This window comes from Leptodactylus fuscus, chromosome 2, assembly GCF_031893055.1.
Source record: "Leptodactylus fuscus isolate aLepFus1 chromosome 2, aLepFus1.hap2, whole genome shotgun sequence".
Classification (NCBI taxonomy): domain Eukaryota; kingdom Metazoa; phylum Chordata; class Amphibia; order Anura; family Leptodactylidae; genus Leptodactylus; species Leptodactylus fuscus.
The window spans coordinates 187,152,824-187,404,918 of NC_134266.1; the positions used below are offsets into that span (position 1 = coordinate 187,152,824).

General features: G+C 41.2%; 6 protein-coding genes across 7 annotated transcripts; 3 read left to right on the plus strand and 3 right to left on the minus strand.

Moving 5' to 3' along the window:
- Positions 1-48,812: 48,812 nt before the first annotated feature.
- On the plus strand, positions 48,813-57,829 carry LOC142195516 (ileal sodium/bile acid cotransporter-like). Its single transcript, XM_075265367.1, has 6 exons — positions 48,813-49,222; positions 52,899-53,017; positions 54,521-54,609; positions 55,393-55,568; positions 55,986-56,143; positions 57,693-57,829. Exons 1-6 carry the CDS (start codon positions 48,813-48,815, stop codon positions 57,827-57,829), a joined length of 1,089 nt encoding a protein of 362 aa, XP_075121468.1.
- Positions 57,830-84,542: 26,713 nt separating this feature from the next.
- On the plus strand, positions 84,543-99,429 carry LOC142193819 (ileal sodium/bile acid cotransporter-like). Its single transcript, XM_075262829.1, has 6 exons — positions 84,543-84,937; positions 88,097-88,215; positions 94,761-94,849; positions 97,473-97,648; positions 98,387-98,544; positions 99,314-99,429. The coding sequence occupies exons 1-6, from the start codon at positions 84,543-84,545 to the stop codon at positions 99,427-99,429; spliced, it is 1,053 nt and encodes a 350-aa protein (XP_075118930.1).
- Positions 99,430-109,940: 10,511 nt separating this feature from the next.
- Positions 109,941-126,807, minus strand: RMP64 (ribonuclease MRP subunit p64). The gene is made up of 9 exons (XM_075262831.1): positions 126,677-126,807; positions 126,083-126,237; positions 125,118-125,194; positions 124,220-124,351; positions 119,371-119,448; positions 115,932-116,278; positions 114,659-114,720; positions 112,779-113,032; positions 109,941-110,901 (listed from the first exon to the last, which is right to left on the minus strand). The coding sequence occupies exons 1-9, from the start codon at positions 126,759-126,761 to the stop codon at positions 110,547-110,549; spliced, it is 1,545 nt and encodes a 514-aa protein (XP_075118932.1). The 5' UTR covers positions 126,762-126,807; the 3' UTR covers positions 109,941-110,546.
- Positions 126,808-136,758: 9,951 nt separating this feature from the next.
- Positions 136,759-143,798, minus strand: TEX30 (testis expressed 30). 2 transcript variants are annotated; one of them, XM_075265377.1, is made up of 5 exons: positions 143,744-143,798; positions 140,872-141,108; positions 139,948-139,999; positions 138,447-138,649; positions 136,759-137,620 (listed from the first exon to the last, which is right to left on the minus strand). In XM_075265377.1, the coding sequence occupies exons 1-5, from the start codon at positions 143,759-143,761 to the stop codon at positions 137,447-137,449; spliced, it is 684 nt and encodes a 227-aa protein (XP_075121478.1). In that variant the 5' UTR covers positions 143,762-143,798; the 3' UTR covers positions 136,759-137,446. The 2 variants fall into 2 exon arrangements, with proteins under 2 accessions (XP_075121478.1, XP_075121479.1); XM_075265378.1 differs by having other exon boundaries at positions 140,872-141,105; positions 143,744-143,790.
- A 3,756-nt stretch (positions 143,799-147,554) lies between these two features.
- Positions 147,555-218,470, minus strand: POGLUT2 (protein O-glucosyltransferase 2). The gene is made up of 10 exons (XM_075265343.1): positions 218,068-218,470; positions 214,202-214,407; positions 190,176-190,381; positions 182,177-182,254; positions 169,877-170,046; positions 166,867-167,104; positions 158,355-158,564; positions 156,026-156,115; positions 148,713-148,817; positions 147,555-147,625 (listed from the first exon to the last, which is right to left on the minus strand). Exons 1-10 carry the CDS (start codon positions 218,238-218,240, stop codon positions 147,608-147,610), a joined length of 1,494 nt encoding a protein of 497 aa, XP_075121444.1. The 5' UTR covers positions 218,241-218,470; the 3' UTR covers positions 147,555-147,607.
- A 13,798-nt stretch (positions 218,471-232,268) lies between these two features.
- On the plus strand, positions 232,269-247,706 carry BIVM (basic, immunoglobulin-like variable motif containing). The gene is made up of 9 exons (XM_075265342.1): positions 232,269-232,832; positions 235,460-235,583; positions 236,243-236,338; positions 236,464-236,568; positions 238,416-238,510; positions 242,161-242,293; positions 242,416-242,499; positions 244,313-244,409; positions 246,597-247,706. Exons 1-9 carry the CDS (start codon positions 232,367-232,369, stop codon positions 246,891-246,893), a joined length of 1,497 nt encoding a protein of 498 aa, XP_075121443.1. The 5' UTR covers positions 232,269-232,366; the 3' UTR covers positions 246,894-247,706.
- The last annotated feature ends 4,389 nt before the right edge of the window (positions 247,707-252,095 follow it).

Sequence of the window (252,095 nt, forward strand, 5' to 3'; positions counted from 1 at the left end):
ACCTCCATATGTCCCACATATCAGTAACTCTTATGTGAGGCACACAGGGGGTTAATTTGAGGGACATGATGGGGTTAACTGCTATTACTATGAGGCACATGGAGTTACTAAGCTGTAATGCACATGACCAGACTTTATCTGCAATGATGCATTTCCCCCCTAGGCTTATACTCGAGTCAATACGATTTGCCAGTTTTTGGTGGTAAAATTAAGGGCCTCGGCTTATATTCGGGTCGGCTTATACTCGAGTAAATACGGTAACTCTTTTTTCTGTCTATGTTATATCTGTTATTGTGTACAAATATCAGTATAAGGCTAAGGACCCGCGTAGTGGGCTGCATCAAAAAAGCCCTGCAGGTAAAAAACACATCAGCAATGCATTGCGGTTTAATCCACAGCACTTTTCACAAAAAGTCCACATAAGTTGTCTCAGTGGACTTACTGCTTGAGTTATATCTATAGGGAAACCAAATGGGTCCTCAACGATTGGACATGGATGGGATTTGTTAGAATCTCATCCACCTTGCAGTGACTGTAAAACGTGGTGTATTTTTTCCACAATATAGGGCCCTGGCCCAAAATAGAAAATGTTTGCCTTTTGGAAAAAGTATTGGCAAGAAATGCACAGCTGACACATAGACAACAGCATGAGAACATACAGTATCTAGTTCTTACATGTCATTGTTGGGTTCAGATACCATTCTGTGTAGACCGATATAAACTGCATTAGAACTTCTGAGATAAAAAAGATAGATGTAAAATGATACAGATGTGTAAACACAGTTACCATAAAATATAAAAAAATTCTATACATATTAAGCTGCAGTGTCGATTCAATTGTCTGCTGAAAACTAAAATTCCTAATTCCGGTAAATTTGTAAGTTGGCCCATGTTTGTCGTAGCACTGAAATACTTTTGTTATTTTGTCATTACGTTCCACCCTGTTTATTTGTCCTTGTAGAAATGCACCAGGCTTTAATTTCTTGGTACTCAACATGAGATTTTCTCTTCAAAACACCAATTTTTGTGTACAGAATTCGCTCGGCTCTCCACAGTCTCCATGGTTACTAAAAGTCTCCTAGGTGTTGCTGACCTGTTGCGTTCACATTGCAAAAGCCAAAAACGAGAAATAAGTAAAGAACAAGAGAAAGTCTAAATGAACATTTGAGTGATCAATTCAGGCTCTCTCTCGTCTCATTGTGTGCATAAAATGTTTGACATATTCACAACAAAGTAAAGAGTTTGTTCTTGATAAACAAGGGCCAGATTGGTCTGTAGGAAATACAAGATAGTGTTTTAGATTATTGGTATATTTTAAAGCGCTTCATTATTCTTTTGTATTTTCAAGAATCTATTTCAGAAAGGGCAAGTGTCTCGTAGTAAAAATATGAATTGCCAAAAGGTTTTCTAAAAAATAAATAATTGAAAGACAAGTAAGATATCAATTGCTGTGCTATTATAATTGGGATTCTGTTCATTTGTAAATGTAGAAGTATTTTTTTTTCTTTCAGAATTAAAACTGAGGACGCTATCTTTTAGATACCTTCTTTGAAGGTTTCCTACAAAATATTTTAATGGATCCACCAACGGTCTGATTTGATCCATTGTAATACCCAACACCAAGCGCTCAAGTCCACTGCAGCACCACCAATGGCAGTGTGCAACCAAATGCAATGCACTGTTCATGTGATGCAGTCCTCTAAAGCAAAAGTTACTCTTTTCTCCACTGTTCTCTGGCTAACAGATGGTAATTCAGACAGAAACTGTCCCCTCTATTAACTTATAATGCTCCGATCCCGGTGGAGATCCAAGGGTAATGCATTAGGATAGTCAAGACCTGTAAGTATCTGGGTGTGCTTTTCAATAATAAATTAGACTGGGCTGAACACCTGGATGCACTGCACAGAAAGGGTCACAGCAGACTCTACCTGCTCAGGAGGCGGAGGGCCTTTGGAGTCCAGGGACCACTTATTAGGGCCTTTTTCAACTCTGTGGTAGCATTAGCCATATTCTTCGGAGTTGCCTGCTGGGGGAGTAGCATACCAGCCAGGGATAGAAATAGACTTGACAGGCTGATCAGAAGGGCCAGCTCTGTCCTTTGGAGCCCCCTGGACCCAGTACAGGTGGTGGGTGACAGAAGGATACTGTCCGTGGTGAGCTCCATGCTGGAGAACAACTCCCATCCCACTTATGAGACCTTGATGGCACTTGACAGCACTGTAAGTGACCGACTGCTTCACCCCAAGTTTAAGAAGGAGCGCTATCAGAGGTCCTTCCTTCCAACCGAGACCAGGCTGTATAATCTACATCAGTCCAATCAAAGAGCAGTACACACAGAGAACTAAATGATCCTGAAGTCTTCCTTCTTTCTTTTCTTCCTTAACTTATGAATTTCTAGTATTTTATCACAGCATATGTGTTTCTACTTCTGTAATATATTACTGTTTATTATCCTGTATCTGTATTACCATGCTGCTGTAACACACTGAAATTTCCCCACAGTGGGACTATTAAAGGATTATCTAATCTTATCTTAATCCTACAGTATCTGTCTATAAGGGAGAAATTCCTTCCGGACTCCAAACACAGTATTAGGTAGTATTACAGTATTAGGCTAATAGCAAAGGTGGAGAGGAATTAGAAGTAAAACTGCCCCTTTCCTATCAGCAGCACCACTCTCCTGATCATGATCATTGAGAGGACTGGGTTCAAGCAAGGGGGCAATTTATACATGAAACTACCCCCTTGAATACACTCATCACAGTATTTGTTCAATTGTCTCCTCCCTCTGTACCAATTTAGAATAGCTATGTCTTTCTTACACGGAAGTGCTCAAAATTGTTTGCTGTGAAGAAAGGAAAAACGAAGCTATAAAAAACTATACATTTCACATCACAGAAATCACACTGATCTGCAAAATAAAGTTAACATGTTATTCAAACCCCACAATGAACAAAAAAAATCCCCAAAAATTGCAGACTTGCTGTTTTGTATACAACCATGACAATAACATATAAATTGTAACATAGTCCTCATAAATAGGTGTTCCTTAGCAATGGCACTGGGAAGACATTCTTGCAGAGAGCTCTCCAGCAATGAGTTCCTTACTGTTAAAATTCACAGGCTTTACATTTACAATTTACAATCATCACCACAGACCAAATACCCAATCAGAGCATAGAACACTATCTCTCTGGCATCTCCATAGTTTCTCATAGTCAAACTGGAGTTTAAAAAATTCCCCCTTTATAAAAACCTGTACAAACATGTTAGAAGATATCCTAACAAGAAGTCATCACCATGCAACATCAAGGACCACATATGATTGATATGAGGCCAGCAGCCTCCATAGTACTGATAGAGATGCCATTTTAATTATACAGAGTAATATATACACATTTTATTTTACAGGATTTAATAGGCCTTATATAAATTTCCTTCCTATAATAACAAGTATTACTGTATTTTTCTTTCTGAGTGAGATCACTGCTTATCTAGGTCCTACACTAGATTCACTCTATCGTTTGGGTTTTCATACTTTGGGTCCACTTGGGGATCCAAGAAGCAGAAACCCTATCTGCTTAAAAAGAGGTAACCTGCAGACCTCATAGACTATAATGATGTCCGCCAGGTTTCCAGCAATTTTATGCTGAAATCGGCAGAGAGAAAAGGACAGAAACCTCCTCTGATGTTACTGGTGTAATATAAGTGCTCTGTAAAGTTGCTGGAGGGTTGACAATAATTTTCGGTTATCCTTGACAATATAAACATATAGCAGGTCATGTCCTGAACCCAAGGTTATAGGTCAAGGAACATGCAGATATATTGTGTAATGAGCACTACAGAGCAATGGCAGCTATTGTTCTCTGGTATCAGCCCCTACCAACTGGTGAGAGGCGACTGTAGCTGTCATGTATGTTATGGCTGTGGGAACAGATGCATACCTCCCAACTTTCAAAGAACAAAAGGAGACACAGAAAGTGATGTGCACTGTTCAGGCTGCTGCCAATTTAGCCCCATCCACTTCCACTATGACACTGCCCATTCCATCCATTTATCTTTGAGCCCCCACAATGTGTAATGCCCCTTAGTGGCATCAAACATTAAAGGGGTTCTCCCATCTCAGCCTTTCATCCAGGTGGTATGCAGTGTTTGCTTCACACTTCCTGTATTTCTCTCCCTCCCCTTGGTGTTAGCTGTCTGTAAGAGCTAAAACCTGGTTCTGATGACTTTGACGTAGTATTACTTCATGGTGTGCAAACTACCTTGCGCCCAGGACGTAATACTATGTCAAAGGTCGCTAAGGGGTTAAATAACTTTTCAGAAAGTAGTTTGTTTTTTTTATTTTGTTTGGGTACAAGACACATGATGTATATTTTCTTTATAAATGCAATAGGTATTGTAGTACAATGCTTGCACTGTCATCTGTTAGTAGTGTACTGTAGTGATGTTGTAGTATGTCATACTTTTTTCTACATTATTACTATTATTATGTTTTTGTCTAAAATGTACAAATAAATAAAACATAGCTGTAAAAAGAAAACAAGTGTTCAGTTACAATGACATCACAGGGCTTACAACATCATAGGTTCCATGTGACATCACAATTGGAATGGAATGTTTAAAGTTCTTAACCTGAGCCATCTTGGCTCACTTGAGCTTGATAGCTTGAAGAGGACAGTATGCTCAGGTATGTATCTCTCCACCCAATGCTGAGGCCTCATTCACACATTATGTAGCTGGGGCATGTGGTTCAGAATTGCACCGTTAACCCTTCCAAAAATGCTAGCAATAATGCCTGTGTGTCATGTTTCTTGTTCTGATTATCAGGGCAATTCAGTAAAATTGTTATGCCGTGGAGAATATTTTTCCTGTAGCCATCGGCTAGAGGATAAATATCTGATCGGTGGAGGTCTGATCATTGGGACCCCCACTAATCCTCAGAACAGGGGTGTTTTACCCTCATTGTGCATTTAGCATGACTGCAGCACTGTTTGAGATTCCACTCCCTAAAAAGGGTTAATATACTTTTATATTACTCAGTAAGTAATAGATAGCGATGTACTTTATCCTGCAATAAACAATCCCCAATGTAGCAATGAAAGATACTGAAAATAGGCCTATTTATTGATATAGCGCCATGATATTCCACAGCACTTTTCCTATATAGCCAACACTGTCCCATATAGAGCTCACAATCTACATTCCCTATCAAAATATCTGCGGAGTGTGGGAGGAAACCTGCCAAAGCAGTACTGGCGCATAATGGGTTAAATCCTCAGCTTCATATGTCACCATGGTAACTGCAGCCAATAGCATTGCTGGAGCTGAAGTTGAGAAGTCAGTTACTGGTCAGTGATGATGGAGGACGGACGTCTACATGACCGGCTCTGCCGCACTGATCACTTTATGGTGACGTCTACATGACCGGCTCTGCCGCACTGATCACTTTATGGTGACGTCTACATGACCGGCTCTGCCGCACTGATCACTTTATGGTGACGTCTACATGACCGGCTCTGCCGCACTGATCACTTTATGGTGACGTCTACATGACCGGCTCTGCCGCACTGATCACTTTATGGTGACGTCTACATGACCGGCTCTGCCGCACTGATCACTTTATGGTGACGTCTACATGACCGGCTCTGCCGCACTGATCACTTTATGGTGACGTCTACATGACCGGCTCTGCCGCACTGATCACTTTATGGTGACGTCTACATGACCGGCTCTGCCGCACTGATCACTTTATGGTGACGTCTACATGACCGGCTCTGCCGCACTGATCACTTTATGGTGACGTCTACATGACCGGCTCTGCCACACTGATCACTTTATGGTGACGTCTACATGACCGGCTCTGCCGCACTGATCACTTTATGGTGACGTCTACATGACCGGCTCTGCCGCACTGATCACTTTATGGTGACGTCTACATGACCGGCTCTGCCGCACTGATCACTTTATGGTGACGTCTACATGACCGGCTCTGCCACACTGATCACTTTATGGTGACGTCTACATGACCGGCTCTGCCGCACTGATCACTTTATGGTGACGTCTACATGACCGGCTCTGCCGCACTGATCACTTTATGGTGACGTCTACATGACCGGCTCTGCCGCACTGATCACTTTATGGTGACGTCTACATGACCGGCTCTGCCGCACTGATCACTTTATGGTGACGTCTACATGACCGGCTCTGCCACACTGATCACTTTATGGTGACGTCTACATGACCGGCTCTGCCGCACTGATCACTTTATGGTGACGTCTACATGACCGGCTCTGCCGCACTGATCACTTTATGGTGACGTCTACATGACCGGCTCTGCCGCACTGATCACTTTATGGTGACGTCTACATGACCGGCTCTGCCGCACTGATCACTTTATGGTGACGTCTACATGACCGGCTCTGCCGCACTGATCACTTTATGGTGACGTCTACATGACCGGCTCTGCCGCACTGATCACTTTATGGTGACGTCTACATGACCGGCTCTGCCGCACTGATCACTTTATGGTGACGTCTTTGGGAAGAGACCCAGTCAGAATACTGAGGAGCATTACTTTTATTATATGTGATAAAGTACTGGGTGAGACTGGGGTCTCTGGACCACCGGAGGGAGTGATTGTGGCTGCTCACCCTCCATCTATACAGGACATGTGTATGGCCACCATTATGTCTGCCATAGACTGATTTGGTAACTTACATGATTGTATCTTTGTTTCTTCATAGGGCAAAGTATAATGGAGGCAACAGGGGTAGTATCAAGGTAGCATGTAAGACATGTTCGCTGTGAGTGATGGACACACATATATATATATATATATATATTAGAGTGTATATATATATATATATATATATATATATATATATATATATATACACACGTGTTTAAACATGTCTATATCTGTTTTATTATATCTTCATACTTAGAGGTTTTTGTATTTAGATGAACTTCATTTTATGTAATTTGTTTCACTGTCTGCAATATAGATAAGGAGTGTGTGCTATGAATATATATATTTATATTTTATATATTTAGTAGTATATATTTATATAGTCAGGTAGTGTCAAGTATAGTTCACATATCTCTATATACTGTACAATATACACTAAAAGCTCTTAAAGAGGATCTTACATGTCCCCATGCATATGCGGTTTTATGTCTCGCTAGAATGCCGACAGTGTGCTGAATTCAGCGTACTGTCGACTTTCCCAGTATATGCCCCAGGGCTGGAGATTTCGGTGCCGTTAATTCCGGCACTGATCTCTCCTCACTGTCAGAAGGGCGCTCATGACAGTCTAGTGTCATCCACATATCCATGAGGATGAGGACATGAAAAGTCCTCTTTAAGGCTAAAGCCCCACATAGTGAAACGCAGCAAAAAACGTTGTAGGAAACAAACAGCAGAAGCACATCACATTTATTTCCACAGTGTTTTTCACAGATATTACACAGAGTTTTCCTATGCAGATTTTCTGCCTCTATTAAAACTATACGGGAAATGCCAGCGTGAATACACAGCTTTTCAGCTGTAGATTTTTTTCTACAACGTGTGGATGGGATTAGCCTGGATTAACAGAGTTTCTCACTGTAGCTTTGGCACTAAATTCAGATTACCAAAGCGTCTATTCACAGTGGGGCCACCGCGCGTAATGGTGGCAGACGTTCTTCTATGATTATTATTATTTTTTAACATTGCCCACCAATGTAATTATAAATATATAGAATAAAAGTGGTGAGGCTCACCTATGAGTAGACAGTCTCCAAATAGGCTTTGAATATCCACAATCGTTCGGGGTGCACGGCAAATCACTCTATTCCAAGAGCGTGTAATCTTGATCCAAGTGAAAAACAGATGTCCGGCAGCTCTCCGTTTAAAATATAACTTTTATTGTGTTAACATCATAAAATGACCAAAAAATTGATGTAACGAAAAAAATAAGCAAAGAGAAAACCCCTAAAAAACGCAGACGCGTTTCGGAACGTCTAGTTCCTTCCTCAGAGCGTAACTAAATCGCTAAGGCCTAAGTTGATATAGTCTCCCAACAGGGTGGCATTGCCATTTACCTAGATCTATCATGTGTGATTCATTAGCACAAAGGTATCTTTTTTTATGTAGAGTAGGTACAATGTAACATCTGGAAAGATGGGTTCTAACTTGCGATTGTAAATATAATACAAGTGATTGGCAACATAAGGGGGAAACTTTAGGAGATTGTGATTACGAGTCCTTCTCTTAACGCACGTAGGTGGCTCTGAGAATATCGAGTAGTATAAGAAATAGAAAGGGTGTTCCTTAGCTGTAATTGGCTATGCTGAAGCACGTGACTCCATTCATGTAAAGCCGGAAGGCTTATGTTATCATTGGCTGTTTCCGACCACGTGACCAGAAACACCGGAGTCATACACCTTTATGGAATATAGTCCGTACGGAGGTTATTTTACAAGTACTGTTGGAGAGCTGTGACGGATTAATAGTAAGTAAAAGATCGTTTATAGAGGACTATAAAAATCATCTAGTATATTGTTTGCCATCTAAGGGATTTATGCTGCGGGTAAACCGAAAAGACACATCTAATGTGAATAGACCCGAAATAGGTACAATTTAAGGAAATAAGGTTGGAACATTAGTATAATCATTTTTTAAGACAAAATGGGATTGTGAGTCCAGGTTGATGTTTATGGGATATGGTTTTTCGGATTGTGCTTTTCCTCTCTTGTATGTGCTGATCATTGCAGATTGTGAATTGTGGGAAGTACTTCTTTGGATTGAGATAAATGTTTATAGTGTGTATCCAGACATATAATCCTGTACTACGAACTCCAGGTGATTTGGATTAATAAGATTGGCCGGAAGCTCCCACCCTGTTGGGAGACTATATCAACTTAGGCCTTAGCGATTTAGTTACGCTCTGAGGAAGGAACTAGACGTTCCGAAATGCGTCTGCGTTTTTTAGGGGTTTTCTCTTTACTTATTTTTTTCGTTACATCAATTTTTTGGTCATTTTATGATGTTAACACAATAAAAGTTATATTTTAAACGGAGAGCTGCCGGACATCTGTTTTTCACTTGGACCAATGTAATTACCCTGTACTGTGACATCACTGTGACATAGTACAACCATAAATCATAGTGGGGCCACTGCTGCTATTACTATCAATAATCTCAGTGATTGGCCCAATTGAATGTAGCACCAGCTGTATCACAGCTGTACAGGGATAAATTATACAGAAGCCACTGCCACTAAATTTCTAAAATTGTAACTGTGGCCCTGCTATAATATTATTCCACCAATGATTTTTTTCATTGTAGGCAACAGTGGAGGGAATGGAGGAGGCAGGTGCTGCAGCAGCTCTGCAATACAAATGCACATAGGGCCTGGCCGGCCTGACAGTGTAACAGAACATCCCAAATAGATTGTTATATTAGTAATATAAAGTATACAAAATTATATATATATATATATATATATATATATATATATATATATATATATATATATTTCTCGAAATAGTGTTCACTTATGTTTTGAGTACATTTAAATATAGTTTATAGTTTCTATATAGTGTGTACTGTACATATATTTATATGTAGCTGTATATATGACTTTTAACATGTAATTGGTATTTATATGTGTATGTGTTTGTATACAAATATGTATACATAAATAGACAGATATGATTGTAAGTAGTGTCCACTTAAGTATTAAAGGGGTTTTCCAGGATAATCACATTTTTAATATTAAAGGTGAAAACACCCTAAAATACCCATATTCACCCTTCCCTGGTGCTCCAGCATCTCCCAGCACCCAATATTAAGAGAGCGGTTATCCTGGACAACCCCTTTTAAGTATATTTAAATGCAGTTTTTGTAAAGGTTAAATATATATAAATAAATATACAGATGTATGCCAAAATTAATATCACTCTTAACATGTTACACAATTGGTATATACAGTCCTATGAAAAAGTTTGGGCACCCCTATTAATCTTAATCCTTTTTAGTTCTAAATATTTTGGTGTTTGCAACAGCCATTTCAGTTTGATATATCTAATAACTGATGGATACAGTAATATTTCAGGATTGAAATGAGGTTTATTGTACTAACAGAAAATGTGCAATATGCATTAAACCAAAATTTGACCAGTGCAAAAGTATGGGCACCTCAACAGAAAAGTGACATTAATATTTAGTAGATCCTCCTTTTGCAAAGATAACAGCCTCTAGTCGCTTCCTGTAGCTTCAGTTCCTGGATCCTGGATGAAGGTATTTTGGACCATTCCTCTTTACAAAACAATTCAGGTTCAGTTAAGTTTGATGGTCGCCGAGCATGGACAGCCTGCTTCAAATCACCCCACAGATGTTCAATGATATTCAGGTCTGGGGACTGGGATGGCCATTCCAGAACATTGTAATTGTTCCTCTGCATGAATGCCTGAGTCGATTTGGAGCGGTGTTTTGGATCATTGTCTTGCGGAAATATCCATCCCCGGCGTAACTTCAACTTCGTCACTGATTCTTGAACATTATTCTCAAGAATCTGCTGATACAGAGTGGAATCCATGCGACCTTCAACCTTAACAAGATTCCCGCTGCCGGCATTGGCCACACAGCCCCAAAGCATGATGGAACCTCCACAAAATTTTACAGTGGGTAGCAAGTGTTTTTCTTGGAATGCTGTTTTTTTTGGACACCATGCATGACGCCTTTTTGTATGACCAAACAACTCAATCTTGTTTCATCAGTCCACAGGACCTTCTTCCAAAATGAAGCTGGCTTGTCCAAATGTGCTTTTTCATACCTCAGGCAACTCTGTTTGTGGCGTGCTTGCAGAAACGGCTTCTTTCTTTCTCATCACTCTCCCATACAGCTTCTCCTTGTGCAAACTGTGCTGTATAGTTGACCGATGTACAGTGACACCATCTGCAGCAAGATGATGCTGCAGCTCTTTGGAGGTGGTCTGTGGATTGTTCTTGACTGTTCTCACCATTCTTCTTCTCTGCCTTTTTTATATTTTTCTTGGCCTGCCACTTCTGGGCTTAACAAGAACTGTCCCTATGGTCTTCCATTTACTTACTATGTTCCTCACAGTGGAAACTGACAGGTTAAATCTCTGAGACAACTTTTTGTATCCTTCCCCTGAACAACTATGTTGAACAATCTTTGTTTTCAGATCATTTGAGAGTGGGCTGTCCATGCTCGGCGACCATCAAACTTAACTGAACTTGAATTGTTTTGTAAAGAGGAACGGTCCAAAATACCTTCATCCAGGATCCAGGAACTGATTAAAAGCTACAGGAAGCGACTAGAGGCTGTTATCTTTGCAAAAGGAGGATCTACTAAATATTAATGTCACTTTTCTGTTGAGGTGCCCATACTTTTGCACCGGTCAAATTTTGGTTTAATGCATATTGCACATTTTCTGTTAGTACAAAAAACCTCATTTCAATCCTGAAATATTACTGTGTCCATCAGATATTAGATATATCAAACTGAAATGGCTGCTGCAAACACCAAAATATTTAGAACTAAAAATGATTAAGATTAATAGGGGTGCCCAAACTTTTTCATAGGACTGTGTGTGTGTGTGTGTGTGTGTGTGTGTGTGTGTGTGTGTGTGTGTGTGTGTGTGTGTGGATAGATATTACTGTAAGTAGTGTCCACTTCTGTATTAAGTACCGTAGTTTTTAAATTATAAAATACCCCCAGAGTATAATGAGCAGTGACCCCTAGGAGGTGCAGAAACATAATAAACAGTGTTAGGGTGAATTCACACTGAGTAAACGCTAGCTTATTCTGAACGTAAAACACGTTCAGAATAAGCGGCGTCTAAAGCAGCTCCATTCATTTCTATGGGAGCGGGGATACGAGCGCTCCCCATAGAAATGAATGGGCTGCTTCTTTCACTCCGAGCAGTCCCATTGAAGTGAATGGGGAGTGCCGGCGTATACGGCAAGCTCTGCTCATGCCGGAGCGTACACGCCGGCACTCCCCATTCACTTCAATGGGACTGCACGGAGTGAAAGAAGCAGCCCATTCATTTCTATGGGGAGCGCTCGTATCCCCGCTCCCATAGAAATGAATGGAGCTGCTTTAGACGCCGCTTATTCTGAACGTGTTTTACGTTCAGAATAAGCTAGCGTTTACTCAGTGTGAATGCACCCTTAGTCACCTCTCTGGTGCCGATCTTCAGGCATCTTCTAGTCGCAGAGATGTTAAGAATGATGCCGACATAACGTCACGCCCGTTATGCTGCCATCATTTTGCGTCATGTCGCCAACATGACATTGTATGGGTGATGCCAATATTGCATTGTGTGCACTATGGGACATTATTCTTAAAATGGTTGTCCAAGAATTGATTACAAATATTGAACCAAAAATTTTTTGGATCAAAAATTCTTTTCCGATCTTCCTCCTGCATCATATAAAACAGAAAATATGGTATACATGAATACAGTCTATTTGTAAAGTGCATATTGTATATATATTTATATATAGATGTGTGACAAGTTTACGTATGTGTGTATTTTGTGTGTGTGTGTGTGTGTGTGTGTGTATATATATATATATATATATATATATATATATATATATATATATATATTGTAAGAAAGTGACAGGAAAAGTCCTGGAAGGACGCTATATCTCCCCCAGAGTCCTCTCATATGTGTGGTGAGTGAGGGCTTCATATAGCTGTAGCAAGGCATCTGTCAGTTAACCTCTTCTCATCCTACTGCAGGAAGGAGCTTGTGTGCACAGGTGGGAACAGTTAGGCCTAATCACAGGCCTATAAAGCCTCTCCAGACTTCTGTCCTGGGCAGTTCCTGGGGGAGAGTGGTGGAGCCAGGTCCTGGCCATCCAACTGGAAACTGGTGAGACCAGTGGGTGCTCCACAGCTTGTATTTTTGTTGCTTTGTTTTGTCCGTGTGGTTGAAGCAAGCCACACGTATAGACAGATTGCTTCTGTGTAGTTAGTCGCCTAGCCGGGCAGGTATTTGTGTTTCTGTTTTTGCCTGAAGTAAAGGCCTGTTTATTTTTGTTTGCCAACACCCTTAAACCTTTTTGCAAAATAAACACACAGGGCTAAAACCCTGTTCAAACTGATTTTGGTGTCTATCTCTGACTGTCTGGGTCCGCTGCTGCTACCGCTGAGCCTACCTCCCCCACTATATATATATATATATATATATATATATATATATATATATATATATATATAGTGGGGTTCTGCCGTGCTACTTGGGGAGATTAAATTTTTTGTCCTGTTACAAAATGACTTTCTTTAACTGATATGTGTGTATAAATAGCTATGACTGATATATATATAGCAAGTGTTAACTTAGCACCTAAGGTGTTACATGCCATTTAATTCAATTGTATGTAATGTGTTGAATATTAAGTTAATGTTTTCTCGAAGTGCCAATAATGTAATAAGAATCTCTATATATAATAGAGCCCATCGACCACTTAGTGGCCTTATTACGATGGGTCCCTACACTAACACTTTATATATGGGATAGGAGATTACCTTCTAATAGACTCACTGTTACAGAGCAGTCTCTATGAACTTGATCTCTGGGGTATTATCTATAGGGGAGTACAGAATTTCTTATACAAGTAAAGTCTTAGGGTAGGGACCCATCTGAATGAGGTCGCCGTGACGTGGCAGATGGGCTCGCACAATTCACCAAACTGTGCGCTAAGAACCTCACATTTCTAATCGTAGTCAGTAGAGATGAAAGAACACTATTCGAAACAGCCATTTTGAATAGCATGCTCCCATGGAAATGAATGGAAGCGGCCGGCACGCAGACTTTGCCAGTGGCCAATCGATTAACCCTCTCTGCATGCCGGCTACGGCCATTCATTTCTATGGGAGCGTGCTATTCGAAACTTACTTTGAAAAACCACTAATTGTGAAAAAACTACCCGTATTTTTCGGACTATAAGACGCACCCAGGTTTTAGAGGAGAAAAATAGGGAAAAAAATTTTCAGGCAAAAAATGGTAAAATATTTAATGTATGGGAGTTGTAGTTTTGGAACAGCTTAGTGGCCTTATTACGATGGGTCCCTACACTAACACTTTATATATGGGATAGGAGATTACCTTCTAATAGACTCACTGTTACAGAGCAGTCTCTATGAACTTGATCTCTAGGGTATTATCTATAGGAGAGGACTACAGTTTCTTATACAAGTAAAGTCTTAGGGTAGGGACCCATCTGAATGAGGTCGCAGTGACGTGGCAGATGGGCTCGCACAATTCACTAAACTGTGCGCTAAGAACCTCACATTTCTAATTGTAGTCAGTGATACATGAAAGTGTAGGCAAACAATTTTATCATTTAAATATCCATGCCAAAAGTATAAACTCACTTGGCAGAATTGATTGTAGTCTCAAAATGGCTTCTCTAAAAGCTATTCTGGGTGTATCAGTCCTCATCTAATCTACCTGGTCTTTTAATTTCCCTCCACTAATTAACCTCTTAGTTCGACTTGAGGAAGAGTTATTCTAGCAAGTAGCATTTATTACCTATCCACTGGTGTGAAGTTCTGGGGAGCCATCGCATATGACAGTCGCACACCCCTAATAGTGATATGAATGACGCTAACAGGTCAGCGATATGTGCAGGACATCCTATGTTGTCTCACATGGCAGGGCTTCCAACTGGCATTTATTCAACAGGATAAAGCTCACCCGTACACAACAAAGTTTTCCAGAATTGCAACCCTTGATCTAATATTGTAATTATTTATCAGTTGCGGAACAATCGTCATAGCAGCCATGCTATGGGACTCACATCACTAGGGTGCCTGAACCTCTGCAGCCTTTTTGTTTTTACCTACTAGAATATTCCTGCAGGTAACATTCAGTATTCACTTACCCATCCTTGCTCCTGCCCATAGTTTCCTCCGTTTCTCCTTCAGTCTCCAGAAGTTGCTGTAGGAAATGTCCAGATGTTGTTCAGCTTCAGGATGTAATATGCAGCAAGAGGTTGGAGCCAAAAAGGAAGATAACTAAGCAGGAACAGGGATGAATAAGCGAATATCGATTGTTATCAATCAGTAATCCAGTAGGTAGTGACTTGAAGTCACTTTGTGGGAGCCAGTAAAGGGACTTACGTTATAGGTGCCAGTAAAGGAAGCACTTACTAGTGTATGGTGATAAGCGAAGGGACAGTATACTGAATGGGGACTAAAAGAAGAAGCAACATACTATATATAGGGACCCATAAAAAGAACTGTATACTGTGTGGGGGCAAATAAAGTGGGCAATATACTGTGTGGAGGCCAATAAAGTGGTTGTATACTGTGTGGAGGAGAATAAAGGAGGCCATATACTGTGTGCAGGCCAAGAAAGGGGCAATATACTGTGTTGGGGTCAGTAAGGTGGTTCATATACCAGTCATAAGTCTCCTATTGGGTCTGGTTCACTGAAGGTGAATGTAATGTCCCCAATTCAAAACCAACTCACAAAGGATATATCCTAATGGGTGACTCCGAAATACAATGTCAATTAAAACTTCGCTTTTATTAATAAATTGATTTAAAAAAAAATGGTGCAACTTAATGGTGAATTGGTTAACATGTTTAACCAGTGGGTAGTGCACCACAAAGCAGCTACAGAAACAGATACCAGCAACCCCATAGCCAACCATAAGCAAAAGGGAGACATGAGTAGGGACAGACTTAAATAGATTACTTGCTACTACTGTCCCTAAATGGTAAAATTAATCTATCTCCCTGATACAATGAAGAGCAATGAGCAGAAGTGGCAAGACTGTATCAGATACATACAACAAGTGACCCTTTAAGCTTGACAGGTGTATCTTGCCCTCCCTGAGGACTATCTCAATGCCTGAACCTAGAATCTCCACCGGGATCGGAGCACTTCTCTGCTTACTAAAGTCCACTAAAGTCTCCTTGGTCTTCCCAACATTAATCCTGAGGTGGTTCTGCTGACACCAGTCCACAAAATCCCGATTTAAGTCTCTGTATTCCCTTTTGTCACCATCAGCGATGAGGCCTACTATTGCAGTCATGTGAATACTTCTGTAAGTAACAGCTAGACAAGTTGCATCTGAAGTCAGCAGTGTACAGATCTGCAGGGGTCCTTGCTGTCAGACTCACAGAGATGTAATAATTAGAGATGAGCGAACAGTGAAATGTTCGATTCGAGTAACAGCTCAATACTCGACTGTTCGATCGAACATTGAAACCCATTATAGTCTATGGGGAAAAAATACTCGTTTAGGAGGAAACCAATATTTGACTCAGGAGGGTCACCAAGTCCACTATGGCACCCCAGGAAATGATGCCAACACCCTGGAATGCAACTGGGACAGCAGGGGAAGCATGCCTGGGGGCATCTAACATGCCCAAGTCACTGTATTATGTCGGGACCCCTGTCAGCTTGTGATATGCAGGAGCTGACTTTTTCCTATAGGAATGCATTGACCAGCGTTGATTGGCCAAATGCCATATAGAGTACGGCATTTGGCCAATCAACGCTGGTTCTGCCGGAGGCTCGTCTGTGAGGACGCAGAGTCTAATTTCATACCAGAATGGAGACTGCTGTGAATCAATCTTAGTCTCCACCTCCTCCGGCAGAACCAGCGTTGATTGGCCGAATGCTGTACTCTGTATGGCATTCGGCCAATCAACGCTGGTCAATGCATTCCTATGCCAAGATGTAGCAGTGCTGGCCGTGCGCTCAGCTCGACTACACCGGAGATGCAGCCGAGCTGAGCGTATGGCCAGCACTGCTACACCGGAGATGTGAACCCTGCTGCACACTCAGCTCTGCTACATCAGAGATCTCTGATGAAGCAGAGCTGAGTGTGCAGCAGGGTTCAGCGCCTCTCTGATACAGCAGAGCTGAGTGTGCAGCAGAGTTCAGTGCAAACTCAGGTCTGCTACATCTCTGATGCAGCAGAGCAGAGTGTGCAGCAGAGTTCACATTTCCGGTGTAGCAATTCTGGCCTTGCGCTCAGCTTGACTGCATCTCCAGTGTTGTCGAGCTGAGCGCACGGCCAGCACTGCTACATCTTGGCATAGTAATGCATTGACCAGCGTTGATTGGCCGAACGCCATACAGAGTACAGCATTCGGCCAATCAATGCTGGTTCTGCCGGAGGAGGTGGAGTCTAAGATCGGTCCACAGCAGTCTCCATTCTGGTCCGAAATTAGACTCCGCCTCCTCACAGACAAGCCTCTGGCAGAACCAGCGTTGATTGGCCGAATGCTATACATTGTATGGCATTCGGCCAAACAACGCTGGTCAATGCATTCCTATGGGAAAAAGTCAGCTCGCGCATATCACAAGCTGACAGGGTTCCCAACCAGATAGAGCCCCAAAGAACTGGGTGAGTACATTCCCACCTAAATAAAGGTAATCCCTAGCTAACCCTGCCTGTACATCTATCCCTGTCTCACAGTCATATAGGTCTCATATGAACCGGATATTAAATCCACTGTTCGTATAAATTGGAGGTCACCTGAATTAGCCAGCCAATTACTTTTTCTGATTTTTTTTCGATGCCTCTGTTGTCGTAGTTCCTGTCCCACCTCCCCTGCGCAGTTATTGGTGCAAAAAAAGCGCCAGGAAAGGTGGGAGGGGAATCAAATTTTTAGTGAGTTTGCCACCTGGTGTTCGACTGGAATCGAACATCTTGAACAGCCTAATATCCGATCGAACATGTACTCGATCGAACGCTGTTTGCTCATCTTTAGTAATAATGATAAAATATCTTAAGTAGAGCTGGGCAAACAGATTCCTCATAAACTGGTCTCAACAAGATTTTTCCAAATTGTTCAGTTTTTAACTAAACCAAAGAATTTCTCTTAATATTCCGCTGTCTGAACAGGCCCTTACTTTTCCTTGATCCTCTGAGAACTACATCCCTCAGAAGTACAGTCTAAGTAGCCTCCCTGAAATTCACCCTTTAAAGGGGCTCTATCACTGGGAAAAGTCATTTTTATATAATCACATGCTTACACAGGCTTTAGAAAGTCTATTCCACACTTACCTTTAGTATGTAGATTGCCTCAGTGGTTTCTGAATAAGTCCATTTTTATTCATATGCTAATTAGCTTCCAGCCAGCTCAGGAAGTTCCCAGCAGCCTCCTCTCTCCTATTGTCTTCTATGTGTGTGAAGCAAACAGGAAGTTGAGTCATCAGCAGCAGCAGCAGTCTCCCATAGAAAACAATAGGAGAGGTGTGCACGATGTATCGTGCACCAGTCTAATTAGCATAGGAATAAAAACGGACTTATTCAGAAACCACTGAGGCAATCTACATACTATAGGTAGATGTGAAACAGACTTTCTAAAGGCTATGCAAAGGTGTGATTAGTTAAAAATGACTTTTCCTAGTGATAGAGCCCCTTTAACTCCCATGTGGGATCTGGGCTGTGCTGCATTTAGACTACCAGGTTATTATCTCTTGGAGTGGTACCAACACAGAAGGCAGCAGAGAGAAATGGATGTAGGTCACCAGGGTCAAGAGAGAGATTGGTCAAATAAAGGCAGAGTTTGTGAGCAGACAGAATCCATTCAGAGCCATAAACAGGCAGAAGGTCAAGGTGGAAGCATTGGTTTAGAATTTATAGGCATCACATCATTGAGATACTTGGTAAGGCCAAAAACCAGAATCTTTGCTTCAGATGAAAGAAAGTCTAACTATAGCAGCCTAGGTTGTTCTTTTTAGCAATGTGACCTGGCTCTCAAAAATCAAGAGATAATTTGTACCATTTCTGCCTTCCTCACGGGTGTTCGGCTGACGCTGACGGCACAGCATCTCACTACTCACAATTCAACACTCTCGCAAAAAAAACCAAAAAACATGAACTTCCAGACATTTAAAATACTACGAAACAGTCTGTTTGACTGTAACAACTGTGTAACATATTATGTATCTGTACATTTAAAGTCCAATGTGTTGTGCTGTATGAATTATCAGATATTGATTATAAGTAACCATTACAGAGTCTGAAAATCTATATTCATTGATTTAAATTAATATTTTTCAAAACAGAATCATAATAGAAACCAGTGCAGACGTGAGATGACATACAGCTACACAGAAGTGCTCGGCATTCTCAGAATTACAGGCTAATTGAGTTAGGCAATTCAAGGATGATCGTGATATATGGAGCACTTTCAGAATATGAGAGATGTGAATCACAGAATGTGAGTCAATGACTGTTTTCTATGTAAAACAGGCGCCATCTACTGACAAATATAGAATCTTTACAAGTAAGACATTTGATAGCAGTTTGTCATTGTATGATCACTTTGGAATTTGTTATTGCCTTTTTCTTACAGTAGTACCATTATAATAAGAGATTATTACTTTCAATGTGGTTTTAGCACACCGTATTTCATCCTAAAATTAAAGCTAAATTATAACTGTGGTTATGTAACCAAATAGAACAAGACTGAACGACCTGAGCAGCAGAACACTATAGAATGTTATAATGTTGTAAAGTCTTTTAAGGCCAGGGCCCCACTGGTCGGAAACACCACGATTTGGCTGCGGTGGAAAAGCTGCGGTAAAAATCGTGGCTTTTTACAGTACTTGCAAAGTGCATGGGATTTCAACCGTCACGGTTTTGAAAATCGCAGCATGTCAATTATATCTACAGAAATGACGGCGGCTACCTTATAGATATAATTGTAAAAGAAAGTCCGCGGAGGAAAACTCTGTGAACTTTCTGTTGAAAGCTCTGCGGGACGAACTGTAATGCGTTCATGCTGCAGTTCTTCCCGCAGCGCTTTAACGCTGCTTTTCCACCCCGTGGGGCCTTAGCCTAAAGCTGTATTATCATAGTTTAAGTTTTGGTGCCAAACTACATGGATTGTTGTATGCAGAGATTGCATATAGAGTATTACAAGTGCAGATTGTGTTTTCTGACACCTAATGAGGATGTTATTACATGTGCTGTATTTACTCATGTAACATATGTGCTATTGTTAAATACACCAATAAAAATGACTAAAATGGATAAAAAATGAATGGTTAAAGAAAAAAGACAAATGAATTAATTCATGTAAAACAGCATATGCAATAGTAACCTTAAATAGTACCTAAGTTTTCATTAAAAGTTGAAAAATCTGCAGGGTCAGGGTAATGCTGCATATCAGCCTATGTTTACTATTACTGCTGCACCAGAAAAATTTCTAAAACAGAGTCTCAGCTTGATGCCCTTTAGGCACATGATGGCACATTTCATCTTCTGTTCCCTGCTCACCACTTTTTATTTTAAGGCAGTGGTCAGAGCAGATGAAAATCTAGTCAGACAAAGACAGGGACCTCTCATTCCATCAGATTTACTATAACTTGTGCTAGAATACTGGCATAACTTATACTAGACATCTATACCAGTCCTTGACTAGCACAGAACTGAGTAAAGAAGTACATGCCATCCCCAAAAGCACCAGAAGTATTAAGGGCCTGGAGTGTCTTAGTAATTCTGGTACCTCCGATGTGTGGGGGAAATTCTTCTCAATGTTCACTGTGGCCCCGGGGAGTTGCGAGTGCCTTCATTCAATTATATTGACTGGGGTCATGTTTCTGCCACATCACCAAAAGGAGGGGGGGGGGAATCTCAGTTTGTTGCAGGTTAACTATATGGGCCAGGTTGGTGGAGTTCCTACTAGAAGTGATGCTCTGGCTCTGTTGGTTCTGGTTACATAGTTACATATTTAGTAAGGTTGAAAAAAAAGACATATTCAACCAAGGGATGGTAATTTTTAACAATGCAGAACAACTAAAAATGTTACAGTTTGTGAAAACCTTGGTAAGGGAATAATCAATCCGTGCATGTTTTGACTGACTTTACCTGCCTGCACTTTATACTAGGAGAGGGACTCCTAGAAGTATAGTTATCTATGCTGCTAGGAGTTCCTGCCTAGCTGATAGAGGTGGGTGAGCTTCTCAAGCTTTGTTTCATGTTTGAGTTCGGTGCTTTGGGTCCTTGATTCATCTTGGGTTCAAAAACTTCAGTATGAACCACATCTTGAATTGACTTAGTGTAGAACATTCTTAGGGCTCTTAGGAACCTATCTACCTAATTTCTAGCTCTCTAAGGAACATACAACTGAAGATATGTCAATGTCAGAGCGATATTATATTCTGGGGTATCATCAGAGAAAAACACTGGATGTCACCAGGAGAGCACTGGATATCGCAAGGAGGTCCAAAAGAAGTAGCAGCAGAGTCCTTCTCCTGGCATAAGGTGCTGGCCTTAAAATCTGGCCAAAACACGGACCAAGTTTCATGAATTAAACATGGTCGTGTGAATGCGACCTAACAATGACCATAATGTCATTATATTCCACTTAACTTTAAAAAACAAACTCGGGCTGAAAGGGGAAAAACATTTCATTTTATAAAGGGCCAAGTTTCCACAAGCTATTGCCAAATGGTGACACAGATGCTAAACCAAAAGTGTTAAATCTATTTTGGGTTCCTACACTGCTAAATTTGGGAGTAGGTGCAGAAATCATGAATTAAACCCCACATAGCTTACAACCAGGGTTAAAATGACAATACAAGGCAAAAAGACTATTTAAAAAATAAATCAGAAGGGTCCATAGTAGCATTTGAAAATTACAAAAAGCTTAATAAAATCTGTTAAAGGCCGGGGCCCCACATGGAGGAAAATCACAGTGTTTTACAGTCAGAGCAAAGTGGATGGGATTCTAGTGAATCCCATGCCCATGTTACGGTAAAAGCCACACTGCGGACATGCCGTGATTTCAAAAATTGCCGTGGTTTTGGAAATCACATCATATCAATTATACCTTCGGAAATGCCACTGTTTTCCCCAATAGGCATGATTGAAACAGAAAGTCCGCAAAGTCGCACCTCTGCAAACTGCGGCAAGAACTGCAATACATCTGCAAGCCGTCTCGTTTTTTCCCGCAGTGCTTTTTTGCTGCAGGGCGCCACATGAGGCCTTAGTCAAAAGACAAAATTGGCACACAGACCAAGTTTCTATCTAGACTTATACTTTTTTTTCAACCTTACTATATAACTATGTAAATACCACACTTTGCACCAACTTAAACAAGTAAAACCAAATGCATGACAATAATTTCTTATTTTCTATCACATTTTCACATTTCACCACCTTCAATAGTTTAATGTAAAAATAGACATATTAACTTCCTAGCTTTCCCAAGTATTGTATGATAAGGTGGGTGGATTGTTGCTGCTGTTCTTTTATTGCTTGTTTCTTTCTTACATTTTCTGTATCTACATGAAACATTCTTTTTATTACTGCTCCACACCTAGTGAAAGAACTACAAACCACAGAACCCCAAATGAAACAGCCAGTAAATGCAACGACTACACAATGATCTAAACAGCACCTGTAAATTATAGTTAGTAGGTAACAAACCACAGACATTGTGCAGTTTATTCATATTTTGAAAACATTGACGTGTTTTGATACTTTCAATGCAATCCATAGAATTGTCTGTTTTTGTGATAGTAAAAATGAAACCTGTTGCAAATGCTTTAATAATGGTTATAATTGCAGATTTCTGGGCTAAACAAGCGCCATGGTTTCCTTTATTGAAAGGCAGAGTGAACTATCCCATAATGTACTATTGTTTCCTTTAATTACAATCTAGCAGGATTTAATAGATGCTGTAGAAAGAGCAGTGTAGCATTTAATACAGCTGGAAAGGACAATGAACTTGGCATTTATTTTTAGGGAGAATTTGCTTAGTTAGCAGTACAAGTAAATGATGGACCACTTTACCCGTTCTGGTATCTGATTCACTGCAGCTTTTGCTGTTAAATGTGCACATTATGATGATAACACTGGTAAAAAGCTTTTTGCAGAATACTTCTTCTTTATGGTTTCCAAATAATTCCTGTATGTTATGTTTATTCTCTAGTTTTATGCCGTACCTGGTCCATTAAGAATAATATTTGCCTCCTAATTTATACTGTGAATTATAAAGTGAATGCCTTACGTGAAATTCTCAAGTAAATATCTTCGTTTATACAAGTGAACAAAGTCTGTCACAAAATTTTAGCTTGCCAAGCTACTAATACCATTTGGCAGGTGACTTAAAGCAAGTTTATATAAGTCTAATTGAGCTTTCATAGAAGTATCAAAGAAAATGAGTCCATCATCTCCCATACTCTCTGATCATTAATGGAATTAAAATTCTATACTGAACCCATTACTCAAGAAATAAGAGGAAGGGTTCAGGAGATATTAGTGAGAAGTAGCCAAGCGTCTTTACTGACTTGTCATCACATAAAAATGCTTGCAAGTATGACATGCAAGAGGATTAAAGTGAACATTTTCTGCTTTTATCTAATAAAGACCACCCACTGCAGGTAAGTTTATCCTTTCTAACCTTTTCTCGTCTAGCAATAATTCTTGGACCATGCCATAGTCCAGCATTGGGTGATCTATCCATAGAAGTAATAAAATATAGCACCAAATATAGATGAATAGTTGTTCTAATATACTGTAGATACTACATTAGACCTATTTATGTGATAGTGTACCCTTAGTCTATGACCATTTAATGAATACCTTCTATGCCATTTTTAAATGGACTACCTACTACTCATTGAGTATCATACTTATAATAACAATATTATCAGTTTTCTAATATATATATATATATATATATATATATATATATTCAGTCTAGGGCTAGTTTTATGAATCACAGATTATGGAAGTTGAAGCTTTATTGCTTGCAATATACAATAGGGCAGATTTGCCAAAATCAATCTTAATTTTGCCTGTGACAGCTGAAGATTCATCCGATTCATGGCGAGGCTCAGCCCTTGTCATAAATCAGGTGCACCCTCTACCGGGCACCTCAGCAGAAATCTAAGCCAGGTGAGGGCATAATTTTAGCAAATGTGGCAGGGCAGTCAGCAGTTCACTCCCATTGAGAAAAAATGTGATGCAGATTCTTAGTGAATCTGCCCCCTAAGTGTTTCAAACTTGGAATGGGATTTTATCAGATCGAGCTGAAAGGTATTGGATATTGTGGATTATAAATAGTTGAATTTATTTCTAAATTCAATTTTAAACATTTTTTGTTAAGCAGCAATTTCTGGAATACCAAAGTCCAAATTAATGGAATTTTACAGCACTAAAAGTGATTGGATTGCTCAATAAAAATTAGTTTATTATTCATGCCTAACAATTTTTTCATCATATCTGAATTTAGTTTTTTAAAGCACATCTTGGTTTTGGTAGACCTTTAACAAAGTTCACTACCAGAATCAAAAGAACACATCTAAAGATAGCATACAACAAAGTATCAAGTTAGTAAAAAAAAAAAATGCATATGTAAGTGATGATGACAGTGTCCCATGGTGATGCTCACGAAAATGGCAAAGTGTTCTATTCCCAAGATCCCTAATCTTTTAAAACTAAGTTGCAGTCAGAGTTCCAAAGCAACTAGCTAATTAATACTGTGTATGATAATTATGGATAATAAAATGCTCAGCAGTGCTGCTTCCATTTTTTAGCAAGGAGATTGAGAAGACAGAGGAGATGTAATCCCTCCAGCGGCAGTAAAAATGACGAATACAGAACTTCTTAATTCAGCCATATGCTGCTGACAGAATAAAATATTAAAGCAAGAATGAGCTCTAAAAAGAAGATATTCCAAGCAATTATTTTAGTTAAAAGGTCTTCATTGTCAAGTTGTCAAAAGGTTTTTATGTGCCCTTTCCAGCTGGTGAAAGAGTGTTATGTTTTAAAGTGTGTTCATTGATCAAAATGAATCCGCAGAACAGTACGGAACATTAAAAAAAAACACATTGCATTTTGATTTCCATTAAAGAGCTAAACAAGGTCTCCTTTTAATAAGCAAAAAACAACATGTGTCTTTTTTACTGGAGAATCTCAATGGAACAGAATGGGTTTTTGTTTTTTGTTTTTTTCTAAAGCTGCAGAAGCCATATGAAATATGACAAAACTAATACCATTATGAAAGGACTTCTAGAAGAAAAGAGAACGGACAGAGAAAATGAACACCAGCTATGTATTACACACAATATGTATTTATGAGAGTTGTAACAACATATGTTTCAAAGATAGGGTGGTATTTAGCCCAAAGTCATGCTGTGCCATAATAAAGCAAACCAAAGCCAACTAAAAGCTTAGGTCTTCCGCTAAGAGATTTAATAAAAATTGAAATATTGTGCTACTTGAGGGACTAAAGTGTGGGTGGTCTGGATCTAATCTGGTTTAGATATCCAGTAATGACCGTATTCTCTATGGATTTGTAGACTTTTCAGTAAAGGAAATATACAACATTCTTATGGCAAAATGACATTTGAATGTAGACACCTTGAAGCAATGAATTCCAAAATACCGCATATGAATGTTCCAATGGTTATAGAGGCAATAAAGCACAATTAATGCAGTATGCAGACTGGAAAACAAATTCATACTAAATAACTGCCGTGATGACAGTATATAAAAGTAGTAAAACCCCTGCCAGATAGGAATCTACTACAATGTACAGTGTCTACACTATGGTTTTAAAAGCTTTAGATATATAGGGAAGATAAACTGCTTATTCACATGATTGTGAAAAACGATCATACCACAGCCTTATTTTTTTTTATTTTTTTTTGCCTATTTTTAGAACAATGGCGTTCAATGGATTTATTCACAATCCCTTTTTTTTTTTAACAAACCATTTCAGTAGTCCAATCATACGTAGGACCCAAAATTCATACTCACCTGTCCCTGATGCTCCGGTGTCCTCTAGGCTTATTCTGGTCCTTCTGCTGAACGGGTCTCTTATGGAGTTCTGCTGAGGCCAATAAGCGGGTTCAGCAACCCCTAGGGTTATGCCAATCTTAGTGATCATTAAGACTGTAAATTGTGTACTGCTTCTATTACATTCAGTGGTCACAGCTCTTGTGTTTCTCACTGATAGCTTATCCTATCTCTTTGGGTAATACTGGCCATGAATTTTAGATTCCACTGCACCTTCCCATACACATACATGCTGTCACGAGTGTGTATGGGTTCAGGATGTAAAGAGGAGAATAAACTGCTCCTGGAGAAGACTTACAGTTTATTTCTAATGAAAAAGAAGAATGTTGAAATCCAACAGCCCAATCCTAATTTTCTCTGACATCTGCCATCACAGCAAATTTAGGATATTCCCATATACATTAAATGGTTCTTTCAAAATCAGTGGAGTCAGCACAGATTATTTAAATACATACAGTATGCTGCAACCCATTGGAGGGACTATGGGAGTAGTAGTATTTGTCATCGGTGACCAGTAGAATCAACCAACCCCTCCAAAACAGCTCCAGAGTTCATACAAAGCTGAGAGAAGTGACGTGGCACCTGATGGTTATAGTTGTGTTCCCTGGGCCTCTGGCAGTCTTCAGCTCATTGGAGTTTGTAAGTGCCCTTGGTGATGAATAAAGGAATGGACTCAGGAGACACAGATTGAAGGTTAAAATAGGTTTTTAACTTTACTGAAGTTGATGATAAAAGAAGCAATACTATGCAAAAGTCCAGTTCTCAATGGGAGTTCCACTATAGGATGATCAGCCAGGTAATGGTTCTCAGCCAGGCATGTCCAAAATAGTTATATATAAATAGTGCCAGACATCTCCAACTTCATTTCTTCTGTCACTATTTCTCTAGAGCTGAGTTAGCTGTTCCAAGGATGGCCTTGTCTATACTGTAGAAAGCAAGGTAATCTCTTTAAGGTTGTGATGAATCTCAGACTCTCCACTGAAAAATGTCACTTCTCTCTTCGCTCTCCTCTCACTAGGCTGACTGAAAAGTTTCCTCTCTGTCACAGGGCTGCAGCTGATGAATATTGGGCTAAAACTCCAGAACACATCTGCACAACTTGACTTGGCACATCCAAGTGGACCCCAACTTGGGTATACCTTAATATTATCACTATATTGTGACCATATAGTAGTAGATATCGGCTTTACACAGACCATTTAGGTGAATACAGTGAAAGTAACATTTTTTGACTTACAGGTGACATCTCTGGCTGTAATCCTTCACATTTCCCTTCTTTTCCCTCTAGACTAAGACACTTCTTCCAGCAGTTTTCAGCACAGACATCTTTGACTGCTCACTTTTCCAGACACCTAACCCATACTGTCCTCACATACACAAATTTTATAAAAATAACATAACCCTCCCATGATGAATATTACTCCCAAATGTGTCTTTAAATTAATTATGTTCCTGTGTACCCCTTTAAATAGTCAGAAATAAATTTCCTGCACTTGAATTAATGCTTCCAAATATTGTGAACTTTTATTTACATCCGACAAAAACGTTTCGGTCATATACAGACCTTCTTCAGTTTGTCTTAAAAATACAAAAGAAATAACATAATATAAGTGATTCCATCTCATAGACAAAATATACAAACAATATACAAACAATAGTACACAACAAGACAATCAATTGGTGTTAAATATATAGCCCAAGAGGTATAGGGTATGTAAGGTATGTGCAGATCTGGGCAGTTCGATTGTGGTATTGAACAATAACACCATTTAATCAGCAAACGATAGCAGAGTATGCACAAACAGGTAAAATAGGCATATTGAACATCATGATATACTGCCAAGCCGAATAGGATATGTCGTCGTACTTCTACTGAGGAATGGTGCCCAGCTTACTAGACAAAATGCTATGTCCTATGAGTACAATAGTATCACAAATCCTGTACAATCTTACCGGTGGAGTATGGTGGAAGGTGGAAGCTTGGAAGGTATCCAGGTCAGAAGGAGTAGTAGAGGCGTGGACGTATGGAGACCAGATCTGCACATACCTTACATACCCTATACCTCTTGGGCTATATATTTAACACCAATTGATTGTCTTGTTGTGTACTATTGTTTGTATATGGTCTGAATATTTTGTCTATGAGATGGAATCACTTATATTATGTTATTTCTTTTGTATTTTTAAGACAAACTGAAGAAGGTCTGTATATGACCGAAACGTTTTTGTCGGATGTAAATAAAAGTTCACAATATTTGGAAGCATTAATTCGAGTGCAGGAAATTTATTTCTGTTTATTATGGCTATGAGAAGCCTTTTCCTGGCACCGAACTTCTTGACCGAGTGACGGTACACTAAGATTATAAAGGACCCCTTTAAATAGTGCCCCTTGTGCTTCCTAATTAAAGGATTTTACAGGTCATCATTTAATTAAAAAAAAAATCAATAGGATTCCAAAACCCAAGATCCCAACTGATCGGCTGTTTGAATGAACAGTAGTACTTGTGTAAGCGCCGTGACCTCTTCTCTGTTTACAGTGAATCATTCATTTCATAGCGACTATGTAATGTACAGTGACTTGCAAAAGTCTTTGTACATTACAATCAAATTTTGAAAACCATGTATCATTTACGTTCCACGTCACAATTATCTGCTAATTTGTGTTGGTCTATCACTTAGAATCTCAACAAAACAAGTTTCAGGGCGGGTTCACATCTGCACCCGGTCTCCGGTTTAGCCAATCCAGCCGGTTTCGTCCTTCTGCCACACAAAACTGGACAGGAGACGGAAACCCGGTGGTCAGTTTTGAACCCATTCACTTGAATGGGTTTGTAAAGTGAAAGCCCGTGTTTGTGTTTTCTGCCTGTCCACGGGGAAATCGGGTTTTTTTTTAGCCAGACACAAATTCAGACTTACTCACGCCAACATGTGAGCAAAGTGTGAATCAGGGATTGAAGAGCACATTTTATTCAAGAAACGTGTGCCTCAATATCATCCCTCTATGGCAGTTTAATAAATTAGTGGGAATGATAAATTCTCCAGTATGGGTTTACAAAATATAAAAATTCTCTAATTTCTTTAGACACACTCGGCTTGTTTGTTGGGAGAAATTCTAAAGATTAAACACATTTATATCTGTAATGTAAAGATCTTTTTGCAAATCTTACGACCGGTAAATTAAAAACATAAATACAATTAACCTTGTAATATTAGACTTTGAGAGAAAAATAAAATCCTGAGCTTTGTGGAGGATGAATTGTACATCTGTGGAAATTGTGTGCTATGCTCCAAGCATTTATTCTACAAATCCTGCAGGTTATCGCATTCACAGTCCTCTACGGTCTAACTGAAGTAAATGTTTATATACTGCAGCTTCCAAATTTAATCCACTAATTTTACCGTGGGCAGAAATTTTGTATGAATTTTCCACAACAAATACATGCATTTATCCTCTGGGAAATTAAAACCATCTCGCTTTTCATTTCAGATTTTGATCCATTGATTTTTTTTTAAATTCTTTATAGGATGCACTTTATAAAACGGCACAACATATTTTCAACCAGAAATATTATGTAATATAATATTTTAAAATAAAGGCAAGAAAACTTGCACTCTTTTGGCGCAGTATCATAACTTAAACGCACAGCAAGATATTGTTACTGTAAATGTACAGTAGCATACATCAGGACATCCATGTAATGTCTCTCAGGTCCTAGCGATGTTTGCTGGAACCATTAGCAGTCAGTTTTGACCAAGATAGCTACCGTATATACTCGATTTTTGTGCTGAAAAAGTCTGCCTTGGCTTATAATCGGGTCAATTCAGCAATATCATAGCTACAGACCCGGCATCCGGACCTGGCATCCAGACACCGGGGTGGGTGCCGGGCCGCAACATCGCCACGCTCATAGCAGGAACGTAGTGATGCTGCTCATTTCAAACTGCAGAAGTACTTACGGTATTTCTGCTAAGACCCCGCTCCCCCACTCCATCACACGCTGGGTGACATGGCCACGTAAGCTCAGGCCCACACTCGGCGTGTATCTGTGTTCCAGGCCTGCTAGTAGAAGTATCGTAAGTAGTTCTGCATTTTGAAATTAACAGCATCGCTACGCTTCTGCTATGAGCGTGGCGATGCTGCGACCCAGCACCCACCCCGGTGTCTGTATGCCGGGTCCGGATGCCGGGTCTGTAACTATAATGGTGCCGCTCTGCTTCAGAGCGGTCACCATACCAACCGGCACCTCCGCTGTAACTTTTACAGCGGTAATGTCAGAGCTCCCTGCAATCATGCCTGCAATCAGAGATTGCAGGCATGGGGAGCTAGGACATCTCCGCTGTAAGTATTACAGCGGAGATGCTCTACGATGTCCCGGTACGAGGGGTCCGGGCAGGTGCCACCATGCTGCTGGAGGGAGGAGGGAGCGGGCACGACCGCTCTCTCAAGTGCGATCCTTTAGCTAGGAACTGCAGCCGGCCACCAGCAGAAGCACTTCTGCCGGGGATTCCCCTCAGCGCTCCTGCCGGCGTCCGGCTGCAGTTCTCCTTCAGGTCCGGCCGGTTGGGGATTCCCCTCAGAGCTCTTGCCAGGGATTCCCCTCAGAGCTCCTGTAAAGGTTCCTCGGACGGCAGCGCTTCTCTTTTGCAGGCTGCTCTATGCAGCCTGCAAAAGAAATGACAATTTTTGCAATGTATTGCAATGTATTGGCATTGCAATGCATTGCATTAGTGATCAGACCCCCTGGGGTTCAAGACCCCTAGAAGGTTTAATAATTGCAGGGAAAAAAAGTAAAAAAAATGAATAAAAATAAAGTATTAGTAAAGTATTAGTATTAGTTAAAAAGTATTAAAAATTCAAATCATCCCCCTTTCCCTAGAATACATATAAAACTAATACTGTTAACACTGTGAAACACATACACGTTAGTTATCCCTGTGTCCAAAAACACCCGCTCTATAAATCTATAAATATATTTTTCCTGTACGGTAAATGTCGTAGCGGGAAAAAAAAAGTTGTCTAACTGCCCCTTCCCCGAGACTGAGTTTTTTTCCTCCCCACTTGGAATTCAGCCTGACTACATCCAGGCTAAGTATAGGGTATCTGCACTGCTCATATTTCGTCGGGAAGGGGTTAATAGGAGCACTGCAGATACGCTATATTCAACCAGGTTGAATTCCAAGTGGGGGGAAAAAAAACAGTCCTAAAGCTCAGGGAAGGGGCAGACAGACAACCAAAACACCCCCTACCCTTCCCATCACCCAGCATCTACTGCACCCAAAAACTCCGGCCATTTTAATTTTTGGAAATTTTCCAGTAGCTGCTGCATTTCCCCCCTCGGCTTATACTCGTGTCAATAAGTTTTCCCAGTTTTTTGTGGTAAAATTAGGGGGGTCGGCTTATATTCGGGTCAGCTTATATTCGAGTATATATGGTACTACATATTCACACTCATCCTATATGCACACAAACATGGACATTTACATGTCCAAGAGAAAACATCGGAATAGCACATGGATGATATCCGTGTATCGTCTGTGCCCTCAACAGACCCAAACATTTCACAAGATGAACAGGAATAGGACCTGTCCCAAGTTTTTCCCCTGGGCTCACAAGCCCTTGATAATATATGGGGGTGTGTGTGTATGGTGTATGGGACCATAAAAAATAATGGGGAAGGGTATGAGCTATTATCAACATGGCTAGCCCCCTGACAAAGCACCAGGTTATCCAAAGGTAAACAAAGAATAGGGCAGGAGGTGTGCTGGTCCAAGTCAATTCCTTTTATTTAACACGCAATGTGTTTTGAGCTATCCGCCTTTTTTCAAGCATGTACAGGTGTGTACACACTTGAAAAAGGGTGGCTAACCCAAAACGCGTTGTATATTAAATAGAAGGAACTGACTAGGACCAGCCACCTCCTGCCCTATTCTTTGTTTACCTTTGGATGTTCTAGACGCCCACACCAGCGGTTGGTTTTACAGAGGTTTGGCTGCTGCTACTGGAGTCCATCAAAATAGAGGGGTTCCTCCTACAGGCTGAAGGCCCCCAACTACATGTCTGAATAGTGGTTGTGAGATATTATCACAACCACAGAAGGTGAGCTTTCATTCATGTGATTTTACATCTCCTTATCCATCACAGTATCACACTATTAGTGCTTGGTGCTGTTCTCTTTTTTGGTACCAGGTCGTCTCCACAAGGACTTACCCAGAAGCGCCCATTAAATTTACAATGACCATGTAAATACATTTGAGACCCTCTGAGCATGAGCTTATCTTTGCAGCGACTATCCACTCTGGTTAATAAAGGAAGTATAAAGCAAGGGACATAATTATTTCATGTCTAGAAAGCAAAACAGATAGATGATAGGGATTGATGACCAATCACATGTACCCATGCCACAAACAGCTTGGTACTGATAGAGAGAAGTGTAATGTGGTTGTTAAACACCTTGCCATCCCATTCATTCTAAAGTGCTCAATAAGTATCATAGGACCTTAGGTTTACATCCAACACTGACAATTGCAGCGGTATAACTCTGCATGCAGTAATCCTCCCCCCCTAGTGGCAGCCGTAGACAGAAAATGCTATCATGTAAATGTGCTAAATGAACTAGTGGAATTGGAGCTCTGTTTTTGGAAAATGAAATGAAAGACTGTATAAAGATATATTAGATTACGGTAGTACATCCTCTACACATACGAGCATTAGCCTTAGGCTGCTAACCATGGTAACTGCTAGTTGCTGTGCTTCACCTTTCCCTGCAGCGTGAAACCACAGAAAGTGCAGGTGCAGCCCAGCAGTTCCCAGTAATCCACATGAGGATACCGCAGCTCAGCCGCAGACATGTACTAGCCCCAAGGTCTCTGCGCTGTTTGTCATTACATGTAAATCAATGAGTACAATTAGCTGAAAGCGTTTAGGTTTTTTTAATGCCGCCTACATAGAAACAGAGAGGTTCACACATCTAATATCTAAAAGACGTGCAAATGAAAAATGTAGCATTCATATATCTCATGCGTGGACTTTGTGGACAGAAACAAACACTAGTTTACAGTTCAATTTTTTCCAATGTTCTCAGTCAAATAGATTTTTGTTTCTTTGAGTTTTTTTTTGCAAACGAGAATTTGTAAAGCAGATTATTTAGCTGATGTTGGATAGAGCTGCTAGTCCTAGATACAGCAGTTGTTGGTCTGCAGGGTGCTCTAGTAGTCAGTCAGTGTGAAGGAACTTTTGCTGTTCTTTCCATGCATTTCTAATTTCTAAACAGATCTGGCATTCTGTAGTGGTGCCCTGCTGAGAAGAGGGCAGATGGCATTAAAACACTCAACATGCTTCAGGCTGGTTATGAAAATCAATTGCATTTTATGTGGCAACATCTTCTCCATTTCCTTAAACAACCTGCTGTTTAGATGTCCTATTTTATCTTATTAATTGAGCTAATTCCCCTAAAACTTCCTGTGGGAGGTAATTAAGAAGTTTTGTATCACTCACCCACAATGAGACTATTGATTTTTCTCACAAGAACAGACTTAGATATGTCAATTTAAGTCAAGCTTTAACCAGTTAGTTGATGAATAATACAAAAGTAAAATATCATGAGACCTCACTCATTTTTGTTCCTAAAAGTGCTGCTTCGTTGAGATTTTAGAAACTTAATGTTCACCAAAGTTACAAAGTTCATTAAAAACATTCACGTAATTAATGAAGACCCGGGGTAGACTGAACACATTTAAGCCAGAGAGTAAATGTAGATCATCACTTAAAGGGAGTCTGTTGGCAGTAAGAGTTGTAAACCTGATCCCAGAACCTTGTTGAGCTGATTCTGTAGTTACAAATAGATCTCTTTTATTCAGCTCTGTCATATAAGCGGTTATTTTATTCGAATGCATAGGAGGGGAAAAGTGTTTTGGGGACATACCTTAGCTTGCCCAGGCTTCAGTCTATACAGCATTTTTTTCTCATTTGCATATGACTAAAATGGCAACTTACCGTATATACTCGAGTATAAGCTGAATTTTTCAGCACAGTTTTTGGTGAAAACACAGGAGAACAATACTAACTAAAAGTGACAGGGAGGTGTCGTGCCGCGGACTCTGCAGCAGTTTCCTCCGGAAATCCACGGTATGAAAGGGCAAATTGCTTCTTTTTTCCGCGAGCAGCACAAAACCACTAGCGGAAAAAAAGAAGTGAACAGCTCACATTGAAGTCAATGGGATGCGTTTTTTTTTTTAGCTGGATTCTGAGACGGCTTCCACGTCAAAATCCGGCCCAAAAAACCTCATCTGAACTTATCCTTAAAGTCTTACCACAATGTATCCCAATAGTAACAGTGTCCACAATATTGCTAATGTAGCCACAGTGTGCCCCATTAGCATTAATAACTCAATAGTAACAATGATCTTTGTGTGCCCCATTTGTAGTAGTAGTACCTTTCATAGTGCCTCAATAGCACTGATGCTACCCTAGAGGTATTACTCAGAATACATGGGCAAAATATAATAAAGCAATTTTTATGGGGACTACTCTGAGATGAAAAACCTGCTCATCTAATAAAGGGAACAGGTTTTTGACAATAATAAAAGACAACTGGTACAGGATCCAACAAGAGTAGGGAGGGGGGTTGCTTCTAGAACCAATATTAACCAATTAGAATGCACAGAACAAATTGTCAAATCATCTATGTAACACATCAGTGACTACAGTATAATAATCTCTTTTTATTAAGATATTCTGTAGAGTTATATATAGTGACAGGAACAGATTTAACCCAGATTTAAATGATAATGTTCCCTGTAGTGAGACCCGTGGGGATACCTGGCTGTGTAAACACACGTTTGAATTACACGTGTAGTTGAATTACACGTGTAGTTGTTTACGAACGGAGAGACACGCCCAGATGGGCGGAGACTTCTCTGTATCATGTGACGAGGGGTGGCAGTGAGTTATCACATGACCAGTGACATGCCCCCCCTTACGTCACTGTTGTGGAGGCGTGGCTATAGCTTTATATAGCCGGCTGAGCGCGGCGGCGCTTTACAGCCGAAAACTATGGCTGGGGGCCAGAATGAATTTAGGGTCTAAAAATTACGCTATGGACTTTAGTTCTGGGGAATCCTAAGACCTAGTCTGCCTCTGAAGAAGCAAATAGCAGAAACGCGTCAGGCAGTAATTAGAACCATTACCATTGCTGCTTAGATAGATAGTGCTAAGCAATAGCTGTGTAGTGGAGCTTATTATGAGTTCCTTAGCCAGTCACTCTATCTAGGATTAACTGACAAGCCTCTGTCACTTTGTTTGAAGGGGGAGTGTGCTACAGTGGAGGGGGGTGGATGTGTGCAAACACAGGGGAACAATACTAACTAAAAGTGACAGGGATTGGCAAACACTAGCCCTAATCCTCTGTATGCTGTTCCATCAAGATCCTGAGACTAAAACATAAGGATATTGAATGAGTCTCCTCCTCCCTGTGTTCCCTTTATCTGGTACAATAAGCAGGTGCCTCTAACTAAGCCTGGTTATCTAGTGACCTTAAGTGTCTGTTGTTGTTACAGGCACATTAGTTACTTTTGTTATGTATGGGCATTTAAACACTGGCTAATACATAATAGTGGCCTGTCTCACTAATGAGTGTTTATCCAGTCTGCAACAATAACAGACGGAAACATTATTAGTGTAGCTTGGTATTGACACTGGTTCTATCCTAAATACACCAGTGCAAAACACTGGTTATTGACTGGGGGACAGTTTCCCTATTTTTGTCTAATATTTTAATACACGAATTGACACTTTTTAATGTACAACTAATAAAAGTTATTTTTTAAGTGTATCATCCTTTAGTAGTTTCCTATAATTTTTGGATACACCTACCTATTACCTTTCTATTAGCATTTGACCTTACAAATAGATCTCTTTTATTCAGCTCTGTCATATAAGCGGTTATTTTATTCGAATGCATAGGAGGGGAAAAGTGTTTTGGGGACATACCTTAGCTTGCCCAGGCTTCAGTCTATACAGCACTTTTTTCTCATTTGCATATGACTAAAATGGCAACTTACCGTATATACTCGAGTATAAGCTGAATTTTTCAGCACAGTTTTTGTGCTGAAAAAGCCCCCCTCGGCTTATACTCGAGTCAAGCAAAAAAAAAAAAATATTTTTTTTGGGAGGGAGGTCTATGACCAGCTGCAATAGTAATGTATAGAATCTCCCATAAAATAGTGAAAAAAAAAATATAATAAAAAAATAAAGTAAAAGTTTGAAATCCCTCCTTTCCCTAGAATACATAAAAAGTAGAAAATGACTGTGAAACACATAGACATTAGGTATCCCTGTGTCTGAAAGTGCCCGGTCTACTGAATATAGGGTATCTGCAGTGCTCCTGTTCCGTCGGGAAGGAGTTAATAGGAGCACTGCAGATACCCTATATTCAGCCAGGCTGAATTCCAAGTGGGAGAAAAAAAACTCAGTCCTCAAGCTCAGGGAAGGGGCAGACAGACAACCAAAACACCCCCTCCCCTTCCCCAGCACCCAGCAACTACTGCACCTAAAAACTCCAACCATTTTAATTTTTGAAATTTTCCAGTAGCTGCTGCATTCCCCCCCCCCCCCCCCCTCGGCTTATACTCGACTTAATAAGTTTTCCCAGTTTTTTGTAGTAAAATTAGGGGCCTCGTCTTATATTCGGGTCGGCTTATACTCGAGTATATACGGTATATGAAAAGATGAATAACATAGGTACAGTATATTTAGATATTGTAGAATCACCTCTACAAGGTACTGTTATTAGGTTTATAGCAAAGTTATTGATAACAGACTCCCTTTAACCTTTTCCCACCACAGTCATTTTTTGTATTTTCATCTCCACCCTCCAAAAAACATTTTTTATAAGTTTTATAGTTTGGGCATTTTCTGATGCGAGGATACCTAATGTGTCATAGCAGTGTGTGAAAAATTAGGGACACCTTTATCTTCCATAAGGTATAAAAGAGTAAGAGTGGTCCCATATATTAATTGATATAACTTGTAGAAAAAAGAAGGTAATAAGATAAGATACTAGCGCTAAATAGCATAATACTGTTATAACAGATTAGAAATGATTGAATGAAAAAGGTTCTCACCTTTTAGCGTTGTGACACAGTGACAACTCACAACTATCATAAATGTTTTCTTGGATATTCACCCAATGTGATGGATCTTGAAGCAGCAGCCGAACTCCCTCAAACCTGGTGGCGGCAACCACACGTGACTAGTATCCAAAAATACAGGTGGAAAATCCCCCGGGCAAAAAAGAAGGGTTCACAGGAGCTGATCCGGTCAAACAATCTTTATTCAGGAAAGCATGATGCATTTCAGGCACTATATGCCTTCTTTCAATACGACAGATACCTGTCATATTTTTGCACTTGAAAAAGGGCATATAGTGCACGAAACCCATTGTGTTTTCCTGAATAAAGATCATTTGACTGGATCAGCTCCTGTGAACCCTTCTTTTGTGCCTCGGGGATTTTTCCACCAGCATTTTTGGATCCATATATTAACTGATCATCAATAGATGTGACCATGGAGTAGAGACATCAGCAATGATCTTAGAAAAGCAATTGGTGCTGCCCATCAATCTGAGAAAGCTTATTCACAAGTAGAAAACATTCAAGGACAAATAAAAATGAAAAATCCAGCACAGTATCCATAAACACTAAAACCTGAGCCTTTACTGGTCTGTTTGAAGCTGGGGCCCTACATGGAGTAAACTGCGATGTTCTACAGTCCCTGCAAAGTGGATGGGATTCTAGCAAATCCCATTCACACATTACAGCAGAATACGCACAGCAGACATGCTATGAATTTGCTGTTTTGGAAATTGCAGCATGTCAATTACACCCACATAAACACTTGTGGTTTCCCTATAGATATAATGGAAGCAGAAAATCCACAAAGGAAACCTATGCAGATTTTCTGTGAAAAGCACATCATGCCTTTACAGTATATGTCAATTTTTTTTTATACATAGCATCCTAAATGAATCAATAAAGTATCCCATTTTATTGTTTATGGACACTGTGATGAATTTTTGTATTTCTTTTTTTTTCAACTTAGACTTGGTAGTTGTATCCTAGGACAATCTGGGTCATGTGTTACATCCAACTATGGTAATCACATTGCGGATTAAAACTATCTTTCTACAGTGGAAAACATTCAAAACACGACAATCTTCTGAGGAGCAAACATCCTAGCAAATTTACCCCTAGGTCAGACTGTACAATGCGCAGAGAAATTGCAAAAAAAAACTTCTAAGTAAGTGTGCCATCTGAGTGGGGCTCCGATGCTCTATTCCCATCCGGTAATGATAGAGCAGGTTCCATCCTGCTCTGCGATATCGGAATGGGATTTAACCCCCAAAACAATGAAAGATGCACAGAAGACACCCAGATGACACTCAGAGTTGCTTCTAAAGAAACCACAAGATTTCTGCTATAATAGCCTTTGGACAAACAACACCGAAGTGGTAATGTCTGGCCATAATGTACAGCACCACATTTGTTGAAAACCAAACACAACTGAAACAACTTCAACTTTTAAGGACCAGAGGTGTTTTATTATGTCGGGATATGTAAAGCCATAGAATAGAAAGAGGGGGCTTTGTTTTTCTCATGACTATATAAATTATAGACACATTGGCAGTTTTATTGTTTCATTTTTCATTTTCTAAGACAATAAACAGTCATGTCTGAACAATTATAAGTACCTTGATAATTGTGAGCGTTCTTTATGATTAAACATTGTTAAAGCTAATTACCTAGCAGGTACAGTATGTTTCTATGTAAATGCTTGAAAATAATTAACTGTTCTCGAAAACTCCTTCAGCTGTATATATGAGAACTCTACTCATTTCTCTTTTTTATATTGCTTCATTATTCAACATGCCAACTTTTTCACTTTATTTCTAAAAGGCAACTGTAAAATGAATTGTATGTACTTGCTGTATATCATAGATTTTATTCACATTAAAGAGGATAAAATAATAAACTACAACCTCTTTGTAGACTGGTACAGGAGTCTCCTTCTTCGTCCATCGATAACTTTAGGTGTTAGGCTATATCACATTTGCATTGAAGAATTTATTGCAGAGTCAAACAAAAATTGTAGATGAAATTGAAGATAATATAGTGGATTCCTGATATACTAATGGGATGTTTGCTACAAGGGCATCACCAATGCTCTAATAGCTCCAATGCTTTCCAGCACCCAGTACCTCCATCCCACCCTACTTGCTATGATTATACTGCCTAGCCAAGTCAATCATATTAGGTAGGTAGCTCAGCAACAGTGGTACCTTCATTGGACCAAACTGCTCCAGGCAGGCGACAGATTCTCTTTAAAATAAAAAAATTACATTGTAACGGGATTGGCTAGGGGAACATCGTCTCTTTAGCTAGACAAGCACTTTTGGCACAACAAAAGTATGGTGCAACTGGCCGCAACCAGTTTTATTAGTTCTTCCAGGCAAACAAAACAATAGTGGTACAAAATAAAGTCCTAGCTGTCCAGCTACCTATAACCCCGGTATCTAACTACACAGGGATGGACCTACTGCACAGCTCCATAAACACAACTCACAGTAATGTACTCATACATGGCACTCCCAGGAGCAGAGAACCATATACCGAAGTGTTGCCACTCTTATATACACACACTACAGAGCACAATGAATTAACCCCACACATCCCAAAACCTGGAGTGGCTGAATGGAATGGAGACACCAATACTCCCCCATACACACACACACACACACCCCAGCAAGGAGCACAGCTTTTCTCAGCTGCACCTAGATCATGTATGAGAGGAACCTGGGAGAAATGTACACTCCTTCTACCACTTTGCCCCCGGTCCTGTCACACAAGGTACACATTATTTAAATAATAGGTTCAAAGGCCTACTGTACATAAAACTGTATGACATGCAGCAATAGTTATATATTACATTAAGAACCTTTACTGATGTGTATGTCAAATAGATAACCAAAATGTCTTGTGAGTATAGCCTTTGTACTTTACAAGCAGGTTCATGTCTGAGGAAACACTTTGATCCATAGTTCATTATATAGCTATTCAGATTGATATATTAAGCTTCTATATTAATTTATAAGCATACTGTATGCTAAATACATGTAATGTGTGTAGTCTTGCATGATATTCTATAAATACTTTACTAAATATTACCAATGCCCACGTCATGTAAGATTTTCAAAATGTCAGTACAAAAACTAATATTTTCTTTTCATTTTTCCATAGTTCCCCAATAATGCTTCCTCAAAGTGCTACGACTGGATGCCGGTGCAGTGCATCCATCAGCATCCAGTTGCGGCATTCCGCTTCAGATTAGGCCCAAATGATTAGGCCTAGTTGGGAGGGAGGTGTCGTGCCACGGACTCTGCAGCAGTTTCCTCCGGAAATCCACGGTATGAAAGGGCAAGTTGCTTCTTTTTTTCTGCGAGCAGCACAAAACCACTAGCGGAACAAATAAGTGAACGACTCCTATTGAAGTCAATGGGAGGCGTTTTTTTTAGCTGGATTCTGAGGCAGCTTCCACGTCAAAATCCAGCCCAAAAAACCCTGTCTGAACTTATCCTTAAATTCTTACCACAATGTATCCCAATAGTAATAGTGTCCACAATATTGCTAATGTATCCACAGTGTGCCCCATTAGCATTAATAACTCAATATTAACAATGATCTTTGTGTGCCCCATTTGTAGTAGTAGTACCTTTCATAGTGCCTCAATAGCAATGATGCTACCCTAGAGGTATTACTCAGAATACATGAGCAAAATATAATAAAGCAATTTTATGGGGACTACTCTGAGATGCAAAACCTGTACATCCAATAAAGGGAACAGGTTTTTGACAATAATAAAAGACAAATACCTTTTACAACTGGTACAGGATCCAAGAAGAGTAGAGAGGGGGGTTGCTTCTAGAACCAATATTAACCAATTAGAGCGGACAGAACAAATTGTCAAATCATCTATGTAACACATCAGTGACTACAGCATAATAATCTCTTTTTATTAAGATATTCTGTAGAGTTATATATAGTGACAGGAACAGATTTATCCCAGATTTAAATGATAAGACAGTTTGAATTATACATTCCCTTTAAGCAGATTTGTACAGAACAATACTTCTCTGTTTTCTTGATAATTTAATATATCCCTTATTTACTTTAAACTGCACAAACAGAATTGAAATATTCCATTCAATGATACCAAAATATGTAATTAGATCATTAGCACCTGGCAACACATCACATTCACCATTCCAAAGTGTTATGATATCTTACAACACATCATTATCTCTCCATAATATAAGACTTGATGCAGCAAATGACCTTGAAAGTTAATGACCTGATCACAATGATGTTGGTTTTAGTAAATAAGCATACACAGTTGTGTGAAATGTAGCTTCTCTTTAGCAGAGGTCTCTTATACTAGCATATTTGTCATACTGAATGTTTTAATGTAATATTAGACAAAGGACCCTAAATGAACAGTTTTTAAATGATTATAGAATTCATTCATAAAATGGATATAATAGGGCAACATGGTGGCTCAATGGTTAGCACTGCAGGTTTGCAGTGCTGTAGTCCTGGGTTTGAGTCCCACCAGGAACAACATCTGCAAGGAGTTTGTATGTTCTCCATGTGTTTCCGTGGATTACCTCCCATTCTACAAAGACATATTGATATGAAAAATCTACATAAAAAATGGATTTAATAACTTTCCATCAAGTAAATTAGTATTCAGAAGACACCACCCTTACAGGAAATCTGTCACCAGGAAATCACACTCTAGACCAACCCCAGTGTCTTATAAAGCAGCTGGAGAGCGTGAAAACAATCTCCTTCTTATGGCCCACCATTGCTGCAGTGTGTGGAAGAAGATGTTTTATTCAATATGCTAATCACTTCAAGAAAGTAAATGTTTTAGTGTTATTATAGAAGTCACTACACAGCATTCTTGAAGTCCTGAGCATGTGCCTGATGCAGAGTGCTGCTGATTCTGGTGCATGTGCTATCCATCTGGCTTATTCTGCGTTATGCGCATAGGCTAGGAGAATCAGAAGCTCACAGCCATCAGGTGCATCACTACATGGGACTTCAGGGATGACAATCACATCACAGGGGATGTTATGTTTCACATTATCAGCAGACTCTCCACCCCCTTTGACTATATACAAATGTTTAGCATCTTACCACGCATAAGAAGGGGGTTATTTTTCACATTTTCCAGCTACTTTATAAGGTGCTGGGGCCATTTTGGAGTGTGAAAATCTGCTGAAGGCTGGGGCCCCATGTGACATTTCCACCATGGAAAAATCGTGGTGGAAACGCACAGAAAAAATTGTGGCGTTATACAGTCAAAGCAAAGTGGATGAGATTCCCGCAAATCCCATGCCCACTTTGCAGTAAAAACCACACAGCAGACATGCAGCAATTTTCAAAACCGGCAGTTTTGGAAATCGCAGCATGTCAAACATACATACGGAAATGCAGACGATTTCCCCATGGATATAACTGAAACAGAAAGTCTGAAGAGGAAACCTCTGTAAACTTTCTGTCTAAAGTGCTGTGGGAAGAACCGCAATGCGTTGCCGCTGTGGTTTTTTCCACAGCACTTTTTTTGCTGCGGGATGCCACGTGGGGTCTTAGCCAAAAGTTTACCTTTAACTTATATTTAAGAGGACTTAAATAGCTACTGTCATTTTATTTAAGTATTTTTGCAAGTAAATAATTTGCAATAAGTTTTATTCACATTTATTCTGCTCTATACCCCTAAAACCTGATGGTAAGCAACTATACAACTGCGATACAGGTGCTGCTAATAAGTGCTAAACACTTATTGTTATCTGAGGTAGTATGTCTGTGTGTTTGTTTCTTACTCACTAGACTCTTCCTCCTCATCTTCTCTATATAGAATTACCTTTTTGGAGCAATGGCAATTTCTTTATTGCTACAAAAAGGAATTTGCAAATTGACAAAAACAGCTATCTTAGTGCCTGGTCACAAGGGGTAAGCACTGTTTTATTCATGTGACTTTAACCCATCTAACCATTCCATGGGGTCTATATCTGTAAAGCCCATATAAAGAAAGTTTTTATAGCCTCAACTCCTGCACATAAGCAGATGCTCCAATGGGTGGAGGCATCTCTCTTGAGCACTGGTTTTAGCTGCATTCCACTACATAAAACACAGTGGTTTTGTCTGAAACACAGCAGAAAGATCATAACATTTTGCATACTGAACCAGCATGGCTACCACAGCATCTTGCAGCGGCATGCTATTCCATCCGGTTTGCGTTTAGTTGGACCATTATTTATTTTTCAACAGAACAATGACCCCAAACACAATTCCAGGCTGTGTAAGGGCTATTTGACCAATAAGGAGAGTGATGGGGTGCTACGCCAGATGAGCTGGCCTCTACAGTTACCAGATCTGAACCCAATCAAGATGGTTTGGGGTGAGCTGGACCGCAGAGTGAAGACAAAAGGGCCAACAAATGCTAAGCATCTCTGGGAACTCCTTCAAGACTGTTGGAAGACCATTTCAGGTGACTACCTCTTGAAGCTCATCAAGAGAATGCCAAGAGTGTGCAAAGCAGGAAACAAAGCAAAAGGTGGCTACTTTGAAGAACCTAGAATATAAGACATATTTTCAGTGTGAATCTACAATTTTCATAGTCATGGAAATACAGAAAACTCTTAGAATGAGAAGGTGTGTCCAAACTTTTGGTCTGTACTGTATATATATATATATATACATATATATATACATATATTTGTTTGTTTTTTTGTTTTATTTTAAGACAGTTTAGGCTTAGACTCTTAGACTTCTTAGACTCTTTAATGTTACAAATCCCACCATAGTATTCTTTTATGATATATCAAATTCCCAGAGGCAAATAAGCATTTCTGCTGTATAAAATGTGCAGCCTGTGCTATGGCTCTTTTATGTGGTTATGTGGTTATTTTAAGCCTGGAACAAACAAACAACACGCTACGACATATACTGTGCACAGTGACCATTCAATCCTCTAGTCTCTAGCAATTTCCGATATTCAGCAGCAATCTTTTGGTTTTCACTTTATTTCATTTATAACAATCACATACAAACAGGTCACAGCTTGTGTGTATGGAGATGTATACTTATTGTTTTCACTCTTAAATTCTGCTCATTTCTTTTTTCTTTAACAATACTTTGTCACAATTGTCGCATCAGTGGTTTGACACTGAAAGTGATTTGACAGTACCACATAATGTCTTCTATAAAATAAGATTCCTATCCTTGTTTAGATTTGGTGTATATTTTACTTTAAGAGAAGTGTCTTTTCTGTGCATGCTTTTATGTGGTCAAAACAGCTCATATGCATTGAGGCACAAAATTCAAGAGGGGTCTGTAGGTGTCCTGTGGTGTCTGATACTGAGACATTAGTAGCAGATCCTTTAGGCTGGGGCCCGACACAGTAGCGTGATGATCATGGTCACAGGAAGTGCTATCGCAACCAGGTCCTCAGGGGTACAGGGCCTGCTGGAAATGGCCAGGGCCCAGGACCACCATGATAGTGGCCAGGGAAAGCCTTGTTCCCCGACCGCTATACATATTGTTAATGGAAAGGGGCCTGACTGACATTTTTTCCATGGCTCCACATTGGATTTGAGGACATACTCTGCATTTTGTTCAAATTGTAGGGTTTTTTTTATATAGGCTTTTCTTTAGAACTTGAAAGACCAGTAAAAATACATGTTTAAAGTGTTACAATACAAAAAAGCTGCAAAAAAAACGCAGTGAAAAATTGCCAAGAGGGGCAACAGGGTTTGAAGAGGATGACTTTATGAAGAGCACCCCAACCCGCTGACTCAAGCAATGCATTAGGGTCTCTTAGAAGAGTTTATTAGATGTATTTATTTTACACCCTTTACATATAGAAAGTGATCATATTAGAATGTTACAAGGGCTCAGTAACTGTTAGAAATGGATATTTTGGCAAACTTTACCTTCGATACCAAAATAACTTGTCCAGTCAGTGTTCAGTTCTGTTACCATTTTCCTTCTATATACTGTCTGTGAATTAAAATGTGTTTTGGCCTTTTGTAAAATAAGAATCTAAAATTAAAGAACCCCTTGGGGAGAACATAAGAGTAACAGACAAGCAAAAATGTTGTGATTAGCAACGTCATTATGTCTCATGGTAATCGGCATGGGTAATAAGGAATGCAGGATCCCTGCTGGCCTAATGTCTTAAATCTGTTCCGGCTCAGCACACATCTGCATCGGCTTCCCTTCTGGACCAACATGAAGGTTATAATGGGAGTCCAGCAAGACATGTATTAGTCCCACATAATCATATTTTAATGGTACATCTTTCGTGTCTCCATAAACAAATCCCAATGACTATTTCTCCGGAATCCCCTGGAACAAATTTCCACAGTGTTAGTTGGTTATATGGTTCTATTAATAAACAAGAAATACATGCAACATATGTTTTCCATAAATACAGTTTTCCAATTGTACATATAGAAATGAAGGCAATTTATATCTTTCCTACTGGTTTTGATAAACTTTATTTTATCATTGGATAAAGGGAGTTTCAATGTGTATTCATCTCACTACACTCAATGCAATACGCACAACTGTTTAAAAAGTGTCAAAAATTATTGTGTGTTAGAGAAATGTTTCATATTTCTGGTCTTTTATGTGACATACAGTAGATATATTTCAGCAAATAAGTAGAAAAACGGATGTCCTGTCACTCCATAAGAAAGTCACTCCATAAGAGGAGGTAAGTAACGGCATCTTTTATGTTCCCTTACCTCTCTTAGCCCTCCAATCATTATGCTCAGGGGTCTGAAAAGATTGATAGCAGTGTTTGTGGGGTGTACAGGCCTGCAGCCTCACTTACCGATCCCCTATCCTGATCACAGCTGCCTCTGTGAGAGGAGAAGCACCAGCAGCTGTGAGTATGAGCGAGGATCTATAAGTAAATAGGGCTCGAAACATCCTGGAGTTACTCTTATCTTCAATCTTATTGTTTGTTCACATCATATGAATCTCTCTATTCAGCCTCAAACATAAAGCTCTATGGAGCAGGGAGGGTTTAAGTCGGTTACTCCTGTGGGCTGGTTACTTGATTTATTGTCTCATTCTGTGTACTATTAGCCTCTTATCTACAACCTAAACATATTTCTTAAATAAGACATATTACAATGTTAAAATTTTCTGTTAATTTATGAAAAGTTAATTATAACTGGAGGTACACTTTAAATCACCCCCTTTCCCTCACTGTTTTTTCACCAAGTTACCTCCCAAAAAATTTAATACAAAGTGACTAAAGCATCATATATTCTCCAAAATGGCATAAATAAAAACTACATATTGCCTTGCTAAAAAGACACCAATGTACAGTACACAGCTCTGTACACTGAAAAGTAAAACGTTACAGATGTCAGAATATAGCAACTCAAAGAAATGATTTTTCTTCAAAATTTACATTTACATTTAATTTTTGTAAAGGTATAAAAACTATATCAATCTGGTATCACAGTGATCACACAAACCTGGAAAATAAACATGTAACTGTACCCATAGTTAGTTTGTACCCATAGTGGAAACTGTAAATACAATATTCTGGTGGTACTGCCTTCTGAGTTTTTTTTTTTCAGCTTTCCCAGTACATTGTGCAAAATATTAAACTATATTCAACTACAATTTGTCTCACAAAAAATAAGACCCCATATGACTATGTAAATGGAAAAATGAAAACGTTTTGATTGTTAGAAGTCATAAAGTAAAAAATGAAAACACAAAAATGAAAAATGGCTCCATCTTGTACAGTTAAGACTGTCTAGTCCAGTGATGGTGAACCTTGTAGAAACTAAGTGCCAAAACTGCAACCCAAAACCCACTAAATTATCGCAAAGTGCCACAACGGCATTTTAACCTTAACACTCTCTAGATCCACAATTGTGGACAGTTAAGGACCCACAAAATACAGTTGTGTACATAGGGCTTTACAGAGCTTTCAACGATACAAACAACTTTGCACTAAAAAGTAAAGGTCTCTGCATTTGGTACAATTAATGTTCACTATTTACATTTACATTGTACTTTGCACAGGATCTGCAATGTTTTTAAAGTCTGTAGTAATATCACATCTGCTATAAAATAGATACTGTATGATATAAATAGTGAAAGGACCCCACACAGTATAAACTGCCCCACAGTGGCCCCCAGACAGTGAAATGCATACTACTTTAGCCCCTAGATAGTATTATATGCTCCACAGTGGCCCCAGACAGTATTATATGCTCCACAGTAGGCCCTCACACAGTATTATATGCTCCACAGTGGGCCCCCAGTTAGTATTATACGCTCCGCGGTGGCCCACACAGTAGTATACGTTCCACAGTATGCCCCCCTCATAGTATTATATGCTCCATCGTAGGCCACCACAAAGTATTATGTACTCCACAGTAGGCCCACGCACAGTATTATATACTCCACAGTGGGTCTTCATACAGTATTATATACTCCACAATAAGCCCCCACACAGTATTATATTTTACTTACCCAGTATGTAGTCCCACAAAGAGCGTCCTCCTTCTTCTTCTGACTGCAGGCGCTGATGACTTACGTCATTGTACCTGCGTCGGGACAGAGGTTACACTCTGCAGTCAGCAGAGGTTACATTCTGCAGCAATCACTCACTAACGGGGAATCCTGTTCCCCACGTGTCATAGGTTGCCACGCATACCATAGGTTCGCCATCACGGGTCTAGTCTATGCTTGCACTGTATAAAACTTAGTATTAGTTTATCTCCCCTGCTGTGTGTATCAGAGGAGTTGAGAAAAGGACATATTGCAGATTGTCCTAGCAATCATGACAAATTAGGTTGATATTCACTAGGAGTTGAGTTGGTGGAGTGAGTGTGTAAGGAGGGACAGTGGCTGATCTTCCTATCACTCATCAATCTCTGGGAAATAACTTCTATTCTTAGAGAATATTATTATTATTATTATTATTTTTTGCTATTGAAGGAGAGCATGCCTCTATTTAGGAGGTCTGTATTCTGGGGAGCATATTTTTTCCGGGTTTTCTTTCAGGGTCAACTCTTACGTATATAGTCTATATTTATTATGGGAGTCCAGTTTGTTGTCTCTAGATATTTTGGGCACTTACATTAATTCTGAGGTCTGGGTTGCATTCATTCTGGTATCTATTTTATATGTTTGGTGTCTTTATTGATGGATCTGTAATCATCAGAAAATAACATCTGACATCTGACATAGATTACTTACCTTCATAATATAGCTGTCAGTAGGTTACTCAATAACATTACATGCTAACATCTCTTCTAATCGACAGGTTTTTCATAACTGTTGATCCAATGCATAGAATAGCAGGGTGAAGTGGATTCCAAGAATAGCTACATAATTTAATCTGAAAGATTTCCTTCTACCTTGTCTTTCTCAACCTCATATCTGGACAGATTCAACTATATAGTCCTTACCAAAAAGAAAAACTGCATAGAAATCTACACTTAAACATTTACAATTCTGATGATACAATTTCTGTGTAGAATAAGGGGACATGTAAGAGATTTCTGCCTAAAAAGCTATGCCAGGTAGGTCAGAGACCTGTATAACTGACACAATTACAGGCTCCAAGAAAATTAATAAATGGTTAAACCTAATCTAAAGCCATAAAGGTTAAAATATACGCAATCATAGAATTTTATGGTACTCACACTTCTTACAGTATGATTGGAGATACAGAAACTGGACAGACACCATCACAACTAAAGTATTTACAGCTTTTTATTGCATTTGGTCCTCTTTAAATAGGAAGCTTAGTAGAAGAGGCATACAGACAAGTAGAAGGAACAAGCCTCAATGGAACGTTCTTAGCGCTGATTTACAAATTCCCATATTAGTTCTTTTCTCTGACAATCAGAATGGAACGCAGTAGTATTTTGACATCTCATATTCTGCACAGTGAGCTTACATGTCCTGAAAATGCAACCATTTGTAATGGTAGCTCCTGTCTATTGCCCCCTGACAATTTTAATGCTATTCTAAACACAGTTTTAAGTACTGTCATCACAGTGATGTTAGCACTGGTCATGTTCTCAATGGGCTGCACTGTGGAGGTCAAGAAATTTTGGGGCCACATAAAACGCCCCTGGGGCATAGCAGTAGGATTCCTTTGTCAGTTTGGGATAATGCCCCTCACGGCTTTTGTATTGTCTCTGGCATTTGATATTCATCCAGTTCAAGCTGTGGTAGTTATAATCATGGGCTGTTGTCCTGGTGGAACTGGTTCCAATATCCTGGCATACTGGGTAGATGGAGACATGGATCTAAGGTAAGATACATATATAAATGGCAACCTTATTTTGTGTTTCTTCCCGAGCCTACATGTGATAATTAATACCATGGTGCAAAATATATATATATATATATATATATATATATATATATATATATATATATATAAAATTCTTTGCTGTCTATCAGGATACAGTAAAATGGAAACAATAGGATCCTAAAATCTTGTCAGCGGGTTACAAATCCTTGCGCTTTACTGCATTCTAACTTGCCGTGTGTGTTAGTAAACAGGAGGTTGTGTAGTTGGAAACAATGAAATCTAGGTCAAAACACCTAAGACTGTTACATTAAAATCCGCCATGTATATTTTATTTCACAAAAACAGAAAAGAGATCTTTATTCATTCTAAAGCACATCATGTACCATTAATTGTAGTCATACGAGGAACTTCTCATTTACCACCATAGCAAGATAAGGACATGTTCACACTGTCACTGTCTGAAAGAAAAGTTTCCCTTATTATCAGATATAAATGGAAAACTTTTAACTTTTCCCTTTAACTGGTTTCTACTTTTTTTATTGAAACAAAAAAGATGCAGTCTATGTCCATCAAATAATAAAGCCCAGATGGAAATGACCGCTCTTTTGATATGTCACTTATGACTGCTACAAAGTCCTACATTTGTATCCATTAATAGGGAAGGTTTTTCTTTTCCGATCCTCTGACAGATCAAACAATGGAAAAGTGACAGCAGTGCGGACCTAGCCCAATGTGAACAATACTGATCAATAAATATGAGGATGTCAGATTGAGAATTTTCCCATATACTCTTTTTGTAATATAGAAGATCTCTTTTGTTCAGTACTGAAATAGGATCAGTTGTAGAAACCTTTACCTTGACTCTAATAACTTGTAGACAGATACAGACAGATCAAGCAGCTAATAAGGAATCTGAGGGCACAATCTCATATATTTGTCAGAGACTCCTGCATGAAATTTGTGTCATATTTGACGACAATCTGCATCCCATACATATAAATGGGGTTTCTGCAACCCTGTTGAGATGCAATGTAACACATCCCTGGGAATTGCATATATACTGTATATTGTATATCAATTTGTCAATTACCTCCTTAAAGCATACTACCTATGCCACACCTCTTGACACATCCAGAGAGCTCACAAAAATAGAGATAACCTTCTGCAAAAATAGGATATTGGTAGTTTTAGCGGTGACATGGGCACTATATGTGCTGTCACATATCAAAAAAGAAATGTAGCAGTAAATTGCACATCATAAAAAGTGGAATATGTCATATCTCAAGCCCAATATATTTCTATGCAGGACCCAAGTAGATAATGCCCTAGGGGGTAGATGGAGCACTCTCCTTTCCTCTTGTCATTTTGGCTACTAGAAGTCTACACCTGTAGCAATAATATGCTGCCCTTACAAAGGATAGTATATTAATATAACACATTAGATTTAAGAAAACTAAGATTCTTGACAAAACAGCCGGTTTCCTCATTGTGCTAAAATATGAACATAAATACAGACAAAAAACCTGACAACTCAGAAAGGGAAAGCCAATGTTAGCAATGCAACAGTGAAAGAGAAGAGAAATGCAATGCCACAGTGAAGGAGAAGATACTTCGTATAAGGCTCAGTTCTGGCTTTGTAGTTTCTATGTTACCGAATCCATGATGGATAAGAATAATTCATTACAATCCATTTTTCCCAAGTGGCTTATTAGTGGGGATAATTAAGGATCCATCAAATATCTGCCGGATTTCTTATAACCATTTAGCGTAGTGCAGCATGTCACTCTATTCTCTATTAGCAGTAAGCCTGTTTTTAATTTTCTTTATACAGTCGATCAATAGTATCAATTATACATTATTAAAGGAGTTTCCAGTTTCTAATACTGATGGTCTATCCTTAGAATAGGTCATCAATATTAGAGGGTGGGTTGATCGGGGACAGTACAACTCCTAAGTGTTGTTTTCATGGAGGGAGCTGCACTGCTCATTCGCCGTATGATTTGTAGAAGTGGGTTTTGGTACATCAGCATTGCCTCATAGACTTTTCTTGGGGCAGAGCTGCAGGACCAAAACCCACAACTACAAACCAGAGTGAGCAATATGGCTCCTAGAGCCATACTGTCCCCAAATAGATCATCTGTAGGGGTCTCAGACATTGCAACTCACCCAAGTTTCCCAGTTTCCAGGACCCCTCACCCAATGAATTGCTTGTTTGATTGGGAGTAACGGCTCGTTCACATCTGCGCCGGCACTCCGTACTTGAGGTTTCCGTTTCCTGCCTAAAACAGAGGCAGGAGACGGAAACCTGCAGGAGACTTTCTCACCTATTCATTTGAATGGGTGAGAAAGCTGTCTGGCCATGAGCGGCAGTGAGTGTTTTGCGCTCTCCGCCGCGAAACCGGGTTTTATAATCCGGACACAGAGTTGGACATGCAGTACTCTGTGTCCAGATAAAAAAAAATCCGGTTTCGCGGCGGAGAGCCTAAAACGCTCACCGCCGCTCATGGCCGGACCCGGTCTATGGTTTCCGTCTTCTGGCATGCAGAAGACGGAAACCATAGAACGGAGACCCTGAACGCAGGTGTGAACCTAGCGTAAGGAGGATGAAGCCCACAACATGGTGCATACAACCTTGCAGAAACGCTCCTTTTTTGTTGCAGTTATTGCTGCATTTTTTTAAATCAAACCAAGTAGTGGCTACAAATCAAAACGCTACAGCAGCTTCTGTGGGACATTATACTGTATGGATGAGTCACTATGGGACATTATACCATGTGGGGTGCCACTATGGGACATTATACCATGTGGGGTGCCACTATGGGACATTATATTGTGTTAAGGTGCCACTATGGGACATTATAGTGTATAAATCAGTGCTGAAAAGATATAACAAAATGCTGATGTTTTGCATCCACCACTGTGAGCCGGGGGTAGAAAATAAAGAGGAATCTGAGGCATATTGTCCACCTCAAATATCTTTTTACTTTTGGACAGGTTCTATCTACTTATATAGAATGAATTGTATTACAATCCCCAGCGCCGGAAAAAAACAAAACAATTTTGGTTGGGTTTTTTCTTTGCTATTGTTGCTCCAAATGGGGCCCACTGAGGTTCTGTCGCTCAAGGGCCCACACAAACCACGAGCAGTACATTAGGACCCTATAGAAGTCTGGTTATATGGGGCTATAATATGCTTGAAGCCTAACTGTTATAAAATTACCAATAATTAACTATCTTTTCATAACTTGAATTTGGCATGAATTTTGTTTTATATTTAGATGTGAATTGAGACAAAAACACTATCTGAAGATTTTTTTTATTAATAAAGATATTCTAGGTTTTGTGTAGATTGTAGACGTGGAATGATGTGATTGAATTGTTAAAAAGTAAAGTTTACTTTAGTTGAAAACTTAGTTACACTTGAAAACAGCATATAAATGTTATGTGTATTTGAAGTTATATATAAAAAGTGCATTCACGCACATTCTCCATGTATGATTATCATAGCTGACTGCAGTCATCAACACAGGAGAATGTATTCTTTTAGCTGACTGCGGTGCAAAATCAAATTTTCTCCATGTGTTTTTGCTCTATGTTCTGGTTATTATTATGCATTTGGTTTTAATAGCTGGTATGTATATTAAATGTCACTGGTTATTGATTTGTTTCGCAGTATAAGCATGACAACTTGTTCCACACTCCTTGCATTAGGCATGATGCCGCTCTGCCTCTTCCTCTACACTAAAAGATGGGTTGATTCCAGTTCCATTATTATTCCTTATGACAGTATTGGTAAGTGATTTATAGATATAATTCATCACACGAGCATTAGGCACAAATGCTAACAGAGATTTTGTATAAACATAGGACTAATATGGCTGCTAATCTTCTAATGTTACAACACAATGTTACTATTGCCTCCCCCTAAGTCATCCATTTCTGCTTTGAAAAACCAACAGTCAAGTTTGACAGCAAAGTGTTAAAGCATCACAATTAAAAAGCCATCCATCAGCTCCTTTAAGACTGACAACTGAATCAGACACCCACAAAATGTTGTCCATAAATAATATAAAATAAAATAAATGAACTGGTAGATAATTTGTCTTTGTAATGTTTGTGCATGTATAGTATATATATATAGATTTATAAATTATATGTATATGTATGCATTCTTGGAATAAAAGAACACATAAGAATTCTTTATAGAGTTATAAGACTCCTTAAGGCTAAGGACCCACGGGGCGAACTGCAGCAAAAAAGCACTGCGGGAAAAACCACGGCGGAAACGCATTATGGTTCCTCCTGCAGTACTTTAGACAGAAAGTTCCTCTGTGGACGTCCTGTTTCAATTATACCTATAGGGAAACCACTGGCATTTCCATAGGTATAATTGACATGCTGCAATTTCCAAAACCGAGCCGGTATGGGATTCGATGGAATTCATTTTGCCCTTACTGTAAAATGCTGTGATTTTTCCCGCAGCATTTCCTTTATGGGCAAATTGCAGCATTTCAGCCAAGTGGGGCCCTGGCCTAACATGTTAACTGGTGAGATAGATGAGCTCTACCTTTGCCATTCAGCATATGGCGGGGGGCTCACGTGGTATAGTGAATCACATCCACACATTGCAGGATCATACACACAGCGGACATGCTGCAATTTCCAAAATCGTTACGGTTTTGAAAATTGCATTGTGTCAATTATACCTACAGAAACAACAGCGATTTCCCTATAGGTATAATGGAAGCGGAATTCTGAATGCTGATTTCTGTGAAAATAGTTGTGGGAAAAACTGCAATGTATTGCCACCATGGTTTTTCCTGCAGCACTTTTTTTCTGCAGCCTGCTACATAGTGCCTTATCCTAAAGGACGAATTTTCTGACATTCCGCCAGCCTTAGTTTAAAAAGTTCCTGTAGCTTTCAAAACACATCCAATTGTTAATTCATCCACAAAAGAAAAACGTTTCTGTCCCAGCCCGGACCTTCATCAGTTTATCGGATGAGGGGGAGATGAGAAAGCATAGTATGGAAGTCATGTGGTGCCAGGACCGAAACGTATTTCTTTTGTGCATGAGATAAAAATTGGATGTTTTAGAAGCAATTTTGAGTGCCAGAATTTTTGTCTACTAGTATACGGCTGTGAAAAACAGACGCAGAGGGATAGATAGATAGATAGATAGATAGATAGATAGATAGATAGATAGATAGATAGATAGATGAATTACATTGATAGATACATATTCTTTGTCGTGTAGATGTATTATGGATGATACTGACCACATTCTTTCTTGTAGGTATTGCTTTAGTGTCTCTTGTTGTTCCAGTTGGATTTGGTATTTTTGTCAATTACAAATGGCCACGGCAAGCAAAGAAAATTCTTAGGGTGAGTAAAATAATATTAAAATCCAGAAATTGCAGCATTTACATTCAGCTAATGTAAAATAAAGTTACACAACAGCTGTCCACAGAGAAATGAGAATTGTTCCAGCATTACTGTACAGTATATTTATACAGCAGCATATTTCAGAAGGATTCAGGTCTCTTTAAAAAGCTTCATCATAGAATGGCACACAGGATTATCGAGTTCAGGTGTCATTGCTGACTAACTCATTTGTTTATATATTTTTTCTAATAAGGAAAATGTCTTTTATATAAAATGATTAAGCCATGTTCACATTATTTTTAAAACTGCAGCAAAAATGTATTTCAAAATGCCTGCAGACTCCTAACGCTGTTTTTACTAATGCTTTTAGAAACATTTTGGAATTACACATGTGTATAACATAGAAATGTACATGTGTATTACATAGTCATAGAACATAATGTCATAACTCCACAGATTACTAAAATGGTGAAAACTACAATAAGCCCGATAGTATGACCTGCATTGATATGTATTTGTTCCTTTAGTGAATTTTACTCTAAAATAGTGTCTGATCTGCTGTGAAACATATTTCTTATCCATTTGTGCTGACCATAATATATAACATACTTGACATCATTTTGCCAGCATGAACGTTAATTCCAATAATGTATTTTGTGACAGATTTATCAAATGCAAATAAGGCCATAAATATGTTGCGACACATTAAAATATAAATATATATAATATATGTATATATAATATTTATGTATATTACTACATTTAATAATGTCTTCCTTGCAGATAGGATCCATTACAGGAGGCATTCTTATTGTACTTATAGCTGTAATAGGCGGAGTTTTATACAAAGGATCATGGGACATTGCCCCCAAATTGTGGATCTTAGGAACAGTATTTCCAGCTGCTGGTTTCATTTTTGGCTTCATCTTGGCTTATTTATCTAATCAGTCATGGAGCAGGTATGTATGTCATATATAGATAGATAGATAGATAGATAGATAGATAGATAGATAGATAGATAGATACACACACATGCATATATATATATACACATACACACATATATATATATGTTTGTGTATATATATATATACACACACACAATGTATATATACTATTCATCATACTAAATGAATTCTTTAGTGCCTTGAAGGTCAGTATATTACTGCTTGTTCTAATCAGAGCTAATGTAAGGATCTCCAAATCTGTGGCATGAACTTAATAGCCTAATTCTGGGCTATTAAATAAATGTAGATAATATTAATAAAATTGATAGATAAAGTTTAATCCAAATAAGTATAAATGAAGCACTGTCATATTATATTAAATCAGAATGGATTTCAGATTATTCTTAATCTTTTTTGTCATGTTTTTAGATGTCGAACAGTCTCATTGGAAACAGGAATGCAAAATACTCAGCTCTGCACCACAATTATCCAGCTTTCCTTCACTCCAGAACAGCTTAGCCTAATGTTTACCTTTCCACTTATCTACAGCATTTTCCAGATTCTGTTTGCAGTTGTGCTACTTCTAGGTGAGCGGTCTTCATAACCCATTATTGAGCGGGATGCTTGAGTAGTTTTATCTGTCCTCATAATAGTTTATTGCCTCATTTTAATATTGAACAGTATTACAGTATTAAAACAACCCACAACATTATGTTACGAGGCGACGGCACAAATCACTGTCTTTCCAGGAACCTGTGACTAGCAGTGTGTGTTACTGGACTTTTGTGACTACTAAAATATATAAAAACTGTCAAATCTGTATGCATTGTTTTAATAAAATAATCCAGGCTAGTTTAGTGTTCTCAGCTATATTGTATTATATAATTAGAAATATAATAGTTCCAATGATGGTACCCACATATCATCAGGCAGTATGCTAGTCTTAGGGTCCCAAAAATGCTTAGAGTCCTTAACAAAATGCAAGTAAAGTAAAGATAGACACATCTCTATGACACGTCATCTTCCTTAGGGCTCATTCACACAACACGATTCACTGACCATGTGCTAGATGTTGTAATAAAATCCAGCATATGGCCCTATAGATTTAATGCACCTATTGTATTTGGTTGCTTTCACATGGTCAGTGATTTTCATCAGTGACTGTGTGTCAAAACTAGGAGTGGGTTAAAAACAGGTTAATATATTTCTATTATACCTGATCTCTGTGTAGTCTCCACTCCTAATTTTGGCTCACAATCATGGAACAAAATCACTGACCAAACACTGCCGTGTGAAAGCTGAGAAAAAAATAGAAAAAGCAATTTCACAGCTCAAGTCTAGGGATCCCTCAATAAACACATGTCTATAAGTGATCTGTGACAATGGCTTAGGCCGGTTGCCGATGACCGTGCTGTGGGTCAGTGCACTATTTGTGTATTTCATTGAAAGCACACTGACCCATTCTTTTCTATGGGCCGTACACATGACTGTGATTTTCAAGGTCCCGTGTGCAGGCCGACAGTCCAGGACGCATCAGATAGGACAGGTCCTATTCCTGTCCTATTTTGCGGCCCGTGCTTCCGTGACTCCTATTCATTTAAAGAAAAGAGCTGCAGAAGCACGTGTGACACACAGGGACATCCACATAATGCGGTAAAATACATGCAGCGGACATGCTGCAATTTCCAAAACTGAAGCAGTTGTGAAAATCGCAGCATGTCAATTATACCTACAGAAATGGGAGCTGCTTCCCTATAGTTATACTTGAAGCAAAAAGTCCACAGTGTAAACCTCTGCCAAGTTTCTGTAAAAAGTGCTGCTGGATAAACTGCAGTGTGTTGCTGCCGCGTTCTTTCCGGCAGCGTTCATTTTCTGCGGAATTCTATGTGGGGCCTTAGCCTAAAGTAGGATATAGCTGTTTGGGTCAGTTATTATTTACAAAAGGTCCATATACAGTATGGATGAGAAAACACTTTGCAATGTTACACAATGTGAAGATATTACATAATCCGACAAAATGGATTCAGAGACTCACTCTGGTTCAGAAAGATACAGACCTTTGTCATATAAGAATACAAGTACACATATAAGAAAAGAGAATTACTCTAACAACATAAATTGCAATCTTTCTCTTAGGATACCGACTGGCCTTATATTTTAGTAAAGACAAGAAAGACAAGACGATTATTGATGAAGAAGGAAAACCAGAATCTCTTAATGGAGAGATAAATCCAAGGATCGAGTTGGATGACAAGCCGAGCAATGGGATCTAGCGTCTTAAGATAATGCAAAAATCTAAACAATAAAATGGTCACAAGGGCAGAAACCTATGTCATAGGAGAATAATCTAAATATAATGACCCAGATTAACTAATGAAAATGCACCAGAGTTCAGGTGTAATATGTGCAAAAACTGGCATATATGCCTTACACCACAGTTATTTAGTGGGAATGGGGTAAGTCTTAAGATGTGACTAAAGATATACTTAATTTATCCTCTCACATCCGTCACTGTGATAAATCTGACTTGTTTTAAGATCGTCCAGTATAAGTTGCACAGTCTAACTATTAGACAATATTATTAAATATGCCCCATTATGTATTGTTGTTATAGTTCTACACAAAGGACTGAAATGTTGTATTATCTTCCTGTATATAGTGATAATTTATTGGAGAAATTGGTAACACTGTATGAGTTCTGTTTGTAAAATTATTCTCATGTTTTCTGAAATATTCTGTTAATACTAATTGTGAAATAAATGCACTATAGTATTATGAAATTAAAGATATTTTGTATGAAGTGTTATGTGTTTCATGGATGTTAAAAAATGCAGTTTTGCCTACAATTATAACCATCAGAAAATATCCAGATCAAGACATGAACGTTATAGATATTGATCGTCTGCAAGAAATATGACTGTTCTTTTCAAGGTTGTTAAGATAGTTTAATGACTCACAGTAAGAAACCAGTGGTGCAAGCGAAACCCTGTAACCTACAGTAAAGTAGAAGTCAATATAATTTACTGCTGTAACAATAATTGCAGCCATAGTTATATTCCAACTACTATACTTAGAAGCTGCAGCAAATGTATCATGTATTTATGCATAGGATGGAGCTGCCTATACCGACACTGCTGAGTCCACAGTCTATCCTGTCTCATCAATCATCATCTCTCTCAGTCACTTTTAGCTGAACTTTTTTACTTCGGAATAAATAAAGTGTTATGCTACTATTTAGGTACAGAGAGAAGATCTGTATATATGCAGCGCCTATAACATAAAGTGCAGTGGCGTAACCAGGAACCCTCTCCCACGCATTCTATTATGCCCCATAGTGGCCCCTGCACATAGCATTATCCCCCATAGTGGCCCCTGCACACAGTATTATCCCCAATAGTGGCCCCTGCACACGGTATTCTCCTCAATAGTGGCCCCTGCACACAGTATTCTCCTCAATAGTGGCCCCTGCACACAGTATTATCCCCCATAGTCGCCCCTGCACACAGTATTATACCCCATAGTGGACACCCATAAACAATTATTATACTCTGGGGTCTTTTCAGACCCCAGAGTATAATAAATCGGAGACAGGGGGAATAAAAACATAAAGAAACACTGTTACTTACCTGTCCCCCGGCTCCTACGCTGTCTTCTCTGCTGCCGTCCTTCTTCTATGACATCGGACGTCACATGACCCGGGACGCAGGCCGGGTTCATGTGACGTCAGAGACGTCAGAAAGGACGTCAGGAAGAAGGCCTGGCAGGATCGTGGAGAGGTAAGTAACAGTGTTTTTTATGTTTCTTACCTCTCCCGGTCCGCCAATTATTATACTCGGGGGTCCGAAAAGACCACCGAGTATAATGATAGCAGCAGTAGCGGCTGTCACCGGGCCCCTAATGTCCCGGGCCCTGTGGCAGCTGCCTCTGCTGCTATGGCGGTAGTTACACCACTGATAAAGTGTTAAACCCCCTGAAACATTGCTATGTTTTATTGTGAAACACTATGTGAACACTATTAAATTCTTAGTTAGACCCAATGAACTTGGGTCTTTGTTCAACTTTATGAACTGGGCCTCTTGTTTCAACTGACTTTGCATAAAGCAATTTTTACAATTGAAGATCTAAACTTTGTAAAGGAAAATCCCTCTTTCTCTACAGTTTGCTCTTCTTCCTGCAATGATCATTTACTCTCAATTATTTGCAAATATCATCTTGAGAGGGGCAGAAAATAGGTTTTTAACCTCACTGATGGATCAAATTAGCTCCTATAACTCTATGGAGATTGTAGGGTGAGGAAGAGCAGCTGGAGAGAAAGGCAAAGATACACAGACTCTGCTGCTGGATCCCAGATCACCGTTATGCTAGATTTACTGCTACACTATTGGTGTTAGGAACCTGATGCAACAGATAACTCAGTAAGTCCTGGGCTACTAGAATCCCCAATCGCTGAGGCAAAAACAGTCCTGGGTATGCTATGCTCACCTAACTGGAGCGGAACCAGGCCCCGGAGTTCTTCACCAGAGCTCCTGATGGCGGAGTTGGACTTGGTAATAGTCCGAGGCCCGGACCAGCAACTGCCCAGAGAGCGACGCACACCCTGTGAACCCCAAGTAAGAGGACCCAGACACTAACCTTAGAGTGAAGTCAAGAAGGCAGGAAGGAATGGATTAGTAGATGAGCAGGAGGGTTATCCAGGGAATACACGCAGATACCTGAGGAGCAAATCCGTGGTCAAGAAAGCCGGTTCGATATCTGGAGGTCACGAGGTAGCAGAAGGCAGAAGTAGAAGCGTAGTCAGGGAAGCCGGGTCATACACAGGAGGTCAATGGAGTAGCCAAATCAGGATCCAAAAGGGAGGTCAGGAGGAAGCCAAAGGTCATACACAGGAAGTCAGGAAGGTACCAAATCAGGATCATGGAGGAGAGGCCTGTAAGGCAAGCCGAGTCAAACAATCAAGGGAATCCAAGAGCAGGGACAGGAGACAGCAGACAGGTGACAGGTGAGGCAATGCTAGGGAGCTGATACTGTGGAGTAGCGAATAACCAGCTGATCCCTTTGACCTGGAAGTCCTGGCTCTGGCACCAAGGTAAAACCGGAACCTCCGCAAAATCCAGCAGAGGCCTCCAGCCTATACTGCGCCAGAGTCAGCAGCCATTCTGGCGCTGGACACATAGCGGGCCAGGAGCCTCCGTGCAGCACAGTGGAGGCACCGAACAATTGGTGTTCATTGACCTCCATATTGTTGCTGCTGCATCTGGTATGAGAGGCACATGAAAACAAGATCTCTTCTTTAATCTATGTATGGGAGACATCTTACGCCTGGTACACATCTGCATTCAGTATTCTGTTCAGGGAGTCCGCTTGGGGACCCTCAAATGGAATACCGAACTCATTGACAAGCGGTGAGCAATGAAACCACATAGACGCCATAGACTATAATAGGGTCCATTTGTTTCCCACATGGTGGCCACATGAGTCACGCACAGAGAAAAGTAGTTCATGAAGTACTTTTCTTTCCGCATGTTTTGTGTGGACAAAGTGCGGTAAAAACACAGAGCCCATTATAGTCTATGGCAGTAATGGTGAACCTTTTTGAGACCCAGTTCCCAAACTGCACATGCAGACTGTTTTTTTTCATGGGCCAATGGAAAAAAGAACAGTGGCAAACTCTATTTTGGTCTTTTCTTGAGGACAGCTATTAGAGCCTGTGGCACATTCCCAAGAACATTGCCATGGTACCCAGTGATGCTTTGAAAATTGACCAAGGAGCTGTGATACTTGATGGGAAGATACACCCATGCTTTTATGCAACATGATCTGTGTCCTAAGGACGTTTTTTTTTTCTTTTCGTAAAAATTATTTGTTAGGGGTGTGCTAAGGAAATCATTTTGTTTTACAGGTGAGTCTGAAAAGTTGTACATATACATTTGCCCTTACAGCTGAAATGCATAGTCACCATGTGCTACTAAGATGATGTGCATAATAACAAAGAGCAGCTCATTACTGGGACTTAAATATGCATGCAGTTTTTAATTAGCAAAAACAACAGAAAAGCATTATGTGCAGTCTAATTAATGTGAATTGTTTTGTAGCGCTCTGCTCTCACTTTGACATTAAGGAGGACCCATCACTTCTCCTGAACCCTGATATGTATCCATTGAATAATAATTTGGGAGCATTGACTTTTAGAACTTTGCGTTACTTGCATTATCTGGAAAGCGAACATGCTACAAATGCTACCCTATATACAGTTGCATAACTAGGAATGGCTGGGCCCGTGGTGAACTTTTGACATGGGGCCCCCTCCAAGAGGGGTACATGTTCGTGCAGGCTGTTTGTGAATAAGAGGGTGACATGGGGTGCAGGGTGTGTATAAGCAAGAGGTGGAATGGGAGTGCAAGCTGTGTGCGAGCGAGAGGGTGATCTGTCACTGTCACGTTCGTGTCTATGTCCAGATCCAGACTGCACCGCTAAGGAAACAGGGGAAGGAGACTTTCCCTAATGCTACGGCGGATAGCTAGGCCCTGCCTGCGGGTGGTGGTCAGCTGTTCCCAAGCTAGTCTTGGCCCCGACAACTCCTGGCTCTCTAACACAAAGGCCTAGCCGACAGATAGGGCAAGAGCTACAAGAGAGTTAAGGACTGGGGATTCTAAGGTGGTCATCCCTGCAGAAACCAAGGTGCAGCTGCAGACAAGACAAACAGGATGGGATGTACTGGACAACAGACACGCAGCACAACACAATACGCAACAAGAAAATGAGGAGAGGGAAAGTGGAGAGGCGAGGAAAGGGTTAACAAAGGACTGGGGCAAAACAAACTGGAACCCAAACCTCAAACAACCAGATAGTGCCCGGCAAACAGAACTGAAGGACAGGGCAGAGTAGAATTGTGGAGGGACAAACCAGACTCACACACAAAGCAACACTCACACCACTTCCTAGTCAGTTGAAGTTCTAGCAAAAACAATCCTCCTCCCAGGGCCACAAATTCTAGGTTGTAACCACAAAAACCAGCAACTAATGGAGCCCGCCCTCTTCCTTATAAAGGCCCCAGAACCGTCCGATAGGTTGATGGTAGTGATCAACACCTGAGGTTCAATCCCGAGAACCTCAAGTATGTACTGAAGGTCAAAACGCTATGTACCAACAGATGGTTCAATGGCAAGGAAACCACAAGCAGATCACAGAAGCCCGGATCAAATCCCCAACAGAAACACACACCAATATATACAAATAATCAGGTCATGACACCCACAGCCTGCACCCCCATTCCCCTTTCTTTCTCACACACAGCCTGCACCCCCAGGTCACCCTTTTGCTCACACATAGCCTACATGCCCATGTACCCCTCTTGCTCACACACAGCCTACACCACCCATTCCCTCCTCTTGCTCACATAGGGCAGAATGGGGGGTGCAGACTGTGAGTAGGAGGGGTACATAGGTGTGCAGGCTGTATGTGAGAAAGGAAGGAATGGGGGTGCAGACTTTCTCACACACAGCCTGCACACCTATGTACCCCTCCTACTCACAGTCTGCACCCCCCATTCTGCCCTATGTGAGCAAGAGGAGGGAATGGGTGGTGTAGGCTGTGTAGCTCCACCCACAAAAGACACTGAGTCTAGTAGATTAGTAGATTAAAGGACCTTTGATGACATCATGATGACGTCATGTCTCAGGTCCTTCAATCTACTAGTATAGATGCCGACACAGGGCCTGGGGACTGCGGGCAGGAGATAGAAGTTTCTCCTGCCCGCTGTCACTATGCAAGTGCCAGGAGGCAGCAGGGGCCCGGACAGCAGGCAGCCCCTGCTTGGGTGCAGTAGTAAAAGCAGCAATTGCTGACTTTACTACTGTTAAAAGATGGACTGTGGAGGAGGCAGCTCCTCTCCATCTTCAGGCAGCCCCCGGCGCTGCAGTAAACAGGGCCCCTTAGGTGCTGGAGTTACACCAGCAGGTAACGGCCTATTTAAAAAAAATAAAAAATCTGCAGCGGTAGCAGCTGTCACCGGGCCCCCTAGTATCCCGGGCCCTGTGGCAGCTGCCTCCGCTGCTACCACAGTAGTTACGCCCCTGCATATATATATATATATATATATATATATATATATATATATATATATACACCCTATATACTGTATATATAAGACATGTCTGAATGAGATGCCACCATTTTAATTCAACAGAAACGTAGTAACAGGATGGGGAGGGAGGTATCTTCACAAGGAAACCCAAAAACATAGATCAGTGGTAGTTCTGAATAGTAAAATAGAAGTAATCTGATCCAATGTGCAAGGTTAATCACAGTTAATAAAATAGGTTTTTGCCACAATTACAGTCTTATATCAGCTATAGAAAGTGTTGCTTCCTGCTATGACAGAAATTTAATGGTGAATCATTTGATCAATAAGGAATGAAACGGTGTATACTTTTTCTGTGTTATCTGATTTATATTGGGTTCTCATCATATATTACATGCCTCTGGCTGCATTCATATTGTAGTATCATCGGTCTCTCTAAAATCTTTATATTAATCACCAAAAATGAGAATTGATGTGAGAATGCAAGGGTTATTGGAAAAGAATTTACTGGTTTGCTATGGTAAAATCTGAATACATAAATATATATAGCTAGCACACAGTCTCAATAGATGACATCAACCAATAAATAAGGCTTTATTATTTTTTGCAGTCAGTCCTGTGCACACCACAAATCCCTATCACATAATTGGAAGATAACTTCTTTATTGATTGTTCACAATACATTATTAAAATACATGCAAACATTACTCATAATGCAAAGTTACCCCTAAGGCAGGATACTTCAAACACCTTTACGAAATACGCTGTGTGCAATGCATGCACTTAAAGGGGTATTCCAATGTACATAATCAGATCTATATTTGTAGATAATAAAAATTAAACATTTTTGCAAATATAAGTAATAAAAATTCTGCAAAGTTTTAAAGATTTTCTCTAACTTTCTTAGTGGTGACAGTCTGTTGTCTTGATCGTTTGCCAATGGTTACAACCACTAATGCAGAAACTTTCTATGATCTGGGACTTGTCAGAAACCAAGCCATGGCTTTCTTATTGTAGCTGGGTTGTCAGGCAGGGACACTACATGTATCAGAAGATATTCCGGCCACAATAAGGAAATCATGGCTGATTTTCTAACCTTAGAAAGTTCCTGCATTCATGGTTGTATCCACTGGCAACCGATCAAGACAACAGACTGTGACCACAAGATAGTTAAAGAAAATCTTTAAAACTGCAGAATTTTTAATTACTTATATTTGCAAAAATGTTTAACTTTTAATTATCTACAAATTAAAAAAGAAAAAAAACTATGTATATGGAATACCCCTTTAAAGGGAGTTGCTTCCAAGTATAATTTTCATTTTCATTTCATTGCCATATATTGTCAGTACATGATCTGTTAGGGGTCCTACAACTGGACCCGCACAGATCATCTGCTCTAGCTGTCTCTGGGTGCTGGAAGCTGCTAGTGGACGGGTGGCATGTGTAGCATCACTCCTATACGACTAGTAGCAGTGAAACAACAGACCCATCCACTGCATAGATATGTTATCGGTATGAACATTTCTTTTGGGACAGGAGTTGGAGTTGACAAGGAGCCATCCATCAGGATACTTGCTGCAGTATACAGTAAAGTAACTCTTCTGCTTTGCGACTTCTCTGATCCAGGGTCATTAATTGCAAAACTGCACTTCACCTTATGCCCAAAAAACGAGGGTGGGGGAGGAGCAGGAGTGGAAAGAAAGGCCAAAGAGGAGGATCCAGAGAAAGTAGATAGCCCCTGCATGGTATTGGAACTGGGCATCCTCAATCAGGGTAGAATTAAAACCTTGGCCTTGCTGCATTTCTGGACTGTGGGCACTGCCACTAAAAACATGTGTTTGCTCTTGTGATCTGGCCATCTTTGTTTGTCTGAAGTTCGTCAAAATCCGATTTGTTACAAACCCATTCACCCATCTCTAGTCATAGCCCACTGCATTCTTGCACCTCAGAAACACTGGACAGCTGGCATGTATGACGGCACCTGGGTATCGTGGTGCTGTGGGCTCCACATCAGAGGGGATGTGAGGTCATGAAAAACGTTAATGTTAGCCATGTCTGTTTTTCACAAATAGGATCAATAAATTACATTATTATCACATGTGGAGTGCTGTGGTCTTTGTACTAGCACATATAGATTGCATAACATGCATGAACCCAAGCCCAGTGAGCTTTATGATATACAGCATTGAAATAGCCCCAAAATATATTATATTATATGTATTAATCCTTTACTTTTAATTATGTATTGTGTATTATCAATAAAGATAGTCTCTATTTTTATTAGAGCTAATGTTTTATAATATATATTATAGTTTCATATCACAAACATTTATAGAAAAAACATACTATGCTACCTGTATAAAACTACCGCTTGAGGCTACAGCCCTACGTTGTGGAAAAGCTGCTTTTTTGTTACAGAATTTGCTTTTTAAAAAAAAAAAAAAAATTTAAGCCAAACTCAGGCCTAACTACAAAAGGAATGATAGCTATAAACAGCAGCGTAACTAGGAATGGCAGGGCCCCGTGGCAAACTTTTCACATGGAGCCCCCCTTCCCCTGACCACCGCCGAAGACCTCGACCGACGGAACCCTACTGTTCGCTCTACTATGCCCCATAGTGGCCTCTGCACACAGTATTACCCCATAGTGGCCCCTGCACACAATAATCATGCCCAAAAGTGGCCCCTACACATACTATTATGCCCTTGCACATACTATTATGTCCCACAATGGCCCCTATACACAGTATTATGCCCCACTGTGGACACCCATGAACAATTATTATACTCCGGGGTCTTTTCAGACCCCAGAGCATAATAATCGGAGACCAAGAAGGGATACCAACATAAAAAATCACTGTTACTTACCTATCCCCAGCTCCGCTGTACTTCTCAGTGGTGTCGGCCATCTTCAATGACGTCCGGAACGTCACGTGACCCAGGACGCCACATGACCTGGGACGCAGGCCCGGTCATGTGATGTCAGGGACGTCATACAAGTAGGCCCGAAGCCTGCTCGATGCTTGGAGAGATAAGTAACACTGGTTTTTATGTTCCGTTACTTCTCCCGGGCCTCCGATCATTATACTCGGGGGTCTAAAAAAAAAAACCCAAGTATAATAATAGTGCTTGTGTGGCCCGTGGCGTCACTTACCGATCCCAGCCCCTGCCAGGATCGTCAAGTAAATAGGCCCCGTTACCAGCTGGAGTAACTCCAGCCGGTAACGGACTATTAAAAAAAAAAAAAACACAGCAGTAGCGGCGGTCGCTGGGCCCCTAATGTCCTGGGCCCTGTGTCAGCCACTACTGCTGCTAGCCCAGTAGTTATGCCCCTGGATATAAAGGAAGCATTTCTTCCTTCTGCTTAATCCATAACTGGTTTTGGCAAAAAAAAGAAAGCAGCAAAATCTGCAACAAAAAAAAGTAGCTTTTCCGCAGCCTGATGCCTTAGCCTGAAGGAGCTTCTTTAAGGGCTCTCCCACCTTAGATATTTCTGACATATGTAAAAAGGGTTATAACTATATAACTAGGTAAACCAGAAGCTCTGAAATCATATATTAGAAGAGATGAAAATAAGGACACTGGTCTCATAGCCGTTTTCCCTATCATCACAGAAACAGGAGTGCCTAATCCCATATGTATGAAGACAGGAATGAATTTTGCCATGTTTACACTTTAGGTGGTAACCTTACCACAAAGATAATAAGTTAGAAACAATATGCAAACAAAATATGAGAAAATGTCATCCAATAAGATCTGTAAACCTTTTACTGCTGGAAATGCCTGCAAAGGTGTATGGATTAAAAGGATAAAGTGAAAACTTATGTGATGCGGAAATCAGTGTAAATAAAAGGAATCCACCTGACATTCAGTTGAAAGGTGAATCACAATATTATATTTACCTATTGCTTACACAAGATGATTGTCATCTCCGCTGTATCAGGAGAAGATTACAGAAATATATATATACGTAAACATACTGCACATGTGGCCGAGCCGATGTATTCTTATTCTTATGCCTGAAAGCTCTCCGCTTTTATTGGTGGTAGATGACAGTCCTTGAGGAACCTTATCAGGAAACAGATATATAAAAAGAAAGCTTGATTTTTGTTTTACCAATTAAAGGCAAGGAGAAAGAATATCAATAGCTGCCAATATTATGTACAGTATATACATGAAATATAAGTGTGTGCTACAGTATTATTTACCTGGCTTCCTCAAACTACAGTCCTTCTCTTGTAGAAAAGGTTGGCTTGCTCACCAATTTGATACGCTACACGAGTCTTTACTAAACCTAGAGGAACATTAATCCTATACCATAGTTTGAAAGGATAATATTAATTTGTTTTTAGAAGATACATTTGTATGGGCGGGTTCTCATCTGCGCCCCATTCTCCGTTATGTAAGTTTCCGTTTGCTGCACAAAACTGGACAGGAGACGAAAACCTGCAGTCATTTCTCAAACCCATTCATTTAAATGGGTTTAAAAAGTGTCCGGCCATGAGCACCTGTGAGTGTTTTGTGCTCTCCGCGGCGAAACCGTTTTTTTTTTAAACCGGATACAAAGTCGGACATGCAGGACTTTGTGTCCGGTTTAAAAAAAACGGTGGTCACGGCCGGACACTATCTGCCAGGTTTCCGTCTTCTGTCGGCCTCTGGAACACACAACTACTGATATGGTTACATTTATCCTTGATATTAATACTGTTTTATGAAGAGCAGAGTCCTGGACTTCATTAATCAGATTATTCACTGTAGACCAGAAGTAACTAGCAAACCCATTACATCTGGAATACCCCTTATCCTGCCAAGTGATACTCCAATAATTATCTTTAGGATAAACTGCACAGTATTTATCAACATGCATAACGATTTCAGTGATCCTTACCACACTTTTTTTCCCAGTGTTTTTCATAGTCTTTTTTTCACCATTTTCTATTGTGGTTACATTTGCAACCCATTTGTGTTTTTATGCAATAATAAAGACAACTATAGAGAAACCAAAGCCACAGACCAACAGATTATGTGTTTATTTCACTATACATTTTAATGTAAAGTGTAGACACAGTGATTTCGGCCCAAAAAAACATACCAAAAAAACTGAAAGCAGCCTAATGTGTACAACTATTTGATGAACTACTAAGTACCTCAAAGCCACTTCTACAAGCAAAAAATACATGGGCTGTTTTCAGTGGTGAACCTAGCCTTCCTGCTGCCTGAGTTGGACGATCAAAACATGCCCCCCCATCCCAGTATTCAGGCCGGAGGTGTTCATCTTTTGATTGTCCGCCTCAGGTAGTGGGAGAGAGGGGGTGCTAGTGGTAACTTTACAGTGAATACAATGCAGTAATGTTTTGTGCAGTAATACTTACAAGAGGACGTCTTCCCACATTTGCCATCACTTTCCTTTGGACTGCCATGTGGCTCCTCTTCCTTTGGGACATATATGTAGGGCTGGTTTTAGACAAAGTGGGGCCCCAAATGTTTAAATATTGTACCTACTACATAATTATATTGTTAAAGGGATTGGCCACTTTCAGACCAATATTGACAAACAAATGTACAATTAAAAAGTTGTACAATTTTCCAATATACTTTCTGTATCAATTCTTCACAGTTTTCTAGATTTCGGCATGCTGTCATTCATTCTGTTACTTCTAGAGGATAGAACTCTGACCATAGTCATGTGATTTATGGTCCATGGTCATGTGATTTATGGTCCATGGTCATGTGATGAGTCAAAATACACGGAACGCCCCACCCAACAGTACTCTTCCATAGAATTGTACTGTCAGATGACGCTGAGCAGTAAGGCCCGCCCTTCTGATGGTGTAGGGATATTGATGCCAAAACTAGAAGCACAGATAACTCCAGCACTCTGGCATGTACTGAATTCACCGCACTGTCAGCTTTCTAGCAGTATATAAAACCGTGGGTGCCAGGAGACATGAAAGGTTCTCTTTAAAGGGGTATTCCCACGTCGCATACTCACCAGTCTTAACTGCTGTAAAATCTTCTTTCTTCCTGGTTTCTTGCATCATTTGGTGGGCGGGGTTTCACATGCAACCTGCCGTTTTGCTCCGCCCCCGTATTGGACTATGAAGTACAGGCAGCAGCAACTCCATTCTGTGTTACATATAGAGACTGCCTGTCTCTGCCATAATGAACACAACTGAATTAGCTAGCCTGATAACTGGGAGAACAGAAGAAATGAAAGCAGCTCCTCTCCCCTATCTGAGTGCAGGACCTAGGTCACATGGTGTAGACACAGGATTAGCTAGATACACAGGCTCGATCCCTGCACTTAGCCCCTCCTCCCTCCCCCCTGAGAGCAGCAGATACATCACTTGACTCATGAGCAGCTAAGTCAGGGCTGTGGCCACAAAGAATTGAATAAAGTAAGACAGTGGACAAACAAAGCAGTTTTGCTGAAGCAATGTATTTAGGAAAAGTCTTACATCCACATTAACAAGCAGTATAGATAGGATCCTTGTGATGGGACAACCCCCTTTAAGCTATCTTTACATGACCCTATAAGGATGAGACACTTCCAGACTATCATACCCTATTAGATTTGTAGCCATATTCATAGTGTATGTAAATGCTACACTAAATACAGACATAGCTGTGCTATTATTATTCATCATACTAAGCATGTGTACTAAGCACATTGTTCCAAATGACCAGATCAGCTCTGCTACATTGAATGGAGCACTGCAGGAAGGTCTAGTGTGCGCCCATGTGTCTTCTGTCCTTCTATGATCTAAGATCTGTGAGGTGAGCAAACATAACATAATAGTGGAAACTGTCCAATTAAGATACTAGGCCCGATAGCACGAATGGGACCCAGTGCCAAAATCACTGCAGAAAACACTGCGGCATAAATGCATAGCGTTTTTTTTCACAGTACTTTTCAAAGAAAGTCCGAAGAGTTTTCCTCTGCAGACTTTCTGTCTCTATTATACCTATAGGGAAAATGCCAGCTGTATAGGTATAATTGACATGTTGCGATTTACAAAAACGCGATGGTTCTTAAAGGGATCCTACCATTAAAAAGCAATTTTTGGTGACTAACACGTAGGAATAGCCTTAAGAAAGGCTATTCTTCTCCTACCTTTAGATGTCTTCTCCACGCCGCCGTTTAGTATAACGCAAATGAGTTCTCCCGGAGTACGGGGAGCAGGCCCCAGCGCTCAAACAGTACTGGGGGTGTCCCCAATGCTGCGAGAGATCTCTCCAGAGCCGCCTCCATGTTCTTCAGGAACAGGCTCTTCACGCGTCTTCTTCCGGCACTGGGGTCAAACTTCTAGGCCTCGGGCAGAGCCGACTGCGCATGCCCACAGGCCACAAGAAAATGGCCACTTACTTACTGCGAGAGCATTCATTTGCATACCGGCACGGAGAAGACATCTAAAGGTAGTAGAAGAATAGCCTTGGTGCAGGGAGTGAGGGCAGCACGGACGAAGTCGCGGGTAATGCTAGTTTGTAATAATTCTTGCAAAACAATATTTGTTTGATCAAAATGCTCACTATACCCCTCAGAGAATACCTGAAGGGGTCTAGTTTTCCAAATTGGGTCATTTAATGGGAGGTTCTGTCATGATGCCACCAATTCCTGTCTGCAAACATAGCTTGGTACAGGAAAAAATAACATACTCAAAATTTCCAAAATGTGCTTATAAACTTGTAAATTGTCTAAATTACTCAAATATGCTAAAATGATTTCAACTATGCTTGAAACACAAAAGGAACATTTGGAAATATATAACTACTAAGCTTTTTGCCCTGTATTATTGTGTATATGTGTTACGGTTCTGATGATATATATGAAAATAATAGTATTGATGTCGACAGTACCGCTAGACTACAAGACACTGCAGTGAGGTCCACAAGCCCCCGCAGTCGTCTGTCTGAGCAGAGCAGCAGTTTACAAGCTGCAATATACACCGCACCAGTTAATCTCACAGGTACAGTTAGTGTGTGAGAACTGAAATGCGAACTACCAGTTCACTACACTGGCAGTGGTGTTTGTGCGGTTCTAGTGTGAACAGACTGCAACAAACTCTCACCAGTTAACTTCACTTGGAAAGTGCACCTGTGTATAGCTGCTGGGTGAAGCCGAATGAAGCCTTGCAAAAGACATCTGCCAAATTACAGCAGAGATAGGCACTAGCAAATGCTTCACCCTGCTACACAGTAAAGGCTGCCAGGGGTCAAACGTCACCCCTTGTCAGTAACATAAAGGGCTCCACAACAGCTAGGAGCTACAATGTAAATAGACAGTTCAATAGGCTTTTCTGGTCCCTTGTGTTTTCTTCTCTCTGCCTTGTCTCTTCTATGTCACAGATGCATGTTCTACTAGGGCTGGAGTATATGAGCTGCGGAGACTTCAAACAACTTCTGCAGCGGAAGGGGCGGCATGACATCCCCAGTGCAAAATTCTATGCTGCCGAGCTAGTATGTGGCATCCAGTTTCTTCATCACAAAGGAGTCATCCACAGAGACCTAAAGCCTGAGAACATCCTGGTGGCAGAGTCGAGCCATGTGAAGATCAGTGATTTCGGTCTCGCCCTGGAGAACATGTTTGAAGACCATACTGCCACCGAATATGCTGGTAACGAAGGCTTCATCGCTCCTGAGTTGCTCGCAGATGAGGAATATGGCGCTGGAGTGGACTGGTATTCATTTGGCGTCATCCTAAATATCATGCTTAACAGTGAGTGCACTTACCATTCCACACTGTACACCTCAATGCTCTCCAGCGCCGAAGACATCATCAAACAGGTCAGTATGCCACCATTGTATTATACAATGATATTGTATTTTTTGAGTGTAAGATATTTGTAGATATTCATAATGTAATTATTTTTCAGCTCCTCCTGAAAAATCCAGCAAAGCGTTTGGGAGTGAATGGCAAGATCTGTAGGCACTAGTTCTTCAAGAATATTGATTGGGTCTCTGTTGAAGCGATCCGGATGCCCCCACCACACATCCCAGAACCATCAGCACTTCGTCGCCCTGCCAAACATTTCAACCTGGCCAGAATGGAGGCTGCGGAAGCCAAGAAAAGACGTATAACAGCAAAAGATCAGGCCATATTCAGAGGGTTCTCATTTGTCATCTGATGAACCCTCTGCAAGACACTGGCTCTCACGTCACCAGAGAAAAATATCCGCTGAGCTCCTGGCAGAAGTCCAATGGACAGACCAAAGACAGGAACCTTCTTCAAAGAAGATTGGACTGGACTGAAGAGAAACATCTTTAAGAAAGAGGACGAAGCTATTGAAGACATCACTGGATGTCGCTAATGGACCCGGCTGGTAGAAGGCCTGCATAGTCAAGGGTAGTAAGTAGGAGCACAAAAACATCGGTGGTCCTGTCTAATCATGGGCATGTGTATTTCACCGGTAAGTGGATTTACTCAAATTCATGATAGCGCCTTGTGATGCTGCCTTGAGATGGAGAAACAAAAAATAGAGAGACACCGAGCACACTTCATAGTGTAGAAAATCTATTCAACTTATAGGGAATCAAAATTATGAATAGACAAAAGGCCTGATAGCCTCTCACCTGATCGAGTTGTGACAACCGTTCACAACTCTGTAGAAGGCGTGTCAACAGGTGGAGGGAGCAGCACGTCTCAGAGACACCGGTTGGGCCAACCAGGAGAAAACCGTACAAGAATAAGACAAAGGACGGCGCTCACAGGTCCAATGAGTTTTATTGACAAAAAAGGAGAAGATTGCAAAAATAATAATGAATATGCCTACCAAAGACTGGAACGCCAAGGCCGGTCTTTGGTAGGCATATTCATTATTATTTTTGCAATATATTGTGTTCAAAGTCTTTCATTTGTTAATCTTTGTGTCATGCCTCACTTGTAATGTCTTTTCAGCCTTGAACTCACTTCATTATTTAGCTACCATGCTTCCACTTGTGTATATGGCTACATGGGTGTATGTGTTCTATCTCTATTAAGGGGTATTGCCACTATATTTATTTTTATTTTTGTGCATATACTTTTCAGCTAGCTGACACATTATTATAATATTATTGTTTTATACACTTTGTTACACTTTTACATGTTTATATTTTATTGTCTATTGTTGCCTGCCCCTCTCCGAATTTTTGTGGTGTGTTGGTCCTCCTATATTTAGCCAGTATTTTTGATATTTATATGAACTACAATTTTGGTGTTTTTTTATATTTGATTATTAATAAATACAATATTTTTATGGTGATCCTGTCTTTTGACAATTTTTCCTTATAAGAAAAAGCAGGTAAATTGAATTATTAAATTAGTGAAAAGTATGAAGCAGGTGAGTAAGAAGTCAGTTATTATTTCTCCTTCGCACAGAAAAAGCAGAATGGGCCCCAGATGGTCTTTTATCAAGTCAATAATCTAATGTTTACTCCTGTATTACATTGTCATGAAGACAGTATAATAATACGCATGGAGAGCGCCTTCTATTAAAAAAAATAGATTGTCCTGAATGTCGAGAAGAAAACAGAATGACAAATAATCTATCTCTGTTACTTTGGATTCTTTCCATGGCAACAAATGCTACATTACAGCTCAAACACATTGAAGAGACAGAGCAGCAGAGCTGCGGCTTATACAGTTGTGTTGCTGCCACCTACTGATTTTTCTGTCCAAAGAATAAGAAATTAAGAAAAAACTTTCTAAAAGCCAAGAATCACATTGTTACAATGAATATGTTTGGCAAAAGTTGAAATCAATCAACTCTGCGGGGATCGAAGTTTTATAAAGCATTTCTGAAAAAAATGTTTAACACAGTTGGCTTTTAATAAATTTCTAATCCATTTCCAGTTGGCTTTCAAGTTTCCTATTAAGCTTTGAGACATTGAGAAGAAAAAAAGGGCAGCTTCCTGGTAATAAAACTTCATGTGTAGCCATAGAATTATTATTTCTAAAACACAGGCAAGCTGGCTATAATGGGTCATGATTTAGGTATGACTGTGCTATGGGATTGTAATGTATTTAAAGCATATCGCTTCATTTATTACAAGCTGCTCTTGTCCTGGAAAATTCTACTAGTGGAAAAAAAAAAAAAAAGCTAGCAGCACCCATTGAAGTCAATGGGAGACTTTTTTTTCAGCGTGGAAAATTCCACACCAAATTCCTCACCATTTTCCTCTGTGTGAATGGACCCTGAGGGCTTGCTTTCTGTCGGAAGGCTTGCATTTTTCTAAGGCACCGTTTTGTTGTACATATAATATATTGATTTCATTACAAGAGGGAATGCATAAAATATGTAATTCTATCATTGCTTTCATGGGTTACGTTTACTATGCAATAAATATAATAAGAATACAACCATGCTGTATAGTTTGATATGAATGTGACAATACCAAACTTATCATTTTTATTTTAGCACTTTTGCGCAGTAAAAACGTGGAAAATAAACGATTTTTGTGGTTCTGTTTTTTTGTGGCATGAGTGGTCCGTATTATCAGCATTATTTTCTTACGTACAATTTTGATGACTTGTCATTTTATTTACTTTTTTCTGCAATGTGGTACTTGTTATAAGTAATATGTTATCTTTATTTTATGGGTGTTCACTATTGTCATAATTAAAGAAAAAATAGGTTTCATTCAATTGGGGGAAAATTTTTTATGATGAAGATGAATGAAAAGAGATGATCTGCGGACACTCCTCGAGCCTTAAAACATTCGTAGCTTTATTCTATATAAGTTAAAAAATAGTATACACAAGGTGTCCAAAGGAAAATACACACAGTGCGTTAAAAGAAGACGCTTACGCGTTTCGGGGTTGCCCCCTTAATCATAGCATAGTTGCTATGATTAAGGGGGCAACCCCGAAACGCGTAAGCGTCTTCTTTTAACGCACTGTGTGTATTTTCCTTTGGACACCTTGTGTATACTATTTTTTAACTTATATGGAATAAAGCTACGAATGTTTTAAGGCTCGAGGAGTGTCCGCAGATCATCTCTTTTCATTCATCTTCATCAGCTGATTTCCTCTCCGGTCCGGAGGCAAGATCTTGCACCTCCATAGAAGCCACAGATAGTGGTAAGACGCAGCTCCTTCACTTCAAAAATTTTTATATTTACTTAAAGTCTTTTTACTTTTTCTCTGGCCTTAGCTGCTATGGTAACGTATTGGCACAACATAATCATGTCGCAGAAGGGCAATGGATTTTCAGAGGAAGAGACCTACATTAGTCAAAAACCTTAGATGTCACACTCACTATTGACTTCAGCATCTATTTATTCTGCCAGCATCAAAAGTATTGCCAAACATGGTGGTAGTGGCAGAAGTAATATATATATATTACAGAAGGGGTATGGCTACTTCTGGGTACGGGCCACGCCGCGGGGCCACACCCAGCAGGGCCCCGTGGCGTGTCCCATACCCAGCGCCGCACCTCTAATGGGGGCGGCAGCCCAGGCGTTTTTTTTTTGTTTTTTTTTTTGAACCAGCGCAGGAGAGCTGCTGCTCTCTGTGCACTGGTTCAGATGTCTATGTATCAGCGTAGGTGGCGTCATCACGCCGCCTACGCTGATACGTCTGACATCTGCCGAGAGAAGAGACTCGCGGAGGCAGCGGGAGCAGTAGCAGCGCGATCAGTAAGTATAATAACTTTTTTTTGTTTTATTTACCAACCTTCCCGGACCTGATCACTGCCGCCCCCACTTCCCCTTGTACTATAGGCCGCGGAGGCCAGCAGTGAATAGGCCTCTCTTACCTTTAGACGTGGTCTCCGCGGCGCTGTTCATTAGAAATACCGGTTTTAACCAGTATACAAATGAGTTTTCCGCAGCAATGAGGGCAGGCCCCAGCGCTGAAACGGACATGGGAGCGTCCCCACTGCTGCCCGAGAGCTCACTCCAGTGACGCCTCCATATTCAGCTGCAACTCCGCCTCTTCTGTCTTCTTCTGTTAGTCCAACTTCCGACGCATGCGCAGTACGCTCCTGTATTGAACTACAAGAGCAAGTGCGGCCTCCCTAAAATGGTCGCCGGCCAGAATGTCAGAATGTAATGGAAGAAAATATGAATCGCATTTGAAAAATACATTTTTAGGGTTCATTTTTTCAAAAAATCCAGGGGTATCCCCCAGACCCCCCGGTAAGTAGGGCCCTGCCAAAGTCAATTGTCCAGGGCCCCGCAAAGCCTGTATCCACCAGTTCTTTTATGTTCCTGGAATACAAGCATCTATTTCTGATGTTGTATGTCTCCTTTCCCTATTGAAATCACAAATTTGGTGTACTTGTTGGTCCAGCACAAATTACTAAATAACTTTATTTATGTAGCGTCAACATATTTTGCAGCACTTTACAAATCAGAGGACACATGAACGGACAGTATTTAACATTACAATGTGACTGGGAAATTAACATATCTTTAATAAGAATAGGAGTGAAGGCCCTGCTCGCAGAAGCTTACAATCGATGAGGAAATAGGGAGACACAAGAGGTAAGAGGACTTGTTTGTTACCATGATCTAGCCATCTTCTAATAAATAAGGTCATATAACTGAGCCCATCACCAGCTGCTATCTGTGAATATAGAGATACTAAGTTCATGGAGTGCAGTATATCTGTTACAAACCAAATGCAGCACAAGACGGATAATTAGTTCCAGAAATCACGCACCCCTGCACACCATGGTAAACAGCGCTGAGCGTCCAGCCAGCGCCACACCTCCCATGAGGCGACCTGAAGCGACCGCTTCAGGCGGCGCTACGCCAGGGCCCCAGGGAGGGCGGCATTTTTGCTTACCTGGACTGGCTTAGCACCGAGCGGTGGTTAGGGGAGGCCACTGGAGCAGTGCTGCTCCAGCAGCCTCCCCTCACGCTCAGGCAGAGAGCAGGTCCTCTCTATGCCTGCTCTCTGCCTGTGAACGGTGCTAAGCCCCGCCCACTTCTTGGGGCCACGCCCCCTGCACACACACACACCCTTCCCCCCGGCAGCTTTCTGTAGTTCGCCTCGGGCGGCGAAAGGGCCAGGTTCACCCCTGTGTCCAGCACTCCCCAAACTGAGCTGAAAGCAGCCTCCAGAGGTTTTTACCAGAGCTCCTAATGTCGGAGATGGACTTGGCTGCTTCCTTTGGTCAAAGTAGCATTAGCCCAGAAAGTGCAGGACGCACAGCACACCACAAGTCATAGCAGGCCCAGAAACCCAAAACCACTCACCTGAGCATGTGCAGAGATTGATGGCGAGGCAGAAGCAGGACACCAATAGTAAACGAGTAACTCAGATCAAAAGCTAACACCCAGAGAAACTGAATAGCCAGTGGATCAGAAGTGGCGGAAGTGTATAGAAATAGGTTCGGAAGTCAAAGACAGTTAACCCTTGAGAGATGAGCACACTACCGGCATGTGTAAGAAAAAGAGCGGCACCTGACAGCGCAACTGCAGAGCTGCTAGCTCCAATCCTAACAGTAACGTCTAGATGCAGGGATCAGGATCTGATGAATAGAGGAGGAAGGATAGAAAGGGATAAGAAATGTTAGTGTAGTGTGCAGAGGTGTACAAAAATGTGACCAGGTCATGTGAGAAGCCTGCCTAATCAGATGTACTTTTAGGGCAGTTTTGAAGCTACTGCAGTTGGGTATTAATCGGATTGTCCGGGGTAAAGCATTCCAGAGTGCCAGGGCAGCTTGATAAAAGTCTTGGAGACAGGAGTGGGATGTTCAGATAAAAGAGGAAGCAAGTGTAAGGTCATTGGCAGAACAGAGAGGACAGTTAGGGCAGTAAACAGTGACAAGAGAGGAGATGTAGAGAGGTGCAGTGCTATGGATGGATTTGTGAGTGAGTGTGATAATTTTATATTGTATTCTGTGGTGGATGGGCAACCAGTGCTGTGACTGACACAAGGTAGATGCATCTGTGTACCTGAGTCTGGTGGCTGCAGACAGGACAGATTGTAGAGGGGAGAGATTAGCAAGAGAAAGCCCCATTAGAAGAGAATTGCAATAGTGAAGATGAGGGAGAATCAGAGCGATAATGAGGGGGTTTGATGCTTCCACGGTGAGAAAAGGGCGAATTCTAGGGAGTTTTTGAAATGCAGGTGACAAAAGCGGCTGGTGGCTGCAGCACCAATGACAGGTATGTTTTTATGTTACTCCTGCCCCTCAGAGTTTGTCCAATTCTTAAAAAATCTCTTTAAGAGTAATGTCGCATAGAATACACAGTTTACTGTCCCATACTGGTCCATTAACAAAGTATAATGTTCCAAAGTGGCCCTTCCACACAGTATAATGATCCACAGTGGCCTTTTCACAAAGTGTAATGTCACATAGTGGCCTCCATACACTATAATGTCGATTCACATATTATTATTATTATATGAATGGTCGATTCACATATTATAATGGCCAATAGTGCCCTCCATGCAGTAAAATGTCCGATAGTGGCCCCTTAACACAGTAGAATGATCTACAGTGGTCCATTCACATAGTATAATGTCCCATATAGTACAGTATACCATATGTAATTTTTGGGAAACTCCTCTATAAGTTATTATTATGCTCTTAATACCCCAAAGTATAATAAGTGGAGGCCCAGGAGAGGAGATAAAATATAATAAACAATGTTATTTGCTTCACTGGACACTGGCACAGATCCCTGTTATCTTCGGTGCTTCTGTCTGACATCAAAGACTGCTGATTGGGCCTTATTGATGAGGTCTGTGATTCTCTGATGTGCCAGAGTCCAGGGGAGGTGAGTAACATTGTTTATTTTGTTTGGTCATCTCTCCTGGGCCCCAGGGCCACTTTAAACATAGGACTAGCAGTGCACTTGTTCTGGACGCTGATGAGTTAAAGCCAGTGATGAAGTAGGGAGCTATCCCGATCCCTGCTTCACCACCCATCTGCTGTCTTTGCTCCTGGTGTCCTGGTAGCAGGATGCGCAATGTATTGATGTCCTTTACATCAAACCTGTTACTCCATAAAGACTTCAAAACCAGAGAGGACATGATACTGTGGGTGCAACCTGGGGTGAGGACATGATACTGTGGGGTAAACTTGAGTAGGACGTGTCAGTGTGGGTGAACATGATACTGTGGGGGCATGACATGGTGGGGGAAACTTGGGGGAGTTGTGGGGACATGATTTTCTGGAGTGGGGCATGAATATGTGGGGGGAAACCTGGAGAGGGACTTTATAAGGGGCATATTGTATGGGGTCACTATGTAGCCATTATATTGTGTAAGAGCCACTAAGGAGTGTTTTACTATGTGGGGGCCATTGATGGAACATTATAATTTGTTCATGTCAGGTATTTCTAGGTGGTGGTGGTGGTGATGATGGAGGCGGGACACACTTATGAAATCTTTGCATACGGCCCACCAATGTATTAAAACAGCATTGCTGGGCCTCCATTCAAACTCTGGGATCTGAAAAGACTCTGCAATCTGAAGTGAGATACTCATGTAGATACAGTCTTCATTTACTTGCATGTGGTCCTGAGACTGAGGGTGGGTTTTTGTTATCAGATCTTAGGGTGCCTTCACACAGAGTAACGCTGGGCTTCATTCACAGCCGTACACACGAGCGCTGCGGAAGGCTCCCGAACACTTCCCATTCACTTAAATGGGAGCGCTCGTAATGCGCTCCCATTGAAGTGAATGGGAAGTGTTCGGGAGCCTTCCACAGCGCTCGCGTGTACGGCTGTGAATGAGGATTTTTACAAGCCTGGCGTTACTCCATGTGAAGGCAGCCTTAGGTTGTATTTTTTGTCCTCTCAGGTAAAACATTTGGTGGACTGGAATTATTCAGTGGCTAACAGCTATCCTTAAGAAATGGGGCTTTGTACAGTTTCAGATTTTGGAGACAGAATTATTTTCTAGCCTTCTAGCAGATTTTATGGTGTTTTGAGAAACTCCGGAGTACTATTAAGCAGAAGTTGAGAGTTTCTGTATTTTTACCTTTTACACCACTATGGGATAATGGGAATATGCCTTAGATTAGGTTATTGCAAGATAAAAAGAAATGGATAAATTGGGGTATTACAAGTGTCTCACTTATTCCATCAGGGAAATATTAAGTCATTCGAGCGTCTGAAACAAGAGTTTGGGATAACTACACAGAATTTTCTCAGTTATTTTCCACTGAGTCACGCTTGGGTTATGAAAGTAGATAAAGATAGACTTAAATTTATCACAATAAGTGTACTTGAGGTATTATATAAAAGGGAAAAAGAAAATGCATTATATCTGTTGTGTATAAGCACTTGATTTCAGGGAATGACTTTAAACACAAAGAAAAATGGGAGAGATTTGAAGGGGAATTTTAGGATCTATTGGCCACTAGTATATACATTAAAAGGATTGAAACAGTTTCATTAAATTATACACGTCGTTTTTCACAATTTATGTTAATACATTGTGTATATTGTACGCCAAAACTTATTTTTGGAGAGAAAGAAAACTCATGATGTCCCAAGTTTTGTATGACTGAAGCGGACCATATACATTTAAGGGCTAGTTCACACGTGAGTATAAGGGGAGGTTTTTGACAGCGGATTTCGCGTCCAAAACCTCCCCTTATAATGGTGGTCTATGGAGACCGCCGGGCTTCTTTTCTCCGCTAGCGGCGGGCTGCTGCTAGCGGAGAAAAGAAGCGACATGCTCTTTCTTCAGGCGGAAGCCGCGCGGGCTACGCCGCACGGCTTCCGCCCGGCTGCAGCACCCTCCATGTCGGCTCATTCATTTGAGCCGACAGCGGAGGTGAAAGCCGCGACCGCGATGGTCGCGGCGGGCGGGTTTTGACAAGAGAGAGACGCGGCTCGCCGCGTCTCTCTCTGTGTCAAAACCCGCGCGGGCAGTTCACGTGTGAACTAGCCCTTAATGCGGCATTCACACTTGCGCCCCTGTCCGCCCAGGGTTTTCTGTCCTAATCCCTGGAGAAACTGCCGAGAGGATGGTTTGTTGGAGGTCAGTTTTAAAACCCATTCGTTTGAATGAGTTTTTAAAGCAAACTGCCAAAGTCCGTCTGCCGCCTCTCAGCGTTGAAACAATTTTTTGTTTTTTTTGCATGAACACAAAGTCCTGGATGTCCGACTTTGTGTCCATGCAAAAAAAAAAAAAACGGTTTAACCGTGGAGAGGCTGCATACGGACACCAGCGGTTTGCTTTAAAAACTCATTCAAATGAATGGGTTTTAAAACTGACCACCGGCAAGCACTCCCCTATGCAGTTCCTTTAGGAAATAGGACGGAAACACCGCAGGCAGACACAGGCGCAAGTCTGAACGCCCCCTAATCTGGTGCTCTCCTAAACTGCATCACTATTGCTCTTCAGAGTTTTTAGATAATTAGAAATGAGCGAACAGCGTTCGATTGAGTACATGTTCAATCGGATATCAGGCTGTTCGAGATGTTCAATTCCAGTCGAATTCCCCTCCCACCTTCCCTGGCGCTTTTTTTTTGCACCAATAACTGTCCACGGGAGGTGGGAGAGGAACTACGACAACGGAGGCATTGAAAAAAAATCGGAAAAAGTAATTGGCTGGCTAATTCAGGTGACCTCCAATTTATACGAACAGTGGATTTAATATCCGGTTCATATGAGACTGTGAACTATGGGTTAGCTAGAGATAACCTTTATTTAGGTGGGAATGTCACTCACCCAGCTCTTTGGGGCTCTATCTGGTCGGGATCCTTGTCAGCTTGCGATATGCAGGAGCTGACTTTTTCCCATAGGAATGCATTGACCAGTGTTGGGTAGCATGGTGGCTCAGTGGTTAGCACTGCAGCCTTGCAGCGCTGGAGTCTAGATTCAAATCCTGCGAAGGGCAACATCTGCAAGGAGTTTTTATGTTCTCCCCGTGTTTGCGTGGGTTTCCTCCCACACACCAAAGACATACCCTGTTTCCCTGAAAATAAGACACTCCCCCCATTTACCTTCTATATCACATACAACCAGCAGTCATGCCGGCGCTCTGCTAAGGAAGCATCAGCATGACTGCCAATTGTTCCCCGCTCCAGCCGCTGCATAAGACATCCCCCGAAAATAAGAAAGGTCATATATTTCGTTAGGTAATTAATTATAAGAGACTGTCTTATTTTCGGGGAAACAGGGTACTGATAGGGAATGTAGATTGTGAGCCCTGTATGGGACAGTAACTGACAATATCTGTAAAACGCTGCGGAATATGATGGCGCTATATAAGTAAGCATAATAAATAAATAAATTGGCCGAATGCCATACAGAGTACAGCATTCTGCCGGAGGCTCGTCTGTGAGGAGGCGGAGTCTATGATTGGTCCACAGCAGTCTCCATTCTGGTCCGATCTCCGGCAGTGTTGATTAGCCGAATGCTGTACTCTGTATGGCATTCAGCTGGTCAATGCATTCCTATGGGGAAAAGTCAGCTCCCGCATATCGCAAGCTGACAGGGATCCTGATGTAATATAGGTACTTGGGTATGTTAGATGCCCCCAGACATGCTTCCCCTGCTGTCCCAGTTGCATTCCAGGGTGTTGGCATCATTTCCTGGGGTCTCATAGTGGACTTGGTGACCCTCCTGAGTCGAACAGTGGTTTTCCCCCAAACGAGTATTTATTCCCCATAGACTATAATAGGGTTCGATGTTCGATCGAATAGTCGAGTATTGAGCGGCTACTCGAATCAAACTTTGAACTTCGAACATTTCACTGTTCTCTCATCTCTATAGATAATCTATTTCATATATAGAGATAATATATTCATATTATATACATTTCATTTGTGGAATTTCCCTACATTGATATTGTTGGGTGAATACTCAGATTTTTTGGATCTGAGACATAAAGAGTACTAAGATCTACTATTACAAATGTTCATTCAATCCCAGTCCCACTCCTGAACAAGTGGTTTGCTAAAGACCCATTGCTTTTTCAGAGCTGGAATAAGTGTATAGGGTCTTTTGTTTGAAAGGATTTATAATGAAAGAAATGGCAGCTATCAGAAATGTATTAGCAAATGGAAATGTTGGGCTTTTCAATTGTCACCTGAGCAGAACTTTGCTACTAAACTACCTTTGTATTAATATATATTTTATTTTTCTTTGTTTTTTTCTCCTCCCTCCTGCACCAGGGGTGGGTCAGGTTTATTATATTTTGAGATAAAAATGTTTTGTATTGTTTAATACGTAATTTAAGAAAAGACTCTACACATCGTTAGGTGGCCTGTAATGGTAAAGTCTCCCTAAGCAGATATAACATCCCTTCAGACCTATGAACTATGTAGTAATGCTATATCCTCTGCATGACATGGAATGTATAATTTCAATTATAGATTTGACACTGTTGAACTAAAATTAGTTAGTCCAGTGCCCTAGGGCTGTATGAGTAAGCAGTCAGACAACTGATGTATGGTTCCATAGTACAGAGTCACACAGCCTCCATTGACTTCCATGTAGTCTCCATCAGTTGCCATATACGTAGAGTTAATCCCTTTAAGTAATGCTTCTAGGCTAGACAGTCTTCATAAGTTTGGCACATAATGGATGATAGAATTTTTTTCCTGGTGCATTTATATGGACAGCAGAACTATTTTACATACGTTCACCTGAAATCAGAGAAACTTGGAAACATGATGTGTAATGTTTCTTGAGGAACCTATCAAAAATACAACTTAACTTGAAGTTCACGGTTCTAAATGGCACGCCTCCTGTATCCAGCCAAGGTTTCATAAATAATTAAGCTTGAGGTCTCTGGTAAAATTTTACACTAAATATAGCTCAAGCTACTCTTACCGTTCCTGTTTTTCCTGATACACCATGGAGCACTGAACTCATAATGCATTTTTGTCACTTTTTATTAGGTTTTCAATGTATATATAGAGATAATTTCCAAAGCCTTGTTCAGTTTAGATATTATGCAGCAGCCGTGGAGTACATCCTACTTAATAGATAGATGCTAAAAGAAACTAGCCATGGATCTTCTATCAGATAGTCCAAATATGTTTTCTTGTCCAGAAAATGCCACCATTTGCAATGGCACAAGCTGTCTGTTGCCCCCCGACAACTACAATAAGATTCTTAACACAGTTTTGTCTACAACAATCACAATATTATTGGCTCTTGTTATGTTCTCCCTGGGCTGCAGTGTGGAGTTTAAGAAGTTTTGGGGTCACATTAGATGGCCATGGGGCATTATAGTGGGTTTTCTTTGCCAGTTTGGAGTCATGCCAATTGCCGGATTTGTGCTAGCACTTTCTTTTAATGTCCATCCAATTCAAGCTATTGTCATTCTTATTATGGGATGTTGTCCAGGAGGCACTGGTTCCAATGTCTTGTCATACTGGGTAGATGGAGACATGGATTTAAGGTAAGATTACTTTAATACATTAAATATATTTAACGTGTAATCACAGCTGTTTTTGCCTTATCTTCCTAGTCTTAGTTACTGGAGACTCAGGTCAATAGTGGAAACTAAGATCAGAAATTTTAGATTCCAATCTGCATAATCTGATGGGTTTTTTGGCTCAGGAAAAAAACAAAAAATATTTAACTATGGAAACAGGGCTGATATAGATACGAGAAGTAAAATGCTTCATTCTTCAGAAAATAAATTTATACACATATTGAAACAGGCCAGAAAGATAAAATGACACATTAACAATATATAATAGATCAATATCAAATAAAGAAGAAAGACTTCCTTCTAACTTTTTTGTTATCCATTCTTGATTTTCCCAAAAACTATTTTTACTATGATCAAAATTTATGTAATAGTTAAAAAACTAACTTTTATGAGTTGAAGTTAAAACTACGTATAAGGGTGCATTCAGACTACGTAACGCCGGGCGTGTATGAGAGCCGTACACGCCGGCATTACGGCAGACTGCCGAACACTTCCCATTCACTTCAATGGGAGCGCTCGTAAACGCCGCTGTTACGAGCGCTCCCATTGAAGTGAATGGGAAGTGTTCGGCAGTCTGCCGTAATGCCGGCGTGTACGGCTCTCATACACGCCCGGCGTTACGTAGTCTGAATGCACCCTTACATAGAAAAGAAATAGGACTTTAAATGCTTGGAATAAACTGCGGATATTGTATTTCATGTAATGATTTAAGGATATACTCTTCGTCAGGGGTAAAGGTTTTTCCCTGAGCTTAAACATTTACAACTACAAGCCATTAACCATTTCTTCAACATTTGCTAATACAATTTGCTTTTGAGGTTTTATGCTTCCCAGTTTGGGAATAAATCAGTTTCTTAGCCAGTGAACAACTCCAGCTATCAGACACAATAGTGCAATTGTACAGTGATTTACTAGGCTCACTATTTTGCAGCAGTTGTCTTCATAAATCATAATGTAAAAAATGAATCAGAGAAAAAGTTATACCGAATTAATATATTTTTAAAAGGATTGCCCAGTTTCAGCAAATATGTTATTGCTTCTATACTGAAAAGTTAAACAAATTTCCAATATACTTTCTATACCAATTTCTCACAATATTCTAGATTTAGGGACATCACGGTGGCCTTGCAGCATTGGAGTTCTTGGTTCAAATCCTGCCAAGGATTTGAACAACACCTGCAAGGAATTTGTATGTTCTCCCCATGTTTGCAAGGATTTCCTCTCATATTCCAAAGACATACTGATAGGAAAAAAAAAATGTAAGAGCTCGATCACAGCTGCGCCCGGTCTCCGTTCTGCAGGTTTCCGTTTTCCTGCACAAGACAGAGGCAGGATACGGAAACCTGCTGGACTGTTTCTCACCCATTCATTTGAATGGGTGAGAAAGCTGTCCGGCCAGCGTTTTACGCTCTCCGCCGCAAAACCAGGTTTTTTAATCAGGACACAGAGTCGAACATGCAGTACTCTGTGTCCGGATTAAAAAAAAACGGTTTCGCAGTGGAGAGCATAAAACGCTCACCGCCGCTCACGGCTGGACCCGGTCTGTGGTTTCCGTCTTCTTGCATGCAGAAGAAGGAAACCACAGAATGGAGACCCGAACGCAGGTGTGAACCTAGCGTAAGTTGTGAGTCTTATATGGGGCTCACAATCTACAAAAAAAAAGGGCAACATGGTGAAATCCCATCCATTTTGCAGTTAATATAAAATGTAGTTTTTGAGGTGCTTACGCTACGTGGAGCACTGGTTTCATACTCCTTATTACTGCTGATTTTGAGGCTTTACTGTCTCAAGAACAGCTCCAAAAATGTCTGAACGTTTTCCTTATTGATTTTAATGGGAGTGCAGAACCAGCAGCAGCAGTCAGAATCCCATTAGAGTCAATGAGACCCTGATAAAAAAAGACAAAACAAAAACCTAAATATAAATTTTTTTAAAACATCTAAAAAAACAAACAAACCCTGAGCTAAAAATGGAGCAGAAGTTAAGGCAGTTTTCTCAGCTTGCCAGAATAAGCAGTGTGGGGTTTTTTTTGAGACAAGGCTTTATCAAAACAGGTATCTACTTACCCGATATGAGATAAGACTCGAGATAAACCCATTTCACTTTATCTACTGCATACATTTAAATCTGTTCATATCTCAGCAGATTCCACTGACCAGATATAAAGATAAGCAATAAGGAAACTTTTCTTTTTCTATCTGTGCTTAATCTTGTTTTACAGCTATAATATGCCACCAGAAATTGTGGAAGCGTTAGTAAAGTGATGAAAGTCAGACATGTCTAAGCATATGCATTTTCCTCAGTGTAATCCAACCATTATGGACAACCTCCTATCTCCCTCCTTTCCTTTTCTATCTCTGTGATCTTTTGGGAAAGTTGAAACAGAAGAGCCCAAGAGTATCTAAAAAGCCTATAAAAAAAACAGTATACTGATAAAAAGTCTGGCTTTCTTATGAGCAAGTGAGAGCTACAGCTATTGCATCAACATTGATGTGTCTTTCCTTATCTTACTTCTGTTTTGACATATCCCAAGATCAGGGCCGTAGCTATTGTGGGTGCAGCAATAGCACTAGTTGTACCAAGTCCTGGAAGCACCATAGAAGTGAATAGAGATTTGGGGCTCCATTCCCATGGATGGTGAAGGGGGGCTTTCAGGCCCCTATTCTCCTGGATGCAGGGGGTCCCAGCAGTTAGAGCTGACATTTAATAACCCACCCTGTAGCCCATCTTGTAATGACAAAACACCTTTAACAGTTCGAGCTACATGTCATATTAACAGTAAGGACGCCACATACCTTAGACTTAAATCTACCTAGCATAGTACACACATAACTAACAGCAGAGACAAGTGCCTGTCTCTTCTTACTATTACAAAGCCACCAATGCTGTAATGTCATAACTTAGGTAAGCAGTGTGTCCACTGATTGCTGTAATGGGTTAGGGACCTAGGGGCTATTATATGTCGGATAGTGCCCATTATATTTTAGATAACTATGTTAATGTTAAACTCCTGTTGATTGATTTTTTTCTCGATCTTCTATTTGGTAATTCCTGAAGATTTATATGTAATAAATGATGTTCTAACAATACCAAACTTTATCTGATATCTTTTGTTATTTGCAGCTTAAGCATGACTACTTGTTCCACATTATTTGCACTTGGTATGATGCCTTTGTGTCTATTTCTATACACCAAAAAATGGGTTGACTCCAGTGCCATAGTTATACCATATGATAGCATTGGTAAGTAAAGACATAAATTTATTTTTGTTGAATATTTTACCAAAATGTTCATTTGTGGATAACTATACCTACAACAACCACCGAATATACCTCCATTAGAGTTGTGGTAAGGAGGAATCCGCTACAATTGAATCAGCTCTTGGCTCACGGCATGAGAGTGCCTATTTAACTAGTTGTATAATTGATAGGTAAGAAAGGCTCCATAGATCCAGTAAGATAATCTCTCTCCCGACAGCTCCTTACATGCAGGACACAGTTTCTTATGCTGCTCAATAGCAAGTTTTAAGTTTTGTCATGTTTATAATTGTTTTTAACCCCTTCCCGCCGATGGCACTTTTTGACTTCCTGACCAAGCTCGATTTTTCAAAACTGACATGTGTCACTTTATGTGGCAATAACTTTGGAACGCTTTAACTTACCAAAGTGATTTTAAGATTGTTTTTTCGTAACACATTGTACTTCATGTTAGTGGTAAATTTTGGTTGATATGTTTTGTGTTTAATTATAAAAAAATTGGAAATTTGGTGGAAATTTTGAAAAATATGCATTTTATAAAGTTTGAAATGATGTACATTACATACAGATAGTCAGACCGCCAAAATTATATCATAAATCTCATGTCCCAGATCTCTGCTTTATGTCGGCATCAAACTTTAGTCACCCTTTTAATTTTTACGGACATTATAAGATTTACAAGTGAAACAACAATATTCAAAATTTTCAAGAAATTTCCAAAACCCATTTTTTAAAGGGCCTAATCCAGTTATGAAAGCGTTTTGAAAGACCCTTGTATTAAAGCCCCCCATAAATCACCCCATTTTCAAAACTGCACCCCTTAAATAAGCCAAAACAACATATACCTAGTAATTTAACCCTATAAGTGCTTAACAGGAATTAATACAAAATGGAGGTGAAATTTTCAAATTTGAATTTATTTTACTAATATTTTCGTTTAGCCCTAGAATTTGCACATTCACAAGGGGTTAAAGGAGAAAACGCATCCCACAATTTGTTAGGCAAGTTCTCCCGACTACCATAGTACCCCACTTGTGGGTGTAAACTAATATATGGACGCACAGCGAGACGCAGGAGGGAAGGCGCGCCAAAGAGCTTTTAGAGGGCAGATCTGGCTGTGATCAGTTTCAGGAACCATGTCGCATTTACAAAGCCCTTGAGGAGTCAAAACAGTGGAAACCTCTAGAAAGTGACCCCATTTTGAAAACCGCACCCCTCAAAGTATTTATCAAGTGATGTAGTGAGCATTAGTAACCCCGAAGTGACTGTGTAAGCTGTGCGGAGTAAATTGGGTCACCAAATCCCATTCTATTTTCCCACTAGCTCCTATGACGCGGATGGGGAAGAGGAGCATTCTGGGGGGTCAGCGCTGGTGTATGCTCTCTCATAAGCTCTAAATATGGGGGGTCCCCTGAAAACGCTCGCACAGCTTACACATTTCCTTCTAGTCGCAGCCACTTATGTCCTAATGATTTGGCGACTTTTGGGGTTTTTGTCTTCACATTGTACAAGCTAGATTTTTATTTTTATTTTTTGGCAATGTGGCCATATGAGGGCTTGGTGTTTGCGGTATTAGATGAGCTTTTCAATGCCACCATTTTGGGGCGTGTAACTTATTGACTACATTTTATTAACTCTTTCTGGGTGGGATGTAAAAGGAAACATCAATTCTGGCATTTTTTTTTTCCCCGTGCAGCATACAGCATAAGTAACATGTTACCTTTATTCTGCGGGTCGGTACGGTTATGGCGATATCTCATTTATATGATTTTTTAATGCATTGCTATTTGTGCAGAATAGAATTCAATTCAGGGAAAAAAATCTATTGTTTTTGCATCGCCATCTTCTGAAAGGCATAACGTTTTTATTTTTCGCTAGACAGAGCTGGTTGAGGGCTTATTTTTTGCGGGAAGACCTCTTCTTTTTATTGGTACCATTTTGGTTTTCATCTGACCATTTGATTACTTTTTATTGAACATTTTGTAAGGGAAAGGTGGTGAATAATCATTATTTTGTGCGGTTTTCTAGGTTTTTTTTTTTACGATATTCGCCGTTCGGGTTAAATAATGTTTTAATTTTATTGTTCAGGTTATTACGGACGCAGCGATACCAAATATGTAATGTTTTTTTCTATTTTTCTTTATTTTACATAATAAAACATTTTATATGGGGAAAAAGGGATTTTTGGGGCTTTATTTATTTATAATTTATTTTAAACTTATTTAAACTTTTTTATTTTGACTTTTTTTTCACTTTTTTTTTCTGTCCCCATGGGGGATTGAAGCAGTGACCGGCTGATCACTGCTTCAATAGAGATACGCTGCAATACACGTGTTACACGTGTATTGCAGTGTATAGGAAGCTGTCAGCCTGTGTAGACGCACAGGCTGACAGCTTCATTTACGGCAGGATCGGCCAGGCGCGAGGACGGGGTAAGTGAAGGGGCAGACCCGGGGTCACTGATCAGACCCCGGGCTGCCCCCTACGAACACCGGCACCCCCCGAAACCGGCGCGGGGGGTGCCGATCGGCACCATATGACGTTGTAACCCCGGAGGTGCCGGTGGTCATGTTGATCACCGGCATCTCAGGGGTTAACACCCGCGATCGGACCCGGTTCCGACCGCGGGTGTTACGGGGCATTGTCAGCCGTGTATTACGGCTGACACCCGCTGTGCATGGTGCGCACACAGTTTCTGTGTGCGCACCATGCATCCGCAGTAATAGTACGGCGGTTTGCGGGAAGCCCTTCCCTGCAGCGCCGTACTATTACGGCGAATGTCGGGAAGGGGTTAAAGAAAAAAATCTGGCAAACCTCTTTAAACCCAGTGTACTAGTACATGAATGAATCTGTAACTAACATTTAACTACTGCCTACATTTTAAAATTGCTTAAGGCTCCTTCACAAAGTCCCACTTTTGATTTTTATTTTAGAATAAAATGTGATAGAAAACAAACACTTTGGAAATTACTTCTTTCTTTAAAATGTTCTTCCCCTTCCAACTGTCAAAGATTGTTGAATGTATAAAGAACCACTGTCACAGCCTATAGTACACTTCGATACTGTTTTATTTTTATATATAAGTATGTATAAAGTAGATTATAACAGCTTGTTCACACAGTGCAGATTAAGAGTAGCTTTTGTATGCATTTTAAGCCAAAACAATGAGTGGATCTTAAGCAAATTGTAAAGCTAAAATTAAGACTTATTTTTATATTCCGTTGTGTTCAAACACTGTCTACAATGTTTAAAGTTTAACTGTTATTCCACATTTTTTGTGTGGAATTATGCTATCAAAATTGCATCTTTAGCTATTAAATTATACATATCACTAGTTAAAGACACAGTTTGGACTGTGAGCTTTATATGTAGCACTTTCACAGGACACCAGAACCACCATTCTAGGCAGTGGCGTAACTACCGCCATAGCAGCAGAGTCAGCTGCCACAGGGCCCAGGACATTAGGGGCCCGGTGACAGCCGCTACCGCTGCTATCATTATACTCAGGGGTCTTTTCAGACCCCCGAGTAAAATGATCGGCAGCCCGGGAGAGGTAAGAAACATAGAAAACACTGTTACTTACATCTCCACGATCCTGCCAGGCCTCCTTCCTGACGTCTTTTCTGACGTCTCTGACGTCACATGAACCCGTCCTGCATCACGGGTCATGTGACATCCAACGTCATTGAACAAGGACGGCAGCGGAGGACAGCAGCGTAGAAGCCAGGGGACAGGTAAGTAACAGTAGTTTTTTATGTTTTTATTCCCCCGGGTCTCCGATTAGCATATTCTTGGGTCTGAAAAGACCCCAGAGTATAATAATTGTTTATGGGTGTCCACAGTGGGACATAATACTGTGTGCAGGGGCAACTATGGGGGATAATACTGTGTGCAGGGACCACTATTGGGGATAATACTGTGTGCAGGGGCCACTATTGGGGCATAATAGAACACTCAAGAATGCGTAGGAGGGGGTCGGTTGAGGTCTTCGGTGTCGGTCAGGGGGGGGAGCCATGTCAAAAGTTCGCCACGGGGCCCCCGCCATTCCTAGTTACGCCACTGATTCTAGGTAATATAAAAACAGAGATACAGCTATTTATTTTAAGTGACAACCACCTTTCACAAGTTCTACCTCTGTATTTGTAATATAAACTGGGGCACATTTGCTTACATTGTCTAGAAGTTAGACAATGAAAACCTAGACTAGACAGTCTTAAACTGCCCCAGATTTATGAAAGTGTGTGATACTGCTTCTTGATAAATCTGTCAAATTTAATCTGTCCAGTCTAAGGGCTCGTGCACGCAGAGTTAACACAAGTGCATTTCAGCATAATACACGTGTATAGAATACACGTGTTAAAATAACACTTCCATTGACTACAATGAAATTTTTTACACGTGTAAAAAACGCATCAAAAAACGTGCCAAAAAATGTGACGCATTTTTTGACGCGTTTTTTACACGTGTAAAAAAATTCATTGAAGTCAATGGGAGTGTTATTTTAACACGTGTATTCTATACACGTGTATTATGCTAAAATGTGCTCGCGTTAACTCCGTATGCACGAGCCCTAACTTTAAATCTTCTATTGGTTGACTTAGTTCATGCCAGAAAAATGCTACAAATATTGGTGTCATAACTAAGCCCACACCCCTTTCAATTGCTATACCCTATTCCTGATAGCTTACACTCCTTTTCCTGGAAGTCATAAATGTTTCTAAGAAGACTTGTTAGGCAGCTTTTTGTTCACATTACACCATAATGTTATTGCCTTTTGCTTATTAAATATCCCTCTGTGTATATAGGACAAATTCTCTCTGATAACATTTAGAGCATTGCTAGGGAGAACTTTAGAGCCTGTTTTCTATTAAAAGGAAGTAAACAAAGTTAAAAAAAAAAAAAAAGTATATTACAAAAATGTTCACCAAACACCCCCAACAAAAAAAGTGAAACGACAGTTACATAACAGAAGATATACTTGAACAATCCATTCAGTTACAAAAACTCCCTATTGAAAACCTAATGACATAGTGACCCGCTGCTGATATATCCAGTGATGGCTGATGGCGAACTGTGGCTGATGCAGAAACCTGGCAACACGTTTTCTATTTCCCTGTAGCAGCACCACAAGGGAAATTAAGCATTACATGTAGTAATGCTTATAAGTAATAGGCACTCTGCGTAGTTGATCTCAGCTCATGGCTAATACAGTATATATATATATATATATATATATATATATATATATATATATATATATATATATATGGGTCCTGAAAGAGAGAACCTCCCTATTAACTGGTGTAGAAAATGGCTTTTCTAAACCAGACATTCACTTCTATTCTGCATAGAGTCCATATAATGAATCTTTCCGAAATGTACCAGTAGTTGCAGCATCATCTGAGGGAGCAGTAAAATATTTACTAGTTCATTCCTTTCAGTTTTATCTTTTCTTTGACACTTTAAACTCATTGGCTTGGAATCTATTATTTTGAAGCCTTTCCTTGAAAAGTGCGGAGTAGTCACTTAGTGCGCTTCCATTATTCAGGTAGTGATTTTTGAGGGCACTGTGATATTGACTCTGGGAAATAGTAGAAGCAAATCAAGCTGAGGTGATAAATAGAATAGATAAAGGTATGTATTATTACAAGAGATTAACGCCTGCACGAGGTTATTGGACAAGGTAAATTAAGTGAGCTGAGAAGTAAGAATATCTTTACCGCATACTGAGCAGTCTGAGGAAGAAAACACTGCTCTCTCACACAGGTTTACACGTTAAGGCTGCCTTCACATGATGTAAACGTGCGTTTTTTGCGCATTTTTTACACGTGTAAAAAATGGCATTGAAGTCAATGAGAGTCTGATTTTTACATGTGTATTTTGACAAAATCAGCTCGCGTTTACATCGTGTGAAGGCAGCCTAATACTTATTATTGTGAAAACATCTGTGAGAAACCATCAGTTTGTATATGCATTATGTATATACTTCTTTTAATCTACAACACTAGATAGAACATTAGTCCAAGCCTCTGCATGAAATACCTTCCCTACGTCATCACTGAACTACATTTCCCAGCATGCTTGAGGAGAAGTGAGAAATATAAGAACTTCTTAGGTATTTCCCATTCCTTTTGTAGCCATTCTTGGCTTTGGGTCAAAAAATCGCAACAAAATCTGCTACAAAAAAATCAGCTTTTCCAAAGTGTGGCGCCTCAGCCTTTAAGTCATTTTCATGGTATTTATTTAGTTCTAAGGTGAAATGGTGATAATCTGAGTACAAAAAAGGCGTCTTATGCAGATATCTCCTTTTCTGATGAATAACTATCCATCTCCTCATCATCTAGTTAAAAATTAGCATATATATATATATATATATATATATATATATATATATATATATACTGTATATATAATCAATTTTTTTATTTTTTTTTATCCATTTATTAAGCAATTCACAGACAGCGTATCATATACCTTATGCGTGGCAGACAGGATTACTCACGTGTATTAATATGTTTCTATTTTATTAGGCATTTCTTTGGTAACTCTAGTAGTTCCTGTTGGAATTGGAATATTTGCAAACTATAAATGGCCTAAACAAGCAAAGATTATATTAAAGGTAAGGAAAACAAAAGTAAATAAAAATTGATGCATAAACATACATGATATATTGTGGAATCAGTTCTTCATGTGCCTACATGGTCTGCTGGAACATGGTATCCTTGATAGAAGAAATGGATAGGGCACGGGAAGGTCCATCAGCAGTGGAATAGCAGTGGTCACAATTGAGAATATAGGCCACAAGGCTGGAAGGCCTGTGGCTCCCTCACAACACATCTACCAGTGGAGTTACTGAAGTAGCTGCGGTCTCTGTAGTTTCCAATAGGTTAAACTACACAGGCTTCAGATACTACAATAGATCCTGGATCGGTGGACTTCAGTTTTGGGCACCACTAAGAATCAGAATTTTGTATGGACAGTGCACACAACATGACCCAGTGTGCTAGTATACTGAAATGAAGAAGATGTAAGATGGGAAAGAGAAAAGCAGTAAGTAAAAGTAGGGATTGGTTTGGGAGTCTGTATATATTAAGGGGCAAGAACAAGTGTCTGAATTTACAGTATATTGATAACTGTTCTGAATAAGGTTTGTAGACTGGACTAGTCTGTAGTTTAGACTGGATTAATTTTAGGATGTGGTCTGGATTTGATATTAATTTTGGTGTTTGGTCTGGGGTCTGGAATCCATGCAGCTGGAGTAGATCTCTATTCAGGCACATGGACGTGTGACTAATTTATGAAGAGGCCGGAGCATTTTCATAAATCAGTCAAGACCTTTTAGACTGCATAGAAAACACCAGTCTTAATACATCTGCCCCATTGTCTTATTGCATCACCCAGCATCTCTTTAGACTGAGGTCATGGATTTCTCCCCTTGAAGGGCACCTGAAGTTGAAATATCCGCAGGGTCTTGCCAGACAATCAGTTTTCTGGCCTTCAGAAATGATTTCCTATCCATGATTTTTCTGCTGCTAACAGCCCCATTATGATTGCAGCACATTTTGCATTTCTAAGGCAGGAGGCATGTACAGCAAATAACAGTCCCCCATTCCCATATCCATTATAACTACTACTGGCAGTAACTTCTTTACATGTAATTCTGCCATGAATAACAAAAAATTGTAAAGAAAAAGCCGAGAAAAGTCCAAGTGACCACAATGTAGGAGACTGAGGGACAGTAGACTGCAAATCCATGTTATGATCCCTGACACAAAATAGAGAAATCTGAGCACTATATAAAAAAATAGCATTATCTATCCCAAACACCATAAAAAAAACTGAATGCTGCAAAGTACACACTAATGTATTTTCATCACCTCACCTACCCCCAAATATAGCAATCAAAAAATCATACATAACAAAAAAATCGGTAGCAATAAAAACTACACCTTGCCACACAAATAAAGAGCCTTGACATATCTCTGGCTCTTTATTAAACAGTAAAAATGTTATATGCATCCGAATACGGTGACTTCAGGCAAACCGTTTACCTTAGAAAATTGATGTTTTATTTAGTAAAATAAATATAGCATTGCCATAATTGTAATGACCCACTGGACAAAGTTGCCATGTCATTTGTAATGTAGCTTTAACGCTGTTAAAACAAAATGCAAAATAATGATAGAATTTTTACACTGACCCCCAAAAATGTCATTAAAACCTAATCAAAACTTTATACGTACCCAAAACGGTGCCAAATAAAAGTAAGACTATGTACAAATATGAAAAAAGTTTCCATGCATTAACGTGCAAACTACCCTGTGTTCTTAAAGGGTTAAAGATAGCGCCATGTAAACCCAGGCTTACACAGAGGTTTACTTACTTTTTTCCTAAACCTGCTATGTAATCAATAAGACATGAAGAATACAACTGTGATAGGCCAGGTTCAAATCTGCACATGGGTTTGCATTTGGGGAGTCCGCTTGGGGACCTCCCCCGAACAGAAACCTAATCTGCATAAAAAAAACGGTTACCTCCGGAAACCCGTGGACCCCATAGACTATAATGGGGTCTGTGTAGTTTCTACATGAAAAATGCGGAGAAAAAAGGGCTGCTTGTAGGATTTTTCTCTTTGCAGAGGGGAACGGAGTGGCCCGAACGCAGATGTGAACCGTTTCTTATTAGTTTAGTTATATTGTACTTGTCTATAACGGTGACTTAGATAACAGTCAGACACATTTTATTAGCTATCAGTCCAGAAATCTAGGTAATTCCGAAGAGTTCAACAATGTTTTCTTGCAATTATTTGCAAATGTATTTCGGTGTAATATGCCTATTACAAGTAAATTCTTTTTCCTCAAAAAGGAAGATTATTGCCTGTCCTTAATTCTTTTCCCCCTTCAGGATTCACATTAGGCTTTCACCGGAAAACTGCATTAAAAACACTAATCAAACCTATTCCAGTCCTGATCTGCTGACTGTAGTTTGGCACATGGACATATTTAACCCTTTAACAACCAATGATCAATATATCCATAAAAACCAGGTGGCAGTTCAAAAGCAATCTTGGCATTACGGTGTTGAACAGAGTAATGACATTACTCATATTTTAATTGCACAAATGGCACCATAATTGTCTCTTAACATATTTCAGAGATCTTGAATATTGGATTAATCTTTTTTGTCTGTTTTACTATAAATTCAATAAACAAAATTCAGAAAGAAGACTTTTTGTCTTGCAGGTGGGGTCAATAACAGGAGGCATTCTCATTGTTACTATAGCTGTGATTGGAGGAGTATTGTACAAAGGATCCTGGACCATTGACCCAAAATTGTGGATTGTAGGAACTATTTTCCCTGCTATAGGATTCATTGTGGGATTTCTTCTAGCAGTCATGGCCAATTTATCATGGCGCAGGTAATTAGTTCTCCCTTATGGGTTTGAGTTGAACAATGTACTATGAGATGACGTTGTTGGTGTGATCTTCTGCTACTACTTCTGCTCATACTGTAAATCCTTTTATGGGTGTCTTCTGTGAAACACTTATGTTAAATGTGCTAAACTGGTGAAAGGTAGTAAGAGAAAGGAATGTATATGGTCTACTATTGTATTTAAAGTTCACAATACAGTTTTTGAATAGGTTTACAGTGAAAAAAACAACCATGGAAATCCTAGTTTCTACTACTTGTGTCAGCATTTTAATATATAACACTGAATAATTCCAGCAGAAGCGTGGGAAGGTTCAAGGCTGTACAGCTGGTACTGTAGTCATGGGCCAAGGCTAAAAAGTTACTATCTGCCCCTGCACGGGACTCACATAGTTATACTCAAACTAAATGAATATATTAGAACTGGCAAATATGGAGTTTATTAGTTGCACAGTTAGTTTTTTCCCAGTTCTGAAGGACACTTTACAGGTTCTGGAAATATTCCGTTTATCTTTATACATTATATTTATTAATTTTTTCCCTCAGTTGTCCATTACATGTATATAATGGGTTACCAATAAGAGCAACAGCAATGAAGCCATTTTTGTAGTTGTGTCATTTTTTTTTACACTTGTTTATAGGAGTATGTTTTACTGTTCTGTTAAATACATTGGACCATTTATTTCAATTCCGTATTTAAAAATAATAAAATTAAAAATGTATTTAGGTGTCGCACTGTGGCGCTAGAGACCGGCATGCAGAACACACAGCTATGCTCTACCATTGTACAACTCTCATTTACACCTGAGCAACTGGGTCTGATCTTCACGTTTCCATTGATATACAGTATTTTCCAAATCCTAATTGCCATTCTTTTTCTAATAGGTAAGTCCACCTCAATTTTAAATTGTTTTTAAAGCAGTAAAGAATGTAATGGAAAGTAAAAAGGACTTCTATACCTACAAAGCCACAAGAGTAGTATCAATGTAGAATAAAGAATAATGTTTGGATGTAAAAAGAAAAAAACACAAAGCACTACATAAAATTTGTGGTTTTGGGGTTTGTTTGTTTTTTTTTTAGTAAAATGCTGAACTAATACAAATTAATCAATTTACATATTATCTTGCTCTTGATATGTTAATTAGCTTTTCACAACCAATAGATCAATTTTAATATTAAATTTGGAAAAATATCAACAAAAAGATAAATTAGCAGGTTCCAACTAGTACCGGAAATCTGATTTTTACCTTACAATAGGCTTACACTGGCATTCGACAGTTAGCCACAGAAATCTGCTGACTCCATAGGCTATAATGGGATCCGCTGGGTTTCTGCCCGAAAAATACAGAGAGAAAAGCCATGTTTGCAGGACTTTTCTCTCTGCATTTTTTCACTTTGCCCTTACTGGCTTCCGCCACGGGCAATTTACGGTGTTTCCATCCCGTGGGGCCCCGGCCTAAAAAAGGTAAAACATATATGTATGTATTTATTTCCAATATTCTTTGGAATTTTGTTGCAAAATCACTTCAAAGCTCATTATTTGAATACAGCCAAAATCAAATTTGCAGTCTGTAGCAATGGATTGTACAAGTAATGCCCAAAAATAATTTCTGACTGAGTTTATGGCTAATTTATTTGCTGTTTTTACTTCTAGGTTACCAAATTTACAAAAGAATATGTGGCAAAAAAGTCGAAGTAGAAGACGCAGTTCAGTCACCTTATGAACAGACAAATGAAGGATTTGATCTTAATGAAAAGCCAAAGAACTGAGCAACATCAAGACAAATGATGTTTTATTGGTAAACTTGTCTTTCACAACAATATTCTCTGTAAATGGATGAATTCTCTGTGTGCAGCATACGTGATAATAGACATAACCTTTAAAGAGGACCTTTCATCAGATCGGGCACATGCAGTTCTATATACTGCTGGAAAGCTGACAGTGCGCTGAATTCAGCACACTATCGGCTTTCCTGATCTGTGCCCGGTGTAAAGCGCTATCGGTCCCGGTACCGTAGCACTTTACAGTCAGAAGGGCGTTTCTGACACTTAGCCAGGGACGCCCTTCTGCCCAACAACGCCTATCGCGCTGTGCTGTGTGAGCGGGGAGGAACGCCCCCTCCCTCTCCTGATAATACTCGTCTATGGACGAGCACTGTGAGCAGAGGGAGTGGGGAGTTCCTCCCCGCTCACACTGTACAGCGGGATAGGCACTGCTGTGGAGAAGGGCGTCCCTGGCTAAGTGTCAGAAACGCCCTTCTGACTGTAAAGCGCTACGGTATCGGTCCCGGTACCGTAGCGCTTTACACCGGACACAGATCGGGAAAGCCGATAGTGTGCTGAATTCAGCGCACTGACAGCTTTCCAGCAGTATATAGAACTGCATGTGCCCGATCTGATGAAAGGTCCTCTTTAAGTCATAATAACCTTCAATATGTACTATGAGCCTGCAGGGAGGAAAAAAACTTCAGCACTCTGCTACATCGTTCTGTTGTCCCTACATTGGCCTTCTCTATTGCATATTGTAATACAATTTTTTTTTTTTTTTTTATGGAACTGATATTTATCTATTTCACCCTCTGACAAAAGTGTGTTTTTCAATATGTAGCAGAGCTCAGTATATCATTATACACGGCTTATTTTAATGTCTTCCTCCTTTCCATGGTTTACCACTGGGTCAGTTAGACTGTTGACGTACTGTTTTGACTATTGGGCATGTAAATAATATACAGTGCTGTCATTTGACAGAAAATACTTCTAACTTATACAAACTTATGTTACTTAGAGAAGATTCAAACTCCTTATATAGAGATTGCCTTTAGGCAAAAAATCCCATTTAGCAACATAATGTTATCCTACTAATATTATAAGTGTGAAAGTTTGTGTGTTTGGATGTTTGTGAGTTTGGATGTTTGTTCCTCAATCACGCTAAAACGCCTGGACGAATTTGCGTAAAATTTTCCACAAACATAGTTTTCCCTTAGGATTGAGTCACAGGATACTTTTGGTGCCACTAAACAACATGGCTTCCTTGCAGGAGACTCACAAAAGCAGGACTCCTAGCCCCAGCTATAGACTCACACACACTGCCTGGCATTTCCTGCCTCAACCTGCCTGCACACTCCTTACTGTCACCTCAGGAGTAGCCCTCACTCTACTCACTCACATTTACATATAGCTTTCCACTATATAACAGATCACATGTCTGTATCACTACATACACAATACACTACACTCACTGCATACACAATACAACACATCACATTGTCTGTATCACTACATACACAATACAACACAACACATCACATTGTCTGTATCACTACATACACAATACAACACATCACATTGTCTGTATCACTACATACACAATACAACACATCACATTGTCTGTATCACTACATACACAATACAACACATCACATTGTCTGTATCACTACATACACAATATAACACATCACATTGTCTGTATCACTACATACACAATATAACACATCACATCACATTTGCTAGCCCACCAAACTTTTTCAAGCACTTTTACAGTTTCACACGTCTGTGTCCGCCCAATTCTCAAATCACCGCAGACGAAGTCGCGGGTAAAAGCTAGTTAAAACTAAATCTATAGTAATATACTGCCTATAAAACCACATAGACATAACCACACAAACCTGAATAGGATTATTAAAACCACAGTCCCTGCCTTTCTGGTCCATTTAATTTCACATTACTATATTATTTCTGAAATTTCCCCACTGTGGGACTATTAAAGGATTATCTTATCTTATTCAAGACACCTATATTCATTTCATATGGGAATTCACTCATAAACATGTCTGATATTACTTGTCGGGCTGCCACTCATAAATATGTGTCATCCAATTGCAGCATGGCCACTTATTGTTAGTGGGCAGTATGGACTACACCAAATAAGAATTCAATGCAACTGACCCCACACATGTTTTATGCCATACAATGGCTTTATCAAGGGCTCACGGGGATGCATGTCAACTACTTATGACACCACTGATTTTTAATTTGGTGCAGTCTGTACCACCACCACCATCTATTAGATAATGCAGAATTATGAGAGGCGGCCCCATAAGTGATTATTGATTACATTTATAAGTGACATTCCAAACCGAATTATCATTGCATACATAATTCATTAATGTGAAAGTGAAAAGAAATCCAGTGACCAGTGAGGTTATGTATCTGCTTTTATAGGTATTATATTATTAAAGGGGCTCTATCATTGGGAAAAATAATTTTTAACTGAGCACATACTTGCATAGCCTTTAGAAAGGCTATTTCACAAATACCTTTTATATGTAAATCCCCTCAGTAGTCTTTGAATTAGCCCGTTTTTATTCATATGCTATTTAGCCTCCAGGGAGCACTCCGGAAGTCTTACGCTAGGTTCACACTAGCGTTCGGCAGTCCGTTCTCAGCTTTCCGTCTTCTGCATGCAGAAGACAGAAACCTGTCAGATTGGGTCCGTCCGTGAGCGGCGTGAGCGTTTTATGCTCTCCGCCGCGAAACAGTTTTTTTTAAAAAAAATCAGACACAGAGTACTGCATGTCCGATTTTAAAAAACAGTTTCTCGGCGGAGAGCATAAAACGCTCACCGCTGCTCACGGCCAGACATCTTTCAAACACATTCAAATGAATGGGTATGAAAGAGTCCTGCAGGTTTCCGTCTCCTGCCTCTGTTTTTTGCAGGAAACGGAAACCGGGCGCAGATGTAAATGAGCGCTTAGAGAGCACTGTCTGCTATTCTCTCCTATGTGTGTGTACAGCACAGGCTGCTGCTGCTGACTCATCTCCTTCTTGGGTCATTTATGCCACATGGAGTCCAGGGCTTAAACAGAAACTGCATTTACATAACTTACGCTAGGTTCACACCTGCGCTCGGGTTTCCGTTCCTCTGCTTTGGGATCCGAAAAACGGAAACCCAATCCACTTAAAAAAAAAAAAGTTACCCACTAGACTATAATGGGTTCTGCTGAGTTTTCGCCCAAAAAAATGCAGAGAGAAAATTTCTGCTTGACAGACTTTTCTCTGCATTTTTCAAGAAAAATAGGGGATGGAGTCCAAGAACGGAAAGCGGTCGCTGCTGTGGATTCAGCCTTACCTAGATTGTCCACTTAGGGGATGCATAGATCAGGTCCGTTTCATTGAACTAGATTATTAAAAGATGATCTGATTCTGTTTTTCAGATAAAGTGGTCTATTACACCTTCTTATATGTATGCTTGTATGAATGCATGGAGGACAGCAATGCTATGGGCATACCATATGACTTCCAGTGGACATGGCCTCAGGCAGCTAATTATAGAGTAGTTATTTTCTAGAGTCATAGATAATGAACTAAATCACATAGGACGTAGGATCATAACGGCTCTGCAAAGTAGCATTTTATCTGCTGTAGTACACATCTTATACTCTTTGCTATAGAAAACCATTAGTTTATAAATGTGGAGTGAAAAGTGGGTAACTAGGTGACAGAAATATATAAGAAACATCTCTAGCCATACTTAGAGATGCAATAAATTCATGAAAATGTCCTTTAGGCTATATTCACACCTGCACAGGGTACCCATCCAAGGCCAATCCATCAGAGAACACCGCAAGAAAAGGAGCTGCAAGCCCAACTTCTCATCTGATTATTTTAGTTCAGCCCCATACATGTCCATCATTTTTGGGAAACTCCATCAGACCAGAAGAACCAAAATAAAGTGTAGATATGAACATTGAATTACTGTTAACCACATGAGGACCGCCGTACGTAAATTTACGGCCTCATGTGCTGGTACCTAAAGACCGGACTATTGCCGAAATACGTCCGGCCTTTAGGTACCTTTCTGGCGGGGGGAGGGGTGCGGGGGGGACAGGGGTTAGGTGTTACTAACACCTAACCCCTTCCTCCATAACGTCCAGTCGGAACTGAGTCCGACTGGACGTGTTAACCCTTTCGATCGCGCCGTCAAACATCACGGCGCGATCGAAAGGGATCCGCCGACAATTGAAAGTGATCGGCACCCCCCGCGGCGAGATCGAGGGGTGCCGATGTCAGTAACAGGTAGTCTGGGGTCTGGCCAGTGACCCCAGACTACCGGAGCCCCCACATACCTGGTGATCCTGCCAGGCGGTGGAGGAAGTGAGCGATGTGTCTCACTTCCTCTGCAGCTTGCAGGACACGAGCAGGCTCATGTCCTGCTCGTGTCCTGCAAGCTACTATACAGAATCAGTTGGTGCTTTCCTCAAAGCATCAACTGATTCAAGTGTCCTAAAGGGACACATGAAAAAGTTAAAAAAAAAGTTTAAAAAAAAAAAAAAAAAGTGTATGAAAAAAGTAATAAAATTCTAAAGTCCAAAAATCCCTTTTTTCTATACAAAATGAATTATGTAAAAAAAAAGCACTAAAAATTAAAAAAAGCAATACATATTTGGTATCCCCGCGTCCGTAACAACCTGTACAATAAAACTGAAATAATATTTAATGTACATGGTGAACGTCGGGGAAAAAAAACGGAAAAAACTCGCCGGAAGTAATGATTTTTTGCCATCTCATCCTACAAAATATGCTATAAAAAGTGATCAAAAAGTCATATTCACCCCACAACAATGCCAATAAAAAGCGCACATTTTCCCGCAAAAAATAAGCCCTCAACCAACACTGTCAACCGAAAAATAAAAATGTTACACCTCTCAGAAGATGGCGATGCAAAAAACATTGATTTATGTCCCCATATGTGTTTTTGTTCTGCAGACTTAGTATCGCATAAAAAAATAGCATAAACGAGGTATCGCCGTAACCGTACCGACCCGCAGAATAAAGGACACATGTTACTTATACTGTACGCTGCATGGCGAAAAATTTAAAATGTAAAACTCAATGCAGGATTGATTTTTTTTTTTTTTAATCCAGCAAGAAAGAGTTAATAAAATGTAATCAGTAAGTTGTAGGCACCCAAAAATGGTGTCATTACAAAATGCATCTCATCCCGCAAACAACAAACCCTTATATGGCCATGTCACCAGAAAAATAAAGAAAATATAGCATCTAGCAATGTGAAGGCAAAACCCCCCCAAAATCGCCAAATTATTAGAACACAACTGGCTGCGGCAGGTAGGGAATATATAAGCTGTGCGAGCGAATATCAGGGGACACCCCAGATTTACAGCTTATGAGCGAAAAAACACCAGAAGTGACCCCCAGAGTGACTCGACCAATCATAGGAGCTCCTGGGACATAGTAGGGAATTTGGTGTCTGCAATGTTCTCCGCACTGCTTATATGTTCCCTCTTCGCCATCCGCTGTGCAGTCACGTCCAGGATACTAATACTCACTACACCCCCTGATAAATTCTTTGAGGGGTGCAGTTTTCAAAATGGGGTCACTCCTTTGGGGAATCCGCTTTTCTGGTACCTTACAAGCTCTACAAACATGACATGGCGTTCAAATACCAAACATCCAAATCTGTGCTCCAAAAGCCGCATAGCGCTCCTTCGCTTCTGCGCCCTGCTGTGCGCCCAAACTGCAGTTTATGCCACATGTATGACACATGTATGACACTGGTGTACCCGTTATATCGGACGTAATGTCATATGTGGTATAAACTGATATTAGGGCACAGCCAGACACAGAAGGGAAGAAGGGTTATTGGGTTTTTGGAGCACAGACGGTTTGGTTTTTGGATGCCATGACGCTTTTGCAGAGCTGAAACGCCAGTAACGTCCCTGATATGAGACGTTATTTTGGAAACTACACCCCTGAAGGATTTATCCAGGGGTACAGAGAGCATTTTTAACCCCCAAGTGTTGCTATAACTTATTATCCATAAATAAATACGAAGCTGATTGTGAAAGGTGAAAATGACAATTTTTCCAGGAATCCGTCATTTCAGTGCGTAATATATTGTGCCCGACTTGTATCAGAGATGAACGCTCTAAAAGCTGTTGTGCCCGGGATACCCGCTTACCGGTTTTTGGAGTGTCTCTGCTGACATAAGTTGGGCACAACATATCAGATACTGAAATGGCGAATCTCTGGAAAATTTTCATTTTTAACTTCTCATTATCAGCTGTGATTTCATTTCTGGAAACTAAATAAATGCAACACTCAGGGGTTAAGAATGCTCGCTACACCACTTGATAAATCCCATGAGTGGGGTAGTGTCCAAAATGGGGTGACATGTCTGCAGATTCCACTTTATTGGCAATTCAGGGGCTTTGCAAAAGTGGCATGACTTCCAAAAACCAAACTGTGCTCCAAAAACCAAAATAGCGCTCCTTCCCTTCTGTGCCCGGCTGTGCCCAAACAGCCATTTATACCCACATATGGCATTAAGTACGTTATCCGGGGTACACCAGTGTCATACATGTGGGCATACACTGCTATTTGGGTACCCAGCAGGACGCAGATGTGAAGGAGCGATATGTGCTTTTGGAGTGCAGATTTAGATTCTTTGTTTTTGGACACCACGTCACATTTGCAGAGGCCCTAAAATTGTCCCTACAAAATGGGGTCACTTCTTGGTGAATTCCAGTTTACGGTCACCTGTGTAGTTTCTAAAATGGGGTCACAATGGGGGGTTTCCATTGTATTGATACTTTAGGGGCTCAGCTAATGCGACATGGCACCTGAGAACTATTCCAGCCACATCTGCTTTCTAAAAGCCAAATAGCGCTCTTTCCATTCTGAGCCCCACTATGTACCCATACAGCAGATTATGGCCACATATTGGGTATTTCCGTGTTAAGAAGAAATTGTGTAACAAACTCTGGGGGGCTTTTAATTCTTCAGCTACTTGCAAAATTAAAAATATGGCGCTAAATGGATAATTAATTGGAAAAAAAAGTAATTTTTCATTTTTACGTCCCATTGTTAATAAAATCTGTGAATCAGCTGTGAGGCCAAAATGCTCACCAAACCCCTAGATAAATTCTATGAGGGGTGTAGTTTCCAAAATGGGGTCACTTTTAGGGGGTTTCCACTGTATTGGTACTTTAGGGGCTCTGCAAATGCGACATGGCACCTGAAAAATATTCCAGCAAAATCTGCCCTTCAAAAGCCGAACAGCGCTCTTTCCATTCTGAGCCCCGCCATGTTCCCATACAGTAGATTATGGCCACATATGGGGCATTTCTGTGTTCAGGAGAAATTGTATAACGAACTTTAGGGAGCTTTTTCTCCTTTATCCTCTTGTGAAAATGAAAAATTTGGGGCTAAATTGACAGTTTGTTGGAAAAAAAGTAAATTTTCATTTCCATGTCCCAATGTTAATAAAATCTGTGAAACAGCTGTAGGGTCAAAATGCTCTCTACCCTTTGATATGTTCTGTGGGGGGTGTAGTTTCCAAAATGGGGTCACTTTTAGGGGGTTTCCACTGTATTGGTTCTCTAGGGGCTCTGCTAATGCAACATGGCACCTAAAATTATTCCAGCAAAATCTGCCATCCAAAAGCAAAATAGCGCTCCTTCCATTCCAAGCCCCTCCATGTTCCCATACAGCAGAATATGGCCACATATGGGGTATTGCCGTGTTCAGGATAAATTGTTTAACAAACTTTGGGGGGCTTTTACTCCTTTAACCCCTTGTGAAAATGAAAACTTTGGGGATAAAGTGACATTTTAGTAATTTTTCTTGTACACATTCCAATGTTAGTAAAATCTGTGAAACAACTGTAGGGTCTAAATACTCACTATACCCCTTGATGAATTCTGTGAGGGGTGTAGATTCTAAAATGGGGTCACTTTTGGGGGGTTTCCATTGTTTTGGTACGCTAAGGGCTCTGCAAATGCGACATGGTGCCTGAAAATTATTCCAGCAAAATATGCTGTTCAAACACCCAGTGTCGCTCCTTCCCTTTCGTGCACTGCCGTGTGCCCAAAAATCAGTTTATACCCACATGTGGGGTATTTCTGTGCACGGGAGAAATTGCATAACAAAATGTGAGATGCATTTTCTCCTTTAACCCTTTGTGAATGTGTTAATTTTAGGTCTAAATGAATGTATTAGTGAAAAAAAATGAAATGTCTAAATTTGACCTCCATATTATTTTTATTCTTATGAAATGCTTAAAGGGTTAACAAACATCCCAAATGCTGTTTTGAATAATTTGAGGGGTGTAGTTTTGAAAATGGGGTGATTTATGAGGGTTTCTATTATATAGGCCTTTATAATTCCTTTCAGAACTGAAGTGTTCCCTAAAAAATTAGTTTGAGGAATTTTCTTGTAAATCTGGAAAATCGCTGTTACACTTGTAAGCCTTGTAACGTCCAAAATAAATTAAAAGACAATCAAAAGATGATGCAGATATAAAGCAGAGATATGGTAGATAATATTTATTCATGTATTTGGATGGTATGACTATCTGCCTGAAAAGCAGAGAATTTCACATTTTGAAAATTGCAATTTTTTCCAAATTTCCATCAAATTTGCTAGTTTTTTTATAAATAAATACAAAAATATTGATTAGTGTTTACCACTAACATGAAGTATAATGTGTTACGAAAAAAACAATCTCAAAATCACTTGTGTAAGTTAAAGCGTCTCAAAGTTATTGCCATTTAAAGTGACACGTCAGTTTTGAAAAAAGAGGCCCGGTCCTTAATGTACTTCTGGGCCTGGTCCTTAACCGGTTAATAAATAAACAGTAACACTGGGGTCTCCAGCAAAACTGACTTGAAAGACGTTGCATGTGATAAATTCTGACACCACTCCAGTAGCAAAACCAGTGCTTGGAGAATTTCAACCGAGTACATCTTGTTCTAGTATTTTAATGAGAAAAAAAAAAAATACTAGAAAATCCTTTTAAATCTTTTTCGCACATAGTAAAGATTATATTCCTCTGACTTTTCAGATAATATATACATGTATATAGTTTGTTATAAACATTTATTGCTGTATTCTCATGTAAATATTTTTATAATGTGTCATATACCTTCACATTGCTGCTACAAAGTGGTGATAGGTTATACAAAGAGAAAAAGAATACACTGCAAGGTTTACTATTCTTGAAAGAACAAAACATATATGGGAGTGTTCATACTTGTGCCGCTGTCCGCCTGCCAGGCTTCCGTCAATCCTGCAGGAAAAACAGCTTGGTCAGTTTAAAAATCCATTAATTTCTATGGGGTGTTTAAAGCAACCCGCTGGTGTCCATATACAGCTTCTACGCCATGAAACCATTTTTTGGGTTTTGTTTTTTTTCATAAACACAAAGTTCTGCATGTCCAACTTTGTGTCTATGCAAAAAAAAATTTTTACAGCAGAGACCTCATACGAACATCGGCGTTTGCTTTTGCATTGAAATGAATGGGTTTTTAAACTGATCATATGCAACCCATCCTGCAAGCTGTTTTCCTGCAATTTCGGCGGAATCACGGAGGGCGGACAGCGGCGCAAGTGTGAACACCCCCTTAGACAGATGAACTGAACATGTCTCTGTCCTGCTGAAAAAGCTGAGTGTATGCACTACAGTAAAAGATGTGTGAGTGAAAGAGCATCAGCAGCACTTAGATTGTAAGCCCTTGTGGGCAGGCCTCTCCATCCCACTGTACCAGTCGGTCACTGTTAATATCGTGTTTGTTTTGTATACCGTATCTAACTCCTTAAATGTAAATCACCACGGCATTAATGGTTCTATATAAATAAATAATAAGACATGAGGACTTGTCACTGAGCTTCCATTCCACTGTACAAACTAACTTTAGCAAGATCCATTCTTCTTTCTGTCTGAGCAGCACAACATAATATATATCTGTATACTGTATTCTGATGGATGAGAAGGGAGTATTCCTTAATCTCAGTCTTACAAAAATGAGCATACTAATACATTATTGTTCGGCCATGGGCAAAATCTGCAGCAAACTACGGTGCATTATTTGTAAAAAAAAGAGTTTGCAAAACCTTATTCACTGAAGTATAGTGCAGATTGTTCAGGCACTAATCTAACCCAAGTTACCATACTGGCATGTACAAGTCACAATTATTGCTGAAGTTGGTGGGTTTTTTTTTTTTTTTTCTTTCGTTTTTACAAATCTCAGAAACATCAATGAAGGCTAGAGCATAAAGCAGTGGAAAAAAAAAAAAAACGCTAGATGCACATGACCGAGTTTCACCCATGAAACTTGGTCAGTGTGTGTACTGGATTTCCCAGCCTGAACAGTGTACAGGGAGAAGGACTCCTAGAAACACAATTATCTATACAGGTAGGAGTCCCTGACTCCCAGCGACATACTGACCCGATAGTACAAGGACAGCGGTCTCTCCCCCTCAGGTTGGGCAATCTGAAGAACATAGACTGCGCTTCACAGGTAAAACTTGGTTGTGTGAATCTAGAGTAAGGTTTATAAATAAAATAAAAAAAAAACACTAAAGAGAAAATAAATTCCACAATTGCCTTTAGAAATAGTCATACAGACCTGTAGTCTGCAATTTATTGCAGCATTAGTTACCATATAGAAGGCAGCAGTCATAATAAAAAGCTGCAATATATTACACCAGATAACTGCACTTGCAGGTATATGGCTTATATTCACATTGTCTGCGAGGAAAAATAAATTAGAATCACTAGATTGCTGTAAAATACACTGCATATTGATTTTTGACTAATTGTGCACTTTTAGTAGGAAACAATATTTGGTTTGGATGCTTTTACAATTATTACTCCATCTAAAAAATTACTCCATGCAACAGATCAATATAGCCAGAGGCCAATATGCAGAATCGGAGCATATAAAAAGGAACACTCGAGTCCTAAAGCTTATTTAATTTCTCTCACTACATAACATTAAATAACCCTGCCAAGAAACATTAAGTCCACAATATTGTGCAGCTATTGCTTCCCATAACAATTCTTCCCATCCTCCACATAAAATAGTCTGCTAGATTCCTATCGATGAGAATATATCATCAATGTCATCTGCATTAGGAAGACATCGGTCTGTTTCTTTAGTGATGGACTCCTGGTGCTCCGACGTTGGAGGCCTCAAAGCAGCGGCAGTGACAGTAGTAGACGGCGGCACCGGCTCTTCAGGACACAAATCTAAATGGAGCAGGGAGATTTTCAAAGCCTTCCTTTTAACTCTTCTGTGCCTTTGTGAGGAAGTGGCCATGGATTTCCAATTTCTCTGAAATCTTTGTATGCTTAAATATCTCTTTGGATGGTCTTTGCTCAGCATCTGCCCACGTAATCTGTGACACAAGGACTTTTTCCAACATTGCAGCTTCTTTTTTAAACTTTAAAAACAATTGTTGAGAAAACAAGTTCAATAAGGAGAACAGATACCAGTGAACATATGATACAAGTGAAGGACAAACCATCCAAAACATACCAGTCACGCCATTTTAGGTAGGACCTGTCAGTGGAGGCATTGTGAATAGGCAGGGAAGTCACTGGGTAATTCAGCCATTGTCATATCAGCTGTTCTAAGACTGCTGACACCCACAAGATTGCTTACTTGGCCGACTACAAACATCTCATAGATTTGTATAAAGCAGCAGACAATACTAACTGTTGCGTGATACAACAACTCACAGTGTGGAAAACTTACTAAAATAGGTACACGGTTTTGTTTTTCTTTATAAAAAAAAAGTGTCACATTGCAGTGAGCATTTAAAAAAAAATTTTTTTTATATATATATATATATATATATATATATATATATATATATATATATAAATTTTTGTGATCGTGCAAATTTCTCATTGTATTCACAGTATCATGGGTTATAGACCTGGTCACTAGGAGGCTGACACTTCTTTGTGTTCCCCAATGAAATAAGACATAAATGTGTACATTTTTTCCCATTTACTGACTAAATGTATTGCCATTATGTAGAAAAACTTAGGAAAAATAAAACAGCAGCAGCAAATTCACAAGTGGCCTCAAATATTTCAGGAGGTACACACAATGTATCATAAGCTACAATTACAGACCAATGTAGAGGCTCTTTTGTTCACTTGTTTTAGTTCATGTATCATTCATGGGCTGTCTGCCATCTGACTCCAACACCTCCGATACGGTTTTCCATAACACAGTCTAAATTTCTTTCATAAGTAGAGCGGGTCATGTTCGATCACGGTGCTATCTAAGGGTAGCCAGTGACTGAGCTCAATGACGTAGACATGGTGTCCTTTATAAAATAACCCTCACTATCTGAAACCACCTGCCATCTGTTGAGAAATCTATTTCTATGAGGAGCTGCTTCATATTGCTCTCCCCTGCCAAAGAGCATACAAGATGAAACCTATAACAAGCCATAGTCAGAGGAGACTAACGTAAAGCTACATCTTAGGGCTCGTTCACCTCTGCGCCCAGTCTCCGTTTATACAGGTTTCCGTTTCCTGCTTGAAACTGGACAGGAGACGGAAACCTGCAGTCAGTTTTCAAACCCATTCATTTGAATGGGGTTGAAAAGTATCTGGCCGTGAGCGCCGGTGAGCGTTTTATGCTTTCCGCTGCAAAACAGTTTTTCTTTAACCGGACACAAAGTCGGACATTAAGGACTTTGTGTCCGGATTTAAAAAAACTGTTTTGCCGCAGAGAGCATAGAACGCTCACTGGCGCTCAAAGCCGGACCCAGTCTGACAGGTTTCCGTCTTCTGCCGGCAGAAGACAGAAACCTAAGTACAGAGACTGAACGCTGGTGTGAACCCAGCGTTACCAGATTGTATGTAAAGAGAGGCAGGAGTATTAGAACTGTACAGATTTGGCTAATATAACTGCACCCCTATTCCCTTAGTGGACTGTAAAAGATATAATTTGAGCCCAGTGTATGGTTTTGGCAAAGAAGTGTCTGGGGACTGCCAGGGGAGATCAGACAGGGTTCACAGACACAATTGAGAAACTGACATCCTATTCATAGAGTAAAGCAAGAGCTGTATTGGTGGTCAGTCTGGTATCAACTAATACATCTACCGTAATGAAAGCATTAAAAACAAATTACACTGCTAGAATATTGAGGACAGTATTACATGACCAAAAAAATTAGAATCTTCTTTAAATATTTTTCTAGCAATTCTACCCAATATAATTGCACAAGAACGTTTGATACAGATCTTAAAAAAAATAAAATAATAATAAATGTAACTGCACATCTCTAGCAAAACACACCTGTATCCTAAGGCTTCAGCATGCTGTAGTCTGTTGCATCGCAGATATCTATTCCTGAAGAACATAACCTCTCTTTTCAGTTTCCTCTCTTTACACCATTTTACCGCATAAAGCAGCTGTTTGGAAAGAACTTTAAAATCCTCGGCTTCCTGAATTTTAGGCACCATATGTCTTACACATTCCTCTTTGTTGGGGTGGTGTGACAACGTAGGTTTTTTCTTGGATTCATTTGACTTGTTTTTATAGCGAAAACCCTGTACAGAAAACATTAACATAAAGGATACAGAACTACAGATTCATGACAATCATAAACATAGCAAAAGAAAATCATAGTGTGTTTCAGATGCCTAAGACATGACACTACTAGGGCTGTAATTGTGTCAGGCAGTACATAAGTGAAAGCACTACTGTATATAATCCAATAACTGGTGTCCATCTTAGTCAATAACCATTCTACTTAGGGCTAGTTCACATGTAGTTATTTCATCCGGATTTTGACACGGAATCCGCGTCAAAAACCACCTCCTATTGAATTCAATGGGAGCCGGTCATTTCCTTTTTATTTCCATTTACCGCTAGCAGAAAAAAGATGCAAACTGCCCTATTGACGCAGATTCCACAGCGGAAACCGCCACAGCGTCCGCGTCAAGACAATCCCTCCAGACTAGGTCCATTCATTTGAACCTAATCCAGAGCGAAAAGCTCTGTCAGAAGCTGCGACAGTCGCACTTTGGTCCGGATTCTGACGCGGCTTTCTGCGTCAAAATCCGGAACAAATAACTACGTGTGAACTAGCCCTTAATAGGTCAGTAGCTATACATTGCAATTAAACCGTTTGTTTGGTGGATAAATGAAGAAAAAAAAAAAAAAAACTAATAAAATAAAAGGGTTGGAGTGGCATGAAACAGAACCTCAAAAGACTCCAAGGCAGAGGCCCCACGTTGCGAAAATGCAGCTTTTTTTTGTTGCAGATTTTACTGCGTTTTTTTTCAGCCAAAGTCAAGAATGGCTACAAAAGGAATGGGAAATCTATATGAAGCTCTTCTACCTAGACCTTCTGCTCAATCCACTACTGGCTTTGGCTCAAAAAAAACTGCAACAACTGCAAGAAAAAAAGCTGTTTCTGCAACGTGGGGCTTTAGCCTTAGGGTATATTCACACAGAGTTTTTGCAGGTGGATTTTGATGCAGAATCCGCCTCAAAAGTCGCTTGCAAAAACGTCTCCCATTCAATTCAGTCGGAAACACTTGCTTTTTTTTTCCCACTAGCGATTTTTTTTCAGCTAGCAGGAAAAAGAAGCGTCATGCCCTATCTTCCCACGGCTGATTCAGGCACTGCGTCCACGGCTCAAGACTCACTCCTAATTAGGCCCATTCATTCGGCCTAATCAGTCGTGGGATGCCGGTGCATTGTATAGGCATCCTGTTGCAGCTGTATCAATGGAAACTTTTTTTTTAAAGGAGTTTTTAAGGCTTTATTAAATTGATGATCTATCTGCTGTTTGAAGCATTAGCAGGGCATCATGTGATGCGTCACGTTCATGCATCAGTGCGTCACGTTCATTGGTCTGCTTGCAGCTTAGTCCTATTCAAAGGAATGGGACTGAACCAAGAAGCGCAATCACTATACGATGTGCAGTACAGAGTTTGTTTTTTGGTGATGAAGTCGCAGCATTCACCTGAACACTACAGTCTCTTCAAACAGCCAATCGCCAAGGATCCCAGGAGACGGGCCCCAACCAATCTTATTAATCCAAAATTGTAGATAGGTTATCAATTGATAATTCCAGGACCCTTTAAGTCTTAATAATATCGCTGAACAAGTGTATTCATTATACGTCAACTTACTTGCAGCTTATTGCAGCCATTTGTGTGCATTACTTGCAGCTTGCTTGCTTTTACTGGCAGAGATAATGTTTTAATGTCAAAAGTGTTCGGCTTTCCTGCACAAAAACAAAGTATAGTTCATATCTGTACAAACATAATGAATAGTGTACTGTTGTACTGATAAAAAAAAAAAAATGTATATAGCACTAACATTCCGCAGCACTGTACAATTTGTAGGGTTCAAGAACAGACAAAAAGATACCTTACAGAGTATTAGTCAAGTCACACAATGGGAGTGAGGGCCCTGCTCCCAAGAGCTTACAATCTATGAGGTAGATGGGGTACTGTCTCAAGGAATGTATTTCTCCACCTGTGGCTCTTCTAACTGTGGTAAAACTACAACTCCAATCATTCTCTAAGAGTATAAGGGTAGTTGTAGTTATTCCACAGAAACCATGGGAAGTTCAACGTTAATCTTTAAATAAAGTGAATGTCTACATATGGATTTTAAAAGGAGACATACGGACGATAAAATCATACTACATGTACAGTATAATCTATCATGTAAATATTATAGGCCATGTCGAATTTCCTGAACACAGCGCCAGCATAAACCATATGGCACAATAATTTATAGGAACGCTGTAAGGGTAAATGTACTCCTGGTCAGCCAACAATGAAACCAACGCCCATTTGTTGGCTGATGGTGCCTTGTATGTAGTATGCAACAAACTGTAGGGGGGGGGGGGAATTGAATGAAGAACTGTTTCTCCCCCATGCACTGTACTTTGCATTGGCCAGTGTAAAAGGCTGATATGACACATCGACCAGTGCTCTTTGACATTATCAGCCGATGCTTGTCTGTGTGGGCCTTAGGTAGTGTAAAGGTGCCCTTTAGCTACATCTGCTTAGGTAGCCAGTGAAACCATTAATAATAAACAACAGATCTGTTCGGAAATGAGCTGAGTAACAGCAATAAACTACTAAAGACTGGAAGCAGGTTGATATTTTGTAAGAAAAAGGTTCAGTGTAACTTGTATTTTATTCATTTACATTCTGGGCTTGGGAGTCCAGTAGGCGGCCATCAGCGATAGACAACCTTCCCTGCGTGACAGTATATAGATATCTAACAAAACCACTGGACCCCAAAGCACAAAAAGAGCAGAGATTTTTACTGAAACTTTTCCCAACTATATATAAATCTTCTTATCTTATTCACCCTTAAAACATGGTGCCTGCATTTTAAATGTGATGAGGTTACATTATTGACTAGTAAGGGGAAAAAAAACAGCATCACATCATGTGAACACAACCCTAATTTTCTCACCTCTTTTAAATCCCTGTATTTGGATTGGTTGCCCCACATCATCAAGTGACTCTTTTGCTTCTTTTATCCCAACATTTTCAATTTGGCTGATCTTTTCCTCTTTAACCAAGTCACTGGTACGAAATATTTTAGTCAGAATTTGTAATTTCTCTTTTTTGGAAAACAGGTTCTGTGGTTTATTTGCAAATGGCTCATTCAAAACAGAACCGATGTGATCTTCAATCTTATCAGGGAAAACAAAATCTTTAAAGTAAGGCATTTTCTGAAAGTCCGACACCTCTTTCTGTAGAGATATGTGCATGCTATACAAGACAACGAGATCTTTTAATAGTCCTTTGTACAAGACCCTAAAATAAAAAATAAAAAGTTAAATACGTTCCGGGATGCTTTTAATAACAGTATAGATGGTAATCTGTTTGCAGCTAGTAGCAATACTCAGTAATAGAGCGAGAAGAATACTGTGCCTTCCCTGCAGACCATTAGCAAATAAGCTATGTCACAGACATACAATAAATCTACAGTCTGCCGGTGGATTGCTAAAGCTAACTATACACAGATTGTCATTTGTCGAAATGGCGATGCTCAATGTTTTCAGCTAGCCGATAACCAAAATGACCAGTGTTTAGCATGTTTTATCTTGTCATCCTGCACAATTTCACAGCATTTTATTTATTTATTTTATAAACCCTGATCAGGCAGTTTAGTTGTGGGATACAAATGATTCCATTTACCAAGTGGATGGCTGTGCGCCTACAGTAGTTCTATGTAGGCACACACTCTCCCTGATGTGTACGATTATCCCCTGACCCTGGTCTATAGTCTCTCACTCTGCCAAATTAGTATCCCTACGCTATGCTGAGGAGGCCCAATAGGCCAAAACAGCGCTGTCCATAGCTGGGAATCTGTTCCTTTTGGAATAGAAATACTTATTTGGCAATTAAATCCGCATCATGATATTAGACTTTTTAACTGAGTCGTTCATGATGTTAAGGATGCTGCCCTCTAGAGGGCGGCGTATAGAGTGCACTGTTCTCCTAATTACATCCTGGGGAATAGATTTGCATATTTTTTACCTAGTTCTAAAGTTTAAGGCTGTCCTTGTAAAGGGAGTCACTCTAGATCAGTGATTTTCAACCTTTTTTGAGCCGTGGCACACTTTTTACACTTAAAAAATCCCGGGGCACACCACCAACCAAAATGGCACAAAATGACACTAAAACAGTACATATTATACATATAGTTAATAATATAGATTCTAAATGGTTGATTCTTTGGTTGAAATAAACTGCCGCAAAATCTGCAACAAAAACGCTGCGTTTATGCAACGTGGGGCCTCAGCCTTACGCCTTCTGCATACAAGTGGCACGCATGTGGTTTTCACTGATATAAACATTAAAAATTAATTGACAGGGCCACAAATGCAGACAGATATAGGGTAGGTATAGGACAGATATAGGGTATATATAGGACAGATATAGGGTATACATAGGACAGATATAGGACCTGCTCTATAATTTTCAGCTCTTCAATTTGGCCCAGATACACAGCCACAAAAAGAATGGCTGTATATATGGGTCCTTAGAAATGTATAGGTCTGTACTCTTATCCACAGTTGTGTATAAAAAGTCTGGTCATGTGCAATGCAGGTTACAACTCAATATGCCTCATATTAATAGCAGTGAACCCCATCATGTCCCTCACATTAACCCCCTGTGTGCTTTACATAAGGGATACTGATATGTGAGACATATGGAGGTGATAAGTAAATATCTTCATTATATAGTACCCCCATATGTCACACATGTTATTAACTCTTATGTGAGCCACACAGGAGTTAATATGAGGGACATGATGGGGTTAATTGCTATTAATGTGAGGCACATGGAGTTACTAAAACTAAATTAATAACCCCAAATGCCTGACATTCATAAGAATAGTTACTAACCTGGTGTTTTCTTTTACTTTCACTTTGTTCAGCTTCCTCTCCTCCTCTCCTATTCAGGGCTGCAGACGGCAGGAGCTCCTCACGTGTAGCAGCAGGTCCCTTATCCTGTGCAGTGAGAGGCTCACCTCTGATTGGTGGGCAGGGAGAGAAGGGGGCGTGTCCTACACCTCAGCTCTAGCTAGCAGAGCAGTGAAGGGACGCTCCGTCTACATTTACACGGGGACTGGCTGCTGTGCCAGCAAAATAGGTCTCCCGTGCCAATCTTGGCATGCGTCTGGGGAACTTTCCCCGCGGCACACCCGACCATGTGTCACGGCACAGCCGCGGCACACTGGTTGAAAATCACTGCTCTAGATGACCAATGTATTTTGGAGTACTACACGGAGGCGTTATCTACTCAAATATTTTTGTGATGGTCTTAAAAGGAAGTTTGTCAACACCAAACACATTATTAACCAGCCCTGCTATATTATAGGGCTCTGAGCGATAAGCACAGTGCTATTACCTCTCCCAACAACACGTACATAATCATAACTTTTCCCCACATCCTCCTGAGCAAGGGGAAGACCTTTCTGCAACAGTCAACTTCCCCAAAATATGTTCCTGATACACTCAGCTCTTTCTTTCTATAAGAATAGACTACCATTCTAAAAAAAAAAAATTATAGTATTGTGCTCAGGTTTTGATCACTATAAGATACTGTTGCTGGTTTAATAACGTTCTTTGTGCTGGCAAGAATCCATTTAAAATATTAGGAACATTTTTTGTGACAAATGGCTCAGTTTCTACAGGATCTATTTAATGCATAATGTCATAATAAATCCCACTAATTTATGAGCCCATCAAGTAAACAGTCTCAGCTGCAAACAATACAAATTTGTTATATTTCATGCTTGCTCTGAATTAAAGTGCTATACATTTTAAAGTAAAGGGGTTTCCCTTTAATGACATTGATTCCCTTTTCTAGAGTCTCAACTATAGGATCAGGATGCCATCTCCGGTAGTCCCATAGAAGTGAACAGAAAAGTGCTGGAACACACGCAGCAAGGTACATTCACATGGAGCACTTAAGGCTGGGTTCACACGGGGATTTTTTCACGGCATCCAGTCGTGGCATTCCTCTCCGGATTAGGCCCAAATGAATAGGCCTAGTCAGAAGGGAGTTGTCGCACCACAGACGCTGCGGCGGATACTGCCGCGAGATCCGTGGCATGAAAAGGCAGGCCGCTTCTTTTTTCCACAAGCGGCACAAAACCGCGGGGGGGAGTGAACGGCTCCCATTGAAGTCAATGAGAGGCGTTTTTTTGGACTGGATTCTGAGGCGGATTCCACCTCAAAATCCGGTCCAAAAAAAACCCTGTGTGAACCCAGCCTAAAGGGAACTTGAAGTTCCCGAGGCAATTAATTATCCCACAACATGTGGACAAATACCTACAGAGAGAAAATGCCTGTAATGTATATTTTTTTTCCCATTAAAGTAACATATATACAGACCATAAGCGACTCAACAATCCCAGCAGCACAACGTTCACGACAATATACTCTGCCAATTTCAAATGCTGTAAACATAAACTGTTTATGGTAGTCAAGAAAAAACATGTATTACATATTCATATTAGGGTGAACTTAAGTCCTTTATTTCTTATTCAATTATTTGAAAATATTTACTCAGCTTACTACATATTAATAGAGTTCTTGAGGGAGAATTAATGTATTTACCGTATATACTCGAATATAAGCCGAATTTTTGAGCCCAGTATTTGTGCTGAAAAAGCCCCCTCGGCTTATACTTGAGCCAGCAAAAAAAAACAAAAAAACATTTTTTTTTATTTTTTAGGAGGCGGGTCTATGACCAGCCACAATGTTAATGTATAGAATCTCCCATAATAGTGCAAAAAAAAAAAAAAAGATTTAAAGAAAATAAATAAAAGTTCTAAATCACTCCTTTCCCTAGAATACATACAAAAGTAGAAAACGACTGTGAAACACATACACATTAGGTATCCCTGTGTCTGAACGTGCCTGGTCTACTGAATATAACTGAATATAGGGTATCTGCAGTTCTCCTGTTCCGTCAGGAAGGTGTTAATAGGAGCACTGCAGATATCCTATATTCAGCCAGACTGAATTCCACGTGGGGGAAGAAAAAACAGTCCTCAAGCTCAGGGAATGGGCAGACAGACAACCAAAACACCCCCCCCCCCCTTCCCCAGCACCTACTGCACCCAAAAACTCCAACCATTTTAATTTTTGAAATTTTCCAGTAGCTGCTGCATTTCCCCCCCTCGGCTTATACTCGAGTCAATAAGTTTTCCCAGTTTTTTGTGGTAAAATTAGGGGCCTCGGCTTATATTCGGGGCGGCTTATACTCGAATATATACGGTACTTGGTCCTGGGGTGCCAATAATGGACCCAGAGATTATGGCGACGTCACAACCCTTGGGTCAGTTGATATTACGCTGCGTCCAGCCCCTGGGACACTTCCCCGCTTCTTTCCGATCTCACATTTCAGCCAATCCCCATAGCACAGGTAAATAGTAAAGTTAGCCCCATAGCTGAGGCAATAAACTACCTGCAAAAACAGGGGAAGCGGGGGCAGAGCAACATGGCCAGAGAAAGGAGGGGGGGCAAATGCTGCCTCGAAATACATGACCCAGGGGTCTTGACAAAAGTGGAACCCCAGAGTCCATCATTTGCATCCCCAGGACCAATTAAGTAGATTAATACTCCCTATAACCTTAAAGTGCTGAGACATATTCAACCTGCAACTATAGTATATTCTACTAAGTAAAACGCACCAGAATTCTGGTGTAATTTGTGCCCAAAAAAATTGTTTAAAATGCCTTGCGTCACTTTTTTTTTTTTTTTTTTTTTAAGTGTTTTGCCACTTTTCAGACATCTTTATGAATTGTACAGAAAAGAATAACAACTCCGGAGGAAGAGAGAATTCACAAAGTGTGCCAAAAAATAAGCCATATTTTGGTACATTTTTCTGGGGTACATTAAACCAATTAATAACAGGTGTAAATCAACATGAAAAAAAAAATAAAAAAAATAACTGTCCGATTTATTAAACTACTTTAGACACTAATAAATCTGGCGCAGCATTAGACAGAAAATTTGCTCCTATATGCGCAGATGACTGATCACATGATTATGAGCTTGTTGAACATCGTAGTCCAAACCATGAGGACTGATAAGGAGCGGACATATCCCTCTTTAGTGGGTCATGCACTGATGTTGGTCAAAAAGGTCGCATTTGGAATCAAAGCTCAAATGTATCTAAAGGCATTTCACAGGGTTGCAGTTGAAGCTCTGTTAAGGCCGATCAGTTTCCTCCATACCAAACCAGGTCTTTAAAGAGCTCAGCTATTAGCACAGAGGCACAGCAATGTCTAAAAATCTGGGGGAGGAATAAGTCCAAAATAGAGGACTTTTTCCTTTGCTTGTTTTAGTTTTAAAACACCCGACAGACCCCATTATAGTCAATGGGCTATGCTGAACTCCATGTGTGATCACTATTTTAGTGTTCCACCCATCCGTTGTTCTGGTCCTCCAGCAGACCACAACAACGGAGAGGCAACGTGAGTGTAAGCCACATATTACATAGAGCAGCTAAACAAAATAAAAAAGAGAGTTTTTATGTTTTTGCAAACAGTCTCACTGTTACTAGGTGTAACTATAATAAAAAAAAGGTGCTACTGGGTGTAAATGTAATAAAAAAAAAAAAAAAAGTAATTCAGTTCAATATGATTGGACATTATGAGGATATCCTAGGAATGTGAGCACTTTTATAATTACCCATATAAAATGTTCAAGCTAACTCATTGTGTAATATGCAATAGATAACTGGCAATTTTATCTTGGCATCATACTAAACCTTAGGGCCAGGTAAGGGTAACATAACCTTGTACAAAGAAGCTGAATGCATGAGTATTCAGTGAAAAGCAAACACGTAATCACTGTACACAAGATAAAATCTATCTATCCCAGCAAACTTGCTTGCTAGTTATATTGCACAAAGCATATCCTACACCCGTGATGGAGAACCTATGGCACGCAGAGCCCTCTCTGCTGGCACTCGCGCTGTTGCCCGGATCACTTACTAATGGCGAATCCAGTACAGTTTCCCAATTAGTGAGCGATCCCTTTTTTCAGCTGTATGTGCTACATTGACTGCAGAGTGTGACCTCTGCCCCAGCGAAATGACGTAAGTCATCAGCACCTGCAGTCAAAAGGAGAAGGATGCCCGGAAGCTATTAGTTTTGGTGCATGATATGCCATTTAGACTCTGTCTGGCGACTGTCAGGCAGAAGCAGACAAGGGGTATGCCTATGAGCTTTGACACCGACAGCCCCTAGGTGGAGCCGTGCCCCCTGCCTGACACCGCCCTTCTGACATTACAGAGCTTAAAGAGGACCTTTCATATCCTCAGGAAAATGCTGTTTTATGTACCATAGAAAGCCACACTGTGCTGTTATAACGGCCAAAAAGAAAAATCGCTCTACTTGTCTTGAATTCACAGTTCGAGACCAATGTGATTGCATGGAAACCGACTGTAAAAGGAGTATGAAAATTGAAAAAATCCAAGAAAAAAATTCCAGCATGCCACCAGTTATCTAAAACATAACTTTTACTTCAATGTATAAAAAAGATGGATATTACATCACCTTAAAGAAAGTAGGAACATGATGAAAAGCTGACGTGTTTCGGGACAAGAGTTGATGTAAGTCCCTTACTCATAGCAGGTTTTTTTCTTGGATTTTTTCTGTTATAACGGCACCGATCTCTGCCCACTGTCAGAAGGATGTTTCTGACAGTCTACTTGGGCTGTGAGGAACGCCCCCCACCCACGGACAGTACTCGTTCATATCCCTGTACTGTCAGAGGGGGCGTTACTTACCACCAAGTGATAATACAAAGCTGTGACGAACCCTCAGTACTAGTCTATGGACGAGTACAGTCAGTAGGGAACGTTTAGTGTCATTGCTGGGCAGTAAGGAATGCCCCCTATGACAGTTACAACAGCACTGATATCTCCAGCCCTGAGGCACATAACGTGAAAGCCAACATTGCACTGAATCCTGCGCACTGTCGACTTTTTAGCACTATATAAAGCCAGATGTGCCCCAGAACATAAAAAGTCCTCTTTAAATAGTAAATCAGGCACCAAATCTAACAGCATTAATTGCCCAGGGACAGTGGGGCTAGAGAAATAATTTCAACTGTGTTGGAATCAGTGGAGCAGCGCCTATTCACAGATGCTAAGAAATTTAATTGGGGGAGGTGGATAAAGGTCCTTTTTAATTGGTCAGGATGCCTATTCATTTGCCACAACTTATGTGATACATTCTCCTCAGCAGGAGCCATTTCTTTACACTACATAATGTAATATACCAACTTATTATATTTTGGGTTTGATTTTGTTGCCATTTTTAAAAATTGGGCAGTTACGTGATAACTATCTTCTATGTTCAGAGCCATGAAGAACAGCTTTATGAAAAGCCTTATGGCAGGCACAAGGCAAAAAAAGGGACAGGAGGTAATTCTCTCTGTTCTCTTGTACTAAAGCATTTTGGCACACATTTGACATTTTATTATATGGTATTGAATACAGTTCCCTGCTATGCTTTAGGAATAGCAAAAAAAAAAAAAAGTACAGGATTGTATTCTGAAGAAAACTTCTTTTTCTTTAGAAGCAAGTAAAGTTGGTCACTGCAACTGAGGCTTCTCCCATTATCTCTAGGGAAACAACACATCATATGCACTGGGGGGGTTTCTAAAAGAGCATATGGTTGTGACAACCAATTTAATATCACGCAACCATGACATCCACTTCCATTTTTCTGTTTAATCTGACTGATAGGTGTGTGAGAAATTCACATAATGCCTAGATTTGATGTCAGATTCACAAGTAGGGCTGTGGAGTTGGTAGGTCAAGCCACTGACTTTTGCTCCAACTCTTTCATAAACGTCTGAAAGCCATGGTCAGCCGGAAGCAGTAAAGATCCTCCAATTCATTAAAAAGTTAGTGACTGCATGCCTATGAAAGTAATTATTGCAACAAACTATGCATCTAACTCATTAGACAATACTAACATATTTATAACCTAAATAAAAAGATTTCTTTATTTTATTTCGAAGCAGGCATCAGTGACTTTTTTCTAACTCCACGCAATATTGGTCTCAACTCAGACTCCATAAATAACCTGTAATCCCAGACCCAAAATAAAGAGGTAACTGACACATCGAAGTACAAAATCCGTTATGATCCCCATTAGCTTCTATTCCTTTTTTTTTTTTTTTTTTTTTTTAAAGAAAAAAAGACAGACGTAAAGGATACTGAAAGGCCTTGTAGCAGCAATCCACGAGACGTACTAATAACTTGCAGGAACCCAGAATTTTCATGGACACCAGCTCCAGAATAGGCTGACTTGGGACAGTGCAATACTGTGCACTTTCAAGTTCTGCACTCCTAAAAAAATTGAAGCCAAAAAATCAAAAGTATGCTAACACAAAGAAAATTAGGAGGAAAATATATTAAGTACAGTTCATGTCAAAACAAAGTTTCAATGTGTAGTGATCCAGCTGACATCCACTACATAGCTAGTTGCCTGATCAGTAAGCCTATGGATGCTTTATAACTTTTGCCAACTTACAGCTTTCCATTAGTTTTTAAAATAACGCTATGCAAAAATACATCGACACTGTCACCATAAGCCTTAAAGAGGTTGTCTAGGACATACAATTTTTCGCAAGGAGGTCAGGGAAGATGAGGGAAAAAAAGTAAACACATACTCCTCTTGTTCCTGGTGGAAGTCCTCACCTCACATGACTATTGAGACCAATCAGTGGTCTCAGGAAAAGAAACAAAGCATCCCTCACATACGCCAACTGTGACATCCCATGTCCTTTCCTTAGGCTGCTGACTGGCCTCAGCTTCACGTGTGGTGTGGACTTCCACCAGAAGAAGCCTTGGGTGCCGGGGGACTGGACAGCTCCGGAACACCATAGACAGGAGAGTATTTTTAGTGTGTGTTTATTTTTCACCTTCCCTGTCAACTACTTCATGCTGCCCAATTACTGAGCATAGGGAGAATTCTGAAAATGAGCAGCAGTGAAGCAGGGGGAGCAAATAAATCACGGACATTACAGCATGCTGCTCTTTAAATATAATATAAAAAATTATAAATATAGAATTGTCTCACAAGCTGAAGTTTTACAGAATAAAATTAACATACTTTGGGCATAAATCCATCATCTCTTTTAAGGAATCTTCTAAGCCCATAGACTTTATCCGTTTTGTACATTGCTGTACCTATAGAAGAATGACAAAAAGATTATTTTGCGGACGCAGATGCATGAATTGACATCAGTTTGCATTAGTTTTTTGATTAAAAGATTCGTTAAACTGTAATTTAAATTGTCATGAAAAATCTGATGTGAACGGCTCCTTAGATGTGAAGGTTCACACTGCAATGGCTGCAATACAAACAAAATCATGGCATCATGGCTGGGTGGTAAGGAACGCCCACTCACAGTACAGTTCTGTGGACAGACTGTCAGGAACACCCTTCTGACAGTGAAGAGCTCTCATTAAATGCACTGATAGCTCTTCACCTGGGGCACATAATGGGAAAACCAACAATGCACTGAATTCACCGCACTGTCGGATTTCTAGCAGTATATAAAACCGCGGACATGAAAGGTCAACTTTAAAAAAAAAAAAAAAAAAAAAAATCATACTCACCTGTCCCTGGTGCTCCAAAGTTCTCCCAGTGCGGTCCGGTCCTACTGCTCGGGCGTCTTCTCAATGTGAAATTGCTCACTGGCTTGACCTCAGTGTGCACATGACTGCTGATGCCAATCAGCAGCCTCAGGAAGAGACCCAGGATGTCACAGGTAGTGAAATGACATGGCCTTCGCTGAGGCCTCCGATTGGCCTCAGCAGTCACATGTGGCAGGAATTTCTGCTGGAACATAAACTTAGAGGACCGAACTGCAATGGGAGGCACTGGAGCACGCTGGAAAGGGGAGTACAACTTTTTATTTTTTTCACTGCCCCTAGCTGTTTAGAAAGTACATTTTTTGGTCATTTTTGCCTGGACATCCCCTTTAATGAGTGCCAAGATTACAGCCAGACCAGCAGTGAGCACATACTCATATCCTAGTGATATTAATCCTTTTCATCATATGAAATACATACCTGTTTTAATGCTCGATAAGGTTTATGAAAGCCCAGCTTATGGTGATAGACATATAGTATGGAATCCAGCATTGTAACCTCTGAATTTAAGGTCTTGCTCTTCAAAAACGAATGGACAGCAGAATATTTATCAACAAGGTTCTTTATACATGTTCCTGGAAAAAAAGGAATTAAAGTTCTCTCAGTAAATCCATAATATGACATGTGGATAACACAAACCCGTCTTTCTATAATCTCATTTCACAAACACGTATGATAACGCATATGATATGTACAGCACATATGACATGTGGGACCAGATGTGATCACTATAGCAGAATGTATCCCTGCCCTCCCCACATATCATACTAGTGAATATACACTGTGTACTGAATATAATACCGCACCCATCTTATCTCCTTATTAATATGTGTGCTCATACTCCTCACAGGCTGCTCAGATAGAAATGCACACACTGTAGTCAGTGGAGTGCAGGCTGCACATCACAACACAGGAAGTTCCACTGACCACAACCCTGTATTTGGGAATGTATGCCATGTATTCCCCAATATAACCTATCACAGTAGACTACACATTACTGCAGCCTCAGGTCACCTGTGCTGTCTCCGACGGGCACGCTCAGCTGACACTGAATAGCAGGTCTGGGGATATAGACACGATTCCAGGGCTCAGACGCCATGCTGCACTACGATTCTCCAGCACCAGCTGCAACAACGTGCTACAAAGTTTACTCTGACCCGGAAGTAGTTTCCTGACGCCGCTCACCACTTCCGGGTACAACTCTGACACCAGGAAGTAGCGTACCGGGTAGATGCTAGAATGGAAAAGGTGAAATCCGGCGCTGTCGGGTGTCCCGTACTGGTCCATCACCCGCTATAGCAGTCCTGTAGTTAGTAATAGAGTCATTCGGGAACATTACAGACCTTGCAGATTCTTGGCGAGCGGTGACATAAACCTCTCTCCTTCATTGATGGGAATGATGAGATCGCGAGACGTGGCGGGCGCGGTGTTCACCGTCAGTCTCATCACACGGCTGCATTACAATCGTTGAATGTGAATTGGGCTGAGCCTTCACACGATGTAACGCTGCGCTCATTCTGATCGTAAAAACACGTTCAGAATGAGCGCGTAAAAAGCAGCTCCCATTGACTTGAATGGGAGCCGGCATACGTGCGCTGCCCATTGAAATCAATAGGAGGGTTTTTTCCCTATTCTTTCAAGGTATTACGCGCGTAATACATTGAAAGCATAGGGAAAAAAGCCTCACATTGATTTCAATGGGGAGCGCACGTATGCCGGCTCCCATTCAAGTCAATGGGAGCTGCTTTTTACGCGCTCGGGTGCGTTCACACGATGTAACGTGGAGCGCAATCTGGCACGTATATATGTGCCGGCAGATGACACGCTCAAAATGCTCCCACTCATTTCAATGGGAGTTAGGAGCGTATACGCCGCGTTATTTTGTGTGCGCAAAATAACGTGGCAATTATGCTCGTAACTCCCTTTGAAATCAATGGGATCTTTTTGAGCGCTCAAACTCTGACACGCCGTATACTTGCCAGATCACGCTCAATTTTACAATGTGTGAACGCACCTTAGGGCTCGTTCACATCTGCGCCCGGTGTCCGTTCTGCAGGTTTCCATTTACTGCACAAAACTAGGCAGGAGTCGGAAACCTGCAGGCATTTTTCAAACCCATTCATTTGAATGGGTTTGAAAAGTGTCCGGCAGTGAGCGCCTGTGAGCGTTTTGTGCTCTCTGCGGCAAAACCGTTTTTTTTTTTTTAACCGGACACAAAGTCAGACATGCAGGACTTTGTGTCCGGTTTAAATAAAAGCAGAGAGCATAAAACGATCACGGGCGCTCACTGCCGGTCACGGTCTGACAGATTTCCGTCTTCTGTCTGCAGAAGATGGAAACCTGATAATGGAGACCCGAACGCTGGTGTGAACCCAGCGTCATAGGTTTCTGAATAATTTGTATTCATATGCTAATGAGCTTCCAACCAGCTCAGTAAGTTCCCAGCTGCACTCGTCTCTACTATTATCTCCTATGTGTGTACAAACAGGAGGCTGAGGCAGCAGCAGCAGCAGCCTCCCATAGGAAATAGAGATGAGCGAACACTAAAATGTTCGAGGTTCGAAATTCGATTCGAACAGCCGCTCACTGTTCGAGTGTTCGAATGGGTTTCAAACCCCATTATAGTCTATGGGGAACATAAACTCGTTAAGGGGGAAACCCAAATTCGTGTCTGGAGGGTCACCAAGTCCACTATGACACCCCAGGAAATGATACCAACACCCTGGAATGACACTGGGACAGCAGGGGAAGCATGTCTGGGGGCATAAAAGTCACTTTATTTCATGGAAATCCCTGTCAGTTTGCGATTTTCGCAAGCTAACTTTTCCCCATAGAAATGCATTGGCCAGTGCTGATTGGCCAGAGTATGGAACTCGACCAATCAGCGCTGGCTCTGCTGGAGGAGGCGGAGTCTAAGATCGCTCCACACCAGTCTCCATTCAGGTCCGACCTTAGACTCCGCCTCCTCCAGCAGAGCCAGCGCTGATTGGCCGAATTCCGTACTCTGGCCAATCAGCACTGGCTAATGCATTGTATTGGCGTGATGAAGCAGTGCTGAATGTGTGTGCTTAGCACACACATTCAGCTCTACTTCATCGGGCTAATAGAATGCATTGGCCAGCGCTGATTGGCCGAATTCCGTACTCTGGCCAATCAGCACTGGCTAATGCATTGTATTGGCGTGATGAAGCAGTGCTGAATGTGTGTGCTTAGCACACACATTCAGCTCTACTTCATCGGACTAATAGAATGCATTGGCCAATCAGCGCTGGCCAATGCATTCTATTAGCGTGAACTGAGTTTGCACAGGGGTTCTAGTGCACCCTCGGCTCTGCTACATCAGATTGCTACATCTGATGTAGCAGTGCCGAGTGTGCATCAGATGTGTAGTTGAGCAAAACTGACTCAGCACTGCTAAGTCTCTGCATTCGCATAGGAATGCATTGGCCAGCCTTCGGCCAATCAGCGCTGGCTCTGCCGGAGGAGGCGGAGTCTAAGGTCGGACCTGAATGGAGACTGGTGTGGAGCGATCTTAGACTCCGCCTCCTCCAGCAGAGCCAGCGCTGATTGGTCGAGTTCCGTTCTCTGGCCAATCAGCACTGGCTAATGCATTGTATTGGCGTGATGAAGTAGTGCTGAATGTGTGTGCTTAGCACACACATTCAGCTCTACTTCATCGGGCTAATAGAATGCATTGGCCAGCGCTGATTGGCCGAATTCCGTACTCTGGCCAATCAGCACTGGCTAATGCATTGTATTGGCGTGATGAAGCAGTGCTGAATGAGTGTGCTTAGCACACACATTCAGCTCTACTTCATCAGGCTAATAGAATACATTGGCCAATCAGCGCTGGCCAATGCATTCTATTAGCTTGATGAAGCAGAGTGTGCACAAGGGTTCAAGCGCACCCTCGGCTCTGATGTAGCAGAGCCGAGGGTGCACAAGGGTTCAAGTGCACCCTCGGCTCTCCTACATCAGAGCCGAGGGTGCGCTTGAACCCTTGTGCAGCCTCGGCTCTGCTACATCAGAGCCGAGGGTGCGCTTGAACCCTTGTGCACACTCTGCTTCATCAAGCTAATAGAATGCATTGGCCAGCGCTGATTGGCCAGAGTACGGAATTCGGCCAATCAGCGCTGGCCAATGCATCCCTATGGGAAAAAGTTTATCTCACAAAAATCACAATTACACACCCGATAGAGCCCCAAAAAGTTATTTTTAATAACATTCCCCCCTAAATAAAGGTTATCCCTAGCTATCTCTGCCTGTACAGCTATCCCTGTCTCTTAGTCACAAAGTTCACATTCTCATATGACCCGGATTTGAAATCCACTATTCGTCTAAAATGGAGGTCACCTGATTTCGGCAGCCAATGACTTTTTCCAATTTTTTTCAATGCCCCCGGTGTCGTAGTTCCTGTCCCACCTCCCCTGCGCTGTTATTGGTGCAAAAAAGGCGCCAGGGAAGGTGGGAGGGGAATCGAATTTTGGCGCATTTTACCACGCGGTGTTCGTTTCGATTCGAACATGGCGAACACCCTGATATCCGATCGAACATGTGTTCGATAGAACACTGTTCGCTCATCTCTAATAGGAAACAATAGCAAAGAGGGTGCACAATGCATCTAATTAGCATATGAATAAAAACGGACTTATTCAGAAACCACTGAGGCAATTTACATACTAAAGGTAGGTGTGGAATAGCCTTACTATAGGCTATGCAAGGATGTGATTAGTTAAAAATGACTTTTCCCAATGATAGAGCCCCTTTAACAGACCCTCCAAAAACTAGGTCATGTCCTATTTTTGCCAGTTTCCACAGATCTCTCAATAGACTAAAATCTTTGAGGGATCCATATAACCAGGTGCTCCCAGGATGCAGAACAGTCCTGTAAGGCTAGGTTCACATTTGCTCTGCTGCAGATTCTGCCTAAAATTGGCAGAGAGAAAAGTCCTCCAAGGAGGACTTTACCCACCGCTGGTTACATACTTTGGCCTGTGGGTATCTGCTTTTTAAGCGCACAGGCTCTCCATCTTTCGGGGTCCCATGCAGACCTGAACGCTAGTGTGAACCTAGCATAAGGCTACATTCACACAACTGAGTTGCAGAACGGCCTCAAAAACTTCCAGTTATCACGGCCGTCTTGTACCCAAGGAGTGGCTGGTTTCATGGCTCTCCCCTACATAATATTGTATGGAGGAATCTGTGAAAATAGACAAAAATAGAACTTGACCTATATTTCGATGGTCATCTGTATAACCCCATTAACAGACATTGAACATCGGGCTCTATATGTGACCACTAAAAATATGCACCTTTCTGTTGTGCTGGTCCTCCAATGGACCAGAACAAAGGGAAGGGCACTGCTAGTGTGAACCTAGTAAAAATAATTTACGGAGTAAAATAAATTAATAAAGTATATTACAAAAATGTTCACAGAACAACTCCATATATAATAGTTTTAAAAAATAGTGAACTAACACTACACTCATTGTTCACCCAAACAACTCGTTATTGCATAAACTTCACAAGACCTCTGAAGGTGTCCTGTGGTATCTGGCACCAAGTTATTAGCAGCAAATTATGTAAATTGAAAGGTGCATTCAACATAGATTGGACTTTTTCCAGCAGAACCCACAGATTGTCAGATAGATTGATATGGGTACAGTAATTTGTAGGCCAAGCCAAATTTATGAATTCTATGCCATGTTCCTCAAACCTTTCCAATCTGGGAGGGTGCATTATCCTGCTAAAGTGAGCCACTGCTGTAGAGGTACACCATTGTCACAAAGGGGGGTGCTTGGTCTGCAACAATATACACTCACCGGCCACTTTATTAGGTACACCATGCTAGTAACGGGATGGACCCCCTTTTGCCTTCAGAACTGCCTCAATTCTTCGTGGCATAGATTCAACAAGGTGCTGGAAGCATTCCTCAGAGATTTTGGTCCATATTGACATGATGGCATCACACAGTTGTCGCAGATTTGTCGGCTGCACATCCATGATGCGAATCTCCCGTTCCACCACATCCCAAAGATGCTCTATTGGATTGAGATCTGGTGACTGTGGAGGCCATTGGAGTACAGTGAACTCATTGTCATGTTCAAGAAACCAGTCTGAGATGATTCCAGCTTTATGACATGGCGCATTATCCTGCTGAAAGTAGCCATCAGATGTTGGGTACATTGTGGTCATAAAGGGATGGACATGGTCAGCAACAATACTCAGGTAGGCTTTGGCGTTGCAACGATGCTCAATTGGTACCAAGGGGCCCAAAGAGTGCCAAGAAAATATTCCCCACACCATGACACCACCACCACCAGCCTGAACCGTTGATACAAGGCAGAATGGATCCATGCTTTCATGTTGTTGACGCCAAATTCTGACCCTACCATCCGAATGTCGCAGCAGAAATCGAGACTCATCAGACCAGGCAACGTTTTTCCAATCTTCAATTGTCCAATTTCGATGAGCTTGTGCAAATTGTAGCCTCAGTTTCCTGTTCTTAGCTGAAAGGAGTGGCACCCGGTGTGGTCTTCTGCTGCTGTAGCCCATCTGCCTCAAAGTTCGACATACTGTGCGTTCAGAGATGCTCTTCTGGCTACCTTGGTTGTAACGGGTGGCTATTTGAGTCATTGTTGCCTTTCTATCAGCTCAAACCAGTCTGGCCATTCTCCTCTGACCTCTGGCATCAACAACGCATTTCCGCCCACAGAACTGCCGCTCACTGGATCTTTTTTCTTTTTCGGACCATTCTCTGTAAACCCTAGGGATGGTTGTGCGTGAAAATCCCAGTAGATCAGCAGTTTCTGAAATACTCAGACCAGCCCTTCTGGCACCAACAACCATGCCACGTTCAAAGGCACTCAAATCACCTTTCTTCCCCATACTGATGCTCGGTTTGAACTGCAGGAGATTGTCTTGACCATGTCTACATGCCTAAATGCACTGAGTTGCCGCCATATGATTGGCTGATTAGAAATTAAGTGTTAACGAGCAGTTGGACAGGTGTACTTAATAAAGTGGCCGGTGAGTGTATATAGATGGTATGATTCGAAAGTAACATTCACATGAATGCTAGAACCAATAGTTTCCTAGTAGAATATTGCCCAGAACATCACACTGCCTGAGTAATCTTGCCTACTTCCGATAGTGAATTCAGCCATCTCTTCCACAAGTAAGAGATGTTTACACGCCCAGCAGTCCACAAGAAACAGAAGGAAATTCTTCTGTTGCTCAAAATTCTTCTATTTTGATGCTCCTGTGCCCATTGTAGGCACTTTTACCTGCCCTACAGATGTGTGGCTCCAAATTCTGCTAGCTGCCATGTTACTGGTTCACAGGTTGCCCTTCATATGAATATTTCTTTTAGGATATTTCTGTAGATGCTCTGACCCAGTCATCTAGCCCTCACAATTAGACCTTTGTCAAAGTCACTCAGATCCTTACTCTTACGCCTTTTTCTTGCTTCCAAAACATTAAAGGGGTTGACCAGTTTCAGACAAATATTGAGACAAATGTTATTGTTTAATTAAAAAGTTCTACAATTTTCCAATACACTCCTAATAGATCTCTGCTTAATGTCTCTCTTTTTACTTACTTTCACTGAATAGAGATCAGTCCATGGTCATGTGATGGACAAACAGGTGCACAGCTGAGGGCCACACGGTGGCTCAGTGGTTAGCACTGCAGCCTTGCAGCGTTGGAGTCCTCAGTTCAAATCCTGCCAAGGGCAAAAAAACCATCTGCAAGGAGTTTGTATGTTCTCCCTGTGTTTGCGTGGATTTCCATCCCATACTCCATACTGGTAGGGAAAAAAATGTACATTGTGAGCCCTATGTGGGGCTCACAATCTACATTAAAAAAAAAAAAAAAAACAGGTGCACAGCTCGCCATAGTTATAGCACAGTAATCACACATTGACTTGATAATAACCTGTGTGCACATCACATGACCGTGGACTGATTTATATCCACAGGGGATAAGCAGAATGAATGACAACAAGCAGAGATCTAGAAAACCGAGAGGAATTGATATGGAAAGTATATTCAAAAAATTGTACAACTTTTCATTATACAAACAATAACATTTATCTCTCAATATTTATATGAAACTGGACAACCCCTTTAACTTGCTATCTTTTGTATGCCAACCCTTGACCGAGGCCATTGTCATAAGATAGTCAGTGTTACTTAGTACATCTGTTAGCACTTTTACTATTCTGCTGCATCATTGTATGCATAAGGGACTTTTCTGGTTTCACACTACTAATGATAACAGCTGAAAGCAGCAATCGTTCACTGTACCGGATTCCCCGTTAGTGAGCGATTCGGGCAACGACCCGCGTGCCAGCAGAGTGCCTGCATGCCATAGGTTCACCATCACGGCCCTAGATACACGTTATTCAACATTAATACAAAGTCATGATGAGTTTTTATGTCCTCTATCACATAAAAAGGGTATTGTAACAAGATGGTGCTTAGCAGTTATACATTTTAGGACCTTATCACATGACAAGTCTCCTTCACAAAACTGCCTCTGATGATTTAGACATGAGCCCCTTTAAGATGTCACAAACGTCATTGTGCACAGCTGTACTTTTAGGAGGTTCCTTAATTTTTTGATGTTTTCTTTTAATTGATGCTTTTTTACACCCTTTGCAGCCATATGGCACATTTATCACTCACTGCTGGGTACACTGTTGATCTGCAGTTGTTTTCTCAGTATCCCCACTTGCAGTTAATGAAGTGATTGTGAAGCTATATTCTGTAGCACAGATGTTATGCAAATGTGTCTGCAAGAGAATCTCTTTAGGAATGACATTCAGAACATTTTCTTCTGCAATCTTCAACCAGTCAATTATTATTCCCCGAGCTTAAGTCATTTAACATTCTATTATATCAGTAATATTTTCTTGTTTGAGGTATCCTCCTATCATTGTTGAGAAGTAACCATTTATAAAAGGGGTGTCCCAGGCATTTTATATTGATAGCCTGTCCTCCTGTATAAACCATGCATATTGATTGGTGGGGTCCAACACTTGGCAACCCTACCACTCAAATGTTGTCAGGCACCAGAACAGTATATGGTACCCAAAGCAGACGACTGTCTACCATGTAGTTGAGGTGCTAGAATACTACAGCTCAACTCCCATTAACTGAAAGGGGGTTTTCTGGGACTTAATTAATAACCTATTCTTAGGATAGGTCATTAAACAAAGATCAGTAGCTGCCTGACACTCAAGAAGCCCATAAATCAGCTGATAAAGCAACAGTAGAGAGCTCCCTATGTACCACTTCCACTTCACTTTCTGCAATCACATGGCCAGTTCACAGCTCAGTCCCATTCAAGTGTATTGGCTGAGCTGTGATAGCAAACATCTTCCATACATCATTCTGTATGGCACTATGCTTGGTAAGTAGTAAACAGGCCACAATGATGCAGCAAATTTAAACAGCTATACAGGGGGTGTTGAATCCCTGCCGATCTTGAATTGATAAGTCATCAAATATTAAGGTAGGAAGAACCCTGTCAATGGGAACCAAGTAGCAGTAATCTGCAATGGCAACTGTACAATAGACAGTGGAGGTGGCTTCTGCCACCTGTATAGTTCCAGTGCCTAGCAGCATCTGTTCAGTGGGGTGTTATGACATTCTACAATCAGATTATTAATGGCCTATCCAGAAGACAGGCCATCCATGTAAAATGCCCAGAAACTCAATTTAACCAATTTCTGTGGCAAATTTACCAATTTAAAACATATCCTTTCCAACTTATCATAGTTGTGAAAACATGAAAGGTTCATTCATCATTGGGTCCACAAGTAATAGTATCCTCTTCCATATATAAGAGCCCCATGATAGCATCATGAGTTCTCTCGCAGCACTGGGGGTGGGCCCCAGCACTCAAACAGCACTGGGGGCATCCCCAATGCTGCCAGAGAACTCTCCAGCGCCGCCTCCATCTTCTTCTGGAATGAGGTCTGCAAGAGAACTCATTTACATACTGACAAAAACCGGAATATCAAGCACACGGCAGTCTCTAATAATAATATTACTATAGCAGCCTGGGAGCCTTTCAGAATGATCCCATCTGCTAAAGCATTCGTACAACTCTCGCAATCTCACCACGCGGGCACATCAGACTTCCAATGTGTAGATGACTGACTCAGATGCTGTTGTGGGGGTTAATGTGCAAATCCCCTTGCAAATAGAAGTTGTTGGGCACCTTGTTTACAGATGTTCTTTCACCACCTCCACCAATTTAAGGTCTTAGCATCTATTAATATGTGCTGCTCTACTGGTTCCAGCACAGTGGAAATTTTTCTCTAACCGTTCCTGAGTAACAACGGCCTGATATGGTATTTAAGCTCTGTAATGTCAAAAGGGCTGTGTTAGGCTGGGTTGTGATTCAGGGTTAAGGATACAAATCCAACTGTGCCAGAATCAGTGGCGTAGCAATACAGCATTAATTCATGCAAAGAGCTGGATTTGCTGGAGGTGGTGAAAGTTCCTCTTTAAATACCAGACATTGCTGTACTATAATAGCAAATATCATGAATGGGTTAATACACAGATCTAAGTTCTACATGTTATTTTCTAGACACTGACAACTTTTAAAACCCTGGTATTTCACATATTCCATTTGCAGTGAAGTTAAATTTATTAAGAAAAAATTTACTAAACGGTATGAAACGGTATGAAGTTAAAAGAAATGTTAACATGGACATCACAGAAAAGTGAACAGTAAACATTGATCAAATTCACAACCCATTGAAACCAACTGTGGTCAAAGACTGATAATTGAATTATATCATGTATTGGTAACACTGTGTCCAAAGGAAAAAGGTCAAGGCATCATCTTTAAGTTATATGGCTTACTTTTTCTTTCAATGAAAAGACAGTGCCATATGCACATTAGTACAGTGCCAACAATATCCACAGGTAACCCAACCAATGTCATGCTAATTGTATTCACACAACCTGTACGTCTTTTAAATAACTTTTTAATGTAAGGCAACTGTAAAGGTGACCCCTTCCCCCCCCCACACACACACACACCATGTTAAACATTTGAGTAAAGCAGCAGTCGAGAATTTACACTTCTTCTGCATTTAACTCTGTGGGACTGATGGAGAGCTGGCCATAGTACTCTGCCTCCTTTTGTCAGTTCCTTAAGGTTGAATAATGTAACATCCCATATTTGTGACTGCTTTATTGAAAAAGTGAAACATAGAACCCTTTTTTGTGATTGCTGGACATCCCGCACTTATCCAGTGGCTAGGAAATATGTTGTAATCTTTGGACCACCCCTTTAAGCTTTTAACATTTGCAATACAAATGACTAACACATGACAAACAACAGCCTTAACCCCTCCTTTTCAGGAGCATAGCTATAGGGCAGGGGTAGGGAACGTACGGCTCTCCAGCTGTTGCAAAACTACAACTCCCAACATGCATTACTTGCTCTGCTGTTCTTGGAACTCCCATGGAAGTGAATGGAGCATGATGGGAGTTGTAGTTTCACAGCAGCTGGAGAGCCGAAGGTTCCCTATCCCTGCTATAGGGGGTGCTGCAGTAGTAGTCGCTACAAGGCCCTGGACTCTGAGGGGGCCCCAAACGTCCCTCTGCCACATGAAATATACTGCCATTGTAATTGGCACAAAGTAGACAAGTGTTCCATTACAGATTTTGCATTTGGGTCCAGGTCTTCAAGTTACACATATGCTTATTGCCATTTTACCAGAGCCTTGCACAATGTGGAAGTGTGTCAGCCTACAAATGGTCATAGGGCTTGTAGTTTCAAAGTCTGCTCAATCCACAACAAAGTCTGTTCATTCATTTCTGGCAACACATCTTCCAGTGATTTTCCCTTGGCTGTCAGTCCATGATTTGCATTTTCTACCCAGTAGATCTTCACTGGGGCTTTCATTTTACTGATGACATTTGTCATCAAGGTCTGAAAAAAACGAAGGTTTGAGATAAGTTACAGAAGTGACGGAACTGCATTGTCCTAGCACATCACACAACAGCACACAATCCTGTCATAAAACTACTGTACATACGCTCTATGTTTACACCTACAAGCATTTATGTAAAGTATCATTTTAAAACCATAGTCCTAAAAGCACATGGACCAGGAGCAAGAGAGTACATGTGTTCTTGGAACAGCAACTATCCAAGTGATCTGGGATAAAGGGGACCACCAAGAGCGCGCGTATTAGATGGACATTCCAAAGGGAGTCAAAGTAACACCAGGGGACATAAATTATTACAGTTATTTTATTAAAGACCTCCATTGGGAACAACTTTCCATCACTGCTCTCCTCCTACCTGACTGTATATTCCACACTGCTCTTCTCTCCATACTGTACTTGCTTCTTGCACTGCAGCCTCTCCTCCACCTCTAATCACACTATCCTGATTTTTAGATTTCTCCTGCTTTGCTATCAATCTCATGATGCCTCAGACCAGAATCACATGTGTGGCTAAAGCCAAAACCATCTCTGCCTGCTGGAAGTACACAGTGATTCTTCTCTTGTACCTTTAGGAAGGGGAAGCTATATTCTGCTCCATTATAACTCTACAACAGAAGACTATTAGCAGTAACTATGAAAGGAGTTTCTGCCTCTCAGGAATAAATTGTGAGACTGACACACAGAATACCATATTACTGCACAGGGGAAAAGTTCATTGTAGGTGAAGTGTCCCTTTAATGATCAATGTTTTATATGAATTTACAAATACCAAAGAATATAATGCAAATTTTCAAGAAGAACAGTTACCTTGTCACACATCTCATCTGCTGAACCAGAGATGAACAAGACCGGCTTTGTTATCAGTAACAGATCTTCATCTCGTAGCTTACTTTTTGCTTTGGGAGGATGCAAGGGATATGACAGACAGATCAGCCCTTGGATGAAGGTGCCATCTTGTTCACAAGCTGTTCTGGTGAGAGAGGTGGCAGCACGAGAGCCCATTGATCGTCCTGTTCAAGAGCAACAACATAGTGTTATACTATCCAAATATTAATAAGTTATTTCTCTGTACTGTTTTTTTACATTTTAATTAAGGTTAGGGTCACATCCTAAGGAAACTCCAGCGCAGATTCTATCTAAAATCAGCAGAGAGAAAAGCCTTGCACACAGGACTTTTCTCTCCGACGGTTTCAGCATAATACTGGCAGAAACCTGGCGGAGCACAGCAGAGTGGGAGAAGGGAAATAGGAAGGGTGGTAAAGGAAAGCAAAAAAGGGATAACAATAACATGTTGCTTTTCATAATCAGAAATAATGGTGCAGAAAATTAGATCCAAGAGAACAGGTGCCCACTACACCATCCCAGATGTCCCCTGAGGAACATGCCCGCTCCTGACTAGTCACCAAATGTGCAGCAGGCACGCATCTCCAAAGGAGGGAGACATCCCTAGGACCCACGGGTACCACCAACTGCCCTATGTACACCAGTAGAAGGCCGAGAGCAAATGACATCTCCAATACGTACACATTACAATGACTCATCCCCAATTAGTACCATCTCTTAATACCACATCGTAGACTGAAAGCACACCCTAACCATACTTTATATACTGAGGAAGCGTGGTGATAAAACTTTCCAAGATGTCAAAGAAAATTTGCATCCTGCTTTCCTTGTTATTCCAACCAATCCATCCTCCAGACGTAAAAGAGAATCTCTGTACTGTTTACGCATTTAACTTTGCTACTGTGTCATGTTCTTTATTTACTGTCCTTAAAGTAGCCCTTCTATCATTTGAGATGTGGAGGATAAAAAGGCAGAAATATCACACTTAAATCCCCATTGGCATAGTATTCTAACTCACGCTCTTTACGCTAAATCAGTCTATGAGCAGCAATCATAGCCCTAGAGCCCTCTCAGCCAACCAATACCATTATTAAAGCTCATGTGACAACACCCTAAAAGCAGTAGCGTGTTAAAGAGGTTTTTTAATATGAGGCCAAACATGACCACCAATCAGCAGCCTAAGGAAAGAGACAAGTCACAGTGTGACGGGGAATTTCACCATAACAAGACAGCAAAGAAGCAGGACTGGACTGTGCAGGGAGACACTGGCGCACCAGGGATAGGAAAGTATGGTTTTTGGTCCCCCCCCCCCCCCGGCCTCATAATAATAAAAAAAAAAAAGCGGTTATCCTGGACAACCCCTTTAACACGTGGCATCCTAGTCACTCTTTGCCTTGAGCATATCTTGATATTATTAGTAAGGCTGGCTACTTGCTACATACAGAATATTAAAGGAGACCCTCACCTGCAAGAAACACTCCAGCAACTTTATATTCTTCATTAAACTGCAAGTAAGTCTAGAATGAGTGGGAAGAAAATCAGAATATAGAACTGTGAATATTAATCTGAATTGGGTTTTGAGAAATCTGTGCACAATGACTCTATTAATTGTTATAACGCAGGGGACATGGCACTTCTTAAATAGGACCTTTCATCACTTGGGGCACATGCGGTTTTATATACCGCTAGAAAGCCGACAATGTGCTGAATTCAGCAAACTGTCGGTTTTCACGATCTGTGCCCCCGCTGAAGAGCTATCGGTGTCGGTACCGTAGCTCTTCACCATCAGAAGGGCGTTTCTGATAGTCAGGAACGCCTCTCCTCACAGTAGTGTCTATTGCGCTGTACTGTGAGAGCGGTGAGGAACACCCCCCTCCCCTCCTGATTTTTTCCTGTGTGTTTTTTGGGGCTGAATCAGTGTCAGAATCCATGTGGGAAAAAACGCCTCCCCATAGAGTTCTAGGGGTTCCACTAGCTTTTTTTTTCACTAGTGGATTTGACATGGAGGAAAATGGCGCTTAATTCAGTGTGGAATCCGCGTCTGATTCAGGGCTGAAAAAAAACCTCCCATTGACTTCAATGGGTTCTTTTTTCCGCTAGCGACTTCAATGGGTTCCTTTTTCCGCTAGCGGAGAAAGGAACCTATTGAAGTCAATGGGAGGCTTTTTATTCCACGTGGATTCTGAGGCAGATTCAGCATCAAAATCAGCACCAAAAAACTCTGTGTGAATGGACGCTTAGTCTGAATTTCTCAATCTGTATAATGGGACTTGCAGTCAAGTTTTTGTACATGTACATGTCATAAATGTCCAAAAATTAAAAAAAAAAAATAGGATAGGATGTAAAATCAGCATCTGATAACAGTAGTAACATTAAATGACATACGTACCAGCACTGTAGAGAAAGCTTTGGTTCGATATATTAAATTTAACCCTTTACAGGTAAATCTCAAACACAGCAATCCGTGGGAAGCCAGGTAATTTGCCAAAGACACCAACTGCGGGAAATTCATATCACCTCCAGCGCCATGTGTCAGAATAACTCCATACCTAACTCCACTATAGTCTCTTGGAAGAGTCAGCATTGCATCCAGGTATTTCTCACCAAATGGTATCGTAATCCGCTGCTGAAGATACAAACATACAATAATACACCCTAAACATCTACATGATAAACTGCCCTAAGGTTAGATTCACACCTGTGCACTAATGGAGACTCAGCCACAGAAACCATTGAAATTCTTTTTTTTCTCCATCAGTTTCAATATAAAAATGGTGGAAACCCAATGATCCGGCAATCTGTCGTTATGTTCTCATGGCAGAATTGAACGCTGGACAGTCTAGTGTAGATTTGAACCTAGCCTAAGGCTCTGTTCTCACGGAGTAACGCGCCGCTCATTTAGACATGTATACACATGTCAGAGTGCGGCGCTTTAAAACAGATCCCATTGATTTCAATGGGTGCCAGCTTACGCACGCTACACATTGAAATCAATGGGAGGCTTTGTAACTAGAGATGAGCGAGTACTGTTCGGATCAGCCGATCCGAACAGCACGCTCCATAGAAATGAATGGAAGCACCTGGTACTTCCGCTTTGACGGCGGCCGGCCGCTTAACCCCCCGCGTGCCGGCTACGTCCATTCATTTCTATGCGAGCATGCTGTTCGGATCGGCTGATCCGAACAGTACTCGCTCATCTCTATTTGTAACCCATTGATTTCAATGTGTAGCGCGCGTAAGCCGACACCCATTAAAATCAATGGGATCTGTTTTGAAGTGCCACGCTCTGACACGTGTATACGTGTCTAAATGAGCGGTGTGTTACTCCGTCAGAACGGAGCCTAACTTATACCATTCCCTAATACATGGTTACACATGATATATTGCTACATAAGGAATAGTTAGCCATGTATAGTTTGATCCTGTAGCTTGAAGGGGTTTTTCCGGAAGTTAAATATTAAATATGTTGTCTGGGTAAAAAAAAAAAAAAAAAATAGGCTGGGGGAGGGGGAAAAAAAATCATGCTCTCCTGTCCCTGGTGCTTCGGTGTCCTCCCAGAATGGACCGTTCCTTCTGCTGGGCGGTCTTCTCAAAGTGAAACTGCTTGTCGGCTGTGACGTCCCAGATTCCTTCCGCTGAAGTTGCTGATTGGCTTCAGCGATCACATGACCACTGAGGTCAATCAGGGGCCTCAGGAAGAGACCCTGGGACATTACAGGTTGTGCCCTCACGTGTCCCTTGCTGAGGCTGCTGATTGGCCTCAACGGTCACATGCGGCAGGGACTTCTGCTTTAAGATAACAAAGGGATGGGCGAGCATGATTTTTTAAAAAATAACTTTCCCCATATATCACGTGACCTGTTAGCAGCTGAGTCAGTCCTATACAGGTGAATGGGCCTGAGTTACAATACCAAACACGGCCCATACAAAACGGACGGCATTGTGCTTTGTGTTCAGTTTGGTGCCCAAACGCTGCTGTCTCTTCTAACAACTGATCCGTGGGAGTCCAGGATGTCCCCACAGATCTGATGTTGAGGGTCTATCCCAAGGACAGGTTATCAACATTATAATTTCGGATTTCAGAAAACCCCTTTAATCCAAGAGCAAGATCTTGCATTAGCCATATATATGGGTAGTTCTCTGAAGGTTACACCATACATAGCAGTAGGGGCTTTCGTCTCTTTTCTGTTGCTGGTCTCTAAGGCTTCCAGGATTAGGCCATGCATTTTCATCCATACAGATGTGCTGCTGGACGATGTGACATATGTACAAAGCTACAGCAGCAACAGAAAAACGTTTTGTAGTTTTTAAACAAACACATTTTTTGTAAAGTTCTGCTAAGTTTCTAATCTGAGCAATGTATTGACTTTGTGGACAATGATGATACTGCAGGGGTAGGCAACCTTCAGCAATCCGACTGTTGTGAACTTCCTGCAAGAATACTTCTCTTTTGAGAACTCACACAGAAGTGATTTGGGCATGCTGGGAGTTGTAGTTTCACACCAGCTGGAGTGTCGAAGTTTGCTTACCTATTTATTGTATACAAAGTACCCATTGAAAGATGTACAGCCCCTTGTTCACCCAAACTCCACAGCTGTTTTTCAAAAAAATGAATGCAAGAAAATAACACTGCAGTCATACACAATATAGATAACACCGCAGTCATACATAATATGGATAACACCGCAGTCATACACAATATAGATAACACCGCAATCATACAAACTACAGTTAGAGTAACACAATATAACATATTGTAGCAAACACTATAGTCTCACAATAGTATACTGAAGATAACACTGAAGATACATAGTGTAGAACAGTGACGCTAATGCAGTTACAGTATAACACTACAGTCACATAGTACAGTGATAAGATTATAGTCATGCAGGGCAGTCACACAGAACATACTGATGGCGACATTACACCCTCATATATTAGGCAATGAAGTGATGCTAAATGCTTTACACATATAATAATGTGCATTGTTGGGAACACTACAGTCACACATACACACATTGCAGACATATCACTAAGACCACAAGGAGAACAGAACAGGACAGGTGACATCAGAGTCAGTACTAGCAGTGTGAGGAGTAAAGCAATAGTAACATCACAGTCATACACTGTAGTCAGTGAGGGCAGTATACAGTGATAGCTACATTGTCACATTAGTGTAGTACATTGTACTCTGTATCAGTGCACCCCCTGTGGATGAATACAGGAAGGGAGTCCTGCACATACACCCCTCCAGCCTGTACCTCCATGTAATCCCCCATGGTCACCAGCACACACTGTCACTACAGCATATACATGGAAGGGAGGAGCTAGAGATCACTTCCGGGTATTACGTCATTCCCTCACAGTCTTCTAGACTTCGCACTCCTGCTCTCAGCACTGGGTCTGTCCTCTAGAAGTATCATAGCAGTATACAGTGCATGTCAGACAGCTGTGCAGGGACTCTAGTGCTGAAACACCACACAAGTCATTCATTGCAATGCAAGGAGAGAAATCCACAGCTATGTAAGAGAGAACACAGCCTTAGAGTGTGTACACACAGGACATGTATACTGCAGATTTTATGCATAATTGCTGTATTTGCCAACATAGGATTTCTTTGAATACTTTGCAAAGAGTGATATCCACTGTGAAAATCTAGAGCATAGACAGCTCTTCCACCCGAAGAGTGTGAAAAATGCAGAGAGGGGAACGGAATCCTCAAATGGCGACTGGGCGCAGATGTGAACAGCGCCTTAGTCATGATCCATCTAGATGTGTCAATTAGGCATTATTGTGCTATTTACAACAACAGGATGTTATTGGGATGTAAAGTCTTGTGGGCTACACTGCAACATCCAACTGCTACATGCCAATACAGTCTAGTAAAATTGTTCAATCTGAAGTCATGGCTTCCCTTTTTTTTCTGTCTCTAAACTATAAGGGTAAGTTCACACAGGGTTTTTCAGATCAGAATCTGAGGCAGAGACCGCCTCAGGTTCCAATCCAAAAAACGAGTAGCTGCGACTGACAGCCGCGCAGTCCGCTTCGGATTAGGCCGAATGAATGGGCCTAGTCCGGAGGAGTGAGATGCTTAAGGATGAATTGCGAGGCGACTAAGCCTGAAGAATGAGAATCTCGCTTCTTTTTTCCGGGGAGCCGGAAGAAACAGCTCCCAGAAAAAAGACCTGAGCGGCTTCCATTGATTTCAATGGGAGCCATCTTTTTGGTCAGGGTTTTGAGGCAGATATGGCCTCAAAACCCTGACCAAAAAACTCTGTCAACTTACCTTAAGGACTCTTTTGCATACAGCAGATGTTGCAGAAATTTCTCCAACTGTCCTGCTCATCTGTACAAAACTTCTGTAATCTGTGTACTGGTCACACACAAAAAAAAACAAAAAAAAAAAAAAAAAAAAAAAAACAACCACATTTGCTTTCAGGTGATTCAAGAAAACATGCTGTAGTAATTCAGCAGAGTGTTCTCTATATGTGACCCCAGACATAAACCACAGGGAATGGATTTTTTTTTTCAGTCATAGCCACCCTGTTGATGGAGGTCTTGCAAAGACAGTTACTGAGTTCAGGGGAAATTGTGTCATAAAAGAATGGGCCTGTGGAATAATTCACACGCGTCAGCACCATACATTTACAGGGTGGTGTGGGAAGTTGAAGTTAAATATGGCACCTTTTAGGTTGTATTATGTGGTCATTGACTTCTGTAGTAAAATATAAAACTTTACCCATCTGGACCTTGTTTCTTGACTGGATGGAAATGATTTAGCCCATCTGTGTGTTCTCACTCTAATATGGTACATAAATGCACCTACTGTGACACCAGACATCATCCTGGGCCAGGCAAAGAATGTGCATGTGGTACTTTATTGCTAAGGGTTGCTCAGACAATAAAGGAACTCTAAAGGCACAACAAACATATCTGACTCACCCTTTGGCTGGTCTTACACGGCTGTAATGTAAGTCCGCAAATGGTCCACAATTGAGGGCTTTCAATTGCGGACCATTTGCGGACACATTATATTCAATGCAGCCTCTTACACCACCAGATATTTTATCCTTGGTGTGTCCGGGCCGCAACCGTGGTCCGCAATTTATAGGACATGTCCGTAATGGCCGTGAATTGCAGCACTGCACGGACTCGCCCATAGAACTCCATGGGTGAGTGCAGCAGGACACGGACATCTGCAGAGTCTATGTTGCCAATCAGCAACTTGCGGACTGTACATTCAATACTGTCGTGTAAGACCAGCCTTAGTTCTTCATGTAAAGTAAATTAATATACACTATGTGATCAAAAGTATCCAGACACCCCAAAAACATATGTTTTTCATATTAGGTGCATTGTGCTGCCACCTACTGTCAGGTACTCCATATCAGCGACCTCAGTAGACATTAGAGATTGTGAGAGAGCAGAATGGGGCGCTCTGCAGAACTCATGGACATCGAACGTGGTCAGGTGATTGGGTGCCACACATCACGCAGGTCAATGCCAAACGTCACCTCACTTGGTGTAACGAGCATAAACATTTGACAATTGAACAGAGGAAAAACGTTGTGTGTAGTGACGAATCACGGTACACAATGTGATGGCAGGGTGTGCGTATGGAGAATGCCCAGTGAACATCATCTGCCAGCGTGTAATGCCAACAGTAAAATTCGGATGCGGTGGTGGGTTATGGTGTGGTCATGTTTTTCATGGAGGGGGCTTGCACCCCTTCTTGTTTTGCATGGCACTATCACAGCACAGGCCTACATTGATGCTTTAAACACCTTCTTGCTTCCCACTGTTGAAGAGCAATGCGGGGATGGCGATTGCATCTTACATCACGATCGAGCACCTGTTCATACTGCACGGCCTGCGGCGGAGTGGTTACATGACAATAACATCTCTGTAATGGACTGGCCTGCACAGAGTCCTGACTTGAATCCTATAGAACACCTTTGAGATGTTTTGGAACGCCGACTTCGTGCCAGGCCTCACTGACCTACATCGATACCTCTCCTCAGTGCAGCACTCCATGAAGAATGGGCTGCCATTCCCCAAGAAACCTTCCAGCACCTGGTTGAATGTATGCCTGCTAGAGTGGAAGCTGTCATCAAGGCTAAGGGTGGGCCAACACCATATTGAATTCCAGCATTACCGATGGAGGGCGCCACCAACTTGTAAGTCATTTTCAGACAGGTGTCCGGATACTTTTGATCACATAGTGTATCTGAAGCCTCTCTTTCTTCTTAACCCACTTACAGGAAATGATACTCAGTATCTGACATTTTCTAAAGTTCTGCAGCAGTCTATTTTCGGTCACTATCTCACCGCAGACCTGCTAACTATGAGTAAAGAATGGTATCCAAACATACTCCAATAGCAACTTCTTCCAATGATCCAGGAGCAATTTGGTGATGAACAATAAGTATACGAGCAGGATGGAGCTCCATGACACAAGTCTAAGGTGATAACTAAGGCTGCAGTCACATTAGCGTTCGGGGACTCCGAAACCCCATTCCGCTTAAAATAATCGGAGAAAAAAGTCCTGAAAGCGGACCTGAAGAGACCCCAGCATATGATAAAAGCAGGTTGGGTTCGAACGTAACTACAAATATTGTAATAACAGACCGAAATAACTAACATGAACTAAATCACATCAGTTATCCCGATTGTTGTTCGGTTTCAGGTATTTTTCGATTAATCGCCCAGCCCTACTCCTGACACTTGTATTGCTTCCATAGAAGTAAAACAAAAAGACTGTTTTTGAATGTTTATCAGAAAGCTTTATTGCATACTGGCACAGACATTAGGCAGTGGAATTTCATCTCATGTCCATGTCAAGTACCCACATAGCTGAGCAGGCTCTAAGCAATATAATATTGAAAATATTTAATTTAGCACGCATTTCCATAGAAAAAAAGTTATGCATTCAAAAGTTCAAGACAAGAGGATTTATTTATTTAAAACATCTTTTCTTACGGAATATAATATTATTGCACTTTAGTAATGTAACAATTATAACAAATGCAGTAAAATATTAATTTTCATATAAATTTTTATTTATTTTTTTAAATGTAGTGTTCTGTATAACGGAAAACACAGTTCCTGTAAAACATCTATAAATATCAAAGTTCATCCTTGACCTGCAAGATAAAGAAAAAAAATTTGGATTTTTTTGGCAAAATGTGAATTGAATTTGCTTTTGGCTTAATTTAACTGAATCCACAGAGCAAATGTGAACAGACCTGAACAAAAGCGATTGATGGAAGACAGCACCGCTGCATAATAAATCACCATTTTTCTGTACATGAAAATGGTGTAAAACAAGTATGAAAAATCACACTCCCTTTTTCCGACATACAGTACATATTTGGTCAGCAGGGGTAGCATCCTTTCACTGCAGTATTATACAATCACATGAATTGGCAGGAATGATACTGTCACTGGCTGATTTAGCACAGTTTATGCATGCCAACCATTCTAATGAATAAGCAGCCTTGTAATACATGACTTGCCAGTGTTCACCAGAGCGAGAGCCTCTCTTTGTTATCGGTTCTATGTGGCTAATAGGAACTCCCAAAGGTAAGGAACTATCTTTAAAGGGATCCTATCATTTAAACTCAATTTTTTCTCACTAAGATGTAGGAATAGCCTTAACTCTCCAACGCCGTCTCCATCTTCTTCAGATACAGGGTCTTGACACGTCTTCTTCCAGGGGTTGGCTTCAAACTTCTAGGCCTAGGGCAAAGCCAACTGCGCATGCCCGCCGGCCACAAGAAAATGGCCGCTTACACAGTATTGTAATCGGTCATTTCCTTGTGGCCGGTGGGCATGCGCAGTCAGCTTTTCCCTAGGCCCGAGGCCTAGAAGATGGAGGTGGCGCTGGAGAGTTCTCTGGCAGCCTTGGGCACGCCCCCAGTGCTGCAAGAGAACTCATTTGCATACCGATGAAAACCAGAATATCTACGGAACGGCGGTACGGAGAAGACATATAAAGGTAGGAGAAGAATAGCCTTTCTTAAAGCTATTCCTACGTCTTCGTGAGAAAAAAAGAATTTTAAATGATAGGATGCCTTTAAGCAGTCTATATTCATAAACAGGGCATATGTAAAGCAGTTACCTGAGTCCACCCTTTTATTTCCCATAGTATTGTTTCAATAATACTGAAAATGTTCAATTTGTGATAGGATGAGCAAAGTTTTTAACTCAAAGTAACAATATTTTTCTCACCTGATTTCTTTCACATTCGCATGGGAAGAAATTTTCTGAATTATTCTCCACTTTTTCCATCCCACTTCTTATTTTTGGTTTACTCACTTGCAATTTTGCATAAGCCTAAAAAATGAATAGAAATTAGGAACAGTTATCTGGAGGTTTAGGCAAAGGAGCTGTGTCTGCGGCATGGCCTCAGGAATCTCTACTTTGTTAAACAGTGAATCTAGGGACTAGCTGCCGGAGTCGGATGACACTCCGACTTTGGCGGATTAACCCCCTGGTTGACGTGAACAATAGCGATCACGGTATCTATGAGGTCCAGTGGAAGATTGCCCCCTCCTGCCACGCCTTGGATCCCCCACAATAAGATTGTGGGGTCCAAGGAGTTGTCATGGCAGCCAGGAGGCCAAGCAATGTTCCTAGAGCTAAATTTCAAGTGTCACAGCAAAAGGTCTCAATAGTTATATCCATGATAAATTTTCCTTTCTAATAAATTTGAGAGAATCTGCAGAGATGAATAGCAGAAGATCCCTAAACCCAGGTGGGCAAACCTTGAGGCACCATATCCAAGAAGACTAGAGGCTAGAATTGCTGCCAACGGTGCTTCAACTAAGTACTCAGTAAAGGGACTGTACACTTAGGTTAACTCAATAAAAAAGATTTCTAACTTTCTGTTCTCACTTTGTCATTGTGGGGGTATACACAGTGTACGAGAGTATACTCCTGTACACAGTAACATTCAGTAAGAGGCAAAAAAACAGCTCTCAATACAATACAATGTAGGATTTCACAAAAAGGAGACAAAATTTGTTAATAAAGTATATTACAGAGTTTTATTTATGACATAAATACTGCCAGAAAATCAAAAGTTGTCCAAAAGTTGAGTTACGCTTCAGAGGCAGTCATGTAAATGAATAAATGACTGGTTATACTGAATTTTGTCCCACAACAGTATAATTACAATGGGCAATTTTCCACTGACAATCTTTTAAGCACTTGCTTTGTTTGGCGATCTTTTACACATTTGCATAGGCATTTTATTGGAATAACCAGTACAAACTACGAACTGTAATTCCCAATAATCGGTCAGTGTAAATTGCCCTTACACATATATAATGTACATGACTATTATTAGTCATGGCTTCAAGCAAAATCCGTACTGTATTTCATGGCCTGGTATTGTGAAAGTGAAGGTCAAACCAATAAACAGATGATGTTAAATATTAAATTGTTTCAAGGTAATGTATTTTACTGCACATATCATAAAAATCTAAAAGAATATTAACATTATGCTGTTAAATTGTAGGAGAGGGCTTAGTCAGCAGAAATATTAGTAAATTCCTTAATCCCCTAACTCAAACATTAATGGCAAGGCAACCAATATACTAAACAAATACTTTATTACAATATTACATTTTAAAAGGGGAAGGAGAGTCTGGTTTATTAGGGTCTCAGATTTGGGGAGGGACAATATACATGAGAACTTTGCTTTTTACATGAGGTGCTACTGTAAAAAAGTAAGAATATAACCAAGGCATCGTAGAATGCAGAAGAGACCCGGCTTGAAGTCATAGCATTTTTAGACACATTTTTAAAGGTGGATATTCCCTTTATGAAGACACTACTTGGATTCCTTGGTACAGGTAAAAAACTACATGCATGAGAACTAGGAAATCAGTACATACAACATTATATTGTCCAAATATAGAAAAACGCAATGGGGCCAGTGACCTACAGGACAACTAGCATGGGAGGGCATAGACTCTCACGCAACATAAAAAAATATAGTACGAGGAATTTAAAATGGGCATAACTAAACCAGGGGAACAAATACAGTGACCTTGGTATGCTAAAAGCAAAGAAAAAGAATGCTAAACTATAAAACTTTGACAGTTAGATCTTGACATTATTCAGACAGCAAGAACGTTCTTCCTTAGAACATAAAGACACATAGCTAAAAATATTAGACGGCTATTTTAGCATACTGTATTTTACACTGTTAAGTTTGATATACAAAGATTAACAAATTCATTTTCTTAATGTCGCTCTGAAACTAAACTAATATGAAAGGGCTCTAAATAATATATATTCTATGTAATATTCTATGTAATCTTGAATAGACTAGATTATATTGATTAATTGCAGTGTTTTATCTCCCTCTGGATTGTACTGCAGTGATGGTCTGCTGTAGTATATATCTGTATTATCTAGACTTTATTGCAGAAGAAGACCCAGCGTATCATATACATCTTATCTAGACTACTGTGTACAGATAACTCAGACGTGCCTTTGTAAAAGTAATCTTAATCTGCAAAATTAATCTAGATTTGCAAAATACCTAATGACCAAGGTTCAAGGTGTCTTGATGGAACACGAGATAAACGCAAATAAAACTACTGTCAAGATTACATAAAACAGCTTTATAAAAACGTATAAATAGAACATAATCAGATATGCGGCAGGACAGCGTATAATAACTGGTGATTCTGTGAAATGATAGAATTAAAGCTGTTGCAGTAGAGACAACAAATACTTCTTAAGAAGTAATGAAAGAGTCCTTTCTATCTAGGATACTGAGATACATACTGAAGTATTAACGGGGATTTCCATTTTTTAATTACTGACCTTAGGCTGAGGCCCCACATTGTGGAAACGCAGCTTTTTTGTTGCAGATTTTGTTGTGTTTTTTTGAGCCAAAGGCAAGAATGGCTACAAAAGGAATGGGAAATATATAGGAAGTTTTTATACTTCTACCTTTTGATTAATCCACTCCTGGCTTTGGCTCAAAAAACGCAACAAAATCTGCAACATAAAAAACTGTGTTTCCGCAATGTGGAGCTTCAGCCTAAAGGGGTTTTCCCCCTACAGATACTGCGGTATATCTACTAAACATGACATAAAAATGTGCTTGTCCAGCCAGTAGAACCCCCAAGTAACCTTCAGCGCCCCATCCATACACTTGTGAACACAATATGTTATAATTAATCTGGACTAGGATGGAGATTTTTCTGTACATCAGTGTTAAAATACAACAGAAAATCAAAAATCATTAAAGTAATACTTTAAAGGATTTTTGTAATGTGCTTTTTTTTTTTTTTTTTTTTTTTTACAAGGGACTATTGCTTTAATGTCCTGTGTAGAGCATATGTGATATGCTAAATTCAGGGGTGAACTTATGCCTTTCGCCACCCGAGGCGAACTACAGAAAGCCCCCCCCCCCCCCCGGAGGAGGGGGCGGAGCGTAGGGGGCGTGGCGAAGTGAAGGGGCGGGGCTTAGCGCCGATCGCAGGCAGAGAGCAGGCACGGAGAGAACCTGCTCTCTGCCTGAGCGTGAGTGGAGGCTTGTGGAGCTGCGCTGCTCCAGTGGTCTCCCCAAACCACCGCTCGGTGCTAAGCCAGTCCAGGACAGCTTGTCCTGGACTGGCTTAGGTAACTAAAAATGACGCCCTCCCTGGGGCCCTGGCATAGCGCTGCCTGAAGCGGTCGCTTCAGGTCGCCTCATGGGAGGTGCGGCGCTGGCTAAATTTACCAGATGCATTTTGTTTTGTCTTGTTATATTTTAGTCTATGGCTCCAAATATTTTACGCTGGATACTGGGGGTGGACAGTTTATTAATTCCTTTTGACCTTAGAAGACCACAAAGATTGTGAGGTTTCCATAGATATTGTCCAAGAGATAGGGCTGAAGTTGTGTATGGCTTTCAAGGTCAGCAAGAAGATTTGACAAGTGATTCTTAATTCTCTGGTCAGTCAGTGCAAAGGATTGGATCATTGGAGCATTGTAAGGTTGTTTGTTTATTAACTTTGATGCTTCTGGACAATCTGAAAATAGTGTATTGCTTTAAGAGGTATACATGTCAAACTGGAAAGGGTAATAGATGCAATCAAATGATTCTATAGTTTCTATTTAATACACAGTTTTGTATAACTTTTTCTAGGAAGGTTAAAACTGATTTGTCGAATAGCATAGCCTCTGGGTTCATGAAAGGTTTTGTTCTAAGAAGTTTACTGACTGTTTCCTTCAGAAGATCAGAGAAGATTCACACTTCAAGGAAGAGTTAATTATAAACTTGATTTCCAGAACAAGCAGGTCAGGGAACACCAACAGGAATGATGTTGGGCCTGGGTCCAGGTTACACCTTGTTCTGCAGAAATTGAAGGATCTTTGTGATCTCTTTTTACCTGACAGATCAAAATCTGAGTACAGAGTTAATATAATTCTTTATTGTTTTTTCTTGACTGCCAGACTGACTCCAGCAAAGGTGTTGTCAATGAATTAATGGATAAATTGTACAAAGTTTATGTGACAATGTACAACCCCAATTCCAAAAAATGGAACACTGTGTAAAATGTAACGAAAGCAAAGAATGTAACAAATTTGAAATCTCATATAACCATATTTTTCACAATAGAACATAAGAACACATATGAAAGCTAGACGTTTTTCAATTTAATTTAATAAAATTAACTAAATTAGAAATTGATACCCAAAAACACATCTCAAAAAATTTGGGGCAGGGCTATGTCTAACATTGTCTAGCACCCCCTCATTTATAAACAACAGTCTGTAAAAGTCTGGGAAGTGAGAAGACCAATTGCAGAAGTTCTGGGAGAGAAATGTTCTGCTTTGATTCTTGCTGCTCAACAGTCCTGAGTCTTCTTTCATTCATTTCAAAATATACCAAATGTGTTCTATTGGTGAAAGGTTGGGGCTGCAGCAAGGCTAGTTCAACTGGACTCTTCTTCTGCAAAGCCATACTGTTGTGGTGGATGCAGTATGTAGTTTAGCATTGTCTTGCTGAAAAATGCAAGGTGCCCATACCATGGCCACTAATGCAACCTGAAACCAGCAGAGATGCAGTCTTTTGAACAGTGCTCTGAATAAAAAGCAGGATGGTACCAATTAATGAACAAGCTGGATGGTATCGTCTCTCTCAGGTCCGCAGGAAACGGTATCTGTGGTTCCATAAATAACTTATTATTAATCTAACCACAGAACAGTTTTCCATTTTGGTTCTGTCAATTTTAAAGGAGCTTTGGCCCAGAGAAGATTGCAGCATACACTCACCGGCCACTTTATTAGGTACACCTGTCCAACTGCTCGTTAACACTTAATTTCTAATCAGCCAATCACATGGCGGCAACTCAGTGCATTTAGGCATGTAGACATGGTCAAGACAATCTCCTGCAGTTCAAACCGAGCATCAGTATGGGGAAGAAAGGTGATTTGAGTGCCTTTGAACGTGGCATGGTTGTTGGTGCCAGAAGGGCTGGTCTGAGTATTTCAGAAACTGCTGATCTACTGGGATTTTCACGCACAACCATCTCTAGGGTTTACAGAGAATGGTCCGAAAAAGAAAAAACATCCAGTGAGTGGCAGTTCTGTGGGCGGAAATGCGTTGTTGATGCCAGAGGTCAGAGGAGAATGGCCAGACTGGTTCGAGCTGATAGAAAGGCAACAGTGACTCAAATAGCCACCCGTTACAACCAAGGTAGCCAGAAGAGCATCTCTGAACGCACAGTACGTCGAACTATGAGGCAGATGGGCTACAGCAGCAGAAGACCCCACCGGGTGCCACTCCTTTCAGCTAAGAACAAGAAACTGAGGCTACAATTTGCACAAGCTCATCGAAATTGGACAATTGAAGATTGGAAAAACGTTGCCTGGTCTTATGAGTCTCGATTTCTGCTGCGACATTCGGATGGTAGGGTCAGAATTTGGCGTCAACAACATGAAAGCATGGATCCATCCTGCCTTGTATCAATGGTTCAGGCTGGTGGTGGTGGTGTCATGGTGTGGGGAATATTTTCTTGGCACTCTTTGGGCCCCTTGGTACCAATTGAGCATCGTTGCAACGCCAAAGCCTACCTGAGTATTGTTGCTGACCATGTCCATCCCTTTATGACCACAATGTACCCAACATCTGATGGCTACTTTCAGCAGGATAATGCGCCATGTCATAAAGCTGGAATCATCTCAGACTGGTTTCTTGAACATGACAATGAGTTCACTGTACTCCAATGGCCTCCACAGTCACCAGATCTCAATCCAATAGAGCATCTTTGGGATGTGGTGGAACGGGAGATTCGCATCATGGATGTGCAGCCGACAAATCTGCGGCAACTGTGTGATGCCATCATGTCAATATGGACCAAAATCTCTGAGGAATGCTTCCAGCACCTTGTTGAATCTATGCCACGAAGAATTGAGGCAGTTCTGAAAGCAAAAGGGGGTCCAACCCGTTACTAGCATGGTGTACCTAATAAAGTGGCCGGTGAGTGTATCTGAATGTGTTGTTATACAGCTTCTTTGGATTATACAGCTTTATCTTGAATTTGTGGATTGCATGGTGAACTGTGTTTGTAGACAATTTAGAGTATTTCTGAGTCTATGCAGTGATATGCGTTACCAAATCATGCCTGTTTTTAATGCGTTACCCTCTGAGGGCCTGTAAATCACAAGCATCTAATGTTTACCATTAGCCCTCCACAATTTGTAGACACTTTTTTTTTTTTTCAAACTCATGAACCTCTGACCATTTTTGTATCTTTTTATACACAATCATGTGAATTGAGAATTGACTCTCCAGCTGTTTTTCATTAGTAATACTCATTTTTCCAGCTTTTTGTTAACCTTGTCCGAACTTTTTGGAGATATGTTGCTACCAACAATTTCTAAATGAGCTAATTTTTTTCCACATGAATAGGAAAAATGTGTAACTTTAAACTTCTTATGTGTTCTATTGTGAAAAAATAGATTCATAACTGTGAATATGGTTATATGAAATTTCCAAATCGTTGCAAATTTTTTTTTTTTACATTTTACATTGTTACAATTTTTTTGGAATTGGGGTTGTACTGCTGACCTTTTGCTTGCCTTTACTATGTCTTGCAAAGGAAATATGGATTTTTTTCTTGTTCATGACTCATTGATGGTGGCTCATGGAGCCAGGGGCCACAGAAATTCTGACTTCTGAGAACTGATGTTTTTGCCATTAATGTTGAAGTGTCCGCTCCTTTTTAAAATCTCCTTGATAAAGTGGTCAAACCAGAGGTCATTATGTGTAAAATTTAATAAATTACCTCATTTAAAAAAGTTGATATGAAGAAGGTATTTTGATAGCCCACTTTTACCATCAGGTCAGTAATACAATGCACACTTTATGAAACAAGGCATTTTATATTGAAAATAAGAATCTCTCTGTGCCACGTGACTCTGAAACCACAGTACTTTGCATTAGACCCATCACAACATAATAAATTCATTCCCACATAATTGTATCAAATTTAGGTGTATAGTTGCAGTTGCAAAACAGAGATACAACTTACTTGGAAAAGTTTAAAATAGTAGCAGAAAACATGATCACCCATTAAATTGTTTCTTGCAAACTCTTGTCCTGCCTCCGCAATTTTTTTAGCCTAGAAACAAATTGATGATTGAAGAAATAAATAAAATATGAATACACATTGACAGATGTTAATACAAGTGTATAAAATATCCAAGTATGAATAAAATGTATTCATTAAAAAGTAAACCTGCAATAATGCAACTACTAGTAAAATTGCATATAATGCAAATCACTTCTACTTCATTCTAATCTGCATTACTATTAGACCACTTGGGTTAGAGATTATACAAATGCCATTCATGCATATGCAGATAACTGGAGAAGGAAATATACATTAAAGGGGTTGTCCCGTCACAAGGATCCTATCTATAATGCTTGTAAATGTGAATGTAAGACTTTTCCTAAATACAATGCTTCAGCAAAACTGCTTTGTTTGGCCACTATCTCACTTTATTCATTTTTTTGTGGCCACAGCCCTGACCTGAGTCAAGTGATGTGTCTGCCTGCTCTCAGGGGGAAGGGAGGAGGGGCTAAGTACACGGGAGCGAGCCTGGAGGGGGGGGGGTAGTTTACCCTTTGGGGGACAGGTGAAGCCAGCAACATCGCTATGCTTCTGCCCTGCATGAAGACAGCAGCGGCAGAAGCGATGCTGCTATTCCGGGGTGGGGGGAGCGGAGGAGCGGAATAACAGCATCGCTTCTGCCGCTGCTGTCTTCATGCAGGGCAGGCACATAGCGATGTTGCTGGCTTCACCTGTGCCGGCATCTAACTGTCCCCGGCATCCGCTGTAATAGGCGGATGCTGGGGACTGTTAGACGCCGGCACAGGCACATCGCTATGCTTCTGCCCTGCATGAAGACAGCAGCGGCAGAAGCGATGCTGTTCCGCTCCGGGGTCACATATGCAAAGCCAAACGGCGAGATGCCGCCGGCCCTGCGTGCAAGCTCATACACCAGTCTAGCCTTCACAATGCTAATACAGACCCGCAGGGTGTCGGGTCTGTATTCGCATTGTGAAGGGTAGACTGGTGTATGACCCCGCCCACCAATGACAAGACAAAGCCGGAAGACAGAAGATTTTAGAGGAACGAAGACGGGTAAGTATGCGACGTGGGACAACCCCTTTAAACCATGAATGTCTGTCTTATTAATAATGGTATCAGGAAAAATATATACTGCTGGGTTGTTCAAGATGCTTTCTTTTGGTAAGGAGACAAGGCACAGCATGTGCCAAGTGTAATTTTTCAAAAGAGGAAGGATCTGAGCTACATGGACCAGAAGCAATATACAGCATTTATTTTAGGTGGCAGTGAAAGGGTAAAACTGGCCATACACATTACTTCAATGTCAGCTGAACCCATCAAATTGGTGGGATTAACAGATCATCTCATGGTGCCTGACTTTCCCCTGCCACATGATATTGGGAAAAAGTATTTTTCAACACATCCAATTGATCGTCCTCACTTGAGATAGGTCACCATCAGATTTGTCTCGCAGTGACTTATGCCCCTCTACCCACCGAGAATACACACACACAGCCAAGTCAATTGTACGTGTGTATAGGGGAGTTCAGAGGGATAGTTTTTGGCTGAACAAGTGTTTGGTTGACAGCTATTGAAAGTGTACGGCCAGCTTTAGTCAAGTTGTTTAGTCCAGCTAGTCCTGTGATCAGGAGGATCCAACAAGTCTCACTGTAACAGAACCCAATGAAATTAATTGGTGGTCTGTAATGAACTGATAGAAGAAAGTTCCAAAACAGTAAGAGGAGCATCTTTAAGGAAACAATTTCCATTTCTTATTCCGGCCAAAGGACTAAATCTGTCATTGCAGAATCTTGGGAGTACATTAAAGGGGTTTTCTCATTACAGACATATCCTCTATCCAAAAGATAAAGTATAGGTTTCTGATCACTGTGGGTCTGCCCACTGGGGGACACCAGCAGCCATGAGAATACAGGGCCCAGAGCGTTACATGTGAATTAAGAGGTGGTGGGTGTTTGTAACTGCTGTCCCATTCACTTCTAGAGGAATGTGGATAAAGGATTGGTACCATTATAGGGAAACCCTCTTAATAATGACTGGGTAACTGAATAAGTTTGGGTAATAATCCTACAACAAAAAATAAACCTTTACCTTGTTTTGCTTTCTGTATCTATAGGTTTGCTACAAAGAATAATTAGTAAATGAATATCACGCCTCTATCCTGATGATACATTTACAACCGACCACATAACATAGCTATGCAAAATCTCAATAATATACATGCAAAAATACTCAATCATATCATCATTCATATTCATATTAAACTTACCTCTTCATCATGATCTTTAACCCACTGGATTTTTTCAAGCAAATCACTAAGGTCTTTCTTGAAAGGCACATAATGCTTCCAGGGCTGGAGCTCATTATAAAAGTGTTCATAGTAAATGGAGTCTTGCTTAAGTATTACACTATTCCCAACAAGGAGGTATGGCATTCTGTATGCTGCCACTGTCCCATCAACAAGTATCTGATATTTGTACTGAAGAAAGGAAGATAGAAAAGAAAGCAATATGTAGTACCGGCAAACATTTCACCTTCTCATTCAATAAGACATTCACTGCACATTAAGCCTAATGTACATTACATTGTGTAGGGGTGTGTTCACATCTGCAGTATAATGCACTATTCTCTTAATTTTTGTTATGAAACCTAGGTAATGGATTGAAGAAAAGAAACCTTGCACTTCTCCACTCTACTATCATTCCTGTTTGTAATAAGGAATACATATACCAAGCTATTTATAATAGGGGGACATTATGTGCCCGAGATAACCCCTTTCCATAGGCCCTACTGTAACATATGGATATAATAGATGGGGATCCCCCATTCAGCCTCCCTTCTTCTAAAAGGAAGAATTTCTTCAAAAGCAGCTTTCCCCTGAGGACTTAACAAATACATTAAAACAAAAGATGAAGGTCAGAAGCCTGTCATATGGTATGTAGCAAAGAGCTTTATTGCAGTTACATTACATTCTTTAAAGGGTAGGGCTTGCATAAAAATACCACAGGGTGTGCCAGCAAATATTACAGACATAATTTCAACATTGCACGTTTCTCTCTAATAATAACATTTTATGAACCTAATATTACGGTATATTAAACAAAAGAACACTACTTAGATAGTATTCCCACTACAACAAGATTATTTCATATAAAAGGGCTTTGCAAAATATTGTCACCCACTGAGCTTACTTATCCATATTGTATATCTCACTACAAAAGTGCAATGAAATCCTCCTTTCCCAACACTGGGGTTTTCCGGGCAGGAAATCTTTTTTTTTTTTTTAAATAAAGGTCTGTTAGTGCTAGTGATGGGTTAATAAGTACACCCATATACCTTTAGCAGTTATTGGAGTTATTTCTGAGTGTCTCTGGTTGCTGCTGCATCCTTTGTGTTTGTTACAGACCTTCTGGCTGTGCTACTTCCTGTGTAAGCTGCTGCACTAACTCCCTCTCACCCAGCCCTCCCCTCCTCTCACACTCCTTTACAAAACTCTCCATCTGTCTTGCTAAGCCTAGCCCCTCCCACTCACAATGACTAGCGATACCGACCATTACTAGCCCCTCATATCCTCCCCCATCTATTCCGCCCATTACCAGAAGACAGGAAGAGGGGAAGGACTCAGTCCCCATACACAGCAAAGCTTGGTAAGTATTGCAGGGGGAGGGGAAGAGTTTTGGTGACGTTCCATTTCGGAAGCGATGAAAAGGAACAAAAAGTTGAGCTCCACGTCATATACAGAGGTTGTTTTTGCAAAATTAACGTAACATTTCTGCCATCATTGTTGTAGAGGTTAAAGGGGTGGGGGTGTCAGTCTGACAGTGCTCAGACCATATGCCACACACTGCATCAAATTGGTCTGCATAGCTAAAGAAGGAAGCCTCTTCTGAAGATGATGCACAAGAAAGTCCATAAACAGTTTGCTGAAGACAAGTAGACTAAGGGCATGGATCACTAGAACCATGTCCTGTGGTCTGATGAGACCAAGATAAACTTATTTGGTTCAAATGGTGTATGGTGGCAACCAGATGAGGAGTACAAATACAAGTGTGTCTTACCTTCAGTCAAGCATGATGCTGGGAGTGCCATGGTTTAGGGCTGTATAAGTACTGCTGGCTGTGGGAAGCTACAGCTCATGGAGGGAACCATGAATGCTAACATGTACTGTGACATACTGAAGCAGAGCATGTTTCTATCCCTTTTGGAACTGGACCACAGGATAGTATTTCAACATGATAAGGACCCCAAACACACCTCCAAGACAATCACTGCCTTGCTAAAGAGACTGAGAGAAAAGGTGAGAAAAGGTGCTGAACTGGCCAAGCAAGTGTCCAGACCTAAACCTTATTGAGCATCTCTGGGGCTTCCTCAAAGGTTGAGGAGCGCAAGGTCTCTAACATTCACCATCTCATCATGGAAGAGGATTACAGTGGCAAACTGTGACGCTCTTGTGAACTCCATGCCAAAGAGGGTTAAAGCAGTGCTGTAAAAAATAATGGTGGTCACACTTGGGGCACAATTTGTCCATTTTCACTTAAAGGGATTCTACCATTAAACTACTTTTTTTTCTAATTACCACCTCGGAATAGCCTTAAAAAAAGCTATTCGTCTCCTACCTTTAGACGTGGTTTCCGCCGCGCCGTTCCATAGAAATACCGGTTTTAACCAGTATGCAAATGAGCTCTCCGCAGCAATGAGGGCGGGCCCCAGCGCTGAAAAGCCAATGAGCGCATCCCCATTGCTGCCCGAGAGCTCTTTCCTGCGCCGCCTCCTTCTTCTGCAGCAACTCCGCCTCTTCTGGCTTCTCTTGCTCTTGTAGTTCTATAAAGGAGCATAGAGAGGCCACTCAAAAATGGCCGCCGGCCGGCTCCTGTATTGAACTGCAAGAGCGGCTACCCCAAAATGGCCGCCGGCCAATACGGTTCAATACAGGACCCGGCCGGCGGCCATTTTTGGGTAGCCGCTCTTGCAGTTCAATACAGGAGCCGGCTGGCGGCCGTTTTTGGGGTAGTCGCTCTTGCAGTTCAATACAGGAGCTGGCTGGCGGCCATTTTGGGGTGGCCTCTCTATGCTCCTGTATAGAACTACAAGAGCAAGAGAAGCCAGAAGAGGCGGAGTTGCTGCAGAAGAAGGAGGCGGTGCAGGAAAGAGCTCTCAGGCAGCAATGGGGACGCGCTCATCGGTGTTTCAGCGCTGGGGCCTGCCCTTATTGCTGCGGAGAGCTCATTTGCATACCGGTTAAAACCGGTATTTCTACGGAACGGAACGGCGGAGACCACGTCTAAAGGTAGGAGACGAATAGCCTTTCTTAAGGCTATTCCGACGTGTTCATTAGAAAAAAAGGTAGTTTAATGGTAGAATCCCTTTAAGGGTGTCCTCCCTTTTATTGCTGGGGTTTAGGCATTAATGGATGTGTGTTCAGTGATTTTAATGGCACACCAAATTTCAAATGTTATACAAGCTGTACTGACTATTTTAGATTATAGCACAATGTCAAATCTTCAGTGTTGTCCCATGAAAATATATAATGAAATCATTACAAAAATGTGCGGGTTGTACACACTTGTGAGATACTGTATGCGTTTAGTGTTCAGAAAGTTTACTTTCATTGACTTGTATATCTAATAACAAAGTTGAAAAAGTTTGAATGTGCATAAGTGAGAGGACTGAGCACTCCCTGTGCACAAATTAGATTGGAAATGGGGACAATCCTTTTTATAGACCAACCTTGGTGACATTTACATAAGCAGGGCTGCTAAATGCTTCCCGAGTTTGGCATCTCGGCTTGAAGTACCTGTAACTCTGGGAAGCATCGCGAGTAAACAGCATGCATCCTAAGGACAACAATGTTCAGATGGTAATTTAATCAACATAGAAATGAGTTCCGCCTAATTGCAGCTGAATTGGATTTTATATAGTTAATTTGCCAGCACCCTGATTGCAGCACTGATGAACTGGAGAGCTGCAGACATGGCAGTGGTAATAACATCCCATTCAATGTTACAAAAGATCCTCAATATATGCTACCCATAAAACGTGGAGCAGTTTAGACACCACATCAGCCTTAGTGACTTGAGTTGCCACAGATACGCTGACAGATAAAATGATCTACGAGCACAGACTAGGCAGATATTCCCCATACTGATCTCCTCTATTATGACACAGCTTAGAGCATTTCAGCTGAAGAGAACGATATTGATCTATAAACGTCAGCAAACTCTGCTTTGACAACATAAAATGGAATTATGTGTTGCTTCAAGGAAGGGTAAATGATTCTTTTATTTTCCAAGAACCAATTTAGATTTATGGCTTGGGGAACAGAAAACAAGTTTTGTTTAGTCATTATTCTGGAGTTTGTCTTTAAATGCTTATAAAAAGGTCATTGACCCCAGAACTTTTCAGATCTCACCACGGAGACAAAAGTAGGTTTCTCAAGGAGACGTCTGCACTAACAAGCTTATCCTTTTTGGTTTATTTTTGATTGTATCCTCTAACAACATGTACGAGATACACGACAGCACAGCAACATCATTTCTCTATAGATGTCATACTTTGCACCAAGTCACATTTTGATCTCCACTGACCAAGAACTCTTTTCTCCGGCATTTAATAGGTCTTAAAGAATTTTTCTATAAAACCAAACTTCTACGGCATAGCTCAATATATGGACTTTGCCAGAGCTACAGTATTAGACTTATTGTACTCTGTACTGTAGATGCCATTTTAACCCTTACATACCATCATGTTGTCTATCATAATGATAAGTGTATGATAGTGGTGTATGATCGACACCATGATAGTACTTAAGGGTTAAATATTTAACTCCTTGCTAGACTTCTCCCAACATCATCTGGCCATAGCTTCAGGAACCCTGATGAAGCAGGCGTATTATGAAACATGTCAGGTGGGATATTACTTGATTTTTTAAGTGGTCAGTCCACAGTTAGATTATACACAGCTTCATAAGTGCTAGTGGTATCAGATATAACGCTCCAAATAAATATGGGTGTCTTGAATAAAAAATACACTAATGTGGAAGTGAAAAGAAATGGACCAGTGAGGTGGGGACTGTTTTAAAAAATTATTTTCCGTTTGGTATGGTGGATACTGGTGATTTTATAGCACATGCAATATTAAAAGGTGAAAGTTTAATAACATTGTCTTGCTAACAGGGATTCATTGGTATACTAGGTTCACATCTGCATCAGAAGATTTATCAGGAACCTCTGATACACATTCTGTCAAAAATCCCAGAAAAAAAACTCCTGCATGGAAGATTTTTTCAACTGGCTGAAAACATAGAGACACCATTAACAGATACCTGACGCATCCTATTATGGATGTCGGTGCCAGTCACTTAACTGATCTGTTTTTATGAACACTGCGGATGTGAATCCAGTACCAGAATAAACAAGTAAATATTGAAATGGAAATGATTTCTACAACAAATCTACATGTGAATATACCCTTTATACAGAAGTTATTTTCTCTGTGAAACTGCATTTCAAGCATCACATCTTTCTGCACTGGATATACAGAAGAAGCAAGCACCAACTTTACACACTGCACCACCTTATTTGCAAGTATTGTGCTACAGTGAACTATGATATTTACATAGTAGATTCTGGAAAATAAACCCTTACATGTAAACAGGTTTCTGGGGACACTGCAATTCTAACATCAGACATTTTTGTATCTGATGTACGAATAACAACTATGGACACTGTGCTAGTTTATTTCTGTAACTCTGCTGTATATCTGAACAGACTAGACTAACACTGGACGAAAGCAGACTCTTTTTTTCTAATTGTATATTTAAAGCTTCACTCCGCTAACAATGAGTACTGGGCAGAGTGATGTCTGGTAATGGGTAGGGGTATAAGAAAAGTGAACGTTGTCAGACATCTATATGCCCAGTACTAATGGGCTGAGCAATAAAAATTGTTACCAATTGCGGGTTTAATATTGCAGCATAATCTATATTACAATATTAATATTTTAATAAAAAATGATTATACCATCACTTTATTATTTGATATTCTAGCTTAAGTTATTAACGTAAAAAACATATTTGATGACTTTTGTTGGATACCAAGAATATTCTGTGTCTTTACAATGAAACATTCCGCAAGTTCATAAAACAACGTGGCTGCCAATGAAACTGTTCACTTACTGCACGACATAGGGCTGACACTTACGTCAGTTTATACAGTATAGTCTCATAAATATTGGCTTGCCTCAGTTGTCTCCATTGTAAAAAAGAAACAGCTATATTTTAATAAGGTCACAACACCAGTTTAAGTAGGTCTCCAGTCTTATCTGTTCTATATCACTCATGTATTGGCATGAATGTCACCTCACTGTACTATTATGATATATGAAGAATCATGTGATTCTCTCAGGTGCAGATCTAAAAAGCATTCCTTGAGTGTTTGTAGAGTGCTTATATTTAATCTGGTTAGTAGTAGAAAAAAATTCCAGCAGTGATTTACTGAAGTGCAATCCAGATCCAATGCGATCCTGGCTGGACCTTCAGCAGACAGCCGTATTGCTTTGGCAATCTGAAGATAAGAAAGAACGTAGTGGGGAAAGTGATATTACAGAATTTGGAATACCGCTTTTCCTACGTTGCTTTTGCTTCTCTTCGTATTTCTACAGCAATTTAATTGTCTGATGAAGGTCCGGCCTGGACAGAAACGTTACATGTTTATTGTTATTTGGATTGCACTTCAATAAATCTGCAAATATTAGCAAAATTCCAAATTGAGCGCCAGAACCTTTTTCTACAGGCATGAGCTTCTTTCTGAGCACCCAAATGACCCATTACATGCCATGATACTGAAAGTAATTTAAACCAGTTACTAGGACATATGGGGGACATTTAGGAAATTGTCTAAAAGTAAAGCTGCTTATAGCAATTTACAACACCACAACTTTTACTTTGTATTCTTCTTTGAAAAGAAAAAAAACTGTGCTGGGATTGGCTGCTTTGGGCAACAAAGTCATTTTTTTGGATAGTTTTAGCATAGATAATATAGATAGTTTTAGGATATTAGCAAAATTCCAAATTGAGCGCCAGAACCTTTTTCTACAGGCGTGAGCTTCTTTCTGAGCACCCAAATGACCCATTACATGCCATGATACTGAAAGTAATTTAAACCAGTTACTAGGACATATGGGGGACATTTAGGAAATTGTCTAAAAGTAAAGCTGCTTATAGCAATCTACAACACCACAACTTTTACTTTGTATTCTTCTTTGAAAAGAAAAAAAACTGTGCTGGGATTGGCTGCTTTGGGCGACAAAGTCATTTTTTTGGATAGTTTTCATAAAGTGGTACCTTTCTGTAAGTCTAATGAAAGTATTTGCATGTGGGTTTAAGAGCACTACAGACCAAAGTCTTCATTGTGCAAGTGCAACACGTAGCATCACACCACACTATGAGGCAGTTTCCTTTCACATATCACGAGTTGTACACCAGATAATTATTATATTACATATCCATTAAGATAACACAGATAACATTGTCTTTTATAACAAACTGCTTACTTTATCGTATTATACATCTATATTTTATTATCATTGCACACTGTAAAGATGATACCATCAACTTCAGAACATGCAGATAGATCTCTAGATAGGAAGTGTATACATTTTACTTTTACACAAATTAGGTACCAACATTCCTAAAATGAAGTAACAGCAAATGCAGAGTTTATAAAAAGTGAAAATTCTTCCTTAATAAATTATAGTTATTATAAATATCAGGGTGGTGTCTCGGACCCCACCTCTGAGATAGTCATCCTTCTCAAGAACAGAGTTCAGAGACCTGTTGCACAGATGATGGGAATAGAGATTTGGCCATTGATGCAGGACTCTCTCTACTGACTTCTATTGGAGTTTTAAATACAGTCAAGCATGCTTACTCAGCAGTTTATGATGCTTTCATAGTAACCCTGACCCCCATTCTTGATATAGATGCAGGTCCCAGATGTGAGATCCACATTTTGAAGACATTTATGGCATATCCTGTGTGTATCTGAGGTGGAAATACCCCTTTAAGGGCGGGTTTACATCTGCGCCCTGGTCTCCGCTTTCAGGTTTCCGTCTTCTACCCGAGAAAGTGGACAGGACACGGAAACTGGTAGTCACTTTTCAAACCCATTCATTTATATAGGTTTGCAAAGTGTCGGCCCATGAGCGTCTTCTGGTCTCCGCGGCGAAACCGTTTTCTTTTTAGCCAGACACAAAGTTGGTCATGCAGGATTTTGTGTCCGGTTTAAAAAAAAACAGTTTCACCACAGAGACCACAAAACGCTCACGGGCGGACACTGTCTGCCGGGTTTCTGTCTCCTGTCGGCAGAAGACGGAAACCCACAAAGCGGAGACCGGGCACAGGTGTGAACCCACCCTAAGACTTATCATATTAGAGGACAGTATAGTCTAGAAAATTATACCAATCACCTGAATTGTACAGAAAATTATAGTTAGGGTAAATGTGTATTTGCCGTACAACAAAAATCACAGGTGTTGGATGCAACAGGAGTAAGGTGGGATTAGATTCTGGTTATTTAGATAAATTTCTGTTCTCCAATTTGCTATCTATTCTATCACAAAGAGTGGGTAGGTGGCTCCTTACATGACACTATGTGCCCTAATATGGTATATAAATAATGGCGACCGGGGTTGTTTCCCTGGAACAAGACCTTTTAATTGGGGAAATGGAAAAGCAAAATGAGAATGTTTCTTCACTCCAGTGATACTTACTTAATGGTACTTACCTTAAAGAAATCAAAAAATGGAATTGGTTGCACAATTGGCCCATAGAGGTTTTCATCATGTTTGAAGAAAAAGAAGTGTGTAAAAGCAGCATCTATCATGTCAGGATGTTTCCTGCTGAGTTTTACTAGTTCAAGTCTCTCTTTGCAGCTGTCTCGGCCTCTCCAAAAGGCTGTGGTATTCTTCTCTTCCCATTCTGGGCCAGTGTTTGCCTGAACAGACATCATATCAAGGCTGACCCTATGAGTAAATGGACCATTTGAAATTTACTGTAAGAAAGTTGAAATCTGTTAATCAATTCAGCCATTGTATTCTAGTATGTAAGCTGGTGAATGACTTCACTCACAAAATCAGTGATTTGGTTGGATTGAATTCACATTTATGTGACACGATGCTACAATTTTGCTACAATGCTACACAATGCTACATTGTTTAAGCATATACTAGCGTACATTGTCTGTACACACCAATGTTAAAAAAAATACTTAAAAATATGATGTATAAAGAGGTTTGCACTGGTTGAATGAAGCTCCATAGATACAGTACACAGTATATAGGTAAGACATGATAAGAATGGAGCTTACCCACTATAGTTTACTGACGCCAGCTACGGTAACAGCATCATAGAGATTATAGCAGCCATATCATGCTAGCATGCTATGGTGTTAGAACTGGTTCCCTTCCACATCTGATACTCATGTATATTGTATATTATAATAATCTCTAGCCTGGATGTACAAAATACTATTATAAACAATTGGGTAAGCATATACAATCCAATACAGTCATTACATGGCTTATTCTAGCAAAATTGTTTCATTCATTGGTGTTTAATGTAAGCACTGAAATAAAAACATAATAAAAGATACAGATGGCAACAGAAAATCTGTTCACATTAGTCAGTCTCTACATAACAATAAATGCTTTATCACAATGTTTTATTGCCTGATACATTCGGAATAATTTACTCCTAAAAGGGAATAAAACAAAAGAATGCTTGTTAGGATTTAATGAGCACAGGAAAATATATGCTTAACTACTGAAGACAAAACATATAGTATGAATAGAAAGGCCATAAAATGGAAAACACTGCTCCGCACCACTCTACAGGGATGTTTTATAAATGCTGGGCAAGTATCTTTTTTCTTTAAAGCTTTCAGTTGCCTTTAATACTTTGGAGTAGCCATATTATACTATAAATTACACTTCAGGACTCTTGGCCTGAAACTGAAACCCTCATGTATGGGATATTCACAGATATGAAAATGTCTGATAAATGACCCCTGACCTTTGTCCTGGTTAATGGCTGCTCTGAGAGTTAGCTGAGCAAATGTGCTTTGCAGTTTCAGTAATTTTCATAGACCTGAATCGAGACAGCAGGTCACATGAGCGGCCACTTATTTCATTCACTACCTGAATGTGATGGCCAGTGGACAAGTCCACAAGCAGGACAAGGGTCAGGGTACTCCCCTTCCTGGAGGCAAGCACAAATTCAAGAAGTCGAACATTTTTCACACATCTTTCCAATATTTATGACCCATCCTAAATATAGGTTATCCATATATGCTTGTTGGGATTCCAACACCTGGCTCCCCCACTGATCAGCTGTTCTCAGCAGCTAATACACTGAGAATGAAATAGGAAGCAGGCATATCTGTTCTCCATTTAGTGGCCAAACTACGTTTCTTGGTTCTCATACATGTAAATGGAAGCTGACCTGCAGTAACGTGGTCTGGCTACTACAGAGAGAAAAGAGCAGTCTGCTTCCTGCTCCAATCTCCAAGAGCTGCTGAGAAAAGATGATCAATGGGGTTTGAGTGTTAGAACCCAACGATTTGATAACAATGATCTATCAGATAACATGTATATATATATCTATATAACTTCTTAGTGCGAATATGCTCTTTTACAGTGGTCACTAAGGGGCTTTATTCTGATACATATTCCTTTTTATGGTGTATGTATCAGTGTCCAGCACAGGTCTTTTGCGACACATGATGCCCGTGCTTGACAGTGCATTCACAGTTGGTCACCTGCTCTTAACACCGAAAATAAAGAGAAAATCAGATCCTGAGCATTTAAGCTACTGATGATCCAGTCAATAGAGTCCACAGCATCTAAGTAGTTTTGGAGGGAGAGGGCTCCCTCTGTCAGACATTGGCACCCCTGCAAATGCAATTAGACGAAGCCAGGGGCCTAATGGCCGAGTTGCCAGTTTTACACTGAAAACATGCTGTTGTGATGCACAATTATCATGAAAGTGTCTTCCCCCCCCTCCACTGAAAGAAGTAAGGTATTGCTCTACGTACTATTCTTTTAGTGGCGCCATAAGGAATGTAATTGCCCCATACTTCATTAGATATCTGCTGATAAGGACATTTCCTAATACAAAAATGAGGTTTAAAGAAAGTTTCAAAGTATCTTATTTGACCAATCAAAACCATAATTCTGTATTAGAGTACACCCACACACTCCAGCAACCACATGCACATCAGCAAACTTGTGAGGTCTTTGGCCATATTCAGGCAGCTGAAAACTCAGCCGCATGCAGTTGATGAGGCGAGTGTCTTTTCCATAAATCTTTAAGGGTAAGTTCATATGGAGATTTTTGGTCCGGAACCTGAGGCGGAGGACGCCTCAGGTTCCAGACCAAAAGCCGGGTAGCCGCGACTGAAAGCCAATGCACTGCACCGGCATCCATCCACGCACTCCACTCCAGATTAGGCCCAATGAATGGGCTTAGTCCGGAGGAAAGTGTGTCTTCAGGCCGAATCGCGAGGTGATTTGACCTAAAGAATGAGCACCTCGCTTCTTTTTACCGGGAGTCGGAAGAAACGGCTCCAGAAAAAAAGACCTGAGCGGCTCCAATTGATTTCAATGGGAGCCTTCTTTTTGGTCAGGATTTTGAGGTGGATACGGCCTCAAAATCCTGACCAAAATCTTTGTGTGAACTTACCCTAAGACTTTCATTCTATCGCTGAAAGAAATAGCTACAGACAAGTACTAATTTACCTTCCCATGGTCTCTAATACAGAGTCTGTCAGGTCATACGTGGGCATTACAATATCCTTTGTTTCTAGAGATCCACACCAGGAGAAGATGGGGTGATAGGGCGGTTCCTTTCTCTTCTCTAATGGCCAGTCCCCTAAATTTACAAAAAATTCTATATCTGGAACAGTCACCTGTAAGATGAATACACTGGGATCAATTCATAGTTAACTGAAGAAATAGCATTGGATATTAAAAGAGTCAGTCATGTAAATCTGTTAAGTAATGAAAAATCAGAAAAAAAATGTGCAGCCTCTAAGTCACTAACATTTCTACCGCATTTATTCACAAGGCATATTACCCAGGACATGCAGTAGTAAATGCTGCCATCTACTGAAACTTAATGTTATATTTCCAAGAATAAGAAACCACAAATAACACAATGAGGCTGTACATGCACATTACACCGCTGGCTCCCGTCCTGTGTCATGTAAGCTATATTTGGCCCTTGGCTGTTTACCTGGGGCTCCCACACTAGAAAAAAAAATTGCACAAAAAAAGCATTTGCAAATCTGGGCTTTTTATGTTGGATCATCAATACTGTGCTGATGGGGGTTGGAGGTCCAATTGCTTGGACCCCTAACAATCCCAAAAACAAAGTCTCATTTTCCTCATGAATAGAGCAGCAGGTAGTGCAGGTACATTTCCACTTCAGTCATTTTGATGGAACTGCCAGAGATATCCGAGCATTGTACTTCACTATCTGCCAAGAGTTGAATGAAGTGGCAATGCACCTCCATAACCTGCTGTTGCAGTCATACAGGGAAAACTGGACCCCATTCCTACAACTGGTTTAGTTCCCAGTGGTTGGACCATCACAGATCAGCAAGTTACCACATGTCCTGTGGATAGTTTCACATATATACCACTCTAAGGAATGACACTGTAGTAATATTAGGATGCACTTTCAGAGTAAGTCTGCCCACCTTCACAGGTATTCTGTGGGTAGGTGACAACTTTTAAACTTGATTTTAGAAAACGATAGATGAAGATGCACTGAACAATCTTACATTGTTCACTGGTATATGAATACCTGACCGAGAAGATACTCGTTTCACCTTAGGAGTTGGAAGCTCGTTCAATAATCCATATGGATAGCTTTTGGAGCAGCTGGAGCCTTATTGTCCTTAGCTTAGGGCAAAGATATATGGAAAACAGAGTGAACTTATGGTACTCCTCCTGCGTGGAGGTGTTCAATTCAGAATAAGGTACTGTGCACACCCGATGATATTCACAGCAAGCTAATCTTTATTCACACATCAGTATGATGGTTGCTGTGTGAATAAAGCTTAGTTTGCTGTGTATATCATTGGGTGTGCATGGTGCTTTATTCTGAATTGGACTCCACCCCCCAGGAAGAGTACCATAAGTTCACTCTGATTTCCGTATAACTTCTAAACTTGGTCGGAACACTTTAAGTTTTGTTCTGGGTTTTAATTTTTATATTTCAAGCAATTTTACTTATTGAAGAAGTGTAACAAGATGAACACTAAATCACATTAATGAAAGAAGAATGTCTATTGATTGCATGTGGTTACTACCAATACTGGGGCATAGGGATGGCACTACCATGAAGCTTCTAAGACATGGAACTGCTGCAGTAACTATCATGAGCATATGCTCTGACATGGAAGAAGGATAACAGGCATTTTGGACACTGTGAGGTTGTCCTTGCCACTAACATGCCTCCATGACTATAGCCTCAGGATAGGTCATCAACAGTACATTGTTAGGGTATCTCAGCACTGCTGCCGATCAGCTGTTTGCAGGAGCCACAATGTACTGTAACTATAAAACTCTGTACACTGTGTAGCAGCTGGCAAAGTTGGTTCAGTCTCATTCACATGAATTGTAAGTATGCGCATATTCTACAGTTTGTTATTCTTCAAGTTTTATGAAAAATAATGATAATGAATTAAACACTAATAACTTTTTATCATCTGTTAAAATGATGAAAATTACTATAATTTTTCCAAAAATGTTAGCGGTATCTGAATCAGACTATAAAAGCTTTGTTTGTTGTCTGTGACCATGGAGAAGCATAAGTCTGCAAAGCAGCTGTGGATACAAAACTGTAGGATATTATAAATGGAGGTTATTAATAACTTTTGGTAATTTGCTTCCTTTTTCAATGTAGATACGAAAGACGCAAATTAGCAACTACTTTGGGAAGGTGTACATAGCATGAAACAGCCAGAACATTTACCACACTTACCCCTGTCTCACAGGCCCGATGCCTTGGGGTAACCCTGGACTCCGACCTATCATTCAAGTCACACGTTCAAACCCTCAACACCTCCTGCCACCTCCAACTCAAAAACATCCACCGAATCCGCTCCTTCCTCACCCATGAAACTACTAAAATGCTCGTCCATGCCCTCATAATCTCCCGCTTAGACTACTGCAACACCCTTATGCATGGACTCCGAGCAAACACCCTCGCCCCCCTCCAGTCCACCTTAAACTGTGCTGCTCGTTTAATTCACCTCACCCCCTGATCTTCATCGGCTGCTCCCCTCTGCCAGTCCCTCCACTGGCTACCTATAGCCCAGTGCATTGTTTTCAAGCTATTAACGTTAACATTCAAAGCGATCCACAACCTGTCCCCTCCATATATCTCTGACCTAATCTCCTACTAACTGCCCACACGTAACCTCAGATCCTCCACTGACCTCCTACTCCGCTCTGCTCTCATCCACTCCTCACACAACCGTCTCCAAGATTTCTCCCGTGCATCCCCCATACTCTGGAACTCCTTACCACGACACATAAGACTGACCCCCACAATCACAGGCTTCAAGAAGGCCCTGAAGACTCACCTATTCAGGAAGGCCTACAATCTCCAATAACACAATCACCACACCACCATCTGAACTGTCTCCCCCTCTCCTTTTGTCTCTACCTCCTTCCCTCATAGATTGTAAGCTCTCACGGGCAGGGCCCTCTACCCCACTGTGCCAGTCGGTCAGTATTATATCTACCTGTATATTTTGCGTATTGTATGTAACCCTCAAATGTAAAGCACCATGGAATTAATGGTGCTATATAAATAAATAATTATTATTATTATAATAAAAGAACATAGAACATTCACAGTTTTAGTAACTGCAAATAAGATTTTGCTAAGTACATAATTACTTTGCACATATAGATGCTTTATTTGATAATTCTCCAAGGGTCATCCAACATGCTGTGAAAGCCCTAGGATTCATTGAACTTTATTGTGAAAATTCTTCCATGTTATATCATGGAATGAACTTTGAAATCATAAATTTACAGGAGACTGCAGCAAAGTGCCAGAGGAGTGTATCAAAGTGCCAGAGGAGTGTATTCATGTGTGTGAAATATATATATATATATATATATATATATATATATATATATATATATTGTGTGTGTGTGTGTACATATAGGCTCTAAAATTTTCACCACCAAGACCAAAGTACTGTCAGGTAGGGTTTGAGATATCCCTTCTAGTTTTCCCTCTGAGAGATTGAAATTATAAGGAATATTTCCTAGAATCACTTCCTTGAAATAATGAAAAAGTTATGGTACATTTTTTTCCATGACAAGCTGCAGTTATAATCTCAGCTCATCTACTGTATGTATGTAAAAACCTAAAGAATGTAGAAGTCTCTCTGAGGCTCAAATTCCGGAAGAAGCAGTAGCTAAAATGTTGCTTTCCTGCTGTCTTTATCAACATGCAGTATATCTTTTCATCTCTCTTTAGTATTCCACATACATTTTTATCTAATCTCCATCAACTGTTTTAGCATGAAAATACAATCAGTACAAACCAACAATTGGTAGTAAAGATAATAAATAGATAGTATGGTTATACTCTATCCCTCAGTGCAGCTACTGCAGGTTTATCTACTAGATTGTCTTTTAACAGTATTTGTTATTTTAAGGTGCAAGAGATGTTTAACCCATTAACGACATGCGCCATAGTTTTACGTGTAGCCACCATGGCCTTAAAGCAAACTACCATAATAGTATGGCTGCTCTCCATGATGGCGGACAATCCTCTCACCCAGCCTATTGTGCCCCATCCCATACACAAAGGTGATCACTGCAATTGGTTGATCAAGTCTGATCGGTCAATAGCAGCATTGTGAGAATACATCCAGTTATCTGTGCAGACAGGTTAGGTGGCCTCCAGCAGTGATTGGAGCTATAGATATTAGCAGGTAAAGTGATACATGTCAGATTTGAAAAATTAGGCCGTGTCCCTAAGGTGCTTTTAGGTGGTGTCCTTAAGGGGTTAAAATTAGAAAATGGCTTTTGTCCAAAGTAACATTAGGAAGGTACCCGATATAGAACTGTGTCCGATACAGACTAGGGCAATCCATAGACATATAATGGGTTTTTCATGTGAATTCAACCTTTATGAAAATGTCATGTAGTTCTAGCATAGCAAATAGGTGAATAAAAGATATGACGCATGGCACAGTGGCTCAGTGGTTAGCACTGCTGCCTTGCAGCGCTGGGATCCTGGGTTGGAATTCACCCAAGGACAAAATTGTCAAGGAGTTTCTATGTTCTCCCCATGTTTGGATGGATTTCCTCCAGGTACTTTGGTTTCCACCCATATTCCAAAGATATACTGACAGGGAGATTAGAATGCTGCAGAATATGTGACACTATATAAGCAAGATAGGTAAATCCAATTGCATTGAAAAGTATAGTCAACTGCATGGTTTAATAGAACTAAGTCTAACAATCATTTTTATTTGCAGACATATACAGTTGTATAATCATATGCTTCCAATATGTGTCTCTGGAATAATTCTTTTTTTTTTTTTTTTTTTATGTAGATTGTGAGCCCCACATAGAGCTCACAATGTACATTTTTCCCTATCAGTATGTCTTTTTTTTTTGGAATATGGGATGGAAATCCATGCAAACATGGGGAGAACATACAAACTCCTTGCAGATGGTTTTATGCCCTTGGTGGGATTTGAACACCAGGACTCCAGCGCTGCAAGGCTGCAGTGCTAACCACTGAACCACCGTGTGGCCCCTATCTCTGGAATAATTCTAACCCAACTAGTAACCCACTCTATTGCACAAATGTAAATACTGGCAGCCAAGCATATACATCTATTAAAATTTTCGTCACTTTCATTCAAATGTAATTTGTTTCTTCATGTTTGTGAAATGCTTGAGTTCATCTAAAATATTAGAAGACTGCATTCTGAGCAGTTTCTCAATATACAGCTATAGAAGAGGCTTTTCTGGGACTATGATAGGTTTAGAATTGGCCATCAGCAATAGATATTTAGGGGTCTGACTAGGGCCAGCTCCAGGTTTGTGCGGGCATTTGGCGATAGAGCTCCAGTGGGCCTAATCTAAATTGGGTGTTTTTTGCTGTGGGAGACGTATGGAATGGGGACTGTATTACAGTCCACACCAGTAGAAGTAGATAAAACTTGTTTGGACATCGGAAAGTTAAGAGGAATTTAAGGCGGACATCTGCCTTGGATTCCTCTTTAGTTTCTTCCCTGGCTCACAGTGCAGGGTATCAGCATTATGTTGCGGCTTCCACCAATGATTAGGCTCAAATGAATGAGTCAAATCAGTGAAGAGTCTCAAGCCAAGAGCCTCCAAATCAGCAGCAGAATCTGTGGCAAGATCCAGAAGGACACTTTTTTCCCAGCTTCCTGCTCCAATTAGTTTCAATAGGAGGCAGAATGAGGGAGAATCTACTGCTGATTTAGGTGCAAAATCAGTGCAGGATTCCACCGTGTAAACAGGGACTGATACTATTAATAGGGCCACTTCGCAGTGGCCCACACATAGTATTATATGCCCACAGTGGCCCCCACACAGTATTATATGCTGCACAGTGACCCCCACAAAGTATTATATGCCACAGTGACCCCCACACATTATTATATGCCCCCAGTGGCCCCCAACACAGTATTATATTTCCACAGTGGTCCCCACACAGTATTATATGTCCACAGTGGCCCCCACACAGTATTATATGCTCATAGTGGCACTCACATATTATTATATGATCCCAAGATCCCCCATCCCTAGAGCTGATGCTAATATTATACCCTGAGGTCTCACCTTACCTCACCTCTACTTGGAATCCTCGCTCCTTCCTCACTCTTCCTTGTGACTGAGGTTCTGCTCCGCAGACGTCCCTGCAGGACCTGTGATTTGGCCTCAACAGTGACGTGGGGTGCAGTGACATTATTACATCAGGTGCAGGAGTAAACAATAGAGGCAAATATAACAAATTATGTGTGGGTAAATGACCATAGCAACAAAGTGAACCAGCCACACAAAATATATGAATAAAAATTAACTTTTATTAAGTGCTCCTAAAAAGGTGTAGCAACATATATACATACAAAATATATAAACAAACATAAAATAAAATCTTATATTAGTAGACAATGCTACAAATACCAACTTGTCAGCCATGGAATGTACACTGGATGGCAACACTAATATCATGGTACAAAGGGCTCAACCATAGCTAAAACTGAAAGTGTCCAATAATAAAGTGTTGTAAATGAAAACAACAAATAATCAGTGTAATAACCCACAGATAGCTATGAGACTGCCCACATAGGATGATCCAAGATTAGCCTCCATACATACCAACAGTAAAAGGACCCTTTACTGTTGGTATGTATGGAGGCTAATCTTGGATCATCTTATGTGGGCAGTCTCATAGCTATCTGTGGGTTATTACACTGATTATTTGTTGTTTTCATTTACAACACTTTATTATTGGACACTTTCAGTTTTAGCTATGGTTGAGCCCTTTGTACCATGATATTAGTGTTGCCATCCAGTGTACATTCCATGGCTGACAAGTTGGTATTTGTAGCATTGTCTACCCCTATATGATTTTGTTTTATGTTTGTTTATATATTTTGTATGTATATATGTTGCTACACCTTTTTAGGAGCACTTAATAAAAGTTAATTTTTATTCATATATCAGGTGCAGGAGCTCAATCACCTCTCCAGGGCTGGCATCTTTATGGAAAGGGGCCATTAGCAGTATGTATAGTGGTCAGGGAACCAGGTGGTTCGGGGCCCCGGCCATTTCCAGATGGCCATGGGCTCTGTACCCTACACCACTGCTGAGTGGGCCCCCTCAGGATCTTGGGGCCCTGGCACTTGCCCGCGTATGCCAGGTGCTGACACCAGCCCTATATCTGACTCCTGGCACCTCCACCAATAAGCTTACTGAATGTTGCCATGGTACTCCATTACGCAAAACAACCACATTCACCAAACATAGCAACATACATTTGGTAGTGAATGTGCCTGATGTTGCAGCTCAGTCCTATTAACTAAAATGGGACTAAGATGCAGTACAAGGCACAGCCACTGCCAAATGGACAAGACTGTGCCGGGTTCATTGAAACACCAAACACCATGGTCACTTCAGACAGCTTATTGGAAGGGGCACTGGGGGTCAAGAGTACAACCTTACTGCTTCCATAGGCATTAAAGGGGCTCTAACATTGGGAAAAGTCATTTTTAACTAAGCATATACTTGCATAGCCTTTAAAAAGGCTATTCCACACATTCCTTTTGTATGCTAATTGCCTCAGTAGTTTTTGAATTAGCCCGTTTTTTTTCATATGTTAATTAGCCTCCACTGTGCACACCGGAAGTGTCTGTGTGCAGCCTCTCTGCTATTCTCTATGTATGTGCACAGCACAGGCTGCTGCTGATGATGATGATGACTCCTCTCCCTGCTTGCACACACACATAGTAGAGAATAGCAGAGAGGGTGCACGATGAGAACTTCCTGGCTGGAAGCTAATTAACATATGAATAAAAACTGGCTCATTCAAAAAATACTGAGGCTATTAGCATACAAAAGGTATGTGTGGAATAGCCTTTCTAAATGCTATGCAAGTATGTGTTTAGTTAAAAATGACTTTTCCCAATGATAGAGCCCCTTTAAGACAGTAAGTCGTAGTCAGGTGCTGCCAACCAAATGCCTTTTATATGTTAATCATCAGTAAGAGTGACCACCTCTATAAAAGCAGGATGTTTTGGCACTTTGGTGGTCTAGAGCAGTGGTTCCCAGACTTTCTGAAGGCTGGCTGCGATTTTGGATGAGAATTTTGCCAGGGACCCCCCCTCTACCGTATGTATCTATAGTATTTGAAAAATAAATGTGCCTACCTGTATTCTTGATCTTATTCCACTGTAATCTTCATTTTATTGTGCCTATACCATCAGGAATTTTGGGGGCCCATACCAGCAACGTTTTTACTGTTCTGTGGTCCCTATATATTAGTGTTCCCCAGTGCTCCCCACATAGTATAATGCCCCACACAATATAAAGTGCACCAGTGTCTCCACACCATATAATGTTCCGCAGTGGCCCCATATATTATAGATATATATAATGCATCACAGTGAAACCACACAGTATAATGATCCATAGTGGCCCTAAGCAGCACAATGTTCCACAGTGGCTCTTCCCAGTACAATGCTCCACAGTGGCCTCACATAGCACAGTGTTCCATAGAGACCCCTCACAGTACAATGCTCCACAGTGGCCCCACACAATATATTATTTCACAGTGGTCCCAAACAGTATAATGCATGGGGAAGCTTCATTAGAAGTTACTGGCAAACCCGACAAGATTTGTTTTAAAGAGGACCTTTCACCACATTTGGGCACATGCAGTGTTATATACTGCTGGAAAGCTGACAGTGCGCTGAATTCACTGTCGGCTTTCCCGATCTGTGCCCGGTGCCTCGCGGCGCCAATCGCGCTGTGCTGTGGAGCGGGGAGGAACGCCCCCTCCCTCTCCTGATAATGCTCATCTATGGACGAGCTGTGTGAGCAGAGGGAGGAGGCGTTCCTCCCCGCTCCACAGCACAGCGCGATAGGCGCCGCGAGGCAGAAGGACGTCTCTGGCTAATGGTCAGAAACGCCCTTCTGACCATAGAGCACTACGGTACCGGCACCGTAAGCTCTTTACAGCGGGCACAGATCGGGAAAGCCGACAGTGCGCTGAATTCAGCGCACTGTCAGCTTTCCAGCAGTATATAACACTGCATGTGCCCAAAAGTGGTGAAAGGTCCTCTTTAACGAATATTGTAAGATTTTCCCCACAGGTTTGTTTCATTGAATTATTGTACTCTGGGGTCTCCTCCTCAGACTCCAGAGTATAACAAGTGGAGGCCCAGGGGAGGTGAGGAAGAATAACAAACATCTTGCCTCATCTCTCTTAGGCATTCTCTAGTCATCAAGTGGTGTCCTTCAGTCACTATGCATCCTCTTCAGGCTTCTGGAGACGTCATGCCTCCCAGGGATCACCACTGATACCTGTGACTAGACCTCTGTGGTCATATGGGGCATGTTGACACGAGGACCTAGTGTTATGACATGCAAGCCCATATGAACACTGAGACCCAACTGGAGACCCTTAGGGAGAGCGACATCACAAGAAGCCAGAAGAGGCCTGAAAAGGAAGTCAGAACATCACCAGACGCCGAAGAGCAGCGAGTATAAGTCTTTGTTATTTTTACTCACCTCCCCAGGGCCACCACTGAAGGCTGTGTATCACTCTGCTGCTAATACAACTGCTGATCTTTATTAGCACCCATATCAGGTCTGCAGCACAGCCTAATTACTACCGATGGCTCGCGATCACCCTCGCAGTCTTCACCCTCAGCTGCTTGGAATCCAAAATTTGGGAACCACTGGTCCTAACCAGTAGAGCATTCAGGCATGCATTAAAACAATGCCAAGACTGACAGCAGCAATAATCTTAGAGAAGCAATTGCTACTGTCCATCAATCTGGGAAGGGTTATAAGACCATTTCCAATCAGAAGTCCATCATTCTATAATGCAAAAGATTATTCACAAGTTAAAAAAATTCAACACAGATGACATGCGTCCCAGAAGTGAACATGCCAACAAAGTGAATCCACGCTCAGACCGTGCAATGCCCAGAGAAATTGCAAAGAAACGCAAAGCTACATCTAAGTAGCTGTAACGTCTCTGCCTGTTCTGGTCTCTGCGCCACCCTCTGCTCTCACGCTGCGGCGCAGGAGGCGTATCCAGTTTTATTCTTTGCTTAGTGTTTTTCATTGAGCAATGTTCACACTGTGCAATCTCTGTAATTGATTTTCCACTACACCCATCTGCCTTCACCTTCTTTTCCCTCTGCTCCTCTAAGGGCCCCTTCACACTACGGATACGCTGCCTGATTCTGAACGTTAAAACATGGTCAGAATCAGCGCGTATAAAGCAGATCCCATTCATTTCAATGGGAGCCGGCATACGAGCGCTCCCCATTGAAATGAATGGGCTACTTTTTACTGTACGAGCGCTCCCATTGAAGTGAATGGGAAGCGCTCGCGTGTACGGCTCGGACTGAGCCGAGCGCCGGGCCCCTTCACACGGCGAGCCATACCCGTGAGCGCTTCCCATTCACTTCAATGGGAGCGCTCGTAGAGTAAAAAGCAGCCCATTCATTTCAAAGGGGAGTGCTCGTATGCCGGCTCCCATTGAAATGAATGGGATCTGCTTTATACGCGCTGATTCTGACCGTATTTTAACGTTCAGAATCAGGCAGCATATCCGTAGTGTGAAGGGACCCTAATAGTTAAGTTTAGCCTTACCCTGTGATTGTCTGCCTCCTATCAACTCCAGGGCGGGTTCTTCCTCCCTATTTATTCTTGGCTCTCATTCACATTGGTGCTTGCTATTGCCTTGTGCGTGCTGGCTTTTTTCTCACTGTTTATGCTTGTATTCTGATTCTTGACCTCTGGCTTTCCCTATTGATTACTCTTTTGGATATCGATTTTGACACTGCATTGCTCGACTGTTACCGAACTCTTGGCTTGCTGACCTCCCTTTGTTGTTGTTTGTCTTGTCTGCATTTTGTGTTTAACATATATAGGAAGGGCCCCTCTTCAAGTTGCCACCTATTACGTAGGATAGGACCAGGCAAGCAGGAAGGGACAGTGGGGGGTTTCAGCTTAGGCCTCACTGTCTCTTGTGCCCCTTTCCCAGGGTTTCCAGCAGCTACTGGGGAATTGTTCCTATCGCAATTCCCTTACAGTAGCTTTGTTAAATGGGTTCCAGACCTTAATCCAACTGAAATTCTGTAGTGGGACCTTAAGGGTATGTTTACAGAGGACATTTTCCTAGCAAAAAAAAAAATATTCAGCTTCAGGAATTTAAAACTGAATTTTTCCACTTGACCTAATTCTGTGTGAAATCCCACATCAAATTCTGCAGCAGATATTTTCTACCTCCCATTCACTTCAATGGGAGTTTTCAGGTGGAATCCACTTGAGGATTGAGCATGATGCTTATTTTTTCTGCTAGCTAAAAAATACAACTAGAGGAAAAATTTAGTGTCTGCCTCCCATTGAAATGAATGGAGAGTGGATTTAGGAGAAATTTGGAGCTGATTTTGAGTTGGAATCCGCCTCAAATTTAGCTGTGTGTATACAAATGCCCACAAAGCTAAATGAACTGAAAAAAGATTCCTTGAGAAGCCAAAATTTCTTCTGAATGATATGGAAAAACTGGTAAAGTCATACTGAAAATGATTACTTCAAGTTAACGCTGCTAAAGATGGCCCTACAAACTTCCGTTGTGGCTTTATTTTTTTTAATGAAAAATTGTAATTTGTCATGTGTCATTTATTGATTGTTCATTTCTGGTTATATTTATCTACCCAGCCAATAGAGTTCAAAATACTAACGCTGACCTACAAAGCCATCCACAACCTGTCCCCTCCATATATCTCTGAGCTAATCTCCCACTACATGCCCTTATGCAACCTCAGATCCTCCAAAGACCTCCTACTCTGCTTGGCTCTCATCCGCTCCTCACACAACCGTCTCCAAGATTTCTCCTGTGCATCCCCCATACTCTGGAACTCATTACCAAGACACATAAGACTGACCCCCACAATCACAGGCTTCAAGAAGGCCCTGAAGACTCACCTATTCAGGAAGGCCTACAACCTCCAATAACTACTGCCACCACATCACCATCCGATCAGTCTCTCCCCTTACCTTCTGTCTCCATCCCTCTTCTCTCAGATTGTAAGCCCTTGTGGGCAGGGCCCTCTATCCCACTGTACCAGTTGGTCATTGTTAGTATTATATTTGTTTTGTATATTTTGGGTACCATATGTAAACCCTCAAATATAAAGTACCATGGAATTAATGGTTCTATATAAATGAACAATAATAATAACAATATGAGATTAACAGCATATTTAAGGTTTGTCAGTTACTTACTTTACTTGTTAAGGACAGAAGAAAGGAATCCATGAAGATCCTGAAGCCAACATGTTCCCCATATGTTTTTATATAAATCTAAAAAAAATCAAAATGAAAGTCTATATCAGGATGCTTTTGTGTCTGTCATAATAAAAAGGTTTTTGTGGTTTTATGACGGTTATGGCGGCAGTTGTCCCACTATGACTGTAATAAAAACACTGGTGTCAGTAGTTGAAAAAGTTTTAAAAAAATATAGTGAAGCTGCCGCTGGAGGCCACGCCATGAATTGGCCCTGTAGCCATTTGAGTTTAATCGGTTCCTGCTTTGGCGCTAAGTTCAAATGGACTAAGTGCAGGAGAACCACTGTTGCTATTGAATTCAATAGTGGCAGTGGCTCTTTCGTGACAGCTGGCCCGCCACTGGTAATAGCAGCAGTGGTCCCTTTATGATCTATCCCTGTGCTGTGACACTACAATGTTAAAGTACAGGGATAGCAAATAACATTGGTAGCAGTGGTTAAAAAAAAAAAAAATCAGTGTCCCCATTGTGAATAGATGCTTTGACCCTTTGCTTAGGCGCTAAATTCAAATGGACAATTCACAGAACAGTCGCTGCTGCTTTTCAATATTGAATTCAATAGCATGAACAGCTCTTCTGTAATAATGCACCTCCACTGGTAATAGTGGCGGTGATTCCACTATGATCTATCCCTGTGCTGTGACAATATGATGTGATAGTACAGGGATAGTAATAAAAACCATTGGTGACAATGGTTGAACAAATTTAAGAAAGGACAGTGGAGCTGCCACAGGTGGCCCGCCACAAAACGGCCCTTTAGCCATTTGAATTTGATTCCATGATTGGCACTAAATTCAAAATGGACAAAGTGTCTATTCGTAGTGAAGCTATGATTTGTTTTATTTTTTAAAAAGAACCTGTCAGGGCGATTTGGGACCCTAAACCACCCACAGGTCCTTATAGACGTAGTGCCCTAAATAGCCCTGCTATAACACAATCCACAGTCACATTAAAAAAAAAAAAAAAAACAACTTATACTAACTGTGTTTTCAGCAAGTAATATCTCTGTAAATAAAACTACATACTATGTACTATATGAAAAAAGAGATTTCCACTTTTTATACTGCCCAAGAAATAGCCATTTTAATTGACCTTGCCCACCCTCATTTTCTCTTCAGTTCACAAATTCCATATAGCGTATACAATAAGCAAGGGGCAGCTCTCAATAAAGCTAGGGGAAAACCGGAAAAAAAAAATGTAAGATTTCACAGAAAGGAACTAAAATTTGTTAATAACGTATATTACAAAATATATTAATGATACAAAAAATTGCCAGAAAAATCAAAAGTTGTCTGAAAGTTTAACCGGTTAAGGACCGCTGGCCGTAAAATTACGGCCAGTGATCCTGGTACCTAAAGACCGGCCGATTGTAAAAATACGGCCGGTCTTTATACTCCATTTTAGAGGGGATCGCGCGTCCCCCCGGCGACAGTCCCGCCCCCACTACCGGCGCGGGACTTGGTGAACATGCCGGGGACCGATCTGATTGGTCCCCGGTCATGTGATCGCTGTGACAGCAAGTCACAGCGATCCGTTCTATTTACAGTAGTGACGGCTGCTTCTAAGTCTCCTCCTTCTCCTCTTCTTCTTACACTTAGTTTCTTTTGTGAGGAGAAGAGAAGAAGAAGCGATATTTTAGAGCAGCAGCTGTCACAAAGCACTATACTTTGTTTCCACTGCCCAAAAACCCATCGATCACCCCATCCACTGCCCAAAAACCCCTAATTCCCACCCCATATCACCTTATACATAGATCATATATATATATATATATATAAAAAAATAAATATATATATATATATCTCTGTATATCAGATCTAGATAGGGAGATATATCTATATATATATACCCGCCATATAGGTATATATATATATATCTGTCCCCTGTATAGCGCTAACATATTCTGCGGCGCTTTACAGCCACTGTGCCAGAGGGCTCGCAGTAATCAGCTCTCTAGCTAAATACATATATATATATCTACCGTATAAAATATAGATATATATATATATATATATATATATACCCGCCATATAGGTATATATATATATCTGTCCCCTGTATAGCGCTAACATATTCTGTGGCGCTTTACAGACATTGTCAGCCAAAGTGTCAAAGAGGGCTCGCAGTAATCAGCTCTCTAGCTAAATACATATATATATATATCTACCGTATAAAATATATATATATATATATATATATATATATATATATATACCCGCCATATAGGTATATATATATATCTGTCCCCTGTATAGTGCTAACATATTCTGTGGCGCTTTACAGACATTGTCAGCCAAAGTGTCAAAGAGGGCTCGCAGTAATCAGCTCTCTAGCTAAATACATATATATATATCTACCGTATAAAATATAGATATATATATATATATATATATACCCGCCATATAGGTATATATATATATCTGTCCCCTGTATAGCGCTAACATATTCTGTGGCGCTTTACAGACATTGTCAGCCAAAGTGTCAAAGAGGGCTCGCAGTAATCAGCTCTCTAGCTAAATACATATATATATATATATCTACCGTATAAAATATATATATATATATATATATATATACCCGCCATATAGGTATATATATATATCTGTCCCCTGTATAGTGCTAACATATTCTGTGGCGCTTTACAGACATTGTCAGCCAAAGTGTCAAAGAGGGCTCGCAGTAATCAGCTCTCTAGCTAAATACATATATATATATCTACCGTATAAAATATATATATATATATATATATATATATATATATATATACCCGCCATATAGGTATATATATATATCTGTCCCCTGTATAGCGATTATGGCGAGGAGGTTTTATACTAGTGAGGAGGCATACGCCATTCTTTGGTCAGATGCATCAGATGCGTCTGACACTGAAACATTTGCAGACAATGAAAATGACAATATAAGTGTCAATTCCGATGTGTCTTCAGGGGACGTTCTCCCTGATGACATTGACTCTTCAGATGGTGAAGGTGCAGGAACTAGCAGTGCGGCAGCAGACAGTGACACTTTCCCACTAATTGATGTGCGTTCCCTCCAGTGGGCACCTGCTCCATCTTTTGCCCCTAGAGTCCACCCATTTACTGCATCTCCTGGCATAACAGTGGATGATTCCCAGTTTACCCACATGAATTATTTTAGTTTATTCATAAGCGACGACCTCCTCAATGAAATTGTCCTTCAAACGAATTTATATGCCACCCAGTACATAACCCAAAAACCTTCCTCTGCCCATGCCAAAGATTGGACACCCACAGATCTAGTGGAAATGAAAAAATTTTGGGGCCTCACCCTAAATATGGGTATTGTAAAAAAGCCCTCAATCAGATCATATTGGTCAAAAAGTCCCGCACAGTCAACCCCAATATATTCGGCAGTCATGTCCAGGCTTCGCTATGAGCGAATAATGAGGTTCCTTCACTTCAGTGATAATTCACAGGCCCCCCCAAGTAATGATCCAAACCGTGATCGGTTATTCAAACTGAGACCCCTCATAAATTATTTGAACCACTCCTTTTTACAACATTACACCCCAGAGCAAAATGTCAGTGTGGACGAATCCCTCCTTAGTTTTCACGGCAGACTGAGCTTTCGCCAATATCTCCCTTCCAAACGGGCAAGATATGGCATAAAGCTATATAAGCTTTGCGAAAGCAGTTCTGGCTACACTGCCGCCTTCAGAATATATGAGGGACGAGATAAAAAAATTAATTCCCCAGGATGCCCCCCAAATTTTCCCATCAGTAGTAAAATAGTGGTGGAGATAATGCAGCCCCTGCTACACAAAGGGTACCACTTGTATTGTGACAACTTCTATTCAGGTGTGGCCCTATTTAGACACTTGCATTGTGCAAGCACAGGAGCATGTGGAACCATGCGCAAAAACCGAATTGGTTTTCCGCAGCAGCTAGTGGGGAAGGGCATACAAAAGGGGGAGTCCTGTTCTTATTCTTGTGAGGAGCTGTTGGCGGTGAAATACAGAGATAGGAGAGATGTATATGTGTTGAGCACAATACACCCCACACGAACAGTGGCAGTGAGGGAAAGAGGGGCCACAGCAGACAAGCATAAGCCAATAAGTGTGTCCGAGTATAACAAACACATGGGGGGGGTGGATTTAAGTGATCAAATCTTACAGCCCTATTTGATAAAAAGGAAAACCAAAACCTGGTACAAAAAAGTGGCCATCTACCTAATACAAATTGGAATTCACAATGCCTTTTTACTTTATAAAAAGAAGGGAGGCACCGACAAATATCTGGATTTCCAGGAAAAAATAATTCACAACCTCCTTTTTGACCCTCAGGACCCCATAGAGAACCCCCAGTCTGAAAATGTCAAACGACTAACTGAAAGGCATTTTATCAGTCTAATTCCCTCCACAACAACACGAGCTAACGTGCAAAAAAAATGCCGTGTCTGCGCCAAAAATGGGCGACGCAGAGATACCCGTTACTTTTGTCCCTCATGCCCCTCACAACCAGGCCTGTGTATTTCTTGTTTTGAGAGATACCACACTGTTCTTCATTATTAGAGCTCTTCCCCAGAAAATATTCCACTTCTAATTTTGTGGTTGCCACCAAGCCCCATTTTTTGCATAAACCTGCAAATTCCTATTGTTATAAACTCTAAATTCCCTAAATTATACCCCTAGATGAATACATTGGGGAACAAAAATACTAATTACATTTTTTGCATCTTTTTCAACATTTCACAAAAAATCTGGATACTCTAAGAAGATGCTAAAGCACTTATTGAATGCCTGCAAACTATTCTAGCAAAATCTGGCCTACAAAATCCAATTAGCGCTCCATCCGTTCTGAGAGCGACCGTGTGCCCGTACATTCGGGTACCAGCACATATGGGGTATTGTCACGTTCGGGAGAAATTGGGTAACAAAATGTGGGGTGCAATTTCTCCTTTAACCCCTTTTGGAAATGCAAAATTTGGGGTAAAGCAACATTTTATAGCAAAAAATGTCATTTTCCCATTTGCTGGGCCAATTCTGTGAAACAACTGTAGGGTCAAAGTGCTCAATATACCCCTTGATAAATTCCTTGAAGGGTCTAGTTTCCAAAATGGGGTGATATTTTGGGGGTTTCCACTGTTTTGGCACTTTGGGGGCTCTGCAAAAGGGACATGATGCCTGCAAACTATTCTAGCAAAATCTGGCCTACAAAATCCAATTAGCGCTCCATCCGTTCGTACATTAGATTACCAGCACATATGGGGTATTGTCACGTTCGGGATGAATTGGGTAACAAAATGTGGGGTGCAATTTCTCCTTTAACCCCTTGTGGAAATGCAAAATTTGGGGTTAAAACAACATTTTATAGCAAAAAATGTCATTTTCCAATTTGCTGGGCCAATTCTGTGAAACTCCTGTAGGGTCAAAGTGCTCACTATACCCCTTGATAAATTCCTTGAGGGGTCTAGTTTCCAAAATGGGGTCATTTTGGGGGGGGTTTCCACTGTTCTGGCACTTCAAGGGCTCTCCAAATGCAACATGGTGCCTGAAAGATATTCCAGCTAAATTTGCCCGCCAAAATCCCAACAGCGCTCTTTCTGCTCTGGACCTTACAGTGTACCCATACATCACTTTACAGCCACATGTGGGGCATTTCTGTAGTTGGGGGAAAATGCGTAACAAATTGTGGGGTGCATTTTCTCCTTTAACCCCTTGTGGAAATGCAAAATTTTGGGTTAAAGCAACATTTTATAGCAAAAAATGTAATTTTCCAATTTGCTGGGCCAATTCTGTGAAACTCCTGTAGAGTCAAAGTGCTCACTATACCCCTTGATAAATTCCTTGAAGGGTCTAGTTTCCAAAATGGGGTCACATTTTGGGGGTTTCCACTATTTTGGCACCTTGGGAGCTCTGCAAATGGGACATGGTGCCTGCAAACTATTTTATCAAAATCTGGCCTACAAAATCCAATTAGCGCTCCATCTGTTCTGAGAGCGACCGTGTGCCCGTACATTAGGGTAACAGCACATATGTGGTATTGTCGTGTTCGGGAGAAATTGTGTAACAAAATATGGGGTGCAGTTTCTCCTTTAACCCCTTGTAAAGATGAAAAATTTGGGGCTACAGTAACATTTTATTACGAAAAAAGTAATTTTTCATTTTCACGTCTCAATGGTAAAAAAATCTGTGAGACACCTGTAGGGTCAAAGAGCTCACTATACCCCTTGATAAATTCCTTGAAGGGTCTAGTTTCCAAAATGGGGTCACATTTTGGGGGTTTCCACTATTTTGGCACCTTGGGAGCTCTGCAAATGGGACATGGTGCCTGCAAACTATTTTATCAAAATCTGGCCTACAAAATCCAATTAGCGCTCCATCTGTTCTGAGAGCGACCGTGTGCCCGTACATTAGGGTAACAGCACATATGTGGTATTGTCGTGTTTGGGAGAAATTGTGTAACAAAATATGGGGTGCAGTTTCTCCTTTAACCCCTTGTAAAGATGAAAAATTTGGGGCTACAGTAACATTTTATTACGAAAAAAGTAATTTTTCATTTTCACGTCTCAATGGTAAAAAAATCTGTGAGACACCTGTAGGGTCAAAGAGCTCACTATACCCCTTGATAAATTCCTTGAAGGGTCTAGTTTCCAAAATGGGGTCACATTTTGGGGGTTTCCACTATTTTGGCACCTTGGGAGCTCTGCAAATGGGACATGGTGCCTGCAAACTATTTTATCAAAATCTGGTCTACAAAATCCAATTAGCGCTCCATCCGTTCTGAGAGCGACCGTGTGCCCGTACATTAGGGTAACAGCACATATGTGGTATTGTCGTGTTCGGGAGAAATTGTGCAACAAAATGTGGGGTGCATTTCCACTTTTAACCCTTAGTAAATGTGTAAATTCTAGGGCTAAATGAATATATTAGTGATAGAAATTGAAAAATGTAAATTTGACCTCCATTTTGTTTTAATTGCTGTGAAATGCTGAAAGGGTTAAAAAACTTTCTACCTGCTGTTTTGGATTCTTTCAGGAGTGCAGTTTTTAGAATGGGGTGACTTATGGGGGGTTTTATTACAGAGGCCTTTCAAGTTCCCTTCTGAACTGAACTGGTCCCTTGAAAATTGTGTTTTGGAAATATTCTTGAAAATTTGGAAAATTACTGCTTGACTTGTAAGCCTTATAATATCTGAAAAAATTTAAAGAGTGATTAAAATTTGATTGCAACATAAATGAAAGACATGGTTAATTAGATTTATGAAAAAATTTGGTTGGTATGACTCTCTATTTGGAAGACTTGCAATTTCAAAGTTTGAAAACTGCATTTTTTTCGAAATTTTCGCCAAATTTCATATTTTTTAATAATCAAAGACATAACATACCGACCAAAATTTACTATTGACATGAAGTACAATGTGTTACGAAAAAACAATTTCAGAATCACTTGTCTATGTTAAAGCGTCTCAAAGTTATTGCCATTTAAAGTGACACATGTCAGTTTTGAAAAAAAAGGCCTGGTCTTTAACATACTTTTGGGCCTGGTCCTTAACCGGTTAATTAAGCTTCAAGTTTATACCGCCTATTAGTTGGTTAATTTGGTGCAGTTGTAGGCCCCTTTTCATCTAAACTACACCAATTTGGCCTAAAATTAAAATCAACAACATTCAGACACCATAGTGACAACAATGGCACATAATAGTGTCTGTAATTGTCTGATCATGCCATATTTTTGGCAGACATCAGTCATCAGCCATTATTAACATTTCTTCATGTAAAGTTTTCAAACATGATCAGAACTGATCATTCATATTAAATCTATGATCAGCTCAAGCTGCAGCTGCTATACTGTACACCCATTCTGAATCAATAAATTAAAAAGAGATCCTATTAGACAAGATTCATGTTCCTGACATAAAATAACCCCATAACACATAATATCTTTAATCGCAGAACAAACCTTATTATCCTTGATGGTGTAATGACACAAGCTCTGACGGTCACCAAATCTTTCTGGAATTTCTATTGCAATCTTGTTCGGGTCAACCGTAGGAAAATGTTTGAGGTCATGTTCAATTTGTGAAATGGATTCATTGCATGACATATATCTTAACCAGATTTCACTGTCTTCTTCAGGGCAATGACATTCTTCACTGTATATTGGACCTGAAATTAAATACATTTAACATAATGTGCAACATAAAGCTAAACACATAAAAGTGGTGTTCTAGAATTTTAACGTTGTTATTAATGTTTACATCATATGGTTGTGGCTCTGACTGGTACTGCACCTAATTCTTTTTCATTCTGCTGACTGGTAGGGGTCCCACCAGTGGGGAGCCCACTGAGCAAATATTGATGGTCTATTAATACTTAAAGGGATTCTATCAATAAAATCACTTTTTTTTTTCTCGATCACACGTAGGAATAGCATTAAGAAAGGCTATTCTTCTACTACCTTTAGACGTCTATCTTGCACCGCTGTTCGGTAGAAATCCCGTTTTTCATCTGTATGCAAATGAGTCCTTTTGCAGCACTGGGGGCATCCCCAATGCTGCGAGAAAACTCTCCAGCACCGCCTCCATATTCTTCAGGAACGTCCTCTTCACACGTCTTCCTCCGGCACTGGCTTCAAACTTCTAGGTCTTGGGCCTAGGGCAAAGCCGACTGTGCATGTCCCGGCCACAAGAAAATGGCCGCTTTCAATACTGTGTAAGCGGCCATTTTCTTGTGGCTGGCAGGCATGAGCAGTCAGCTTTGCCCTAAGGCCAAGCCCTAGAGGTTTGAAGCCACCGCTGGAGGAAGACGCATGAAGAGGGCATTCCTGAAGAAGATGGAGGCGGCATCCATGTGCTTTCCATGGCTCACACTGACCCATACACTTTAATAAATCGCCAGTGCTGCAAAAACTGATAGGAATTGTTTTTGCACCATATTTTGCAGCTCTTTTCTCAAGCCTGGACACACATCAGTAAAAGCTAAAGATGTTTGAATAGGGGACATGGAAATGAATGGGTCAATATATGGGTCAATATATGGATCCGTAATCGTGGAGAATATATGGCAATAAATTATGGTCCTGTGCATGGGGCCAAAGGATACATTTAAATCATGTATTTGCCATTCATATGGCAATTTCATTTATTCTGTTTGCATAGGGTTCAATGGTGAAATTTTATTTGATACAAACATATGACGGACTACGCTTGAATTTGGTAAACAAAATTAGTAAATTAATTTTCATTACATAACTCTTTATAGTAATGTTTTTTTTACATTATATTTTCATAAATATTTCATTCTAGCATACCCTAGGTTCACTCCTGCGTTCAGGTTTCCACTTGTGGGGTTAAACTTGGGGACCCCCCAAACGCAAACCTAGTATGCTTAAAAAAGTGGTTACCCGTATACCCCATAGGCCCGGTTTCTGCATGAAAAGGGCGAAAAATGCAGAGAAAAGTAGAGATGAGCGAACAGTGTTCTATCGAACTCATGTTCGATCGGATATTAGGCTGTTCGGCATGTTCGAATCGAATCGAACACCGCGTGGTAAAGTGCGCCATTACTCGATTCCCCTCCCACCTTCCCTGGCGCCTTTTTTGCTCCAATAACAGCGCAGGGTAGGTGGGACAGGAACTACGACACCGGTGACGTTGAGAAAAGTAGGCAAAACCCATTGGCTGCCGAAAACATGTGACCTCTAATTTAAAAGAACAGCGCCGCCCAGGTTCGCGTCATTCTGAGCTTGCAATTCACCGAGGACGGAGGTTTCCGTCCAGCTAGCTAGGGCTTAGATTCTGGGTAGGCAGGGACAGGCTAGGATAGGAAGGAGAAGACAACCAACAGCTCTTGTAAGAGCTAAATTCCAGGGAGAAGCTTGTCAGTGTAACGTGGCACTGACGGGCTCAATCGCCGCAACCCAGCTTTCCCAGGATCCTGAATGGAATACACTGTCAGTGTATTCCCGTATACCCGATATATACCCCGATACCCGTTCCAACGGTGTGCCCCCCCACCTTCACCCCAGAAATACCCTGCAAGTCCCCTAGCAATAGAATTGGGGCTATATACGCCCACTATTTTTACTACTGGTATACAGTGCCATTGTCTGACTGGGAATTCAAAGAATATATTGGGAATACAAATACCCTCATTTCTTGCTACTGCCATATAGTGCCAGTGTCTGACTGGTAATTCAAAGAATATATTGGGGTTACGTGCACCCACAATTTTTACTACTGGTATACAGTGCCATTGTCTGACTGGGAATTCAAAGAATATATTGGGAATACAAATACCCTCATTTCTTGCTACTGCCATATAGTGCCAGTGTCTGACTGGTAATTCAAAGAATATATTGGGGTTACGTGCACCCACAATTTTTACTACTGGTATACAGTGCCATTGTCTGACTGGGAATTCAAAGAATATATTGGGAATACAAATACCCTCATTTCTTGCTACTGCCATATAGTGCCAGTGTCTGACTGGTAATTCAAAGAATATATTGGGGTTACGTGCACCCACAATTTTTACTACTGGTATACAGTGCCATTGTCTGACTGGGAATTCAAAGAATATATTGGGAATACAAATACCCTCATTTCTTGCTACTGCCATATAGTGCCAGTGTCTGACTGGGAATTCAAAGAATATATTGGGGTTACGTGCACCCACAATTTTTACTACTGGTATACAGTGCCATTGTCTGACTGGGAATTCAAAGAATATATTGGGAATACAAATACCCTCATTTCTTGCTACTGCCATATAGTGCCAGTGTCTGACTGGGAATTCAAAGAATATATTGGGGTTACGTGCACCCACAATTTTTACTACTGGTATACAGTGCCATTGTCTGACTGGGAATTCAAAGAATATATTGGGAATACAAATACCCTCATTTCTTGCTACTGCCATATAGTGCCAGTGTCTGACTGGGAATTCAAAGAATATATTGGGGTTACGTGCACCCACAATTTTTACTACTGGTATACAGTGCCATTGTCTGACTGGGAATTCAAAGAATATATTGGGAATACAAATACCCTCATTTCTTGCTACTGCCATATAGTGCCAGTGTCTGACTGGGAATTCAAAGAATATATTGGGGTTACGTGCACCCACAATTTTTACTACTGGTATACAGTGCCATTGTCTGACTGGGAATTCAAAGAATATATTGGGAATACAAATACCCTCATTTCTTGCTACTGCCATATAGTGCCAGTGTCTGACTGGGAATTCAAAGAATATATTGGGGTTACGTGCACCCACAATTTTTACTACTGGTATACAGTGCCATTGTCTGACTGGGAATTCAAAGAATATATTGGGAATACAAATACCCTCATTTCTTGCTACTGCCATATAGTGCCAGTGTCTGACTGGGAATTCAAAGAATATATTGGGGTTACGTGCACCCACAATTTTTACTACTGGTATACAGTGCCATTGTCTGACTGGGAATTCAAAGAATATATTGGGAATACAAATACCCTCATTTCTTGCTACTGCCATATAGTGCCAGTGTCTGACTGGGAATTCAAAGAATATATTGGGGTTACGTGCACCCACAATTTTTACTACTGGTATACAGTGCCATTGTCTGACTGGGAATTCAAAGAATATATTGGGGTTATAAATACCCTCATTTCTTGCTACTGCCATATAGTGCCAGTTTCTGACTGGTAATTCAAAGAATATATTGTGGTTACGTGCACCCACAATTTTTACTACTGGTATACAGTGCCATTGTCTGACTGGGAATTCAAAGAGTATATTGGGAATACAAATACCCTCATTTCTTGCTACTGCCATATAGTGCCAGTTTCTGACTGGTAATTCAAAGAATATATTGGGGTTACGTGCACCCACAATTTTTACTACTGGTATACAGTGCCATTGTCTGACTGGGAATTCAAAGAATATATTGGGGTTATAAATACCCTCATTTCTTGCTACTGCCATATAGTGCCAGTTTCTGACTGGTAATTCAAAGAATATATTGGGGTTACGTGCACCCACAATTTTTACTACTGGTATACAGTGCCATTGTCTGACTGGGAATTCAAAGAATATATTGGGAATACAAATACCCTCATTTCTTGCTACTGCCATATAGTGCCAGTGTCTGACTGGTAATTCAAAGAATATATTGTGGTTACGTGCACCCACAATTTTTACTACTGGTATACAGTGCCATTGTCTGACTGGGAATTCAAAGAATATATTGGGGTTATAAATACCTTCATTTCTTGCTACTGCCATATAGTGCCAGTTTCTGACTGGTAATTCAAAGAATATATTGGGGTTACGTGCACCCACAATTTTTACTACTGGTATACAGTGCCATTGTCTGACTGGGAATTCAAAGAATATATTGGGAATACAAATACCCTCATTTCTTGCTACTGCCATATAGTGCCAGTGTCTGACTGGGAATTCAAAGAATATATTGGGAATACAAATACCCTCATTTCTTGCTACTGCCATATAGTGCCAGTGTCTGACTGGGAATTCAAAGAATATATTGGGGTTACGTGCACCCACAATTTTTACTACTGGTATACAGTGCCATTGTCTGACTGGGAATTCAAAGAGTATATTGGGAATACAAATACCCTCATTTCTTGCTACTGCCATATAGTGCCAGTTTCTGACTGGGAATTCAAAGAATATATTGGGGTTACGTGCACCCACAATTTTTACTACTGGTATACAGTGCCATTGTCTGACTGGGAATTCAAAGAATATATTGGGAATACAAATACCCTCATTTCTTGCTACTGCCATATAGTGCCAGTGTCTGACTGGGAATTCAAAGAATATATTGGGAATACAAATACCCTCATTTCTTGCTACTGCCATATAGTGCCAGTGTCTGACTGGGAATTCAAAGAATATATTGGGGTTACGTGCACCCACAATTTTTACTACTGGTATACAGTGCCAATTTCTAACTAGGAATTCAAAATGCGCAAGGCTCCCGGAAAGGGACGTGGACGAGGCCGTGGGCGAGGTCGGGGGAATGGTTCTGGGGAGCAAGGTAGCAGTGAAGCCACAGGGCGTCCCGTGCCTACTCCTGTGGGGCAGCAAGCATTGCGCCACTCCACAGTGCCAGGGTTGCTTGCCACATTAACTAAACTGCAGGGTACAAACCTTAGTAGGCCCGAGAACCAGGAACAGGTCTTGCAATGGCTGTCAGAGAACGCTTACAGCACATTGTCCAGCAGCCAGTCAGACTCTGCCTCCTCTCCTCCTATTACCCAACAGTCTTGTCTTCCTTCCTCCCAAAATTCCGAAGCTTTACAGAACAATAACCCAAACTGTCCCTGCTCCCCAGAGCTGTTCTCCGCTCCTTTCATTGTCCCTCAACCTGCCTCTCCACGTCACGATTCCACGAACCTAACAGAGGAGCATCTGTGTCCAGATGCTCAAACACTAGAGTCTCCTCCATCTCCGTTCGATTTGGTGGTGGATGACCAGCAACCCACCCTCATCGACGATGATGTGACGCAGTTGCCGTCAGGGCATCCAGTTGACCGGCGCATTGTGCGGGAGGAGGAGATGAGACAGGAGTTGGAAGAGGAAGTGGTGGATGATGAGGACACTGACCCGACCTGGACAGGGGGGATGTCAAGCGGGGAAAGTAGTGTGGATGTTGAGGCAGGTGCAGCACCAAAAAGGGTAGCTAGAGGCAGAGGTCAGCAGCTTAGGCGAAGCCAGGCCACACCCGGAATCTCCCAAGATGTTCCAGTTCGTACCCAGCCCCGAAAAACTCCCACCTCGAGGGCACGTTTCTCGAAGGTGTGGAGTTTTTTCAAGGAATGCGCCGAGGACAGATATAGTGTTGTCTGCACAATTTGCCTCTCGAAATTGATTAGGGTCTCTGAGAAGAGCAACCTGTCCACCACTTCAATGCGCCGTCATTTGGAATCCAAGCACTGGAATCAGTGGCAGGCAGCAACGGCAGGACAAAGGCCGCCTGCCGTTCACGCCACTGCCACTGCCTCTGCCACTGCCTCTGCCTCTGCCACTGCTGACTGTGCTGGCGATGCACTCCAGAGGACGAGCCAGGACACCACTTCATCTGCCTCCGCCACTTTGTTGACTTCTACCTCATCCTCCCCTGGTCCTGTCTTATCTCCTTCTCCTGCACCATCAAAGGCACCATCAGGCGTTTCTTTACAACAACCCACCATCTCTCAGACATTGGAGCGGCGGCAGAAATACACTGCTAACCACCCACACGCGCAAGCCTTGAACGCCAACATCGCTAAACTGCTGGCCCAGGAGATGTTGGCATTCCGGCTTGTTGAAACTCCCGCCTTCCTGGACCTGATGGCAACTGCGGCACCTCGCTATGCCGTCCCTAGCCGTCACTACTTCTCCCGGTGTGCCGTCCCCGCCTTGCACCAGCACGTGTCACTCAACATCAGGCGGGCCCTTAGTTCCGCGCTTTGCACAAAGGTCCACATGACCACCGACGCGTGGACAAGTGCATGCGGACAGGGACGCTACATTTCACTGACGGCACACTGGGTGAATGTAGTTGAGGCTGGGACTGCTTCCCAAACTGGCCCGGTGTACCTCGTCTCCCCGCCTAACATTCCTGGCAGGGACACGAGAAGAACACCCCCCTCCTCCTCCTCCTCTACCGCCTCCTCCTCCGCCACCGCCTCCTCCTCCGCCACCGCCTCCTCCTCCGCTGTTAGATTGACCCCAGCTACGAGTTGGAAACGTTGCAGCACTGGCGTTGGTAGACGTCAGCAGGCTGTGCTGAAGCTGATCAGCTTGGGGGACAGACAGCACACTGCCTCCGAGGTGAGGGATGCCCTCCTCGATGAGACGGCAATATGGTTTGAGCCGCTGCACCTGGGCCCAGGCATGGTCGTTTGTGATAACGGCCGGAACCTGGTAGCAGCTCTGGAGCTTGCCGGACTCCAACATGTTCCATGCCTGGCCCACGTCTTCAACCTAGTGGTGCAACGTTTCCTAAAGAGCTACCCCAATGTTCCAGAGCTACTGGTGAAAGTGCGGCGCATGTGCGCCCACTTTCGCAAGTCGACAGTAGCCGCTGCTAGCTTAAAATCTCTCCAGCAACGCCTGCATGTGCCACAACACCGGCTTTTGTGCGACGTCCCCACACGCTGGAACTCAACGTTTCAGATGTTGAATAGAGTGGTTGAGCAGCAGAGACCTTTGATGGAATACCAGCTACAAAACCCTAGGGTGCCACAAAGTCAGCTGCCTCAGTTTCACATCCATGAGTGGCCATGGATGAGAGACCTTTGTGACATCCTACGGGTCTTTGAGGAGTCCACAAGGAGGGTGAGCTCTGAGGATGCGATGGTGAGCCTTACAATCCCGCTCTTGTGTGTTCTGAGAGAATCCCTGATTGACATCAGGGATAACTCAGATCACACAGAGGAGTTAGGGATAGCATCCGATCCGTCACAGCTGGAGAGTAGGTCCACACATCTGTCCGCTTCACTGCGTTTAATGGAGGAGGAGGAGGAGGAGGAAGAAGAGTTGTCCGATGATGTGATGGTGATACAGGAGGCTTCCGGGCAACTTCGAATCGTCCCATTGTTGCAGCGCGGATGGGTAGACATGGAGGATGAGGAGGAAATGGAGATTGAACTTTCCGGTGGGGCCAGAGGAGTCATGCCAACTAACACTGTGGCAGACATGGCTGAGTTCATGTTGGGGTGCTTTACAACCGACAAGCGTATTGTCAAAATCATGGAGGACAACCAGTACTGGATCTTTGCTATCCTTGACCCCCGGTATAAAAACAACATCTCGTCTTTTATTCCGGTAGAGGGGAGGGCCAATCGCATCAATGCTTGCCACAGGCAATTGGTGCAGAATATGATGGAGATGTTTCCAGCATGTGACGTTGGCGGCAGGGAGGGCAGTTCCTCCAGTAGGCAACCAAGTTCTCACCGGTGCACACAAACGAGGGGCACACTGTCTAAGGTCTGGGACACCTTGATGGCACCCCCTCGCCAAAGTGCCGCCACGGAGGGTCCTAGTGTCACCAGGCGTGAGAAGTATAGGCGCATGTTGCGGGAATACCTTTCCGACCACAGCCCTCTCCTCTCCGACCCCTCTGCGCCCTACACGTATTGGGTGTCGAAGTTGGACCTGTGGCTTGAACTTGCCCTATATGCCTTGGAGGTGCTGTCCTGTCCTGCCGCCAGCGTCCTATCTGAGAGGGTGTTCAGTGCAGCCGGTGGCATCATCACTGACAAGCGCACCCGTCTGTCAGCTGAGAGTGCCGACCGGCTCACTTTGATAAAAATGAACCACCACTGGATAGAGCCTTCATTTTTGTGCCCACCTGTGTAAAGCACCCCAACATGAAACTCCATGTCTGTACTCAACCTCTCCAATTCCTCCGCATCCTCATACTCATCCACCATAAGCGTTGCACAATTCTGCTAATACTAGGCTCCCTCCAACATGATTTCCCCCAACTCTGCTGGTTAGAGGCTCCCTCCACCCTGATTTCCACCAACTCTGCTGGTTAGAGGCTCCCTCCACCCTGCTTTCCCACAACTCTGCTGGTTAGAGGCTCCCTCCACCATGAATTTGCCCAAACTGGGCTGTTTAGAGGCTCCCTCCACCATGAATTGGTCCAAACTGGGTTTTTTAGAGGCTCCCTCCACCATGAATTGGTCCAAACTGGGCTGTTTAGAGGCTCCCTCCACCATGAATTTGCCCAAACTGGGCTGTTTAGCGGCTCCCTCCACCATTAATTGGTCCAAACTGGGCTGGTTAGAGGCTCCCTCCACCATGAATTTGCCCAAACTGGGCTGTTTAGAGGCTCCCTCCACCATGAATTTGCCCAAACTGGGCTGGTTAGAGGCTCCCTCCACCATGAATTGGTCCAAACTGGGTTTTTTAGAGGCTCCCTCCACCATGAATTTGCCCAAACTGGGCTGTTTAGAGGCTCCCTCCACCATGAATTGGTCCAAACTGGGCTGTTTAGAGGCTCCCTCCACCATTAATTGGTCCAAACTGGGCTGGTTAGAGGCTCCCTCCACCATGAATTTGCCCAAACTGGGCTGTTTAGAGGCTCCCTCCACCATGAATTTGCCCAAACTGGGCTGGTTAGAGGCTCCCTCCACCATGAATTGGTCCAAACTGGGGTTTTTAGAGGCTCCCTCCACCATGAATTGGTCCAAACTGGGGTTTTTAGAGGCTCCCTCCACCATGAATTGGTCCAAACTGGGCTGTTTAGCGGCTCCCTCCACCATTAATTGGTCCAAACTGGGCTGGTTAGAGGCTCCCTCCACCATGAATTTGCCCAAACTGGGCTGTTTAGAGGCTCCCTCCACCATGAATTTGCCCAAACTGGGCTGGTTAGAGGCTCCCTCCACCATGAATTGGTCCAAACTGGGGTTTTTAGAGGCTCCTTCCACCATGAATTGGTCCAAACTTGGCTGTTTAGAGGCTCCCTCCACCATGAATTGGTCCAAACTGGGGTGGTTAGAGGCTCCCTCCACCATTAATTGGTCCAAACTGGGCTGGTTAGAGGCTCCCTCCACCATTAATTGGTCCAAACTGGGCTGGTTAGAGGCTCCCTCCACCATGAATTGGTCCAAACTGGGGTTTTTAGAGGCTCCCTCCACCATGAATTGGTCCAAACTTGGCTGTTTAGAGGCTCCCTCCACCATTAATTGGTCCAAACTGGGCTGGTTAGAGGCTCCCTCCACCATGAATTTGCCCAAACTGGGCTGTTTAGAGGCTCCCTCCACCATGAATTTGCCCAAACTGGGCTGTTTAGCGGCTCCCTCCACCATTAATTGGTCCAAACTGGGCTGGTTAGAGGCTCCCTCCACCATGAATTTGCCCAAACTGGGCTGTTTAGAGGCTCCCTCCACCATGAATTTGCCCAAACTGGGCTGGTTAGAGGCTCCCTCCACCATGAATTGGTCCAAACTGGGTTTTTTAGAGGCTCCCTCCACCATGAATTTGCCCAAACTGGGCTGTTTAGAGGCTCCCTCCACCATGAATTGGTCCAAACTGGGCTGTTTAGAGGCTCCCTCCACCATTAATTGGTCCAAACTGGGCTGGTTAGAGGCTCCCTCCACCATGAATTTCCCAAAACTTGGCTGTTTAGAGGCTCCCTCCACCATTAATTGGTCCAAACTGGGCTGGTTAGAGGCTCCCTCCACCATGAATTTGCCCAAACTGGGCTGTTTAGAGGCTCCCTCCACCATGAATTGGTCCAAACTGGGTTTTTTAGAGGCTCCCTCCACCATGAATTGGTCCAAACTGGGCTGTTTAGAGGCTCCCTCCACCATGAATTTGCCCAAACTGGGCTGTTTAGCGGCTCCCTCCACCATTAATTGGTCCAAACTGGGCTGGTTAGAGGCTCCCTCCACCATGAATTTGCCCAAACTGGGCTGTTTAGAGGCTCCCTCCACCATGAATTGGTCCAAACTGGGTTTTTTAGAGGCTCCCTCCACCATGAATTGGTCCAAACTGGGCTGTTTAGAGGCTCCCTCCACCATGAATTTGCCCAAACTGGGCTGTTTAGCGGCTCCCTCCACCATTAAATGGTCCAAACTGGGCTGGTTAGAGGCTCCCTCCACCATGAATTTGCCCAAACTGGGCTGTTTAGAGGCTCCCTCCACCATGAATTTGCCCAAACTGGGCTGGTTAGAGGCTCCCTCCACCATGAATTGGTCCAAACTGGGGTTTTTAGAGGCTCCCTCCACCATGAATTGGTCCAAACTTGGCTGTTTAGAGGCTCCCTCCACCATGAATTGGTCCAAACTGGGGTGGTTAGAGGCTCCCTCCACCATGAATTTGCCCAAACTTGGCTGTTTAGAGGCTCCCTCCACCATTAATTGGTCCAAACTGGGCTGGTTAGAGGCTCCCTCCACCATGAATTGGTCCAAACTGGGTTTTTTAGAGGCTCCCTCCACCATGAATTTGCCCAAACTGGGCTGTTTAGAGGCTCCCTCCACCATGAATTGGTCCAAACTGGGCTGGTTAGAGGCTCCCTCCACCATGAATTTGCCCAAACTCTGCTGGTTAGAGGCTCAATCCACCCTGATTTTCAAAACAAATGTTGGTGCCAACCTCAACTTACTACAAGGGCCAAATTCACTGCTGGTGACAAGCTCTCCTCACTGCAAGTGCCAAATACACATGTTTCAAGGTGTTTTCCTACTGTCAGAGAGGTGGTATTGAGTGTGTAAAGTGTGTAGTTGTTAGGCTGTGATGTTGGGGTAATAGAGGGTCTTTGGTGTGTTAGATGCCCCCAGACATGCTTCCCCTGCTGTCCCAGTGTCATTCCAGAGGTGTTGGCATCATTTCCTGGGGTGTCATAGTGGACTTGGTGACCCTCCAGACACGGATTTGGGTTTCCCCCTTAACGAGTATCTGTTCCCCATAGACTATAATGGGGTTCGAAACCCATTCGAACACACGAACATTGAGCGGCTGTTCGAATCGAATTTCGAACCTCGAACATTTTAGTGTTCGCTCATCTCTAGAGAAAAGCTTTTCTCTCAGCATTTTTCAAGTGGAATGGAGGACAGACTCCCCAACGGAGAGCAGGCACGGATGTGAGCCTAGCCTTAGTTAGTACAGTTGACAAAATACATACGTCCATCAAGTTCAACCAGGGATAACAGAGGACATTTAAGCAAACAAGCTTAGGGTAAGTTCACACTACGTAACGCCGGGCGTGTATGAGAGCCGTACACGCCGGCGTTACAGCAGGGCTGCCGAGCACTTCCCATTAACTTCAATGGGAGCGCTCGTAAACGCCGCTGTTACGAGCGCTCCCATTGAAGTGAATGGGAAGTGTTCGGCAGCCCTGCTGTAACGCCGGCGTGTACGGCTCTCATACACGCTCGGCGTTACGTAGTGTGCATGCACCCTTAGTTAGCAGTAGACATTATGTAATATTTCCCCTTGGCCTGCAGAGGTCACTGTTGCATTTTCATGCTTCATCATTGTGCCAGGCCTGCACACTTATACTACAGTAGACATCCTGTCACAGCTAAATCCCTATCCCTAGAAACCCTGTTGAATAGAGAAAAGAGGCATTTTAATGAATCTAATAGGTTTCTTCTTCACAAACTGAAACTGCTCTACATGCCTCTATAATCTGTATAATGTCCAATAATATGGTCTCTTCTATATTATATTATATCTATGTTTCCATATTATAATCAATAAGAGAGCTTTTGTTACAGTGGAAGTATTAATACAAGGGTGTTACAATACAGGAAGTATTATTGAGGGGTGTTCACACTACTATTGAATGTCCATTCTGATCTTGTCCATTAAAAAAAACAAAAAAAAAACAAGGACACCTATCGTAGTGGACATTAACGGACACAAACTGATAATGTGTCAGTTTTTATCCATATCTTAAGAATTACATTTAAACACTGTATCTTAAGATAACTTTTTTGCCTAATACATTGCCTTACTGTGCTCCGTTTGCTAAATAAAGGTAAGTATTGATCCTCAGAGTTTACAGCAGGTTGGTGGGACTCTCTGGTAGGACTGATGTCTCAGTTTCGGCTCCTGGCCATCTATATTCTCCTCACTCATTCTCTATGCATATTGCTTTCCATTGCTGAGCCCTGGTGAGGGCTAGAAAAGTTTATTGATGAGTACCTCTGTAAAAGCAGATAAGTTTCTATCCATTTCTTCATCACACAAAAGTGTAGTATGTCCTGCTTTTCTGTCCTACAAAAACTCTTCGATATTTACTTAACTTTTTCCCGCTAACAGATTCCCCCATCCCACTCAGTGCCGTATTATTATATCATGCTAAGTGCATACTTATGGAATAAGTCACCGAGCATTAACGTCCAAAATACCCTTCGTTCTTAAGGGGTTAAAAAATTAGAATCAAAGTTGCAGTAAGTGAAGGTCTCATACAGAATATTTGCTGGTCATACTTATATTTTTGGGAATCAGTTGGTAGTCCACATGACTACATGAAACCTTGTAATATACCTCTAATATATGTAATATAATATAATATACACTATGTGATCAAAAGTATCCAGACACCCCCAAAAACATACGTTTTTCATATTAGGTGCATTGTGCTGCCACCTACTGCCAGGTACTCCATATCAGCGACCTCAGTAGACATTAGACATTGTGAGAGAGCAGAATGGGGCGCTCCGCGGAACTCACGTACTTCGAACATGGTCAGGTGATTGGGTGCCACACATCACGCAGGTCAATGCCAAACGACGCCTCGCTTGGTGTAAGGAGCGTAAACATTGGACGATTAAAGAGTGGAAAAGCGTGTGGAGTGAAGAATCACGGTACACAATGTGGCGATCCGATGGCAGGGTGTGGGTATGGCGAATGCCCGGTGAACGTTATCTGCCAGCGTGTGTAGTGCCAACAGTAAAATTTGGAAGCGGTGGTGTTATGGTGTGGTCGTGTTTTTCATGGAGGGGGCTTGCACCCTTTGTTGTTTTTCGTGGCACTATCACAGCACAGGCCTACATTGATGCTTTAAACACCTTCTTGCTTCCCACTGTTGAAGAGTAATTCGGGGATGGCGATTGCATCTTTCAAAAATGGAGCACATGTTCATACTGCGCAGCCTGCGGCGGAGTGGTTACATGACAATAACATCTCTGTAATGGACTGGCCTGCACAGAGTCCTGACTTGAATCCTATAGAACACCTTTGGGATGTTTTGGAACGCCGTCTTTATGCCAGGCCTCACCGACCTACATCGATACCTCTCCTCAGTGCAGCACTTCATGAAGAATGGGCTGCCATTCCCTAAGAAACCTTCCAGCATCAGATTGAACGTATGCCTGCGAGAGTGGAAGCTGTCATCAAGGCTAAGGGTGGGCCAACACCATATTGAATTCCAGCATTACCGATGGAGGGCGCCACAAACTTGTAAGTCATTTTCAGCCAGGTGTCTGGATACTTTTGATCACATAGTGTATCTCTCAAAGTATGTAAATCTAAAGTATCTAAATCACTTGTAACCCCCTCACAGGAGTTACTAATGGTTATTTGGCCACATAAGTGCCTTACATGTTATGATAGATTGTATGTGTTGCCATGTTCATTTTGTGTTCATTTGTGTAATGTTGTTAAGCTATTGTTCTCTGGTTTCACTTGTCCTAGTGGGCTGTGGTCTCCATAGCAACACACACTATAGTGAGTGGATTTGTAGCTGGAACAGGAAATAGTCATAGCAGAGAGAGGAAGTAGTATTCTGTAAGAGCCAGGGAAGGAGAAGCCAGGAGAAGTGTGGCAGTGGCCATCTCGTGTTTCAGACACTGTGTTGTGAGGATTGCCACAGCAGCAGTAGGACAGAGAAGCTGTGACAGCGCCTCCATCACTATCAGTAAGAGGACAGGATTATATCAGGCTAAGCAGAGCCACAACCCTGGCAGCCTGCACCTACCTCTACTAGGTAAATGAGCCCCTGCAGTAAACCAGAAGCTGGATCTGCAGCCATCTTAGACTCTCTGCTAATACATGGGAAGGTGTCAGCCAGCTACAAGCCACTGTGCCACAGCTCACTGCTACAGGACAAGTGGCCAGCAGATGCCTGTTACAATAAAGCAGTGAGCACTTCTACTGATCCGGGCCTGGACATTGCCTTCCTTGCAGCTAAGCCCTGGGCAAATGCTCTTTGTTGGAGTAGAGCACTGGCACCCACATCACCATCTCAGCCCAGAGACCAGCGGGTGTCTCAATACTCCAACTGGTGTCACAACTAACTGACTCTGCCTATTTCCCTGTGCACCTCTCCTGGGAGTTCTGGTGCCTATAAGGTCACCGTGACAGTCCAGCCTCCTGCACGGTTCTCCCGGGGTGGTCGCAGTTGGCGTCACGAACAGGATTTCTGTGCCATTGAAAAGGAAGGGAGGCACTTGAGCTGCTGGCAGGAAAAAAAGGATCCGTGACTGCGACACTGTGCAGTATCGCCATCTTGGCCCTGCATCGCACGCTATACCTGAATCTACAGCACAGGCAACAGCAGGTGAGCCACGTACTGCCAGTATGTTTAGGAACAAAGTAAAAAGGGATTTTGTCAGTTTTGAACACCAAGGGTCCAGTAGTGAAGATGAGGAAGAGGGGTGTAGTGTTTCAACCCCCACAGCTGCAGTAATGCCAATCACAATGCCTTATTACCCAGGCGTGCCATGGCTGCCACTCTATGTAGGCGAGCCAAATACCCTAAAGGACTTTAAAGAAAAGATGCAAGCAAGTTTATCCCCTCACTGCTGAGCAGAAGGTTGCTATGTTAATGGGTCAGATGGGAGGAGCAGCCCTCCGTGAAGTTAAGTCCTGGGATGTTAAGGAGAAACAAACTGTTAAGCAAATATTTGATAAACTGCGCACCATATTTGAAACTAAGACTCTGTCAGAACTAAAAGCTCGGTTCTTTAGCCGCAAGTAGAATGCAGGTGAAAGTCTTAGAGACTATGCTCTGAGCTTGGATGAAGCTCTCCACCAGGTTGCACAACTAGATCCTCATGAGCTTCACAATTATGATTGCACGCTGAAGGAGCAATTCATCGAGGGTGCTACACCTGATGCAGTTAAAATGCAACTACGTATGCTTAACTCTCAAGACCCTGACCGACCCTTCAACCTATTTAAAGAGACAGTCATCCAAATCCTTAAAGTGGACACAATGCCAGAGGAGCAGCATAATGTGCCCTCGGCTTCTACAGCACCTCCGCCCTGTGTAATCCAACAACCCATTGCTCAGTGCGCACAGATCCAACCTTCTGACTCCAACATTGAACTCCAAGGACAAATCGCTGAACTTTCAAAGAATCTAATTAAGCTTTGCAAAAAAGTGGATGACCTTCAGCTGACACCACCGAGGTCTCCCTTATCCCAGCACTGGCAGCGACCTTCGCCACGTCAGTATTCACGCAGACCGTTATTCCGACCCGGTCGCAGGGTCACGGACCAGTTTGATTCATCCGGAAGGCCCATCTGTCGAAGTTGTCATTTACCAGGACACGTTGAACGAGAATGCCAGCCTTTAAACTAGGCCGTCCTGGGGCAGAGGACCTACCCCCCAGGAGACAACCACCACCATGGTCCACTATCACCTGAATGGGGCCGACGTTTCATTGGAGACCGCCCTATCCTTTCCATCAATATGAACAACATCCCAATGACTGCTCTCTTGGATACGGGATCACAGATGACTACCATGCCCCTTGCCCAGTTTGAAAAATATTGGTCTCGAGATCAGCTACAACCATGCAATCCTCATGAGCATGTGACTCTAATTGCCAGCAATGGACAAGAACTTAAACAGGTGGGATACTTCCTAGCCACCCTTAAGATTGGCAAAACCGAACTGAAGGATCAAGGGATTGTCATTGTGGACGTTGCCAAAGACAGAGACACTCCCTCCATCATCATTGGGACCAATGTCCTAGTTAATTGTTTTGATGAAGCCATTGCTGCCTTGTCTGACACTCTTCAAATAGCTGCTCCAAAAGAGAGACACATCTACCATAAGGCCATTAAGGTTTTGGTACAACAACAACAGGTCCAACTTTCCCAAGGTGAGATTGGAAAAGCTAGGGTGACTGACGCTAGACCCATCATCTTACCACCTGGTCATGTGATGATGGTCTGGTGCTGGGCCAGGTTTGGTGTCAAAGGCAGGGATTACTCCGTGCTCATCGAGTCAATGCCTACAGATCGTACAGTTATTGCTGCCCGTAGTTTGGCTAAGGTGACCCATGGACGAATCCCTATACAATTGTTGAATTTTGGGGATTCTGAAGTTACACTACCTCGGTATACAGTGGTTGCCAAATTATCCAGAGTTCAGGATGCCGATTGCCTCCAGAGAGTCCATTGTGAAGCTCAGACCACCAATTCACAACCCACATGTAACCCCACTGGGGAGCAAAAAGAATGGTGGCAAGAGATTCACCTTGGAACCCCTGAGATGCCTTCATCTCAGCTGGAAGGCGTATTGCTTGTAGTTCACGAATTCAAACACATTTTCAGCAAGTCCCCTATGGACTTTGGGCATGTCACTGCAGTAGAACACACAATTCAAACTGGTGATCATCCTCCCATCAAGGAAAGACATAGGCCCATTCCCCCAGCATAATACCAACAAGTAAAAGGCTTACTCCAAAACATGAAGGATTCCGGTGTCATAAGGGACAGCAGAAGCCCTTGGGCTGCTCCCTTAGTACTCGTCCAAAAGAAGGACGGTACTATTCGCCTTTGCGTGGATTACCGCAAATTGAATGATATCACCCACAAGGATGCATATCCGCTGCCCCGGATAGAGGAGTCCCTTGCAGCTCTTCAGTCTGCAGCCTACTTCTCTGTCCTGGACCTTACCAGTGGATACTGGCAGGTCCCTATGTCCCCAGCTGATGCTGAAAAAACTGCCTTCACAACACCAATGGGTCTGTTTGAATTTGACCGGATGCCATTTGGGTTGTGCAATGCGCCTGCCACATTCCAACGGCTCATGGAGTTCTGTTTAGGTCATCTAAACTTTGAGTCTGTCCTGTTATATCTGGATGATATAATTGTTTACTCCAGAACATATGCAGAGCATTTGGATCACCTTGCGAGAGTGTTTGAGTCTTTGGATCGCTATGGTCTGAAACTCAAGCCTTCCAAATGCCATCTCCTAAAATCTGAAATCCAATACCTGGGACACATTGTGAGCACTGATGGGGTGTCGCCAGATCCTCAGTACACTGAACGGATACGCGACTGGCCAACTCCTGAAATAGTAAAAGACATCCGTAGATTCCTTGGGTTCGCCGGTTATTACCGCCGATTTGTAAAAAACTTTGCCCGGATTGCTGCACCCTTACAGGCTGAACTGGTAGGTCAGTCTACCACCCGATCTGGTAAGAGTCCAACTATCCAATGGACCCCTGAAATGCAAAAAGCATTTGATGAGTTAAAAGCGGCCTTAGTTGGTCCAAATGTCCTTCTTACCCTGATTACAGTAAACCGTTCATTCTGCAAACAGACGCAAGTAAAACTGGACTTGGTGCTGTCCTTTCCCAGAAACAAGAAGGTTTGATTAGACCCATTGCATTTGCCAGTCGTTCGCTTCGGGCGACTGAACGTAATGACTCTAACTATAGCTCCTTTAAGTTGGAGTTTCTGGCCTTGGTTTGGGCAGTTACCGAAAAATTCCATCATTATCTCACCGCCACTCCTTTTGTTGCATACACAGATAATAATCCTCTGACCCATCTTAGCACTGCCAAATTGGGAACAATTGAGCAGCGTTGGGCTTCACGTCTTGCCAATTATCAGTTTACCTTAAAATTCTGTGCAGGGAGAGAAAATGTTAATGCTGACATTTTATCTCGGTTACCCCAAGAGTCAACTAATGACCTAGATGACCCTGACATATGGGAAGAAATTGAACTCCCTGACTTCTATGACAAAGTCACTCAACGTGTTAATCAAAATGTCTGGACCAAATATTGTAACCTTCAGACCGTGCAAGTTGAGTCCCTCCATCATATGGATTGGGAACAAGTCCAAAAACAAGATCCAACATTGCAAAGATTAAAAGACCTTTTAAAAGATTCTAATTCAATAGGTCCAGATAACAATGCAAGCCCTGAACTTCAAAATCTTTGGCGAGAGCGCGGTCGTTTAACTTATCTGCAGGGAAAACTGGTCCGCCGTTATGTAAATCCTCGTACCCATGAGCGAGTGTTTCAGATTGTGATACCAAGACAAGACACTCCTTTGATCTTGGATGCGTATCATAATCAGTCAGGACATTTCAATGCCCAAAAGACAGAACAAACCATTAAAGATCGTTTCTACTGGGTGGGAATGCGCCCTCAAATTGAACAGTGGTGCCGGGATTGTGCACAATGTGCTTTGCGGAGAGGATCTAACCAACGTGCCCCTCTACAGGGCATTGTCACAGTCAGACCACTAGAGTTGATAGCACTTGACCACGTCAAGTTGACTCCAAGTCGGTCAGGTTACACTTATGCACTAACAATGATTGATCATTTTTCAAAATTCATGGTTGTAGTCCCAGTAAAAGATCTCACTGGTAAAACAGCAGCTCGGGAATTCCAAAGACATTTTGGGCGACCCTACGGTTATCCTGAAAAGATCCTTACTGATCAAGGTCCTGCATTTGAGTCAGAGCTTTTTCAAGAGTTCTGCAACCTCTATGGGTGTCAAAAGATCCACACTACAGCCTATCATCCCCAGGGTAATGGGCTTTGTGAAAAAGCCAATCAAATCATTATCAACATGCTGAGAACAGTTGCCCGTGAAAAACTATCTGAGTGGCCAGAGCTATTGCCAGAGATCACTGAGATCTATAATAACACCAGACAGGATTCCACCGGGTACACTCCTGCATACCTCCTTAGAGGTCAGTTAGGACAGCTCCCCGCTGATCACCAAATGGGAGTGATTACAGAGGTTAGGTCCCCACCTTTACCAAATGACACTTGGGTAGCAGAAAGACTAAGGGTTAATAGAGAACTTCAGGAACTTGTGTGTAAATCTCTGGACCAGGCTAGACACAAACAGGCTCTCCAGTATGACAAAGGAGCAAATGCTCAACCATTGCAACCTGGAGATAAGGTCCTAAAAAGGCGACATGTTAGGCATCATAAGTTAGAGGATCGTTGGGAAGACAAAGCCTATGTTTTCCAAGAGGCACCACATGATAACCCTAAAGTGTGTAAAATTGTTCCAGAGGATGGAGAAGGTCCATCGCAGTTAGTGTCTCGAGATGATCTCAAAGTCTGTCCCTCCTCTTATACAAGTCCTAGAGTGACCCGTCGGTTACCGGCTACTCCACACGCTCTGTCACAACCAAGACGGACCTTATCCTGTATACCCATTCCTGGCCAACATGGTACAGAATTAGGACTTGCTCTGGCTTCCCCTAACTTATACTTCTTTGTGAGACCTACGGTTACACTGTTTCAAAGAGAGACTCCTTCTGTGTCAAGGGAAACAAGTGACTCCATTTCCTTAGAGGACTTTGTATCAGAGACTCCGGATACTCAGGTACTCCCTGTTGACAGAGAGGAGGCCTCAGAGCCTGAAACAATTTCTCAAAGGAGATCCCAAAGGGTAAACCCTCAGTTCGCTACAGCCCTTAAAGGAACATGCCAAGATCAGCCAAAGTAGACTGTGCATTTCAGCTGATCATCTGCCTTGGAAACTTATCTTCACTTCAACAAATAAGCCATATACCTGGTGCCATAGTGGCGACACCATGCTTGGACTGCCCAAAGTTCTACCTCTATGTTTATTATTTGGTTCTAACCCATTTAACGTTTATTCCATTTACTTTGGACTATGGGATATTTAAGCCATTGACTATTTTCTGTGTTATTGGTAGCCCGAGGACGTGCTACATTCAAGAAGGGAGGGATGTAACCCCCTCACAGGAGTTACTAATGGTTATTTGGCCACATAAGTGCCTTACATGTTATGATAGATTGTATGTGTTGCCATGTTCATTTTGTGTTCATTTGTGTCATGTTGTTAAGCTATTGTTCTCTGGTTTCACTTGTCCTAGTGGGCTGTGGTCTCCATAGCAACACACACTATAGTGAGTGGATCTGTAGCTGGAACAGGAAATAGTCATAGCAGGGAGAGGAAGTAGTATTCTGTAAGAGCCAGGGAAGGAGAAGCAAGGAGAAGTGTGGCAGTGGCCATCTCGTGTTTCAGACACTGTGTTTTGAGGATTGCCACAGCAGCAGTAGGACAGAGAAGCTGTGTGACAGCGCCCTCCATCACTATCAGTAAGAGGACAGGATTATATCAGGCTAAGCAGAGCTATAACCCTGGCAGCCTGCACCGACCTCTACAAGGTAAATGAGCCCCTGCAGTAAACCAGAAGCTGGATCTGCAGACATCTTAGACTCTCTGCTAACACATGGGAAGGTGTCAGCCAGCTACAAGCCACTGTGCCACAGCTCACTGCTACAGGACAAGTGACCAGCAGATGCCTGTTACAATAAAGCAGTGAGTACTTCAACTGATCCTGGCCTGGACATTGCCTTCCTTGCAGCTAAGCCCTGGGCAAATGCTCTTTGTTGGAGTAGAGCACTGGCACCCACATCACCATCTCAGCCCAGAGACCAGCGGGTGTCTCAATACTCCAACTGGCGTCACAACTAACTGACTGCCTATTTCCCTGTGCACCTCTCCTGGGAGTTCTGGTGCCAATAAGGTCACCGTGACAGTCCAGCCTCCTGCACGGTTCTCCCGGGGTGGTCGCACACTCATTTACACAAATAACACTACCAAATAGATATGTCGGATTATGTTAAAACACGACATGCAGTTATGACAGGCAGATATGTAAATTATTACTAGTATAGTCTGATTAGACACTGGGGCTTGTCACATGAGGGTACTGATATTTCTAAATTTAAGGAATATGGAATATTATTCCTCCAATAGAGAAAATCGTTGGTCTGCCGACAGACACAATCAGCTCCCACAATTTCCTTGTTTACGCACCATCCAGACACAGATGACACCTACAGTACATTACACACCCTTCTCTATGCCCAGACAATTTTCAGACATTTAGAAGAAGGAAATTTTGTGTCATGGCACCCAAACGTCACCTTTGGTGTTGTGAACAAGAAGCTTGAGACTGCTGTGGACTAGAAACATATACAGGTTTTATTTAGGGTCCGACAAAGGTCGGGTTAGAGTATGGAGGTGTCACATTTCTCTTCTTTCTATGCCATGTGAACTTACTTTAACAGCTCAGCAATATGAGTAGGACTGTCATCTTTCAGCTCCCCCATGTAATGCTCCCCCATACACAACAACAGTTTCCCAGGAATGGCTCCACTAGATGGCAACACTTCCTTGGCCTGCCCAGTTCTCAGGTTTATCACCAATCGAGCATTTATGGCACTAGCTGGAATGCCTACTTTGGCAACTTATAAGTGTGAAGGATCTACAGGCTGTATTGCGACATCAGTGCCAAATGTGCCACTGGATGAAAAATGGAACCTGTATGCCACCATGCCTAACCCTATTTCATCTTGTATCCAAGCTAGAAGTGGCCCATCCTTTTTGTCCAAGAAAAAAAAACATGAAAGACACCATAGAAAAACATGCAGAGAAAAACATGGTGCTTCTCCCAAAAAATGCTGTTTGAAACCAGCCATAAGGCTTCTTTTTAGCAGACACATAAGCCCATAAACCTCTCTTGTGTTACTTTGATTTTGCTTCTTCAAAGTCCTATCCATGCCCTTATTACAGTAACTGCTTGCATAATTAAATCTTTTAATGTTTGACCAACACCTTTTTACTTCTAAAACACAGTGACTTTAAAGGATCTTTTAATCTGTCGATATTTGATATGTTAACACCCCCTCTGTGTAACCTAACCATAGTGAGTGAGAAAGGGAGGTCATATAGGGACCCGATCGACACTACAATGTTAACATGAGGCAGCAGTGAGCAATAAGGAAGTTTTTTTTTGTTTTTTTTTTTTAAAAACAAAAAACAAAAACAGAATGGGTTGGAATTGGAGAAAAAATACATTTGTCATTTGCGGCGTTTGCACTACTTTCTTATGGGCTTTACAGTGTTCACTGTAAAAAATGACATGTCACCTATATTTTTTTTAACTGTAATTGTTACACTCCCTAGGGGTCAGATCTCTAACATAATTCACTGCAATGCAGACACCAGGGGAGGGTTAATGCCCCGATCAGTGTGGGCACTGACTTCGGGCATTGCCGCCATTCACCTCCAGAGTGATCGCCATGTTTAAATACCTTCCATCTGCCATGCTAATACAGCGGATATCAGGGAAGTGTTAAAGGGATTGTCTGGGAAATTTATCCTGTCGGATGAATTAAGGTGTATTTAACTCCCCGAAAAATGCCTTTAATAAAATTTGATCAATAAACTACATGTTTTGCAAAATGGAAGAGTACAACTTTCTCAAAACATGCCAAGCAAAGAGAAACCTTCACATAGCAATTTTTACATTAAAATGAAAAAGTTTTGGCTTTTATAATAGGACAATGAAAAACAAAAAAAAGGACCAAATCTAGAGCTGGGCAATTATCGAAAAAATAACCAAATTGAACATTAACCCGGATAACTGATGTGACTTTATTTATGTTGGTTATTACAATAATCATGAGGTTCGACTTGCAGTTTTGTTCAGCCCGAACCGAAACTGCTATTATTATTCTATGGGTTCTCTTCAGCCTCAGAGTATAATAAGTGGAGGCCCAGGGGAGGTGAGCAAACATAAAAAATAGTCCAGACAAAACTGCTGGGCAAACCTCAGTCCTAACTGCATCCTTAAAGGGGTATTCCCATGTACATAACTATTTTTAAATTTGTAGTTAAATAAAAATGAAACATTTTTTACAAATATAAGTAATTAAATATTTTGCAGAGTTTTAAACATTTCCTCTAAATATCTTATGGTCACAGTCTTTTGTCTTCATCGTTTTCCAGTGAATACAACAATGAATGCAGGAACTTTCTAAGGTAAGAAAATCAATCATGATTTCCTTATTGTGGCCGGGATATCTTCTGATGCATATAGTGTCCCTGTCTGATGACCCAGCTACAATAAGAAATGCATGACTGGTTTCCTGACAAGTCCCAGACTACAGAAAGTTTCTGCATTAGTGGTCGTATCCATTGGCAACTGATCAAGACAACAGACTGTCACCACTCAGATAGTTAGAGAAAATCTTTAAAACTCTTCAAAATTTTTAACTAATTATAAAATTCTTACCTTTTAATTATCTACAAATATAGATATGATTATGTTCATGGGAATACCCCTTTAAGTATCAAAGGTGTTGTTCTTAAGTGGTTAATTGAGCTGACTTTCGATTTCAGTTATCTTGCAATTCATCACTCTGAACGGTTTTTGTCCAAACCCTGGAGAACCCTTTGAAGGTCGGTCAATAGACTAATTCATATTACATAAAAGAAAAATACCTTTCAGGAAATAAGGAGATTTTGCAACATGTTTGCCATTAACTTTAACATGAATCTGAAGGCTCCTGTAGCTGGCAAACAGTTTGTATCTTACAAGGAAGGAGCCATCTTTTCTGTCAAGTAACTGAACCCCCACTCTGGTATACTGCTCCTCTACCGCCGTGATGTGGACTTGAAACTGGTCCCTTTCAGGAGAAGACGTGAAACTGAGGAGAAAAAAAACAAGGCTATTAGTAAACATGCTATAAAGTATACCTGCATATTCCTCTGCAGTCTAGCACATTTATTCACTCCTTTAACAATCCTAAATTGATGCAGGGGAATTAGAAGCTGTAATCTACTAGAGATATGACAGATAAACCAATTTATTACATCTTTGCATCCCCAGGTTGCAGACATAAGGTGAGGACTCATAGGGCTAGTTCACATGGGGCTAGTGACCACGTATTTTGGTGCTGATTTTGACGTGGGAAGCCGCATCAGAATAGGATTAAAATGTGCCAGTCGCGGCTTCCGATAGTTGCGGCTTCCCGCTCCAGAGTAGGCCCAAATGAATGGGCCTAGTCGGGGGGTGCTGTTGCGAGGCGGACGTCGCGGCTGAATCAGCCTGAAGTAAGGTTAGCTCGCTTCTTTTATTTCCGTGAACGGGAACAAACCGCTCACGGAATAAAGGACACTAGCGGTCTACATAGACTTCTATTGTGAGGGGGTGGATTTTAAGATGGATTCGGCATCAAAATCCGCCCCATGTGAACAAGCCCATACTACTCACCAGATAGCAAAAATATATAACATTATTTTTTGTACAGGGTTGTCTCAAATGCTAACTGTACACATTGTGGAAAACTTTTTTTTTTTTTTTTTTTAAATGTAGATTGTGAGCCCCACATAGAGCTCACAATGTACATTTTTTCCTATCAGTATGTCTATTTTTTGGAATATGGGATGGAAATCCATGCAAACGTGGGGAGAACATACAAACTCCTTGCAGATGGTTTTTTGCGCTTGGTGGGATTTGAACACCAGGACCCAGCGCTGCAAGGCTGCAGTGCTAACCACTGAGCCACCGTGTGGCCCCGCTTTTGTGGAAAACTTATCAGAACTAATGAAAGGAAAAAATTGCCTATACAAAATAGTCACTTTATAGCTTGCATCTTCCAAAAGACAAGAAAATAAGTTTGTTTTATCATTTCTCTGCATTTGGTCCAGAATTTCATCAAGGATCCTTCCAGCTATGAGTTGCCTGCTGCTACCTCCTATACCGTTGCAGCTGCCACCTCTGATCTTGCACCTTCTGTGTTGCCCCTTTTCTGTACAATGGTCATATGATTTACATTGTCCTCAGGATACAATGGTCTTTTCTGATCCGTTGTAACTTGTACCAGGACACTACAATTTTATGCTGTACGTGTTCTGTGCTGTTTGTCCGTGGCAGAGGGGCTTCTTCTTTGGACACCAGATGAGTCCAGGTAAAAGTGAGCTCACAAATAATTTTTTGAATCGGTCAGGGGTAGTTGAAAAAAAATAAATCATAATACTCAACTTTCCTTGGTGCTCCAGGGCCTCCCAGTGTGGTCCAGTCCTTTTGGTCTGTTGTTGCCTTCCGGTGGATGTCCCTACTGCACGCAGTCAGTGAAGGGCACGTGACGTCACTAGCTATGACATCCTGGGGTCTCTTCCTACATCTGGAGAGTAGTTTCACTTTGAGAACACGCTGGAGCAGGAGTACCAGACTGCGCCTCCCCGGCTTATTTTAAAATAACTGATTTACCCAGACAACCTCTTAAAGGATTTGCTATATCTATATTGGATGGTTTCTCTTGAACCCTTTACTTTCAACGGAGACCAAGTGACAATGCCCTCATACGAGGAAAAATAAAAGTAAAAAAAATTAAAAACGGAAAATGACTGTGGAAGGAAGGGGTTAGTATATTTTATATTTATTTTATTTTTTTTCAAATTTTAGTTGACATTTTGAGGTTTTCAGAACCAATTACAAGTTTAGACTCATGGTCTGAAATTACAATGGTCATTCCAGAACCAATTAATATTGTAACTTGAGAAATCACTGTATTGAATGGGGACACATCTAGTGGATGTGTCCCCATGTACTGTGCCTGCTGTCCACAGTAAATATCGTTATTACTGTTCATGTACTCATTTAGCACAGGCTATTCTCACATTTTGAGGCGGATTTACTAATAAGATTATCTGGCATACAAGGTATAAAATGTCACAGGGGAAATGGAATAAAATAATTTTCTTGTCTGCAATGTCAGCAGCATATGTTTCCCCTGCAGACTGGTTAAAGTGAAAGTGCGAATATATGCATCTCCGCTTTAAAGAAGACTTTTCATGTTCTCATGTATATGCGGTTTTATATACCACACTAGAAAGCCAACAGTGCGCTGAATTCAGTGCACTGTTGGCTTTCCTGTTATGTGCCCTGAGGCTGGAGATATCGGTGCCATTGATTTCGGCATTGATATCTACCAACTATCAAAAGGGCTTTCCTCACAGCTCAGTGTCATCGCTTGGTAGTAAGGAACGCCCACTCTGACAGTACAAGGATATGTTAGAGTACTGCCATGGGGAAGGCACTGATATCTCCAGGGCACATAATGGGAAAGCCGACAGTGCGCTGAATTAATAAATATAATAATAATAAATGTTATTTATATAGCGCCAACATATTCTGCAGTGCTGTACAATTTGTAGGGTTCAAATACAGACAGAAAGATACATTACATAGAAAGTCATTTCGCACAATGGGACTGAGGGCCAAGAGCTTACAATCTATGAGGTTGAGCGCACCGTCGACTTTCTAGTGGTATATAAAACCTCATATGCATGATGACATGAAAGGACCTCTTTAACCAGTGATATCTCTGAATCTATGTGGGCTACAAATATGATCTTGATCTTATTTTTAAACTAAGATAACTGAGATTCTGGATTTAGAGCCGTTCAAAGTTGTAGTACTCCCTGAACGTGTTCTCCTTGGGATGAATTGTAATGCACTTTGTTCAAACCCCGAGTACTGCTCATTTAGAAGTGTAGGGCGGCTAAGGAAGCAAACTACTCTGGTTGCAATTTAGAGGCATGTACAACGCATTTATCTGGCCGAATGTCAGCTCCTTGCTCTAGATTGTGGAGAGCATCTCCTTGACAAGACACATGTTGAAAGAGACTGGATGAATGGAAATGCATGCAGTTGATGTCACATTATACTGTAGCTAGTAAACCATACAGAGCAACAAAATGCATGTCTGATTAAATCCAACCATATATCTTCGTGGCTGTCATCTGAACACTTGTTCAGCCAACAGCTATTCCTCCGGCTCCCTTCCACCTTATACATACACACTTGGCCAAGCATGCATGTGTTCTCAGTGCGGAGAAGAAAGTACACCACTGGTAGAAATACATCACTGGTGATCTATGAAATCTGTACTTGGCATTTTCTTGTGTCACTCCTGCCTATAACCCCTCTCTGTGCATTGTGTGTAAATGACACAGATAATCTTATGGCATAATCTAGCTACACTGGAAAGTATAGTTGTACTCTTATGTAAGACATGGAAGCGATATAAAGTTGCATGCTCAAAGTAATCTATACTGTGACCCTGGATTAGATCTATACACATAGTAGTAGGTGCTAACAAGTGAAGGCTAGTCTGACTAGTCACCATATAGGTCAGGGGTCAGCAACCTGAGACACTCCAGCTGCTGAGAAACTACAACATCTTCTATTCACTTCTATAGGAGCTCCAAGAACAGCAGAGTAAGTACTGTATGCATGCTGGGACTGGAGTGCTAAGCCTACCCCTGATACAAGAACCCTTCCTGACTACTTGTGTACTTACTTGCTCCCTTGAGTGTCCACAGCCTGGATGTAGAAGTAGCGGGCAGGAAGCGCCAGCTCTCCCCGCAGCCCCGGACCCCATACTCTGCTGAGCTCCGCACTCACAGCAGGGGGGCTCTCCGTGCCGCTCAGGGGGGCTGCTATAGCGGCTACTACCAAGAGCTGCCAGAACATTGACCACACTCAGTACAGGCAGCCACCAGACATGGGCTGTTACTGCTCTGCCAATAAAGTAGGAACTACTGTGCTCCAGATGTCAGCAGTCTGCAGAGGATATGGGAGGGACAGCGGGGATCCCTATGTGTAGTGCGGCCGCGGGGGGACATCCCTTCTGCTGCACAGGCGCTGTGACTGAGGTGACTGCCGCTAACAACAGCAGACGACGCCGGCCATGATGGGAATAGTACAAAGAGAAATCCCAGACATTGCCTCAGCCGACTGCTCCCGCCTCCTCCGCGGCTCCTAGGTGTGTGGCAGGCGCTCATAGACGGGACGTGTGTCCTCGCTGAGCCTGTGATGTCAGGAAAGCTTAGGAGGACCCGGGATGTCAGGGCTGTACCCTGTGTCTAATGTCAGAGGGGGATTTTACTGGGAGACTCAGCAGACACTTGGAGCTCCTCTGAATAGATGTAGCACTAATAATGTTCTCATTAAAGGGGCCACAATGGTGCCTGTGTAGATACTAGAATGGTTCAGAGTAGGTTTGCCTGATCTGACATGGAGTCGGTAGGGATCAGTTCGTTCAGGTCGCACTGCCATTATTCAATAAAAAATACATAGATAACCACACTACAAGAAATGAATAAAACCTACAAGCTTTATTTGTATCAAAGGTTATAAATACACAAAGATACAAATCACATCACAGGAATAAACAAAATATAGGGGGAATGAATGATGAAGTCATATTGCCAGCAGGCCACATTGGTGGGTGGTAGAGCATGAAAAATATAGTAGAGCATGCAAATAGGCAAAAGATGAATGAAGGCAGCCCTATTAATAGTTAATTACTGAGTGAATATATGAATATGCAAAATGAATATCCAATGGGAAAAGGGAAAGCCGGATACCTAAGAGCCAGTAGGTGATAAAAGGAGTATAACTAGTCATTGCACATAATCCATGGGTTCTATATTGTAAATGTCTGTCCTAGAGTTTGTTAATGGCCTTTCAAGATGCTAGAAGTAAATATCCATGTTCGGCATACCTTTTCATCTTCAACCAGGTGTTCAGTGCAATTCACTAAGGTATATATAGGGTGGTTCAAAAAGCAGTGAAGTAACATCACTGGTAAATGGCAAAACTGACTTAGACGCCTATAACAACAATCACACAGCACAGTTTTCATTGTTCAAGATGCAAATGTAAACTGTACTTACATAGTGTGACATAAGATGGTGACATTGAAGCTAGAAAAGCTATGGGAGTGTTTGGATTTGCAAGAACAAGGTCTGTTGTTACAAACTTTTAGAGTAAATACTGCTCTACATAGAAACTGCATTTCACATTGGGTGAAGCCATTTGAAACTGGGTGTTTATGTGAATGAAACTCTACTAGAACATTGAATGCCAAAAACAACAGTTCACCAATGGTACACTGGCCTTCACCATCATCAGACCTAACACCCTGTAGGGCTACATCAAGGACTGTATTTGACCCTCCAACCACAGGATATGAATGGTTTGAGATGGCGCTTCCCTGAAACAATGGATATGCTGGCACGTAGGGACAGAACCGAACCTCTGCCTAGTCATTTGCCACTTCTCCACCGGAAATAATACTGAACATCTGTAGTGCATACGTAAAACTTGGATAGATAATGTGTCTTTTCATGTTAATACATTTGTGGTATATTCTCTTTGTTGTGAATACCAAGGCTATATTTTTACATACTGTATATTATATATGTATGATTAATAAATAACACGTCTAGTTACAAATACATGAATCATTTCTGCATTGGAATCCTGTATTTTATCTGTGGTAGATAGCTCTAGAGTCTTTTTCCAGTTGTGGTAAAGTTACAACATGCTGCATTCCAGAGGTTTATTAGTCCGGGTTATGTGACAGCTTCCTTGTCCTGCAATGGAATTAAAAACACATGAATTCACAGCCAAAAAAGAACATTTTAGTGAATATCAATTTAACCCTTCTATATCTTGGCATTTTTTTGTTTATTCAGTCACAAATCAAAATGAATACCTGACAATATATTTCTTGTTTAATGATAATATATAGTGAGACTCTATAAATAAGGGGAGAGACGTAGAGGGACACTAATACCTATATAGTGATAATGACTGTAACAGAACCTAGCATTATACCAAACAACAGCGCAGCCTGCTATGTTATTTTGTTGTTTGTTATTTCAAGGTGTATGTGCGCATCCAGTGTAGATGCAAATACAATCTAAGCTTTATTTTATTAAGGGATCCTCCAGTGCATGTAGGTCAATGGCTGAAACTCTTTTGGGCAAAATTTACAGATTAGGTTGCAGCACTTATTCGTAGTAAAGGTGCAAATCTCCTAAATCCTTCTGCCCGAGGATAAGAATAATGTGAAACTTTGAGTAGATCACGCAACCTCGCCCAGAAAAATGGTCTTTTATAGGGATGGTCCTCTCAAAGAAATAAGTATCCAAATCATTCTTGGTCCTCAGCATGGCTTTCCTAGCTGCCAGCATTCCTTGTCCCCAGCATAATATCCCTTTAAATATTGGACCTCAGTATGGTTTCCCTCCTGGATTGCAGAATAGCTACTGTACTCCTCTCATTTCTGATTCATTTCTAGCAGTACTCTTCTTATTCATAGATCTACAGCTTAACCCCCTTTATACTTTCTGACATTTCATAGACCAAAATCTGAACTTTAAAGCCCACCTGGGAATACCCCAAAAATGCCCATTTTGGTGTGGGGTATATGTAAAAACTCATCTTGTTTTGTAGCCCAAGTGCCCAAATTGTTCTGGCAAAATTGTGACTGTTGGCATATATGATGCTGTTCATTTTACTCCCCAGTGTCCCTTACAAGTCTCATGCTCTCGCTTACTGCAGTCCAGTGATGCAGTACAACTGCATGCATTTTAGTGAGTATGTTGGGGGGGGGGGTGTTATCCCCTTGCCTGGCCTCATGCGCAAAAATGTATATCTTGGATAACCCCTTTAAGCATAGGTAAATAAGTGAGACTCAAAAAACTTCTTTCAGACCGGGGCCCCACGGGCCCCATGCCCACTTTACGGAAAAAATTGCAACGCAGACATGCTGCAATTTCCAAAAACGTCACGGTTTTGAAAATCACAGCATGTCAATTATATCTACGGAAACACTGTGGGAAGAACCACAATGTGTTCAAGCCGCGGTCGTTCCCGCAGCACTTAAGCGAGGCATTTCCGGCCCGTGGGCCTGTAGATGAGTAAATCCCTCTGGTATCCTGTCTACTACCTGTGTACTTTAGGGTCCAGGCTGTGAGGTTCTGGGAAACATTCACTTCTCACACAAGTTTGACACTTCTCCCCCTTTAGGGGGCTGACAGCAACTCTTCCCTGTCTCCAAGCTATAGCAATGATACATGTCTGACAAGAGTCCAACACTCTTTCCTCAGGGACTAACTGACTCTGGAGACTTCCAATCTTCTCCCCCTAGCCCCTGCACGGTATTGGTCTCTCCAAGCACATGCCCATTGCCCAGGTATTTAATGTGATGTGAACTACAGCAATAATCTAGTCAGGATGTGTTGTGATCCAGTGATGCAGCTGTAGGACACTATGTCTATAAGTACAAACTCCATGAGCCCCAGAAGTAAGTCTTCAAAATGAAGAGTGTATAAGATGTGTGACCACAGGGTCTGCCATCCATAGAATACAGTCATCATCACATTAACAACTGCCAGTACCCCCATCTGAACAGCTCTGATCACAGGCACGGTGCTATGCTGCTATAAAATACAGTGGCAGTGAAATGGATGGAAATTATCCGTTTCCCACCACAGGTATTTTACATTTTTTGTTTTTTGACTCCTGCCTTCCAAAAGCCTTATTTTTTTTTTACTTTTCCATTCACAGCCCTGTATGACGGCTTAGTTTTTGCAGGACAAATTGTACTTCATAAAAGGTAGCACCATTTAATATTCTATACGATGTACTTGGAAGCTGGAAAAAAGTTCTGAATGGGATGGAATTTAAAAAAAAACTGTGTTTGCACGACTTTCTTATGCACTTTGTTTTTACAACATTTACTGTGCAGCCAAAACGACATGTCATCCGTATTCTATGAGTCGGTACGATTTTAACCACTCTCTTTGCAGGGGTTAAACCCACGGTGGAAAACTTCTGTGGGCAGATCAACTGCGGGATATCCCCATGTGGATATTCTACAGTGGACTGCTTGTGCAGCTGTGGCCAAAAGAGGAATTCATATTTATGTACAAAAGGACACTCAGGAATAGAATTCTAGGAAGGAGGGTGGAAGAAGGTTATTGGTTATTGGTAGAGATGAGCGAGTAGTATTCGATCGAGTAGGTATTGTACTCGTACTCAATCGAATACTACTCGCTATTCGAATGGAAAAATTTGATGCAGAACCAGCGTTGATTGGCCGAATGCTATACAGTCGGCCAATCAACGCTGGTTCTTCTCCTACCTTTAGAAGTCTTCTCTGCGTAGCGTCCTCACGGCGTCTTCCGGCTCTGAATTCACTCTGCCAGGCATCGGGCCTGGGCAGAGCCAACTGCGCATGCCCACGCTACAAGAAAATAGCCGCTTTGACTGTAAGCGGCCATTTTCTTGTAGTGCGGACATGCGCAGTCGGCTCTGCCCAGGCCCTGTGCCTGGCAAAGTGAATTCAGAGCCAAAAGACGCTGCGGGGACGCTGCACGGAGAAGACTTCTCGGAGAATCCAGTCCGACCCTCACTCGTGGACTTGGTAAGTTCTATTTGATCGAATGTTGCCTACCCCTGAAACGAGCATTTTCCCCCCATAGAGTATAATAGGATTCGATATTCGATTCGAGTAGTCGAATATTGCAGGGCTACTCGAAACGAATATCGAATATCGAACATTTTACTGTTCGTTCATCTCTAGTTATTGGTACATACAAATAAACAATTCATCACAATTCAGTTTGCAATGTTCTTATCAGTTCAGAGAATGTCTTTTATGGCTGTCTCAGGTCAATGATTTCTGTAGGATGCCATGAACCCATGTGACAGAGTCTTCCCTTATTGCAATGTTTGAAGCAGGGTCATAAACTTGTACTCATAAATCCATCTCTCTTTCCTTGATTTAAAATTTCCTCTTAAAACCAAAATTTTCATGTCATTGGTGATATTATTATCTTCATTGCTGAAATGTTTTGACATAGGAAGGTCCATTCTTTGTTCTCTAATTGTGTGGCGATGTGAGTTCATTTACATTCTAAGCTTCTTCCCAGTCTCCAACATACAGATTTTCAGTGGAACACTTGGTGCATATTATTAAATACACTACATTAGGTGTGTTACAGGTGAACGTACCTGGGATTTTATATTCCCTGTTGAAATTTGGTATCTCTATCTTGTCGGTGGTCAGTATGTGAGGGCAGGTTTTGCACTTTTTCTGGCCGCATGGAAAAGTTCCTGTGTTAGTTGGAGGTGACAGTGTGCTACTAATAACCATATTCATGAGATTTGGGGGCTGACTATAGCACAGGAGAGAGGGGTCTGGAAATATGGATTTTAGACAGTCTTTTTGCAGTAGTGGATGTAATTTGCGTGTGATTCCTCTCAGCGTCTCCAGGTGGGGGTTATATGTGACGACCAGGGGCACCCGATTGTTTCCCTGTTTGGTATTGTATTTTAATAACTCTGATCTTGGTATTCTCGTGGCCCTGGTGATTTGGTTTTCAATTGTTCTTGGAAGGTAACCCTGCCCCAAGAATGTGTTTTTGAGGCCTCCAATCTGTTTGTCTCTATCTGCAGGGTTTGAACATATGCGATGGTATCTGATAGCCTGGCTGTAGACCATGGAGTTCTTTAAGTGTTTTGGATGAAAGCTATCCCATCTTAGGTAGGTAGGGCGGTCAATTGGTTTCCGATACAGTGATGTTTCAATTTTGTTGTCCTGTTTCTTGATGATTGTGTCCAGGAAATTTATTTCAGAGAAGGAGTAATTGAGCGTCAGGTTGATGGTGGGATGGAACTGGTTGAATTGTTCATGGAAGGTTTTCAGCTGTTGTTCAGACCCAGTCCAAATGATTAGGATATCATCAATGAAGCGATAGTAGGCCAGAGGCCTGGTGGTGCAGGTGGATAGGAAGTCACTCTCAAGCTTTGCCATGACAAGATTAGCATACTGTGATGCCATTTTACTCCCCATTGCGGTGCCGGTCTGCTGTAGATAGATGCAGTCACCAAAAGAAAAGTAATTGTGGGTGAGGATGAATTTTGTGAGTTTCACCACCGATTCAGCGTTCATACCTCGCTTTTCCATGAAAAACTGGCAGGCATTTACACCGTCCTGGTGTGGGATGTTGAAGTACAAGGATTCTACATCCATGGTGGCCATGATGGTTCCCTCTGGGAGAGGACCTATAGTGGATAGTTTATTTACTAGGTCTGTGGTGTCCTGAAGGTAGCTGCCTGTATCCTTCACTAAGGGTTTGAGAGTGCCCTCCAGATAGGCCAGAGATAACTTTTTTCATTTTTTTTGAGTACTCCTCTGTACTCCTCTGAGTACAAGCTTAAGACCCTGCTTCAAACATTGCAAGAAGGGATGAATCTGACACATGGGTTAATGGCATCCTACATAAATCACTGAACTGAGACAGCCATAAAAGACATTCTCTGAACTGATAAGAACATTGCAAACTGATGAATTATTTATTTGTATGTACCAATAACCAATAACCTTCTTCCACCCTCCCTCCTAGAATTCTATCCCTGAGTTTCCTTTTGTACATAAATATGCATCCTTCAGAAATTGTTTTTAGATATACTTGAAGAAGCCCAGAGCTTCGAAATGTTGTAATCTGTCATCATTATTAGTTAGCCATTAAAAAAGGTATCAACTACTGAAGACTCAAGTTTTTTGTTTTTTTATATTTCCTTTCCACTGGATAACAGGGTACAAAAACAAATATTTTCCTTATAGTATATGTAGATAGACAGAGAATTCACCAGTCACAATACTTAATGTCAGAGCGTCTCTACTCCTCCCTCTGCAGAGGTCACAGATCACGCCTAGAGATCTCTCCCGTAAAAGTCAATAGGATCTTCTCCAGATGGATGTGTCTTTGGTCCATCTCTGGGAGACAGGAACTATTTTAGGTTTAGTGACAACAGTTGAAATTGTAAGATTTTTAGTTTTTTTTTAAATTTAGCTAACAACATGGAAAATTAAAAGCAACCAAAAATGATTGAAAACTATGTTTAATATAAAAATGTGATTTAAACAATAGGTAATTTCCTGGTAACACTTTTTGTTTAAACTTCAGAGATTTTTGTTGGCTGAATCTGGTCTAAGGCCAGGAACCCACATAGTGTAGATATGAAAAGAAACGCAGTGTTTTACAGTCACTGTGTAGTGAATGGCATTCTAGCAGGAAAATATGTGCTGCGGACACGTTGCGATTTCCAAAACCGTCACGGTTTCAGAAATCGCAACAGGTCATTTATACCTATGGAAACACCAGTGGTATCTCTATAGGTATAACTGAAGCAGAAAGTCCGCAGATTTTTCTGTGAAAAGTGCTGCGGGAATAACTGCGGTGCGTTGCTGCCGTGGTTTTTCACTAAATGCTTTTTAGTGCGGGATGTTACGTGTGCCTGAGCTTAAAGGTCTTTTCACATGTCCATATTCAGGAAGTTTTTGAAGCCTTATTCATGTGAAAAATATAGAGGAAAGATGCTGCTGCATAAAAAAAAACCTGCAAGTGAGATGGCACCCCTGCTCTACCACAAAAGCTGCTAGGTCAATAGGTTTCCAATGAAATTGATCCTCGTGTGAATGAGATTAGGTTTTTCGCATGAAAGGAACCTAAAGCAAGTTCTTTCTGTGTATAGCACAACCAGCATATAAACAATAGGAAATAAATACAGAAAATACATCATACATTTTTCTCTTGAGTCCTACGTTATAGATGATAATGTGCTCATAGCAAACGCTACCAAGATAGATAAAGTGGCATTTCATTAGCAATCGTACATTGCTGACACCGAAATTAGATGGTAATGACTGAGATAACTACAGTCATTAGCTAATCGGATCTAATTACACCGTATATGAATGCAGCACTGAAACAGTTAAAGTGATGGAGTCTTCCCTACAGTAGGTGGCGATGCTTTTCTGTAGAATAGCCCATGGTTATGTTTTTGCTGTTGGGGTGGGGAGAGCTGGAATAAGACAGGGATGTGAGGTGTTGGTGCTGGTGCTTGGCTTGTTCTGCAATCCCATTTGACATCACTCAGGACTCTTGCTGAGCTCCACTGTGTAGCTGTACTGCTGGATCTGTAGAGGAGGTAAGGTGTGTTATCAAGCTGGAATTCATTTATATGTCAGCAGGAAAGAGTTAACCTTGTAGCCTTACACAGTCGGTGAAATACAATGCTTGGAGTGGACATGTCACTAGGCTGCAGTGCTGCTGCATGATCCCTTCGACACACAATGGTGCCTGTATCAGCCATCTGCTTAGGCTTTGTTGTGGTTAGGTTGTCTTGGTGCTGCTGACGCAGGCTAGCACCTTCATCCATGTTCTGCTTTTCCTTTCCATATTTGTATTCTGATTTTGACAGATGTCATTGCTTCTGACACATTCTGGCATTTTGAAAATACTGATGTGTAAAAAATAATAAAATTATTGTGTTTTACATAGAAACTACTCACAATGAAATCAGAGCACAGAAATGAAATACAATCTATATATATATACGTCATGTCTATGCACATTAACTGTTTATTAATGTGGTTGTTTACAAAAGACTTCGTAAGCCTAGAAATAATATAAATTATTTAGGGCCTTGTGTTAAAGGGTTAGAGGGGAAAATCGCAGGATATGGGTAGCAGTATATGTTTGTATATACACCTTATGGTTGAATCACATTTTCAGCAAAATAGCTTCAGTTTTGCAAATCCATGAAGTTTTGTCACACGGAATTGCAAAATGTTAATACAACCTTATAATGTGTTGTAAATATACCATATACTTTTTTGCACTTTGCAATAATGTGCTCATGATGCAGGGCCTGAGACAGTGTACATGTAAAAAAAAGCTCAGAGCAGTCATACAATCTTTCTACCTTTAAAGCTAAGGCCCTATGTAGTGGGCCGCAGACAAAAATCTGTGCGGGAAAAACCACGAGGGATACACATCACGGTTTATCCCACAGCGCATTTCACAGAAGGTCCGCAGAGTTTTCTACTGTGGACTTTCTGCTTAAATTATACCTATACAGAAAATGCCAGCATTTACGTAGGTATAATTGACATGCTGCCATTTACAAAAATGCGAAGGTTTTTGAAATCGGAGCATGTCCACTGCGGATATTTATCTGCAATGTGTGGATGAGATTAGCCAGAATACTGTAAAACCCTGTGGCGTTTACATTAGTGGGGCCCCGGCCTTAAGTTGACCACCTTTGTGTCCAATTTATATCAGAGGCTGCACCAATATATAGACCAGGCTTTCTGGATTAAATGATATGTAGCAAAATATGTTAATGTCCTAGAAAACTGATAATTTCAGATCGCTGCAAGGTGATCCAATATGGAGGAGTCATACAGCACATTACAGTGATAAACAAGATACTGTTTCACCCTCTCTGTGTAAGGTCTTGCAAGCAGGGCCCTTAGCCCCATTGTTTGAAGTGACTATTTCTTTATAAATTTCTTTATGTATGTATATTTTTGTCTATACTTGAACCTTACAAATTGTACAGTGCTTCGGAATATGTTGGGCTATATAAATAAAATGTAAAAATATATATAAGGAAACTATTGGCAGCACCTGAATAGTCTTTTTAAAGGCTATTCAAGCATATGTTTATCCAAAAATCAGAAAATCTAATGATGGAGCCCCTTTAACAAAAAACTAAGCTATACACATAAGTTATATCTGCTAGTATCTGCACATTGATAGCCAGGTGAGATCTGACCTAGATGAAGGGGATGAGCGAAACTTGAATATCTCACTGCATTTAAAAGGCAAACCCCTTATCTCTTATTAGAAGAAGAATGAAAAATGAAGGGGACAAGTTTGATTTGAGAACTTCAAAGGTTTTTTTTCATGTATAACAATTAATGACCTATCCTTAAGGGTTCAACATACAGGATCCCTATGGAACATCTCTTTAAAGCGATAGAGGCTCTGCTTTTGCTTGCTAGGCTATGACAGGTTTGTCAGTAACATGGCATTTTCCAGCTCAGACCTTTTCAAGGGAATGAGGCTGAGCAGTGATACTAAGCATAACCTCTGTACAATGTAGAAGAGGTCACACTGCTCATTCTAATGCTGCAGTCATTTCAAACAACTGATAGGTGAGAGGTTGTCAGGTGTTGTACACCTGCTGAGTTCTTCAGTTGATGACTTATGACTTAAGAATAGGTCCTCAATTGATAAGCCTGGAAAACCCCTATTGGCCAGGGCCCCACATGACTGTAAAATGCAGCGCGGCAGACTCGCCACAGAAAAAAAAGCAAATCCCTTCCCCACTTCATTACAACACGCGCTGCGGACATGCGGCAACTTCCAAAACCATTGTGGTTTTGGAAATCGTAGCATGTCAATTATACCTACAGAAATGCCAGGTAGGCATGTTCCTATAGGTATAATTGAAGCAGAAAGTCCACAGAGGAAAAATCTGCAAACATTGTGTCAAAAGCGCTACAGAAAGAAACGAGATGCATTTCCGCCACGGTTTTTCCCGCAGCACTTTTTTGCTGCAGGACGTCATGTGGGGCCTTAGCCTCAAACAGATGGAACACATAGAACAGACCATATAGACTATTTAATGTCCCTCTAGGGTAGAACTTTCCAAATTTTAAACAGGAATGCTGTAAGTGTGGATAGAAAATGCAGGTCTAGTACGGTATGCTCTCATATGCCCCTGAATCAGGAACTAGGAACTGTTCAGAAAATCCTAGTTATGACTCTGCTATGTGGGAATTATGTTATGAGATAAACCTATTCATCATCCTCCAAGCACAATGACCTGTACTAAATTACACAGGAGCATATCCAATCATTTACTCCCATTATAATACTAAAGCGAAGTTCACATTTTCTTATTTTAAATTTGTTGGTCTTATTCATCATAGGATCAACAAACTGAAAAACTAATACAATAATGGATGCAGATGAAGCACATTCTGTCTACATCAGTCATCTTTCACTCTAATGTAGAAACAAGATGGAATTTTCTTTCATCTTGTTTGGTTACTTTTCAGATAGAAGATAAAGCAAGAAAGCTTCAGTGAATGATGATAGATGCAGACAGGATGTGCTCCAACTGCATCCATCATTAAATTAGCTTTTCAGTCTATTGTTCTGCTCCTTGATAAATCATAACAATGGACTTAAATTAAGCAAATGTAAATTAAACCTTACTTTACAGTAAAATTGTTAAAATATTATGGTTAGATATTTATTATAATTATGATAGAACAAAGATTAAAATAAGATGAAATAATTAGAGGATATAAACCACAGGGTGAGATCATTAAAATTTCAGACACCTGAGGTTGGACAGTGGTTGTCCAGGAATTTCGACTTCCATTATAGCTGAACTGCGTTGTCAGTGGCCAGCCACTATACAGGGCAAGGTTCCATCTTCATCTAACTCTGTGCAGTTTGTATAGTAAGTGTCAGGAGAGGTATTGAACAGCTGATATCTATGGGGGCCATAAATAAAAATTCCTAGACAACCCCTCTAAAACAATAGGTACTGTGGATCAGTAATAAACTACTGAATTCCAGTCTTGGAGAAATAAACCATTTAAACAAAGCTGTGAGCCGATCAGTACTTGAAGAGGCCAGGAATATTCCAAACACATTTCTTAATTATGTAATAAGTTGGTCGAGCATAAAGCAACAAACAGTGCAGTATTCTAGAAAGTGAGGAAGCAAACCACAGGTCTACTGGGCTACTATAAGGCTAAGACCTCACGGGCCGTAATCGCAGCGCTAAAGCGCTGCGGAAAGAACTGCGGCATGAACACACTGTGGTTCTTTCCGCAGTGCTTTTAACAGAAAGTTTGCGGCATTTTCCTCTGCAGAATTTCTGGTACAATTAGGGTCCATTCACACTGATTTTGGGCTGAATCCCCCTCAAAATCAGCCTCCAAAAAAAGCCTCCCAATAGAGCTCAATTGGGAGGCTTTCTTTGATGGCTGATTTTGAGGCATATTCAGCATCAAAATCAGCGCCAAAAAACTCTGTGTGCACTGACCCTTATATCTATGGGAAAGCCTCCGGTGTTTCCGTAGATATAATTGACATGCTGCGATTTGCAAATTGCAGCGTGTCCGCACTGCGTTTTTTTCTGCAAAGTGGGCATGGGATTCGCAGGGGATTCACATGAATCCCATCCCCTTTGCTTGCACTGTAAGGGTGCATGCACACTGAGTAACGCCGGGCGTGTATGAGAGCCGTACACGCCGGCATTACAGCAGACTGCCGAACACTTCCCATTGTGTTCGGCAGTCTGCTGTAACGCCGGCGTGTACGGCTCTCATACACGCCCGGCGTTACGTAGTGTGCATGCACCCTAAAACGCGATTTTTCCCACAAGCGTCTCCGCTGCAGGCAAATTGCGGCGTTTATGTCCTGTGGGGCCCCGGCCTAAGGTAAAGGCAGTAAGTGAACTTCATAATGGGATGAAGTACCTAAACCCAGGCCTATGCTGGGTGAAACAGATTACCTATGACTATGAAAAGAACTGATAGAAAATGCATGTTTTCAGGGGAAAAGTCTTATAAGCCACTGACAGACATCTCTTGCAGTGACTAGTCTCCTGGGGGAATAAGCATGATAAGCATGAATAAGCAGGATGATAGAATTTAGCTTGCCGTTTCCTTCCTTCAAGTGACATCGTCTACTGGGGAAATATCAGGATCTTAACATACAGTTTCGATAGTCAGTTGGTCCTGCCAAAATAAATGGGTTCAGCTAATTTTTATGTGTATGTGGGCCTTAAGTTAGCTTATGTTATTTTGTAATACACTTAAGGCCGGGGCCCCACGGGACGTAAACGCTGCGGGAAAAATCGTAGCTTTGTACAGTGCAGGCAAAGTGGAATCATGCGAATCCCATCCCCACTTTGCAGAAGAAATCAGAGCTCGAACACGATGCGATTTGCAAAGCCATTGCGGCTTTGCAAATCGCAGCATGTCAATTATATCTACGGAAACGCCGGCGGCTTTCCCGTAGATATACTGTTAAGAGAAAGTCCGCAGAGGAAAAGTCTGTGAACTTTCTCTTAAAAGCGCTGCAGAAAAAAACGCAATGTATTCACGCCCGGGTTCTTTTGCAGCGCTTTAGCATGGGAGTCGCATGAGTCCCATCGACTTTGCAGTTACTGCATAACACCACAATTTTTCCCGTGGCATTTCCACCGTTGGCAAATTGCGGCGTTTCCGGCCCGTGGGGCCCCAGCTTTAGGGTATGTTCACAGAATTTTTTGCATGTGGATTTTGAAGCGGAATCCGCCTCAAAATCCTCCTGCAAAAAGGCTCCCATTCATTTCAATCGGGTTTGCTCACTTATTTTTCTCACTAGCAATTTTTCCCACTAGCCGCGTGGAGAACCCTTTTCCGCTGTGTGATCAGGCCCTTAGGCCTAGGCCGAACAGGCTGGAAACGCCGCTATTTGCAGCACAGGCAAAGTGGATGGGATTCAAGTGAATCCCATGCTCACTTTACAGTAAAAACCACGGTACATATACATCGCGATTTCCAAAACTGGCGCATTTCTGGAAATCATAGCATGTCAATTATATCTATGGAAATGGCGCCAGTTTTCCTGTAGATATAATTGTTACAGAAAATCTGCGGAGGAAAACTCTGAACTTTCTGTTTAAAGCGCTGCGGGAAGTGAAATGCTTTTATTTAGACCAGTGGTTCTCATTAGTCCAATAACACATTTCTTTACTAGGTAAACTAAAAGTACATTTTCTAGGATATTTCTACAAGTCCTGAACAGATGTAATAAAATAAAAATAATATCTTACAGGTATTCCATTCAGTATGAAGCTTATCATATGAAAAAATACCCACTGAAGGAATATCTATTGACCTCAAGCCTTTGGTAACCTCCTTCTTGCCTCTTCATTCAATGCCTAACGTAGAGGCAGACAGAGAAGCTAATGGTACCTCCAGCAACGAGCACAAGTCCAAAGGGAAGTCTCCAGGAAATCACATACAAGAAAATGTAAAGTCCTTCAATGTGAGTGATTCTGCAAACCTAGGTTCTAGTGGAGAACGAAATTATCCTTGGGGATGTCCAGTGACTCACACAAGGGAAAAGTTCTATACTGTCTGTTCAGACTATGCATTCTTAAACCAAGCCACATCGCTGTGCAAATCTCCAAGCTCAGTGAGTAGTTCTAGCTCGCAAGATAAACCTGCCTTGAACAATACATTGAATTACATTGATCTCCAGCCTAGTGGGTCAGATAGTGTATATAATGAAGACACAAATTTGGATTCATTGTCTAGTGATCTTGGGAGTCTTCCTCTTGCCTGGGAAATTGACACATCTGACTTCAACACAATGACTACAAAGCTAAAGACCAAACCAGGTAACTATGCAGAAAAATGTAGCATTTGTGGTAAACAAATGGTGTCATAAAAATAGTCTATAGATTATAAGTTTTGATGTTAAACATGTTTAACTCCTTCCTGTTATACCTGTAGATGTCAAGCCTATAACTATTGTTCCCACTCAGGAGCTGAGCGGGCACAATATTCGCTAGGTCACTGCTGTTTTACATACATAGCAGCAATGCCCTTGATCAGTGTCCTCTCTAAAGGCACGCATTAACTCTTCAGATGCCTTCGTCAAATGTGACTGAGTCATCTGAAGAGTGGCAGTGTGCAGGCACCATGCTGACTTGAATCGCCATCTCTCAAAGCAAAATCCGGGGGCAGCAATCTGTTACCTTGACAACCTTGCCATAGCTTGGGCACAGGGATTTCACTAGAGACTATGACAGTGATTCTCAACCTGCAGGGGTATACACTATGGTAGGAGCCACAGTTATATTACAAGTGCAATGTGTTACTTTTTTTATACCATACCTTAAAAATGAAGCACGTAAGAAAATAGGATAACTCCGTGTTTTGTTTTTTTTCGAAATAGACCCAAATTTAAATTTTTTACACACTGTCTATGGCAGCAGGTAATAGAACTATGGCAATGGCAAACCTGGTAGCCTTCAATAGGCTCCCAGCTGCAATGGCAACTGAACATCATTGCACATAGTGAGGAGCTGGTTACAGCTCTCAACAGAGAAACAAGGAAAGTAATCCAGAAAATAAAGGATTTCACAGAAAGGAGACACTATTTGTTAATAAGTAGAGATGAGCGAACAGTGTTCTATCGAACACATGTTCGATCGGATATCAGGGTGTTCGCCATGTTCGAATTGAATCGAACACCGCGTGGTAAAGTGCGCCAAAATTTGATTCCCCTCCCACCTTCCCTGGCGCCTTTTTTGCACCAATAACAGCGCAGGGGAGGTGGGACAGGAACTACGACACCGGGGGCATTGAAAAAAATTGGAAAAAGTCATTGGCTGCCGAAATCAGGTGACCTCCATTTTAGACGAATAGTGGATTTCAAATCCGGGTCATATGAGAATGTGAACTTTGTGACTATGAGACAGGGATAGCTGTACAGGCAGGGATAGCTAGGGATAACCTTTATTTAGGGGGGAATGTTATTAAAAATAACTTTTTGGGGCTCTATCGGGTGTGTAATTGTGATTTTTGTGAGATAAACTTTTTCCCATAGGGATGCATTGGCCAGCGCTGATTGGCCGAATTCCGTACTCTGGCCAATCAGTGCTGGCCAATGCATTCTATTAGCTTGATGAAGCAGAGTGTGCACAAGGGTTCAAGCGCACCCTCGGCTCTGGTGTAGCAGAGCCGAGGCTGCACAAGGGTTCAAGCGCACCCTCGGCTCTGATGTAGGAGAGCCGAGGGTGCACTTGAACCCTTGTGCACCCTCGGCTCTGCTACATCAGAGCCGAGGGTGCGCTTGAACCCTTGTGCACACTCTGCTTCATCAAGCTAATAGAATGCATTGGCCAGCGCTTATTGGCCAGAGTACGGAATTCGGCCAATCAGCGCTGGCTCTGCTGGAGGAGGCGGAGTCTAAGATCGCTCCACACCAGTCTCCATTCAGGTCCGACCTTAGACTCCGCCTCCTCCAGCAGAGCCAGCGCTGATTGGCCGAATTCCGTACTCTGGCCAATCAGCACTGGCTAATGCATTGTATTGGCGTGATGAAGCAGTGCTGAATGTGTGTGCTTAGCACACACATTCAGCTCTACTTCATTGGGCTAATAGAATGCATTGGCCAATCAGCGCTGGCCAATGCATTCTATTAGCGTGAACTGAGTTTGCACAGGGGTTCTAGTGCACCCTCGGCTCTGCTACATCAGATTGCTACATCTGATGTAGCAGTGCCGAGTGTGCATCAGATGTGTAGTTGAGCAAAACTGACTCAGCACTGCTAAGTCTCTGCATTCGCATAGGAATGCATTGGCCAGCCTTCGGCCAATCAGCGCTGGCTCTGCCGGAGGAGGCGGAGTCTAAGGTCGGACCTGAATGGAGACTGGTGTGGAGCGATCTTAGACTCCGCCTCCTCCAGCAGAGCCAGCGCTGATTGGTCGAGTTCCGTACTCTGGCCAATCAGCACTGGCCAATGCATTTCTATGGGGAAAAGTTAGCTTGCGAAAATCGCAAACTGACAGGGATTTCCATGAAATAAAGTGACTTTTATGCCCCCAGACATGCTTCCCCTGCTGTCCCAGTGTCATTCCAGGGTGTTGGTATCATTTCCTGGGGTGTCATAGTGGACTTGGTGACCCTCCAGACACGAATTTGGGTTTCCCCCTTAACGAGTTTATGTTCCCCATAGACTATAATGGGGTTCGAAACCCATTCGAACACTCGAACAGTGAGCGGCTGTTCGAATCGAATTTCGAACCTCGAACATTTTAGTGTTCGCTCATCTCTATTAATAAGGTATATTGCAAATCTATTAATGCACAAATGCTGCCAGAAAATCAAAAGTTGTACAGATCCTGTAATTCAGACATACAGAGTTTTTGTTTTCCAGATGTCAGTTTCATTGTTTTATATGTTACTTTTAATATATCATTGTATTTTTATGGAATCACTGTTTTTATGCTTGATGTAGGAGTGGTTAATAAACAAGTCTCTAAGAAGAAACCAGATAGAAAGGTGAAGCCATTGAGAGACTGTAGCCAACACTTTATTGTGGATGACATCAAACAACGGAAGGTTCTCGATCTTCGGAGATGGTACGCACCATGCATTGTTGCTACAGTTGACAAACAGATAAAAATGTATTTCATTCTAAAGGGGTTGTCTGGCATAAATTGAAAATTAATCCCCAAATTAAACCCCCTCCCCGCCTAACTTCTAATTGACATCATAAATATATATTTATATTTACCTACATATCTGGATTAGTTACATGATTTGCAAGTCATGTCACTCATGTATTGTGCCTATAAACATTTATGGAGAGGAAACAGAGAGGTGTGAACAGGAAGTAGAGAATTAAAAAAAAAATAGAAAAAAAAAGGGGGCAACACGGTGGCTCAGTGGTTAGCACTGCAGCCTTGCAGAGTCCTGGATTCGAATTCTGCCAGGAACAACATCTGCAAGGAGTTTGTATGTTCTTCCCATGTTTGCGTGGATTTCCTCCCATTCTACAAACACATACTGCTCAGTGTTATTGGAACAGAACGTATAGGAAGCCCCCATAGACATGAATGTACCATGGAATGCACTCGGATGTTACTCCAAGAGTTATAACAACCTGTAATCTACTTCTTGATTTTACCAAGCATAGTATGAATCAGCAATATATATTTATGTTATGCTATATTTGTCTCTATTTGTTTGTTTTCTGTGTATACACATGTTATAAAAGGTTTTCTGCTTGTCTGTAAAGGTACTGTATCAGCCGACCCCAGTATAAGACATCATGTGGCATCTCATCTCTGGTATCCTGCTGGAACTTCCTGTACAGCACTCTGGGATCAGGAAGGTACTGTTGATGGGTATTATTGGGTGTAAGCTGTGGAAAATTGTCATTTTGGGTTTGTCATATTGATAAGAAGTACATCCTGTTTATTTTGATCAAAACCGCATTTTGTTTTTAATTTTACAAAGTCTTCCACCACTAACTCAAGAAGAAGCTTTGCATATTCTGGGTTTTCAGCCACCTTTTGAAGAAATTCGTTTTGGTCCCTTCACTGGAAATACAACTTTGATGAGGTAGGTCCTTGCCACAGCGTTACTGCCTCATACAGTAGTATGCAAGTTACCTTCTCCTCTACTCAGGGTAGCTATTACAATAAATAATTCTAGGGTTATTAGTACAGAATGCACTGTACTTCTTTAATGTTGCTTATAGTCAATATAATATCTTTGAAAGTTCCACTAGTTCTCTCTTGTAGAGACACTAAAATAATTAAAAAATCAGCTTTTGGTTAGCCATGGGCATCTGCATGCCTTTGCATTTGCATTCACTTGAATATTGACATTAGAAGTTTTCTGCCCAGTCCCTATTAGGACACAGCTGTAGTCTGTGCTTGCCCCAACAACAGAGCAGCTTTGTCTAGAGATTACAATATAGGCAAGATTATGTTACAATGCTGACTACTCCACTGCAGGATACTAACTGGAGATTAATGATGAGAGGTCCCAGAAAATCTGTTTATGTATGGCCCAGTTGACATCTGTGAATGGCTTTCTGTGGACCCCCCGAACGGAAACCAAATCTGCATAAAAAAGCGGTTATCTTAGGAAACCCAAGGACCCCATAGACTATAATGGGGTCTGTGTGGTTTCCACTCGACTTCCTCACGAAACATGCGGAGAGAAATGTGCTGCTTGCTGGACTTTTATCTCCGCGTTCTTCATGTAGAGAAAGGAACGGACTCCCTGAACGCAAATGTGAGCCCGGACTTAGTTTGGCTTATGATGCAAAATTTCTCACTGATTTTTTTTTTTTAACTAATGGGGGAGGAACTTAGTTGTGATAATTAATGAGCAACTGTCTTAATTACTGGCACAGTCCATAAAGTCATAGCAGCCACTTGATGTTACAATGTAGAAAATATTTAGTGTAGCCTCAGATTCTGGACCAAAAAAACGGTAGCCGCGACTGGATGCCGGTGCAGTGCACCGCACCGGCATCCAGTCGAAGGCACTCCGCTCCAGATTAGGCCCAAATGAATGGGCCTAGTCAGGAGTGTCTTCAGGCAGACGTCCGTGGAATCCGCCTGAGGAAAGGGCATGTCACTTTTTTTTTTAAATGTAGATTGTGAGCCCCATATAGGGATCACAGTGTACATTTTTTTCCTATCAGTATGTCTTTGTAGTATGGGAGGAAATCCATGCAAAAATGTATAGAATCTCCCATAAAATAGTTTTTAAAAAAAAGCTTTAAAAATATAATAAAAAAATAAAGTAAATAAAAGTTCTAAATCACTCCTTTCCCTAGAATACATATAAAAGTAAAAATGACTGTGAAACACAAACACATTAGGTATCCCTGTGTCTGAAAGTGCCCGGTCTACTGAATACAGGGTATCTGCAGTGCTCCTGTTCCGTTGGGAAGGGGTTTAATAGGAGCACTGCAGATACCCTATATTCAGCCAGGCTGAATTCCAAGTGGGGGAGAAAAAACCCCAGTCCTCAAGCTCAGGGAAGGGGCAGACAGACAACCAAAACACCCCCTCCCCTTCCCCAGCACCCAGCAACTACTGCACCCAAAAATTCCGACCATTTTAATTTTTGAAGTTTTCCAGTAGCTGCTGCATTTCCCCCCCTAGGCTTATACTCGAGTCAAAAAGTTTTCTCAGTTTTTTTTGGTAAAATTAGGGGCCTCGACTTATATATGGGTTGGCTTATACTAGAGCATATACGATATATTACAAAATGTATTAATGACACAAATACTGCCAGAAAACAAAAGTTGTCTGAAGGTTTAGTTAATGTTTAGGCATGTAGTTTACATGTTTGTCAAAAGTGATGGACACATAGATATTCTTCTTTAATTTGCATTTTGCATTATTTGCATTTCAACCCTAAATACATATTTTCTCTTTGATTTTTAGATGGTTCAGGCAAATCAATGATCATTTTCATGTCAAAGGGTGTTCCTATGTCCTTTACAAACCGCATGGGAAGAATAAGACTGCAGGAGAGTCTGGTGAGTGTACGCTGCTATTAAACGACAGCACAAAATGACAATGCAAATATGGTAATTTAGGATCGCTGTAGCTTTGAAACCCTAGCATGGCCTAACTGGCATAGTTTAGTAGTACACTAATGCTATGAATAAAGAACTGTATATTGTGTAGCTCATAAGAGATTCACTGTGTGTTTTATCATCTTTGTCTATCTTTATCCCAATGGAATTTTACAAGGAAACAAATTCTGCTTAATTAAAAGCTATGTTTTATATAACTACATGCTGGATTCTTGTGGAAAGTCATTTGGACTATTTGAAAATATCTCCTGTTCCAAATGCATCAAAACCACAGCACAAAAACATTGGCATGTTTTTTTCACATGTATCTGTTTGGATTTATGGAACGCTAACCTACATTATTTACTTCCAGAGCATAGAGTAAAAGTATTGTTGTAGAAGTTGAAAAAGATGGAATCGTATCCTTTGAGACAGTGTGAATGATATGAGGACCTATTAGCTAGACCACCCTTTTTAATTTTCATGCAAAAAATATGGTTTGATAGCAGTGCAAATGTCAACCTAGATCGTGAAAAAGCATAAAAAATATTCTAGCAATATGCCATCACTTATCGTAGTGGGAAAATCACTTGAAGTCAAATGCTAGGTAATTGACCTGAATAGAAGTGGGATACAAGCGCATACAAATCAGTTTAATTCTGGTATCTTCATAGTATAGCTCAATTTTATGAGTGTTTTTAGTCTTCACTACTTACATCCTGCTAAATGTATTACTCCAAAACTATTCTGGGGATAATATCTCTCCTTATGAAGAGATCACTTTCTCAGGCGTAAGGAGACTTACAAATGCCTTTTTTGCTCCACTGGGGGATTATGGGAAAAATATGCAATTTTACATATTGGAAAACAGATTTGCATATTTTTTCCAAAACTGTCTTTCACACAGAGCAATCCTTTACTGCCTCGTGAGTTTGGATTTTCTATGAGATTTATAAGGTTACAATCTGAGGCTCATCCTAAATGTGCTTTTTTTCGAACCAGCTCCATTCTTGCTATACATATCTTGTTTACATCACTCTTAGCATATAGTTATAGTGCTGACATTGCACCATGACTACCAGGTGCCAACTATATTATTATACGTCATATAGCCAAGGTATTTAAATTATGTCAGCTTATCTCCTCCTGCACCATAAAAGTACATTGTAGAAATTATACATTTCCCGTAAGCCCTTGTTATGGTGCTTCTGTGGTGGTGGCACAGGATCTCTGCCTGCATCATCTATGGCCCTATTTTACAGCCGCCACCTGCTCAGAAATAACTCCGAGGCTATGATCTCATGATTCAGTCATGATGTATCTGAGACGCTCTGCCAGCAGCCGCAGTATTTCATTAATGTATAACAAACTGATTGCTTTTTGAAGGTTTCTAGTTAATGGCTATGTGGTATCCTGCAAAAACCACGTCAGCATTAAAAGAGGTATTCTTGGCATAACAAGTTACCTCCAGTCCACAGGATATTATTTATTTTGCTTATTTATACATCACCATCATATATCAGCTCGTTACCAATGTTTTGTAGATTGTGAGCCCTATATGGGACAGTGACTGTCAATGTCTGTAAAGCGCTGTGGAATATGATGGCGCTATACAAGTAAGCATAATAAATAATAAATAATGTTGTCAATAAAGAGTAAATTGCTGATTTGTGGGGGTCCAGCCAGTTGACAGAGTCTGATACTGCCATAACCCTTCAGTGTGATTTCATGTAAGTGGAGATGCATTCACAGTTGAGGCACACAGCATCAGGATCAAAACTGACCGTGCAAAAGCTAACACTGCTGCTTAGGTATAGGACTCCGCTCTGAGCATAGTGGTTTACATTACCTACACAGAGTGGGAGCGATAGTTAGCTTAATCTTGGAGCCTATATCTTTGCTCCATATATATCTCTTTGGCTGTTATATGCCGATCAGTATATTATAGCTCTAAGGTCTCTATATGTCTCTACATACATTTATCGAGTCCTTCTGGAAGCAGCTTTTTGAACATTTGCAATACCACATAAATATACAGCTGACTCTTGGCAGTAAATGTACATATATTTCTCTTCCTATACATTAGTTTGGTCAATATAGGACTTTGATCCCACAGGAGAGGCATCTGTACACATAAAAAGAGACCTGAATTAATGGTCTATCTATTGCAGTTCTATACAAATAAGATAGGAATACAAAAGGAGACTCAATCCGATTTTCTATACATGACACTTGAGATGATTATGACACAACACTGAGTGTCAGTCCCTCTTGGTGGTACAGTGGGGCACTCTATCTGCAAATTCCCTTAGTGACCATATATGCGGGATACCTGCTTTTTTAGTTTAACATGTACATTTTGGGAATTCAGTTTTTCATTTATTTATCTAATAATGGTTATTTCATTGGCACAAGTAAAGATGGATGAAGAAAAAGAAGAAGAAAAAACAGGTGGCACTACTGTTATCTAGCAAAAATTGCAACAATAAAACCACATTCTGAATCAGAAAAGTGCAAGTGGAAGATTATGAGCTAGCGCCTATACGGGTTGTGCTCTACATCCCTGTAAAACAATCCAACAATAGAAGAAAAAATGGGGGGCACTCACCAAGGCGTATTAAAACGTGTATGTACATGTATGTAAGAGTGTATACTAGGCTTGAAGAAGCACATTCCATGTGCGTAACGGTCGTTGCCTTTTCACTATATGTATGCACTCCTCTCTTCCTATGTGGTTTTATGAAGATGGGCTTACAATAAAGAGTTAAGTTGTTTTAATACGCCTGGGTGAGTGCCCCCATTTTTCTTTTCTATTTTGCATTGTTATATTGGCACACTCTCATATGTAAGAGTACCCTCCTTCTGTCCTTTTTTCCCTTCTTATCATTCTATATAACTACCATTTTCTGTGTCCCTATTTCCTTCTCACTCATTGAGGCAGTTTCACGCATTAGCCCACATTTAGTGATAGTCAGACAGCGGCTTATCCCAGTGGCTCTTGATAGATAATAAGATGAGAAATCTGCTGCATCTTTAAGATGCCCATGTAAAAAAAACGGTTTCCAAGCTGAGAGGCTACATACAGACACGGCGGTTAGCTTTAAATCCTATTAAAATGAATGTGTTTTAAAGCTAACCGCCTGCAAGCTGTCCCCTGTCCAGTTTTCCCGGGGTTTAGGATAGAAACCCCTGGGTGGACAGCAGCGGTAGTATGAACGCCCCTGACTTGCCATTCAGGAGACTGGAAAACTTAATGGCCACTAGATTGAGGAAGTGTATTGTAGTTCATATTGGTCCAGTTTACTGAAAAATTAATAATACAAGCAGTTCCCAGTAGAAATTTTGGCAACTTGTCAAGCAAAGACAAAGTACATAATTGAATCTCCAAGCATTTTTTTAAACTGGCAGGAATGCTATTTACTTCTATGACCATTCTCAGAAATATTAACAATGTAAATTTGTGTCTGAACAGGGAGAATAGTAAATTCTATAAAATATTTATATTTGTGCGTGCATAGATACACATAAAGGCTTTGCTGTTCGTGACTGTAGTGTCCTATTTGTTACACTTTAATAATTAATCTGACCTGGCTTCCAATCTGTGCTTTCAGCTGTTGGCGCGTTGTCAAAGTTAACTCAAGGCTTGAAAGATGATTCAATGGCCTATATTTATCACTGCCAGAATCATTATTTTTGCCCTATTGGATTTGAAGCCACCCCAGTAAGGGCCTGTAAAGCCTACAGGTAAGTGTCTAAACTTAGCTGGCTATGGATTCAAGCTGTGATCATCTATTGGGATGTGGCCATACTTTAGTTTTACTGTCGCTTTTTGGTGCATGTCTTAATAGTGTTTATTTCCACTTTAGGGGTCAGCTGTTTCAACATGAAGTAGAATATTGGATATTAATTGGAGAGCCAAGCCGGAAGCATCCAACAATTCACTGTAAAAAGTATGTTACATACTTACTATTAAAGGGATTCTACCACTAAAACACTTTTTTTTCTAGTTACCACGTCGGAATAGCCTTTAAAAAGGCTATTCGTCTCTTACCTGTGGAAGTGCTCTCCGCCGCGCCGTTCGTTCAAAATACCGGTTTGTACCGGTATGCTAATGAGTTCTCTCGCAGCGATGGGGGCGTCCCCATTGTAGCTCGAAAACTCACCGCAGCGCCGCCTCTCCGGTCTTCGGTGTCCTCCCCTTGTTTCTTCAGTGTACTGTCAGCCATAGTGCGGGCACCGCACTTTCGCGCATGCGCAGTACGTTCAGCAATCTTCGCCGAACAGAGAGCATACTGCGCAGGCGTCCGACAGACGCTGAAGAGGCAAGGGGAGGACACCGAAGACCGGAGAGGCGGCGCTGCGGTGAGTTTTCGAGCTGCAATGGGGACGCCCCCATCGCTGCTCCTGCGATGGGGACGCCCCCATCGCTGCGAGAGAACGAATTAGCATACCGGTACAAACCGGTATTTTGAACGAACGGCGCGGCGGAGAGCACTTCCACAGGTAAGAGACGAATAGCCTTTTTAAAGGCTATTCCGACGTGGTAACTAGAAAAAAAAGTGTTTTAGTGGTAGAATCCCTTTAAATAATTAACCCATCATTGTTATATAATCCATGGCTGCTCAAAAACAACAGGATCAATCACTAATCCGATGTGCTCCCTAATAAACTGGCCCTGTAAACAGATTATACTTATGTTTTGATGGGTCTATACCAGGGGTCCTCAAACTTTTTAAACAGTGGGCCAGTTCACTGTCCCTTGGACCATTGGAGGGCCGAAATATAGTTTAAAGGGATTCGACCATTAAAATCACATTTTTTTTCTCGATAACACGTAGGAATAGCCTTAAGAAAGGCTATTCTTCTCCTACCTTTTAGTAGACATAAGGAGCGGTGCCTCCTGTATCCTCCTTACATCACACACAAGCGTTGTGCAGGGGGACATAGGTGGACATCAGAGGCAGAGCAGGTCGCACAGACATCGGGAACGATGCCTCCTGTATCCTCCTTATATCAAATACAAGCGATGTGGCAAGAGGACACAGGCAGACACCGGGAGCAGTGCAAGTCACACAGACATCAGGAGCGGCGCCCTCCAATAGGTAAAGTGAAGTGCGCTCCATGGCCTTGCCCGATCTCACCAGGAGCTTCATTATAAATGCACGCCTGCCGGCGTTGTCGGCGGGCTGGACTGAAGTCCTTGGCGGGCCGCATGTGGCCCGCAGGCTGCAGTTTGAGGATCCCTGGTCTATACATTTTCTTTGACTGGTATGATTAACATGCAACTTGTGGGCTACATAGCCATTGATGTTCAACTTTTTTATTTTGTGAAAACTGCACTAAGTATGCGATTTAGCATTTTCCTATGGATTGCAGCAGACAGTATACAATATAAATTATCTAAATTACCCTTAATAGAGAAAATTGCTAAATGTAGATGGTAGTTTGGATGTCACAGTGAAAGGGTGAACTCTAATACCTGTGGAACCTAATCCTTCTCTTTTCTATGTACGTATATCTCTCCTAAAATCTTGCCATCTGACTGATCAGGGAGTAGCAAAATTTTAAGACAGTATGTAGACTAGCAGTAGCCCAGGGAGTCAGGTCTAAGTCCGGTAAAGTTCAAGCACCAATAAATAGAAAGCCCTTAAAATAGTTTTCACATGTATATGTATAACAAAATGCCTATTATAGAACCATACTATTAGAACATTTCATAGTTGTAGCCATTTACTAAATTCTTTAGTTTTTGTTGTGTTTTAGGTGGGCAGATATTGTTACTGATTTGAATACACAAAACCCTGAATTCTTTGATATAAGACATACAGAAAGGGGTCTACAATATAGGAAAACAAAAAAGGTAAGTTTTTTTATTCCCTTAATTTGGAGAACAAAGTGGATTGCCCAAAACTGCCTTATTGCTTTTCCTTATTGTCATGTTTTGATTTGACATAGTTATATACTCAAGGTTACTAAAGAAGATCAGACTTGAGGTGAGAGACTTAGGGGGTGTTCACACTACCGTTGGTGATGTCCGTAGTTATTGTCCGTTACAAGATGTTAGCAACGGACACTAGCTGAACCATCGGAAATATGTTAAAATTTCCATTTATTTCAATGGGATTTTATCTTGTGTCCGTTAATGTCTGTTTACACCCAATTTGTTAGAAGTCCGTTTTTTTCCAGTGGACAAAAAATCCTACATGCCAGGACTTTTGTGTCCGTTTGAAAATAAATGGATTCTTGACAGACAGATTCTTTAACATTGAAGTCTATGGGCAATGTTACTGATAGCCATTAGAGATGAGCGAGTAGTGTTCAATCGAGTAGGTATTTGATCGAATACTACAGTATTCGAAATATTCGTACTCGATTGAATACTACTAGCTATTCGCAGTAAATATTCGATTCAGAGCAGGCGTTGATTGGCCGAATGCTATACAGTGTATAGCATTCGGCAAATCAACGCTGGTTCTGCAGCAGGCTTGTCCTTGGTAGTGGGAGAGCTGGAAGCTTGCTGTTACGAGGGAGCTGACTTTTTCTCATAGGAATTAATTGACCAGCGTTGATTGGCCAGTGTGCAGCATTCGGCGAATCAACGCTGGTTATGCTGGAGGCTCGTCTGTGAGGAGGTGAGTCTAAGATTGGACCACAGCAGTCTCCATTGTGGTCCGATTTTAGACTCCGCCTCCTCACAGACGAGCCTCCGACAGAACCATCGTTGATTGGCCGAATGCTGTACACAGGCCAATCAATGCTGGTCTATTCATTCCTATGAGAAAAAGTAAGCTACCTCGTAACATCAAGCTGCCAGCTCTCCTGACTAGCAAGGATGAGCCTGCTGCAGAACCAGCGTTGATTTGCCGCAGGCTCGTCTTTGCTAGTCGGGAGAGCTGGCAGCTTGCGGTTACGAGGAAGCTTACTTTTTATCAGCGCAACTGCAAGCACTGTGCAGTTAAAGCGCACGGACCCCATAGACTATAATAGGGTCCGTGTGCCTTAACTACACAGCGCTCCTCCTAAACACTCTCCTGCTATTCGTGGACTTGGTGACTCTCCTTTAGTCGAATAGTGGTTTCCCCTGAAACGAGCATTTTTTCCAATAGACTATAATGGGATTCGATATTCGATACAGTAGTCAAATATTGAGGCTCTACTCAAAACAAATCTCGAATATTTCACTGTTCGCTCATCTCTAATAGCCATCAGTTACTGTCCATTATTTTGTGTCAGTTGTTTTATGCTCATGCTCAGAAAGCAGAAACAAAGCAAAAAAAACGGACACCAGTTGATGTAAGGGCGGGTTCACACCTGCGCCTGGTCTCCACTTTCGGGTTTCCGTCTTCTGCCGAGAGAAAGTGGACAGGAGACGGAAACCCAGCAGTAAGTTTTCAAACCCATTCACTTGAATGGATTTGAAAAGTGACCGCCCGTAATCGTATTCTGCCTCTCCGCGGCGAGACTGTTTTATTTTTAACCGGACACAAAGTCCTGCATGTCCAACTTTGTGTCCAGTAAAAAAGAAGGGTCTCGCCGCGGAGAGGCAGAAGACTCAGAACCCCTTGTTATTGCCATACAAAGTGACACGTCAATTTTGAAAAATTTTTCCGTGTCCTTAATGTTCTTTCAGGCTGTGTCACTAGTGGGCTAAAACACAAACAGTCTGTATTTTTCACATCTGTTGTTATCTGTATTCCATCCAATTTATCATTTCCATTATTACATAACCATGAATATAATTTTTTAGACATTTTATGTAATTTGAGTCTTCTTCTGAGTTGCACCACTTCTCTGGAATGCTCTACCTCGCAAGCCACCCCTGCTACTTCTTGTGTCACCCCCTCTACCTCATAGATTGTAAGCTCTTGTGAGCAGGGATCCTAGTCCCATTGTGTGAATTGACTATTTCTTTGTAATGTATCTTTTTTGTCTGTACATGAACCCAAAAATTTGTAAAATATTGTGGAATATGTTGGCGCTATATAAATAAAAGTATTAATAATAATAATAATAATTCAGTATCTTAATGTTATTTCCTGATTTTCAGGCTGGAGGAAATCTTCATTGTCTCTTGGCATTTCAGAGACTCAGCTGGCAAAGATTTGGTCCCTGGACCTTGCAACTTGGAAACCTAAGACCTGAACCTCAACCTCCTGCTCATGCACGAAGAATTCCAAAATCAGAAAGTGAAGATAATGTCTCAAAGAAACTGCATGGACGTTTGGGGAGGTCATTTAGTGCAAGTTTTCAGCAAGAGCTTGCATGGAAAAGAATACGAAATATTAGTGAGAGACGAAGTAGTGGATCTCCGGAAAGTGACACAGATGGTGAAGGAACCGACTAAACTTAAAGGTGTTGAAAAAAGCTAGTGTTCTTTTTATGACCCTTAGCAATAGTGCTGGACTGGAGAACATGCGCTCCTGAAGTATACCAATATACCTCCCCATTCTACAGATTGTTTTTACCAATCCTATATCAGTCAGTCAATCATCAGTGACACATTTATCACAACAGGTCTTGTGACCATCTCACAAGATGGGTGTAAGTTGAATAATACTGATAGGTTTTGATGGACTCATGTCAGATCACACTGCATTCAATGACTACATGGTGTCTAATGCCGTCAAAATTTGGACATGTAAGAACGCCTAAAAAAACGTGGTTGTGGGACAGACATTTTTTTCTGTGACTGTTATTCTGCTATTAGAGCACATGATGGCATATATACATATACCGTACATCATTACAAAGAGTCACTTTAGTTTTAGATTACCTACTTCAATGACGCTCATGTAATGTTTAGGGACCTGTCTACTTGAAAGATGTAATTTGAGGTGAACAGTCCCTTGAAAGTGTTGCAACTTGTTCCATAAAGATTTAGGGTCTTAAAGAACACTCAAGGTGTTTGTGACACCGAATTACACAAGAGTACACCTTCTTGTCTCTGATATACATATTGAAAGGTTTTGTGGGATCAAAGGTATATGGACATATGTTCATCGTACCCTGCCTACTGTTTATAAGCATTGTGACACAAAACCATGGGACGTAATGTGGAAATGGACACCTTTTTGTAGCTATAACAGCCTTCACTCTTCCTGGAAGACTTTCTACAATATTTTAGAATATCTGTGAAAATTTAGAACTACTTAGACAAAAAAAAAATGTTGGGCAATGTTAGACATGAAGGTCTGGCTCCAATCAGCAATCCCATTCATCTAGGGTGTTCTCTGCAGATTGCGGTCAAGGCTCTGGTCAGACTATTTCTCTGCTACAAGAACAGCCTTGCCCAAACTGTTGCCATATAGCTGGAAGTATACAATTGTCTAAAATGTTTTGTATGCTGTAGCTGTAACATTACTACTATCGATTGGAAATAAGGGTCTTAGCCACATACACCCCAAATCACAACTCCACTAATTCACAGTAGGCTTTTCTCCATTAGGTAGCATTATCCAGGTATCTACCAAATCTAGACTCAATCATCAGAATTCTAAATAGTGACACACAATTCAACACTCCATTCAATGCTTTCCATTGCTCCAGTAGTGACAAGTTTCACTGCTCCAGCCTCTGCTTGACATTGCTCACACTGGCTTCCGTGTGCCAGACAACAAAGCCCCGTTGTTGTACTGATGTCACTTCCAGGGGCAGGTTGCCTATTTTCTGTTCCCTTACTCACTGTAGAGGTGCAATCTTTATGCCACAAGCACATTAGCCAGTAGTAGTAGTGACTACTACCCAAAAGTGCACTTTTTAGGCTCTGGTCCATTGGCTACATGATATAAATTGTAGTGAAAGTAATAATCATACTGTTGACCTTGTTTCTGTGTTATACACTCACTTCTGGCATTCTGAGACTGACAAAGCCGATCATTTGTGGAAAGGAAGTCAGTTTCTCTGTTCATACCTTTTCAGACTTACATTAAAGGACTTTTCTCATTGATACACTTATTCCCTATCCACAGGAGATAAGTGTCAGATTGCTCCAGCACAAAAATCTAATAGTGAATGAGTGCAGGTTGTGGAACACGCATTTCATTCACATGTAGGAGGCATCCATGGGGGATTTTCAGGCCCCTGTTCTTCTGGTCACTGGGGGTCCATACAGTTGGACTCCAATATAACACTTATCCCCTATTCTGTGACAAAACCCCTTTAAGGCTGTCTTTGGAATTATTAGGGAAACAGAGTCTGATTGCTTGTCATATGTCTGCAGAGGAACTCGAGCGAGCAGATAACCATTATGAAGATTATCTTTACTACAATTTACATCATTTACCTTTGTAGTGGGCCAGAACATACAGATTTTTGGATGCAGTGCGACTTTAAGAGGCATAAATGAGGCACACCCTCCACCAGTCAAGGGAATATGAAGACTGGCTTTGAATATGCCAGTCTTTATACATCTCCCTTGCTGAATGTGTACAGAGATGACATCCTTCAGCAGTGAGACACTCAGCTCTTTATGCATTGCTTTGCATTGTGTGGCTAAAACACCTTCGTTTCAAAAACTAGAAGGGTTATTTTCATATTTTTATCCAGTATTGCAATGATTTTCAACAATACCATTCCCTTAAATTGTGTGATCATATGACTCAATTGCAACACAAAGATGGAGAAATAAAGAAAGAAAAGACGGTATGTGTAGTGATATACATCCCAGGCCTTTATTGGAGATGAACAGTCGACAGTTTGTAGTATCTCACCAAGTAAAGCTATGTAATAGACACAGCAGTATGGTACACAATACAGAGATCTACTGCTGCTGCCTATCATGTGGAAGCCACATTCAAGCATCCAGTATGCCTATAATCTGGAGTGCAGAATCCAGGTATTAATGGTAAAATAATCCCAGGCTGTGAGCAGCAGAATAATGACAGTAACTGGACGTCATACTTCATGTATACTCAGTTCATCACTGTGATTCATCAGACAGCAGGTATGCACATGTCCGTCAGTTGTGATATAATAGTAACTCATGTGACATTGATTGTTCCCAGGCCAGAATTGCTTAGGTGTGTAAAGAATATAATCTATATAATGACATTGTTAAACAGCATGGCATTGAATTGCATGGTTTTCTGGTAAAGAATAGAGGCATCTTCATTTCTCACCCACATATTTGGTGAAGGAGTGAACAGTCAGCTAGATATAGACAGGTTTTTTTCCATTCACAGACTTGTATATGGAATTTTATAGCTCTTTCCACATGAAAGTAATTTCCATACCAAACTGGTTAGGTATGGTATTTATGCTGGAATATCTAACTATTTATTGAACTCAAACTTGACTTTACTCAATAGTAAAAAAAAAAAAAAAATTATTTTCTACTTTTGTAGTTGTACTTGGTTACTGTATCGGTTTCCTTTTGATACTGTATTATTTCTTTTTCTTCTTATGAAATCCATAAAATGCAAGACTATGAATTTACATGTCTCCTTCTTTCAGAACGGAAATAATAAAAGTAAAGCTTGGTGTATGGTTGTCATTAAAATAATATACTAAATATTACATGATTTTTTTTTCATAATTTTTATTAAACGAAATACTAATATAAATGCTGTACTCACATAGGCCAACAGTTTGTCAACTGGATAGCCTGGAGTGAGAGAAGCTAGAATATGTCCATCTGCTGTCTTGCTTTTGTGGTATAGGTTATTTCTCCAAAATATACAAGGTCTTAAAGAGAACCTTTTATGGTGGCATAGATATGAGGTTTTATATACTGCTAGTTGATTTCAGTACACTGTTGGCTTTCCCAATATGCGTCCTATTGCTGGAGATATTGGTGCTGTAGTTTCGGCACCATTATTTCTCCACTGTCAGAAACACGGGCCTTACAGTCTATGGTCATCGATAATGCTGACCTATAAGGCCTTCACTATGAGAATACATGTTCAGTTTCCAAAATTCTAACAAATCACGGAAGGACAACACTTGGTAACCATAGATAATATAAGGTAAAACTTCACTTTTTATTAAGATATATAGAGAAAAATTGGTGATTAAAGACCTAAAATATGTAGAAGGGCTGTGTGTATCAAATCACACTCACAAACAGCCGCCGGTTGCAGCACAAACAATAGTAAAGCATCTGTCCAAAGGTGGCAGGCTAACAAATTCACATATACTGTATTGTATGAAATATGGACCAGTGCTTAATAAGGGTAAGTAGAAAAAGGATCGTATATAGTGTACTGTCCCTAATAATATATCACACCTCAACTCCCTTATGTAGAAGACATGCCACAATATCTCCTGTAGTGGATGCAAATTACAAGTGTCACTGCCTTAATAAACTCATAGGGAGCAAGCATAAGATCCTAGCTTGAGGCTAATGGCCTAACGCCACGTCAACAGGGATCGGATAACTGTATACTCCCCAAGGCAGACTTGAAACCACTCCAGACAGATCAATATAAGAAATTAAGCTAAATAATCTGATATAAAGAAAACCCAGAGGCTAGTAGACCTATAAGGCCCACCCTGTTGACAGTAGAAAGATATCAATGCTGAAACTAACTGCACTGATATCTCCAGTCCTGGGGTACATACTGGAAAGCCGACAGTGTGCTATCCAGCATATCTATGAGGATGCAAAAGGCCCTCTTTAATGGAGTAATCCAGACTTCTGAAACTGCTGACCATATCTTGAAGACAGAACAGATTGGAGTCCGACTCTCAGCACCTCTGCCTGATCAGGTGTTTGAAGGAACTGTGATGCTCAAGCGAGTACGGCAGCCTCTTCTTCCCTTTACATTGGTTCATACTACAGAATGTTGTTCTTTCAGTAGCAGTAACACAGGGTACTGCAGCTCTGACTCTTTTAAAGCATAACTAAACTTTTGAACAACTTTTTATTTTCTGGCAGTATTTGTGTAATTAATATATTTCATAATATACTTTATTAACAGATTGTGGATGCTTTCTGTGAAATCCGGCATCTTTTTATTCTTCCCCTGGTTTCAAGTATGGAGAGCTGTTCCTGCCTCTCACTGAAAGTTACTGTGGATGGGGCTATTTAAAATGCAGAGAAAATGAGCGTGGGGGAGGGTCACTTCAAAAAGTTATATCTCAAACATTATAAAACAAACACATTTGCTTTTGGTGTCATATGAATGAGGAGATTCTAAGCTTGCAGTGCTATCTGTATAATTTCCAGAGATATCACTGGTTGAAAGCAGAGACTGAGATTTTAAGATTATATATATTACACAGCTGTATATAAATATCCTAATCCCGACTGTGTTTTTCTGGGAATAATATAAATGGCATTGTAAGAGAAAGAATAAAGAGGTGCAGGATTTCTTAGTATGGAGCCTTGTTACAAAAGTGTATTATAACATTTATTAATCACACAAATACTGCCAGGAAATCAAAAGCTGTCTGAAAGTTTAGTTACACTTAAAGGCTGGACCAGATGTCACATCTAGTTAAAGAGGACCTTTCATCAGATTGGGCACAGGCAGTTCTATATACTGCTGGAAAGCCGACAGTGCGCTAAATTCAGCGCACTATCGACTTTCCCGATCTGTGCCCCGGG

What these genes read in the sequence shown, in the direction of transcription:
- LOC142193819 (XM_075262829.1), top strand. Translation starts at nt 84,543, where the DNA reads ATGGATCTTCTATCAGATAGTCCAAATATGTTTTCTTGTCCAGAAAAT. An exon ending in AAGCAAAGATTATATTAAAG is followed by an intron (nt 94,850 to 97,472) that starts GTAAGGAAAACA and finishes TTTGTCTTGCAG; the next exon opens with GTGGGGTCAATAACAGGAGG. An exon ending in TGCCATTCTTTTTCTAATAG is followed by an intron (nt 98,545 to 99,313) that starts GTAAGTCCACCT and finishes TTTTACTTCTAG; the next exon opens with GTTACCAAATTTACAAAAGA.
- LOC142195516 (XM_075265367.1), top strand. Translation starts at nt 48,813, where the DNA reads ATGGAACGCAGTAGTATTTTGACATCTCATATTCTGCACAGTGAGCTT. An exon ending in TATTCCTTATGACAGTATTG is followed by an intron (nt 53,018 to 54,520) that starts GTAAGTGATTTA and finishes TCTTTCTTGTAG; the next exon opens with GTATTGCTTTAGTGTCTCTT. An exon ending in TGCAGTTGTGCTACTTCTAG is followed by an intron (nt 56,144 to 57,692) that starts GTGAGCGGTCTT and finishes TCTTTCTCTTAG; the next exon opens with GATACCGACTGGCCTTATAT.
- BIVM (XM_075265342.1), top strand. Translation starts at nt 232,367, where the DNA reads ATGCCTAACGTAGAGGCAGACAGAGAAGCTAATGGTACCTCCAGCAAC. An exon ending in CCAACAATTCACTGTAAAAA is followed by an intron (nt 242,500 to 244,312) that starts GTATGTTACATA and finishes GTTGTGTTTTAG; the next exon opens with GTGGGCAGATATTGTTACTG. An exon ending in AATATAGGAAAACAAAAAAG is followed by an intron (nt 244,410 to 246,596) that starts GTAAGTTTTTTT and finishes CCTGATTTTCAG; the next exon opens with GCTGGAGGAAATCTTCATTG.
- RMP64 (XM_075262831.1), bottom strand. Translation starts at nt 126,761, where the DNA reads ATGGCGTCTGAGCCCTGGAATCGTGTCTATATCCCCAGACCTGCTATT. An exon ending in TGCTGCTACAAGGCCTTTCA is followed by an intron (nt 119,449 to 124,219) that starts GTATCCTTTACG and finishes TACCATAAACAG; the next exon opens with TTTATGTTTACAGCATTTGA. An exon ending in TAAAAGCAAGCAAGCTGCAA is followed by an intron (nt 113,033 to 114,658) that starts GTAATGCACACA and finishes TTTTCTGTACAG; the next exon opens with GGTTTTCGCTATAAAAACAA.
- TEX30 (XM_075265377.1), bottom strand. An exon ending in AAGCTTTCTCTACAGTGCTG is followed by an intron (nt 140,000 to 140,871) that starts GTACGTATGTCA and finishes CACTCATTCTAG; the next exon opens with ACTTACTTGCAGTTTAATGA. An exon ending in TGCTGGAGTGTTTCTTGCAG is followed by an intron (nt 138,650 to 139,947) that starts GTGAGGGTCTCC and finishes GCTCTTGAACAG; the next exon opens with GACGATCAATGGGCTCTCGT.
- POGLUT2 (XM_075265343.1), bottom strand. Translation starts at nt 218,240, where the DNA reads ATGTTCTGGCAGCTCTTGGTAGTAGCCGCTATAGCAGCCCCCCTGAGC. An exon ending in TTCTGTCCTTAACAAGTAAA is followed by an intron (nt 170,047 to 182,176) that starts GTAAGTAACTGA and finishes TTCATCTTACAG; the next exon opens with GTGACTGTTCCAGATATAGA. An exon ending in ACTATTTTAAACTTTTCCAA is followed by an intron (nt 148,818 to 156,025) that starts GTAAGTTGTATC and finishes TTCATTTTTTAG; the next exon opens with GCTTATGCAAAATTGCAAGT.